This window comes from Monodon monoceros, unplaced genomic scaffold, assembly GCF_005190385.1.
Source record: "Monodon monoceros isolate NGI ecotype Baffin Bay Population unplaced genomic scaffold, NGI_Narwhal_1 Super_Scaffold_20, whole genome shotgun sequence".
NCBI classification, from domain to species: domain Eukaryota; kingdom Metazoa; phylum Chordata; class Mammalia; order Artiodactyla; family Monodontidae; genus Monodon; species Monodon monoceros.
In genome coordinates this window covers 101,459,335-101,747,692 of record NW_021703777.1, presented here as the reverse complement: position 1 = coordinate 101,747,692, position 288,358 = coordinate 101,459,335, and the positions used below count along the sequence as shown (strand labels likewise).

Here is a 288,358-nt window from a genome sequence, read left to right as displayed (position 1 = left end):
TCCTGTACCAGGTATTGAGGGCCAGGTACCTGGGGCTCAGCAGTGAATAAGACAGGCTAGTTCCCTTACTGATGAATGATGGGACAGATCCACAATAAACAAAGAAATACTAGGCAGTGTCTGAGTAGAACATAAACACCATTAGTCCCTTCCAACAAAACTAATAGAAATCGCTTTCTGTAACAACATTGCACATGGGACATTCTGAAAACATACATTTTCAGATAAAAGATAAAACATGCTAGTAAGTTAGCTCTCTTTTCTATATCCTGTAATTTAAAGAATGGAGAATAATCTCTGAAGCCATACTGCCTGGGTTCAAATTCTCTACCATTTACCTTGTGTGATCTTGAGCAATTACTAAACCTCTCTGTGCCTGTTTTCTCATATACAAAGTAGAATTCTTAATACTACACCTCATAGGGTTGTTATAAGGACTGAATGAGTCAAATATTTCTAAGGCACTTAGAGTGGTGTCTGGCACATAAGAAATACTATGTAAAACTGTGTTCAATAAATAAAACTTGTCCAAGTTCCAAGTTTTCCTTAAAGTTTATCCATTAGTTTCCAGTACAGAGAAAACACACTGACAAGAGTTGAGAAACCTGGGTTCTGATACCCAAGCTGTCACCAACAAGCTCAGTGATCTTGAGCAAATCACTTCATTGTGGTAGGCCCCAGTCTACTCTTCTGTTCTCAGTCCAATACTCAGTTGTTTGGGATTGAGCAGTCACTAACATGACTATCCTCTCAGACTGCAAATGGGTTAAGAGTATAAAGGACATAGAGAGTGTCGAGAAGCACAGAAAGAGGTTTAAGTTGAAGATGCAAATGGAGTTTTTAATTTTTCTGAGTTAAAATATAATGTAAAAAAAAAAAAAGACCACAGGTGAGCTAGGATGAGTGGCAACAGGTAGCTCTCACATGACTCAGAAAGAAGCATAAATGGCTGCAACCCTTCCGGAAGGCATTCAGGCAACACTCAGCAAAAGTCCTTAAACATGAAACTTCCTTTGACCAAAAAATTCCATCTTTGTAAATTATTTTATTATCACTGTAGACTAGGATACTCATCATGTTATTTTTTCTTTTATTTTTTTTTATGCGGTACGCGGGCCTCTCACTGTTGTGGCCTCTCCCTTTGCGGAGCACAGGCTCCGGACGCGCAGGCTCAGCGGCCACGGCTCACGGGCCCAGCCGCTCCGCGGCATGTGGGATCTTCCCGGACCGGGGCACAAACCCGTGTCCCCTGCATCGGCAGGCGGACTCTCAACCACTGCGCCACCAGGGAAGTCCCCATCATGTTATTTTTAATAGAAATAGGGAAAAACTAGAAAACTAAATGTTCAAAAATAAGAAATAAATTGGTTAATAAATTCTGGCATGGTCATAAAATGCTTTACTATGTAATCAGTAAATTGTGCTGGAGAAGAATATTTAGTGACATGTGGAAACATGGAAAATATAGAATGCCTAAATGAAAATTCTTGTTTGCCAAATAATATATACAATATGAATTTAATTTTTAAGCATCTTTATAATTAAAGATATTTACCATGATGATTAATTTTATGTGTCAACTCTAGTGAGACATGAGATGCCCAGATTAAACATTATTTCTTTATAATAATGGTGGTGTTTCTGGATGAGGTTAGCATTTTAATCAGTGGAGTGAGTAAGGTAGATTGCCCTCCCCAATGTGGGTGGACATCATCCAATCTGTTGAGGGCCCAAATAGAACAAAAAAATGGAGAAAGAGGGAATTCTCTCTCTTCCTGAATGCTTGAGCTGCAACATTATTCTTCTGTACTCAGATTTCAGACTGGGATGACACCATTGGCTCCCCTGGTTCCCAGGCATTCCAACTTGGACTGGAGCTGTACCTCCAGCTCTCCTGCATTCCCTTGTGGATGGTAGTCAGTGGGACTCCTCAGCCTACACAACCACATGAACCAGTTCCTTATGATAAACATACAAAAAGCACACATGCACACACACACACACACACACATATATATAACCTGTTTTCTCGGTTCCTCTGGCAAACCCTGACTAATACATTTACCAAAATGTTCATGGTTATCCATGCAGGATGGAATCATGGGTCATTTTTACTTGCTCTGAAACTTTTTGGTTTTTATTTTAGTTTTAGAAAGTTTTCATGATAAATATGAAATTATACTTGCAATCAGAAAAAAATGATAAATGTAACAGCCATGTAGTGTACCCCTCAGGTCTTGTTCCAAGTGAGAACCTGTCGTGAGGAGTGCATTCTGCTGATAACAGCTATAACACCTTCAGGAATCGTTACACTATTTGAGCTGAAGCAATGCCCTCCCCAGCAGTTCCCAGCCAATGACTGGGCCTGGCTGGGGTACTAGGGCCTGTCCCTTTCTTCCCAAATCAGGACTCCTTTATGGATCCTGTGCACTGGAGCTCCTCATAGGGCTGGCTGAGGTTTCTCAGAACTGCTCTATAATTTGAAGCACTTTTTACCCTCTTCTCTTTCCTCCCGTTCTCCCTTCACAGTCTCAGAGCAATAGCATTTTCTGAAGTGTTTCCCCACGTGCACCTGCTTACTCTGCCCCTGTTCTTCCCCAGGCTATTTCTCCAATAAATTTCTGAAACTTCTAACTTCATCTTAACATATGTTTCCTAGAGGACCTGAGCTGACACAATCATGGTCCAAAAATACGGAAGTTAAAAGTCATCAAAGGTAATCTGAACCCAGAAATCTGGACATATAAACGGTGCCTCCTTTCTCCAGGTGCCAACACTCTGGATTCCTTCTGCCCGTATCTCTGACTTCAGTGACTAAAGTCTTCACATCTCTCCTCAAACTTGGCATAAACTAAGTTCAAATATATTATTTGATTATACTCTTCATATCAACCACAAATCCAGTTTCCTTACATTGTTTCTAACATGGAGAGAAGAAAATTACAATAGAAGAATTGGTGATACCAGACCCACGCCTAACATACTGTGGAGGCTGGATAAGAGTACAAATGGAGATCTGCAAAACATACAATTAAATATTTAAAATTATACATGAAGCTTACAAACCTCTAAATAAAATATATCCTGCTACTTGAAAAATATACCTTTACCAAAACCTGGAAAGACAGGTTCAAATTTATAATTCTCACAGTCCCCAAAGTTCCACATCAGAACACAAAGACTCTAAGAGAACTGTTCCCTTTTCTCTGCCTCCATCCCATACAGGGCTTCCCCCCACCCCTTCCTTTTCCATCCCTAGCCCATTCCTGCACATTTGGAATAAAGGATCTTGCACATCTGTGTGTGGATACCCCAGCCCACTTGTTCAAGCTCCCCCAGAATCCTCTTACATAGCTATAGCCTGGGTCTAAGGTTACAACTTCTAGTGGACAGATCTGCCTTCATGAGAACAGACAAGGGTAAGAGGCCCACTCAAGCCCTGAAAGGGGACCCAGGCCATTTATTTATAAAATTTCAGGGTCTAGGTCCACATACGTAGTTTAGAAGGCAGGCATAGGTACCGGATGGTCCCATCTCTCAAGTGGGCATGTCCCCTCGGTCCTGCAGACCTCTAGTCCCTTACAAAGATAAATGGCAGGAGAAGAGCCAGAATGAGTCACTCTGAATCATAATACTGATATTATTCTGCTAGGGCTCTCATTACAAAATGTCACAAACTGTGTGGCTTAAACAACAAAAATTTATTTTTTCACAATTCTAGAGGCTATAAGTCCAAAATCAAGGTGTCACAGGGTTGGTTTCTTCTGCGTTCTCTCTCCTTAGCTTGCAGATGAACACATTTTCACTGTCCCTCTATCTATGTTCTCTGTGTCCTAATCTCTTCTTATAAGAACACCAGTCATATTAGATTCAGGCCTGCCCTAACCCTATTTTACCTTAATTACCTCTTTAAAGGCCCTATCTCCAAATACAGTCACATTCCAAGGTATTAGGGATCAGGACTTCAACATATGAATTTGGGAGTTGGGGAGACACAATTCAGCCCATAACAAAACCCAAAGAAGGGGTCTCTCTTGTCTGAGTTTAAGGGTGGTACTAGATATTACTATATAGCCTGGAGGATTTCAGATAGTACATGATCAACATAGAATAGTTGCTGTGTGTGAGACTGCCTTAAACACTATACATGGAGACTAGCCCCCATGTAGTCATCTTAAACTTCTACAAAATAAGACAGGAAGTTGGGAGTTTGGGTGGAGTGGAAGAAGTTCCACAAGTAAACCCACCCTGAGTATTGAAAGCAGTCATCTTTACCACTAGCCATCTATGGAATTAACATACAGGACAGATACACTAAATATGAAAAACAAAAGAAAAAGTTGAATCACCTTCAACCTTGGAAAATCATATTCAAGCCAGTTTCACTTGTTAAACACCAATGCCTGAATTTACCAATATATGAACCCAAAAGAGCCTCCTGCATAACAGTGTTCAACACCTAAGTGATGCTTTGGTTGAACAGAAAATGTGATTTCTGTAAAATAGACTGGCAACTGAATTATTAAAAGGATTAGTTAATCATAAAATTGTAATATTAACCAAGATCTTAAAATGCTGTTATCCAGTCTCTCTCCAATATCCTCCTTGAATTCCCAGAGAGAGTTTAAACTTCTTTCAATATAGCCTATTGGGAAAGCCCCTCTGAAAATTATAGGATATAATTTCTCACCCCAAATACTATCTCTCAATGACCCCACTTCTACCTTCTCTCTCCTCACCTGACTTCCCCAAAAGCAGATAGAATTTCCTTCTAATATCCTTCTAATATTGAATTACACTCATTGTTGAGGCTTATTCCTTAAAATATATTTCAGTCCTTCAGGTGTAATTCAACATCAATTCTTCTGTCTTTCTTCAGCAGAAAATGGACGATAAAGAAACACCACACTCTGCTGAGAAGATTTTCTTACAGTTGAAAACATTATTAAATTGTTCCTCAGTGTTCAGTTTGATAAGAAAAAATGTAGTTTCCAGTAATTGTGTATCAGGAGGTAGAATCACTGAGAAGACCAAGTACTCCTATTCAGCAGCTGTGTTTTAGTATCTTTAATGAATGCACAACTCTACTGGTTTACCATATCAAGGTCATTGTTTACAAAAATCAACAAACTGGATCAAAGATACAAACTTAGAACACACACACCAATAAACATAACACAAATGAAGGTGCATAGCATAATATAACCTTTCTGTGCACATACTTTTTTCTTTATGCTAAATTCCTTAGATGTCATAGTTGAAAGACTCTTTTAAAATAGGACTTGGAATTTTATTGTCTTGAACTGAGAGGAAAGCAAAAGAGTCAAATTTTGAGAGGTAAAATTAAAAAGGAAGTAACTAATACTATGACCTGTAAATGATGCTATGGTGATATTATCTAATCAAACTGATATTGGGTAAATAGAGTCAAGAGAACACCTCTCTGCTATTATTACTACATGTCTGGGCTCTTGGGACAACTACAATTTTATTCTTAACCCACAAAAGAAGAATATTATTAGTACACTTAAAAGTCATCTAAATACATTTTAAAGGTGCATAAAAAGAGCAGAATAAACACTACAAAAATAGCTGAATGTCATGTGAACTCCAGAGTCAGGTTAGAAGAAGCCCTGCTCTCTGGGCCTTCACTACCCAGAACCAAACCTTCCAAACCAAACCAAACCAAACCTTGAAGAAGATTGTTTTTACTTTTTTCTTTTTATTATTAATTTTTATTTTGGCTTGGTTTATTGTAGGAATTTTTGGTTTGTTGTCATTGTTTGAGGGGTGAGGAGATTATAAACAATATAGACACAACAAAGAAAAAAAGCAAGAAGCTCACTACTTGGAACCATTTATTACACTAGAATACATTACTAACAAATAACAGAATAGAGAGAACTAGGTCTCTCATTTTGCTTTCATCTTTGCTTTAAGGATAATAATCTTTAAACAAAAATGGATAGGATAAACTTTTCAAAAACACACAAAGGCCCCAAAATAGAAAAAGGAATTTTGAGAAAGAAAGCTGGAAGCATCATACTCCTTGAGTTTAAACTCTATTACAAAGCTATAGTAATTAAAACAGTATGGTATTGGCATAAAAACAGACACATAGATCAATGGAATAGAGAGCCCAGAAATAAACCCACACAAATATGATCAATTAATTTACAACAAAGGAGTCAAGAATATACAATAGGGAAAGGACAATCTTTTTAATAAATGGTGTTGGGAAAACTGGACAGCCACATGCAAAAGAATGAAACTGGACCACTAACTTACAACAGTAACAAAAATTAACCCAAAATGGATTAAAGACTTCAATGTAACACCTGACACCAATAAAACCCCTAGAAGAAAATATAGGTGGTAACCTCCTTGACATAGGTCTTGGTGATGATTTTTTGGATCTGACACCAAAAGTAAAGACAACAGAAGCAAAAATAAACAAGTGGGACTACTTCAAACTAAAAAGCTTCTGCACACCAAAGGAAACCACCAAAAAAATGAAAAGGCAACTTACTGAGTAGGAGGAAATATTTGAAAATCATATATCTGAAAAGGGGTTAACATCCAAAATACATAAAGAACTCATATAACTCAACAGCAAAAAACAAAACAAAACAAAACAAAAAAACAATCCAATTAAAAAATGGTCAGAGGATCTGAACAGACATTTCTCCAAAGAAGACATACAGATGGCCAACAGGTACATGAAAGGTTCTCAACATCATTAGTGATCAGGGAAATGCAAATCAAAACACAATGAGACAACATTTCACACCTGTTAGAATTATCAAAAAGACAAGAAATAACAAATGTTGGCGAGATATGGAGAAAAGGGAACACTTTTGGTTTGATTTTGCTGGGAATGTAAATTGGTACAGCCACTGTGGAAAGCAGTATGGAGTGTCCTCAAAAAATTAAAAATAGAGCTGCCATACGATCCAGCAATTCCACTTCTGGGTATTTATCTGAAGAAAACGAAAACACTAACTGGAAAAGATATACAAACCTTTATGTTCATTGCAGCATTATTTACAATAGCCAAGATATGGAAGTAACCTATGTGTCCATCAACAGATGAATAAAGAAGATGTGGTGTATGTACGTGTGTGTATATATATATATATATATATGAAATATTATTCAGCCATAAAAAAAGAATGAAATCTTGTCATTTGTGACAATATGGGGAGACCTCAAGGGCATTATGGTGAGTGAAATAAGTCAGAAAAAGACAAATATGGTACAATCTCTCATATGTAAAATCATTTTTAAAAAAACCTCATAGATGGAGAGAACAGATTGACGGTTGCCCGAAGTGGGGGGGATGGGGTGAGAGAAATGGGTGAAAGGGGTCAAAAGGTAAGATAAATATGTAAATAATTTTTTAAATAATAAAAAATGCAAGAGTTCCAAAGTTTATTTCAAATCTGTTTGAGGAATATAACAGATATGTGATAGCTAGCTTGCTATTATTTCTGTCCACTTATTAATTCCTCACATAAGGTCACAAGCACACTGTAGCAAAGAGAGTGAGCTGGTGTCAGGTGGGGTTTAGACTGCCACTCCCCTTCACTCATTGTTTTCTCAGGTCTAAGATGAGAGTGGGAATACATCACCATGAAGACCATGAAGCTCCTTTACCTCTTCAACAAATCTAAGACATCATTTTATAGAAGTATGGGTTTTAATAAGGAGCCTCTGTTAAAAACAAATTCATTTCTGTGTTTTCAGTATCCTTGTAAGTAAAAGGGTCTTTAAATAATTCGAATTTCAAATTCAGAGCTAGACTTAAACATAGTGCCTGAATTTGATAGCTACTCTTCCCTCACAGTGGATGTTAGATAGCATCCAATTTTTCATCTTAACTTACAGACAGACTACTGTCGAGTCTAACAGAGAGTAAGTTTAATGCTTACATGATTAAAAAAAAAAAGAATTGAAATCAAAAATTGGTGACATGAGAGTTGAAGAGCTTCCATCAGGTTAGTTAGTTTTTTAGTTGTGTGTGTGTGTGTGTGTGTGTGTGTGTGTGTGTGTGTGTGGCGGGGGGGCGGGGAGAGCTTGCTCGCTTTCAGTTCAAGTGGATCTAACCAGGATGAATTTTATCCCTGAATACTAAAAGAATTTTCAAGTTCAATGCAAGATAAACATCAGCATTTGAGACACTGTAGTTAATAAAAGAAAATGGCAGGGCTTCCCTGGTGGCGCAGTGGTTGAGAATCCGCTCGCCGATGCAGGGGACCGGGTTAGTGCCCCGGTCCGGCAGGATCCCACGTGCCGCGCAGCAGCTGGGCCCGTGAGCCATAGCCGCTGAACCTGCGCACCCAGAGCCTGTGCTCCGCAACGGGAGAAACCACAACAGTGAGAGGCCCGCGTACCGCAAAAAAAAAAAAAAAAAAAAAGAGAATGGCAAAAGACAAGATTATCAAGCCAACGTTCTGTTTTCCAAATATATTTTCTGGAAGCTACAGATTTAGAAAGTTTATTTCAACCACTGGCAAAAAATAAACTTGAACAAATCATTAATAGGGTGTGTGAAATTTGTAAGTGTTAATGACTAGGAGCCAGCTGGGCCTTAGGAAGAAAAACCCACGCAAGTTAACCTAATATCCTTTCCTAATTACCAGGCCAGCATAAAATGTTATATTGGGGTTGCAGCAAGACCTTTGAAACTTTTAATTATGTACTTACTAATTCCACGGAGAAATGTGATATGGATAATATTACAAGTGAGTGAATTTAGTAGCTAGATGAATAATGATAACAGAGTGTTGGTTAATTGATCAAATTCAATCTATAATAAATTGTCTATTTTGATGCTTTCACCAATATTTGGATGGAAAATTTAACTATCTGTTTATAAAATTTACAAATAAACAGAATTGGAGAAGTAATATGTTTGAGAGCACAGTCACGATCCAAAATATGCGACAGCCTACACTAATAATCCTGTTAGGAAGATTTTTTAAATTTTTAAGGAAAAGTCTAAAATACTACCTACAGATTCCAACATTCAAAAACATAAGTGCAAAATTAGGGAAACTAAGTCATTTTTTACAATTCTGCTGAGATTCTTGCCCACCTCCTCAGGGTAACACCAACTTCCATTTTACCCAGGGAGGTAAAAAGAGAGTGTGCTAGACCTTTAACAAGATGCATATGAAGGACCAGAGCAAATTACGCTCTTCCTGCTGAGGAGCCAGCAAGCAACTTTGTTGAACTGGAGCAAAAAGCCTGAGGTAATGAGAAATGAGGAAAGAGGAATTTGGCTGGAGGAAAGAACTGATGAGAATAATCTGGGAGTAACAGTTAAGGCAGGAAGCAGGTAAACAGCAAGAGACTTCAGAACAAGGGAAACAATTATATCAATACCATTTAGGGAGATAATCGCCTGAATACCATTCCAAGTTTATGATTCCTCTTGCTGCTGTATGTTTTAGAGATTGCATGGAAGGATGGTGGCATGAATCATGTTAAAAATGCTGTCATTTCGTAGTATATAAGTCCATGCCACTCTCACTTCATCCTAGCTTACCCTTCCCCCTCTCCCTCCCCGTGTCCTCACGTCCATTCTCTATGTCTGCGTCTTTATGTCGTTATTCCCGTCCTGCCCTAGGTTCTTCATAGCCTTTTTTTTTTTTTTTTAGATTCCGCATAGCGCAGGGAGATCAGCTCAGTGCTTTGTGACCACCTAGAAGGGTGGGATAGGGAGGGTGGGAGGGAGATGCAAGAAGGAGGAGATATGGGGATATATAGTATACGTATAGCTGATTCACTTTGTTGTAAAGCAGAAACTAACACACCATTGTGAAGCAATTATAGTCTGATAAAGATGTTAAAAAAAAAATGCTGTCATTTCCATCCAGGTAGAGACTGGACCATCTCAGTGACAGTGAAAACAGGAGGCAAACACTGGTTATATCTGAAATGGCATAATTTTTCTTCCTGCTGCTGTCTGGTTGGCCTCTTCAAAACCAAAAACAGAAAACTTTTAATGAAAAAAGTTGAAACAAGGCATAGTGAGAGGCATTTTGGAGGAAACAAATATGAACAAGATACCAACTCTGCCTTAGGAGCTAAAAATTTAATAGAGAGGTTTTCATTCACATTGAATCCAAAGCAGTATCTGTTAGTGTTTAACGACTAGGACAAACACAGTACTAGAGATGTTCAAAAGATAGCAAGGCTCTCTCTGCCTGGGCTTAGGAAGAAGCCTTCTTGGAGGAAATGGCACTTAGCAGGGCTAAAGTTAGTAACGCAGGCTTTCCTTGGATATGAGACAGCCTACTACTTGAACCCTCAAAACACAGAAAACTAATGTGGCCATAGGTTGATCTCTTCTGATTTTCTCTCCAGATCCTCTTCCACCCTCTCCACCCTGGTCTCTTCCCTGGGAGACTGGCCTGTGTCGACTGCAGCAAGCTTCCAGTTGGGTTCAGTCAACCTGAGGCACCAGCAGGACCGCTGAAGGCAGGAGGAGAAGGAGGTCAGAGTCTTTCGTGTCCAGCTTCCACCCTGCTGGCCACCCAGATTATCTGTGTCTGTCTCGCAACAGCCAGCTCCTGTCCTAGGACCATCTCCACACAGCTCTCTCACCAGGTTCAGGGTTCACCCTCTTTCCTTGCCCCTTTCAGCCTAGTAGGGCAAAGGCTCCCAGCAAATACTCTAGTGTAGTATAGTGTAGCTCCCAGAGGAGCTGCACTACCCTCTCTGGTCTTCATTAAGCCCTGCCCACACCTTTATAAATTGTTCTTTTATTCAACTTTGGTCAGTTACCCAGTTTGAGTGTGCCATCTCTTTCCTGGCAAGACCCTGGCACATACAGTCCCCTTTGGGATGTCATATTCATATCGTTAAGCTGAAGGCTCTTATCAAGCCTTGAAATACAAGTCTTTGCCTATGGAAAATGAGCGATTCAAGACCCCAGTCTGACTGCATAAAGACTCTTAGGAAAGAGAATCAGCAGAAGCAGGCACAAGGGCTTGCCCTTTCCCACATCATTATTAACTTCACGTGTGCACATTCATAATCAGAAAGACGGATGAAAATGACTACCTCAATAAGATAAACAGCCCCTCACTTTGCACTCTTAAGCCAAGCTGAAGACAAATTAGGAATCTTCACTCACCCAAGCCTAAGAAATATAACCCCATAACCACTGCCGCTGCCCCGACCACATACCCTGCTGGCTCCCTGCTGCCCACTTTCCCAGAGGAAGCCTCCAAAGACCAAACAGCAGTTTAGGCTATAATAAAAACAAAATAAAGTAGCCTTCTCAATTTGGGGAAATTTGCTGCTTGCTTTAGTAAAATGTTGCAAAGGCAGCCTCAACATTATTGGTAATACTATCCCTTAGTTTAGGTAGATTCATGTGTTTATTTGCTTTTTTTTTTTTTTTTCCTTTTTCTCACTCCATCTGGCCTCACCCTTTATCTTTCGGCAATCAAAGACTCAAAGCTGGGCCTGCAGGAGACTCCACAGAATCTGGAAAGAGAAGATCAGTCTCACAGCACCGTACAGAACTGCCAACAATTTACAATTAAGGATTAGACCTCCCTTCTGCCACTTCCACCTCAGAGGCATTTTTCAATACTTGCGTCTTCCCAGGCTCCAGTCTCCCAATCATTCTACAGATTCTCCACCTTCCTCCCACCTTTTCTCTCTTCCTCTCTCCTCCCTGGATCCCTCTGCTCCAAACCCCCCAAGTTTCTTGTCTTTCTTAGCCAGAGCAGTTTATCAACCTCTGTTTTACTGTACTCCAGAAGGCTTCATCCTGGTTATGTAGGAGACCCACTAATGTAGATCTCCAAATAAAGACAGTTCTCTCCTTGAGATAAACACTCTGAATTAGCTTAGAAAGTAATATATACAGTATTTTCTCTTTACTACACTGTGAACATGCTTTGTAAATGGAATGGATTTTAATGTGCATATTTCACAAAGAACTTCTAATCCCTTTTTCCTTACAGACACCATCAGTGTCTAAACCATAGGTTTAAAGAAAAGATGGATGAAAGACATCTTTGGAGACTTCCTTCCTGCAATAAGGACCTTTAAATTTCAGGGCTTAAAATACCCAATTCATACCTCCATATTTCTGCTCCCTTTCACAGCACAAAGCAAATGTTAGAGTTACTTCACAATATAAACTGACCATGGCTGGCAGGCACAATCAATATTGCAGACTTTATAACGCTTGGTACAGCTTTCTGCACACAGTGGGTACTAAATAAATATTGCTGACTGATTGATTCAGGCTCCAGTGGTCCAGAGAGCTCACACAGAAGCCATCAATTTGAAAAAGAAATTTTGTCCAGTTGCAGGCTAATAGGAACTGTGCAAGTAGATTATGTCTAGGGAAAATTTGTTTTAGAACAAATTGAATGCAGTTTTCACTTTTTAATTTTCAAACTAGTGCTCTGTTACGGGCTGAACTGCGTCCTCCCTCCTCCAAAAAATTTATATATTGAAGTGCTAATGCCCAATGTCTCAGAAAGTGACTGTATTTGGAGATGGAGTCTTTAGAGAGGTAATTAATTAATATGAGGTCATTAGCATGGACCCAACCCAATATTTTGTACATATTTTGATCTTATTTCATTCATTCATTGAAACATTTACATATGTTTCTATGTTGGAGTTCTGCTTTCAACCCTATTCCTAATGGTTTTGAGGACCAATCTAAAAATCTACTTCAACCCTGCATTATAGATTATTATGGTCTTGATATATAACTGTATGTTTAACTTGATTCCTTCTAATTATTTCTGGGTTCTTTTTTTCTCTTGTTCCCCTGGACCCATACTCATATTCTTTCTCACTGTATCCTAAAGTCCAATACTATACTCCAATTCTTATGAGATTAGGAACAAGTGTTTTTCCTATACAGATTTTCTAGTAGAACTAACCCATATAAACAAGCATGCAAAAAACTGTTAAACTCTTGTGCAAACTAAAATTAAAATATCCAGAAAACTCAGAATATGCCCTAGAGAAACCCAAAAACATCATTCAGAGAAAACAGCTAAAGTCCTTCTGTGTAAAAAATTGATACTGTCATCTACCCTAGACAATAACGTTTTATTGGACACGTTGAAAGATGACATATGCTAGCTTTTCTAAAAGGAAGCCTCCAACCTTTTTCTGTTGGTTTGGAAGGTGTATTTTAAGGAAAGAAAATCTTTGATAACCTAGCCTTGGAGGTAGAGGTAGGCAGGAATGTGACAGAGACAAAAGGGGAACAAAAAGAATAATGGGCCAAGTTAATCAGTCATATGAGATTTTTCACACAATGATATAAAACCCAATTACAAAATGACAGGTGTTCTAAATTATCCTGCCTGAGTGCTTTTGGTTGCACTCATAATATTTAAATTCATGTCATTGGTATGACTTATGCAAGCTGTGGCTAATATTCACCCTCCATAAATTATGGGGAAACCCAGGCCCATATATGGTGGCAACTGGCAAGAAGGAAAAGGTAAATATATTCATCAAGTCTACAAATCTGAGCCAAACAGCAGCAACAGCCATATGTTGAAGCTCACCGAACACAAAGACATATTCAACACCTGTGAACCTTTCAGTCATGTATTTTATCAAATATAGTGTTATGATCTTCCAATTGCTCAGCCCCCAAATTTGAGACTTCTATCTTTGATTTATCTCTTTTTCTCAGACTCCACATCCAATTCACCAGTAAAACCTCCGGTCTCCATTTTCAAATTACATGCTGAATCCACTTCTTACCTGCACCACTACCCATCTCCATCCTAGATTATTGCAAGAACCTCCTTCCTAAATACTCTCTCTCTGCTTCTACTCTTATACCTTATAATCTGTTCTCAACCCAGCAATCAGAACAATCCTTTTAAACATAGGAAAGATGATATCCCTTTCTGTTCATAACTTAAACAGCTTCCCACCCCATTCATAGTAACAGCCACAAGACTTACCATGATCCACAGTCTCCTACATAATTCTTCTACCCTCTGCTCTACCACACTTCTCCAACCTCTTATACTACTCTCCTACTCCATCCAGCCACACTGGCCTCCTTGCTATTTCCCCAATATATCAAACTGCTTTCCATCCTTTAGTCAGGATTCTCCAGATAATGGAACCAATAGGATATATACAGATATATAAAAGAGATTATAGTAATTGGCTCATGTGATTATGGAGGTCATGAAGTCTCACGATCTGCTGTCTGCAGACTGAAGAACCAGGAAAGTCAGTGATGTAATTCAGTCTGAGTCCAAAGGCCTGAGAAGGGGAGTCAATGATATAAATCTCTGTCAGAGTCTGAAGGTCTGATAACCAGGAACACTGATGTCCAAGGTCAGGCAAAGATGGGCACCCAACCTCAAGCAAAGAGAACAAATTTGCCCTTCCCTCTGTCTTTCTGTCCTATTCAGGCCCTTAACAGATTAGGTGATGCCCACTGGCATTGCTAAGGGCAAACATCTTTGCTCAGTCTGTTGATTCAAATACTAATCTCTTCCAAAAATACCCTCATAGACACACCCAGAAATAATGTTTTACCAACTATCTGGGCATTTGTTAGCCCAGACAAGTTGACACATAAAGTTAACCATCATGCTACCCAAGAGCATTTGCAGCAGTTGCTGTCCCTACTACAATTTAATTTCCCCAGATACTGTCATGACTCACTCATCCTCACTTCCTTTAAGTCTCGATTAAAATATCAACTAATCAAAGAGGCTGTCTTTATAAACATCCTTTAAATAATGGCAAGTCACCCCACCCCCCAGTATTTCTTATTCCCTTTATCCTGATTTTTGCTTCTCTATGCACTAATTACCACATGCCTTATTATTTGTATGTATATGTCTCTCTCCCTCCATTATAATATTAACCCCATAAAAGTAGATACTTGCTTTATCCTAAATCCTCTAAACTTGAACCTAAAATCATGCCTAGAACATAGTAGCATCTCAAAAAATATCTGTTGAATTAATGGATAAATGGATTCATTAACAACAGGTATAATTTTAATCATTTATGGCATCTTCTCTATGTGATTTCAGCTAGTATAATTTCTCTTTGAAAAGGAATTCTTGCCATTTAAAAAATTTCTCTCTTGAGGAAATCACTGTATAAACTTTAGCTTTTCTTTATTTATAGCACCTTGAAGTTGTAAGGGATTTGAAAGTTTCTCTAGTTTAACTGCTTCTTTCCAAAACAGCATACCTCATCTTTGAATATGTCTGATTATCAGAGAATTTTTGTTTATGCTGAACCAAAATTTGTCTACTTGTAACATTTATACTGTGACTCTTGTTCAGTTGTGCCTTTATATGTTCAGAAAGAAAATTTTTAAGAAAAAACAAACTTGAAACAAAAGACTTAAAGTAGGATTTGAGAACTTAAAGAAAAATTGCTTCAATTAAGGGAATTATTGCCATGGTAACATGTCACCCATGACTTGTTTAGTATTGAGTGATGATTGCCTTGTTCTCTGAGTAAACACCACCATATTAGAAAGAGGCCATCAGAGCAGGAGACTTACACTCAAAATATTTGCCTTCTTACCAATGGAGCCATATGAAGAATAAGCTAGAATGATACAGTACTCTGAGAAATATCTGACATCTACTAAAAAAGATATTCCTATTAAAAAAACAGGATTAAAAGTGATAGGGAATAGTTTAAGGACAAAGATTTACGTTTATACATAGGTGGTTGTATTTCTATAAATCCTAATATGTCTAATGCGTGTCACTTTATTATAAAGAAGATTTTTTTTTTTTTTTTTTTGCGGTCCGTGGGCCTCTCACTGTTGTGGCCTCTCCCGTTGCGGAGCACAGGCTCCGGACGCGCAGGCTCAGGGGCCATGGCTCACGGGCCCAGCCACTCCGCGGCATGTGGGATCTTCCCGGACCGGGGCACGAACCCGTGTCCCCTGCATTGGCAGGCGGACTCTCAACCACTGTGCCACCAGGGAAGCCCTCTCTGCCCATTTTTTAATCAGATTTTTTGTTTTTTGATGTTGAGTTGTATGAGTTCTTTGTATATTTTGGATATTAACCCCTTATTGGATATATTGTTTGCAAATATCTTCTCTCATTCAGTAGGCAACCTTTTCATTTTGTTGATAATTTCCTTTGCTGTGCAAGAGCTTTTTAGTTTGCTTTAGTCCCATTTGTTTATTTTTTATTTTGTTTCCCTTAGCCAAGGAGACATATCCTGAAAAAGCACTACTAAATCTGATGTCAAAGTACATAATCCCTATGTTTTCTTCTAGAAGTTTTATGGTTTCAGGCCTTACATTTAAGTCTTTAATCCATTTTGAGTTTATTTTTGTACATGGTGTGAGAAAGTGGTCCAGTGTGATTCTTTTGCATGTAGCTGTCCAGTTTCCCAACACCATTTATTGAAGAGGCTGCCTTTTCCCCATTGTTTATTCTTGCCTCCTGTATCATAGATTAATTGCCCATATAAGTATGGATTCATTTCTGGGCTCTCTATTCTGTTCCATTGATCTATATGTCTGTTTTTATGACACTACCATATTATTTTGATTACTCTAGCTTTGTAGTATAGTTTGAAATCAGGGAGCATAATAACTCCAGCTCTGTTCTTCTTTCTCAAGATTGCGTTGGCTATTCAGGGTTTTTTGTGTTTCCATGCAAATTTTAAAATTATTTGTTCTAGTTCTGTGAAAAAATGCCCTTAATATTTTGATAGGGATTGCACTGAATCTGTAGATTGCCTTGGATAGCTTGGTCATTTTAACAATAGTAATTCTTTCAATCCATGAAAACAGTATATCTTGCCATTTGTTTGTGTTATCTTTAATTTTTTTTTAATCAGTATCTTATAGCTTTCTGAGTACAGGTCTTTTACCTCCTTAGTTAGAGTTATTCCTGGGTATTTTATTCTTTTTGATGCAATTATAAATAAAATAGTTTTCTTAATTTCTCCTTCTGTGGCTAGGACTTCCAATACTATGTTAATTTATTTTTATGTGGCTAGGACTTCTAATACTATGTTGAATAAAAGTGGGAGAGTGCGCATCCTTGCCTTGTTCCTGATCTTAGAGGAAATGTTTTCAGCTTTTCATCATTGAGTATGATGTTAGCTATGGGCTTCTCATTTATGGCCTTTTTTATGTTGAGATATGTTTCCTCTATACCCACTGTGTGGAGAGATTTTATCATAAATGGATGTTGAATTTTGTCACAAGCTTTTTCGGCATCATTGGAGATGATCATGTGATTTTTATTCTTCAGCTTGTTAATGTGCTGTATCTCTTTCTGTGTATACACAGAGGAAAGGCCATGGGAAGACATAGCAAGAAAGCAGCTATCTATAAGCCAGGAAGAGAATCCTCACCAGAAACCAAATTTTCCAGCACCTTCAGCATGGATTTCTAGCCTCTAGAGCTGTAAGAAAACAAGTTTCTGTTGTTTATGCTGCCCAGTTTGTGGTAGTCTATCATGGCAGCCTAAGCAGACTAATACAACTTCTAACACATTACACTCTCCTGGTATTTCTCCTACTTCACTGGACGCTCAGAATCCATTTCCTTTGGTAATTACTCCTCATCTCTCCATCTTTCTACATTGGAATTCTCCAGGTTTTATTCCTCAGGATCCTTCCCTTTTTAATCTATACTTATTGTTTAGTAATATAATTCAGTATTGTATTCAATATTAAATATATGTTGATGGTACCCACATGTATGTCTCCTGCCCAGAACTTTCTCCTGATACCTAATCACATCTCAAACTTAACATATTCAAAACAGATCTCTTGGACTTCCACAACTTGCTTCTTCCATATTCTTCTCCAGTTCAGTCAGGGGCAAATTCATTGTTCCAGTTGCTCAGACCAAAAACTTTAAAGCCATTCCTTGACTCCTCTCTTTCTCTCATACCTTACAATCAACCTGTCAGGAAATTTTATGTTCAACCTTCAGATTTTATCAAGAACCCAACCACATCTAACTACCTCCTCTGACACTGCTATGGTTCAAGTCACCCTAATCTCTCATCTGGATTACTGCTGGAACCTCCTGCTGGTCTCCCTGCTTCCACAGAGGATTCTCTACAGAGCAGCCAGGGTGACAGTTAAAACAAAAATCTTATCATGCCATGCTTCTGCTCAAAATTCAACTATGACAGGGTAAATTTGATTCTTTAGAGTCACCTATTAGACCAAAAGGATCTGCTTTTCTCACACCTTTCTAATCTAATCTCTTTCTCCTCTATTTCTTGCTCACTTTTGCTCTACCCATAAAGATCTCTTTGATGTTCTTTAATGTTCTTTAATATATCAAATATTTTTCTATCTCTGGGGCTATGCATTAACTATGTCTTTCTGTTCTATAAAATTAAAATAATATTCACCTTCGTTGGATGTTGTAAGAATTAAAGGTAATGTATATAAACCACCTGGTACATACTAGAGATAGCTCTTACTAACATGGAAATTAAATTTCATTATAAGAAGTTCAAAGGTATGGTTGTTCTATCTGGGAAGCTTTTTACCCAGATGTCTACCTTCCCTTTTTCTAGTCCTTGTCAAGAATCCTCTTGTAATTAGACATTTATTGAGGACTCAATTTAAAATTATAAATACTACTTACTCCCAGGATATCCTGGCACTCTTTATTGTCCTTGTCTGTTCTTCATCACAGTACTTATTTCCATCTGATATACAGTATATTTTACTTATTTGTTTGCTATCATTATCTACCTACTAGAATATATGTTTCATGAGGGCAGGGATTTTTCTTCTAATTGTATTCTCTAATTTTTTTATTACTATAATCGTAACACCTAGAATAGAGCCTATCACATACTATACACTCAAGAAATATTTACTGAATGAATAAAGATATTTTTGAGATTCCAAAGCCCAATTTTTACTGCAGTTAAATAATCCAAAGTGTTTTTCTATAAAGATTTTCAAAGAGCCTGAGTCATTAGAAATTATATAAGACAAAGCAAAATATGACAAAAAGAAATGTCAGAATTCTTGGTCTTATCAAGACACATAAAGTCAAAAACTATTTCAGATAGAAAGACAAAACAACAAAACACAACTAATCTAACAACAGCAACTACAATTTCTAACCTAGTGTTCCAGACACATACCACCTTGATTTTATATATCAGGAAAGAGACACTTAGGACATTCATGATATAAAATTTCTAGCTCATTGCCTTTTCTCTCCTTTTCCTTTACTTTATTCAACAGAAAAGACACACCTCTTAGACAATGAGAGAGATTTTTTTCCTGAAATCTGTAACTTCTCACCATGGTACAAGTCTGGGAATAGAAATAGACATCACAGACTGCTTCACTTTGGTGTGGGCTTTCAGTCAGCCTGATGTACTGAAAAGAGCACAGGTTTCAGAATCAGACACAACTGTGTCTGAATCCCAGCTCTCATCACATGTGAGGTACTGGACAAGCCAGTAAACCTCTCCAATCTTTGGTTTCCTCATTTGTAAAATCAAGATATGAAATTTGCATGGGTGTTATAATGATTAAAAGTAATGTATATGAACTCTCTGTCACACAGCAGGTACTCAGGAAGGGTCTCTTTTATTACTGTGGTGATAACTTCATCATAACAAGCTCTAAGAGGTGGTCTTTTGCTATAAACCTCTATTGTGTTAAATATTACTGGCTTTCATTTGTCATTCTCTATAAAGTAATACTAAAGTAAGGTACATTTTAAAGCTTTTTTCAAAAAATGAATTGTATTGGTATCTTGAGGAGAAAACGCAGCTTGGCAGCAGTTCTTATGAAAAGTACCTAAGGATTTTAGTTGGCTTCAAGTTCATATGAGACAAAAGCATAATGAACTTTGCAAAAGAGCTAATGCAAGCTTAGATGGTATTAATAGAAGTATATTTCGCAGAACCGAGTTGCTAATAGTACCGTCATAGTCTTCACTCAAGAAGCATTGTGTCCAGTTCTGGGTTTCAGGTGACAAGATACATTAATTGTAAAGGAAAGCACTAATACAGGTTAAAGCTAAATTGCTGTCAACAGTACCTTCACAGTTTGTGCTTTAAATGATCTATACAATTATTTTCTTAACACTTATGCTTAAATCAACTAAATCAGCATTTAACTTAAATGTATTTTAAACAGAAACTTTATATCACTGCCATAAAAGGAAATACAGCATCACTTCGCCAAACCAAAAAGTAACCATTAAAAAAGGAATGAAAGGGCTTCCCTGGTGGCGCAGTGGTTGAGAGTCCGCCTGCCGATGCAGGGGACACGAGTTCGTGCCCCCGTCCGGGAGGATCCCACATGCCGCGGAGCGGCTGGGCCCGTGAGCCGTGGCCGCTGAGCCTGCGCGTCCGGAGCCTGTGCTCCGCAAAGGGAGAGGCCACAACAGTGAGAGGCCCACGTACCGCAAAAAAAAAAAAAAAAAAAAAAGCTACATTATGTAGTACTAGTTATTAAATATATGCTGCCATCAAACTGAGGTTCTTTCTTCACTAATTCGAGGAATTGTTAAAGTTCAAAAATCTGTGATTTTGATGTTTTCTTAATGCCATGTCCCTCAGGTATACTATCTAAAATTATCTCTTTTACAAGTGGTATGTGCCTTCACTTTGGGGAACTGAATGAAAACTACCTGGTCTACTGGACTATTACAGTGCGGAGGTTGTAATCTGGATATGACTAGAAATACTAGAGAGCTCTTTACTCAAAAATATCTACCCTGAATAATTAGAAAATCATCTGGATGTAAGTATCTGTTTGGTAGTGGTACTATCCCCTATAGTGATTTCTCTGCTCCTGGCAACATCTATTGAGATATGTCTCACTGAACAAAAGAATGTATGTCCATAAAAGACAGTGGGCTGAGAGGCTGGGTGGGAAGGAACTAGGTAAGGGGAGGAGTAAAAGAACTGAAAAAGATTTCTACTCTTTGGTGAACCTCCTCCCTTAACTCCCTCTCAATCATTAATTTATTATGAACATAAGTGTTCTGAAGAGTCTGATATATCTTTGGAATTCAGTGTCCTCAAAATGGCTGAAAACAATTCATTTTCCAATCCAAGTTAAATATGTTGGCTCTATTATAACCCCAATAATTGGGACACAAAATTTCTACAGGATAAAATGTTCTAACTTCACAAATCCTTAACAGACTCATTAAGCTCATTCGTCTTTCAGCTTAAGTTCAGTGACTTGAACTTGTTCAAGACTGAATTGTAAATGATCCTAATTGTCTAGTAGTCAATAGGTAAAACAAAGAGCCTAAGATACGTAAAAACAACCCACTGTGATTCTAAGAAAGGGCTTCATTTTCACATCAGACATTCAGCACTAACGCAGTGTCATATACACACTGTGTTTGAGGTGAATTATTAATTTGTGGCATCATCCAAGGAACAAAAATAGTTTGACTACAAGAAGTAGTATAGACTAGGAAGGAAACAAATAACATTTAGTCAATGTCTGTTGTATGGCAAGGACTTTCCCAAAATTCTCTTAATATCCACTCCAGAGTTCTGTAAGTGAAAAAACACACACAGAGAACTGGCACGGCTTAAGTAATTTGCTCAAGGTCACAGAGTTAGTAAGTAGCAGGGTAGAAACTAAACCCAACCTAGAGGTTACCAGGGGCTAGGAGAGTGGGGGAAACAGGGAGATGTTGATCAAACTGTACAAACTTCCAGTTACAAAATGAATGCTTCCTAGGGATGTCATGTACAGCGTGGTGACTATAGTTTACAAGACTATTATATACTTGAAAGTTGCTAAGAGAGTAGATATTAAATGTCCTCACCTCTCTGCCCCCCCAAAAAAGAAAATTATATGAGGTGATGGAGGTGTTAACTAACCTTATAAAATGCAATAATCATTTCTCAATGTACACATGTATCAAATCATCACTTGGAACATGTTATTTGTCAACTATATCTCAATAAAGCTGGAAAAAAACACATCTTTAAAAAAAAAGCTGAGAGGCAGCAAAAATCACCTGAGATTCAGCCACAGCACAGTTTATCCCGGCAATAATAAAAATAGTAATAACCATCATCATCCCCAGCATAACTTTCTCATCAGACATCCTCAAATCAGATTCCCAGCTATATCTCAAAACTTGGCAGGCCATGAGTTTTTAAGGATCTAGCACCTAATACAGAGAGCATCAGCGTCCAATAGTTGTCATTTGTATGCGTGATTATGGATAAATACAATCCATAATGGGAGAATTGTTGGCAATGTCAACTGAAAATTACTTAAGTTGTAATGGATATGCAAAAAATATGAAAATATGTTATATTAGTATTCCAATTACTCTCAACATTCCATGTCTTCCATAGCAAAACTGGAGCAAGTAAAGAGGATATATAATTAATAAGTATGATATACTTTCTTATACTTGCAAGCTTCTTAACTAATATACACCACAAACCACATACAATATTGAGCCTTTCAAACATTTCAGAGAAACCAGTGGCTATATTTGGGTAAACTATGTGGTACACAAAAAACTAAGTAGAAATCAGGTTGGGTAAAATATAAATTTTCTAAAAGATTAGTTTTTTCCATATGTATAACTGAGACCAGATACTCTCTGCCAGTAATAGAGTTTTAACAAGAAAATAATATTTTTATTGTAGACAAGACTCATCCTCTATAAACTATGAAGAAAGAAATAGAAGTTTTCTCTATGGAATGACATTCTGACATAGCCAAGTATAGAAAAAAATGTTAAGCTCTTCAAAATAATAGCCAGGCTTATGTTTTTATGATTTTATTATTTCTGGTATTATATTTATAAAATATTTTAATGAGTCACCCAAGCACAATAAAGAATTTGCTTTGTTCATCCATTCTGCAGTCAAAGAGAAACTGGATGAGAGATTATGTACTATCTCTAAATCTGTCAAATCAGCAGTATTGAAAGCCATTAATAAATATTCATTACAGGCTGCTGAACAGGTTCACAAAGAAAAGTAAGGAAAACCTGAAACCATCTTCACTTGTAAATCAACAAATATCAGTTATAAATTGAGTAAATCTCAATAAATGCTGTTGAGAATACAAAAACTTCATGCGACACATAACCTCTCTACTCAACAATTTTGAATTTTAGATAAATTTTTAAAAACATAAAAAATGAGTGAGCAATATGGGCATGCAATTATATTAAACGTAAATATTGGGTCAATGACTCTAAGCAGAGGTCAATGAACAAAACAGGTTACTAGCTTCCACTCCTCTTGAAAAGTAGAGAATTTTGGTTTATGATACACAAAAGCTGAAAGAATTCTGAAAGAGAGAGAGGTAGAAATCTGTGAGGAATTACTTCAGCAGAAGATAGAGTCAGAGGACTGATTTGATTACTACCCACAGGTGGTAGCCAGGAAGACGTACAGAAGCATTTACCCAGAGTGACTGACAGTCCAGAGGACTGCAGACATCCAAGAGGGGCTTACCACTCCAAGTATTTCAAATGTATTACTAAATGCAGGCCAATTAGAGTCTGTGGATGAAATTGTAGTTGGAATAAGTGAATAACAATAAGAATTAGGGAGGAGAGTGCCAAAAATTATAGAAGTTTGTGTTTATCCTGTTAAAAACACTGTAAAAACTATTTCCCTTACTATTTAATTTTGCTATGTACCATGGTGTTTTACATTTTTAGATAAAAAGAAAAATTAATCTGCATTTTACGTAAAACACTGAATGAATTAGACTAAAGTACCAACCACCAACTTAAAACAACATGCTTCACTTTAGAAAACCCTTAAAAACTTTAAATGTTAGTACTGCAAAGCAAAATTTAACTATGTGTACTACAGAAACATAAATATCTGAGAATAGATATCACATTTAAACAGTGGCTGACATATTCTGTATTTTATTTTTACTTACATTTATCAACACAATTTAATCCAACAGAAATTTATTGAGCACCCATCATGAGCCAGGCATTGTGACATACTGGGCAAGAGAGATGAATTAACAAATTAAATGGTGCTTCTAAGTCCTCTAGCTTCAGCTTTCTTCCAGTGTTTTTTTCCACACTCTCCTTTTCCCATCTCATTCCACCTGAATTTTAACCCAATAAAAATTAACCTAATAAAAAAGTATCTGATTAGTATTTGATTAGTTCTATTAGTTCTACTAGTAGTAGATGCAAACATTACATATAGACTGGATGGACAACAATGTCTTACTGTATAGCACAGGGAATTATATTCAATGTCCTGAGATAAACCATAATGGAAAAGAATATTAAAAAGAATATATGTATATATATATATATGTAAAAAGAATTTGGAGATGCTCATATTTTAGATTTGATCCAAATATTTTTCAATTTCAGTGAAACTTGCAAAGTAACTCAATTATAAAATTCATATTAGATTATGGCATAATTTTACTTCCATTTTGCATTTTACAGAAATAGTCATCCTTTTCAAGTTTCCTTCTCCCTCCCTCCCTCTCTCTCTCTCTCTCTCACACACACACACACACACACACACACACACATAAACACAACCTTTATCTATACTTAACCTTTCAGACATCAATCATTCTGAGCTGATTAGCTAGCTATTTGAATGATTATCATTTCAACATTTTTATTACTCATGAAAATTGTTTAAAACCTAAAATCATAATACATAAAACAGAGTCTTAGGGATCAACTAGGACAATCCATTGATTTTACAGGTAAAAGATGCCAAGTGATTAGTGCACATTCACACAGCCAGCAGTTAGCAGAGTCAGCGCTTATACCCACCTCCTGTTGCCCTTATTACAATTCTCTTTCTATCAGCTACAATGCTTCTCTGTATACCTCTTGGTGTACTCTCATCATGGGTTCTTTATTCTTAGAATCATTTCTGAGTACAGTAGCACATTTGCTATAAGCCACATAAAACATTACTTGATCAATTACTTCATAGTGATTCTTCCTATATTAAACCAAAAGATTTAAAATATCTATGGAGGGCTTCCCTGGTGGCACAGTGGTTAAGAATCCACCTGCCAAAGCCGGGGACACAGGTTCGAGCCCTGGTCCAGGAACATCCCACATGCCACGGAGCAACTAAGCCCAGTGCACCACAACTACTGAGCCTGCACTCTAGAACCCATGAGCCACAACTAGTGAAGCCAGTGAGCCACAACTACTGAAGCCCGAGCGCCTAGAGCCCATGCTCCACAACAAGAGAAGCCACCACAACGAGAAGCCCACGTGCAGCAATGAAGACCCAATGCAGCCAAATAAATAAATAAATTTATAAAAATAAAATATCTATGGAGAAACCACCAATACCATTAAACTTTAATCATATCATCTGGAAATATGTCCCTGGTGTGGTGGCACAGTGGTTGAGAGTCCGCCTGCCGATGCAGGGGACACGGGTTCGTGCCCCGGTCCGGGAAGATCCCACATGCCGCAGAGCGGCTGGGCCCGTGAGCCGTGGCCGCTGAGCCTGCGCGTCCGGAGCCTGTGCTCCGCAAAGGGAGAGGCCCGCATACCGCAAAAAAAAAAAAAAAAAAAAAAAAAAAGTCAATTTTCATCAGAAATAAGAAAAAAATATAAAAGAGCTACCCCAATAAAGAGCACCAGACCCAAATGTTTCTGAAGAGAATTCTACTAGATAGTTTAAGATCATACAATTCCAATGCTATTTAAACTGTTTCAAAGCATATAAAAGAGAGAAAAACTAAATTTCAAATTTAAAAATTAGGGATAATATTGATACCTAAATTTACAAAGTTTATACAGGAAAAAAAACTACAGACTAATCCCATTTATGATTATCAATGTAAAAATTTTTAAATAATGTATTAGTTAATGGAATCTATTAGTACACTAAAAGGAAAACACAGGATGACCAAGTAAGTTTTATTCCCGGAATGCAAAAATCGTTCAGTATTAGGAAATCCACTAATAGCTTAGAGGAGAGAAAAATCATACAAATATCTCCATAGGTGCTGAAAAGGCATTTAGCAAAATTTAATAGCAATTCGGGATTTTTAAAAAGAAGAAAATAATTAATAAAACAGGACTTGGGACTTCCCTGGCAGTCCAGTGGTTAGGACTCCGTGCTTCCACTGCAAGGGGCAGGGGCTCAATCCCTGGTCAGGGAACTAAGATCCCGTGTGCAGCGCGGCACAGCCAAGAAAAAAAAAACAGGACTCATTGGATGCTTCTTTAATCTGTCCTGATTCTTAATGGGAGAACATTAGATGAATTTCTGCACAAGTCAGGAATAAGGCCACTTGCTCATCATCATTACTATTTAACATTTCAAGGGAGTTAGATGATCAGATATGCATTCCAAAAAGCACCTACGGGCACCGATGAGGAGAATGAATTGGTGGCAGGACAAAGGATTCTATAGAACAAAAAAAGAGTAAAAAGGCTGTTGCAATAATTCAAGAATAAAAGGGAAAGTGCCTGAACCAAGGCAGTGATAAGAGGAATAGAGAATCACAAGCTTTAAAAAAAATTAAGGAAATCAACCTAATAAGATTTAATCATTGATGAAATATACAGATGAATCTTAGATTTTTGGCTTGGGCTAGTTGGTGCATCACATGTTATTCATCAAGACAGAGGACACAGTGGGACATCTATGTAAGAAAATGACTTCAATTTTAAAGAACTTGAGTTAGAGGAAATACTGAAAACCAAAGAGGGACTACAGTCATCCCCAGGTCCCTCAAGGGTACCAAAATCTGAGGATCCTCCAGTCCCTTATGTAAAATGGTGTAGTATTTGCATAAACCTACATACATCCTCCCATATACTTTAAGTCATCTCTAGATTACTTATAATACCTAATACAAGATAAATGCCATGTAAATAGTTGTAAATACAATGTAAATACTATGTAAATAGTTGTCAATGTATGGCAAATTCAAGTTTTGCTTTTTCGAACTTTCTGGAATTTTTTTCTAATATTTTCCATCCACAGTTGGTTAAATCTGTGGACATGGAGCCCATGGACATAGAGAGCCGATACATGGGTTCAGGAGAGATTCCAATACAAAAAATCTAGATTGCTTTATCACCTTTCTATTAATCTTCATGACACCCCATGAGAACCTGACAAATGAGGAAATAATCAGTAAATTATAGAACAAAATGAAAACCCAACTTTAGGAGACTGTCTCAGCACCCTGCCTCTAAGGCAGAAGTCTGACCAATAATGAAAGGTCCTGATGGAGATGGTGCTTAATCGTGAGCAGGAAGGAAACAATAAAAGAACAACAACGAAAAATTAACCATGGCCTCAAGGACTGATACGTCAATAGTCATAACACCAACTTATAGTTGCATATGTACATAAAATGTCTGCAAATTACTTCTGCATTTATTTTTTTATTTGATATAATAAAACTCTCAAATATCATTCCTACTTTACAGTGTTAGAGAAGCTTAATGGTGTACTAGCAAGTCACACTGCTGGTAAATTCTGGAGCCAGAATGTCAGCATTTATTTTTGACATGCATTTTGGTGTTCTTTCCTTTTTTTTTCTTTTTGGTGCTCTTTCTATTAAAATGTGCTGCCTCTCCATAATCGTATATGGAATAAAGGCTATTAAAATTTTTAAATCAATTCAAACTTTTGACACAAGGAATTAAAGGGCCTCCATTAGTTAGATCACTGAACTATTACAAAATAATGTTCATGATAGAGATACAATAATTATTTTTTTAAATCTAATAGAGAAGAAATAGTTCTAAAGTAAGTCGGGCAAAATATAAAACCCATGTTGGATGTAGACTCATTTCTGCTGATTCACTGTGAAAAACAACATGGTCAGAAGGTAGTGGAATTCAGCTTGAGCAACCTTGAAACTCTACTTAGAAAATGGAGGGTTTGGGGGCACAGGTGGTACTGCTCCTTCTGCTTCTATTGAAGATCATGATTCTGGAAATGAAAACTGAACAGCAGCTACCCAGATGTCGTACAAGAATAGCGTTTGCTAATTCATAAGCCCTACTATGCCAGTCTAGTTGAGGGCATTTAGATGAAGGAGAAAAAGAAATAATGTCATTACAGATTCTCACATGGAAGAAAGGAGTGACAGGTCCCTAACACAGGTTACAGATCCAGCACAAAGGCAAAAGACAGTAGTGACAGGGTGTTTCAGTAATCTGGATATCTGCTAACGTCAAATCCTTCTTTAAAAAAAAATAGTCTGCATCAGAAATTCTCTCTCTCTCTCTCTCTTTCTCTCTCCCATTTCTTGCCTTTCTGATAATATCCTCATGCACAAAATTGAAAACATATGCTAAACTGCTATCAACATTTTATTTTAAACTAGTTTGTTATATATACAAGATAGAAATTTAGGTAGGAAATAACCTCTTCATTTTGGAATAAATAATAGCAAAGGAAGGAAATCCTGGACATACTGGACATAGTCAAATACAGTCAAACTGCAGGTTTTTAAATCTATTGAGAAATGAAAGGATCTCAAAGTTTCAAACACAAACATTACAGAAGTGACATAAAACCTTTAAATAGCTCCAGAAAGGTTTAACCCCAAAATGTCCTGAAATTTTGGGAAACATGAAAACAAGTTGGATGTTTTTACCTAATTCCAGGGGAGTGATAAATAAGGAATGTCTATTTCCCTGCTGGAGATAGATAACAGAATGTTAATGGATAATAAGGAAAGGCAGAAAGATCCATTAAATGGTTTCATTTTTATCTTCTCCAAGGAGTACGATCTTTATGAATATGTTACCCCGACTTGCCTGAGCTGTTCAGATACCAACTACAAATTCTAAACAAATCCTGGGGGGGCAATAAGGCAGGACTAAGTCGTCCTTTCCAATGGAGAGCAAATATCAGACATTTCATTTCACCCATAAATATTTTAATATATGTGTCTACAAGAAAAGGATTATTTTTTATTAAAAATACCACTGGGACTTCCCTGGTGGTGCAGTGGTTAAGAATCTGCCTGCCAATGCCGGGGACACGGGTTTGATTCCTGGTATGGGAAGATCCTACATGCCGTGTAGCAACTAAGCCCATGCGCCACAACTACTGAGCCTGTGCTCTAGAGCCTGTGAGCCACAACTGCTGAACCCGCACACCTAGAGCCTGCGCTCCGCAACAGGAGAAGCCACTGCAATGAGAAGCCTGTGCACCACAACGAAGAGTAGCCCCCACTCTCCATAACTAGATAAAGCCTGCGTGCAGCAATGAAGACCCAATGCAGCCAAAAATAAATAAATTTTTAAAAATAATTTTAAAATATTTTTTAAATACCATTATAACTCTCTTTAAATTAACAATAATCCAGGTACCCCCTCCAAAAAAATTAACAATAATATTTTTAATATTATCAAATGTTTAGTCAATGTTAAAATGTCTCCAATTGCTTTATTAGTGTTTTATTTAGAGTTGATTTGTCTCAATCAAGAACCAAGCTAGGTTCAATGTTGCATTTGGTTGACTTTCTTAAATCTCTTTAATTCATACGTTCCTTCTCCCTCATTTACTCCTTGCAATTTTTTTTTTTTTTAAGAAACAAGACTGCTACTCCTATAGAGTTTTCCACATTCTAGATTTTGCTGATTGTACCCCCATGATGTGTTAGTAGTATGCCATTCTGTCTCCTATACTTCCTGTAAATGGGTAGTTAGATATAGAAGACTGTTCACATTCAGGTCGATATGTTTTCAAGAAAATATCATAGTTGGTGTTATGTACATCTACTAGGAAGTATATAATATTTGCTTGTCCCTCTTTTTGTGAGTTTTGGTGTTGCTGGCCTGATTCTTTCATTAAAATATTTTTTGCATCTACTGCTGGTCTTTGCCTAGATCTATTTCTCATTAGAGATTAGAAAATGAGAATATTCTAATTATTTGATTTTTTTAATTTATTATTTAGAATGCTTCAATAAAGAAAAACATTCCCATATTAACTATATGGCTAATACTCTGAGGTACTTCATACAGCAAAGACAGATGCATGTTTGAACCTTTTCCCTTTATTTACCAAGTTTCAGACTAATGAGTTGGCTCTGTAACATTCTCCAAAAGTAACCAATGAAGCTTTTAATTTGAGCATCATTATGAAGTCATGAAGTTTAACATATCTGTTGTGCTTTAATCTAACACAGTTATTATTCCTTGTCTGGTGAAGCCTCTTTATTTTGGCTTCTCTGTCATTTTTATCATTGTTCATAGTAGGATTTGGTGCTTCCTCAGTTTCTGGTATGCAAAATCTTTCAGACTCTCTTTGTACATTTTTCTGCCCTGTACCTGGAAACACTCATTTCTGCAAGAAACTCTGGTTCCTTTTTATGAGGAAAGAATTATTTAAAGACCACAGCTTGGGTACTATAAAGTAATGTCTCAGGACTTTTTCAGTAGACAGGGCTAGGAAACACTTGTTTCAAGAGAAAATATATCATGAGCTCATCTTAATATCTCCAACATAAATTTAGGATAAGATGCTTTTACTTAATTTTTTGTTTGTACTTTTATATGTCTCTTCTCTTTTGCTAAAAATATTTGGTTCCTAACAGCATTAACATAATTAGTTATTAATTACTTTTGAACAGCAGTATCAATATTATGGCTAACACTGATTACTAAAAAAAGAAAAATTAATGTTTCTTTGCAGTTCTTTTTCTCTTTACAGTATATTCATTGGAGTTGTACAGTAAAATTATTATGTTTTAAAGTCACTTGAAATATCTACTCTCTGTGTGGTTAACCTAGCAACTCAATTTGTTTCATTTTGCTCCCAATTTTTAGGAACTGCTTTTTATTTTGGACTAATTTACTATATAGTTATTATAAAACACATACATGGTTCCAAAGTCAAATCTTAAAAAAAAAGAAGGATATATTCTGAGAAGACCAGCTTCCATTTCTACCCTTCCACTTTGTCTCTTCCACAATCAGTGAAGTTCTCAAGTGAGAAAATAGTGTCCGTTAGGGAACATTTGGCAATGTCTGATTGTCACAACTAGGTAGGAGCTGCTGGCATCAGCAGGTAGAGGCCAGGGATACTGCTAACCGTCCTACAACGCACCAGACAATCTTACAACAAAGAATTATTAAGTCCAAAGTTTCAGTAGTGTTGCCGTTGAGAAATCCTATTCTATATAACACTTTTTCCTTTTAGTTTTGGGTTGCTCTTTCATTTTTCTAATAAAAGCCAAAAAAAAAATTTACTTCCTTAGATAAACAGTAAGCATAATATACACAGTTTTCTCCTTGATTTTTTGACTTAATTATCTGCCCTGGAGCTCATTTCAAAGCAGTGTATAAATATATTCTTTATTCTTCTTTACAGGAGCATAGTACTTTATTATGTGGATGCATAATAGTTTATTCAACTATTTCTCATTCATGGATACTTGACTTGTTTGAATCTTTTTCTATTGAAAATAGTTCTACAATGAAAAGCTCTGTGTATGTGTTCTTTTTTACTTTTGCAATGTCCATACATTAGAGATGAATTCCGAGAACTGGTGTTGCTGGGTCAAAGAAGAGATACAAATACAACTTTGCTACATATTGTCAATTCCCCTCCATAGAGTTTGTATCTTTCTGCATTTCTACCAGCCAATAGAGTATATTGCCAAAATTTTTACTATTGTTTTTCTGATGGTTGAGAAATTGTATGTCAGTGTAATTTTAATTTGCATTTCTCATTATAGGTGAGGTTGAATATCTTTTAATTTTATTTAGGACAATTAGCATTTATTATTACTTTTATTAGTTAACTTCTGCCAATTTTTCTTAGGGTTACTGGTCTTCTACTGTATGTTTAGAAGCTCTTTTTATATTAGAGATATCAACCCTTTATCTGTAATATAATTCATAAATACTTTTCCCAGTTTGTTTTTTATTTTAATTTTCTTATAGCTTTTTTCGTGCAAGAATTCTTTTTTATTTTGGTGCAAACTTATCTGTCATTACCCTATTTCTTCTAGATTTTTAAAATCTTAACCAAGAAAGTCTTCCCATTTACGAATTATAAAGGAATTCTCCCATATTAGTAGTATGATTTCTCTGATACATTTGGAATTCATCCTGGTGTATGCTTTAAGGAAGGATCAAATTTTATCATTTTCCATGTAGCTATTCAGCTATGCGAATATCATTTATTAAAATATCCACCTTACAGCACTGCTTTAGATATATTATCTTTATCCTATATCAATTTCTGTATGCATTTGGGACTATTTCTGGATTTTTTATTCTATTCTATTAGTCCAATTACATTAGTTTGTCTATTACATTAGCCTGTGGAATTCATGCAGCAATAATATCAGCTGGGACTAGCTTTCCAGTCATTTCTCTTCTTTCTTAGGGTTTTCCTGGCTATTTTTGCTTAGTGATCTTCCAAATAAAATTTTTAATCAACTAGTATAGCTCCAGTTTTCATCTGGATAACATTAAATTTATAAATTAACTTAGGAAAAAGTGTCATATATATGATATTCAGTCTTTCTAGACAAGAATATGGTGTGTCTTTCCATTTGTTCAAATCTAATTTTGTGCATTTTGGAGATGTTGCATAGTTTTCCTCATACAGGTCTGAATATTTCTTGTTAAGTTCATGCCTAGATATTCTACTTAAACTCATTCCATTTTTCATCATAAACAGGATCTTCTTCCTCTCCTATTATGTCCTCTAATAGGTTATTATGTGTAAATATGAATGCTGTTGATTTTGCCTGTTGATTACATAACCTACTATTTTACTAAATATCAGATGAATTTGAGTTGTTGTAGCTTTCGCTTATAATGGTTGGAACACTCCTTTATTATGTTTGAGAATTCCTATTTTTAGCTTAGATTGATGTAGACTAGGGAAACATAGATTACTGTGAATCAGAAGAGTAAAACAAACACCATCAAGAAAGAACTGAACCCACTAAAAAAAAAAAAAGAAGAAGAAAAAGAAAGAATTGAAGCCCTGTCAGAAAAGGAGATAGTAAAAGCATACCTAGGGGAGCCAGTTTTCTGAAGTGATGGAAATGCTCTGTCTTGGTAGATTTGTGTTTATGCAAGTGACATACATTTGTCAAGATCCATGGAATTCTGAACTTAATATTTTTGCATGTCACTGCATATAAATTTTATCTCATAATCTGTTAAAAAAAAAAAACAGTGTCTAGGTTCTTTTCTAATTTCTCTTTTTTTTTTTTTTTTTTTGTCTGTACGCGGGCCTCTCACTGTTGTGACCTCTCCCGTTGCGGAGCACAGGCTCCGGACGCGCAGGCTCAGCGGCCATGGCTCATGGACCCAGCCGCTCCGCGGCATGTGGGATCTTCCCCAACCGGGGCACGAACCCGTGTCCCCTGTATCGTCAGGTGGACTCTCAACCACTGCGCCACCAGGGAAGCCCTATTTTTTTATTCTAAATAAATAAACAGCCACTGAAAAACATCAAACCAATAAATATGGACAGTTAAAATTTTCCACCTCCTCCCAAACCCTACTCTTCAGAGGAAATCACTGTTAACACTTTGCTTATTGAGAATAATAACTACTTTGCTGAGTAGTGTCAACCTGGAGAGTGTTGTCTATTGATTTGCTGGAGAACTCTATTATTGGCTCTACCCTGTCCAACATTTTTATTGATAATTTGAATAAAGACATAAAAGTATGCTTCTCAAAACTGTGTTTGACATGACTATAAAAGAGATTGTTAACATAATGGGTGACATAATGAGGATTCAAACTATTCCTCATAAATTTAAGTAAGTTAAAAATCAACATGAAAAAATATGAAAGGAAAACATAAAGTCTGAAACATAAGAATAAAACCTTAATAACTCAGGTACAAGATGAAAAAGAGTAACTAATTCCCATAAAAACAACCAAAAAAGTTTTAAATTACCAAAACTACAACACTAAGAAATAATAACTCATGATATCTAAAATACAATTCTTCATTTGCATTGACAGGAAGTTAACGTCCAGATCAAAGAGGGTCACAGTGCTCAATACTCACTGTAACCTAACAATGAACAGCCACATTGATTGGTTTAATTCTGGGCACCAGACTTTAGCAAGGCTATTGACAAATAACAGTGACAAGGACAATGAAGTGTATGGAAACTACTTTACATAAGGTATTAGTTCATGCGAACTAAATAACTAAAAGTGATTTACCTGTGGAAGCCATAATTAAATATTTCACATGTCTGAAGGGCTGACATGTGAAAGAAAGACAAAAGAGTACAAAAAAAATGTATCATCTGTGTCAACTTGGTAATATACACCACCTCTCATATGTTCCTTGCGGCAAGTTGTACCCCACTCCTCACCACATCTTATCATACAGCTGCAGGTTCAGTCTGCCAGACATTTGGTGAAATAGTTTCTATTCTCAGTTGTAACCAAAATTCAATGAGCAAAATCCGGGACCATGTTTGTAGAAGATTTATAGCATGTATGCCCCCCCCAGGAAACCAACTGAGAATCAATGGCGTATAGACCATCAAATTTTTTTTACAAATTTATAAGTAATTTTCTCAGCTCTTTCTTTTCATATGCCATGACTTCCTTTCATTTTACCAAAATGAATTAAAAAATTCATAAGAATGATAATTTATCAGAAGTCTTCAAATTACTACTTCTTTTGTTATCTAAATCTTTTTTCCAAATAAGATGCTGTCAATAGTGATACTTATCATTGGTTAGCTATACCTTCTATTTCCTCTTTCTTCTAGTACATCCAGAGCTAAAATGGCTTGATTGCCCCAGGGTGCTAATCAAACTCTTTTTCAATAACAGATGGCTCAACAGCTGTTGACATTTGATAAATCCTTTTGTTCTTATCCTAGAACATTTTGTTTATTCACATTAAATGCAAAAGGAAGAAATGAAAGAAAACACAAGAGAGAGACCTTGGACAAAACTGTTCTTCAGAAAACTTTCTAGCTTAACCTATGAGCCATGAAATTAGTGACTGTGCTAAATAAACTGGAAATTTTACAATTTAAAGAGCCTCACAGTGTAGCATGCCCATGTATATAAAGAAATACATAAGTTATGGACATAAATTGCAATTCATATCAACACTGCAAACAGACCTCCTTCAACAGGGGCTGTCAAACTGAGGCCCACAGGCCAAATCCAGCCTGCCACCCATTTTTGTATGGCCCAGGAACTAAGAATGGTTTTTACATTTTTGAATGGTTAAAACCAAAATAGGAATAATATTTTATGATACATAAAAATTAAATGAATTTGTTTTATTGTCTATAAATAAAGTTTTATTAGAATACCACCACACCTATTCATTTACAAATTGTCTATAACTGCTTTCACACTGATGGCAGAGTTGAGTAATTGCAACAGAGGCCATATGGCCCACAAAGCCTAAATTATATGGCCATCGTCTTTCAGAGAAAAAGTAAAGGGTAAAGAGTGTCAAAAAAAAAGTTTAAAACAGTACTAGTGGTACAGAAGCACTGGACCTGCATTCCACTTCTGGTTCAATGGCAAATAACACAATATTTTAAGTTTAGCTTGGTCAACTGTGAAACAAATGAGAATATTTAACTCACCTTTTTAAAAATAAACTATGTAACTGAAGTATAATATACATAATATACAAACTACAAGGGTCAGCTCAGTGCACATTCACAGAGTGAATGTACATTGAGATTTTGCAATCTCCACAAATATCAAGAAAAAGAATATTACCAGCACTCTGGAAGTCCCCATCAAGCCCCCTTCCAATTTTAATGCGCCTCTTCCCCAAAAGAAAAAACTGTCCTGATTTCTAACACTATTGATTTGTTTTACCTATTTCTGAATTTTATTTAAAATAGATCAAACAGTGTGTATTCTTTTGTGTCCAGCTTTTTGTGTTCATCATCGAATTTGTTTTACCCACCTCACTGTAAGTAGCAGTACCTCATTCATTTTCATTAGGTATTTCACTGTATGAAAATAAAATAATTTATTTATTCATTCTACTGGTGGTAAGCATTTGGTTGTTTCTACTTTTTTGGCCATTGAAAATACTTCTGCTATGAACATTTTTATATGTCTCTTTTGATGCACACATGTACACATTTCTGTGTGGTATATACATAACTTTGTCTAATTTATTTATTTGTACCCCAAACTGTTTCCAAAAGTTTTTAAAATTCCAGTAGTCAGGCTGGAAGTATTATAATAGGCGGCACTCAAGCTCCACTGATGGAGGAATCAGCTCTGTTAGAAATGAAAGGTGAAACTGTGGACGGATAAGTTGGAGAAAGACAATGAAATCAAGAAATGGCTCTGCATTTTTTTAATGCAGAAATTTATGGGCAAGAAGGAATATAAAAGAGAGAAGAGTAAACAGTATGAAGAGAAAGGGATAAGATAACATGGAAGAAGGCTAAAGACTACAAAAATAACTGGCCTATGAGAGAAGTCACCAAAGAACTTTTAAAAAGAGAAATTTTAAATATTCAATATTAAGTTGCATATGTCATGTAAACCATCTTCATTTATTCCCACCTAAAAAATTAGTTGCCCACACAAATGCCTTTGATAGTAAATTGGTCAAATTGTTTCTTCATGAACATCAAGGAAGAGGGGAGTTGTTATACATCTGGAGTAATACAGTGCAGAACAGGGCAGCAAAATTAAGAAATCAGCAAATATGTTGATTATCTGAAATGATTAATGTGTTTTGTTTGTTACTGCCTGTGGAAGCATAACTGGCAATCTTTAAAAATTAAATAAATTATTTTTCCTAAAGCAATGTGGCTTTATTTAAACGAGCAAAAAAACCACCTTTTTTTAAGAAAATCATTTATGACTGTGTTACCTAGAGCATGAAGAGTCCACCGTCTACATTTATGAAAACTTATCTTGTTAAATATTGATTCAGGGCTGCTTTCAAAATTTTTAGCACAAAGGTTAGGATAATCATTGTGAAACTGCTAAACATTGAGTAAATCGCTTTTTTAACTTTTAATTTTGAAATAATTGTAGATTCACCTGAAATTGTAAAAAAAAAAAAAAAATGTAAAGGGAGCTACCTTGTACTGTGCCCTTTATCCAGTTTCTCCCAATGATAACATCTTTCATAACTTATAGTACAGTACCAAAACCAGGAAAATTACATTGGTACAATCTAAAGAGCTCATTCAGATTTCACTAGTTTATATGTACTCATACGTGGATGGAGTTCCATGCAATTTTATCATGTGTGTAGATTTGTATGGTCACCACCATCAAGATGCAGAACTGTTCCATCACCACAAGTCTCCCCCTCACCTCTGTGTATAGCACACCCACTCTACTCCTACCTCCCATTTCTAACACCTGGCAACCACCAATCTGTTTTTTGTCTCTATAATTGTATTCCACTATAAAGAGAATTATACATAAATGGAATCATAAGGTATGTAACCTTTTGAGATTGGCTTTTTTTAACTCAGCATAATTACTCTGAGATCCATTCAAATGATTGCATGTATCACTGGTTCCTTTTTATTGCTGAATAGTACCGAATGGTATGACTGTATCACAATTTGTTTATTCATTTACCTGTTGAAGGACCTTTGAGTTATTCCCAGCTTTTGGCTATTATGAACAAAGCTGCTAAGAACATTCATGTACAGGAGTTTGTGTGAACTTGTTTTCATCTCCCTGTGATAAATGCTCAAAAGTGCAATTGCTGAGACATATGGTAAGTACACATTTAATTTTTTTAAGGAACTGCCCAACTATTGTCCAGAGTTCGTGAACCATTTTACATTCCCACCAGCTATGTATGAGTGATTCAGTTTCTTTGATCCTCACCAACATTTGCTGTTATCATTATTTTTAACTTTAGCCATTCTGGTAAATGTATATACCGCTTTGAGGCACATAGTTTTTTTAAAAAATACCACTCATTACCTCTGATAGCTAAAACATTAACAATGATAGAATAGTCTTTATAACCTAAATAATAGAAAATGTTTTGTCCCTTGAATTAGAAACCATGCATATACAAAATATTGTTTTAAGTGAGAAAATGTATATTAAGCACATGCTTCTTTACATACAGTAAGTGCTAACGGCTAATGTTAATTCAGCACTTACTGTATGTAAAGCATATGCCTGATATATATTTTCTCATTCAGAAGAACAGAACAATATTTTACTATTTGCCCCTTCACACACTTGTCATTTCTTCCATTCCACTTCTTCCCTCTAGAACACATGCTCTAGTAGTTTTCTCAGTGAATATCTGTAGGTATATAAATTCTCTTATTATCTCTGTATCTGCAGATATCTATATTTTTACCCTTAATCTTGTCATAGATTAACTAGGTATGAAATTCTACATGGTAGCTATTTTACCCCAGCATTTTGAGGATACTCTATTATCTTCAGTCATATACTATTGCTAGTGAGAAGTCTGTTCTCAGTCTAATTGTTAATCCTCTTCTTCCTTTCTGGAAGATTCTAAGACTTTTCTCTTTATTCATGATATTCCCCCATTTCACAATTTATGGCTAGGTACAGAGTTACTTTTAATTACTTTACTCGCCCTTTGGGGTATTTTTTCTTTTTTTTAAATTTTTATCAGAGTATAGTTGATTTACAACGTTGTATTAGTTTCAGGTGTACAGCAAAGTGAATCTCTTATATATATATACATATACCCACTCTTTTTTAGATTCTTTTCCCATATAGGCCATTACAGAGTATTGAGTAGAGTTCCCTGTGCTATACAGTAGGTCCTAATTAGTTATCTATTTTATATATAGTAGTGTGTATATATCAATCCCAATCTTCCAATTTATCCCTCCCTCCCACCTGATGGGGTATATTTTCAATCTAATGAATTCCACCTTTTTCAATTTTTGAAAATTCCTCAGCCATTGCCTCTTTGGGTATTTCTTCTTATTTCCTCTACTCACTTCTTCTGGAATTCTTGTTAGATTTCAGTATGAATGTTGGAGCCTCTTTAGCTCCATTTCCTCCACTTCCTTTAATTAATCATATTTTTTAAATTACTTTATCTATCTAGACTGAATTCTGAGAAAATTCCTGAGTATGATCTTGCAGTTCAATGATCCTCTCTTTGACTTTGACCTGTCTAGGGTTTATCCTATGTGCTCATAAGGGTTTTATTTCATTTATTTTGATTTTTCATATACTCATATAACTTGACATACATAGGATTGAACATAATCCTTTCCTCCTTCTACATCACCAGCCTATCCCCATTTCCACTATACTTCCACCATATAGGCCTTCCACCAGTTCCTATAGTTCTTTTCCTTTTTCCCCAAGACTAAATTTTTTTTAATTCGATTACTGTGTTTTCCATTTCCAAAATTTCTATTTTTTTTTCATATCCACATATTCTTCATTTCTTCCTGTATTTTTCCTTTTTCTTGTTCTGCATTATTCCTTTATTTGTATCTTTGAGGATCGTAAACATACTTATTTTGAGTGACTTTTTGGATTATTCGGTTTTTTTTGCGGTACGCGGGCCTCTCACTGTTGTGGCCTCTCCCGTTGCGGAGCACAGGCTCCGGACGCGCAGGCTCAGCGGCCATGGCTCACGGGCCCAGCCGCTCCGTGGCATGTGGGATCTTCCCGGACCGGGGCACAAACCCGTGTCCCCTGCATCGGCAGGCGGACTCTCAACCACTGCGCCACCAGGGAAGCCCATTGGGTTATTCTTTTATTTTCATGCATCTAGGATGAATTCATCTTCCACTTATTGATTTTGATAGATGTGTTTCCTAAAATTAATTTTCCAAATGTTTTGTAATTTGGATTTTGGAGATTTTTCTCTAGTTGGAGGTTCTTGTTGACACTCTGTTTTCTCTGCTCACCTCTCTTTTGCCCAATAGTTTGGCAGTCTGGAACCAAAGAGCATACTGGCTGCTCAGAGCTCCTGCCACCTAATAATATTGGGCATACTAAAAATCAATTTGCTGCATAAGAGGGAAGCTTGGCTCCAGACGTTAATAAACATCACAGAAGGAAGATAGCTAACTCTGCCACTCATATGCCTGGTGCAAATAACAAAACAATTCAGAATTTGATTAAGTTATTTTAGTAACAGCTTCACTAGAGGGAGTGAAACTAAATTCACTCATATTTATTAGTCTCTTAGTTTTCTATCAGAAAAAATTTTTAGAAACAATAGTCTTTAAATCAAGTCATGCGAACCCTAAAGAATACGATATCGGAGCCTCCAAATTTACTCGGCTCCTTCATAGAAAACATGATTGCAGAGTTCCCAATTTAATACATTCCCTTTAAGTGAACAACACCTCTTTCAGGATTCTGTATATAACAATGCCAATAAACAATTTAGCATGAGATTACAAACAAACAAACAACAACAACAAAAAAACATGTACCCAGAAACCTCCTCAGACTCAGGCTTTGCATAAGTCACAACCTCAGGCAGGAATCCTAGTAAATATTCAGTTTCCTCTGCTGCTGTTTTAGTCCCTGGATTGAAACCAAACCTGGCTTGGTTTTTTGCTCTCTTCCCTTTACCTCGTAAGAGTTGAACTCCCAGCAGATCCTTGGCTTCATTCTCTTCATTCGTGTATACTGCTGTGTCACTTCTAGTTTATAGAAATTCTTATTATAATTTTCTCTTATGGTGTATTCATCACGAATAATATGCTTGGATGCAGTGGAGTGAAGTAAGGGAATGCCCAAAAGCATGAATTTATAATCCTTGTCCCTCTATTTATATTTATTAGATAATACTTCTTATAGAATAAGGGAACCATCTTCGTTACTATATAAGAGAAAATCCATCTTTATTAATCACTACTAAAAGAAATAAAATGGAGTGTACATAATGCTTCAAAAGCAAAAACATCTTGCTTAAGAGACCTAAAATCAAAATCTTATAAATGATCATTTAATTTTTGCTATCTAGTGGCTAAGAACATCTCCTAGAATATAACATCTTAGCTCAAATAAAAATGATAAACAAACCTAACAAAAATTCAAAAAGAATATACTTGATGGCCTTTACCAGAAAATGTAGGAGTGATAGGAAACAATCAAATTAAAAATATATTTGTATTTCAACATTTACCATGAAATAGTTTAAATTTTAAATAGTGTGTGCATGTGGGGGGCAGGGAGAAGAAAAATAGGTCTACAGGCAATGCAAATGTAGTTGGAATTTCAAATCTCTTGAATTTCAAATCTATTTTTATCTATTTTGATCAAGATGTATCCTAAATTCTTAGTTCCTGGCATAAAGAGATACTCAATTACCGAGGATCAGTCTGGAATATGTGATTGATATAATGTTTCTTGACCTCATCAGTACAGTTGACAAGCAGTCTCCCAAGGCAATAGAAATAAAAACAAAAATAAACAAATGGGACCTAATCAAGTTTACAAGCTTTTGCACAGCAAAGGAAACCACAAACAAAACGAAAAGACAGCCTACAGAATGGGAGAAAATATTTGCAAACAATGCAGCAGGCAAAGGCTTAATTTCCAAAATATACAAACAGCTCATACAACACAATAACAAAAAAAGCCCAATCCAAAAATGGGCAGAAGACCTAAACAGACATTTCTCCAAAGAAGACCTACAGATGGCCAAAAAGCACATGAAAAGATGCACAACATCGCTAATCATCAGAGAAATGCAAATCAAAGCTACAATGCAGCACCACCTCACACCAGTCAGAATGGCCGTCATTAAAAAACCTACAAATAACAAATGCTGGAGACAGTGTGGAGGAAAGGGAACCCTCTTGCACTGTTGGAGGGAATGTAAGTTGGTACAGCCACTGTGGAAAACTGAGGTTCCTCAGAAAACTAAAAACAGAATTACCATATGATCCAGCAATCCCAATCCTGGGCATACACCTGGACAAAACTATAATTCAAAAAGATACATGTACCCCTATGTTCATAGCAGCACTATTCACAATTTCTACGACATGGAAACAATCTAAATGTCCATCGACAGATGAATGGATAAAGAAGATGTGGTACACATATACAATGGAATACCACTCAGCCATAAAAAAGAATGAAATAATGCCATTTGCAGCAACATGGATGCAACTAGAAATTATCATACTAAGTGAAGTAAGTCAGAAAAAGACAAATACCATGTGATATCACTTATATGTGGAATCTAAAATATGAGACAAATGAACCTATCTATGAAACAGAAACATAATCACAGACATAGAGAACAGACTGGTGGTTGCCAAGGGGGAGGAGTTTGGGGGAAGGGTGGAGTGGAAAGTTGGGGTTAGCAGATGTAAGCTTTTATATATAGAATAGATAAACAACAAGGTTCTACTGTATAGCAGAGAGAACAATATTCAATATCCTATAATAAACCATAACAGGAAAGAATATTTAAAAAAGAATATATATATATGTATAACTGAATCACTTTGCTGTACAGCAGTAATTAACACAACACTGTAAATCAACTATACTTTAAAAAATAAAAATTAAAATACATTTTTAAAAAGAATTTTGGAAGAGAATGAAATATTCTCATGGAAATCAAAGGAGGAGCATATTAGAGCAGGAAGAGTCATTTTGGAAAAAGATCCTCAACTTTATTGCCCTCAATTTTGTATACGAAAAGAGGAAGTGAGGATATTCAATGGTGTCAGGAAAGCTCAATCAGGAATCAGCTGGTATGTACTCTGAACCATTTAAAATGGCAAAAAGGAAGGAAGAGTTTTCTGACAATGGTTTCTGACCAGTTTGAATTTGTAGCACACTTGGTAAGCTTGGCTCTAATTCTTGCTTTGTGAGCTCTTTGCTGAAGGAAGCCCAAAGATAGAATTCACTGATATTTCTTTCGAGATAATGATCACTACGTATGTACCTATTCATGAAGAGGAAAATTAGTCAATGTCCATAATGATCACTATGTATGTACCTATTCATGAAGAGGAAAATTAGTCAATGTCCATAATGATCACTATGTATGTACCTATTCATGAAGAGGAAAATTAGTCAATGTCCATTTTGACATGGTGTATTGAGATAGAGCTGGTAATCTTATGTCAATGTGAGCATTATATATAATGTACACTTGTGAGCATTGTATACAATGTACAATATATATTTATACATTTGGTAAAAAGACTTTCTGATTAAATTTGATTAGGCTCTTGACATTTATTTTTAAAGCTTGATACTCTTTGACAGTAAAACAGAATAATGTCACTTAAAAAAAAATACAGTTGACAAGGCTCGTGTTACTTTGGGAACGATTAAAGAAATAAAACTGAATAACAAGTACAATTAGGTAAATTAATCATTAGCTCCTGATCTTTCTCAATATTCACTTATTAGTAGGTTGAAGTCATCCTGAATGAAAATGAAAATAAAATAGCTTCAGACAATCTAATTCCAGAGAATACTATCCACAGTCATCATCTGGAAAAGGTGATATAACCCATCTAGAGGCACCTGCTCTAACAGAGGGTCATTAGATCCATGAGTTGCCTTCTGTCTTAACAGCTTGCTCCCCACATAATCCAGAGAAGCCAGCAAAAGTTCTCTTTCTTTTCCCTTTTACTCTACCTGGAGACTTCCTCTGAGTTGTCTGGCTACCCAAATGGATCTCACTGATGAGAACCCAGAGCTCAATGCCTCCAAAGGCAGTGGGCTCATAGCACGCCACACCCAGAAGGTAGGCAAAGGAGGGGGAATTTTATCCTTGTCTACATTTTTCCCGGCTCTTGTCATAAATCATGAATTCATTCTGGCAACTTTGTCCCCAGCATCAATCATGCTAAGCTGAATGACAAAATCTGGTCAAGGGGCAAAGATTAGTAAGAATGGTAATTTGACCCAGCTAGAGTTATTTTCATTTTATTTTACTATTTCTTCAATTATCAAGCAAAGGAGATCAAGGACATGGATGATGCAAGTGGATTCTGCTCTAATGTTTCTCAGAGTAGAGACAGGGTTTTATGAAGGATACACATGTCTGAAAATCCCAGAAATAGTGGTTTTCTAGTTTCGTTCCCCTTTTAGACAGGAAACATCAGTCCATCATACTGGCTTTTGGAAGCAGAGTGGAAAGGACTACATTGGGAAGAACTCTTTCTCTTTGTGGGTGTTTGAGGAATCTCTCACCTGTGGTTCCCTTGATACAAGTAATGACTCCCCCCAGCTGTTTGCTCATGACTGACTCCTGCCCCAGCCACTGATATCCAGGAGGGGCTTTGAGAGAAGCCCCACTCAAGGAGAACCACTCCAGCTTTGTTTCAATGGGTGTACATCTAGTGTATAAGAAAACACAGGAACTAATGCCCAGGTTTGGGGTTGATAATTTCTTTTTATAAATTTTCTTGTTCTACATTAAGTTTTATTTTTATTGAAATACTGTGTGCACCGAGTTTACAAATCAAATTGTGTGAAAAAGCTTAAAACAGAAACAGCAGTTTCTACTCCTTATCTATTACCCACTCCTGTTCCTCTGAGGCAGCTGCTTTCAAATATCTTACCTAGGTAATGTGGGCATTGAACTCTGTTTCCAAATAATAGATGCATAAATTCCTACAGGATTGGGTTGTTATCAGTGGGTTTATTTGGGGGTTTTTTTCAGTCTGAAGAAGGCAGGTAAAGGGGGTGAGCTATTTTTTAGGGATTCCTTGTGATTTGCTTACACTTTCAGTTAACTCTCCAGTAGTTTCTCACAAGATGACAGGTTATCTCACAAACAGAAAATTCTAATTACAAACTTGTTTAGAAGAAATTGAAAAATAAACAATCAAGGGTACACTCTAGCAAAGAGGTCAGTGTTTTGCTGTAATGAGCACTACTATTAGGTTTTCAAATAAACATTACTATTCTGTGCACTAAGAAAATTCAGGCTGTTCTCACACATACATTTGCAAAAGAACTTCAAAAATAAATTTTCAAAAACCAAACTAAACAGTTTTTCTCAAAATACTTAGAGAAACATATGAACAATAAAGCGAAACCAGGGCGTTTTACTGTTGAGCAGATCTTACACTTCACCAAATTAAATAAGTGTTTTATTATAAAAATTCAGTGTATCCTCTTGTACTGGGATGTATACGTTAATGATTGTAAAAGTCAAAGAAGCAAAAAAACAGATACATGGAAATCATAATCAAAACAATCACGCTTACCCACCGTGCAAATGTTAATGTATATGCCCCACTTGTCAATTTGTTCTGCTAATTACATATGCAATGCCCTTCATAGATTCTGGAATAAAATGATGTGGTTCTCAATATCACTGATATATACTCATTTCAGAGATTGCATTTCAGAGATGGCTCTAAGTGTTAAAAAATTATGTATTACGGGACTTCCCTGGCGATCCACTGGTTGAGACTTTGCCTTCCAATGCAGCAGGTGCAGGTTCGATCCCTGGTCAGGGAGCTAAGATCCCACATGCCTCGCAGCCAAAAAAACAAAACATAAAACAGAAGCAATATTGTAACAAATTCAATAAAAGGCTTTAAAAATGGTCCACATCAAAAAAATCTTTAAAAAAATTATGTATTATGGCCCATTCTAGTTGTAGTGTATCAATTAACATTTTTAGGAAGAAACTTACTTCATGGGTATTTTCATGCTTCTCTCAGAACAGAAATAACTTCTTTGGGGGCAATCATTTTTTACAAGTATTAAAGTATCTGTATTCCACTTCTTATAATATCATGAAGATGTTGAGGGCGTAATAACTGTCATCAACTGATGCTTCAAAAAAATATACATCAAGCATTTAAATAATTTAAAAACTAGGATATAAGGAAAATGAGACTGAGCCCAACTCTCAAAGAGCTTACTGCTTGTTGGGAAGTCATATGATGCTCCAAGTTATAAGTAATACCTATGGTACTACAGGAACACAGAGGATAAGAAACCAGAGGCTTCTTAGAAAACGGTGTTTGAACTGATTCTGGAAAAAAAAATAGGAGTTAGTCACAAAAGGAAGGGGATGCTGAAATATATCAGTGGTATTAGTGATGCACAAGAAGGCAAGGGTTCAAAAAATACTTAGGAAAAAAACCCATAGGACTTGTTGATTTGTTAGCTGTGGGCTCTAAGCAAGAGTAGGAGTTAAAAGTGACTTTCAATTTTTTTCTCTTAGATAACTGGGTTGTTGTAAACCAATTGAAAATTACAACAAAGGTGACAGAGCTAGTTTAATGAAAAGTATGAGGCTAGTTTGGGAAATTTTGAGACGTTCATGTGATGTCCAGTAAAGAGTCAGATGTATATTTCTAAAGCTTAGAAAAGATTTTGGTTTAGACATATAGATTTGGGAGTTATCTGCCTACAAATGGTAACTAAAACAATGATGGGGACAGAGAATAAAAACAGCAGAGGACTTTGAATGAAGCCACAGGGAACCGTAACATCTAAGAATAAGGCAAAGATAAGGAGCTTACCAAGGAGACCAAAGAGCATTGGCCAGAAAGAAGGGAACCAGGGAAGGGACATATGTTAGACTCGAAGGGATCAGAGCTATACTGTCCAACAGAGTATCCACCAGTCCCATGTGGCTACTGAGGGCTTGAAATTTCCTAGTGCACCTGAGGAATTAAATTTTTAATTTAATTTAAAAACTGATAATTGATTCAGTTTTTTAAAAACTTTATGTTTAAGATAACTTGAGTATGTGAATCTATTTTTTAATGATAAGTTTTATAAACTCTCAACAAGATTAAGTGTTCTGATCAAAATTTAGCATCAGAATTTTGACATACAGTGAATATAAAATACACTCATTTTGAAGATTTTTGTATGAAGAACAAAGTGTAAAAATATTTCATTAAAGCTTTTGTATACTGATTACATGTTGAAACGATAATATTTTGGATATATTTGGTTAACTAAAATGTTATTCAAGTTAATTTCACTTGATTTTCTTTTTAACTTTTGAAAGTGGCTAGTAGGCATCATGGCTTTCATTTTGTTTCTATTGGACATACAATATTTCAGGAAAGAAGAAACCATGAATGTAGGGAGACAATTCTACATAGATCTCATGTTTCTGTAGATCTTGTAAGTAAAGCACTGTGTACCCTTTATTCCAACATATCTTTTCAAGGATATTTGTATAAGAAAAAGCCTTGGAAAATGAAGATGTCTCACTGCAGAACAAAGAAAAGGCACGCTTACTTACTACCCATTATAAAAGATATAGATTTCTTAAGCTCAGGGTTCCTCTTTTGTGATTAAATCCACTGTGTGTGCAAGTGTCACTTGACCCTCTTTGCAATGTCTTGTGGGAACTGGGGTTTAAAAAAACAGTACAGGGGCTTCCCTGGTGGCGCAGTGCTTAAGAATCTGCCTGCCAATGCAGGGGACACGGGTTCGAGCCCTGGTCCAGGAAGATACCACATGCCACGGAGCAACTAAGCCTGTGAGCCACAACTACTGAGCCCGCGTGCCACAACTACTGAAGCCTGCGTGCTTAGAGCCCGTGCACCACAACTACTGAAGCCCTTGCACCTAGAGCCCGTGCTCTGCAACAAAAGAAGCCACCACAACGAGAATCCCACACACTGTAACGGAGAGTGACCCCCGCTCGCCACAACTAGAGAAAGCCCAAGCGCAGCAACGAAGACCCAATGCAGCCAAAAATAAATAAATAAGATAAATAAAAATTTTTTAAAAACTACAAAAATGCTGATATTCTGGCTACTGTTATTGCAGTAATAAGTAATAAATTTTTGATTTTTACAAGTAATAAACTTTTCCTCATCCCTGACCCAGAAGTCTTGGGTCTTCTACCAGCGTCCATGAAATTGTGGCAGGCTAACTTGTTAGCTTACAAGAAGGGTAAAATCTCAGACATTTCACCGTTCTCGACAGTGACTCTGTCAGGTATATATTGCTGTATAACAAACTGCCCTAAAATTTAGTAGCTTAAAACAATAACAATTAAAGATAGACATATATATCAATGGAATGAAATAGAGAGTCCGGGAATAGACATAAACAAAAAGATCAAATGATTTTTTTAGAAAGGTACAATGGCAATTCAATGTAGTATAGAGAATATTTTCAATGAATGGTGCTGGCACAAATGACTATGCATATGCCAAAAATGAACATAAATCCATACCTCACATCTTATATAAAAATTAACTCAAAATAGACCATAGACATAATTTAAAATCTAAACCTGTAAAACTTTAAAAGTAAACATAGGAGAAAACCTTTGTGACCCTGGGTTAGGCCAACAGTTCCTAGATATGACATCAAAAGTGCAATACATAAAAGAAAAAAATGATAAATTGGGCTTCATAAAAATTACAAACATTTGTTGTGTGAAAGACATTGTTAAGACAAATCATAAACTGGGAGCATATATATGTAAATAACATCTGGTAAAGGACTTGTATCTAGGATATATAAATAACTCCTAAGACTCAAACGTAAGAAAACAAACAGCCAAATTTTAAAAAGTAAGCAAAGTATCTGAACAGATATACAATCCATATTTTTAAAAAATGGGCACAGAAGCAAAGGACTATTTAATCCAAATAGAGAATTTAAAAAGTAAGATTTAAATATTACTAATAAGCAATAAAAGAACATTCAATCCTATTTGCAGTCAGGGAACTACAAATTAAAACAATAAAATATCCTTTTTCCCCATAAAATTGAAAAAATTTTATCAGTATCAGAAATACTGATAATATCAAGTGATGGTGAAGGAATGGAGAAATGAACACTCACATACTCTTGGCTGTAATATAAATTATTTAGGAAGCAATTTGGTAGTACTTATTATAATTCAAAACAAGCATATCATTTGGGTCAATATTTCAACTTCTAGCGATCTATTCTATGAAAATAAAATCATGAAAGTGTAAAGATGTATCAATACATAGATGGATTTTGTATTATAAGCTATAATGAAAAAATTGGCAACAATCTAAATTTCCATAAAAGATTGGCTAAATAAACTACAATGTAACCATACAATTGAATATTAGGCAGACAAAAGTAAGGAAGATCTACATGCTGGTTTGTTAGTGTAAAAAGCAAACTGCACACCAATAAGTAGAGAATGATTCCATTCTTGAAAATATAAATGTGGCTGCTTCTCTATATAGATTTCTTGCATCTATTCAAAATAAGATTGGAAAGGAACTTAATTAACATAAGTCACTTTAGGGAAGATGAAATTTGATGGGTGGGTGGTAAGGAATATTCACTTGACAGCCCTAGATAATTTTTTAGAGTACTGGAATTACAGATGATTCTTATTTTTGTTGTTTTCTAGCATTTTTCTGAAATAAAGAATAATTGCTGAAGCAAAGTCCTGGGAGACTGAGAGGAAAGAATTGAGGGCATAAATGGAAGGATCCATCTCAGAAATGGCAGACACCTCATTCTCAGGAAGGGCATGAAAAGTGGCAAGAATTGGTGGAGATATAGATCAGTTGGAGTCCAGGCTGTAGGGGTGGGAGGGCTGGGAGATGAGACATGGCTTGCCTGACAGCTGTGATTTCTCAGTAAGGTTGAGGATGGGACCCAGGGTTGAGGACAGTGGTCAAGGTTTGGAACAGTCAATGAGGGAAAGAGGAGATTTATTCACCAAGGACAAGGGAGGAAAAGTGCACCTGTGAAGTTTTTATTATCTAGTCCTAGAAGTAGCAGACAAGGTGTAAGACAGGCTGGGAAGGTAGTCTTACTTTCCGGACAGGAAGAGGGGAATGGATTTTGGCGGACTGCCATCAGTCTCTGTGGCACTATGACTACCTTAGATTTTGTCTGTAACCTAGATCGCTTTTCCCACCCCCTCACACGTCCATATTCTACCTGACATTCATCCATACTCGATTTTAACAAGTTTCTTTTTTTATGAAGACATTATACACTTACTGAAGCTGAAAGGAACCTTAGAAATACCAATTTCCCCATTTTGTGGATGAGAAAATGGCGAATCACAGAGATAAATGATTTTCTAGTGAGGCAATAGTTTATAAATGGTGGAATTAGACTGACCCAGGTCAGGGCAGTTTCCAAAATGCCACACAAACCCTGTGTAACCATGATTAAAAAGAAAATGATACTATGTCTGCGATCATCACAAATAGTTCTCACAAAACTAAAACAAGGCTTGTGCTTTGGAAATTAAACATAGTATCTATTAAACAAAAATTACTCCTGTTGAAGGTGATGGCATAATACAAATATACTGCAATTAATTTTATATGAGATGCATAAAAGAACTGAGTACAAGTAAGTAATTTGAAATGATGCAGGATCTTCTCCAAATCCTAAAATTTACACCACATTCAAGAACTGCAAAGCATTATCCAAGGCTACTTCATGCTTTTGGAAGGATTACAGTGCCCTCTGCAGCTTCAGCATAAATAAGCCCAAATTTGATTTAAAGACAAAACAAAACAAAACAAACAAACAAAAAAAACAACCCAGTAATTTAAATGTCAACATGGAAGTGTATGCAGTTAACACGCCTCAGAAATTCACTTTACTTTTAAACTGAGTTAAAATACATATGTAAAGATCACATTTTAAGCAAAATGCACTACAGCATGTATAGCAGGTATCTATTTGTGTAAAAGATATGCAATATAGAAGAAGATACATATATGTGTGTATCTATAGATTAATTTGAGGATAATACTCTAGAACATGGCACAGTTGCCTTTGGGGAGATAAACTAGCACCCTGGGGAATCATATGTGGGAAGAAGATTTCTTTTCACTGTGACTCTTCTGGTACTACTTAAATTTTTCATCACATGTATGTATTAATCTTTCAGGTAAGAAGAAAAGCTAATCAATAAAAATTTTGATTACCTTTTAAAGAAACGGTATGCATCCAAACTTTAAGCCTCTCTCTCCAGAAGTTCCTTAACTTCAGACAAGTTCTTTAATCTGTTAAAAACAAAACAACATGCCCAAAATGGAGTCACTTATGCTAAGCCCCATATCCACCAAGTGAGATTGAACTTAATTACAGTTTTAGCTCACCCAGAAATGGAATCGTAAGCCAGTCAATCAGGAATGGACTAATCAGGTAATCTGACGATAGAACCTGGCCATCCCCTAAAGGAAAGTAACTTTTCAATTACCAACCCCCTTTTTTGCCCAGTATAACTTCCTGTGCCCTTGTGCCTATAAAAGTCTTTCATTTTATACTGGTCCTTGGAGCCGCTTTCTGTTAGACTGGATGCTGCCTGATTCAAATCAGCTTTTGATCAAATAGACTCTTAAAATTTTTAATATGCCCTTGTTTATCTTCAACAAATTTCTTTGCCCTCCCTAACCACTTAATTTAAATGAAAACTTAGCTTCTTTAACTCTGTGTTATCTTATTAGATATACCCAGCATCTTCACAATTTAGCTGTGAGAAAAGTAGTCTATACTAGCTCACATTTGCTTAACCAAAGCAATATTGAATAGACTACAAAAGAGTAGACTATTTTATTTACGGTTTTTATCTACTAACTAATCTCTTAAATTTGGGAGAAAGTAATCAATATTCACTAAGATATTAATAATTATGAAATAGTATACAATGAAAGGTAAGTTTGTTTTCTAACTCAGTGCTCCCCTCCAAAGGAAATTAAGTGTATTCCATGTATCTTTTCAGAAATTATGTCAATATTATTGAGCAATTGAATATTTTAATTTATAAGCAATATTATTGAGTAATAAATATATGAATTTATTGAGTAATTGAATAAGCAATTTTTTAAATTGAATGTTTACTAAACTGCAAGTATCTTTCTAGGTCAGGGTATAAGGAGTAAATAAAAACAAAGTTGCTAGGCTTCCCTGGTGGCGCAGTGGTTAAGAATCCAGCTGCCAGTGCTGAGGACACGGGTTCGAGCCCTGGTGCGGGAAGATCCCACATGCCGCGGAGCAACTAAACCCGTGAGCCACAACTACTGAGCCTGTGCTCTAGAGTCCGAAGCCACCGCAATGAGAAGCCCACGCACCGCAATGAAGAGTAGCCCCCCCGCTCACCCCAACTAGAGAAAGCCCGCGCACAGCAATGAAGACCCAACGCAGCCAAAAATAAATAAATAAAATAAATTTATTAAAGAAAACAAAAAAACTAAGTTGCTAACCTCACAGAGATGACACTCTGGTGGGAGAAGACATAAATTAATACATATATATTATATCAGAAAGACATAAGGAATATTTTAAAAGAAGAGTAAAGAAACAGAAGTAGTAGACAAGAGAGTTGTTATTTTATACAGACAGAGTTCTGAGAAGGTGACATCTGAGCAGATGCCAGAATTAAATGGAAGAAGAAAACATGGAAATCTGGGGTAAGAGCCCACCAGGCAGAGTAGCCAGTGCAAAGGCCTTAAGACGAGCCAGTCCAGTGTCCAATAAACTACAAAGAGGCTGCTGTGGCTAGAGGGGAGAGAGCAAAAGGGAGAGTGGCAGCAGGGAAGGCCAGAGGGGCAACAAGGGGCAAGATCACGAAAGGCTTAGGAGACAGCTGAGACTATAGGTTTTATTCTGAAAAAAATCCGGGTGGGGTGGCACTGGGGGTCTTGAGAGAGGATTAACATGACCTAACTTACATTTTTAAAAGATCACTCGATTTGCTAGGTTGAGAATAAACCAGCGTTGGGGGGTAGCAGGGGGCAACACAAACGTAGAACGTGAAGACCAGGAAGAGATGGTATTTTGGGCCAGGCAGATAGCAGAAGTTGTGATAAATGCTCACATTCTGGAATATTCTCTAGGTAGCCCCAACAGACATTCAGACACATTGAATGTAAACTCTGAGAGAAAAGAAGTCAAGCATGATGAGTCCATAGTTTATGACCTGGGTAACTGAAAGAGTGGATTTGCCGCAAACTAACCTACAGAGAAAACTGTGGAGCAAGCAGGTTTTGAGGGGAAATTTTGATATGAGAAAGTTCTGATATTAGCAGGTTTTGATATTAGAAAGTTTGTAGTATTTATTAAATATCCAAGATGGGAGAAATAAAGGCATGTGTTTGCTGATGGGACCGGTTTATTAAAGCGGGGGAAATGACTATGCGAGACAGACAAGAGTAAGAGGGAAGGGGTAGGATCTAGTGCACATGTGGAGAGACTTCCAGAGTGGAGGACAGACAGTTCTTCATCTATTTAAAATCTGGAAGACGACGTAAATGGGCACAGACGTTACGTGGGTAGACAGGTTGGCAGGAATCAGTGCAAGGTTTCTTCTGGCTGCTTCTATTTTCATAATGAAATAGAAAAGAAAATCTTGTTTGAAGGAATTAGTGAATCCCTTTTCACTCCCTTGCATAAAACCTTCTATAGGCTTCCCCTCACCATTAGAGTAACATTTTAACATGACAAGATCCCACAGGACCTTTCTCCATTGCCCCAAATGCTCAAGCCATGGGGGCCTTCCCTCTGTGCCTCAGACACATGACAAACTTACACAAGCCTTGGGTCCTTTGACTTACTTGTCACTCCATCTGGTAAGCCCTCTCTCCCACCCTCCCAAGTCTGGCTAATTCTTAACATACAAGGCCTCAACCATCCCCCCTAGGCCTTTCTTGAGCACCCTACCTACAGTGGCCCATGCTCTCCTCATAAGTTACTTACACATTTATTATGCATTGTTTGCTTCTTCCCACAAGAACGTTTCATAGAGAATAATAGCTCTACGAAAGCAGGTACTTTTCTAGTCTATTCACTCTGTGCCTCATAAGCCTAGAACCACATCTGGCATATAGTAGGTGCTCAATGAAAATTTCTTAATGACATATTTGAAAAAGTAAATGAAAAGAATGCATGTAGAGCATATAACAGAGCCCCTGGCAATAGTAAATCTTCAATAAACGTCAGCTGTTACGATGGTAACAAAAACAGCCATGGCATCAATCATGAGCACAAATATAAAAGGCTAATCCTCCTCTGTGCTCTTGAATCAATTCCCCTTTTGTTGTTAGAGACTTTCTTTCATTAATTATATGTCCCTTCCTCATCTTTACAGGCTCCTTCCCTTTAGCTAAAAATGTGCAATATTTGCCCACCGTTTTTTAAAAATCAGTTAAAACACACTTTTCTTAACTCTATATTATCTTATTAGATACAGCCAAGTATTTTCACAGTTCAGCCGCAAAAACAGGGTAGTATTTTGGTTAGGTTACTCTTGGTTAACCAGAACAAATCTTGAATGAACAAACTCATTTTTATTTACTATTTTTCTACTAGCTAGTTTCTTTAAGTTGAATGAAACTACTTAATATTTGCATGCTTAAAATATTAATAATTACAGAATAGTATACAATGAAAAATAGGTATTTTATCTTAGTCCTCCCTCTCTAAGGAAACTAGGTATATTCTGTGTATCTTTCCAGAAATTATGTATGCATATGCAGACATATAAATCTCCTTTGAAAATATCAAATAGCACCATACTGTGCACACAATTCTGCATCTTGGGTTTCTTCCAGCTAATGAAACATCTTGGATGACCTTCTAAAGTACACATAAAGAGCTGTATCATTCTTTATAGTCGCCACATAATGTTTCATTGTAGTGATAAAATGTCATCCATTTCCTATTAATTGACACAATATGTTTCCTGTCATTTGCTAACTATATGTGATGCTGCAACTATGGTAATAGCTATATGGCTATAAAGCAAGACTCTTCATATATCTATAAATAAATCCTTAAAAGCAGAATTGCTGGCATAAAGGACAGCAATTCAGTTTTTTATTGATATTGCCAGATTACCTTCCAAAATAGTTTTACTAAATCAGTAGTTTTCTAATTCTCTAAATAATGAACAACTATTAGTAACTGCAGGTCATATTTTTGGTGAGGGAAAAGGGGATAATTCTTGATCCTTCTTAAATCAACTAAAACTGAAACTACTCCTAAAGAAAATGTTAATACTTTAGTATGACACGTATTTAAAACAAAGGAAACCAAGCACTATTTCTGGGAAAGAATTATTTAGAATCACTTTCCCATTTCTGCTAAAAAAAAGTTTCACCTCACTACTAAACGAGTTTTTCCAGTCTTTAATAATTCTTTTCCTAAGTCAACCTCTTAGGAACTCACAGAAAATGGAAAAAAGGAGTTTAAAGAAAAAGAGAGGGGGCTTCCTTGGGCTTCCCTAGTGGCGCAGTGGTTGAGAATTTGCCTGTTGATACAGAGGACACGGGTTCGTGTCCCGGTCCGAGAAGATCCCACATGCCGCGGAGCGGCTGGGCCCGTGAGCCATGGCCTCTGAGCCTGCGCGTCTGCAGCCTGTGCTCCGCAACGGGAGAGGCCACAACAGTGAGAGGCCCGCCTACCGCAAAAAGAGAGGAAAAGATAAAACTTAAACTCAAGAGTTTCCAAGGAGCACAAGATTCTTCTGTTTCTGGGCTGGGCAGTAACTTTCAACTCTTGGCATTTGAGGTATCTTTTTGTTTTGTTTTGTTTGCGGTACGCGGGCCTCTCACTGTTGTGGCCTCTCCCGTTGCGGAGCACAGGCTCCAGACGCGCAGGCTCAGAGGCCATGGCTCACGGGCCCAGCAGCTCCGCGGCATGTGGGATCTTCCCGGACCGGGGCACGAACCCGTGTCCCCTGCATCGGCAGGCGGACTCTCAACCACTGCGCCACCAGGAAAGCCCTGTTTTGTTTTAAATTTAAAAAACAAACAAACAAACAAAAAAAAGTGTAATTCCTTAAAGGTCCTAATTCTCTTTTGTTAGTGAAGAAAAAATTCTCGGCTTTGTTTTTCCACAGATTGCAAACCCTTTAAGGGTGGGGTGGAGGATTGCGTTTGTAAAAGGCTGCCAGCACTTCAACGGCGTTTAGCAAACAATAGTTATCTCTGCTATTACCTTGAGAGCCTCTGGCCACAGGCTATCCGGACCCTCTCTCTGCGAGCCCCAAGCTTCCTTTTCCTCCAGACCTTATAACTGCTCCCCCAACCCTTATCCGTGGACACGCCGCCGGCCTGGCGTCCCCCGCGCCGCGACGCAAATGGAACGGCCTATGACGTCACGAGGCCGCGGCTCAATCAGACGCGGCGTTTGGGAAATTTTAAATTTAAAGGCGGGGTGGATCTTACGCTCAGAAGCGCCGGGCGCGGAGGTTTTCGTACGGTTTCCTGGGATCCAGCCTGGCAGGATGGCCGATGAGGGAGCCGTCGCCGTCGCCGTCTGCGTGCGGGTTCGGCCGCTTAACAGCAGGTAGGTGGGCCAGACCTTGCCCAGGTTCCCGTTGCGGCCTCCGGCCCGGGCCCGAGCCGCAGGAGTGAGTTCTCGCTGCTCCTTCCTGCTCCGCTGCCTAGAAACTCGGCCATTGACTCGCTTTGTGCCGTGGTTTCTTATGTGTAAAGTGACGGGCCAGGATCGGAGGATCTAGAGGATACTTTCCAGCTGTGGGATTCTCTTAAGTCTATAACTCCGGCTCGCCGACATTAAAAACCCTACTCCCTGCGCTGCTCTGCCGTCCCCCCATCTGCGCTCCCCATCCCTCCCCCAGGAAAGTCGCATAGGAAAAATCCTTACTGGCACTCTTCACAGCTAGTCATTTTACATTTAACTGACGCTCTCTCCCCCTTTACTGTATACTCCTTGAGCGCAAGAACTAGTCAGTCTTCTTCCATTGTATTCGGTAGACCCTCAACACTTCAGTGACTGAACTCCACGTTCAGAAGGTTTAATGACCGATATTCATCAAAATTGATTTTTTTTTTAGTTCGGTGTACTGTACTAAACACACACTACCATCGTTGCCCAGTGGATCTTACGTTCTAAAGGGGTAGACAGAAAATAAAGTGAAAAATATAGAATATTAAGTGATGATACTGGAGTAATAAATGCTATAGAGAAAAAACAGGAAAGGGCAGAAATGAAAATGAAGTCTGCTTTGCCTGTCTCGGGCCTTTGCCCCAGAATGCTGACACATTTTGTTTGAGAAACATTTGTTAACCATTAATGGGTGTTTAATAAATAAGAATATCAAAATGAGGAATTTCCTATTTTTAAGAAGCTCATTAATGCATTAGAAGAAAGCTACATAAAGCATTATAATACATCATGACAGGTGTTATGATAGACAGGTGGAGAATGTTTGCTAGAGGAGTCTTTAGTCCTTAAGTGAGATAGTTTAGGGGAGGGACAGGGCTGTGTAGGAAACTCCTGATACTTTTCATGAATGAAGGAACAGTTAAGTTAGTTAATGGAAACAAAAGTCAGGGTATTCCAGGCAGAGAGGGGTCGAATCTTATTTTGGAGTGACCTTCAGCAGTTGATTTGTATGGAGTTAGGGTGTATATAGGAATTTAGAGGAAGATATGGGTCGAAGAGAGAAATTACAATGATCCAGGTGTCATGTGCCAAATTAAGGATTTCAGATGGTTTTTAAAGGCTTTAAGCAAGAGGGACATAACCAGAGTTGCATTTTCAATGTATCTTTTCAGCCGCCAGTACTGGGTTGGAAGGTGGAAGTGAAGAGCTTCACAAAGAAACTCCCATGAAAGTGCAGGAGGTCACAAAGCCCCATTTAAAATCCACCTTTGACCCCTCAAAGGTGGATTTTCCACATTTATCCTATTTATGGTATACGTCATTACCATCTTTTAAAATATTCATCAGAAGATGAGGTCTTTTCAGTTATCTTTCATGTAACACAACTTCTGTGACCAGTTATTCTAAAATGCAGTTTTTTTATTCTTTTAGAGAAGAGGCGCTTGGAAAAGATACTCAAGTTTACTGGAAAACTGACAATAATACAATTTATCAAGTTGATGGGAGTAAATCCTTCAATTTTGGTAAGTTTATAACAGCATCAAAAGTTAACCTGGTATCATTTTTCTATTATGAGTACAAAAGCCTTACGAATAACACTGGATTTGTCACTAAAGATCAAACTAAGCCTTCAGTAAACTGCTTCAGTGGAAACTTTGAAAAATTGTTCATCCATTCATGTACGCTAAGTAAGATAATAAGCTGACACTTAAAACATAGCAATAATAAAAGATAATAAGTAAATAAAAAATTAAACACAGTTATAGTTCCTTTTAACTGAAATTAACATTTTTCCTCTTATTCGTCAACGTACTTGTGGCGTAAAACTCTGTAAGCCCAAAATATGTCAAGTCATCTTTAAGATCTTCCAGTTTGGTTTCTTTGTTGTTGTTTCTTTTTTTGTTGTTTCTTTTCTTTTTTTTTTTTTTCAGTTGTTTTTCAAAACTTTTTAAAGAATAAATAGTGAAGATATTCCTTCTTTGTCTGGTAGAATACAGCAGGGACCTATCTCTGCTTTTGTGGATCTTATTTGGTGGAAAGAAAGGCTTTAAACAAGTATTTACACTTATGATGACATAAGCTTTGTGGGAGTTTATAGCAGGGATCTAACTAATCTAGGTGTCTGAAATGGTACCACTTACACTGGGACCTGCAGGATGAGTGAGAGTTAGCTAGGACGAAGGGACTTGGAGGACCTAACTGTTAACTAGGTTGATTTGTGTATTGATTTAGCATGTATATAGTGCTGACAATGTGCCAGGCGCTGTTCTAAGCACTTCATATATATTAACTCATTTAATCCTCCTAATAAGCTTATATATATTTGGTACCTTCCCATTTTAATGAGGAATCAGAGAGGCCTGGAGTCACACAGCCAGCAAATGAAAGAGTCAGGCTCCAGATCTGTGTTCCAGCCACACTACTATGCCGCCACTTAGGCACCATAGAGCAGCAGTGACGGCCTGTCACCAACCTCAGGAGTAAGTGATTAAGTTGTCCAATTAGTGTTTAACTAGAAAGCCACAAAGATACGCAGAAGAGAAAATGATTCCTGGTAAAGGAATGTTTGGTGGTATTAACATAATTTTTAAAAGGTAATATGTGCCAGAGATTATAAAACCTAAGTACCACAGATTCTCAGTAGCCGTATACGCCCATGAAGGTTTTGGACTCATCCAGCTGTCTGAAACAGATAACATTAAAGTTTGAATCATCCTGCCATTTCTCCTTGCTCTAAAATCATGACCCTTAAGCAGCCTTCAGATGGCACTTTAGTTTTCCATATTGTTCTGCCCATAGGGCAGATGTGTCGTCATGGTGCAAGCAGTGTGATCACTGAATTTCTCATTGTAGGTCAGTACATTACCCTCCTGATTTACAAATCCATTTCTTGTGAGCTTTTTAATGTGAGGGCACTGCTAAAAGAGTGGTCTATTTTTAATGTACTAACAAAAGCAGAGAACCACATCCTGGACTTGTGAATTTATCAGTGCAAATGCTACTCTAAACCCAGCCTTTAGCAGCACTTCAGCTTTGGTCGGTACTTTTCTTCCAAATATCTGTGTTTTTTGGTTTCGTTTGAGCTAGACCTTCTTGCTAGGTATGTTAAAAACATTAACATTTCTCAAAGAATAGTAATAGTTTATATTTCCTAAGTATTAACATATGTTCACAATAATTGTATGAGGAAGATAATACATATCCATTTTACACATTAGGGAACTGAGGCACGGAGACATCAACCACTTTGGCCAAAATCACACTGTAAATGGCAGAACCAAGATTTGCAGGCTGTCTGATTCTGGACCCCCATATTCAGCCACCATGCCCTACTGCCTCTTGAAAGCACATAGGGTAACAGACTTGTATTTTTTCTGTGTGAAGACCAACACATTTTACCTAAAGAGAAGAGTATTTTCAGAGGACCAATAAGTTGAAGGAAATATTGTGTCTTAAATCTTTTATCATACCATATCCTGACAATTTTATTTCTGTGGGCAACTACTAATTCAGAATGAAAACAGTTAATTTGTTTGATTTAACTTTTATGTTTTGTTTTTTAGATCGTGTCTTTCATAGTAATGAAACTACTAAAAATGTGTATGAAGAAATAGCAGTACCAATCATAGATTCTGCCATACAAGGCTACAATGGTGTGTATTCACTGCAAAAACATTTCAGTCTTGGGTGTCTGTTTAGCAAGTATTGATAGTTTTATACACTATAGATTCATTTTTAATCTTTGCATGTGTGTGTTTTGTTTTTGCAGGTACTATATTTGCCTATGGGCAGACTGCATCAGGAAAAACATATACTATGTTGGGGTCACAAGATTATTTGGGAGTAATACCCAGAGCAATTCATGACATTTTCCAAAAAATTAAGAAGGTAAATAATTTAGCTAAATTTCTAGTACATGCAGGTAAAAGTGGTGATAATAGGATAGCAACCTTAGTGTTCTCTTGTAATGATGAAGTATATTTATAGTTATCTCTTGATTATCCATGAGGAAAGAAGGAAGGCATAGCATAGATTCATTTTTTTCCCACAAACTTACTAACTACAAAGCTTAAAGTTCTTTCATTCTTTCCTTTGAATCATGAAACAGTACTCCCACCAAAAAGTGGGCATTAAGGAACAGGAAAATCTTATCACAATGATTAGGTCCTCATTGCCTTTGTTTAGCTACCAGTGATTATTAAGGAGCAGTAAAAAGTAGACTAGATAAAAGGCAAGGGAATCAGAAGGTCAGAATAGGCAAGCTAATTAGATGAGTTGGTTTTAAATTAGTTTTTTCATCATTATTTTATTTTTAATTTCTTGAATATATGTAGGTTTTATTTTGAGGTTAGAGAATTGGACTGGGTATTTTCCTGTTAAAATTCTATGATACTATACTTTTCATTATTTCTGAAACAATGCTTTACTGTTGTTGTTGCTTGTTATCAATATAGAAGCACAGGGGAAGTTTTGTTTTTTGTTTGTTTTACAAAGATAATTTCCTGAAAGGCAAATACCACATGACTTCACTTATATGTGGAATCTAAAAAACAAAACAAATGAACAAACAAAACAGAAACAGACTCATAGATACAGAGAACAAACAGGTGGTTGTCAGAGGGGAGGGAAGTTGGAGGAATGAGAGAAATAGGTGAGGGAGATTAAAGGGTACAAATGTCCAGTTAGAAAATAAATGAGTCACAGGGATGAAATGTGCAGCATGGGGAATATTGTCAATAATATTGTAACATCTTTGTATGGTGACAGATGGTAACTAGGCTTATCATGTGATCATTTTGACATGTATGGAAATATTGAATCACTATGTTGTGCACCAGGAACTAACACAGTGGAATAGGTCAACTATACATCAACTAAAAAATAAATAAATATTTTTAGGGCTTCCCTGGTGGCGCAGTGGTTGAGAGTCCGCCTGCCGATGCAGGGGACGCGGAATCATGCCCCGGTCTGGGAAGACCCCACATGCCACGGAGCGGCTAGGCCTGTGAGCCGTGGCCGCTGAGCCTGCGCGTCCGGAGCCTGTGCTCTGCAGCGGGAGAGGCCACAACAGTGAGAGGCCCGCGTACTGCAAAAAATAAATAAATAAATAAAAAGTTTTAAAGATAGTTTCTCAAAGAATATTTTAATATTTAATATTAGCACATAAGCATTCATTATTAGATTTTCATAATTGGATGATCTCTGATGTTTTCTGATATGTTTTCACATATCTTTTTCTTCTAGTTTCCTGATAGGGAATTTCTTTTACGTGTGTCTTACATGGAGATATACAATGAAACCATTACAGACTTACTCTGTGACACTGAAAAAATGAAGCCTTTAATAATTCGGGAAGACTTCAATGTAAGTAACAGAGTTAACAGAGTGGCTCAAAAAAGAGTTACTCATTGGGATTATTTTTCTTGAACATTTGCCTTTAATTTCTATATATTTTAAAGTGTCTCCTGTTACTATGGTTTGTTTTTTATTTTCTTTCTTAAACATTTATAGAGATTATCTCTTAAGTAACATGTATAGTTTTTAAATATTGACAGCTATAATATTGTGGCATAAGTGCCTAAAAAGAGCAAGCTGGAAGTATCAGGTTAGAATTCGGTGTATTTTAGTACAGGAAATAAATTGTAAATAGCATAGATTTAGTTGTTATTTTTGTACAGAATAAAAGTGCCCATTTTCTACTCTTAACTTCCACAAATGAATTCTATAATACTTTGCACTTTTTGAAATGCAAAATTTTAAGTGACTTATAGTTCTCTACTTTTCCCATAATTAAACTTGTTTCAGAGGAATGTGTATGTGGCTGATCTCACAGAAGAAGTTGTTTATACATCAGAAATGGCTTTGAAGTGGATCACAAAAGGAGAGAGTAAGACTTTATGCTGTATTTCTTCAAAACACGTGTAAAAACTATTTAATTGAATGTATTTAGGCTTTAAATCACACTTTTCACTTCTAAACTTAAATACAAGTTAGTGTTTTTCTTTGGATTGTAATAAACACAGCTGAAATATGATTCTTTTACAGAGAACAGGCATTATGGAATTACAAAAATGAATCAAAGAAGTAGTCGTTCTCATACCATTTTTAGGATGGTAGGTAATCCTCTCTATATTTGGTCTTTCCAATTAAAAATACACTAATTTTTCTACAAGTTGCCTTTTCTTTCTAGATTTTGGAAAGTAGAGAGAAAGGTGAACCTTCTAATTTTGAAGGATCTGTCAAGGTGTCCCATTTGGTGAGTATTGATGAACCGTGATAATGTAGTAAATGAGCCGAACCAAAATTTAATTTAGCTGCTGTATGTTTGGTTTCATGAGAACTGTTAACTAATTGGCAAAAGCATCTATAAATTGGTAGTTTAGTCTCATCACTAACATGAGATTACTAGTGGAAATGTAGGAAGAGTTCAGAGAATCTTACTTCCTGTGATCTTATAGCTGCCATTTCCTGAACTTTAGATGTAAGAACTGTAGGAGTTGAGGCTTTCCCTAACTAGTAATTGAGGAAGGGTTGATTCCATGCACATTTAAGAGTTAAAGTAATCTTGGAATTTGGTGATTTTTTTGTGTTTGGGGTTTTGAGGGTTTTTTTGGTCTCTGCCAATGGTATTGAGACTTATGAGATGAACAAAAACCTGGGTGAGAGTTAAAAAATAAATCAGATTATTCAAGTTCATAGTTAAGTACAATAAGAAAATAAGCTTTGTATTATAAACAGTGTTTTAGACTATAAATCCCTTGAAAGGAAGAGTGATATCTCCTTCATCTTTGTAACTCCAACGCATTGTACATAGTTTATATTCAATACCTGTTTGTTGATAAGTAAATATAAGCATTATGCAAACATTCCTCCTTGCTGCACTGTATCATTTCTCTTTTTTTGTGCTTCCTTTCTATTCCTTACCATTATTGCTTTATTCTGTCTTCAAGGCCTAAATTCTTTAGTTTGATGTGGGAGATGATGTAAGATTTCTCGATTTGATTTGAAAACTTCAGGGGAAAAAGTAATAAATCTATAATATCTTTGTTTTTCAGATTTTGAAAAATCAGAGTCTTAAGTATCTAATTCTAGTTCACCTGAGTTATTTTACTATACAAGTATATCATTTATTTTAGTAGATTAGTGTTTAACAACAACGAAAAGCATAAAACCTAACTTCTGTTTTGTTTTCCAAACCTAGCCTGTGATATATCACTACAATTTTAACTTTTCTCTCATAGTTTAGCTTTAATTATAAATTAAGTTTAATTATAATTAAATTTAATTATAATTTAGCTTGACATATTCAGTGATCTGTTTGGTGTCTTTTCTTATATTATTTGATGCTCCATCATCTGGGGACCATAGAAACCATCTGGTCCAACACTCCAGACTTCCCACTTACTCTAAGTATCTTCTTGGAAAGAAGTCTTCCCCGAAGAGTCTTTTTCTGGCTCTTTGGAGGTGGTCTTTTTATGAGTGTCTCCAGGCCTTTCTGGAATAATAACATCCAGGTGCTCTTAGCTCTGCTCCTTTATTCCCTTTTGTGGCTTCTTTCCTACTACGCTCCTAATCAAAGCACAGGGGTGTTCTGTGGCTTTTCTTCCCTTGTTTGCCCTTGTTACCATTTCTGTGTTGACGATGGTCAAATGTTTGTTTCTAAAGTCTCTGAGTTCTATTTTATTTATTTTTTTATACAGCAGGTTCTTATTAGTTATCCATTTTATACATATTAGTATATACATGTCAATCCCAATCTCCCAATTCATCCCACCACCACCACTTTCCCCCCTTTGTGTCCATACGTTTGTTCTCTACATCTGTATCTCAATTTCTGCCCTGCAAACCAGTTCATCGGTACCATTTTTCTAGGTTCCACAAATATGCGTTAATATACGATATTTGTTTTTCTCTTTCTGACTTAACTTCACTCTGTACGACAGTCTCTAGATCCATCCACGTCTCTACAAATGACCCAATTTCATTCCTTTTTATGGCTGAGTAATATTCCATTGTATATACGTACCACACCTTCTTTATCCATTTGTGTGTTGATGGGCATTTAGGTTTCTTCCATGTCCTGTCTATTGTAAATAGTGCTGCAATGAACATCGGGGTGCATGTGTCTTTTTGAGTTATGGTTTTCTCTGGGTATATGCCCAGTAGTGGGATTGCTGGATCATACGGTAATTCTATTTTTAGTTTTTTAAGGAACCTCCATCCTGTTCTTCATAGTGGCTGTATCAATTTACATTCCCACCAACAGTGCAAGAGAGTTCCCTTTTCTCCACACCCTCTCCAGCATTTGTTGTATGTAGATTTTCTGATGATGCCCATTCTAACTGGTGTGAGGTGATACCTCATTGTAGTTTTGATTTGCATTTCTCTAATAATTAGTGATGTTGAGCAGCTTTTCATGTGCTTTTTGGCCAACTGCATGTCTTCTTTGGAGAAATGTCTCTTTAGGTCTTCTGCCCATTTTTGGATAGGGTTGTTTGTTTTTTGGGTATTGAGCTGCATGAGCTGTTTACATATCTTGGAGATTAATCCTTTGTTCATTGATTCGTTTGCAAATATTTTCTCCCATTCTGAGGGTTGTCTTTTCGTCTTGTTTATAGTTTCCTTTGCTGTGCAAAAACTTTTATGTTTCATTAAGTCCCATTTGTTTATTTTTGTTTTTATTTCCATTACTCTAGGAGGTGGATCAAAAAAGATCTTGCTGTGATTTGTGTCAGAGTGTTCTTCCTATGTTTTCCTCTAAGAGTTTTACAGTGTCCGGTCTTACATTTAGGTCTCTAATCCATTTTGAGTTTATTTTTGTATATGGTATTAGGGAGTGTTCTAATTTTATTCTTTTTACATGTAGCAGTCTAGTTTTCCCAGCACCACTTATTGAAGAGGCTCTCTTTTCTCCGTTGTATATCCTTGCCTCCTTTGTCATAGATTAGTTGACCATAGGTACATGGGTTTATCTCTGGGCTTTCTATCCTGTTCCATTGATCTATATTTCTCTTTTTGTGCCAGTACCATATTGTCTTGATTACTGTAGCTTTGTAATATAGTCTGAAGTCAGGGAGTCTGATTCCTCTAGCTCCGTTTTTTTCCCTCCAGACTGCTTTGGCTATTCGGGGTCTTTTGTGTCTCCATACAAATTTTAAGATTTTTTATTCTAGTTCTGTAAAAAAACTGCCATTGGTAATTTCATAGGGATTGCATTGAATCTGTAGATTGCTTTGGGTAGTATAGTCATTTTCACAATATTGATTCTTCCAATCCAAGGACACAGTATATCTCTCCATCTGTTTGTATCATCTTTAATTTCTTTCATCAGTGTCTTACAGTTGTCTGCATACAGGTCTTTTGTCTCCCTAGGTAGGTTTATTCCTAGGTATTTTATTCTTATTGTTGCAGTGGTAAATGGGAGTGTTTCCTTAATTTCTCCTTCAGATTTTTCATCATTAGTGTATAGGAATGCAAGAGATTTCTGTGCATTAATTTTGTATCCTGAAACTTTACCAGATTCATTGATTAGCTCTAGTAGTTTTCTGGTGGCATCTTTAGGATTCTCTGTGTATTAGTATCATGTCATCTGCAAACAGTGACCGTTTTACTTCCTCTTTTCCAATTTGTATTTCTTTTTCTTCTCTGATTGCCGTGGCTAGGACTTCCAAAACAATGTTGAATAGTAGTGGTGAGAGTGTTCATCCTTGTCTTGTTCCTGATCTTAGGGGAAATGCTTTCAGTTTTTCACCATTGAGTTTGAGTTCTAATTCATGTCTTTCTAGAGATTGTCCCACTGTTATCTCAAACTTCAGTGGGTCTAAAACCAAATTAATGTCTTCCTATTCTAATGAATATTCCTTTTTCCAGTAATACTAGCATTATCCTGGTCACCTAGGCTGGAAACCCAAGTCTATTTTGGCTCATTTTTTCCTGCTTTCCCTTTTCTCCAGTCATCACCATTTCTTCCTGATCCTACCTGTCATCATTCCATTGGGTGTCATACTCATTTAGGTTCTCATCTGTCTTGAATTACTCTGTCATTCTCCTGAGCCTGGCCTCTAGGACTCTAGTCTTCCTTTCTTTGGTCTGTTATGCAGATTTCTAATGTTACTAAGCATTACTTTTGCTGTGGCATTTCCTTGGACAAGATCTGGCTTAACTAGTCTTACTTTGCTTCCTTCTGGTCCACATAAGCTCCTCTCTTATAGATAGACTGAGCTTCTTAGTGCTTTGAACACTAATGCTTGTCCTCATCTTTTTACCTTAATTCATGCTTTCATCACCACTTTTCCCCTTTATTATGTATCTAGGTCACTTGTACTAGATACTATATAACAACGATTAGACTTCTTTGCATATTTTAGAGAAAGCAGTATCTGAGACAGGACTGTAAAGCAGGAGTACATAATTACCTGCCTACTCCTCAAAGAGAGAGATAACTTAAATCTCTGACTTTCTTTTAATGCATTAATAATATTTACTGGGCTCTCAGATTAAAAAACAAAGAGGACATCCCTCCACTACTTACTGTCTCCACTACGACGTCGCTAGCCCAAGCCACCATCATCTCTCACTTAGATTCCTGCACTAGCCTCCCAACTGCTGCCACTTCTGCCCCTCTCCAGTTCATTCTCCATCTAGGGTGCCACGGTTGATCTTTCAGGAAGTTAAATCAAGATACATCACTCTTTTGATTAAAGCCCTCTCTTGGCTTCCCATTGCGCTTGGAGAATCCAACGTTCTTACCCCTACTTACAAAGCTCTGCATAATATGACTCCTACCTCCCTCTCTTACACTATGTGTTCCATCGCCACTTCACCAGCTCTGCCATGTTGCCCTTTTTATTTTTTGAGCATACCAAGCTCACTTCTGTTTTGTGACTGAGTGTACTGGCTGCTCTTTTAATCTGCACTGTGCTTCCCTCGGTTTTACATGGCTGCCTCCCTCTGTCATTCCAGATCTGAGCTTAATGGGAAGTCTACCCCTACCACTCAGTCCAGAGAACCTACTCTGTCCCTTCTTTCCTCTTCCAGGATTCTCTTTAAATTATCTGTATTACATTTACCAGGTTATGTTTCCTATCTGTCTTCTTCTGTCTTCTCACCAACTTCCTCCTCTCCTCTTACCACTCCATATAGAATATAAGCTCTATCAGGACAGGGACCTTACTTGTCAAATTCATTGCCATATCCCTAGCACCTAACATACTGCCTGAAGCATGACAGTCACTTTTTTCCAAAAATATTTGTGAAATGAAAGAGGTCCGTGCTTTTAAAGATGCTACAGTAGAGTCAGAGACAAATGACTAGCTCCACACAGTAAGTGCTGTAAGAATAAGTCATATCTATAATGATCTCTGGGTACAGTCAAAAGAGCAACTCATTCAAGGTATGGGAGGAGAAAGGGTAAAATCAGCAAAGCTACATTGAGCAGGTAACATTTGCCTTTGGTCCTGAATAAAGACTAGGGGCGGTCTAGAACTTTAGAAGTAACAAAGAGAATGGCAAAAGGTAGCACTTAGGAGTGTAGAAGTACATGAGGCGTTTAGGGTGTAGTGAGTAGTTCAGCTAGAGTTAGGAGTAAGTAATGAATAGATATAATGCTGGGGCCACACAAGTGCCAGATTGCAAAGAATCACATTCATATGATAAGGTTTTGAACTTTGTGTAGTAAATAGAAAACCTATTCTGGCGGCATTATGGAGGATGTATATAACAAAGAAGGAACAAGGGTTATAGATCGGTTTGACAAGGGAAGGCCTGAACAGTGGGGTGAAAGATGAGGGTACAGATGGGGTGTTCAAGTAAACTATGTGTTTTAAATGTTCTTTCAGTAGTTTGGGTTTTATCTCATTATGCTAAAGGTTTATTATCATCTGTCTTACAGAATTTGGTTGATCTTGCTGGCAGTGAAAGAGCTGCTCAAACAGGTGCTGAAGGTAATGAAAACTTATGAAATATGTTGGTCTGAGTGTCTTCCTGTTCTTTCACAGAATAAAAGTGCTACCATGCATTTTAGAAACTAATAATGACAATAATAATTTTGTGATAAAAGTCCGTCATGTAAAAAGCAGCTTATGTATGTGGCTAATTATCTAATTTGGGCTACTATAGCATCAATTAAAAAACTAGAACTGTACAGTTGATAGGATTGTATAGCTGAAAAGCTCGTGAGAGTACCATGAAAACCATCTAAATTTCCATATCAGGTAAGAAAATTCAGAAGGGAAGTGGGGCACAAAATTAATATACAGACATTAATAATTCTATAATACAAATAACCAGTTAGAATATTTAGTGTGCAAAAAGACTCAATTTACAATGATGGCTTAAAAGGTGTAATACCTAGGAAGAAACTCAACAAAAATTGCACAGGGCCAAAATAAAGAAAACTTCAAAACAGACCTGAAGGACATAACCAAATACTTAAACAAATGGAAAAGCATACTTAGATGGAAAGGTGCAAAATCATAAAGATGCCAAGCCTCTCTCCGTGTTCATTTCCTGCAGCCTGACATAAAGACACCCAGCTGAGCATGGTCTATATCCACCAAACCAGACCCATGAACGGGAAATAAATGCTTGTTGTTTTAAGGTGGCTTGTTAAGCAGCAATATTACAGCAATAGCTGAATAATGCACCTGTGAAATAACAGCTATTCAGAGTTATTTATTGCAGTATTTTCTGTATACATGGTAGATTGAAAACCTACATATCCCTCAACAGGGTTCTAGGTAAATAATTTCTGATACATCCATACAATGGAATTCTATGCTATGAAAAAGAATGAAAAAGACCAGTGTTTACTGATATGATGCACAATATACGCCAAGTGAAAAAAGCAAAGTGCAAAATAGTGTGTATAGTATGCTACTATTTGTCTGAAAAAGAAAGGGGAGAAATGAATATATATGAACTTGTATTTCTAAAAATCTAGAAGAATAAATAATAAACATGGTTTACTGGCGGAGGGAACAGGAACTGGTTGGGGCATAAAACTGGAATAGAGCTTTTTCCAGGTACTTTTTTTTAATGTTAGAGTCATGTGAGCATACTCACAATATTAAAATGAGAACTTTTTTTGGTTTTGAGCCTATAGTTGCCTATATTTGAAGGTTTGGAAAAAATAGATTTGAATGGAGGAATTAGAGGAGCTCTTTTAGACAATGGGCTTTCCCTCCCTCTTATTCTTTTCTTAGTCATCTTTTTCATTTTGCCATTTCTCTCAGGTGATAACCTTTCTGATTCACCTAATTGGGGGAGGGTTAGGGAGAGAGCTCCTCCACCAGTGGTATTAAAGGTGGGCTCAGATCTAGTCCAAAGCATAGACTTCAACATCTGTCCCTTTAACTTCTACTTTCTCTCATAATTTACTGATAAGTTCATCATCCAGTACAGGGCTCAATTTTAATTTTTATACTTGTTTAATAAATGCAGGTTTGCGACTCAAAGAAGGCTGTAATATAAATCGAAGCTTATTTATTTTGGGACAAGTGATCAAGAAACTTAGTGATGGACAAGTTGGGTATGTTTATCCCACTGTACTCTATCTGTTAATGCTTATGTTTTCATTAGGTCGAGAATTGTAATATTTTAGTGACACTCAAATAAATGTTCTTATTTCATATATTCAAAAGCTTTCATGACTCTGTGATCATGCTTGGCTTCTTATACATATGATTGTGTCCTACTAAATTTACTTTCTATATTTTAAATATTTTTTAGTTAGTAGTTTTGATCTGCCTCATGTAATCTGTAAATAATTAATTTTTTTAACTGTAGCTATTTTAAGGTTCTACATTAAGAACCAACCACTTTTGTTATATAAAAATTCTTACTCTTTTTCTTCCCAAACTCATTTCTCACTAAGTGGTTTCATAAATTATCGAGATAGCAAATTAACACGAATTCTCCAGAATTCCTTGGGAGGAAATGCAAAAACACGTATTATCTGCACAATTACTCCAGTGTCTTTTGATGAAACTCTTACTACTCTCCAGGTGAGTGTGATTTTTATCTCAACTTAATAGGAGGGGATATCATCTTTAAGAAGGAAAAATTACCTACTAAAAATAGGTAGAGTTTTTTTAATTCACATAACTACCTGTTAAAATAAAATTACGTGTTGTCTGCTAAATAGCATTTCTTAATTTTCCCAAAATTCAATCATTCATATCCCACCTCCACAATTTTTGCCACATCCAACACTATTTTACTGAAATTGACTTGATATTTCTCTTTTACAAACTCACTTTTTTACTTAATTGATTATGAAAGGAAACATTATATCAGTTCTGTAAATGAAAAACTAGTATCACTTGCAACAAATAGAAGGTGACCCAAAAAACATGTGTATGTGCTTATAATAAAATAATTCCTAAATTCCTACTAGCTAATTGTTGCCTGCCTTTGCACTGAGCCTAAGGCCTGCATTTTATGTTTAAAAAAGGAGAGGGGCGAGTAGGGGGGAATTGAATTGTCAGTAGAATAGCTGTCTCAATGAAGGATTCAATGTTTTATATAATGGATACCTTCATGTACCCACTTAAAGTAACTTCTGATACTCATACTCTAAGAAACATTGCTTTAAATAGCTACTGAGCACTGGGTCGAGGTACTGTCAGAGAAAAAAGATAGAAAATAGAGTCCCTGGCTTCACAGAATGTGTAGTCTTATAGGGAAGATAAGACCTGTCTTCCAACATGATTGCCTTGGATTAATACTTAAGTAGCTAGTAAGTAGGATAGCGTTCAAAGGAAGGAGAGAGGCTTTTGACTGGAGCATTACAGACATTGTTACAGGGACATAAAATGCACTCTGTACTCAAAAGTATTAAACTACCTGGGAAGAGTACTGATTTTTCTTTACAAAACTTAATTACAAGAAGACCAAATATTATTAATTTACTTAATTTTTGTGTGTGGAGCACATAACACTCTTGTATTTTTTCCCAGTTTGCCAGCACTGCTAAACATATGAAGAATACTCCTTACGTTAACGAGGTATCAAATGATGAAGCTCTCCTGAAAAGATACAGAAAAGAAATAATGGATCTTAAAAAGCAATTAGAGGAGGTATGTGTGAACCATGTATTTCAGTAAAGAGTAGGGACAGATGTAGAATTGAGATCTACCTAATTGCCCAGAGATTCTTAAGTCATCGATATCTGAGTTTTGCAACCTAAATTTAAAACAGCTTTCAACTAAGAAGAAATCAACTCATAAAAATTTTAGTTTAATTTACTATAAACTGAAAGATTTGGTTTCTTGAAGTTATTTTAAATTTTGTTTTTCATTTTCAAAGGGGAAAATTTGGTATTTTCAAATGGGCCAAGTGGAGATAATTTTTTTTTTAATTGTCACAAATTATACATAGGGAATTAGGTTAAAAAAGAGAGATCATGTATAGGTACCTAAAACTACTTTCTCTAGTTTCATGTTAACTTGAATTTTTCTTCCAACCCTGAGATAGCAATCTAATAAGATAGCATAATCACTTGTCATTGTTTGTTTTAACTATTAGGGTCCTCTATTTTATATTAATCTTGCATTTTAGTGATCTTTTTAGGAATAAGCTAAAATATCAAATGGTAGTCTTATGAAAACATCTCTTCCTTTGCTATAGGTATTCAAATCTCTGCTTTTATGACTTCTCTGCCTACTATTTATATATTTTTAGGCAACTAATAGAATTGCTTTAACAGCATTGTAATGGCATATAGAATAGTGACATGAGAAGAAATGTATATTTGACTTTATTTTTAGTTTGAGAAATTACTGATTATGGTAACTGTGTATTGGTGTTCTGCAGGTAGGGTATATTTTATTTCAATAAAATTAAAATTCTCTTAGTTCACATACAAATTTCTATTCTGTTCTTTTAAGCTACTTTCGAAGTTTTAAAATCTAGCTACATTTGTTATTAACATAACCCAATATTACATTCTGTAGGTTTCTTTAGAGACTCGAGCCCAGGCAATGGAAAAAGACCAAATGGCACAACTTTTGGAAGAAAAAGATTTACTTCAAAAAGTGCAGATTGAGAAAATTCAAAACTTAACACGGATGCTGGTGACCTCTTCTTCCCTCACATCACAACAGGAATTAAAGGTAAAATTTAAAAGATGACAACTTAAACTTGGTATACAGAGAATAGAACGGGTATTCCTATGTGTTTATTACATAGTTATGCATTTCTTATCTTTTGATACAGTGTATTCAAGAAACCCAGAACTTTTGTGTTGCTATTTACCTATATAGCAACAAAACACCTAAGAGAAGAGGTTTATTAAAAAATACTGATCCCTAAGGTAGAGGTCCTAATTCAAGGATTCAAGCGTACCACCTATGTTTTCTTCTAGGAGTTTTATGGTTTCAGGTGTTAACATTCACGTCTTTAATCAGTTTGAGTTGATTTTTGTGTATAGTGTAAGATAGTGGCCCAGTTTCGTTCTTTTGCATATGGCTGTCCAGTTTTTCCAATATCATTTACTGAACAGACTGTCCTTTCCCTATTGTATCTTCCTGGTTCCTTTGTTGTAAATTAATTGATCATATATGTGTAGGGTTTATTTCTGAGCTCTCTATTCTGTTCCATTTGTCTATGTGTCTGTTTTTATGGCACTATCATACATATTGTTTTGATTGCTATAGCTTTGTAATACAGTTTGAAATCAGGAAGCATGATGCCTCCAGCTTTGCTCTTCTTTCTCAAGATTGTTTTGGCTATTTGTAGTCTTTCATGGTTTAGAGTCTCGAGTATATTCAAGGAATCTATTTGCAATATGCTTCTTAAGAACTTCAAATAAAATTAATTAGGGATTGGAAACCACAGATGTCTAGAGTATGTGGGAATATTTTCTGTTTAAAGAAACAGAAATATTAGTATCAGGAAATTGATCTAGAATATAGATCAACATACTGATCAAAATTCTGGCTTCCAGTTTTTGTGGTTTTTGTTTTTACTAGAGTAGGGATTTATTTATCCAACAGATATTTTCTTAAGAGGACAGCCTCTGGATTTGAACTACCTGGGTTTGAATCCCTGTTCTGTCAGTTCCTAACACTTGACCTTGGGCAGTTTCTCAAATACACTTTGCTGCAGTTTCCTTATCTGTGATCTATAGCTTGATCCCCACCTTGTGGGATCGTTGTGAGAATTAAGTGAGGTAACATACAGTACATGCTGAACACTATACTTTCTGCTCAGCAAATCCTCAATAAATATATACTATTAAGATAATTATTAATAGACATTATGTTCAGGTCACCATTCTAAGTATTTAGAGGATGCTCTAGATCAATTTGTTGACTGAATGATGAGTAGGAAATAGCCCAGTGGAAGGCGTAAGGAATGGTGTTTCAGGAAGACACTTAAATGTACAGAAGCTTAAAATTGTGGGAAAACAGTATATTTCTTGGACTTTCTGGTAGCAGGAGCATTTTAAAACCTCAGTGAAGGACTTGAATGTTGCATTATGCTAAGGACAAGGAAAAGCCTTGTATGGAACATAATCGGAATTGCATTTTGGGAAGGTGAGGCTGTTATGTGCATCAGATAGATTGGGCCTCTGCAATGATTGTGGCTCTGGAGGTGGAAGAAATTGGATAAACTGGAGAGCTATTTGGGAGGTAGACTCAACAGAATTTTGTGATTATGTAGACACAGCGGCAGGGAAAGGGAGAAGGAGGTATCCAAAATGACTTGCTGGCATTACTAGGCTTTCTGGGTAGCTGGTAGCATATTCACTGAGTTGAGGAACACTGAATGAAGAGCAGTGGAGCTGCTCAGTGTTTGATTCAGGACGTCTCCATTTTAAGATGTCAGGCAGTCGAAAATGTGAAAGGTCTGACATGGAGGTATCAATTTGGCATTAACTACTGCAGATCCAATTTAGAGTCCTGGGAATGGGTGAGCTTGCTCTGGAAGCATGTTGAAAATGGAAAAAACAGAGGGTCAAACACAAAACCCCATGAAACAACAACTTTTTAGGTAAAGGCAGTAAAGAAGAATCCCTGAAGGAACCCATGTTTAACTCAGAATTTAGAAGGAAACCAGCTGAATGTGGTAACCAAGGGAACAGAGTATTTCAGAGAGGTAGTGGTCAGCAGTGTCACATTCTGCTGAGAAGTTAAATAAGATACACATAGACAAAAATGCTTTGGATTTAGAAATAAGAAGCTCATTTGCAAAAGCAATTTTGAGTTATGTGTTGGTAGTGAAAGCCACCTTGCAGTGGGTTGAGATGACCCAAAGGGATGGGATCTTGAATACAGTAGAAGGGTCTGGCCTTAGAAGGAGAAACATCTATTCATGATAACAAGGACAGAGGAAAGGATAGGCATCAGTTCAGGTAATGCTTTTGTAAGTTTAGGCTTTTATTGTCTTTCTGAAGTAGGAAGCTTAATTTTTCTGCTGTGATAGCAGGAGATGGTGGAGACACAAGTTCACAGACAATGCTAAGAGTTTGAAATAGTATAGCCTTTATAGGGAATAGAAAAGAAAGCCAACAAGGAAAGGAGTCTTACCGGGAAGCATTAAGGCCCCAGGTGATGGTGGCAGCCAGTCTTCTGACTGTATGCCCTGGCAGTGTTCAGGAGGCTGATAAAGTCTTAAAAGACAGTGTAATTCATCTGTGTGTACACTGTGTTGGAATAGGTTTGGGGAACAGAGATTGAGTCAAATAATTTGAGGCTGTTGACCCAAAAACATGGTTGAAGTGATGATCTATGGAATCTAAGATCATAGGAAGAGAAAAACAGGAATAAAGTAAGGTACCTTGTAAGCTAAGTAACTATAATGGGATTAACTGGATCAAGAAAGTGGAGGATAGCCACTGTACTAAGAGCAGGTCTGGGTTTATGAGTTTGAGATAATGACAAGGTCCAGGAGTGGCTTTGGGAGCACGTGGAGTTGAGGTGAAGGTCTTTGGAGTCAAACATGTATATACAACTAGGTTTTTGCAGAGCAGGCTGTGGAAAGGGCTGGCTATTTCAAGCAAAAGGGTAGTATGTGGTAGAGGCATGAAAGCGTGCAGAATATTCTGGGGACAGCAGATAATGTTGACAGGCAACGCAGTAGAATGGTTGGTGGATAGGCTCTGAAGTTAACAGGCATGGGCTCAGCTTCCAGTTGGCTGTATGACTACTCAGCTTCTCCAAACTTTCTGGACACCCAGCTCAACTATAAAATGGATGTAGTAATAGAGGATTGTTGAGAGGATCAAATAAGATGAGATAATGCTTGTACTAGTAGAGACACAAGAGAAGAATGCTAGCTGTGAAATATGGAAAGACACAAACACTTAGGAAGTGGGCAGGGGAGGAGAAACCAGCAAAGCAGAATGAGAGATGAAGACAGCTAGCTAGGTGGGATAAGAATCAGGAGACAGAAATGCCCCTGAAGGGATGAGGAAGAAGTAGATAGATGATGAGGAAGAAGACAATGTAGAAACTAAAAGAAAATGGTAGCTAGAGAGAAGTGAGGAGGCAAGGGTTCTTTTTTAAAACTCAAAAGCAGATAAATAGGCTTGAGCATTCGTACAGCTAAGAGGAAGGAGCTAGGGAAGATGACAGATGAACAGATAACTGAGGGAAACAGAACTGGGCACCCAAATGTGCTTTCAGTAGCTCTAAGGGGGCAGCAACAGCTGTCCCTTCCGTATACCCCCAGGTTACTTGAAGAGTTGAGAGTCAACCGATTCCTTTCAGTTACATTCCAGAAAAGCTTATAAGTAAACCTTCTAATAAAATATGTAATTTAAATAGTAGTTTCATCAAATTTATTATGGGGTTAAATACTGATTTGAAAAGTTTGAATATGTTTTCTTATCTCAGGTTATCCTTAAACTGGTAAGATGTTAAAGTAGATTTAGTAAACATTCTGCCAAGTCGATGGGGTTTTTTGTTTGTTTGTTTTGGGTTTGTTTGTTTATTTGTTTTTATTTATTTATTTTGGCTGCATCGGGTCTTAGTTGCGACACACAGGGTCTTCACGGAGGCATGCAGGATCTTTTGTTGCCGTGCGTGGGCTCTTTGTTGCAGTGCTTCTGTCTAGTGGCCACAGGTTTTCTCTCTCTAGTTGTGGCGTGTGGGCTCCAGAACACGTGGGCTCTGTAGTTTGCAGCGTGGGAGCTCTCTAGTTGAGGCGCAGGAGCTCAGTAGTTGTGGCGCAGGCTTAGTTGCCCTGCGGCATGTGGGATCTTAGTTTCCCGACCAGCGATCGAACCTGCGTCCCCTGCATTGGAAGGTGGATTCTTTACCACTGGACCACCAGGGAAGTCCCAATGGTTTTTTAAAATGGAAACTAGTTCCCTTGTTTTAAGATGTTGAGCCCAGATCTGTGTGAGGTAATTTTGATTTCTTTCTCTTCAGGCTAAAAAAAAACGAAGAGTTACTTGGTGCCTTGGCAAAATTAACAAAATGAAGGACTCAAACTATGTAGATGAATTCAATATGCCAGTGAATGTAACAACAAAAACACATAAGGCTGCTGTAACTTTAGGAGAAATTGATGAATGTGAGTACTTTTTCAATTACTTTTAATTATAAAAACATCCCTATAAAGAGAGACTTTATTTATAACTCAATTAATGTGATAAACACATTTAAATAAAATGTATGTATGTAATTACAATGGAGATAATGATAAAAATAAGTAATTTTAAGAAAGTGAAAGTTCATGACGTTCTCTATTTCTAGATTTCTTAAGAATAATGCATTATAGTTGAAACGCATGTTTTTATTCTAATCATTATCCAGTTAAATTAGTATCCATATAACAAACATCAGCCTTAAACTCTGCTAACCTTGAAAGGATGGCGTTTACACAGGAATCCGTTTCAAAATTATGTCTCCAACATAGTTATAAATATTTTGGGGGGCATTTTTAAATCTACTTAAAATAATCAAATCTCAAATTTAGAATTTGTCCTTTTTACCTATATTGTATTAAGGACCCCTGTATGTTATCACTCATTCTAACCAGTAATCTTAATTGACATAATAATTTAAATGATCACATTTATTGTTAATGTATTCTTGGCTGTGATCATACTGTGAGCACATATTAGCTAATTTGAGTTTATTACCTCTGATCAGATTTTTTTTTTTATCTTTGAGTTTTAAGAAACTTAATAACAAGTTTATGGATAAATTTCTTTTCCCTCTAATTATAGCTGTCTGTTCAGAGTCTGATATTTTCAGTAACACTCTTGATACATTAACTGAGATAGAGTGGAATCCAGCAACAAAGCTACTAAGTCAGGTAACTTAAATGTATTTTACAGAGTATTATCCTTTTACTCTTTTTAAAATTCATTTGTTATCGGGGTTTATTGTTGTAACACATTTCTAGCTCTGACTTAATTTCAGTAACAGTTTTGCTTCTAATTAAGGCCACTAGAGTTTTAAAGTTCAATAAATAATCCCTCAGTTTCATTTCCTAGATTCAGAGCTACCTGAGAAATAAGATAGTAGTCAGACAGGTGGAGAGTTAAATTATCAGCTTTATTACTAAGGAGCTTAAGGATCTGTATCCCATTATGAGCGCTACCTCCTACTTCTGACTCAACTTTTCTAGTCAGACACAGACAGCATTTGTTTATGATTTTTTTTTTTTAATTTTTAACCCTTTCAAAATAGTCGTCTTCTATTCTAAGTTAGCTAATTTACCAAAATGCAGATCCTTTATCTCACTCTGGATCAAGCTAGACCATTAAAAAGTTATTGAAGAAGAAAATGGCCTAAACCACCAAACGATTCAAGGTTAAATTAATTATTTGGTTAATCCAAATTTTGTTAAGGAAACAAACAATATATGATTGGAATTCTCTCTGACTTGAAAATTTGGTTTTGTTTGCAATAGGAAAACTTAGAAAGTGAATTGAGTTCACTTCGTGCAAACTATGATAATCTGGTGTTAGACTATGAACAACTAAGAAGAGAAAATGAAGAAATGGAATTGAAATTAAAAGAAAAGAATGATTTGGATGAATTTGAGGCTCTAGAAAGAAAAGCAGAGAAAGATCAAGAGGTAAAGGATGTGGAAATATGAAACTAAACTAAAACCACACATTTAAATGAAGTATCATTCTCTTAAAGGTATTTCTAAGGTTGAGATAATTGGGGATCCAACCATTTTCCATATGTATACACAATTTAGAGAATTTGAGAAATAATTTATTTCTATTTTAAAAGAGTTGAATCATATTTGTTTCACTTGTGCTTATGCACAAGAAGAAGAAATTAAGAACATCTTTAGGAAGGTTTGGTGAATGTGCCTATTGATGGATTTGTCTTGAAGAAGTTATTTCCTTATAATTTGTATATTAAAATGTTTAATTTATTAACATATCAGAAGTCCTGCCTAGAACGTAGCCATTTCCTACTGAGACCGACATGAATTTTAATATGTTGCTGAATGTTTTATATATGGATACTACCTATTAATGGATTTTGTTTTCTTTAGAAAATATTTTCCTAAATAGCTAGAACATTAGAATAGCTAGGGAAGCTAATTTTGCACATTTCTTTTTCCATATAAGAAAGTTACTGTGAAAATTAGTATAATTAATACTAAATAATTTTAATGGAATTTTTAGAAATGAAATGGATCACTTAAATTTTTCAAGTGTGTAGTATTAGGCTACATGTTAAGAGAATGTAATCTATAAACCATCAGACTTTGGTAACTGTCCAGAAGAATTCAAGCAATTTCTTAGTGTGGAGAGTCTTTAACCTAGAGTTCATAGACCCTATGAAATTATTCTATAGAATTTTGGAGTGCGTATTCAGTTTTGTGGAGTAAGAATCCATAGCTGTTATCAGACTTGTGATGTGATCCACGAATCCCCTCAAAAATAAGAGCTGATGTTTTGATGTAGGTAAAACATGAGTTAATTTGCAGCTACTTATTTCTGTATGGAGAGCCCAAAGGGACACAGTTCCTTTTCCTCAGTATCAAAGTTTCTCACCTACTTTTCTTTTTTAAAAAGAAAAAAAAATTCTGTGCCAAAACTATTATTTCTGTTCTACCTACAAATTACATTTACTCCTACATTTCATAGGTATTATATCCTGAGAGGCAAAAGTCTATAACTTCTTTACAGACTTTCGTTTAATTTGTTTTAAAATTTGTGAATTCACAGAATGTAAAACTTCATGAAAAGAACAGTAGACTTCATAAACGGTTTTATTGAGAGGGGGTGCTCTAGTGTTGTAGTTAAGAGCACGGTCTCTGGAGCAAACTACCTGGAATGAAGCCCTAGTTCTGCTGTTTATTAGCTCACTACAGATTTGAGCCTGTCACGAATTATTGGCAAGGCTTTGAGCAAGTCATCACATCTCTCAGGGCTTACGTTTTTGTGTATCTTCCTCCTTGAAGTTAGATCGGGAGCTTGCCAAGTCCCCTTCTAACTCCAAAATCTCACCTAATTTTTTTGTATATATCTTATAAAAAATACGGTATAAAATTACCTTTGGGCATATGTGTAGCAGTAATTTCTCTAATTTTTCTTACATCACTTATACATTCAATTAATTATTAAAATCAAAGCTCACTGAATTGACTCACACGAAAAGATTACAAAATAACACAGAATATATGCCTTGAATCTCACATCTCGATTTTTTTTTTTTTTTTACAGCTAAGGGGGAAAATAATCCTATTCTCTTTACTTTTACTTGGACACACATTGAAATTCTAGGTTCTGTGAGGTATACCTAAAAGTTTAAGTAATATAAACTTACTCTGTTCAAAGACAGTTTTACAATATGCATTTCATGTTAAACTACAAATACAAGTGTAGGTGTATGTAACAAAATATGTTCTGAAACCTACATTTTGGGGAAAAGTTTAACCAAAACGGAGTAAAGGTCAAATTACGGCCTTAGAACATGTGGCCATTGCCCTAGTTTCCTAAGGGTTTTGTCAAAAATCACTAAAGCTGTGGATAATTTTCAAGTGGGGATACAGTAATATAAGATGTTTAAATAGTAATTTTAGAGAAAGGAATAAACAAGGTCAAGTATTATCACGATCAGGGAACAAGAGAAATTTCATCTCTCTACCTATTTTAACTTGATTTAATTTTATAATTTTCACAACTTGGAGATGTTTAAGAAGTTAATTATTTCATTTCACCTGCTGAAAATTACAGTTGAAATATGCAATATTTTCTTTGTAACAGTGGATTAGCCCTATCATACCGTGTACTTTCTCTATGCTCTGCATCTTAAACATCATTGGGAGAGTGTACTCAGCTCTTTTCAAAAGTGACTTAATCTTTTTCTGTTTGTGTGAACCAGTACTTAAAATGAAGAGTGATTGCAAATGAGAAGTGGGGGAACTTTCCTTTCTAGATGTTTTCAAAGATTAAGGTTGATTATTTAGTTCTTCATTTCTGACAAATGTGGTTTTCTTGCACAAAAGTTAGAAACAGAAGAAAAGGTAAAAGAGCCAATTTAAATTATAATCAATACAGATGTCTAAAACTTTGCTGAACAATGGTAACCACTCATCATATATGGCAATTGAGCACTTGGAATGGGGCCAGTCTCAAGTGACTTAAGTATGAAAAAAAGAATATACAATATTACATTAATTTTTTAATGCTGATGAAGAAATAATATTTTGCATATATTAGGTTAGATAAATTATATTAAAGTTAATTCTGCCTGCTTCTTTTTACTTTTTTTAAAGGTGGCTCTTAGAAAAATTTTAATTATAAATTTGGCTCACATTATATTTCTGTTGACTCATGCCGACCTAAAATACGAATGTCAAACCAGCACTAGTCTAAAATCTAAAACTAGTCAGGACTGAATTAGACATCCAGAAAATATTATTTAAACAAGGTGCTATTTTTGTAAGTCCCTTACATTTGGCTAGAATTTCCTTTTACTCTAAGGACTCATCTGATAATGATTAAATAATTCTCAGGGTAATTATGTTTATCTTTGTTAAACTGTAGTTTAATTCTTTTGAACACAGAAGCTTCTGGTACTCAAATATTTAATGCTACAGATATTTTGATAAAAAGGAAACTTTAATAGAAGTACTTGTATCTTTAAGTATTCTTTATACTTTTAGACAGTTGAACAATATAAAGCAATAACATCATCTTTCCAGTATTTCCTGTAGAATAAACCAGCAAGGTAATAGTTGATAATGCCATACATATCTCTTTAGCTTTGGTGAAGAAAATATTACTATTTTCTTATAATAATATTATAAAGGTACCACATGAAACTGTCATAATCCAAACCTAAATTCCAAGTCACAACTCATGAAAAAGTATGCCAGTATAAAGCTAGGTGGATAATTTATGGGAAGAGAAAAAAATCTTATAGAATAAATTCATTTCTGCACTGAGCTTACCCAAAACAAAAATCTATTTAAAGTATGTTTTTTATAAAGGTTTGATTACCACTCTATCTTATACAGTGGTGGGTACTAATTTGCTTTTGACCTTATTGTAGCTTTATTAACATGACATAACTGTTTTGGGGGTCATGCTTAGGCTTTTTTCTTATTTGCTTGTTTTGTGGGGTTTGGGGATCTTTTTTGTTTGGTTGGTTGAGTTTGGGTTTTAGTTATTTATTTATTTTTAAATAATGAGGTGCTTCATTGCAGTAGCTTGAACGGTTGATCTCTGGTAGTTGAACTAGACTGATCTTCCAGTCTTTCTTATTGTGTTGGGTGATTCTAAAGCGGTGAATGAATGCTATCTTTTTTTTTTTTTTTTTTTTTTTGCTTTATTAACTATTGGTTTGCTCTGTTGCCTGTTCACATGCTCTTACAGATGCAACTAATTCATGAAATTTCCAACTTAAAGAATTTAGTTAAGCATGCAGAAGTGTATAATCAAGATCTTGAGGTGAGCATTTATGTCGGTATTTCTATTGATAAGGAACAAAAACTATAAAACATATATCATATGTAATTGAGCATGATTTCAGAAAATAGAAGGAATTATATTCTTTAAATATCAACGTTTTGAATTTTACTATCAATTTAAACTATTAAATATAATTTCTTTTTAATTCCTTAGAATTAAAACCCAATTAAATTGTTTCATTCTCCTTTAATTGTTTTAGGATGTACTAAGTTCAAAAGTAGAGCTGCTTAGAGAAAAGGAAGACCAGATTAAGAAGCTACAGAAATACATAGACTCTCAGAAGTCAGAAAGTATGGAAATGGACTTGCCATACTCATCGGTAAAAATCAGGTTTATTTTGTTATGTCATCATTTTGGCATTTGTAGTATACTGTCATCGTCATCATCGCAAATGTTTATATTGAGCCTACTGTGTGCCAGGCATTGTTCTAATTGTTCTAAATATAGTATTTTATTTAATCTTGTCAGTAACCCTATGAGAGAGGCACTATTAGTATCATTGCCATTTTATGGATAAAGAATCATAGAGAGTTAAGGATATTATCCTTTGATTGAATGTAAGTAAGTTAGAGATGAGCTTCCATTAAAAATCAGTAATTCAAAAAATTTTAATGTTTTGCAATTGTTTTATACAAGTGCAGAAGTGTATAGCCAATATCTTCAGGTAAGCACTTAACATTGATTAGTAACTAGAACTGTAAAACATGTAATTGAGCATGATTTCATAAATTTCATTAATTTCATTAATAGATATTAGTGCATTCTCATTATAATTATGTAACTGTTTTAACACTTTGATATTTTTCAGAGCTATAGCTGTAGGTGATTTTAGTTGGTATAAGATCATGGCATTAAACAGTACTGAATCTCATGGTGAAATTAACTTTCTTTTCCTATTTGCTTTCAATCCACCTGATTACTTCAGAAACTATCAGTTGGATTCTAGTTTTTAACTTTTTTAAAAAGGCAACAGTTACTAGCTGGAAAGTTTAGAATATTAGTTTCTATTGTTCTTCTTTTGTTTTCATTTGAATTTTTCAGAGTACTTTTTCTTACCTTCTATTAGTACTCTTTTGCTACCTTCTGTTAATGACAAGTGATTCTTTTTAAAAGTGTTCTCATTGTTCTGAGGCCCTGGGAAGAAAGGCACTTTCATATCATCCTGGAGTATCTGTTGATAGAATGGCAAATAGAATTGCCCATTTTTTTAAATTGTTGTTTATTTCTTTCTCTTTATTCATCCAATTTATTTATTCATTCATGCAGGCATGTTTGCATTAATATTTTGCCAAGTACATATGGTTGAATTCATGTAAGTGCAAGTCATGTTGAAATGCCACTTCTTTCTAAAAATGAGACTGTGGATTTTTTTTTTTTTTTTTTCCGTTACACGGGCCTTTCTCTGTTGTGGCCTCTCCCGTTGCGGAGCACAGGCTCCGGACACGCAGGCCCAGCAGCCGTGGCTCACGGGCCCAGCCACTCTGTGGCATGTGGGATCCTCCCGGACCGGGGCACAAACCCGCGTCCCCTGCATCGGCAGGCGGACTCTCAACCACTGCGCCACCAGGGAAGCCCGACTGTGGATTTTTTTCATGTATTTATCAGTCATTTGCATTTTCTCCTCTGTGAGTTGCCTGTTCATATCTTTTCTCTATTTTTCTATTGGATTATTTATCTTTTTCTTTTCAATTTGTGATTTAATATCCTTAATTTTAACTATTAGCTATTCATCTGTCATGTTTTGCAGAGAGTAACTTAAAATAAAAATACATATCAAACTTTAAGAGGCTAGCTGAGCAACAATTGTGTTAACCTTTTTAAACAATAACAGAATTATAGTACTTCTATACAATGCTTTTATCCTTTTGAAAAATATAGCCAGAATTTTTTAAATATTTTTTTTTTTGGTCACTCTGTGCCACTTGCAGGATCTTAGTTCCCCGATCAGGGATCGAACGCAGCACCCAGCAGTGAAAGCACCGAGTCCTAACCACTAGAATGCAGGGAATTCCCTAAAATATTTTTACTATTTGAAATGTTAATTTTTTAATCTATTCCAAAAATACATTTGGCAATTCACATATTTTAACCATTTTTGATTTGTTAGGAATAACATACATGTACATGTTAAGTCTTTTCCAACTCTAACAAAGTTAGATTTCACAAAATCCTTTTTGTCATGTGTATAGGAAAACGCTGAAGACTTAAAACAAATGAAACAGACTCTGCTTGATGCTGAAACTGTAGCTCTTGATGCCAAGAGAGAATCAGCCTTTCTCAGAAGTGAAAATCTAAAGGTGAAAGAAAAAATGGTAAGTTATTTTTGTAATATTTGTAAAAACAGTTGCAATGATCAGTACATTTCTGTGAATCTGCAGTGTTTCTCTCAATAGAAAGAACTTGCAAGTACATGCAAGCAAATGGAAAATGATATTGAGTTATATCAAAGCCAGTTGGAGGCGAAAAAGAAAATGCAAGTTGATCTGGAGAAAGAATTACAATCTTCTTTTAATGAAATAACAAAACTCACCTCCCTTATAGATGGCAAAGTTCCAAAAGGTATTTCATCATTTCAGACTTATCTCTTTGCAAATCTGACTTTATACAGAAATGTACCTAAAAGAGTTTGCAACTATATTGCAGTAATTAAAAATCCATTATTCTCTGGTGTTTTTAATAGCTTAATGTGAAGTTTTAATGTCATTTGGTATCTGTATTTATAAATGTTTCCTTGGACCTCAAACCATAAGGGTTTAAAATTTTTCAAATAAATTGAACCCAATCTTGGACAAGGTGATTAACAATTGGATGAGTTGTTTACCAACATTGGCTCTTTCTTTAATAAATTTTATATAATCTGGTTAAATAATCTAACTATGTATGTAATTTAGATTTACCCAACAACTGCAAGCTATTTTATTTAACTTACTAAAAATTTCCTAGATTTACTGTCTAATATGGAATTAGAAAGGAAAATTACCCATCTCCAGAAAGCACTGAATAAGGAAGTCGAAGAAAATGAAGCTTTGCACAAAGAAGTTAATTTGCTCTCAGAATTGAAATCTTTACCTTCAGAAGTAGAAATGCTAAGGAAGGAGGTAAACACTTTTTTAAGCAAACAACTCTTACCTTAAAATAAAAACCTTTGCAATAGTGCCTTAAATATTTTGCCATATTTTATTTTAAAGTACCAGCCAAGAGACTGTAAATGCCTGACTCAATTTGTTAGCAATAGAAATATAAGTCAAATTCTAAGCAAAACCATGAAATGCCTGCTACACCAGAAAGTTAGAAAACACTTTTAAATGATAGGTGAGGAATTAAAGGCACATGCTGATTGTGTTTCTACTGTCCTTCTCCATGCAATCCTTACTAGAACCAGAGATTAGAAATCAAAACTTTGAAGGTAAAGTTAAACAGGATAATATATTGTTAAAGAGATGTCACAATAAAAATATTGCCTTTCCTCAGTCAAACCTTTGCTTAATTTCAATGTCTTGAAATTGAGGTGAGGCAGAGAAAGTTTTTTCCTGAAAATTGCTTAAGTAGATCATATATTGCTAACATAGCTAAGTCTGCTTTCTTTTCCATAGATACATGATAAATCTGAAGAGCTCTGTGTAATAACATCGGAAAAAGATAAATTGTTTTCTGAAGTAGCTCATAAGGAAAGTAGAATTCAAGATTTACTTGAAGAAATTGGGAAAACTAAAAATGACCTAGCAACTTCCCAGTTGAATTATGAAAGCACTGATCAAGAATTCCAAGATGTTAAAAGTCATCATATTGAATTCGAGCAAAAGTATAAGATGGTCCTTGAAGAGAATGCAAAATTGAAACAGGAAATAGGAAATCTCTCTAAAGAAGCTCAAGAACTTGGTTTAAATTTGGATGCTTTGAAGACAGAGGTTGGTACAAGACACCCTCTAGGGAAATGATCTTTAGTCTTAATGGGGTTTGGCTTCCACGTGTACGTCGCAGAATGCTCTGCTTTTCACATTTACTTTTTCTTATCTTAAAGCTCTCTCACAAAACCCAAGAACTTCAGCAGAAAACAACTGAGAATCAAAAAAGGTTAAAAGAAGTGGAAGAGCTGAAGGAACAATTAGAAAGTAGAGATTCTAGGCTTCACACTGTAGAAAATGAGAAAACACTGCTTACTGAGAAACTTCAACAAACCTTAGTAGAAGTAAAAACCTTAACCCAAGAAAAGGATGATCAAAAACAACTCCAAGAGAGCCTGCAAATTGAGAGGGACCAACTCAAAAATGACATTCAGGATACTATAAACATGGTAAGGTTTTGAACTGATTAAACTTTGAAATCTCAGAGCCTCTTTAAAAACATTACAGGAGCCATCATTTATTATTTATGATCAAGCAATAGCTATAAAATTATTTTCATTGTTTCACATTCTAATGGAAATTATTTTCTATTTATCTGACAAAGAATATAGACACCCAGGAACAACTACGAAATGCTCTTGAGTCTTTGAAACAACACCAAGAAACGATTAACACACTAAAAATGAAAATTTCTGAGGAAACTTCCAAGAATTTGCATATAGAGGACAACTTAGGAGAAACTGAGGATGAATTTCAGGAGAAGGTAAGGGGTGTTTCTGTTCAAAGTTTTTGTATGCTTGTATATGAACTTTCTCCTTAACCTCAGACACTTAAGTGCAGAACAGTAATCTCAATCTTATTTATTATTCACAGTGGTAATAGCTCAGAATAATTTACACGCGTAAGTCTCATGTCTTTGAAATAACTTCAAATATAACTGCTTACAATCAATTTGAAAAGGAAAAGACAAAAAAATACTAGTTCGGACTTTGAGCTGATACTTTTCTAAGGCCTATTGTAATTTACACATCTTTAAAAGCCCCTCTGAATCCTAAGAATGTAAGAAAGATTCAGTGCTTATTATTAATTATAGCTAAAATATTTGTTTTATGTTGGATTTTGTATACTATATTTGTTTAGAGTTTGCTATAGAATCAATGTATGTATCGTATTTGTGTCTATTTTTAGGGTTTGGACCATAATTTTACTATTAGGTGCTTAAATATTGCCTTAATAATTCATTCTAGGTAAAATGGTTCATTTTGTCCTGAGACCTTAGGAGAAAAACTACTTAACTAGTTATTCAATTATATATAAGAAAAACTAGGATGCTAATGGTGACTTTTTAAAGGGAGGTATATTAGTCTGCTAAGGCTGCCATAACAAAATATCACAGACTGCTTGTAAGCTATATGTTTATCTTCTTTGCAGAAATGTCTGTTCAAGTTTTTCCCATTTTTAAATTGGTTTATTGTTGTTGAGTTGTAAGAGTTCTTTGTATTTTTCTGGTTGTTAACCCTTTATCAATTATACGATTTGCCAGTATTTCCTCCCATTTCATAGGTTGCCTTTTCACTCTGCTGATTTTGTCCTTTTTTGCACAGAAGCTTTAAATTTTGATATAGTCTAATTAGCTTCTTTTTTCCCCCTTTACCCAGGCACACAATATTCCTGCCTTGGAAAATGAGCTTTCTCTTCTCTCTCCCTATTCTTGAGTCCTTCTCTCCTAGAAAAGCATTTTCACTTCCACTATTACCTTGTGTTCTCAGCTTATCTATAATTTGGATCAACCATGGGCCAAAGGTTCTTGACCTTGACTTGAAATTTATAACTTCTACTTTCACAGGGGGAAGGTTTTTTGAACAGTTTTTTTTTTAGAATAAGATACAACAATGTATAGCTGCTTTTAAACAAATGAAAAATGCAATCATAGGGCCCCATGAGAAGGAAGCAGTAGAGGAGAAGTGAGGGAAAGGAAGAGTTATACTCACTGGGACCAACTGGCTCCTGTAGTATTATGTTCATGCTAGAAGTGTCCATGGTGATAAAAGAGTCTGATGGGATTCTCTGGGGCCATTCTGTTCATTAGAGATCTTGAAACCTGGGCTGGAAGTCTGAGACCACCTTGTTCTTGTGATAACCTTGCTCATGCTGGAATCACCCATGTAGATAAAAGAGTGGGTCTGGGAATTTCCAGGGGCCCTCTGTTCATCTGGGTACCACAGAACTCCATTAAGTAGGTCTATCAGGAATCCCTTGGAGTGCCCGTTTTCAGTCCTGCTTGATGTGTCTCTTTGGAAATGCAATTTCTCTAGTGTGTCTCAACAGAAATTAGATTTTACTCATAACCATGGTAGCTGAAATACTTCCTAGGCTGAGTTCAGTTTTGAAATGTACCTTGGGCATCATTATAGAATACTTCCTCTCCATCTGCTTTGTCTTTGTGTATATTCCTTTGTTTAGGAGTAAAGATGCAGGCTTCTGAATTATAATATCTGACAAACTGCTCCCAAAGCCTATATGTTCCCCACCTCGTGTATTGGGTTGGCCAAAAAGTTCGTTTGATTTTAGGTAAAAATAAAAGACACATTTTTCATTTTCACCAAGAAATGTATTGAACAATGTATTCATTGACCAAACAAACTTTTTGGCCAACCCAGTAGTTAGCTCTGTGTGCACCATTGTCAGAAGCTCATGAATATTGCCAACACTAAGAGGTTAACTAAACAAATATGGTTTGTCCATATCCACTTTAGAGAATAGAGCAACTAGTAAATATACTAATTTGAAGATTACGTAACAGTATGGGAAACTGCATATGATCTAAGTGAAAAAGAAAAGCTAAATTGAATCCTATATATGTAAACTAATTATGATGGCTATGTTTTAAAAAAAGTTAATGGAAAAAACTGGAATGAAATATTTTAGAACTCTAATAGTGGTTGTGTTGGTGACACTGGATGACATTTTTTTCTCTTTATTTTTCAAATTTTTTTCTAATGTTACTTATAGATTACTATAAAAACTTTTTAAAACATATGTGGCCAGTATGGAACTGAATGTATTTATTGGGCTACTATAAGGTTATATAGTGACACTCTAATTTCATGCCAACCATTGTAATGTCAGTCTTTATCTCCTTTTACCAAGGAGTTCACATTTTAAGTTACCTTTGGTTAAGACTTATGTATGGATAAATGAATTTATATAACATGCTTTTCTTAAGCAGTAAATGAAAATTATATATTAAGAAAAGATGAATTATGCTATTATAATGTGAGATATATTTCTACCAAAATTATTTTGCCCTCTACATGTAATAAAGCTCCAGCTTTGGTGAGTATGACTACCTCTGAAAATAAAGATTAATTGGGAATAGGGGCTAGGGAATGATTTCCAGCTTTTAAGGAAAAAAATAAAGTGATAGAGTTCAAGGCGGCTTACTTTTTCATAAAGTCAGGTTAACCCATCATACGTGAAGATAATTGTTAATTATCTATAGCTGTCCAGGTAGTTCTTATCAGTGAACAGGCACAAGAGCACACACTCTGGAGCCAGACTATTGGATTCAAAACCTGGTTATTCTTCCCTGGGTGACCTGGGGCAAGTGACCTATCCTCCCTGGTATTGTTTCCTCATCTGTCAAATGGAGATAATACTAGTACCTACCTCATATGGTTATAGTGATGATTAAACGTGTCAATATATCAAAATAGTGCCTAGTACATAATAAGTAATATATGTTGGCTATTTTTATTATTATTAAAATTATTATTAACTAAGAAATTCTTTAATGTATTTATATTTAGATGGTTGGCGTAGATAAAAAACAAAATTTGGAAGCCAAAAAAACCCAAGCACTGATTGCACATGTTGAGGATAATGAGCTAATTGAGCAACAGAGAAAGATATCTTCTTTAATACAGGAGAAAAATGAACTGCAACAAATGTTAGAGAGTATTACAGCAGAAAAGGAACAACTGAAGACTGACCTAAGGGAAAGCATTGAAATGGTAGGATTTAGCACTGTATACTTAGCAATACAGTTTTGTCTTTGTACATTTTAGATTTTTCCAACTTTACTGAGGTATAATTTACATGCAATAAATGTATCTGATGCAAGAGCACAGTCTGATGACTTTTGACAAATGTCTCTACTTGTGTACCTTCCACCTCAGTCAAGATATGGAATATTTCCATCACCCCAAAAAGTTCCCTTGAGTTCTGATCTATTTGATCCTAATCTTACCCTCTGCCCCATATAGTCACTGTCCTTTTTTTTTTTTACCTTAATCACTTAATCACATTGTTTTCACTTGCCTTTCCCTTCTAGAACGTCATACAAATAGAATCACACAGCATACACTCTTTTGTGTCTTCTTTCTTCTCTCCTGCTCATCGCTGGGTAGTGTTCCATCATATGAACAGGCCACAATGTTTTCAGACTTTATCCTATTGGTAGAAATTTAAGTTATCTCCACTATTTGGCTATTTTGAATAAAGATGCTATAAACATTCATATACAGATCTTTCTATGAACATATTTTTTTTTTTATTTCTCTAGGGTAACTATCTAAATGGAATAGCTGGCTCATAGGTAGATGTATATTTAACTTGATGAAAATTTCCTAGACTGATTTCCAAAGTAGTTGGTACCATTTTACATTCCCATCAGCAAATTAAGAGAATACTGAGGGCTCCACATCCTCACCAACACTTCATAGTATCAGTGTTTTTAATTTTGGCCATTCTATTGGGTGTGTACCTTATTGTTTTCACTTGCCTTTCCCTAATGACTAAAGATATTGAGCATCTGTTCATGCTTATTAGCATGAAATGGCTTATTGGCCATTGTGTATCTTTCTATAAATTATCTGTTGTCTCAGTGATGTGTTATAGATTTCAGTGCACAGGTCTTTTCCATATTTTGTTAAAGTTGTTCCTAAATGTTTCTCTTCTATTTACGCTGTTCTAATTTTTTTATTTCACTTTTAATTATTTGTTGTTAATGTTTGCCAATATTTTCAAACCTACTTTATTTTTTGTTTCTAAATTTAGGGACAATATAATGTGTCTAGATTGAAATTAATATTTTGAGAAGTTTGCTATGGATCACAGTAGAACCTGACCTTTTGTGCAGTTTTCCATGTTCCTTGGGATTGTCTGTTTGGTTAAAATTGCTGAATGTAAATAAGAATACAGACAAAAGTCATATTTGTTTCTCAGTCTCTGGCTTGTGGTGTTTTTGTGATATTGATACTTGAGAAAGTCACTGTTTAAGGTTAATAACTAGGATTAACCCACTTTATGCTAGCAAAGGATGCTGCCATTTTGAGCTTGCTATTAAGCAATGTATAAAACCAAAGTCATGGGCTTCCCTAGTGGTGCAGTGGTTGAGAGTCTGCCTGCCAATGCAGGGGACACGGGTTCACGCCCCGGTCTGGGAAGATCCCACATGCCGCAGAGCGGCTGGGCCCGTGAGCCATGGCTGCTGAGCCTGCGCGTCCGGAGCCTATGCTCCGCAACGGGAGAGGCCACAACAGTGAGCGTACCGCAAAAAAAAAAAACAAAGTCATTCCAGCATATGAAAAGCCCATAACCATATATATATATGTCTCATATATCATCTGTTGTCAACAAAAGCTTAGAAAGTCTCTTTTGGCTTAGGGGTAGAAAATGAGCAAACCTCTCATGACAGAATACAAAATCCAGTTCTAATTCTCATGATAAGAATGTAAGATGAGCAATAAAGAAACAGTATTAAAAAAGCAGATTCTTGACCTTTATATGATTAAGTTAAGACTCTTTTTTTAATTAGTCTTTTCCAACGTAGTTTGCCATGATTTCTTCTTCATTTTCAGGCTAAGGCAAATGCTGATTTTTACCTGATTTCATGAATGTAAGCTAGTATTTTAATCTCAGCTTTTTTTTTTAATTCTAGACCATTGAAAACCAGGAAGAATTAAGAATTCTTGGAAATGAACTTAAAAAGCAACAAGAGATAGTTGCACAAGAAAAGAGCCATACCATAAAGAAAGAAGAAGAGCTTTCTAGGACCTGTGAAAAACTGGCAGAAGTTGAAGAAAAGCTGAAGGAAAAGGTGATTTTTTGAGTTATATTCCTGGTCATTTTTCTGACTAAACTTTTTTTTTTTTTTTGTAATAAATTTGATTCCAGCAGACCTAAATTCCAGAAATAATACATACCTTGCCAATGAACAGATCTTAGTGCTAATATTTTGGACAATTTCAACTGCTGAGATGTTAACTAACATCCTTTGTGAGGATTATATTTTTTTAGTCTTTAAATGAGAGAGGGGGCCTTCATTCATCTAAACGAATCATTTGATATATTCATTCATCAAGTACTATACATTCATACAGTACCACCATGGGCCAGGCACTGTTCTGGGCTCTTGAGATACATTAGTCAACAAAACAAAGATTATGCCCTTATAGAGATATATTAGTTATTCTCTAAAATGTAAAATTTATCTCTACAGTTGGCCCTCCATATCTGCACATTCTGCATCCATGGACTCAACCAACCACTGATCAAAAATATTCAGGGGAAAAAAATTCCAGAAAATTCCAAAATGTATAACTTGAATTTTGCCACACACAGGCAACTATTTACATAGTATTTACAACTATTTACGTAGCATTTATATTGTATTCAGTATTATAAGTAATCTAGAGATGAGTTAAAGTATACTGGAGGGTGTGCTTAGGTTATATGCAAATACTATGTCATTTTATATAAGGGACTTGAACATCCACCAATTCTGGTATCCACAGGGATTCATGGATACCAGGGGATGACTGTATTACCATCTCTTAGATATTTACAATAAGGTGCTATTGTAAAATTTATAGAAGAGCTAAGACCCTTGTAACAATTGTACTCCCCAAGTAATTCTAAAATGCACCCACCAAGATCTTTCTGTATATTCTAGTAGTAGTGCCACATGCATTATAGATAATATACTGTGATTTCCATTGTGCTTCCGTATTTTTTTTCCTAATGTGGGCTCTCTTAATTCTTATCCTTTTTACTATAACTTAACTGAATATATTAAAGCCTTACATCTATTTCATATTCCTCCTAAATAAGTGAAATCAGTAAATTTATGTAAAAGTTAATGCCTCATTGTTTGTTTGGGCCACCCCATATGGACCTTATTGGGAATGAAAGTAAATTATTCAAGTTTTTAGGAGAAGTGGAATTATAGTTACTTGGCAGTTATATCTGCATATTTAGTCTCTTTTTAAATTTTTCTCATTTTCACTTTACTTCTTTGATTAACCTAGTGACACTCTGTTAGTGTCCTAGGGCTTCTGTATCAAATTACCATAAACTTGATGGCTTTAAACAACAGAAATTTATTTTTTCACAATTCTGGCTCTTAGAAGTTCAAAATCAAGATGCTGGCAACCAAGCTCCCTCTGAAGGCTCTAAGGAAGAATCCTTTCTTGCCTCTTCCTGTCCTTGACTCCCAGCTGTCCGTGGTACCCTTGGCTTGTAGCTGCATCTCTCCAATCTCTGCCTCCATCTACCTATGACCTTCTCTGTGTCTCTGTGTATCATTTTCTGTCTCTTATAAGGACCCTCTCATTGGATTTAGGGCCCACCTTAACCCAGGAATATTTCTTCTCAGTCCTTAAGTAATTACATCTGCAAAAACCCTATTTTCAAAGAAGATCACATTCTCAGAGTATGGGCAGACTTGAATTTGGGGTGGGACCCTATTTGACCCGCTGTAAGCACTATCTAAAAGGTTACTTCACTTTTAGTGTTACTTGTCTGTTTATACTGGAATAGTAGGCAGAGCTATGATAATGATTATTTCAGTTTGGCAAAGTACATTTTACATAAGAATTTTAGGAGGATATAGACAAAATGGTAATTATAAAAACTATATTTCTTAAGAGCCAACAACTCCAAGAAAAACAGCAACAACTTCTTAGTGTACAAGAAGAGATGACTGAGATTCAGAAAAAGATGAATGAGATGGAAAATTTAAAGAATGAACTAAAGAACCAAGAATTAACATTGGAACATATAAAAATAGAGAGGCTAGAGTTGGTTCAGAAACTTCATGAAAATTCTGAGGAAATAAAATTCATAACCAAAGAAAGAAATGATCTAAAGGAATTACAGGAGTCATTTGAAATAGAAAGAAATAAGCTTAAAGGACACATAAGAGAAATTGAAGCTACAGTAAGTCATACCCTTTTCTTTCATCTATTAAATGTTTCTTTAAAAACTGAGTCAGTTGGAAAGGGGGAGGCAATGTTGGGCTGATGTTATTACAATTATTCTTTAAATTTAACTTGCTAATAAAGGGTCTAGAAACAAAAGAAGAACTAAAAGTGGCCCACATGCTTCTAAAAGAGCACCAAGAAACTGTTGAAGAACTAAGAAGGAACATTTGTGAGAAGACAGCTCAAATAATAAATATTCAGAAGAACTTAGAAAAATCCAATACTGAATTGCAAGAAAAGGTTTGTCTTTTCTTCCTTTGCTCCTTGTCCCCTCTTCCTTTCTTTCTCTGAAAGAAAAATAAGCAGTAGGTAGTGACTGAGTTATGGTTCATTCATTTATTGGGTAGTAGTTGTTGAGTGTCTAATGTAGCAGGTACAGTCCTGGATTATAGAGATAAAATGGGAACAAGGTGGACAAAAATCTCTGTGATCATAGAACTTACTTTGTAGTGGAAAGAGTTCTCAATAAATAAGCAATCAAACGAACAGGATAATTTTAGATAATAGCAAATGCTATGGAGAAAATCAAACATTGGGGTAACTGGACCAACCTATGTTAAAAGCCCACTATGTGCCAAGCATTGAGACTGTGGATATGAATAAGACATTGTTCTTTTTCCCCAATATAGGCATATAAAAAAATCTCTCAATTCCAGTATGATAAATGCAGAAATATGCTATGCAAAGCTACATGGTACCACTAGTGATCATGGAAAGGGGGAATCAATCTGTACACATAACAAATTTGTGAAGTAGCATTAGAATTCATCTGAGAATGGGGGCCATTCATTTATTGAGATAGAATCTGCTCAATTCTGATTTTTCTCCTGTTGCATTTGGGAACTGGTATAGAAATGAAGCATGCAACTGACCAGATTGATAATTTGTTGGTAAAGTGTACTGTGGATGTAAGCTGGAGAAAAAAAACAATTATGACAGACTATTACTAGCAGAAAAGTCATGAATAATAGCTTGAGTAGGAATCAAGAGAAAATGAATAAATAGGAGTTTGTGGTCCATGGTAGGCCATGAAGGTTCAAAATCACTTTCATTGCTATGGAAAGTAACCTCACCTTTTCCCTTTAAAAAATTATTATAACACTCTCTAGATAGTAACCTTGGTATTTTATGAATATCATAAGGTCCCAGTGCTTCATGAGGAACAGGAGCTACTTGTTAATGTGAAAGAAGTCAGTGATATTCAGGAAACAATGGGTGAACCAGAGCTATTGAAAGAACAATCCAAAACCAAGGATTCAAAAACACTGGCAAGTGTAGAAATGGAAAGTCTCAGGTTGACTGAAAAACTTCAAGAAAGTCACGAAGAAATAAAATCTCTCACTAAGGAAAGAGATGATCTTAAAATGACAAAAGAAGCACTTCAGGTTGAATGTGACCAACTGAAAGAAGAAATTAGAGAAACTTTGACTAAAGTAAGTTTCATCCTTTCCTCCCATTTTAATAAGTGTTTAATAAATAACTCTTTGCTAAAAATGACATTTGTAACGTTCCTACCAACTTTCTTTAAATGTCACTTAATTATGAAGTGATTGGAAACAGAACAACTAAAAATTGCTCATAAATACTAAGAAACTATGGAAAATGAGTTGTTTTCTTAAATATTCAAAATGATTTAGAAAAAGTAGTGTTAAATTACAGGAAAGGAAAAAGTCAAAAACACTGTTTTCTTCCCTTGTTTAAACCTATTTCCGCAGCATCCCATAACGCATTACCATCTTCCTCACTGATCCAGTCAGAAATCTGGGAGTCATTCCTACTGCTATCCCTCCCTCCCCACTCACTCTGTAATACAAGAACCAAACCTTGTTGATTTTAAGGTGTGTACCTGTGTGTGAAATCCTCCCACTCTTCTCTCCATATTGCTGATGCCCTAATCCAAGTCACAATTACCTCTCTCTGGCTTTGTGCAATAGCGTCCTACCTGGTCTCCCCATTCATATCATACTTCTCTAATTCATTCCCCTTTCTGGCCCAAGTGATCTTTTCTTCTTAAAACCTTTTAATAACTTCTCATTGCTCTTGAAATACACACCAGCATGCTTCTTCACGTGACCTTTGAGACCCTAGATCCCAGACCTTGCGGGTTTCTAGCCCTGTTTCATCTCACTCTTCCTCCTGCTTATTGTGCTCCAGCAACTCTAGTCTGTTGCTCTTCTGCATCTCATGACTTTCAGATGTTCTGGTCTCCCTTCCTGTAGTATTTCCATAGTCCTCTTTGCCTAACAAGTGCTCTCATCTTTTAGATCTCCACTGAAGCTTCCATCCCCTAGGAAGCCCTTCCTAAGCACTCACAATAGGTTAGGTTTGCCACTGGTAGCCTGAAAGAACCCAGCACCTCTGTTTGGTAAGATCTGGTATAATATGTATCTTTCCTTCTAAAGTGCGTAAGTCTCAAAAAGGCAGATCATGTAAAGTGTCATTTCCCGTTTCATCTCCAATCTCTAATAGGATACTGACAGCACAATGAGAACTCAATAAATGTGTTAAATATCTGAATAATGGAAGAGTGGGTGAGTGGAAATATTGTTCTGTAAATGAGCTGTTGAATCCCTGACTTAATTGTTTTAGAAAGTATCCTTGTTTCTTTTCCCCTAAAATAAAATAAAGTATCTCTGGGCACCAACTGTATTGTTTTATGATCCTCTTAAGATTCAAGCATCTCAAGAGGAACAGTCCTTCCATATGAAAGAAAAAGACAATGAGACTAAGAAAATAATGAGTGAGATGGAGCAATTGAAGGAGCAATTCAAAGTCAAAGACTCAGCAGTACTAAGACTAGAAATGGAAAAGCTTGAGTGGTCTGAGAGACTTCAAGAAAGTCATGATGAAGTGAAATCTATAGCTAAGGAGAGAGATGACCTACAGAGGCTACAAGAAGTTCTTCAATCTGAAAGGAACCAACTCCAAGAAAACATAAGAGAAATGGCAGCTAAAGTAGGTTTCATCCTTTTTCGTGTGTGTGTGCTTAGTATTCTGTAAGCAAATATCTTGGTAAAAACTAAACCTTTGGGGAAAGGAATTAGTTACAGTGTAATGGTTATAACGTTTTCATAAATTTCTTGCAATTTCCTTTAATAATGAAGCACCTAGAAACCAAAGAGGAACTTGAAGTTGCTCATTGTCACCTAAAAGAACGGGAGGAAACTATTGGTAAATTGAGAGTGGATCTTTCAGAGAGGGAAACTGAAATATCAAGCATTCAACAGGAATTAGAAACAACAAATGATGAATTACAGAAAAAGGTAAATTGGGAGTAAAGGAACAGTGGGAGAAAACTTAAGGGAGGTAGCTAACTGGATTACAAAGACTACTGTTTACCTCCTAAATTGTTTTAGAAAGCATACTGGATTTTTTTCCTTAAAAAATATACATACACATATATATATACATATATAAACACACGTTTTTATGTGTGTGCGCACATAAGTATATTTTTGGCTATTATTTTCTTATTATTTTTAAGACCCAAGAGCTTCATGAGAAACAGAAACAATTGATTACCATAAAAGAAAGCAGTGAAACTCAGGAAAAAATGAGTGAACTGGAACAGTTAAAGGAACATCTCAAAGCCAAAGATTCATCACTACAAAGAATAGAAAGCGAGAGGCTCAAGTTGACTGAGAAACTTCAGGCAAGTCAAGAAGAAATAAAAACCATAATTAAGGAAAGAGATGATCTGGAAAGGGTGCAGGAAGTCCTTCAAAAGGAAAGAGACCAACTCAAAGAAAACATTAAAGAAATTGTAGCTGAAGTAAGTTTCCCTCTTATAATGTTGGATATAAAAATAGTGTTAAAGTGATAATGATGATGTTCACTACTAAGTTTGATTAATTTTCCTCCAATCATAAAGGGACAGAAAATCAAAGAGGAACTAAAAGCTACTTACATTCTTCTGAAGGAGTACCAAGAAACCATTAATACAAGGAATAGTTCAGAGAAGACAGATCAAGGAGCAAATATTCAGAGAGACTTAGAAATTTCAGATACTGAATTACAGGCAAAGGTAGGTCTTGTTAAGTTGAAAAATGACATCTGATTATTGTGTTCGTCATATCCCTTATGGAAGAAAATAATACATATGTTAGACTAAAATGTAAAGATGATTACCTTAATTTTAGAGACAGTTCTTTTTCCTAAAATTTTCTGTCTATGTCATAACTTGTTTTATGATTTTCTCAGATTCAAGAACTTCAAGAAGAAGAACATCAACTTCTTAAGATGAAAGATGTCAGTGAGACTCAGGAAAAAATATGTGAAATGGGAAACTTGAAGAAGCAACTTGAGGCCCAAAAGTCAACCCTGGAAAATACAGAATTGGAGAACATAAGGTTAACTCAGAGACTCCATGAAAATCTTGAAGAAGTAAGATCTGTTACAAAAGAAAGAGATGACCTTAGGAGTGTGGAGGAGACTCTCAAAGTAGAGATAGACCAGCTCAAGGAAAACCTAAGAGAAACCACAATTAGAGTGAGTTACCATCTTTCCCCCAACTAGTAAATATGACATCGTGTCCTAAAAGAGCCATGGTTGATAGAGTTGGTGAGGTTGTAAAATTGGTCCAATCTTGGGGAAGGCTGGGGGGATGGATATATGATAATATCTTCCAAAGTTTTCAATAAGTGTATGCATTGACCCAAAAAGTCCAGTTATTGCTGTTTATCCCACACACGTTAGCACAACTGTGCAAAGATATTTGTACAAGTTGCAATAGCAATAAAGCAAACCCCAAAACAGGAAAAATTCTAACTGTCCATTAGTAGAGACTGGTTGAATCAATACAACACATTCAGACCATGGAATACCAACCCACAGGTAAAGAATAAGACAGAGCTGATTTGGAAGTATCCTGATAGAGAGAAGGGTTACGTTATACAGAGTAGTGTATCTAGAATATATTGACATCTAAAAGTCATTTAGAGGGTGAGAACTGGGAGGCCTAAGGAGGGGGGAATTTTTACTTCTTACCCTGTACCTTTCTACACACGGTTGAATTGTATTATTCTGAACGTACTATTTTTCTTTCTCTAATGATAAAGGACTTGGAAAATCAAGAGGAACTAAGAATTGCCCAAATGAATCTGAAAGAGCACCAAGAAACCATCGATAAACTCAGAGGAATTGTTTCAGAGAAGACAGATGAAATATCAAATATTCAAAAGGCTTTAGAAAACACAAATACTGCCTTAAAAGCACAGGTATTTCTACTAATATCTAAGTAACTGAGAGTTTGAATCAAGTCTTTTGTGTTATGAAGCAGGATATCAGTTAGCCTAATACACATAGAGACTTACGTATTCAATTTAGAAACTATTAGCTTTTTCTCTATATCTATCTATATCCTAACTTATTGTACGATTATCTCAAGATCCAAGAACTTCAGGAGAAGGAACGTCAACTTCTTAAGGTAAAAAATGATCTCAGGGAAAATACATATCAAACAGAGCAGTTGAAGAAGCAATTAGAGGCCCAGAATTCAACCCTGGAAAGCATAGAAACAGAGAAGTTAAGGTTGACTCAGAAACTTCAAGAAAACCTTGAAGAAATAAAATCTGTTACTAAGGAAAGAGATGACCTAAGAAGGATGGAGCGAACCCTCAAAATGGAGCAAGACCAGCTCAGTGAAATCCTCAGAGAAACAAAAGCTAAAGTAAGTTATGCTCGTTCCTCTTCCCAGCGAGTTAATGTGATGTTTTCCTTACATCAGTGAACCCTTCTTTGAAATGAGTGGTACTTTTGGTGAGAAGTAACAGGATACAGCCTTTTAGGCAGGTAATTTGGTATTATTTTTGAAAATTTTAAATTCTGTAACCAGCATTTTCTTCATGGACTTTACATGTACACTTACTCAATTTTTAAGGTAAAGAAAAATATGTATGTGTGTGTATATTCATAACACACACACACATATACCATAAGGTTGTTCATTATAGCAATTTGTGATAAAAAATAGGAAATAACCTAAATGTCTATCACAAGGAAACTGGGTAGATATAAGCAATATGTCAGGATACGTGCAACCCTTAAAAAAATGAAATAGATTTGAATGTTCTAATTTGGAAGCTCAAAATAACTCTTAGGGGAAAATGCAAGTTGTAGAATAGTATGTGTATAGCATGTTTACCTCTGCAAAATAGGAGTACATTGTGGGGAGGTGAGGACAGGGGAAGGGGAAGCCGATAACTTTCTAACAACATCAAAGATGTGGAGTAAGAAATAAGAAATGTATTATTTTTACTAAGAAAATGTATCACTTTCATTAAAAAGAAAATACTAGTTAACATTAAGCTGTGTCATTGGTTTTTAATTTTTTCTAATAATAAAGGACCTTGGAAAACAAGAGGAACTAAGAATTGCTCACGTGCATCTGAAAGATCACCAGGAAATTATTGATAAACTCAGAAGGATTGTTTGTGAGAAGACAGAAGAAATATCAAATATGCAAATGGATTTAGAAAATTCAAATGCTAAATTACAAGAAAAGGTATTGAGGGGGTCATGGCGCTTATATGTTTGGATACCTGATTTATTCCTAGAATAAAAAGTAATGCCTAAAATCCCTGAGGGATGTAATATGCTTTAGCCACGTTAGAAAACAGCTTGGTAGCTTTTACTAGCACTGAACCATATACCTGCCTGTGGCCCAGCATTTCCACTCCTTGGCTATGTACCTAAGAGAAGAAAGTGCACACTTCCACGTAAAGACATACAAGAGTGTTCACAGCAACTTCAGTCATAATTGCAAAAAGCTGAAAACAACCCAAATGCCTATCAACAGGAGAACGGATAAATACATTGTGATTTATAAGTTTAAAAGCAGGCAAACTGATCTGGGATGAAAAAGGTCAGAATAGTGGTTTGTTCTAGGAAGGGGCACATAGGAACCTTATGGTAAGGTAAGTAAGTGTTCTGTATTAATTCTGAGTTGTATTTTAATCTGAGTTGTAGTTACATAGCTGTATACATATGTCAAGAGTAGTTGAGCCATATACACATAAGATTAGTGTGTAGTTATGTAAATTATACCACAAAAAAAAGTAAATCCTGTATGGAATTACACAGAATATTAATGAGTGACATGGGAAAACTGTCTTAATCGGCTTAGAAACTATTCTTTATCCTTCCCTAAGAAGCCATCTAATCCTAACGTTACGATTATCTTAAGGTCCAAGAACTTAAAGCAAATGAACATCAACTTTTTAAGTTAAAAGAAGAGGTTAGTGAGACACAGAAAAAAATGTGTGGCCTAGAGCGACTGAAGAAAGAATTCAAGGCCCAAAGTTTAATTCTGGATAAAATAGAAATGGAGAACTTAAATTTGGCTCAGAAACTTCATGAAAACCTTGAAGAAATGAAATCTGTAATGAAAGAAAGAGATAACCTAAGGAGAGTGGAAGAGACTCTGAAACTGGAGAGAGACCTACTCAAGGCAGACCTGCAAGAAGCCATAGCTAGAGTGAGTTGTGCTCTTTCTTCCTGTCAAGTAAACATGTTTTTACTGTAAGAAGTTTGAAAATAAGTGATACTGTTGGTGAAAATTTGAATGTTATAACCTTTTAGGGAAGCAGTTTGACAATAGCATTTTAAAAATTATCAACATATACATTTGCTACAGCACTTTTGTAGAAATTCATCCTACCAATATATTCACATATCTGGACAGAAATACAGCAGCATTCACTACAACATTGTTTGTGATGAACAAAATCAGAAACAATCCAAGTATCTACCAGTAAGGCACTGGCTAAGTGGTGTTCGTCTGTATAGTAGAAAACTAAGCATAAGAATGGGACACTCTTTATGTGATACTGATTTAGAAAGATGTCCAAGTGGTATGAAATTTGAAAAATAAGTGGCAGAGTTCAGCGTGTGACAGGACTGCGATGGGTGAGGCTAGGAACAGACACTTGGACTTTATGTCCTTCTGTACTGTTCTAATTTGGGGGTGGCATGGAGGTTGTTTTTTAACTATGAACATGTGTTTTTTAAGATTTTGTTTAACTAGTTCATTGTTAAGAAAAGATAATGTGCCTTTATATCCTATTTCTCAATTTCTTCTAATAACAAAGGATCTGGAAACACAAGAGCAACTAAAAATTGCCCATATGCATTTGAAAGAACACCAAGAAACTATTGATAAATTCAGAGAGAGAGTTTCAGAAAAGACACCTCAGATTTCAAATATTCAGAAGGATTTAAGTAAATCAAAAGACGAATTACTGAGAAAGGTATGTGTTGTTCTGTTCTTTGGGGGAATAACTGTGCCCAAAATTACTTATGGAATGAGAAAGGACATAGATACAGATATGTCAATATAGATATATATGTACATGCACTATACTATATGTACATATACATATAGACACTATTTTCCTTTCTTTAAGGAATTCTGTTTGCATTCTAACTTGTTTTATAATTATGTCAAGATACCAGAACTTCAGAGAAAAGAGCTTCAACTTGTTAGAATGGAAGAAGATGTCAATAAAACTCATAAAAAAGTGAATGAAATGGAACAATTGAAGAAGCAATTTGATGCCCAAAATTTATCTGTGCAAAATGTGGCAATGGATAACTTACACTTGACCAAGAAACTGTATGAAAGCCTTGAAGAAATAAGAATTGTAGCTAAGGAAAAAGATGAGCTAAAGAGAATAAAAGAGTCTCTCAAAATGGAAAGAGACCAATTCAGAGAAACATTGAGAGAAATGATAGCTAGAGAGAGTTCAGAATCTTCCCCTATCTAGTAACTATTTATAAGAATCAAGCTTTCTTGGAAAGGGTAACAGTGTTTTGTTTTATATTTCCTGGAAACGTCTACAAACAGTAAAGAATAATGAGGGAAACTATTAATTATAATTTTTCACACAAATAGAAAATACAGTTTTAAAAGAAGCCAAAATGATGTTATTCAGATATTACCACTTTTTTTTTTTTTTGGTAAGAACATTTTTTTTAATTGAAGTATAGTTGATGTACAATATTATATGTTACAGGTGTACAATATAGTGATCCACGATTTTTAAAGGTTATACTCCATTTATAGTTATTATAAAATATTGCCTATTCCCCATGTCGTGCAGTATATCCGGGTAGCTTATTTCATACGTAATAGTTTGGTACCTCTTAATCCCCTACCCCTATATTGTCCCTTCCCCCTTCCCTCTCCCCACTGGTAACCACTGGCTTGTTCTCTATATCTGTGAGTCTGCTTCTTTTTTGTTACATTCACTAGTTTGTTATATTTTTTAGATTCCACATGTAAGTGATATCATACAGTATTTGTCTTTCTCTGTCTGACTTATTTCACTTAGCATATTACCCTAGAAGTCCATCCATGTTGTTGCAAATGGGAAATTTTCATTCTTTTCTATGGCTGAGTAGTATTCCATTGTGTATGTGTATGTGTATATATATATACACCACATCTTCTTTACCCGTTCATCTGTTGATGGACACTTGGGTTGCTTCGATATCTGGGCAATTGTAAATAATGCTGCTATAAACATTAGGGTGCATGTATCTTTTCGAATTAATGTTTTTGTTTTTCAGAAAATACCTTTTTTTTTTTTTAACTTTTTATTTTCTATTGGAGTATAGCCGATTAACAATGTTGTGACACTTTCAGGTGCACAGCAAAGGGACTCAGCCATACATGTGCATGTATCCATTCTCCCTCAAACTCCCCTCCCAGTTCTTTAGTTTTAAGAAAAAAATTGTTAAATAAAGCAGACAATTTTCTTCAGTGTAATTTTTAAAAGGGTTTTTAAACCAGGAAATAACATTATTCTCAGTGGAGAAATATTTGTAAAAGATTAAATATCTCATTTCTCTACCTCTACACGATAGAGTTTTAAACATAGGCTCTTGTTAGTGAAGTTAGAAGGAAGAAAACCAAGATGAGTATAAAAAAGGAAGTTCTACTAATATGTCTATTTATAGATATTCAGAATCACATACCTTAAAGAACTGAACTGAATCCCTCTATAAAATTCAGACAAATAAGAAATTGTATGAAATCTATAAAAATCTTATTTTCATATTTCATTCTCATGTTCATCATTATCTCATAGTAAAGAAATAATAAAATGGAAAGCAGTACCATATTTAATCTCAGTAGAAATTTCAGACAGTTGGAAATCATCTTTATGTGGGCTCTAACTAAATTTATAGACTTAGTTCATTCAACAAATATTTATTGAACAATGTTTTATTTTGCACTTTTAATCAGAAATACAAAATATAAACAGGATATGAATTTTCTGTTCCAAGGTGCTGGAAAGAATATATGAACAGGGCTTGGAACACCATAGGTAGTATACTTGGTTTTGCTAGCATATATGAGTTGGCAGCAGTGATTCTAAGACAGAGATTTGGAAGAGTAGGAACCAGAGATATATCTAAAATCCAATTTGCAACTATAGATAGTAAAGCAACAAATCCTATCTTCAAAAAATATGTGAAGGTTTTCCAATGAGTTGAGGTCACTTTTTCCAGTGAGTTGAGGTCACTCAGCATAAGACTTAGTGTTACTGTTATTCATTTTCTGAGCATTTTTAACATTGCTTTTGAGTTACATGTGTGATATTTAATTCCATTATTGAAAAGATATAAAAATGTAATCAAAGTATATGATTAGACATTATATGTTAACATAGTTACAGCTGAAGCCTTGCTTATTTCTTTGTATCAAAGCAGAATCAACAGAACCACGAAGAGGTAGTAAAATATGAAAAAAAATTACTGTGTGATGGAAACCAACACCTTATAGAAAGCCTGAGAGAAAAGTGCTTCAGGATAAAAGTAAGTGCTCTCCTGTTAATGTTACAAATGATTATTTCTAATACCCTTCCAAAGGCCTAATGTGGAATGAATAGATGATGCTCAATATTTTTCTAAACTTTATAATCTAGTACAAGTATGTATATGTGTACATATATACGTGCATACACCACACACAGAAAACAGAGGAGTTTGTGATTTTCAGGCCTCACTGGAAAGGTGATGTTTGAGCAAATACCTGAAAAAGGTAAAGGATCAAGCCACACAGGTATACAGGGAAAGAGCAGTATAAGCAGAGGGAACAGCAAGTAGAAAGCTTCTGAGACAGAAGCCTGCCTGGTGGGTTGCAGGAACATCAAGAAGGAGGATAGCCAGTTAGAAGTGAGGTCTGGAGTTAATGGGGAAGAGGCAGGCTGTGGGGCCTTAAGCGGACTTTGGGTTTTACTGTGAGTAAGATGGAGAATCCCTTGGACAATTTTGAGTACAGAGAGACGTGATCTGAGTTACATTTTAAAGGAATGTTATTGAAAATGAGTGGAAGCAGGAGGACCATTTGAAAGACTAATTTCAGTAATCCAGGCAAAGGTGATGGTGGCTCAGCCCAAAGAGGTAGCAGCGGAACTGGTGAGAACTGTTCGGATTCTGAATACATATTGAGGGTAAAGCCAACAGGATTTATTCTCACCCCTATTAGAATTCAAAGTCCCTAAAAACTTTTTTGTGTTGGTTATGGCTATATCACTTAGAAAACTTCCTGACAGGAATCAGCATTCAGTATGTGTTTCTTAAAAGTACAAATGAATGACCATACAATGCTGCTCCATGCCATAATGTGATTCATTCTAAGACTAAAGGAAGAATCCCCCCTCCAACATCCCACATTACTGAACATCTATCTAGCTTTTCCTTAAATTATAAAAAAGAGAGCTCGTTCTTGTCAGAAGCCCCTTCTATAATTTAACACCCTGAACTAAACATGTTATTTATTACATGACTGTAGCAACTTGAACTTAATGTGTTCTTCCACCTGTACTCTGACCAAGGGGTCACTTGCCTGGCTTCTCGTCATTTGTGTTGATGGGCCTAGGCTCATTGAGTATCTTCCACATGCAGGCACTGTACTGGGTGCTTTACCTCATGAGATGGGTTTTATTGTTCCATTTATAAACAAACAAACTGAGGCTCAGCGAGGAAGTTTAGTGGTTACCCAAGGTCACATAGGTAGTAAATTAGTAGAATTAGGGTTTGAAACCAGGTCTGACAAAGTGAAACTTGGGCATAGAAGCATTTTTACAAATATAATTTTATTTCCTTTAAACTATAATGTCTATATATTTTATAGATTGCATAGATATAGATATTATTTAATATTTGATCCCCTAGGAAACTTTGTGGCAATTATTGTAGTCTTCATTTTGTAGTGGTGAAAATGACTCAGTGTTTCCCCAGTCAGCAAGTGGCAGAGCTAGAACCTGAACACAAACTCTGATAAAAGGTTAGAAAACTTGGATTCTAGGCAGATAATAGAAATATGTGAAGAGGCTCCACCAAGTTGACATATAACTAGTTTGATTCTTAGTCACATATCTGCTCACTTACACTGCCTTCTGTACATAGAGGCCAGCATTCAGCCTTGAGCTACAATACATACTAGATTGAATTCACTCACATTTCTCTTCAGACTTTGTAAATAAATGCTCCTTCAAATCATGGATGTTCAAAAGACCAAAAGAAAATGCAGCAAAATGATAACAATGGTTGCTTCTGGTTTTCTTTGTTATATTTTTTTAAATTCTTTTAAATTTCCACAATAATTTCTATAATCCAAAATCAACAATAAGAGTTCGCTTTTGTTTATAAACACAAAGGTCAAAATTTATTTTTCTCCTACAAAAAGTATTAAAGAATTAAGTTTTGTTGCAATTCTAGGGCTGAGACTATTTCTTGTTAAATTAGAATGAATTGGTAAATTGAATAAATTCTAATTTTCTTTAGGAGCTTCTTAAGAGATACTCAGAGATGGATAATCATTATGAGTGCTTAAATAGATTGTCTCTTGACTTGAAGAAGGAAATCGAAACACAAAAAGAGCTTTCAATTAGAGTAAAAGCAAACCTCGCACTTCCATGTCCACAAAGCAAGCAAATTCAAAAACTTCTCACTGCAAACCAAAGATGTTCCATGGAATTTCATAGAGTCATGAAGAAACTTCAGGTACCATCTTTTTTAGTAATATCTTTGTAAATATCACTATAAATTTCCATTACAAACTTTAGTGTTTAAGTCCTGCTTTGAGAGTTGACATATTTGTTATTTAGTGTATTTACTACTGAATTAAAGATTATGTGGGTCTAAGAACAGTGTGTGCAAGATCCTTAATGCACCTAGGACCTGTTTATTCACCAAAACCTGAGCTTTGCCTATGGGCCTAGACACTGTCCAGGTGTTCAGGAGACAAGTATGAGTAACATCTCAGGGATCTCATAGTGAGTTAGGCAGACATATAAACAGGTAATAAGTGTAGCGATAGAAGTACGTTTAGATTATATGACATACCAGATAAAAAGTTAAAGAAGATAAGACTGTAGTAGAAGACAGACTCAAACGATAAAGCTTGGAGTTCATTTTGTAAATGAGGCAGAGCCATTGGACAGTTATTTTAAGGTGGTGGCTGTAGCATGATCAGATTATCATTTTAGATACTTCACTGCAGACAAAGAAGAAATGAGTTTGTGGAGGATAAGCCTAGTGGCAGAGAGAAGAGATAAGAGACAGTTACAGTGGTCCAGATGAGCTATTATGAGCGACTCTACTGCTAGGGAAGGATTCATAGGAATGGAGAGGACAGACGAGATTAAAGAAACATTTGGCAGCTTAACACAGTAGTTGGTGTGATTGGTGGTGGAGGTACAGCAGGGAAGTTTAGATTGAGTCCCAGGATTTGGGTTTAGCCAGGTTAGTGGGGAGTGGTACCATTAACTGAGATAGAGAGGGAAAAGAGATTAGGTGTTTAGTTTGTGATGTTTTGAGGTAGAGAGAGATACCTAAGACAGAACGTCTAAGAAGGGAGACCAAGCAGGCATTTAGTCAAGAGTCTGAGGCTTGTCAGGAGAAAAGTCAGGACTAAAGATAAAGATTTGGGATTCATATAGGTGATAGATCGCACAACATGTGTAAGGTCGCCCAGAAAACATAATAGAGGAATAAGAGTTTGGGGATAAGTTCGGATAAGATCCAAACTCCAGAAAAGATAGTTCTCCAAGAGACAGTAGCAGAAAAGAGCAACTCATGGGTTCAAGGTTAGGAAAGTCAAAGTGACAGAAAAGAACCAGGCAACAGTGCTATTACTTAAGTCAGTGGAGGAGAGTATGTCAAAGATGAAGTAGTCAAGAGTGGCAGATGCTTCAGTCAGCTAGAATGTGGACTGAAGAGATCTCCTCAATTTGTTGATAATAGAGCTCACTGGTGACATCTGTCAGAGCAGTTTTAGTTGAGTAGTTAAGGAAAAGGCCAAGTTATAAGAGTTAAGGAATGGTGGATGTTAAGGAAGTAGGGAGCTGGTATCCTCCCTTCCTAGGTAAATTGCCCCTTACGCCCTGATATTCTTCCATAAACCCTGGCAATCAGATATCCAGAACTTATTGAGGAGATCCGTGAAGCATATGGCATTCAAATTATTGTCACCTTGGGCTTCCCTGGTGGCGCAGCGGTTGAGAGTCCGCCTGCCGATGCAGGGGACACGGGTTCGTGCCCTGGTCCGGGAGGATCCCACATGCCACGGAGCGGCTGGGCCCGTGAGCCATGGCCACTGAGCCTCAGCATCCGGAGCCTGTGCTCCACAATGGGAGAGGCCCGCGTACCGCAAAAAAAAAAAAAAAAAAAAAATTATTGTCACCTTAAAGCCAGACATCTAAATATGCTTGACAAGTAAATCTTGGGACATGTCATACCCATTTTGGTTACCCAATCAAGGTAGGCAGAAGATGTTGAAAATGAATCTCAGGTATCTAGCTGGGAACTGGGTGATTGATGACATAATTAACCAAAAGGGGGGTAAATAGGCAAAGGTGGGTTTCTAGGGAAAGGAATCATGTGCATTTTATTTTTTTTCATTTTAAATCTATTGAATTTGAGGTAACTGTAGGACATCCATGAGGTATATCCAGGGGCAAATCAGAAATATGGAACTAGATGGAGGCCTGGAAGTTATTCTCCCAAGTTGCTGGGAAGAGAAAATTGGGGATAGAGGGAGGCTCTTTCCTTCTCCCTCACTTACCAGTGGATATAGATAATAAGAGATGCCATCCTGCCTCATACTCTCAGGGGTTTAAAACTTCATCTAAATGTGGTACAAGTTTCATTTCCCAATTTGTTTAATGTTTTTCTGCAAGTATGTGTTAAGCCATGTTACAAAGATAAAGGAAGAACAACATGAATCCATCAATAAACTTGAAGTGGCTTTTATTGATGAAGTGGAAAAGCAAAATGAACTGCTAATTAAAATACAGCACCTTCAACAAGATTATGATGTACCGCCCAAAGAATCAAGGGACCTCAAATTGAGCCAGAGTATGGATCTGCATATTGAGGTACAATTTGTTTAAAATGGGTTTAATTAGATTTCAAGCCTTTTTATCAAGTAGAAAAGTACCTTTTCATATGTTTAGAGTCATTTTTATTTACCAAAAATTAAAAATCAGTTGCAGAATGACAGCTGGCCAGTTGTAAAGAGTGCCAAGTAATAGTCTAGCCTCCTTTCAGAACCCCAAAGATACAGAAAATAGATGTAATAGCATCAAGTGGGAATTCATGGAACCCCAGAATAAGTTTCTGAATGCCTTCTAAAACTTCCTAGATCTGTGACTGGGAGTCAGAAACATTTTTCTTACAACTCTGCATGAAGTGTCCTGCTCCCTCTCAGCAGTAGGAGGCTGGCATTCAATTCCCAAAACCATGTACAGCCTGTTTTATGCACAGAAAACTACATCCAGAAACAATTTATATTTTGTGATTATTAGTCACAGTTTTATAGTTTTGAGGGATTTTAATTCTAACATGCAGATTTGTAGATGTGCCTCCATTATAGGCTATACACCAAAATTTTATTATCAAATAACTAAAGTTTTAAATTAGAATTATATTTACAGTACTTCAAAATATTAAGAATAAGAGTTCAATAAGGTGTTTTCCCCTTTTTATGATATTTAGATTAAAACTTTTCTAATGTTCATGTGATTCAATGCTTATTTTTCTCAGGAAATTCTCAAGGATTTTTCAGAAAGTGATTGCCATAGCATAGAGACTGAATTTCAGCAAGTACTAAGGAATAGAAAAGAAATGACCCGGTTTTTGGAAGAGTGGTTGAATGCTCATTTTGATATAGAAAAGCTTAAAAATGGCATCCAGAAAGAAACTGATAGTATTTTTCAAGTGAATAACTTCTATAATAACAAAATAATTGTAAGTAGTAATTTTCTTGTGCTACCTCATTCTTTTTGTTGTTGTCTGCTTTAATTTTTATACCTCATTTGTAAAAAGACTTAGAGCAACTTAATTTTAAGTATTTTCTTAAAATTTATTTGTATAGGCTTTGTGAAAAAAAATTGACTGTGTAAAACATCTTCTGCCTCTAATGTATTATGCTTCCTTAGGATAATTAAATATATATTTATACTTGTAAAGAACATAACAAAGTCTTGGTGTGTAGTAATCAGTTTGTTACACACAGATTTGGAATCTGTGGAATCCGGAATCCTCTTCCAATTCTCTTTCTTTTCTCACTTCTCACTGCTTCTGTAGGAATTGAGCCTTTTCCCCAGGTAGGCTCAGACAAGGTGAGACATGAACCTGTTTCAGGGCTACAGGCAACAACTGTAGGAAAGCCCTGGACAAGCCTAGCCAGCTGCTTTATTAATAAGGCCTCACATGCTTTTTGTCTCAGTGGTGTCACTGTCACAGGCCCTGATCCTTCAACTTTGATGTTCAAAAATGTGGTTTGTAATCATTGTTCCCAAGGTGATCAGCCCTAGTGGACAGATTCATAAGAACCAACATGGCTTACTACCAGTTTATTGATTTGTTTTACTTTCCACTGCTCAGAATATTCATTCTACTTTCTGAAGTAATCCCTATCTCATATACCTAGTAAAATATGCAGTAATCAGAAAGTTGCTTGTTATTATATGTAATTGGAACAAAGGGACCTGGATTAATATTACAGCTTTTAATATTAGTTTTATATTCCTGTGTTTGGGTAGTTATTTCCAGATAAAGACTTTAACTTCATCTGGAAACTAAAATCACATTGAAATATAGATAATGTTTTAAAAAAAATGTTTTCCTGTGGCTGGATTGTTCATCCATTTGTTGGATACCCCAAGCAAAATAGTAAATGAGCTGTTTAAAAAAAAAAGTCCACAGTCAATGGAGAAAAGCATAATTGATGTTTGGATAAGATAATTTCCATATAATTCCGAGTTGTTCTGTAATGTTGAGGGCCCGTTTGTGATTAGAAAGTAGGGATTCCTTCAACAAGGTCCTACTGTTTAGCACAGGGAACTATACTCAATATTTTGTAATAACCTATAAGGGAAAAGAATATGAAAAAAAAGATACATATGTATGTATAACTGAATCACTTTGCTATACACCTGAAACTAACACAACTTTGTAAATCAATTATACTTCAATAAAAAGGAAAAGAAAAGAAAATAGGGACTCCTGCTGTGGGGATCAGCATGGATCAGCATGGATATGTGGCTTCTTCCAGCACCCTGAAAGAAGGAACTGGTAATTCTGTATGGTGGGAGGTCCATAGTCTAGAGCCATGGAGGGTCCAGGATGCCAGCAAGAACACAGCTAATTTAGGATCCAGGTCTGACAGAATTGCCATAAAACCACAAAGAAATTTATAGGTAAGACCAATAAGGCGTCCATGATGAGAGCAAAAAAGTACATCCCTTAGGAATTAGGAAGTAAAAAGATGATATGAGTAATTTCAGAGTTAGTTAGGCTTTGATGTAAAAGAAGGCATTGATTGATCATTATTCCCTGCACAGAAATACAAGGTTTTCAGATTAATTACCAAAAGTCAGTGAATGATTTTCCCTGGAACCACTGAGGTTTGGAATGAAAATAGCTTGTTGTTAAGTTTATTGGTTATGCTCTGCTATTAGATGTCAGTTAATGTTTATATATGACATGATATGTGTCATAACATACATAATAACTTTAACCTGCACAATTCTTCGGATTCTTCTTCATACATTAGTACTGATCTAATAAGGTAAGATTATCATCTCGCAAATCAACATGAATGCTCTCCAGCCTTTATTCTTTTATTCTCATCACCAACATCCAACATCGTTTGAAATTTCAGGAACTGATGCAAACCACAAAGAATGTTCACATCCTTTTAAAGTGCTGTTCTGGAATATTCTGAATAATTTTGGCCTATGCCTTGACGTAGAAATCTATTATTTTCATAGTGGATTTTTTTTTTAATGTAATTCATCTTAGAGCTATAATGGTGTTTTTACTATCCAATAGGCTATAATGAATGACTCCACAGAATTCGAAGAAAGAAATGCCACCATAGCCAAAGAATGGGGACATGATCTGAAATCAATGAAAGAGAACAATGAAAAACTGTTTAAAAGCTACCAAACTTTGAAGATCTCCCTGAACTCTGGTGCCCTTGTTAATCCTACTACACAAGACAATAAGAATCTTCATGTTACATCAAGAACTACACAACAAGCCACAGAGGTATGTACTTTCTTATGTTTTTCAATTTGCAGCTTCATCAAAGACTTAAAAATGCATTTAACATCTTATATAACATTTATATATAACATGTCTTATATAACATTTCAGAGCAAAATTATAGTATTGAATGTGTTAAGGAACATGGACCATCTTTGTGCCCGTGTGATGGGCTTGTTTTTTAAATATAGTTCTATCGTGGCTATCACTCAACTAATTATGAAGCTAGACATTATATAAGAACTTCCCTTTGGATTATAAAACAGAAGTAACTCATAGCTTAATTTGATTACTAGATACAGACACTTAAAGTATTATTACCATACAGTGTAAGTTTCCTAAATCATGTGACTTTCTATTAAAATATAATCTATGTCTGTATACAGAACTAGTTTAGGGGGAAAGAGCAATTTAGTTTTTCTCTAATTATCATCAGTGTCTTTCATACTGGTTAATGTTATAATCAAGATCAAAATGGAAGAGGCCAAAAATATAACAGATTTCTTAAGCAGATTAACCTGTATCCAAGAATCAGTATGTTATTTGAATAATTCAGTTACTTTATCAACTACCCTTGCGTGGGACTCTGTAAAGCGAACATGCTATTTTATTTTGTTAGCGCACAAAATGACTTACTAGGGTACCCAAGAGTGTATATAAGTTATACACTTATACACTTATATAACTTATAATCATTTTTACCAAAGTAAATACTTATAATAAAACATCAACCACTAGTTTAATCACTACCAGTGGAAACTAGAAGGTCAGTAGTATACAATTGATTGATTTGCTGCACTACACTATCTCAGTCAGCTGGCAGAGATAAAACAGCAGAAATTTGAAACCCATCTACCAAAGCAATAAGATAAAGAAGCAGAGGGAGATTATGTCTTTAGTGACCCAGGAAGTGCCGTATCGGATAAGAAATAATATGCCATTAGTTTGGTAATTATGCCAAATTAGAGTAGTTTGGTAATGATACAGGAATAGATAACTAGAGTAGTTTGGTAATGATGCAGAAATAGGTAAACAGAGCATTGGAACAGAACAGAGTTCAGCAGCATACTCAGATAAGTATGAGAATTTAGTATATGATAATGGTAACAGTCAGCTCAGTGGGGAAAAGACGATTTACTTAATGTTTGATTCAGAGCAACCACCTAGCTATCTGGGAAAAAAGTCTGGATTTCTACCCCACTCACAAAACAAAAATAAATTCTGAGTAGGTCAAAAAACACATTTTCCAGGAAAACCTGCATATATATGTATGTGAATAATCTTATAAATATGAACAAATTCAGGTATTTAAATTCCAGTATTTTTGTACTTGGAAAAAACTGGAAATAACCTAAGTGTTCAGTAGTGGATGATCTCCACTAATGGATGGATGTATGTATCCATGAAAACAAATATGAGAGATCTATGTGTATCGATAATGGAAAGATCTGAAAAATATATTATTAGATTTTTTTTAAACGCAGAACTATATATTTAGTATACTATATATTTAGTAACTATATATTTATTTCCTACTGTGTGTATGACTGTTTTTATGAACTGAATATTCACTTATGCTTAGATACACATAGGAAACTTCTGGAAGGATACACCTGAAAGAGTTTAGTCATTACTTCATTCAGGGTCAGCTAGGGTTCTGAGGTGGGGAAACTTACTCTTCATCAAATGCCTCTGAATTTTTCCATATGCTTGTATTTTTCAAGTTAAAAAGTAGGTAATAAAAATAAAGGAAAAGACATGTATTACTTTAAAGAGCTAATTATCAAATGTACTTTCTCTAAGTGGTGTTAATTTAAAATGTAAGTACCTATTTAATATGCTTGGCACCATGCTAACTAGTAAATAAACGCTAAACCTTATAATGTAAAATGTGGGCATTTTTTAATCCAAAAGACATCAGCTTATAAATAAAAAGAAATACATGTATAAATTGAGTGACATTGGCTTCTCTTCTTTTCTATCCTTTGTTAGTGAAATCTGTGAAAATTAATTGCTATGTATGATTATTTTTGTCTTAAACTTATGTACTATGACTCTGTCTATATGGCAGACCTTAAGCATGTGTACTTTTTCTAATAGAAAACTCAAGAGCTGGAAACGTCACTCCATGAAGCTAAAGAAAGCGCTATGCATGAGGAAGGCAAGATTATAAAGATGCAGAAAGAACTTGAGATGACTAATGACATAATAGCAAAACTTCAAGGGCAAGTTAATGAATCAAATGATTGCCTTGAAAAAACAAAAGAAATGATCCAAATACTTCAGGTAATTTAACAAACTCATTTTATAAATAAAAGGGTTTGTTTGGTTTTTTTTTTTCTTTTACTGTTGAATTTGGCAGATAATCTAGGACTCAGCTTTTACTTCAACTTCCTATTATCTGTGAATATCTGAAGTTCAGTACTCAAACTTTTAAGAAGCAAGTGACAACTTAGAAATGAAATGCAGGAGTATATTTTCATTCAAGATAATGATTTTTATCTTCCTAGAAAAATTATTTTTAAGAGATATAAATATTCTTTATAGTTTAAAATGTCTATTTTTTTATTTTTCAAAAAAAGGCTTCCTATCTAAATGTTTAACATTCTTTATTAGATAAGTGCATTTTAAAATTCTCTTTTCTTCTGCTTAATCCCTTGTTATTGAGTCCCAGCCTTTCAGCTGACTCTGACCTATTTTCTTTATAAAGAGCAGTAATATAAATCTTTTTGACCATGAATGCCCTTACACAGTTTGCACCCTCATTCATCATATCCTTACCACTGCCTTTTTTTTAGCCCAGCCACTTCTCACACTTGTGCTACTTGAGTCCAGCCCTAATAAGTATTTGTGCTATTCCTGCTCCAGTGTCTCTTCATTGCAGTTAAAATTAGGAATAAGTAAAGGATGTCTGTTCTTTCCATTATTTAACATTGTTCTAAAAATTCTGATTCATTCAGTGAGACATGAAACAGAGAGGCAAGAGAAAATAATCTCAGTTTTGTTTTTCAACAATTGTTTGTATAGCTAAAAACCAAGAAAATCAACTGTGAGGCTTTAGAATTTTTGATAGTAGTTTTTTAATATTTCAAATAATTAAATGACCACATTTTTATTCTTTCAACAAATATTTTTGGTTACCTGCTGTGTGTTGGTCATTGTTCTAGATGCCATGTATACAGCAATGGGAAAAAAAAAATAGAAGTTTCTCCCTTCCTTCAAGGAGTTTATGTTCTTGTTCAGGAAGACAGAAAATAATGAAGTATATACGTGTGTCAAATGGTGAAAAGTGCAATGGAAAAAAATTAAACCAGACAAGGGTACATGGATACTGAGTGAGAGTTGGGGTATAAGGGAAAGAGATGTGACTTTATAAAAGGGCATTGAGGAGAGCCACACCTTTAAGGTGACATGAAGTGATGGAGTGAGTGATGTAGTAGGGAAAGGGCCTTCTAGGCAAAGGAAATAGCAAACACAAAGCCTTCAACACAGAAACAGTCTAGACATGTTTAAGAAACCACAAGAAAGCCATTGTCTCCTGAGCAGAGTGAGCAAGAGAATAGAGGTGGGAAATAAGGTGAGAAGTAGCAGAGAATCAACCCATAAAGGGTCTTGCAGACTACTTTGGTTTTTATTCTGGGTGAGATGGGAAATCATCAGAGGATTTTGACTAAAGGCTATTACGGTCTTACTTAATGTTTTAAAAGTTGCCCTCTGAAGATAGAATATAGAAGGGTGCGTTAGTGTGACATGCTAGCTGCTACAGCAAAGGGAACCAAAAATGCAATGGCTCGAATAAGATGGAAGGTTATTTCTCTAACTCATATAAAAGCCTGAATTCCAGGTTGGGGGATGGCTTCGTTCACATGATCAATCAGAGGCCCACATTTCTCCCATCTTGTTTCTCTGCCACACCCTTGGGTGCTGTTTTCATCTTAGTGATTAAAGCCAGGTTTTAAGCTGTCCATGCTTGGGCTCACAGGAAAGGGACAAGATGGAGAAGCTAAAATATCTTAAAATCTCTACTCTCAAAGGCTCTAGCCCAGAAGTGGCACACATCTCTTCCTCTCATATTTCTTGGAGTCAGAGATGATTTCCCTAGTTTTTGACCTGAGCAACTGGAAAAAGGACTTGCCATTTATGGAGATAGAAAAGGCTGCCAGAAGAGCAAGTTTGAGAACATGGGAGCAGACTCAGAGTTCAGTTTTGAGCACGTTGAATTTGAAATGCCTACTGGGGACACCCAAGCTGAACTATGTCTTAGGCAGTTGGATATGTGAGTCTGAGAGAGAGAGAGAGAGATCTAAACTTGAGGTGTAAGTTTGGGGAATTGTCAGCATATAAAATCATGAGACTAGACGGGAGCATGAACATATGGAGAAGAGATGCAGAGTAACTAAAAGATACTGAGATGGAGCAGGCGTGAGTAAAAGAGAAAGAGGGGCAGGTGGGGGGCAAGAGAGAGTGGTTCTAATTTCCTCATATAAGTGAAGAAAGGGCATAAAGAAAGAGGGAGTGAGCAGCAAACTTCACATTCAGTATAGATTGAACCTGTGTTATGGAGAGACAAGTATCTTTCCTGCATACCAGAAATAACCATTTAGATTATATAGCAGAGTCTGGGGGGTCTTGTACAGCACCCTTGGGGAAAGAAAGCAAAATACAGGGTATCCATAAAAATCTTTGTACAGTTTGAATTTTTGAAAAATTTGTTTCTGTGTATTATATAAATATTCTATAAAATACAGTCTTTTGCGTGTAACTCAAGAGTTGGCATAATAAAAAAATAAAAACCTATTTACCACTATTTGAAAATACCTATCCAATATAATGTAGGGTTTATTAATGGAATATGGAAGAAAGTAGTTTGAACAAATGAAACATTAACAATTTCATTTAAGTCTTTATATTTTTCCTCTGTTGTATCTTTACAAATTGTTTATGTCAAATAGCAGTGAATTTGTTAAAAATTTAAGCTGCACTAGAACTTTATGGACATCCTACACAATAGGAAAAAAATCTTATAATGGCCACAGAATCTAAAATAAAGTGTTTGAAGACTAAACAAAAGATGAGGAAAACATATATGAAAGGAACAATAGAACTTCAAAGAGTAATGTGGGAGAAAATGTGGTTTAAGATTTGAAACTTGCCATTTCCTGTTTTGGAACCTAAATACTGTACATCCATCAGTTTTTCCCAAATTAATTTCTAAATTTGATGTAATTTAATTCATACTCAAAGGAATTCTTTTTCTGGTAGAACAAGGAAAGTTTCTTAACAGAATCCATCTAAAATATAGATGATAAATAGATCATGTTAACTAAAAATTGTACTTTCAGTTCATTAGAAAAACTATTTAAGGTGATCGGTATGTCTTGAGTTCAGCTTTCATCACATGCCAAACTTTGAAATATGGAATTCTTATTGTCTTTCATTTTAAGGCAGTATTTCCAATTTTGATTTTTTTTTATGTAAGAATTATTTTAAACAATGTTATATATGACTAATTTATTTCATTATATTGTGGTAAAAAGTTACTGTAACTTCTGCACTTATAGAATATATTTTAAAATTTTTGATATCATAAATGGATAATTGTTTTTGGAGTTCTTTGAATTTTTAAAACAGTATATAGACAAATAGATCAATGGAATAGAATAGAGGGCACAGAAATAGACCCACACAAATATAGTCAACTGATCTTTGACAAAAGAGCAAAGGCAATTCAGTGGTTCAGTGGAAAAGGATAATCTTATCAACTAATGGTGCTGGACCAATTGCACATTCACAAGCGAAAAAACAAGGCTTGACACAGACCTTACACCTTTCACAAAAATTAACTCAGTTGATCATAAACGTAAATATAAAACACAGAACTAGGAAACTCCTAGAAAATGACATAGGAGAAAAACTAGCAGACCTTGGGTTTGGCGATGACTTTTTTAGACACAACACCAAGAACACGATCCGTGAAAGAAAAAATTGATAAGTTGGACTTCATTTAAATTAAAAACATTTGCCCTGTGAAAGTCAAACCACAGATTGGGAGAAAAATGTTTGCAAAACATATCTGATAAAGGACTGTTATCCAGAATATACAAAGAACTCTTAAAACTAAATATAAGAGAACAAACAACCCGATTAAAAAACAGGCCACAGGGCTTCCCTGGTGACGCAGTGGTTGAGAGTCCGCCTGCCGATGCAGGGGACACGGCTTCGTGCCCTGGTCCGGGAAGATCCCACATGCCATGGAGCGGCTGGGCCCGTGAGCCATGGCCGCTGAGCCTGCGCGTCCGGAGCCTGTGCTCCGCAACGGGAGAGGCCGCGACAGTGAGAGGCCCGCGTACCGCAAAAAACAAAACAAAACAAAACAAAAACAAACAAAAAACAGGCCACAAATCTGAATAGACACCCCACCAAAGAAGACAGACACATGTCAAATAAACATAAGAAAAGATGCTCAACATCATGTTATTACAGAATTGAAAATCAAAATGACAAGAATAACACTACACACCTATGGTATCTCAAAATACCGTAACAGCCAAAATTCAGAACACTGACAACACTTATTGCTGGTGAGGATGTAGAGCAACAGGAACACTCAGTCATCATGGCAGGATGCAAATAGTACAGCTACTTCGGAGGAAAGTTTGGCAGTTTCTTGGGAAACTGACACTACTTCAGCCAGACACACGCCCAGGGAGTCCCTGATATCAGTGTCTGGTCCAGAAGGCCTGGGTATTGAACTGGTGCTCTGACTGAGCAAACAGTGGCTTCGTCTGACCCAGTCATCAACCTCCTTAAGCTGAGCATCTGTCATTTTTAGAAGCTTTGCATCTTTTTAGTCTTTGCTAGTCATTGTGTGTGTACAGATGTTTTGATGGGGGTTGGAGTGGGAAAGCCTAGAGGAATAGAGAGCTCTCTGGGTTCCTAATTTAGATGGGTTTATTTTTGTATTCAATATCTAATAGTATTCCACTGTGTGGCTGTGGTACAGCAATAAAAAGAGCAATTTATTCAGCAGTAATAAGAAGTGAGCTCTCAAGCCACAGAAAGACGTGGAGGAATCTTAAATGCATATTGTTCATTAAAATAAACCAATCCGAAAAGGCTACATACTGGATGATTCCAGCCATATGACATTCTGGAAAAGGCAAAACTAGGGAAACAGTAAAAAGTTCAGGAATTGCCAACAGTTTAAGGGGAGGGAGGGAAGGATGGATAGGTGGAGTGCAGGGGGTTTTTAGGGCAGTGAAACTATTCTGTATGATAGAGTAATGATGAACACATGTCATTATACAAGTGTTAAAACCCATAGAATATACAATACAAACAATAAACCCTGATGTAAACTATGAACTTTAGTTAATAGTAATGTATCAATATTGGCTCATCATTTGTAACAACTATACCACATTAATATGTTTTATAACAGGAGAGTTGGGGCAGGGGGAGGGCACAGTTTATGGGAACTCTGTACTCTCTGCTCAATTTTTCCATAAGCCTAAAATTACTTTGAAAATGAAATCTATTCATTTAAAGAAAAGATTTATATATGGATTTTTTTTCTCTGAGTAGAAAGTAAATATATCACTGGATTGAACCATCTTTGACTACAAAATATCCTCAACTATGCTACATAATACTTTGTGCCTTAAATTCAGTTCCAGTTTGATATTTATATTGCTGTTCTGACATCGTTTTCTTTCATTTTCCTGATTAACCTTCGTCTGCCCATTTCATTGCTTTCAACCTTTGTTTCATTTGTTTAGGTAGATTGTTTTTAAATTGGGAAAAAAATTGTTCTAAGAAACAAAAGTCATATGTTCTCTAAGTATGTATTAGCTTCCAAGAGCTTCAGATTATACTTCACATCATATATCTATTTGTTATTCATTTCAGTGTTAATTTGTGCCTTCCCTGCTTTTTATATATTTGAAGATTGCTGTTTTAAAATGTTTCTACCAGATCAAGGCAGTTAACAACTCTTCAGAACTGCTCTAAAATTATTTTATTTTTCTTTTCTCTAAAAAATTTAGGACAAAGTTGCTTTAGGAGCTAAGCCCTATAAAGAAGAAATTGAAGAGCTCAAAACAAAGCTGGTGAAAATAGACCTGGAGAAGATGAAAAATGCCAAGGATTTTGAAAAGGAGTATGTCTTTGCCTTAATTGAACATGACTTTAAAAGCTTAAATTTCCTTTCAAAACGATATAACTTTCTTTGCATTAGTTAACTTTTTTAAATATATGAAAATATTGTTATTGCTTTTTAAAAAAATAAATGCAAACATTCACAGATTTTAAATCTATTAAATTCTCATTACATATGCAAAGTTTTTAAAATAAGCACAATTCTGATTACTAACACACTATGTCTTTGGATGCTTCTTGCTCAATCATATTTAAATAGCTTTAAAATATCCTTTTTATGCTTGAAAGTAAATGTTAAGAACCTGTGGTGTATTTAGCAGTTTGACTAAGGTCTCTGTTGGTTCTCTTAATTTTATTTGTTCTTCCCATTGTATTTTTATGAAAAAGTTGTATTTCCTTTGAAATTATAATACCTAATGCCCAAGAGCATATCCTCTTTTTATTGATTTATTTATATATAGTACTATATACGTAATAACGTGCCTCAAGTTCTTTGTGGTATAGCATAATGAAAAGAACGTTAGCCAGTGTCAGGGAAACTAAATTAGAAATATGTTGCCTCTAATGAATATATCACCTTACACAAGCTGTTTAATCTCTCTGGGCCTCACATTCATAATCAATAAAAGGATAGGTTTATATTAAAGGATTTCTTAAGATCCCTTCTGGCTCCTAACACTTTTAATTCTTCCTATAAATATTTAATGATGATATCTAATTTTGCCTAAAATGTAGCACTCTGAATCTTCATTCGTTCTAACCAGGCTTCTGGTGATAAGAAGTAAAACTTAGGTCTATTAAGATCTTCATTATAAAAAGCAATTTTACTTATAGAATCGAATCAGCAGATACTGTCAGCCTCTAAGAACAGCAGAGTATCATTGCTGATTTATCATTGCTGATTAATGCTTAAGCAAACAGTTCACAAAATGTCTCTACCAGGGAACAATGGGTAGAATTTGACCTTTGACTGTATCACCTTAGACCAGAGCTACAGCCGGGGTTTGCTTTCCTGACAATGTAGAAAGGAAGCTGCTTTTTGCTTTCATGCTCTGGTAATTGTTGTACCTTCAAGGTATTTCTAGGACCTCATGGTAACAGACCAATTATTTATTTTATGGTGCCCCCAGATATAATTTTACACAATATCCGGTTAATAGCTATTGGGCTTCCAAAAATTTTAAAAGAATTGATTTCTCAATGTTAAAAAAAATTGCTGCTGCAACCAAACAGAATACTTCCAGTTTGGTGGTGTTATAGCTGTAAGGTGCATGATACCAGGAGGGTGTCATGAGGGCTCATCTACTGCTACCAGGACATTGTGTTTATGTGATGTGTCCTATTAGAAAATTCTTGACAGCAGTTGTGTTTATTCCTTCATTAAAAATTAGTTTCTGGGCTTTTACATATTTCTATTGTTCTTAATAGAATCGCTTCGACAAAAGCCACTGTGGAATATCAAAAAGAAGTTATAAGGCTATTGAGAGAAAATCTTAGAAGAAATCAACAGGCCCAAGATACCTCAAGTAAGTAGAAAATGCTGATACTTCCCGATCTTTCCATTTTACTTCAATACACTTACATATTTTGAAGACTGCTATTACAGGTATGATAGTCAAAAATAAAGCTAAGTTAATCACTGATTTAGAGAGAACTTTTTATTTTTTTAGTTTTTTGGCTGCGTTGGGTCTTTGTTGCTGCATGCGGGTTTTTCTCTGGTTGCAGTGTGCGGGCTACACATTGCGGTGGTTTCTCTTGTTGTGGAGCACAGGCTCTAGGCACACGGGCTTCAGTAGTTGTGGTACGTGGGCTCAGTAGCTGTGGCTCACAGGCTCTAGAGCGCAGGCTCAGTAGTTGTGGTGCACAGGCTTAGTTGCTCCGCGGCATGTGGGATCTTCCCAGACGAGGTCTCGAACCCGTGTCCCCTGCATTGGCAGGTGGATTCTTAACCACTGCACAACCAGGGAAGCCCCAAGAAAAAACTATTTTTAAAATGAATTCATTGGGCTCATATTTATCCTGTGACATCTCCTTAGTTTACTGTAATCTTAACTGTCTGTCCATTATAGATTTTTAGAAAATACAAATTTTACTTCTGCATAATCAGATCTTTACCTATTGGTGAAGATATCTTCAGCACTGTAAAAGAATGACTTAACTATCAGGGTAGAAGTACACTTCCCAATAAAAATACAAGCACATGTCTTAATAGATTGTAACCATGTGCACAGTAAATATATTATCAGTTCACAGTAAAAATAACTAAATATTATCCTACTTGTTCTTGATACTGAAAATATAGAGTTGCTGCGTACTTGCAAACTTTTTGAAATTTATCTTAGGAACAGTCTTCAAGTTTAATGATCAAATTTCTGCATATATATCTCTCAAACTATACCTTTTTCTGTATTTCTATCTCTTATATTTCATTTGAAAAGAGAAAATGCTGAACAGTACTTGGGGCAGCTTTGTATAGTAAGACAAGCATTGAACTAGCAGTCAGGGACAGGCCTCTGAACTGATTGCTCTCACTTAAGGGCTGTGTGAAATCCTGAAGACAATGTATATAGTAAGGATCAAACTAAAAGTTGTGTGTGCAAAGCACACTGAAAATTCTAAAGGTCAAGCAAGTGTAAGATGATATTTGTGTGTATTATTGTCCACTCATTTAAAAAAAAGAATTAGAGATAGTGTTAAAGATGATCACAGCTACTATCTGGAAAACTTCAAGGGATAAAAATAGAACTGAGGATTCCTTGTTGTTACAGAAGGGTCAAGATAATTACTCTTGATTTGTAAGTGACTTTCAGGTACATATTGTCCCTGAATTCAGAATAATTCAAAAGGAAATGGACATTGAGTATCTTCCCCACACACACCTTATCCCCCTTTTATAAATCATCAGTGACCCAGTGGATTATTCTATTTCATAAGCACCTCACACTTGTATGCAGTTTTATCTAAAATTTACAGAACAGTCCCTTACATTACTTTTACACACACAGTGTAGAATACTTAATAATATATGCTCTAATATCATTCTAAGGTTTATCTTGTGAACAGGTATGTGTTGAATACTTGTGATGCACTGAATGACAGGGGTGGACCCCACACACACTGTAGGAAGAAGCCCGCCAGGTGATTCTACTGCTCTAGAAGATAGATCAATGGAGGACAGCTCTGGGGAGGATTGTTACTACTACAGTGATGGTGAACGATCTCAGCAGGATTATGAGAGTGGAATTGGTGGGTGGAGAGAAGCAGGAGGATTCGAGAGCTGTTTAGAATTGATGACCAAATAGCCGTGTGAGGTTAAGGGAGAAGGAGGTGGGCAAGGATGACTTCCAGGGAGATGGTGGTATATTGGTTTTTATAGTGACTTACTACCTTTCATAATGTTTTCTTTATTTCTTTATTTGGAACTACTAAAATTATCACCTGTCTGTATTTTTGCCTCCCACAGTGATATCAGAACATGCTGATCCTCAGCCTTCAAATAAACCCTTCACCTGTGGAGGTGGCAGTGGCATTGTACAAAGCACGAAAGCTCTTATCCTGAAGAGTGAGTATATACGGCTGGAAAAGGAAGTTTCCAAGCTAAAGCAGCAAAATGAACAGCTAATAAAGCAAAAGAATGAGCTGTTAAGGTAAGATCTGCTCACACGATATAGAAATTATACTTACGTCTTACATGTTGGGGAGGATGATATAGATACATACATAAATAGTTTTTGCAGTTGGCAATCCTTCACACATACGGAGAAAGTAATTTTTAAGTTACATAAAATATGTCTTTTTTAAAAGGCATAAGAATATGGTAGCACCATTCCAGATGTTGGTTATCTGTCAATTGACCTATTTTTAACTAAGCCAAGAACTAGGAAGTAAAGAAGGATCTTTGAGGGAACAGCTTAAATATACCACAAGTCCATATACCCAAGTCAATGAGGCTCTTATTCAAGGAGGAACCCCTTAGGTCCATTATCGTAGCCTACTTAGTTTTACTTTAAAAACAGTTCTGACAAATTTAATTATTTGTCTTCTACCAATGACTAGAATCTTGTGCTAACCTCTACCAATGAGATGAGGAAAAAAAATAGGCATTAAACAAATAATTCCACAAATAACTAATCCTTTGTAATGAGTGCTATCAAGCAAACAGCAACAACAAAAAATAGGACATTATGAAAGGGTATAACACAGAGGGATCAAACCTTACCTAGGTATGGGGAGGGGTGGTGATCAAGAGACTGACCTTTAAGACTGGATGTGAAAAATGAGTAGAAATTAGGCCAGGTGAAAGGAGAGGTGGGTAAGCCTTCTAGGCTGAGGGAGCAGCATGTGCACAGGCTTTGAGTCAGGAAGGGTGACCAGCTGGTGGAACTGAAAGACATCCACTGTGGCCAGGGCATAGAGACTGAGACAGTGAAGTGCAAGATGAGATGCCAGAGGTAACTGGTCCAGGTTACACAGGCCCCAAAGGTCATTGGGAGGACGTTTGGGTGGTATCCTAAAACGTAATGGAAGGATTAATTCCACTGGAGGATTTTAAGCCAAGGCCTGCTGAGATCAGATAGCATCACAGTATAGGAGGCCCCAATTTAGGAATCTGTTTATTGTTGTCCAAGCAAAAGATAATTTTGGCATGGACTGGAATGGTGCCAATGCAGATAAAAATAAGGAAACGAATTTGAGAAGTAAGTATGAGGTTGTATCAACAGACTTGGCTCACGTAAAGGAGAGAAAGGCCCCTAGGATGGTTGCCCAGGTTTCTGTCTGGAGAAACTGGATAAATGCTGGTGGCATTTCCTATGAGAAGCAAGACTGTAACTAATCCAGAAAAGTACCATGAATTATTTCTTTTAAAATAACAAAGGTACATTAGAATCATCTACCCAGACTGATTTATCGAATTATGGCCACAAATTATCAACAGATAAACCTCTGGACGATATCACTGATTTGTTTAAAAACCTGATGTCATGCTCTGAGCTTTCTTTTCAAAACTCCATGATTTCGGAGGTTTATTCAATTACTTAAACTATACTGACCTCATTTCATTTTCTGAACTGTGGAAACAGTCTAAACAGGAAGCATTAGGTTGAAACTTAACTATAAATATGATTAAATGGTAAATTATAGGTTATGTATATTTTACCACAATTTAAAGCAGTTTTTTTTTTTCTTAACTTAAACATGAGTACGTTGCAGGAATTGCAGTCTTATGTCCTCCTTTTTTCTCCACCTCCACCCCACCCGCCCCGCCCCGCCCCCTCACATTTAAGCAATAATCATCATCTTTACAATGAGGTCAAAACGTGGAAGGAGAGAACCCTTAAAAGAGAGGCTCACAGAGAAGTAACTTGTGAGAATTCTCCAAAGTCTCCTAAAGTGACCGGAACAGCCTCTAAAAAGAGACAACATATGTCATCTCAGTGCAAGGAAAGGAATTTACAAGATCCTGTGCCAAAGGAATCGCCAAAATCTTGGTTTTTTGATAGCCGATCAAAGTCTTTGCCAGTACCTTCTCCAGTTCACTATTTTGATAACTCAGGTTTAGGCCTTTGCCCAGGTAGGTAAATATACTGGTTGCTTGGAAATGGGGCGGGGATGGGGGGCGGATAACAGTTGGAACCTCTCTTTAATGTGTGATCCCCACAGGGCAAGTGTAGACAAGGGAGGATGGCGTTGATCAGGCTCACAGTGCACAGACTTCATTGCTGTTTCTGTGGGAGAAAGTTTCTCCAAAGCACAGCTCTGAAGTGCAGTAGTCACTTTTTACCCCAAGTGAAGCTTTTTTTTTTCTTTCCTTTGGTATGTAAAAATTCTCCTTGTGAGTCATTGCTTAGCAAATCAAATCTGAAAATAAGATATTTCTTTAGAAATGCAAGAAAACAACCCCAAGTGAAGGTTGCCTCTTAAACCCTCAGCTTTCCCCTGGAATGGACAAGCAACTCTCCCAAGGCCATAAAGATACTACCTTATAAACAAAACCAGTTTTACTGAAAAAGATTTTCTTATCGATTCAATGGGCCAGTATTTCCAATAGTATTATATTCATTTTACACAAGCCAGATCATAGACTTGTATCATTTACTTATTCATTTAATCGATCAGAATTTTTTTATTTCAACTCTGTGTCACACATTAGACCCTAATGGTACATTAATAAGCAAAACCAGATATGGTCCCTGCCCTCTTAGAGCTTACAGTCTAACAGGTATAGACAGTAATCAAGTGACAAAAAAAGTAAAATTCTAGAGTGCAAAAGGCTATGAGACTTATAATAGGTTGTTGTTTTTTAAATATTACAGAAGTCTTCCTTGAAAAAGGGAACTGAGATCTAGGAGGTTAATGTGAGTTAGCTTAACAAAGAGGGGAGGGAAAAGCATTTCAGGCAGATGGGACAGTGACAGCCGCCATCAGGGTAGGAGGAACCACAGTCAGGGGAAGGATTGAAAGAAATATGCTGTGACCAGAGCACAAGGAACACAGGCTTCTGTGGATGTAGTCAGTGAAGCCAAAGAGAGAGCTCAGAGCCAGACATGCAGGACTTTGTAGATAGTGTAAAGGAATTTAAACTTGATCCTGTAGGCATATAGAGGAAGCCGTTGGAAGACTTTAAACAATATCAGGGGAACGTGATGACTTGTAAATTTTGAAAACATTACCTCAGATGTTAGGTAACCAACAAATCATAGGAGCAAGAGTTTGACAGTTGCCTGGACAAGGGTGACAGCATGAACCTGGGCAGGTGCAATGGAGATGGAGAGACGTGGACAGATGGGAGAGATTTGGGGGCAAAATGAGCAGTGCTAGGTGCCTGATTGGATGGACTGGGGTGGAGTCGGGGATCGCCCCCAGCTCTGCGGAGGTGCTATACACAGAGGTGGGGAACATGTCTGGAGAAGCTCTGTAATATGGCGTTTCTCAGTCTTTGTCACCACATAGCATTTATCATGTGCCCACGTGTGTATGGCCACGGCCCTTTGTGACAGTGTATCTGCCTCTCAGAAACACCCTTTTATGCACTTGTAGAAACCTAAAGCAACAAAACTACATTAAGAGAGGCAGCTGCCAGAGATCATTTAAAGCTCTGAGCAAAGGTTACCAGGGTTTATGAGAACTCTGCTTTGTGACAAAGAGGGAATCAGTCTGTTCTCGTCAACTACACGTCAAAATTGGATCACGTCAGCGCTCTGACAGTGCTGTTAGAGATATAGGAAGGAACAACGCAATTTGGGAAAAATTTTGAACTATTCACTTCATTGAACAGTATGTAACAAACATTTGAGGACCTTCCATTAGCTAACACTTCTATGGAACTTTTGCTGTATACACACACACACACACACACACACCCCATTTTAGAAGGGTCTATTCAAACACTGATAAAGTTTTATAATCACCTATTGATCTTTATCTGACAGTGCCAAAGGCACATGCATAATATGAAGTAATCCAACCTCAAATAAAAATGCTTAAGTTTTTTAATCAATACATGGGTCTCTCTGGTACAGTTTTTAAGTAAAATAAAAGAGTAGACTGGAGGGATATATAAATCAAAAACTGACCAATTCAGAATTAAAGGACATAGTCTCAGCTTGAATTAGTAAAATGTCAGTCTAAAATAATTTTAATTATAAAAGGAAATTTATATTATCTCAACACCTAAGATAATTTCCAAGACCCGTTGTTCTAGATTTACCTTCATGAATATAATAATTTGAAAATAGATATTGTTTATAAACAAATAGATGCAGTTGAAGTGCTTTTTAAAGGCTCAAAGAAAACTTTTTAAAGATGGCTAAATATTCTCTAAAATACATAGTATTTGTACAGCTCACCATTTTTTTCCCCTCTAAAAATAGGACAAAAGAAAATCTAACTGAGTTAATCTGTGTTTGGTTCACTTTGAATCTCAAATTGATGAATTCCAAATAAGACTTTATTACTTCTTGGTTTTATGTACAATATGGTTTTTCTAACAATTCATCTTATAAGAAAATGGGGAATAAACTTCTTCAACTCTGAAGCTAACACACAATTGTGAAGCAATCATACTCCAATAAAAAAAAGTTCTATTAAAAAAAAAACTTCAACTCTGCCGAAGTGAAATATAGTTTTTTAACAAGCAAAATAATGAACCATGTTTAAGTGCTGTGTTCCATTCTTCTTACATCTCTTCTTATATCTCTACTCCAAACATCCTTTTCACTTTAGTTGTATTTGGGATTTGTGTATGTTTTTACTAAGATTACTTTTGTTGTTGATTTTTTTTTTTTTCCTCTCAGAAGAACAAATTGCTGGAGCAGAGACTGTGGATCCCCAGCCAGGTCCTTGGCATGTGTCCTCTGGAAAAGATGTGCCCGAGTGCAAGACTCAGTAGCTTACTCTCTGTCACTTTTCTGGGGGCCCAGCGTTCCATGTTTGGAAATGCCTGCGTTTATCCCTGGCAATGATGTCACAGTCCAACTTAATTTCACTTCAGTTTTCACTTTGCCGGTAGAATTGGAAGGTGAAGGAACGGGATTCATTCCCGTTATTTAGAATGGTGATAGCAGTCAATACCTTCTCCTTGAATGTGGTAATCCTTTAGAAGTTGAATAGTTTTATTTATTTATATGTTTTGTAAAGAATAAAGTTATTGAAGGAAATTTCCAATCTTTCCACATATACATAAAATGTATACTTTTTCATTAATGTAAAGTTATCCACATGTGACTTAGAGAATTCCAAAGCATGATTCATAAATTAATATGAAACATCATTTAATTAACAAAATTACAGACTCCCTTTTTAGTACCTTGAACATTCAATAAACGTTTGCTTAGTTCTGAATGACGGCACCATGTAATATTAACTGATGGTTTCTCGGTGGGGTACTCAGGGTATATTTGGCTCTCTTCTCTTCTTGTTTGTTGACTTTCAGAATTTTGCTGTAAAAATACACACATGCATTCCACACTTAGGTTGTTAAGGAATAGCAAGTGATACGACCTCTTCATTTTCTAGTTTTAATCTTCCTTTTGCTGTGATAAGCTACAAAAGTTGTTTCTCACTTTTCAGTGTTTTACCAACTACCCCACTCCCTATACAAGCACTCTAAATTGGTTGGTTTGTTATTAGACTTTGTACCCGATTGCACATTTATTCCCAAGTAGAAGAACCACATAGATTTATTTTACCCTTTCACTTTAGACATGGGGAAACAGCAACCAGAGTTTCCATCAAAGTTTTCTAAACCTGGGGTCCTCACAGACACGTAAGACATTCTAAGGTGGGCTTCTTCATGTAGGCTGTAAAACCTCTGAAATTTAATGTTAACGTGTGTGTGTGGATTCATTTTTCTAGGGTACTAAGGTCCATACTTGCTTTTATCATACTCCCAGAGGGGTCTCTGACCCTACAAGAGGTTATGAACTACGTTTTAGAGAGTATTTGATATTTTATAGCATATAACTTTGAAAAACCACATAGAACAGCAAGATGCTTAAGGTTCAGAACAGAGTTAGTGATTTCAAGGCATTCTTGGCTCTTTGGTAAGAATATTTATTCAAAGGAAGAGATTATGAATTGCATCATAGCCATCATTCTAAAGTCTGGATTGGATATTTTCCCTTATCTTAACATACTGTCACAGGGATTCACTAGGGCTGAGGGAAGAGTGTCCCCTCCTATAATCTCCCCTGGGCCTGTTTCTCCTTTTCACCCTTACCCAAACAGAACACTATAACAGCACTGCAGGTTTGATTCTTTACGACGTCTAGTAGGTACGTTCACCTGAATAATAAAACTAGTTTAAAGGCCATTAAAAATATAATCAGTCATCAGGTTTCCAGTCTAGCAGAATGTTGCTTAACTCTGAATTTGGATGTCCATTTCCTTCCTTGGATTTGGGAAATTTGGGGCCATTATTGATTTCTTCACATCAGCTCTTCGTCCCCGTCTCTCTTCTTCTGGTCTACTTGCTAGTGTCCCATAAGTACCTTAGGCTCCCTTCACTTTTTTCTTTCATTTTGCTTCTCTGACTGGATAATTTCAAATGACCTGTCTTCCACTTTGTTGATTCTTCTGCTGATCAAGTCTGCTGTTGAACCCCTCTAGTGAATTTTTCAATTTGGTTATTATATTCTTCAGTGCCAGAATTTGTTTGGTTCTTTTTTATAGTTTCTATTTATTTGTTAATATTTTCATTTTGCTCGTGCATCATTTTCCTGATTTCATTTAGTTGTCTGCATTCTCTTGTAGATCATTGAGCTTGTTTAAAACTATTATTTTTAATTCTTTGATAGGTAATTCTTAGATTGCCATTTCTTTGGAGTTGGTTTCTGGAGATTTATTTTGTTCCTTTGAATGTGTCATGTTTCTTTGTGTGCCTTCTGACTTTTTGCTGGGTTTTATGCATTTGAGAAAACATCCACCTCACCTCTTCTAGCTTCGTACAGGGGAGCACCATCAATGAGCTCATTTATAGATGCTGGGGTCCTCCGAATCAACCTTTTGGTGGGATTGCAACTTCTCTGGGCTTGTGTGTGTGATTTGCCAACTCGAGAGGGTTGCCAGCGCCTTTTTCAGGAGCTCATAACCTCTTCCTCCTTCTGGTGTCTGTCTGCAGTACTGCAGGTTCTTTGTTGCTACAGCAGGAAGCCACCCCACTGCCCATTTTTCTCATTGGCCCCCAGGCAGCCAAAGTACATCAGCACCCCAAGTCAGGCGAAACACAAACCAGTCACTTGTGCAGCCATCCAAGAAGCTGGAACATCAGACACACACTCTACTCTTCTTCCTCCCTCTCAAGGATGAAGCTTCGAGCTGGGCACGTTGTCCTGACTGTGCAGAGCCACACCAGCCTCTGATGGCACGGCAGGCTCTCTGGTGCCAAACCATGCCGGTTCCATCAGCACTCCAAGTAGGGGAGCGTGACCAGTCACTCAAGCAGCCCTCGAAAAGCTGGAACTTTGGGTGAATCTTCCACTCTCCTCTTTCCCCCTAGTCCCCATGATGGGGAAACTGAGCCAGAGACTAAGCTGTGCTAGCCTGGGAGAGGGGTAGTAGCAGGTAAGAAATGGCTCTTCTCACCCGCTTCAGTGTGGCTGTCCTCAGCTTTGCCCTCACCCAGGGTACTGCAATTTCTTAATGGGCTTCTGAAGTTCTCACAAAAGTATTTCGGTCCACATATGGTTGTTAAGTCAGTGTCTGTCGGGGAAAGAGAGCTGTTCCTCCATCAATGTTGGAATGTTGCTAACCTCTAATGATCTGGTTTCAATATTGTGATGAGTGTTTGTGAAGGAATGGTAGTGAAAATCAGCAATGGAAACTGCAAGAAGGTTAAAAAGCAGTAATATGGTCAGACAATACTAAAATGATCTGAAAAGCAAAATTAGGACCAGAGAAGACAAAATATATTTACTGTTCATAAGAAACATGTTCTTGAGCCTGGCAGAATTATTACTGAGAGCCTACCATTCATATTCAGTGAATATTAAAAGACCATCTACTATGAACTCATTGGTCTAGGCCCCAAAAGGTACTTTTGGGTTGTTTTTTTTTTTAATTTTTAAAGGGCAATGTTTGCTATCCATTATAACTGAATATATACTAATCATTAAGTACAAGTGTAACATTGTACTGATGGTTTTACATGCCAAGTCCTTCCTCACAACATCCCTGAGGTAAGTGCTATGACTATTTTAAAGATGAGAAAACTGAGATTTATAGTTAAGTGACTTAGCTAGTGAGGGAAAGACGTGGGACTTACCTTTATCCTTCTGACTTAACAGTCTTTGTTCTGAGCCACTGTGACTATTATAAATACATTTAGCTCCAAGAGCAAAAAAGTGATTGAAAGAAGTTTATTTTTCTCACATAAGAAATCCAGAGGAGTTAGTCTAGGGCTGTTGTCTTGAGGCTGTCTTCAAGGAACCAGGTCCCTTCTCTCACCCTGCTGTCTTTATGCGTCTGACCTCACGCCAAGTCACAACATGGCTGCCATGTCCCTATGCATCACAGATGCATTCCAGGAGAAAAGAAGGGAAGGAGCAAAAGTCAAAAGCCTTTCAGAGAGGCATCATCTTTTTATCCAGGAAGGAAGCCCTCAGAGATTGCAGCCTATGTTTCATTGGCCAGCTCTAGTAGCAAAGAAGGCTAGGAATTTGATAGTTGTTTTCCAGCCTTTCCAAAGTAAAAGGCAGGGGAAGTCAGTTGGGTGGGTGTTGAGCGAGCCCTACTTAAATAGCACATGCACAAAATAGCCTAAACAGTCGGCTCAGCTACACACCTGATAAAGTGATGAGTTACTAAGCCTCTAGAGAGGGCTCACAGGACCTAAGCCCATTCTTTTTGATCTGACATTTCTGTTCTCTTCAGCCAAACCTGATTTTTTGCTCTTGCCCAACAATGCACTTTGAAGTTCCCCAGACTCAACCCCCTCAGTGTACTCAGGATGCCTGCATTCTGCCACTAAGTATATATTAGTGTTAGAATAGACTGCGTGTGCCAAAATAACTGTACTTATACCTTAAAAAGCACAAGAGAATTTTTATTTCCCTCCCTCTGAACTATATAGGTCAGGGTCCAGAAAGGAAGGCTCCAGTATCTTCAGTGACCTGCATTCCTTCTATTTTGTTGCTGACTTCCACATGCAGTTCCTGGCTCATTCAATCTTTGAGTGCTCCCAGAGCAGCACATAGTAGGTGCTAATAAAAGAGAAGGGGGAGCTTCCCTGGTGGCGCAGTGGTTGAGCGTCCGCCTGCCGATGCAAAGGACACGGCTTCGTGCCCCGGTCTGGGAAGATCCCACATGCCGCGGAGCGGCTGGGCCCGTGAGCCATGGCCGCTGAGCCTGCGCGTCCGGAGCCTGTGCTCCGCAACGGGAGAGGCCGCGACGGTGAGAGACCCGCGTACCGGAACAAAAAAAAAAAGGAGAAGGACTTAGGTTAAATTAGTGAAGGAAGTGATTTCAACATTCTAAGTAAGATGCCTTTCTACTTTTCACCTTCTACGTAAATTGGAGTTAACAGTTATGCCTGAGCTCCACTAGATGGCAGCACATTACATATAAAGTATGTGAATGTGCGAATTATTTTCTAAAAACTGGAGGAACCTGAACTACAAATCCCAACATGCATTAGGCACCTGACCTGATTTGGAACAAAGGTCTTAAGTTTGTTGCCCGCGCAGTGATCTGGACGACGCCATCAACTTGCTGTAGTAAAGTAAGATCTCCCAATATATTTTATTTTTTTAATAGATTTATTTCTTAATTTATTTATTTTTGGCTGCGTTGGGTCTTCGTTGCTGCCCGCGGGCTTTCTCTAGTTGCAGCCAGCGGGGGCTGCTCTTCGTTGCGGTGCGCGGGCTTCTCATTGCGGTGGCCTCTCGTTGCGGAGCACGGGCTCTAGGCGCGCGGGCTTCAGTAGTGGTGGCGCGTGGGCTCTAGAGCGCAGGCTAAGTAGTTGCGGCACACAGGCTTAGTTGCTCCGCGGCATGTGGGATCTTCCTGGACCAGGGCTCGAACCCGTGTCCCCTTTATTGGCAGGCGAATTCTTAACCACTGTTCCACCAGGGAAGCCCTCCCAGTATATTTTAAATGAAACTTTGGCCAGGGAAAAGGAGAGGTTTTCTTTTCAGATGTTAGTTTTGCACATTACCTTTTTTCAGGATTAAACTTAGCAGTTAGTTCAGGATAAGGATGGGTTTTCAACAAGTTTGAAACTCCGGTAGGTTTTTCAAAATAGCCAAAGGAGAGGATTTTACAGTGTCAAAGTGGACATTGTTTTCCTGGCTTATGAAGAAAGAGATCCTGAAAATGCTCTGTGTCTCTGCTAATCAAAAATTAACACTTTGAGGGAATTCCCTGGTGGTCCAGTGGTTAGAACTTGGTGCTTTCACTGCTGGGGCCGGGGTTCAATCCCTGGTGGCGGAAATAAGAGCACATAAGGCCTACGGCGCGGCAAAAAAAATTTAACACTTTGATTCCAATATTTAGAGTAAGAAATCCATCATGTCTGGTTTTCACGTGGGATTTCTTGAAAGTTGCCTCATTTCACCATTTCAGCCCATGTTTGCACTCATTTTTCCAAACAAATCCGTTTTAATATAATAGTGCAGTTATGTCTAGTAGTAAGGCTTTGGTTTGAAAATCTGGTCCCAGAAAATAGGGAGGACAGCTCAGGGGAGGTTTTCATAGTGAGCAAAACGGCTGCCCTGTGCTTCAGCAGGTGTTTAGTAAGTTCTTCGGTGGGTGTCAAAGCCTCCTAGGGAAACATTTGCAATGTGCCTTCACAGTCCCATGACCCAGAAGTCACCAATGCCAATAGTGTGAAATAGCAGCTTTTTAATACATCATGCTCGAGTTTGGGGGAGGGTAAAGATTATTGGTGTTTCGACTCTTAACCATGTTTTAAGTAAAAACATATCACCCATGTAAGAAGAAAAATAAAAGCTGAAAATTCATTGCATCAGAGTAGGTCAGGCATTGTAAAAGCCCAGCTCTCCGTCAATCAGAGACCATCAGTGAAGTCGTAAGCTAGTCCCTGGAGTCAGTCAGCTCTTATAAAAACGCGCTGTTAGTCTAGCCCTCCGAGAAGCTGACTCCGAGAGAGTTCAACACGCACGGGATTTATTAGGGGAAATGCTGGTGCGAGAGAAAATGAGTAGGGAACTAGGTAAGGCTGGGAGAGCCAGCAGACCGCGACGGAAGTCCGCCTGCAAGGGAGGGAGCGAGGGACACTGGGCTGGGCGGTGTGGGCGCATCCTTCACCGCGCGGGAGGGTCCGCGAGGCCAGCGGGAGGAGCTCGATGTGTCCCAGAAGTGGGCCTGCCTTAGCGTTCGTGCCGCACTCAGGCATCGGCTGGGAAAGGCCAGGGGGGAGGTGGCCTCTGCACAAACTCACAGATGGGTTTCGGAGCACAGCGCCGGCCTCGTGGTCAGTTACTGGGCACCTGTTCCACACAGCCGCAGGCCCCTGGCGCTGCATGGGAATTTAGAACCACGAGGTCGTCTCTTGGACCAGGAGGCAATCAGGAGGCCTGGGTTTGAATTCATAGCCGTGAAACACTGAAACACTGGGCAAGCCGCGTAATCTCTTTGAAGTCTGTGCACTGGTGACCAGGCCCTATGTCAACTCTTAAACACTTCCCTCATCCACCCCTGCTCCATCCCTGCTGTTTCTCCACCGTCTCTGCACCACTGCCGCCACCTCCGAAGGAAACCCCCTGCTCTCGCCTGCCCACTCCCTCCCCAGGTCTGTTCTCCACTCTGAGCTTTCTAGAATACACATCTGATCATGTCATGCTTTTGAAAGCCTCATTGCCCATTGCCCACAGGAGTAACTAGCCCTCAGAAAGGAGAGCTTGCACAAAGGGTGGAGGCTTGAAATCCCGGTGAGTGCACATTGGGTACAGCAGAAAGCCAGGTTTGGCTGACGAGAACAGAGATAAGTTCAAAAAGCAATGACTGGATCATGTGAGCCCTCCAGGCAAGACTAGCTAGCTACCTGTACTCTTTATCAGGCAGGTAATTGAGCAGACTGATTGTGGACGTTATTTTGTGCATGTGCTGTTTCAGTTAGTTCACTCAACATCCACCCAACTCACGCCCTCACCCCCACCTTTTTACTTTGTAAAGCCTGGAAAACAAACTCAGATTCTTAGCCTCCACTGCTAGAGCTGGCCAATAAAACCCAGGCTAGAATTTCTGAGGAAGGCTTACTCGTTGAATAGAAAGGTGAGGCCTCTGAAAGAGTTCAGGCTTTCCTTCTTTCTGCCTGGAATGCAGATACGATGTCTTGGGAGAAAGCAGCCATTTTGTGGTTGGTGTGTGGTCAGAGGCACACACTAAGAACAGCAGGATAAGAGAAGGGACTTGGTTCCTTGCAGACAGCCTCATTTCATTTGACTCTTCACGACCCCCAACCTCATCACCAGCCATTCCTCTCACCCTGAGATCTACAATCCAAGCACTGACCAAATACCTTCTGCACATCATATTTCCCCCATGTCAGAATTTCTCAGTCCTCCCTTTTAAAAATTACTGATTGCGTCTGTTAAAGTGTTACTGATGAATGCTTAAACTTTAAAACAGGATCAGCAGCGTTGTTGGGTAGAATGTTCACATAGCAAAAGAGTCAGGAGACCTGAGTTTGGTTCTGGCTCTGCCGTTGACCAGTTCTATGACCTTGAGCAGGTCAAATCAGTTCCCTCATCTGTAAAATGGGGGTATTGGACATGATCTGATTTTCCAACTCTTTTTTTTCAGTGACTCTCTGAGGCCAACTGTGAAATCTTCCCAAGGGACATGGAAAAAACACAGATGACTAATAGTGCAGACCCCAAGGAAAGTTTACAAGAGAGGAAGCAAGAAGCAGCCCCAAGTAGTAAGGACCCACCCAGTGCCATAGCAGTGTGTGCAGGGAGGGCCAGCGGGGAGGGTGGGTGGTAGTGAGGGGATGCTGCTGTATCAGCATCAGAGGCTGACTTCTCTGGGTACTGAAAAAACCTGAAGATGCGTTGAAGTCCGATGTCTGTCTGTCACCAGTTATCACTTCAGTGGTTTTTGCTAAATGTTTTTCATATGCAAAGCTAGGTATTTAGAGTAATCATTCTTGGAGAATGATGGGAATAGTCTCAAGTGGTAGCAGTATTTGTACAGAGGTGCTGTCGTCAGGTTCTTAAAGGAGTGCATTGAACCGTTCCTTCTAGACATTACTACACAAGGCCATGTGCTACAGTGTAAGCCATTAAATACACATGTCTTTAGATTAAACCACAGGTTCCATTATGGGTCGACTTGATGGGAAGGTCATCGTCCTGACAGCAGCTGCTCAGGGGATTGGCCGGGCAGCTACCTTAGTAAGTTATTATCTTTTGTTGTTTGCTTACTAACTTTTGAGGTATTGAATTATGTGGCTGGGTTCCATGGGTATTTATTTCTGCTCTTTTTTTTTTTTTTCTTTAGTGCTTCTGTTGTCTTAAGTTACAAAAAGAAAAGTGGCTACTCCTAACTCCAGGCAGATAAAGGAATGAATACCTCACATGTTTATTATGTGACATCACTGATAACCTTTGACCTGAGAAACTTCTCTCTCTGCCTCAGTTCCTCTGCACCGTAATAAATTTACTGCAGGGACCCTACAGAAGTGCATGGCTTTCTGAAATTATGTCAGTCCAGATATAGGACTCCAGAGTTATGAGACTATCGAGTTACCTTTGCCTTCTAATTTATATCAACTTCTCACACATGAAACCCCCCACCAGAGCTAATAATGCACTGTTATTAGGAGGAAAAGTGTTGATATAACCCATTTTACTCTTACTATTTGGAGTTTACTCACCTGCTCAGAAATAGAATGCATGCTATCAAATCAAAAAATAATAGTATTTTGAGAGGTGTTTAATAACAGAGTCCTATTTTTTTTAAAAAACATTTTATTTGGTATTAAAGGGACAAAGTCAGCTGACAAGCACAATGTATGTCAGGTTGTTCTAATGATAAAAATAGTAGCAATGGGAAGGATGAGGTGAGACTAGATAGTTTGAAATTCCACCCATTTTATAGGGAAAACAACAGTGAAAATAAGATAAAAGAGAAAGGCTAAATGACTTTCAGTTCATGAGAGCAGTTTAACCATGTAAACAAAGGATGTATTTGTGCATTGTGTCTACCAGGCTTTTGCAAGAGAAGGTGCCAAAGTCATAGCCACAGATATCAATGAGTTCAAACTTCAGGAACTGGAAAAGTACCCAGGTAAGCAACTCCGCAGCTTGAATCTGGGATTCAGTCTACAAGGGATTATAAATCATTAGTACTTACATGTTGAAAGAAAATTCCTTAGCTGTTCAGCTCCACTGGCCTTCTTTTTAGAGCCTGATTCTCTGATATCAAATTTGTATTCTGTGAACCTAGAGACAAAAATCTGTACACTTAAATGTAAACAAAGTATTGAAGCTGTATACTTAAAATTTTTAATTTATCCAACATGTCAAAGGATTCAGTAGCTAATTACAAAATCATATGTGAACATTTAACAGTCGTTATGTTACCTTTTGATGACAACTGTGCCCCCCTCATCTGAGGGCAGCGCTGTCCAAGAGAAGCATGATGTGAGCCATATGCATAATTTTAAATTATCTAGTAAAATTTACATTTAAACTTGACATTTAAAATGTTAAAAGAAACAGGCTAAAATTAAGTTTAAGAATATTGGTTTCAATATCATGACCAGAAACCCTAAGAGATTACCCAGATTATTTAGGTGTATATTACCCCTTACAGCACCACACTGAACCTAACTCCAACACCAGAGGACTTCAGTTTGAGTTACTCTGAAAGAAAGCAGAACCGCTGAAAGAAAGAGAACTTACCTGGAAGTCGACTATTCCAGCAAAATAAAACAGGTTCCATGATCAAACACAAATCAGTTCACTGACCTAGTTAACTGCATTAGACTTAAACTGAATTATAATTCCTATAAGTCAAAGTCAAACTGTTGGAATAGAAAAGCACAGAAGAAAAGAAGTCTTTCTGAAACTCAATTTCAGTCTTGTCTTTCTTTGTTTATAACCTTTTCTTTCTATATCCAAAAGAGAATAATAAACTATATATATTTTTATTCAAAGCATAAAAATAATGACTGCTGCTTTCATTAGAGAATGTTCAGGGGGTTTCTGTGCAGTATGTATCTCTCAGACCCCATGCCGGATCTCTCATGTCTGGCTTTCAAGTACTTCATCCCCTCTTCTGGCCTCTCGTTTCTTCTACTTGTAATTTTGTCCAGAAATAAGTGATGGTACCCTTGGCCAACAGAGTCATTTCTTAAAAATAATAGAATTAACATAAAGGTAAAGTGCTCAAGTAGAAACAATCCCTTATCCACCGCCCCTGCCCTTCCCCTTCACACAGACAGAATTCAGCACTACTGTAGCACTGACTCAACCTCTGGGGGAAAGAATGGGCTAAAATGAGCCAGCTCGCAGCTATTACTGCTGGCTTACTGAGAAGCATCTGTTGTAGATCATTCATACTTCACTGTGAAGTCTTTACTCAGAAAAGACCTGAATCATTCGTTTCAGAGAATAGAGAGAGAGAGGGAGAAAGAGACGTGTTACTGGGTGGTCAAAGTGGGGAGGACGTCAAGATTTTTACTGAGAGTCTTCAGACTGTGAAGACCCTAGGAATGATCAACAATCCTACACTGGACAGATATTACCGTCTTCACACTTCGAAACAGCTGAGTCTTCAAGGCTAACCATTCTTTATGAGTATAGGCAAATAGTGTCCTTTGTTTTATTTTTCAGGTGTTCAGACTCGGGTCCTTGATGTCACAAAGAAGAAACAAATTGATCAGTTCGCCAATGACATTGAGAGACTTGATGTTCTCTTCAATGTTGCTGGGTAATTCATAACTCTTTAATTTCACTGTCCTTACAGAAAGCTTTCTGCAACTTTCACTAAAAGAATTTTGATAATGTGGCAGAATTATTCACTGTGAACCATAATAGATTCCTTGGGGAATATGGCTGGATTTTGGACAGAATTTTTATTACAAGTAAGACAGCCATAGATATTGACATGGGCTTGGGGCCTAAAGGCCGTTAAGGTCACACAAGGCAACCAGTACTAATGCTGTTGCTCTCCTCAGGGCTGGTAACAGGCTCATGCCAATGGACTTGTTGCTGGTGCTCTACCAGGACTTATAAAATAAGAAGAAAAACTGTTTTCCAGTAGAGTGCCTTTAAAAGGAAGTATATATACACCAGAAGCCAAGTACTCAGTTTATTGAAATGAAGATGTTGCCAAGTTTTTGGCATATTCTAGTAAGTCTGTTATACCTCCCAAGCTCAGTGTTTCTTACTGGGACAATCAATCCCAGCAAAAGAAGCTTCATGTTGTACCTTTATACACGGCACAAAGAGAATGGCTTAATTAAACTTATTAGGGTGGTACCAAGCTTGCTGAACCATGCATGAATGATGAAAAGCTGGACCTGGGGCAGCTACATGTAGATACAGCGAGTGCTGGTACCCACTGTCCCTTCTCAGGCATGACAGTAGATGTGAGGAACCAGGAACTCAGTAGATACCTCCGATATCCCACTCTTCTTGTGTAGTGTTACATTGTCCTGCTGCATTGGTAGAAAAATTCTAGAGCCTTCTAATATATTTCTGTGGTTCTTCCCAATCATGATTCAGAGTTAAAAAAAAAAAAAGTCTCAGTTTATCCATAGTTTATCATATGTTACAATGTTTGGAAATTAAAGTAACGATTGTGATGATCTAGTTTATAAATAACCTGCTCATTCCTCATATGAGAATATACCCAGAGCCATGAAAAAAACAACTAGCAAAATTAGTTTTTGAGCATCTGTTAAATTTTCAGCAATGTAAGGGGAACAGAAATAGAGGATGTGGTTCTTGCTGTCATTCAGTTGAACTAGAAATACAGTAGTGCATAGGGATCACAACTGACAATATTTTATAATTAATTACGTAATTTTTGTCTAGGGGACAGTGAAATCAGTTAGGACTCTAGTGTTTAGAAAGCTTCCTTGAGGAAGTGTGACTTCAAAAAGAGTGAAGGTTATTTTAAAGGTTTTGTCTTGTTCTACGTTGTTTACTCAGTATGTTAGAACTGTACAGTAGGGGTATTACTTTGCTACCCTGAGATGTTGAGACACTTGTTTTCCTTGCAGTTTTGATTTCCCTTGAGAATCTTAAATCTGTACCACCTGAGGGCACTCTTGATCTTGAAATAGGAGTTAGGCCAAGCGCCCTGTTCTCATTTGTTTTTAATGGCAGCGATGTATCCTGCGCAGTAGGTACAGAGTTTCTTATGTTTGGTGGCTTCTAACTCCTGCCTTCTTTTAAAAGAAGGATTTTGTCTTCAAATAAATTTTTTTAGCTTATGTTGTTGGGATACTTCCTCACCTAAGGTACTAAGTGATACTGTGTTTGAATTGTTAATCTTGCTAAGGGAAAGGACAGTGGTCTAAGCCAATAAATGGCAATAAAAAGGATAAGGAAATGGAATAGAAATGTTTTTCAATGATCATCTTTTTCCCCGTGGTTTCATCACACTTCCAGTTTCGTCCATCATGGAACCATCCTGGACTGTGGGGAGAGAGACTGGGACTTCTCAATGAATCTCAACGTCCGCAGCATGTACCTGATGATCAAGGCCTTTCTTCCTAAAGTAAGGTGACCGCCACCGCTAGGATGAGTACCACTGGATAAGTAGGTCTCCATACTGGACATCCAGAGAGGATCCCTACTCTGAAGAGTGATAACAGCGAACATAATGACTAACCTGTAGTGAACAGTGATATCAAAGCATTTCATAGAAATTCACTCACTTAACTTTCCACTTCATTCATTCAAGGAATATTAAGCACCGTGTGGCAGGCTGCTTTCCAGGTGCAGAAGGCACATCAGAGAACTAAACAAAGTCCTTTCTATAAGGGAAGTACTATTTTGAGGGGCGAGATACGATAATGTGTAATCAAATAAACTCTAACGTGTGTGGTGGTTATAAGTACAGTGAACTTAAAAGAAGCTAGGTTAGGGAATTCCCTGGCAGTCCAGTGGTTACGACTTAGCACTTTCACTGCGGTGGCCCAGGTTCAATCCCCTAGTTGGGAAACTAAGATCTCACAAGCCACGCAGCATGGCCAAAAAAAAAAAAAAAAAAAGAAGCTAGGCTATCAGTGAGGTCTAGTGGGAGGGCCTCATTAATAAGGTGAAATTTTCATAGAGGTCCCAACGAAGTGAGCAAGCTGACCGTTCAGGTATCTGGGAAGAGGGTTCCAGGGATTGGAACAGCAAGGGGGCATGTGGGACCAAAGCAGTCGAATGAGGTAGGTACTATCACAGCCACTGTGCAGAAGGATGAAACCGGGAGGTTAGATAACTCGCCCAAGGTCATATAACTAGCAAGTGGTTAGAGCCAGGATTTGAACCCTTGAAGTTGGGCCCCTTCTTGAATGTCAGCATCTAGGCCCCCCATCTCAAGGTGGATGTACCCCATTGCTTTTCTGTACCCCGAGTATTCTCCTTGCACTCCTGCTTTTAGCTGAGCCACAGAGGTACCGGAGAGGTGAGAGACAGCGTGTGCTAAGGAGACAGTATTCCTCCTGAGTCTGCCACCCTTGAATTTGCCAGCCTGCACACAATTCCTGACTGATTTTCATTTTATTTTACAAACAAGCATTAAGTGCCTTTTGATGGAAAGCACCACACTAGGTTCTCTGGGGGAGGGGGGGTATAAATGTGAAAAACATTGACTTCAAATGAGCTTATAAGCCAGTAGTAGCAGACAACACAGGTTCAGACAATGAACGAGGTTGACTTTGTACAGAACTGGCTCAGTTCAAGGTTGTAAGTTGAACCCTAGTGAAATGCAGAAGAGCTGTGCTTCTCCTCCATTCCAGCTGGATTAGATGACTGACATACTGAATGCTGCCCAACCCAGGGCAGGAGAAGAGTTTTGTTTTCTTTTGTTTTTTGCGGTACACGGGCCTCTCACTGTTGTGGCCTCTCACTGTTGTGGCCTCTCCCGTTGCGGAGCACAGGCTCCGGACACGCAGGCTCAGCGGCCATGGCTCACGGGCCCAGCCGCTCCGCGGCATGTGGGATCTTCCTGGACCGGGGCATGAACCCGTGTCCCCTGCCTCGGCAGGCGGACTCCCAACCCCTGCGCCACCAGGGCAGCCCAGGAGAAGAGTTTTTTGATGACAAGGCAGGGCAGATACTTTGCTCTGGACATTCGGCCTAACATCAAGAAGGATACAGACGAATGCTAAAAGGAAAATTAGAGAAATTGACTTAGTAACTAAAAGAAACTACATTTTTTTAAATCTGATTGTTTAGCCCCTAGAAGGAATCTTTGGGTTGGCTCGTGGAATGTTGAACCAGCAAATTTTTAAAAAATATAAATTGCCTTTTTTTTTTCCTTATTTGGAGTTCATGAGAATCTGTTATTTGGAACTTAAATGTATTTTTTGAAGACTAATCCTTAGCATAGGGTATGAGGAAAAGCAGAGGCTGTGGTAAAAGAGGAAAGCTCAGGTCAAGTGAATAAGACTTACACATATATGAGACTCATTGTAGTACTGAATGCTTGACAAATATCAGGGAAGGACATAGGTGTGAGATACAGTGGAGCTGAAATTTAAGCTTGTTAAGTGTTAACTTTTAAAATATCAAACATTAACTTGCAAATTAGTGAGTTTGTCTGTGATTTAAAGCATCTTAACAATTATCCATATGAGCCAATGAAACTCATCTGTAAGAAATCCTAAGAGTTATTAATGACTGGGATGGGGAGTCAGAATGAGTTGGTGCCACTTGTTAAAGTGACCCCAACCGACCTCACCTGGGATTCTGGAATCTGGCATTGGAAGACCTTAGGAACAACCTGAGCTCTGCCCCTAAGTTCGCCACAGGACCTGGGAGATGGCACCTGTGCTCTCTCGGTGTCTATTTCTTCATTTAAAATGAGGGTGATAGATTACACAGTCCTTTCCAGCCCTAATTATGTTCATTAACCATGACGCACATATACCAGATAGAACTTTCCAGGGGAAGCCAGGATTTAGAGTCTAGGCAGATTTGAAAGGTCAGATGGTCAAAACATAGGAACACTTGTAGGAAATTTTTGTTCATGGATAAGCATATAGAAAACCATTCCAAGACTGGAAGAGCAGTCAGAAGGCAGAGAACAAATTAAAAATACTGTGAAAAGAGGTCAGTGTAGAATCCAAGGTCCACCAGAAGAGAGGATCCATTACAACGAGGGTTCGGGGAGGTCTTGGATATTTGGGTGTTCTCCTCCTTTGCTGTATCTTAGCAGAGTCTCTCGCATGTAGAGCTGCTTAGCAAACATTTGCTGGATGAAAAATGAATCTAGGTTGTCAGTCCGGGTGGAGGTCAGGCATGGAATCACTGAAGACCCAAGAAGCCAAGGTCTGCCAGGTTTAGGAGCTGGGCTCTGGTCAGCGGGGGCAGAAGAGCTGCCTCACAGTAGGACTAACTAGAAGCAGCTAGAGGAAATCTTCAGAGCTCTTTGTAGCATCCGCCCGAGCTTCTGGGAGGTCAATCCTAGACAGCATTACTACATCCAGGCACTTCACTTTATTGTTGTACCTGCCAGAGAGGGCTGTTGCATGCAGAGCCAGGAAGAGCATTCACACCATGACAGCAGGTGCTGAGCTGGTGTTGAGAAGGCAGCACAGAAGGACGCAAGAACTGGGCTCTAGAATCAGCGGCTAGACCTGGGCTGAGTGGACAGTCCAAGTGTTAGTGGGCAGCAGTAGCATCTCCCAGGTGACTGTTTTCTCAAGTTCTGCCTGAGGATTTTATTGCATTTCAGAAGATCAGAGACTGAACTTATTTAATAGCCCATCTTTATATATTAAATTGGGCTACATGTATTCCATATGTATTAAAAATGGATTGTATATATTATCAATTATACCTCAGTGAAACTGGGAAAATAAATTAATTTAAATGGGTTATGTTATTTGCTAAACTGGATAAGAAAGAATAATTTTAAGGCTTCATTTTCAACACTGTTCTATTTTACTAATTTTCCTGGTCTTTTTTTATGAGGACCCCATTTCATTATGATCCTCTTTATTATACAGACAAACAAGTTGGGTTCAATATTTTCTTTCCCTGCCATCTTCTGGATTTCACTGGGTCACCTCAGCCTCTCCTTTTATCCTTTTAATCCATTCAACATAATACCTTAGGGTTGTTTTAGACTTTCTGCTCTTAGGTACCGATTAGTAGCTAAGTATCAAAACAGAAAGTAAGAATACTATAAGGAAAAATAGAATCTTGGCAAACTCATCCCTGGATCATCCAGTTATTCACCGTCTCCATTCCTACACCTCCTTGAAAGCTGCTGGATAAACTCACCCCAGCAGAAGTGACTTTTTTCTTTGACCCTTTACACTGCCTACTGAGACTCCTCCGTCTTAGAAGCTCTTTCTTTACTTGATTTTCATGACAGAGCATATCCTGGTTCTCCTTCCTCTGTTCTCCACCTCCCCCAGCACTTATTTTAACTCTTCACCACCTCCTCCTTGTTCTTTGTGGTCATCCCTGCAGCCTCTGATTTCAGTAAGTTAGTGCCCACGAGGCAGGCATTCTCTCCAACTCTTGCTTCTTCCCCCCAAACATTGATGGGTGGATACCCATGCCCTCCCATATACCTATATCATCTTGAAAACATACATACATCTTTTAATTAAATACAAGTTCATCTGAAAACATTTTTTAATTCATAGCAGCTTTTTTCAGTGATATATTTGTTTAGGTCTGGGGCAGAGCTCAGCAATCTGCACTTTAACCTAGCACCTCAAGAGATTTGTTTGTTTTGTTTTGTTTTTTTGCGGTACTCGGGCCTCTCACTGTTGTGGCCTCTCCCGTTGCGGAGCACAGGCTCCGGACGCGCAGGCTCAGCGGCCATGGCTCACGGGCCCAGCCACTCCGCGGCATGTGGGATCTTCCCGGACCGGGGCACGAACCCGTGTCCCCTGCATTGGCAGGTGGACTCTCAACCACTGCGCCACCAGGGAAGCCCCAAGAGATTTTGATTCACTGAAACATATTGACTGGCTGCTGTGTACCCTGTCTAGGAGGACAGAACAGCCACAGACCCTCCTCTTAAGACTTTCACACTTTCTGTGTGGGATTCTGAAGGACGTATTCTTAGGAAACACTGCCCTGGACGGGGAGCAGCCCTCGCTGCATGTAACTATGTACCAAGTCCTGCTCATGTACCTCGGCTGTCTCCACCTCTGTTACCCACAGACGTTTCTGCTCTCTACTTTCTTTACTCCTTTCCTAAATCCCTGCATCAGCTTCCAGTGCTCTCCTCTACAAGATGCCAGAGTAATCTTTGTCATCTTCAAATCTGAACATGCCACTCCCCCTCTGCATTAAACCCCTCATTGTCTCCACCGCATTGCCTTCCGGGTAAAGCCAAAATTCCTAAATGTAGCCCCACTGGCCTCTGCAGCTTTATTCCTCCCACATTCTGTCTTCCAACCAGACCCGTCCCTTCTTCCCACTTCCTTGGGAAGAAAATGCCCTTCTCTTTTATTTTTCTGATTAACGCTCTAGCTTTCAAAAAAATCAGACCTCCTCTGAGTGCCCTGCAGCCTGGTCCCTTCTTTCCACATCTGCCCCCTCCCCAGTGACAGTCTTTCCTCTTGCTGAATTCAGGTTATATCAGCCACTTCAATCAGACTGACAGCTCTATAGGCAGGCAGGGACTGAGTCATTTCTCTTTGAATCTCCTCGACCTACCACTGTACCTGACCACAGTAGGTATTCAACTATATGTTGAATATGTGATGAATGGAGAAAGAGTTTTCCATCGGTAGCATACAGTAACATTAACATTCATTAGCCTTTCATTTAGCTCAGAGCTCCTTCTTGGTCTTGCTGATGCTTTTGTGCCACAGGAAGGCAGTAAACCCCTGGGAAATGTTCCTGCCAATGTGTACACAAGCCATCAATTCCCAGCAACGATTGGGTGGGACCATTAAGACTGCTTAACAGGGAGTTCCCTGGTGGTCCAGTGGTTGGGACTCGGTGATTTTACTGCCAAGGGCCCGGGTTCAATCCCTGGTCGAGGAACTAAGATCTCACAAGCTGCGTAGCATGGCCAAGAAAAGAAAAAAGAAACGAAAATCCGTTAAAAAATAAAAAAAGACTGCTTAACAGCACTTGATGTTAATAGCTAATATGATGGTCCTGCAAACCATAAGTAAATGCGCATCTTTTAAAGAGGTAGTATTTTTTAGCCTGCAGAATAGCATCTTTTTTTGGTCTTTGTTTTGTTTTGGCAGATGCTTGCTCAGAAATCTGGCAACATTATCAACATGTCCTCTGTGGCATCGAGCATCAAAGGTAGGTGTGTCTTCCTCTGGGCATCATGACACACGTACTCACACACCTTCAAGAGCTAAGGGTTTGGGGAACAAGCATAGCAGAGATCATAAAACCCACACATAACTTCAAAACTGCTTTTTTTAAAATTGCTCTAAAGTTTCTTAAGTACCAGTCCTTTTGCCTTAGATGTGAACCAGTCATAAAGTTAAATATAAGTTGGTTTGCTTTGCTCTACCTTTTATTCCTTCTAATGGATATGGAAATGAAGATCAAACGGGGAGAAGGAAACATTTATACATTTAATTAATCAAAAAAGATGTATTAGACACCCACTAGATGTCCCTGACCCCAAAGAATTCACAGTCTAAAAGGGGGAGAGAGTCAGGCAAATGCACGTCTTCTACAGTGTGATAGGATCATAATAGAGCGTTGTAGAAAGTGCTGTTACAATAGCAGGGACATAACTCTGCCTGTGGATTGGGGGAGTGCTTCACAAAGACATTTGATCCAGCCCTAAATGAGACGTCAAGTTGAAGGGCCAGATTGCAGTGCAAAAGTGGAGATGATGGACAGTGTCACAGTCTGGCACAGATGGATTTCGAGTTGAAAATGAAGTAGTTACTGCTGAGATAACATTCCTTCTCTTAGCAAGGATGTACACAGTAAGCCTGCACAGGAGAGGAATGCAAAGAAATGCCTAAGCCTCTGGGTTTGTTTGGGTTGTGTTTTGTTTTGCTTTGCTTTACCCTAAATTTCTTTGTTCTACCAACTGATAATGAAAAACTAAAGCCACTGCTGTCACTTAGGTGCAGCATCTCAACACCGAAGTCTCAACTGAATTGTGCCAATAATGATATTATTTTCCCAGATTTAGAAACTAGCTCTATTAAAGGAGAAAATCTGATATCGATTTTTAGAAAGGGTGCAGGGACTTCCCTGGTGGTCCAATGGTTAAGACTTCGCCTTCCAATGCAGGGGGTGTGGGTTCGATCCCTGGTCGGGGAGCTCAGATCCCACATACCTCGAGGCCAAACAACCAAAACACAAAACAGAAGCAATATTGTAACAAATTCAATGAAGACTTTTTTAAATGGTCCACATCAAAAAAAAAAAAATCTTAAAAATGGTGGAGTATGAGGAAGCATGACAATGGTCTCCTGCTTCCTAAAGTTGACTGTGTTTTTTTATTCCTTCAATGGTTGAACTTCCCTTCATTCTTAGGAGTTGTGAACAGGTGTGTGTACAGCACAACCAAGGCGGCTGTGATTGGCCTCACAAAGTCTGTTGCTGCAGACTTCATCCAGCAGGGTATCCGGTGCAACTGTGTGTGTCCAGGTGAGTTGGGTACTGTGGGACTATGAACTTGTCCTTTCTGACCTCCCGGCTGCCACTGTGAAAAGTATCTATGTAAGCTTGTTTACCACATGTTGTATTGTCATTGGGAAAAGCTCCAAAGAAAAAAGAGTCCAGGCTTATTAAGATAACAGCCCAATGGTAAGTTGGGAAAGAGATCCTAAGTCATTAGGAATAACCCACAGATGTGTTAAAAGACAAAATTCAACCAAGTAATTTGAAGATCTAATTGGCTTTATTCAGCGATTCATGAATCAAGTGGCATCCCATCTAGCAACTAGAAGGATGCTCCAGGGAGCCATATACAAAAATGGAAGGTTTTCATAGAAAGAAGGGTGGGGCAAGGAGGTCACTGGCAAAAGAAAAGAAACGGTTATTCTGGGCTGGGACTGCTTTTTTAAAGGGGAGGGGATAGCACAGGTTTTATACTACAGGTTGCCTCTTCTTCCTCTAGGGGGATAGAGAGGGCCCACGGGGGCCCAGTTACCTCATTGGTGCTAACCAGAAAATTCCAGACTGGTTGATTAAGATTACATTTCTGGTAAAGGTTGAAACTGCAATTAGGTTAGGCGTTAAATGTAGGTTTTTTATCATGGGTTTTAGCACAAGTGACGCCATTTTGATTTAACAGATGCAAAAGTTTTAAATGCTACTTGTGTGGATGGGGACAATTCCAAACCCTGTGGTTGAGAGACATAACTGGCCAGGGCTTGGTGATTTGGAAGCAAGCCCAGGACGGCCTCGTCAGGGGAAAGTTGAAACGTAGACCATGCTCACAGGACAGCAGGAAGAAAGAGGAGCCTCCCAGACATAGGGAGCCACTGAGTCATGTCCATCACCTGGGGTGGCCCATAATCAAAAAGGAGGGATTCATACCTTCCTTTATGCTGTAAAGAGGGGGTCAGCAAACTATGGCCTGCAGGCCAGATCTGGCCTACCACCTGTTTTGTAAACACAGTTTTATCGGAGTACATCCACACCCAGTTTGCTTTTATATTGGTTAAGTTTGCTTTCATGCTGCAGTCAGAGTTGAGTAGTTAAAACAGACCAAATGGTTCTCAAAGCTAAAAATATTTCCTGTCTGGCTTTTGACCAAAAAGTATGCTGGCCCCTCATATAAAGGAAAGGAGAAAAGCAGAACTTATTATGAGTAGAAAGGACATTTATGTTTACACTATACTGTAGTCGATTAAGTGTGCAATAGCATTGTGTCTAAAAAAATGTACATACCTTAATTCAAAAACATTTTATTGCTAAAAAACGCTCACCATCATCTGAGCCTTCAGTGAGTCATAATCCTTTTGCAGTAGTACCATCAAAGATCACTGATCACAGATCCCCATAACAAATATAATAATAATGAAAAAGTTTGAAATATTGCAAGAATTACCAAATGTGACACAGAGACATGAAGTGAGCAAATAAATGCTGTTGGAAAAATGGTGCCTATAGACTTGCTCGAAGAAGCATTTCACAACCCTGAAATCTGTAAAAAATGTATTATCTGTGGAGCTCAGCGAGCCAAAGAGAGTAAAATGAGGTCTGCCTAAGAAGAATTATCAACTTCCTCTCTGAAAAGAAATTCGATACTGCATGTCCAGAATCAAGGTTTCTCTTAGCAGTTCACAACTGGTATTGTGGCTTTGGGGAGGAGAAGCAATTCACAGTTACCTGTGGGACCTTTTAAAACCTGAGGGGCATGTCAGCATTTGGAGAAGGAGTTGATGGGGAACACTGTGTGTAGTTTGGAAAGTGCCACTGGAAAATCTGATGTAATTCATCATGGTCTCCCCTCAGGTTGAAACCCACTGACTTATGAAAGGGGGAGACTACTAAATAACCTTCAAGGGACAGAATTTCCATGATTGAGGTGTTCTGTTTAATTTTTCTTGGACTAGAACGGTAAACATAGGTAACACCAAGAAAGAGGAGGTTACAGGAGAGAGAGTTTCACCGGGTTTTAACATACACGTTGGTGATACTTGAGTCTAGCTCTTCTTGGTGCCATTTTCCCAGTGGAATAAATGGCAAAATGATTTGGAAAATGTGGTTGTTCTGAAGCTGGACTTTTCAGAAGATTGGAAAATATATTCTCCCACTGTCCGGAACAAGGAACTAGCTGTGACTCACTGAGCCAGTCACAAAGAAAATGTGACAAGGAATAAGTGTGTCTGGGTTGGTGCTGATGATATAGTCACAACACTTCAACACCAGACTGGTGTGGACAGTGGCATGGTGTGTCAGTCTGTGCCAGGGACACAGCAGAGTCAGGTGACAGTGGAATGAAGTGCGAGGCATAGGCTTGCTACAGAGTTTTCATGTAATAGTCATTAATACCGGCCATATGTAAGAGTCGGTGAGCATTTGCCTCAGCGGGAGGAAGCTGTTAAGGATTTTGAGGAGGGCGTTAAGTGAATGCTTAAGGTGCCTTGAACACACTGCTGGTAGAATTGTGGACTTTAAGGAGGCTGTTGATGAGGCAAGTGAGGAAAATATCACCAGAAATTGGATACAAAGAGATTTTCCCTTTGTGGTTTAAGAAATTTCTTCAACACTATTGCCTGCAGTAACTGTGGAGGGTAGAAAATGTTCCTGATGAACCAGGTGATGCAGCCAAGGCAGCTCCCACCCAGCCTACTGAAAGTGTCGCCTTCTTACAGTGAAATGTGAGAGCACAGAGACAAGCTAAGGAAAGGGCTGTTAAACAGAAAGGAGCCAGGATTTGCAGATTTCGAAGATTCCCAGTCTCTCCAGAGAAATGGCAAATGATAATAAAATTAAGAAATGGTTTCCGAGGCGGGGAGGATAATAAATTGGAAGATTGGGACTGACATATACACACTACTATATATAAAATAGATAACTAATAAGGACCTACTGTATAGCACAGGGAACTCTACTCAATACTCTGTAATGGCCTATATGGGAAAAGAATCTAAAAAAGAGTAGATATATGTATATGTGTAAAGACTTACCTTGCTGTACACCTGAAACTAATACAACATTGTAAATCAACTATACCCCGATAAAATTTTTTTTTAAAAAAAAGAAAGAAATGATTTCCAAGCAAACATCAAATGTATGGCACACCCAGGAGCATGGTCTAAGGATGGAGCTGAGAGTATGACTGTGAAATCACTTGCTATGAACTTAGAAAGATCATGTGGTCTCCGGGAGTACGGTCCGCAGAAGAAAGCCCTCTGAAGAGAATTTGCAGATCACAGAAGTTAACAGAAATGTATGGGAACTTGCTCTGTAAAGAATGTGAACTAAGTGGGATTTAAAAATTTTTAGTCTTATTATTTTTCTTGTTTTTAAGTAAAATAAAGTTATATTTTTTCGATGAGAAATATGAAACAATGGTTAAAACAGGAATTTAAAACCAACGAAAATAGGCAAGATAATGAGGAAAATTAAGAGCCACCTAAGTTATCGAGGACTGTGATGGGTGTGGAGTTGTCCCTGAGAATCCCCCCAGAGTGAACCTGACAGCAGAAAATGTTTTTGAGATCATTAGGTAGTCTGGGTCCTTATACTGATACAGTGCTTGTATGATTTTATCTATAATACATCTCAGGGTTGTTGCGAGGATTAACTGAGATAATACCTATAACAGTGCTTAAAATCCATAAAGTATCATATCAATGTGATGTGACTAAAGTATGTCCTGGGAATGCTGGGTGTCATTTTTTGCCTAATATACTTCACAAAGAAGTATAGTCTGTGTTTTTGAAAATCATAGAAATTTATTAAAGAATTTATAAGCCTATTAAATAAAAAGCAGGCAGGTAGAGGTGAAATTGTCACTCCAAGTCATGGAGAAGGCTTTCCCTGATCGTTGTATCATATGGAAAGGAAGTTTAAAATTTAATTATCAATTTCTTTTTCAGTCTAAGTAAGTAACCAAGCTGAATGCCCTCCTTTGATTTAGGAACGGTTGATACCCCATCTCTGCAGGAAAGAATACAAGCCAGACCAAATCCTGAAGAGGTATATCTGCTATTTTAAATGTGTTTAAATCCTCTGGTTAAAAAAAATAAAAATGCTCCTTCCTTACCTAGAGTAGACAAATCCATAGAGACAGAAAGTAGAAGGGTGGTTGCCAGGGGCTGGGGGAGAGGGAGTGGGGAGTTACTGTTTAATGGGTATAGAGTTTCAGTTTTTCGAGATGCAAAGAATTGTGGAGATTTGTTGCACAATAATATGAATGGACTTAACACTACTGAACTGTACACTTCAAATTGGTTAAGATGGTAAATTTTATATTATGTGCATTTTACCACATTTTCAAAAAATATGAAAATGCCCTCTTCTTTAATACTATCTTTCTGATCTGTCACAGTCTCTGTAGGTTTTAGTATAAAACAGATAGTTTGAGTAGATTGGGAGTCGCCATCGTCCTGTTTGGTCCACAATTAAAGATATTGATATTCTCCCGTATCTTGTATCATGTATAATTAATCAAGGCAACAAGCCAGTGGTACCTTTGTAGATTCCTCTTGCCTTTGACCTTCTGAAGGTGTTGCAGGTGAGTTACTTCAGCTCACATCACTGATGTCCGGTATGGATTCTGGTTCCAGGCACTGAGCGATTTCCTAAAGAGACAGAAAACAGGAAGATTTGCAACTGCAGAAGAAATAGCCCTGCTCTGCGTGTACCTGGCCTCTGATGAAGTAAGCACTGTTCTTCCCAGGGGGTTCATTATCCTCAATCACATTTGGCCACAATTTGCTCATCAAAATAATATGATTTAGGGAGTGATGGCATGTAGGTGCTAAGATGCTGCTTTTACAAGATAGGAATAAGTTCTGATTTAATTTGCTCATAGAAAGGCCACTTTGATCTGAGCCACCAACTCTTCCTCATTCAACTTTACATGTCACTGAATCTGATAGCAAATGAAGTGGTGGAGGATTGAAAAAAATTAAATTGCTCAATTTTATAATTACTTTCAAAAATTACAATTTGGGAAACCATTTGTAAATTTGATTTGTAAATCAAACCAGTGAACCTCCAAAATTATGAGAGCTTCAGGTGAAATGGGGAAAGGGTTAACCAGATTTGCGTCCAGGAGACACAGAATTAGCATCTGGTGTTTTCAGTTTTACTGGTGACTTGTTTAGAACAATGCCAGTACCTCTTTTTTTTCCCTATGAATTTTTACTTATTTATCATCACGTATGGAAATTCCTAATTCTGTCTCTTTCCACTTTGCACCTATTTAGTAATCAGTTTTTTCCTTAACGGCTACTGTATATTTTTTAATGGCAAACAGCTGTGAAAGCAGAAACTTTCATAAGAGATATTTCTTATAAGGTATAAAGTACAAGGGCATCCCCTCTGTTTTTGTTTGTTTGTTTGTTTTTGCGGTACGCAGGCCTCTCACTGCTGTGGCCTCTCCCGTTGAGGAGCACAGGCTCCGGATGGGCAGGCTCAGCGGCCATGGCTCACGGGCCCAGCCGCTCCATGGCATGTGGGATCTTCGCGGACCGGAGCACGAACTGGTGTCCCCTGCATCGGCAGGCAGACTCCCAACCACTGCGCCACCAGGGAAGCCCTAAAAATGTTTTAACTTAAACATGGATAATAGACTCAAATTTGTGTTCCTAGTTTTAAATTCACCTAAAGCCTGAGGCAATGGAAGAGGCTGGAAGGAAAGACATCATAACAGGAGTACAGAGTGTTTTAAAGTTCAATATATATTGTATAGCACAGGGAACTCTACTCAATACTCTGTAATGGCCTATATGGGAAAAGAATCTAAAAAAGAGTGGATATATGTATACGTATAACTGATTCACTTTGCTGTACACCTGAAACTAACACAACATTGTAAATCAACTATACTCCAATAAAAATTAAAAAAAATAAAATTCAATATATGAAGACTGATCATATAAAGTAGATAAACTAGGGGGTTATTAGACACTCTACCAAGAAACACCCCCAATTTCTCCAAGTTTTTTTAAAAGGCAAGCTTTCTGTTTTACATATGGACTCTTCTAGATCTTTCTAAAAGGACAAAGGTCCTTTTGTTGCACATTTCAAGCCAGAACATTCCCAAATATTTGGTAACCTAAGCTCTGGCTAAACCAGGGCAATTTAGCTTATCAGCAGTACCCACAAATCAAATGAGCTCTTGTGAAGATACACATTCAAAGAAATCAGAAAGGTTAATGTACTCAGTCATTCATAATCTGCCTAGTCATTTCCTCTGCTATGAACAACTGTTGTTAATAGTTCTGAGAAGTAGTAACTGCTCTGTCACTAAAACATTTCAACCTCTGTATCTGTCACATTCACCACCACCTGGTGTGCACCAAGTTACACTGAAGAGGGGCTAACTGATCAGTAACACACCTCCTCACTCCTGCCTACTCCCCTTTCCTTCTCTCTTCTCTCTTCCAGTTAGTTCTCTGGTCGTGTACTATTCACAGACATAAAACAGAGGGGGGTGCTCCCCTGGTAGTACAGTGGTTGAGAGTCCGCCTGCTGATGCAGGGGACATGGGTTCGTACCCCGGTCCGGGAAGATCCCACATGCCGCGGAGCGGCTGGGCCCGTGAGCTATGGCCGCTGCGCCTGCGCATCCGGAGCCTGTGTCCCGCAACAGGAGAGGCCACAACAGTGAGAGGCCTGCATACCGCAAAAAACAAAACAAAACAAAACAAAAAACATTTTTAAACCTCTACCACAAGAATCACTTCAGCTTTAATTCTTTGGAAAATGAAAAATTCTATGGGGAAGAAAATCAGTAATTTTTAAACTCCTTTAGTTTTGTACAGATTTGGATGTCTGAAACTAGTATAGAATTTTTTTTTGGTTAATAGATTATAATAATTATTAGTCATATAAATTTTAAAAAGACATTTAGTGTGCTTCAGTACCTGGAATTACCCATGTATATTGATTAACTAAATATACATCTTTTTTTTAAAATTCTGTTTGGTAATTGACATTACTACTTTGTTACTGACACACTTGATTATGTTCAAAGGTTTATTAGTGGCATAAAACTCAGCTAGTTAGAATACTTCTGAGATTCAAAATGAAAATGTACTGTTTTAGCCTATACTTTATCCTAATTCGGGTAATGGCTCTATATCACAAAATTTCTTAATTTTCTGACTCTGAGTCCAGACACTCTTAGAATGATGCGACATGTGCTCAAACACCAGCCAGAGGCCAGTCAGATCCAGATCACAAGAACACTCAGCAGTTTTAAATCATCTGAAATTAATTCAGATTTTCCTAATTTCTATGTGTTAAAAGTGTGGTTTCCTGGTACTATGAGAATAAACTGTTTAGCTATCTCAGTCAGGAAAATTGAAGAAACACAACCTGGTTAATTGTTCTATCTCCTTGTGTTTATCCCTGCAGTCTGCCTATGTAACAGGTAATCCTATTATCATTGATGGAGGCTGGAGCTTGTGATTTCAGGATCTCCTTGCTGGCAAGGCAGGCCGTTCCTGTCTACAGTGAACCTGCTTATGAAGAAAACTCACCCATCCTCTCTTTCCTATTAATGGCATATTAATGAAAATAAGACCTTTTTGATAATGTCATTGTTCACAAAAGTCTGATTCTTTAAATATATTCATCTCTTTCTAATCTCTTCTGAAATCATTGTAGATAGGTGAGATAATGAACTCACTGCAAAAAGAACATTTTAAGAATAAACCTCAATTTCTAAGTATATAAAATTAAAATGTGAATATGAAGAAAAAAGGAAGTTTCTTTTTTAAGAAAAAAGCTATTCATTTCTATTTTACATCTGTTTTGCGTATTCAAATATTTTTGTACGATTCTGCATTGGTCTGTATGTGGGTACTAATTTTAAAATTTTACACAGTCATAAATGAACACCAAAGGTATAAAGGAGTTTGGCTTCAGTAACTTACACTTAAAGGAGTTTAGGTTCAGGACTATATATTGTTGATCTGTTATGTAAAAGAAAAATAATCATCACATGTTTATCCTTAATGGATGTCATCACTTATAAGTAAATACTTTTTTTTTTTAGTCTAACTAAAAAGTCTTTATTAAAATAAGCAGTATTTGACATGGACATAAGAAACATATAGTTAACTACCTTACAGTATTGTCAGTTTGAAGAATATTTTTTAGATTAAGTATAGATTTCCTCACCAAATTCTGAGATAACAGACAAGAGAACATGAAACTTAGAAATAGTCTCTGGATGAAGAAACAGAAATAAATCATGTAACAGGAAACAAATAAAATTAAAGAAAATAAGTTTCAATAAGAAATTTAAATTCATGGAAAATAATTCCATAACAGATTACTAGGGAGAAGTTTTTTCTTGTTCTTTTAGTTTCAGGGTTTTATGTTTGTGTTTTATTTGTTGTTAACCTCAAAAGACCAAATGGTATGATGCACATGTAGATACTCAGTAAATGAACAGTTAATCTTTCATCTCAGAACTGTAATATTAAAAAGGAAAATTTTGAAATGGACAATGAAAGTTTAAAATTTTATGTATGAGGAAGAACATGCAGTTGATGAAGATAAGTTAAAATCGACAGCAAAAAATAAAATAAAATAAAATCTGACAGCAAAGGATATTTTGACTAACATTCCTGAAGAGTCCATTGATTTTAAGATTTGCTTTAGGATTCTGGACCAGGTATTCCACTACTGGACCACATGTAGCTTGGTTGGTTACCTAGAACCTAAGTCATCCAATTTCTCTTCCATTTTAGTTTTTTGCTTTGTAAAATTAAGGAGTTGGGCCAAATGACTTGGGTTTCTTTTGATGTATCATTATCAAAATGCTGTAACTTCTTATCAAGCGAAGTAATGGAACACTGAAGCTTTTAAGCTTTTATGAAGTACTTCATGCTCTGAGCCATTATACATGTATATGTAAGCTATTTAAAAATGAATTATAAATAAACACATGATGGGACTTCCCTGGTGGTCCAGTGGCTGAGACTCGGCGTTCCCAATGCAGTGGGCCCAGGTTTGGTTCCTGGTCAGGGAACTAGATCCTGGGTGCCGCAACTAAAGATCCCACGTGTCACAAGGAAGATGGAAGATCTCTCATGCAGCAACCAAGACCCGGCGCAGCCAAGTAAATAAATAAACACATGAATACTGCAAAATCGACTCTAAATATTAACAAATGCTCCCTCAGAGTTAGTTCTCCCAGAGATAACTATAAACTATAAAACATTATAAACAGTAAAAACTAGCCAAAAAGTTCAATGTTATCCAAAGTCATGTTGATCAAATCATGTGATGTATCAGTGATCATATGACTGAAAGAAATGGAAAAATATATTTGATTTCTGTTATAAGAGGAAGCTGGATGTCACTAGAAACTTTGGCGAGCTTTAGGAGAGGAAGAGTTCTGTTTAGGAAAATAATCATTTTAGATGCTCTGAAGAAGCATAATAGACGGAAGCTAGGTTCATCCATTCTCTCCATAAGGGAGGACCTAAGAGAGAATGAGTGGTTTCTGCCTGGTGGAGACATTTACGTGACATTGTACCTCTTGCCTGCAAAACGGCGATTAAAATTGGCACTTGCTTAAAGGAGTGAGAAACAGGTAAGAAAATTTTTATTTCTGTAGGAAATGAAAATTACCCCGAAAGGGGCACACGCGCATATACACACACCTAGTTGAAAGGGGAGGGGGAGGGAAATATAGAGGAAAGGAAGACACAGAAATGGAAGGCACAATTAAATGAATGCTGATGGAAAAAAAGTAATAAACGCAAGAAGGGCAAGTGTTAAGCGATAAAACGGAGAACAAGTCTTTTATCCCACTTAATTGGTCACCTAAAGAGAGGTCTTCCCGCCCCACCTGAGAAGACACTTCTAAAAGGCACAACTAAAAAGGTGGAGTGAACATCCAGAATGTAGAAGGGAACGATAAAGCCAGCAATTTGCTGCCCGGGCCGCACTCCTGGCTCCGCAAGAGGCAGTGCTGCGCGTCCTCGCCCAGGAGCTCGTCATCGCCGGCCGAGACGGCGCCAGGGTCGGCGCGCGCTGGGCAACCATCCCTGTAGCTTCCCGGGGAGACACGCTCGTCCGGTCCCCAGAGGCCGGCGAGGCCGCCCACCGCGCGGCGCCGCCCCGAGGTCCCGGGAAGTGGACCCGCGGTTCTACGGGCCCCCAGTCAAGCCGCGCGCCCGCCCCCTGAGGCCCCAGACCCGAGGAGAGCGCGTGGGGTGGCCGCTAGTGGGTCCCGACCCGCCCGGGCTCCCTGAGCGGTCCGCACAGCCCGCGCCCTGCCGCCTTCCCGGAACCGCCCACGCCGCGGGGAAGGCGGGGCCGCAGAAACCCGGCGGCGCGCCCAGCGCCCCGCTATATGCAATAATTGCAGCCTCCGCCGCTGCCTGGGGCGATGCGCCACCCGGAAACCGGCTCCGCCGGGCTCCACCGCAGGCCTTTGAGCCCGTTTTCGCATCCATGGGGCTGAGCCGGCTGCCTGAGCCGGAGAGCGTTAGGTGAGTAGCCCCCGGAGAGCACTGAGCGTAAATTAAACCGGCGGCCGTGGCGGCAATCCTCTAGTGCCGGGCCAGAGGCTGGGAGCTAGCGCCCAGCGCCTTCTGGTTGTACGCAGAGTGGTGGGTGGGTGTGGGTGTGTGTGTATCTCCCGTCGTTAGTTGTTATTGGAGTAGGTTTTTCTTGTTCGTTTTGTTTTAGTTCTCAAATCCACCATACGTTGCTGCTACTGTGGCCTGGGTTAGCACCCCTCATGTGCAAAGACTCATCAATTCCTCCTGATTGGGGAATATAAATAAGCCCCTGCTCAAAGCGCACGCTGAGTCTGTGGCTTTATTTTACTTACCAGGCATCAGCTTGTTATGTCAGCCTTGTTATCTCACCCTGGATTCTGGTGTGTTTTGTTGCCCAAAAGATCAATAGCAGGAAGACACCACTAACTTTCTTCCATCAAGAAATCCAGGATGGGCTTCCTTGGTGGCGCAGTGGTTGAGACTCTGCCTGCTAATGCAGGGGATATGGGTTTGAGTCCTGGTCTAGGAAGATCCCACGTGTCACGGAGCAACTAGGCCTGTGAGCCACAGCTACTGAGCCTGTGCGTCCAGAGCCTATGCTCCTCAACTAGAGAGGCTGTGATAGTGAGAGGTCCACGCACCGTGATTAAGAGTTGGCCCCTGCTTACCACAACTAGAGAAAGCCCTTGCACAGAAATGAAGACTCAACACAGCCAAAAAATTAATTAATTAATTTTTTAAAAAAAGAAATCCAGGATACCAGTGGCTAGAGACAGCAGGTGCTTTACTTTGCCATATCTACCTCTGTTTTCTCTGAAAGGCTAAAACCCCCTTTCCCCTTTCGTCTATAATGGGCCCTCCACCTAATATTATTGCTGCTATACAGTATCTCATGAAATTCTGGTTTACTGTTTCTCTCTAAGTCAAGAGTGAAACATATCAATTCAGCAAATACCTGTGCATCTTCTGTGAGCCAAGCAGGCCTGGGGACAGGAGATGCAAATAAGAATGGAATACAATTCCATTCTTAGGATTCCAGCTCCACATTCCAGGAGCTCAAAATCCAATGGATCGGAATATACCTAACGATTAATTAGGTAGTGTGATTTACCCTATACTAATGATGTGAGCAAAATGACTGGTTCACATATTTTCTAGCATATTAAGGTCTTTAGAATTACAGTCCTATTGACTAGATTTTTGCCTTTTTAGGGTTTCCATAGAAGGCATGATAGAATAAGTAGGGAAAATCAGTGATGTAGGTCTGAATCCTGGGGCCTACACAGAAAGTTGCTGTGCTGGATATGGAGGCTTGGCACTCATGCTCATTCCTACCTGTGGCTAGTGTGCCTTCTTGTACAGGAGAAACAGGAAAGCTAAAAACATTTCCCAGACTCCCTTCCAGTTAGAGTTCTGGGTGTAAATTAGAGTTCTGGATGACTTGCCTGAGATTTCAAAGGCAGACATAAGGCAGAAAACTCCCTGCTCCTCCCCGATGTTTTTGGCTGTTTTCTGTTAGCACAGAAGGTGCACGAGGTGCCAGTGTCCAGGCTCTAGAACTGTGGGTGTTGGGAGGGACTTACAGCAACCAGACTCAGCATGCCATGTTGAATCACCAGCCCTCTGGCTGTCAAGAGGCAGCTGAGGGAGGTAGTGAACATACTCTGAGTTCCCTGTCCAGACAGCTTCCAGATCCCAGCTTCTCAGGGTCACAGGTACCGTATGTTCTTGAACTCCTTGGTTCCTGTAGGCGTCCTGATTGTGGCAAAAATAGTATATTCCCTGGTGGCTCATCTAGTAGTGTTCTGGAAGTCATTCCTAGAGGCCCAGCCAAGACCCTGCACTTGTAGCCCTTTCAACAATCTCTAGCCTTTCAACAATTCACTTAATTCTCTGTATAAAATCTCTTTCTGCTTAAAATGTTTGGCATGGTGTCTGTTTTCTGCATTGACTCTGAGTAATACGTTTGCTGTATAGCCTCTAAAAGTCACCTAAAGCTAATCTCTTCAGTTTCTTTAGATGGGAAATGAAACCATGAGATTAGATCCAGGGCCTGGCAGTGAGTTGAATGCCTTCACTTGGGCTCTGCCCTCTCTAGTTGCTACAGACTCCTACATTTGAGTTGGCCCCTGAAGGTGTTTGAGTTTGTTACCCATACACTAGATTACCTCTGAAGTCTCTTGCTCTACAAGTATAATGTAAAACATTTCTTCATTTAAAACATTCTCAGAGTATATCACAAGAGATTGTTGACTATCTGGTTCATGACTAACTGTTCACGAGTCCTGTTGGTAATTGGGAGGCCACTGACTCTTGGTTGGCACACAAACCCTAATGATAGAACAGATTTTTCCTCTTGGGAAAAGGAATTTACATCTTTTTCACACAAAGCCTAGGAAACTAGTATGTGGGGAGATGGACCTCCCTGTATATGCACTTGTGTAGTGAGGGAGCATTCTTGGTAGTCTTGGGTCATACATGTTAAGGAAAGTGCAATGATGATAAGTTCGAAGGAGTTTTGAACAGCCTTATAAAGTTATGAAGTATACTTTGCCAATACAGTAAAAGATCTTTATGTGTTTTTTTTAGGAATCTATTTATGTTTCTGTGGTTCATAAGGAGGAATGAAAGGTTCGAGTTTACCAGTGTCCCTTATCTGTGCTCTTCAGTACAGTACATGTATGCTTCTTTCTCAAGGAAAATCTCATGAAAGGAAGATAAAGCACTGAGGGACTTTTTTTTTTTTTTTTTTTTGCGGTACGCACTGTGGCCTCTCCCGTTGAGGAGCACAGGCTCGGGACGCGCAGGCTCAGCAGCCGTGGCTCACGGGCCCAGCCGCTCCGCGGCATGTGGGATCTTCCCGGACCGGGGCACGAGCCCATGTCCCCTGCATCGGCAGGCAGACTCTCAACCACTGCGCCACCGGGGAAGCCCGCACTGAGGGACTATTTTGGGACTCCTTGATGTACTTAGTACTAGTTTAAGGTTTTCTGTGACGTAGTCATTATCACCATTTTGCGATTGAAGAAAATTGTCCAGACTGGCTAAGTAACTTGCCCCAAATGGCCCAATTAGGAGACAATGACACAAGAAGGATTTACACTCAGGGTTTTCATGTCCTTTTTCCTCTGACCGCTCCACATAGCTTGCATATGATGCTCATTATGAGCTCATTGACATGGATGTGCACAAAATTCCCTACCTGCGCTTTCCTTTTTACCCTTTACCCTTTAATCATGTGGTTCTTCTGCCTGTAATGGTCTTTCTTTTCTTTTCGAGAGTAAGTCGTCTTTCAAGGCTTAATTCAAGTTTCAGCCACATAGGGCATGATCTCCTCTCCCCTGTTTAACGCTATGCCTGCACTTCTCACATTGTAATTAAATTACCTTAAGGTGGCACTGGCTGCTGTAACAGATAATCTCCAAAACCTCAGTAACTTAACACAATAGAAGCTTATTTCTCATTCATATAAAGTCCAACCAGGTGTTCAGCTGGTGGCCTTCTCCTCAGTGATTCAGGAACGCTAACTCTTTTTATATTATGGCTTTGCCACCCCCTAAGACCTTGGAGTCCTTAGTTTCCAGGCAATGGACAGGAAAAGAGAGAGCATAATGTAAAACATGGGAGCTTTCTTACAGCAGTGGAAGTACAACACATCATTTATGCCGACATCCCTTTGCCAGACTCAGGGACTTGCCACACTGACCTGCAAGGGAGGCTGGGAAATGTCAACTATCTGTGTGTCTAGGCAGCAGAGGAAACTGGTTTGGTGAACACATAACAATCTCTGTCCCTTTCTTAAAGAGCAGAGACTGCATCTCAGTCATCTTTCTGTCTCTTGTGTTTACACACCATAGAAACCCAGTAAAAGGCTGATGAACTTCAATGATTGTGAAAAGATGGGGTTGCTTATCTCATGTGCCTTAAATTAAAACTTAACCACACTTCATTATGGTTACCTAGGGAATGATCTGTCATACTCTGACTAGGTTGCAACCTTTGACTATAGGAACTGTTTCAGACTGTTCACATTCAAATCCCTAACACAAGGGCTAGAACATGGTAAGAGCTTAATAGAGGTTTGTTGAATGAATGAGTCCTTAGAGAGAAAAAAGAGGAACAGAGTTAGTCTACATGGAGTTAGGAAATACTAACTGAGATGGTGACATTTGGGTTCGATCTTGAATGACTCAGAACTTTACCAAGTAGAGAAGTAAAACATGAAACCCCAGGCAGTGATGGTAGTTGTGTTTTGTTGTTCTTGTTGTTTTGTTTCATGAGTAGAAAGTAACAAAACAATCATATGTTTATAAGCCCAACTTTTAAAAAGTCAATATTCAACTATTACAACTAAACTTCAGGGATAGGGCAGAAAAAATATATATAACCTTACAAGCTATGCAATCTCTAAAGACTAAAAGAATGGTGCTAAAAACCTTGGCACTGATTTTTAGCTGCTGAAATGTTATTTTCTGGACATTTTTGAGAAATTTCGATACGAAGGCAGTGTTCTATCAATATTTGTTCATCCTCTGTGAAGGTTTTGCACCATGTCAAGAAGCTAGGGAGACATGTGTGAGCCAAAGGTTCCTCATCACTGCTCCTTATCAGAGCTTCTCAGAGTCGGCTGTGCATCAGAGTCACCCGTTGTATTGGTTAGGATGCTTTTGGCTATAAGTAACAGGATATTCAGCCAAAATTGCCTTCAAAAATACAAGCTTCTTTTCTCATACGACGAAATATCTAAGGTAAGCAGATCCAAGGTTTGTTCAGTAGCACGTTGATATCAAGGTCCAGGTTGCTTTCCATTAGCTAGTCTTGACTTTTTCTTCATGGATAAATGATGGCTGCTAGAATTCCAAGAAACACAATCCCCATCCACAGCTTCATCCTCCCCTGCTAACAGATGCGTGCGCGCGCACACACACACACACAGACAAAAAGAGAAGAGGGTTCTCCTCTTGCCTCTCTGTCTTTATATTAGAAAGGAAAATCTTACCCAGTGGTCCGCAATAGCCTTGCCCGCAAATTTCATTGGCAAGAAATGAATCATGCCCATCCTTAAACCGACAGCTGGCAAAGAGGAATGATGTTACAGAGATTGACTTAGACGAGTCATGATTTATTCCTAGGGCTGGTGAAGGGACCCACTGGCATACCTGAGCAGTGGCTCTTAGGTAGGTTATGTCACATTGCCACACTTGGGGAGATTCAGTCTCTGGAGATTCTGATTTTAGTAAGCCTAAAAGTAATATTTTAAACTTTCAGTTAAACATATTTGCCTTTGGGTGGGGGGAGAGATTTTTTACAAAGAGAAGCAAGTATGGGGTCCCTTCTTACCTAGGGATAATTTCCTTTTGTTCCTATCTCATTGCGTAGTGTTTTACTTCATGATGACTCAGTCAAATCCCTCTACTAATTAACGAAATAGAATAGTGGTTGTTTTCTTTTGATAACTTGATTGCATGCAGTTGGAACACTTAATCCTTTCCGATAAGGTAGTTCCCATTCAAGGAGACATTCTTAGTCATTTCAGTAATTAATTGTCAAGGAAATTTTAAGCCCTACTCTTCACTTAATCTGAATTCCTCACTGATGGAATAGGGCTTCTTTGGGGAAATGAGCATGAGATCAGAGCTGATTAGCAGAATCCAGAAATTGGAAAGTTTCAATATGTTCTACATAGAAATACCGTATGGCATGGAAACCCTACACTTTTACCATATAAATGGATGAACACCACAGATAGGAGATTTCTATTATAATTGTTACAGAGTACTTAATGAACAATCATGGAGATGCTTTTTCAAATGCATGAATACAGTGCACAGAGTACTCCAGCAATATATGTAAATTCTCAGTACAGTCACCCCATTAAATGTCAGCCTGTCCTACCAAAGACAGAAAAGAACAACCATTCTTTATCCATGTAATGATCTTTCAGCAGTAATTCAGTTGATAGCAGTAAGTGTATTTTACTTGCCTAAGAGCCTGTGGACATTTGCAAGTTGATAGTTCTTTCATTTCCTCTGGAATATTACAGAAAGCACTTTTAAACACTTAGATTAATAAGATAACCTGAAAAAGAGAAGGTTGATTTAACAAACCTCTTTCTATATATGAAAGCATATTTATGGAAGTTGTTTTCAAAGTGTGCTTCACTTGCCAGGAGGAACAGGGGTGAGTGGACAGGGTTTCTGCAGCTCCACCTTTATCTGTCGCATTTGTTGGATTTCAGGATAAGGTTTCATTTAACAGAAGATCTCTGGCTTAAAAAAATATTTGAAAATTGCTGTAGAAGCTTCTAGGCGGTTCCCCCATCTTCTTCGAAAACCACAAAAACAAAAAAATGACTCAAATTGTGGCAGGTGGAATTAAGTTACCTAAAATCAAATTACCAGAGTCTATCTATGAAAAATATTATTACCAAGGAAAGCTGTGTCATTTTCTTTTCTCTGAAGCTCTAAGAATTGCGTAAATTCTTTTAAGATGTATTTTAAATTGCATTTAAAAATCTTTTTTTTAATTTATTTATTTTATTTATTTATTTTTGACTGCGTTGGGTCTTCTTTGTTGCACACAGGCTTTCTGTAGTTGCGGTGAGTTACTCTTTGTTGCTGTGTGAGGGCTTTTCATTGCGGTGGCTCCTCTTGTTGTAGAGCACGGGCTCTAGGCACGCGGGCTTCAGTAGTTGTGGCGCATGGGTTTAGACGCTCCACAGCATGTGGGATCTTCCCGGACCAGGGCTCGAACCCGTGTCCCCTGCATTGGCAGATGGATTCTTTACCACTGTATCACCAGGGAAGCCCCTGAAAAATCTTCTTATTGTAAAAATACTAACAATAAAGAAACATAGAGAATAAAAATGAAATTCCAACAACTCCATTTCCCTCCCCAAAGGCAACTAATGTTAACAGACTTTTTCCTCTTTATTTACATATATATACATACCAGAACTGCTCATATTCTTGATCTATTGTTCTTGATCTGCAGTTTTCTCTCAAGTTTGGAGGAAAGACAAAGTTCCTTTGAAGTCCACAGCTCTATGATTTTGGTGGCATATGTGCCTAATACTGGAAAATAAAGCTCAAATTAAATCAAGATAGTTTCTAAGTATGTGTATCGGTCCTGTAGGAAATTCTGTATACTGGGAATGCTAAAGAGAGGCATGATTGGCCAATAGCCTTTGCATTTGTTTTTAGAAAATACTTGACCTACTAACTTATAAGCAAGTGGGCAGTCACAACAGTCATAACAGCCATGTTCCTGGGCTTATGTCAAGCCTCATTCTTCTATTGAAATCTGTACTTGAGTCAGAGAACTTTGATTAAACTCACATTATTTACTGAATTTATGAAGTCTATAAAATTTCACCATTTGAAAAAAATACATTTTTTTCTAATATGGTTTACAGGTTGTGTATCTGTCTGAATAAAGCAATATCCTGATTGAGAGGCAGGAAAAAAAACTTGAAAAAACTTGGTTCTGTGTATACGCCCTTTTACTGTTTATTTAAAATGTACCTTGCCTTCCTAGTTCTCAATGTAATTTTCTGATATACAAAAATCTCTCAAACCATCAAAGTTTAACTGGATTTTTTTTTAAATGAAAAGCTTCTTAATTCTTAGAATCTTAAGTCATATTTAAGTGTCAAGTTGTCACCTAGCCAGTTAACTGATAATTCAGAATATGTAAATAATAGTTGTCAAGAGAATAGAATAAAAGTTCTTATTTCATTCATTTTGTTACCAATGTTGTGCAACTTAAATGGATTAGTAAGAATTTTTTGTTTGTAATAAACTCTATAACATTGATAACAATGGAAAAAAGTAGAGCTGAACAAAAGATAGAAAATTTTAATATTTATATTTGCTTGTAGAATGTGTTTTCAAACTTATAATTAACTATGGTTATATACAAGTAGAATTTTAAACAAAATATAACAAAAATGTAAAATTATAATGCAGTGACTTGATAGAAAGGACATGAAGTCAAAGATATAGATTAAAGAACTATCTCATTTCACAAATTTTTATAGTTTTACTATGGGGCTTGGCGGATACTGGCTGTGTTCACTGAGAAAAGTTATTTAGCTTCTCTAAGTTTTAGTTTTCTTATTTAAATATGAAAGAGATTAGACAAGGTAGTTTCTAAAGGCCTTTCCAACTTTTATTATTCCATTAAACTATGAGTGATTTTTAGCTGCTTAGAAGCCATCTAGTTTCTCCATATTTCCTCACTTTTTAACTTTTCCATCTCAGACACCTAGCATCTCACATCTATTCTTAACTCTGTTGAAGCTTTACTGGACCCAAAGACTTTTAAAGACTTCCATGAACACAATAAAAAAAATAATTAGGGTCCATTAACTATAGTATATCATTTAACTAGCATTGTTGAAAAACAAAGCATTTCACTTAAATTAATTTTATTGGTAACTGACACCTATTTTACTGAATGCGACATTTTTGTTTAACATTCGCTTTAAAGAAAAGCTCTAAAAATTTGCCAACACAGAATGCTAGGTTTCAATATTTATGAACCATCCAGGCAACTTGAAAAGAATTAAAGTGATCTTTAAGGAGTATAGTTTTTGAGTTCACATTTTGATGCATATATAAATAAACAAATTCTAGAGAAAAAAAAAAGAAAAGCTCTAAACGGTACTGTATATTTTAATGCCTTTTAAAACAAAATATTTCCACCTAATTTTTTTCTTTTCATTTTCTTAAAGATGTAGAATAACCTTTCTAAACATCTGTTATTATACAGGGGCTCCTTCAAGGCCAATTCAGGTATGAAAATTCTTACTAAGGATTTATTTGGTGGCAAGTGACAGAAACCCGACTCAAACTGGTAAGAAATTTATTGGCTCACCTAACTGAAAAGGATCTGCTTTCAGCGGTATGAGCAATGCTTTTATTATTGCTTTTTATTATTTATTATTGCTTTTTATTATTATTTTTATTATTGATTATTAATTTAGAGCTTTCTCTTTCTGTCTTTCCATGTTAAGACTCTGCTTTGTTCTGTGATTAGTTACCTCCTTCTTTAGAAGACTTTTCTTGTATGTTACAATGATTGTCAACAGCAAGTCTGGGCTTAGCAACCCCGACAGAAAGAAAACTCTTTCTTAATGGTTCCAGTAAACACCCTAAACCTGACTCCCTTGGCCAGCTGTGGGTCACATGCTCATGCCTGAACTGGTCAAGGTGACCAGGGAAGGAGTTCCCTCTCTGGCCAAGCGTGTCTTCATCTCTGGAGCATTGGTGGAGCATGGGGATTAGAGAGGGAAGGATAAGAGTCTCACGTGAGCCATATGTATGGGGAATAGAGGAGGCATGGATTCCACAAAAGAAAATTAGTGTGCTATCACCAAAAAAAAGGGGGAAAATCATGCTTGGCTGGCCAAAACTATAAATATCCCCTATGAAAAAGACATTTATTCCCACATTTTGTGCATTAGATTGCAATCTTTTCCATCTCTTTCATTGTCAGCTGTCACTCACACTGCTCTCAATTTGTCTCTATCACAATCTCTTCCTACATTTTAATGTACAACATCATAAGAGGATTTGGAAGTTAGATGAGCAAAATCATTAGAATTGTTTTCAAAATAAGAGTTAATGCGCTCTGAGAACTTGAGAGCCTCTCTATGAGTAAGGAGTATAAATTTCTGCTTTTTAATGGACTTCATGATCTTTCTTATGTTCCTTAAAAAGCTCATTTTTCCATATTTTCTGATCTCTTTACCTTCTTCTGCCTTCTTAATGGGAGATATACTATTGTAAATTTGTAAATATTGTAAATTTCAAGACCCAGTGACTATGAACAATAAATGCCACGAACATGGTTGCTTTAAGTTACACTTTTGTGATTTTTCTAAATCTAAGTTGGGTTTTGAAATGAGACCGGTCGTGTAAGTATTCTTTTGGAAATGGAAACATAGCAGAGTACAGACAAACAGAGCTGACCAGTTGTAAGTTGTTTTATTAAACAACTTATTAAAATACTGGTATTTTACCTTTTCTCTCTGCAATACCTCTCTGATCTCAAACAGTACTTTGGTATCCATGGTGGAGACTATGGGAGAATAGGGACATTTTTTTAAACACAAAACTATATGAATTCTCGAAAATAGCATATATTGTGCAACATGCCCAATTTTGATTTTTTATGTTAAAAAGGACTAGAATAACATTAATAAAATGAATTCTCAAATTCATTTTAGCCAGTAGTGTTACGTCCCCTAATCAAGAAGTTTGCCTTGAAAGAAAGAGTTTAAAATCATGATCAAAGAAAATGAATGGAATTATGTAGTAAATTCTTCAAGACTGGAGAGGCCTTGTCCTGCTTTAAGAGGAAAAGCAAAAAGAATCTCAGAGGTTTATGATAATTAGGGAGGAGGAATATGAGTGGCTAATAACCAACACTAGTGAATGCCTACCATATCCATGGTTGGACCTACTCTTTTCTCCATTGTACAGATGGAGAATTACTTACAGCCTGAGAAATTTGGTATATGATGGAGCTGGACTTTAGACCCAGGTTTGTACAAATCCAGAGCCAATAGACTTTGTCACCTACTATATTAGGGGGTCAGTCTCTACAGAGGGTGAAGGCCAAGTGCCGTGGTTTGGGATACAATGTCCAAACTCTCCAGCCTTGTCTCTCATTATCCATAGCCTCCCACCACAGGCTCTAACAGAGTTTTCCCTTGCACCGCACTGGCTTTCATGCCTCGACGCCTTTAAGACAAGGGTTCTCTGAACCCAGCATTTTCCAGTCAAAATGGCATTCTTTCTCATGAGTCTAAAGTTTGAAGTATTTAAATTTTAAAAACTATATATACATATACATAAACACATACACATATGTAATGTATCATTCTATATACTTGTATTTATTTTATATAATATATAATAAAAATCAAACTGAAGGTTTTTTGAGATACCACTCTGGCCAACATTGTATTTTGCAAGGAAGAAAAATGATGATGGTGGTGGAAAAGATATCATTTTCGTTGAAATTTTAAATGCAAGCATCTTGGCATTTTGTTAAACAGAAAATGATGCCTTGAGGCAGGGGTCCTAGCTAATTTATCCCTGTCTTTATGGTCTAGCATAGTGCCTGGCACATATTAGGCACTCAAATGTGTATTGATGGGCTTCCCTGGTGGCGCAGTGGTTGAGAGTCCGCCTGCCGATGCAGGGGACACGAGTTCATGCCCCGGTCCGGGAAGATCCCACATGCCGCGGAGCGGCTGGACCCGTGAGCCATGGCCACTGAGCCAGTGCGTCCGGAGCCTGTGCTCCGCAACGGGAGAGGCCACAATAGTGAGAGGCCCGCGTACCGCCAAAAAAAAAAAAAGTGTGTATTGAATTAGATTTTCCCTTCTCTCATATAATTTTCTCTTTGGTTCTGACAGTGCTTATAGTTTGTACCCCTATCATAATACTCATCGTACTTGTTGCATTAGGAATAAGTTTGGTTGCTAATAAAAAGAAAACTTGGTAATAGTGGTTTATACAATTACTCCAAAGCTTGGCAGTCCAAGACTGACACAGCAACTCATGGTGTCATCAAGGAACCAGCTCCTCCTCCTTTCTTGTCTACTGTTCTTGTATAGGGGTTTTATTTTCATGGTTAAAAGATGACTGTTGGCCCTCCAGGAGGTATATCTACAATCTAGGAAGGAGAAAGAAACATGAGAGGGCAAAGAGTAAACAGTATGATCCTTGAAAGGTCTTGCCTTATTGTTTGGGAATGAAAGCCCTCCCCAGGGACTCCCACTTATATCTCATTACATAGAACTATGACACATGGCCACCTGTAGCTGCAGAAGTAGCTAGGAATTGGAATATTTGGTTTTTCAGCCCATATAGCATGGGAAGCCAAGGGAGAAGAGATTGAAGTGGGTGTTTATGAAGGCAACCTACAGGTCTGCCCTACAGGTTTTTTAGTTACTTCACACAAATTTATTTTTCTTGGTGTACTGTAAGTCTGTAGAGAACAAAGGATGTGCTTTGGTAATCTTTGAGTTACCCACAGTGACTACCAAGAGTCTGTCACAGCACTTATCACAGTGTCTAAGACATTGTGGCTGCTCCATCATTGTTGTTGTATTTTTTTAAATTTCAAGTTTGAAATAAGAACTAGGCAGGAATTAGTTACTCTGGTTTCTCTGAATATGATGGAATCCGTAGATTTCTCTTTGGTGACTCATTTCCTCATATCAACATTGGAAAATTACCTGGAGCTTTCCTGCTTCAATTTGGCCCATTAGAGAGGACAATTTAACAGTAATATTGCTGGGATTATTTGCAATATAACTCAGAAAACAGGGTGGGAAGGAAATCATATAAAAATATGGTAAATGAGGGCTTTTTCAAGAAAGGTAAAAAGGTAGAATTAGGATTATATATTGTAATCAAAGAAAAGATTAGCAATTGAAAGTTAAGAACAGTCTAATTTAAAATATTTTAGCCACTAAGGGGAAAAATAAGTACAGTTCATTTATTTAAATTTCAAATTGCTGTTCTATATCTATACTCTTTCTCCTTCAAAACAGATCCTGTTCTTCCCTCTATCATATTCTTAATTATAAATCATGGAGAATCAAGATAAAACAATTGAGCATGAAGATTCAGAACCATCCACAGAGGTGAATCACACAGCCTCCAGGTGTCAAGTACAACAGGTATGATCAAATGTAGAACATCCCAACCATTTCCTTAAGGAGGGGACTACATTTCCAAATCTATGACAGAATTGTGTTCTCTTCATTCTCTATCACTCAATTAACAATTCTCCCCATTCTTAAATCCCCAAACTGGTGTAGTAGGTGTGACTGCCAGTTTTCCTAGATAGTCATTAGCAGCTGGCCCTACATGGAGAGCCTGTGAAGTGCTTTGTTTTTCCAGCCTAAGCCCTAGAATGGTTCTGGTTTCTTCCCTCTTTATTGCTTAAATTAAAGTAAATGAATGAATGTAAATTTGTTTTCACCGCAGATGATTATCTCTTTCTGAATCACTCTGACATATTTACCAACTATGGCCTTGAATCATATTTTAAATAGGCTAATTTTTAAGCCCAGTATTGAAAATCATAATGAGATTTTATATGACTCAAGCATTTATAATACTACAAACAGTGACTCAATGGTAAATACTCCTCACATAGTTTGTTCTTATTCTGAGCATTCTCCAATTAGCTAGTAATAAAGCTGTGCTTTTCCTCTGTAAAGTGTTAGCCTTGATTCTAGCAACAGAAATTTGATTTGTGATGTGATGACTCAGTAACTATAAAAATGTGCAGCAAATATATAGTTTTAAGGATTGTTTAATTGCTCTAAACACAGGAGGAAACAGTTATGAACCCCAGAGGTATAGATGGAAATGAACCAACAGAAGGAAGTAACCTACTGAATATCAATGAAAAAATGCAAGAAACACCAGCTGAACCAAATCACTTGCAAAGACTAAGACAGACATTTGCTTGCCCTCCACGTGGTTTACTGGATAGAGTAATAACAAATGGTATGTAAATGATAAGGATGAACTCAGAACAAGAGGGTAAAAGATGAAGTTGTTATAATGAGAGACTCCAAAGTAATATGGTTTAAAGGACACAAAGACGTTTACTTCTCTCTCACATAAAAACTACAAGGTGAACAATTCATAACGGTATGTAGCTCTGCTCCAGTCATTCAGGGTCCCAGGCTGACAGGGCTCCACCATTTTCAACGCAGGGCTACCAAGAGCAGTGTTGTCACCACCATTCCCGCTAGCAGGAAGAGGGAGAGAGCAGAGGTCAAGGGCATTTTCCTTTTCTGTATCTGAGTAATTTCACAGGATTATGTTAGGCCTCCAATGAGAAAAATGACTGAGAAATTACTTATAAACAGAAAAGCACCAAATAAATGTTGGTTGTTATTACTGTTAAGTCATGCCACTAATGTTTGAGCAAACACAGCTCAATTTATACTTCCAAACAAATCCATCATTTTGTAAGTAAAGATCCTGGTTTCCAATTCAACTTATTGCTGCTATTACTTAAAATTGGGGGGTTAAGGAGGGGGAATTTATCTCTGCACTATTTTGATGTGTTAGGGTTGGGAGATATTTGTCTTTTAGGAATGGATTTGGTCTTTGGAGGCATCCCAACATTATTCTGATATCAATTTGATGAATAAATGGACGTTCAATTTCAGTAATATTGTTTTTGTTCAAAAAGGAAGTTGTGTGCATGTATACTGCATGTATATTGGAGGATGTGTAATATAGTAAGAAAAAGGAGAATGGGGTTGAAACTTCTCTATAAAGGCAAATTGAAAGACAGTTTCAAAAATTGTGTTGAGGAATGACAGCATCATTAAATATATGGCTTCCCCCAGTAAATATGTTGAAGAATGTAGCATGTTTGATCTAGAAGTTATTTACTGAAAAATCAGGCTCACTTCTTTATACATATACTTCATTTGTGAGCTCTGAAAAACATTTTTATCATTCGCCACTGGGACAATGGAAGCCAAGTATGATACGTTATATTGTACTTCAGGCTCTAAATGTGTTTTTAATGAAATTAGGTAAGTTTCTAAACCAGCATGAGAAAAAAGTCTCAAACTTTACTTAAAACATGTAGAGAAAACCAGGTTCCGGAACATACACTAGTTGAGAAGGCAACTAGTTCTTTTTATTTTTTTTAAACTTTCACCGTTCAAGTTATGGCACACTTCTAGTTAAAACATGTACACTACAATGGATATGGATTGCATTAAGGAAAGGGGTATAAAAGAGTGATGTGATTTGGAGACTACTTTTATAAAATTCTATAATCATTGTCCTTAAAGCTGCCTGAGAAATGGGGACTCACGATACATAAACACCTCTCACTTGTTTTCTTATACTTCCGTTTCTGAGGCTTACAAGACTGCTTTTTTTCCCTGTACTCCTTCCTGTGACCCTTCATCATGCAAAGTATTCTTCTTAAGCAGTAAATCTTACATGTGAAAATATTATTTTTCAAAATTGTAGATAAGAAATAAATTATTAATTGAATTAAACATGATTTAGAGAAACCTTATACATGTACACTCACTATGTATTCAGAATTTCATTTTGAGTATGAGGAGGGAAAAGCGAAGTTAGAGGTTTTTTTTAAAAAGTAGTACAAACGTATGGGCACCAAGGGGGGAAAGTGGCAGGGGTGGGGTGGTGGTGGGATGAACTGGGAGATTGGGATTGACATAGATACGCTAATACGTATAAAATGGATACCTGCTGTATAAAAAAAATAAGTACAATTTTTTTAAAAAGTAATGTTGGAGTGGAAAAGCCTTAATTCTACCTTTCTGAATTAGTATCAGACTAGATTTATGCTGTGATAAGATACAAGTTAGTAGCTGGCAATTCCTGATTTCCCATTATTTTTCAGCCCCTGTTACAAATTTCAGCCCTGATAGCCAATTGGGAAATACTGAAGGCCCCTTTGTTATTTCGTTGTAATAGCATCATAAGCCTAGAAAATCTGGAACAATTCTGTAAGGGTTTAAAAAATGGGACATTGGACGTGATCTCTAGCAATATGTAGAGGAGACTCAATGAATAATCCTTTCACTTATGCCAGTGAAAACATCTGAAAATAGTTTAAGGCTTTTTAAATATACCTTTTATCTGTCAAGAAAACAGGAAGTCATCGGACACCAAAAACAAAGTATAAGTAGGAGAGAGAAATAAACACTCAAGCTGGCCTTCTCTCCAGAGGCTTCTGCAAAATACCAATGAACTTGAGATTTATTCTGAGAACCGTGAGAGTATAGGAGGCTTTGCTGGAGCCGCCCAGGTTGGGAGAAGTATCATAGGAGAAGTCATTCTCCCTCACCCACACAAAGTTGGAACCCAATGTGATGGTGGATTTGACGTAAACCTGCCCTGCAGAGGGGCCCAGTAACTAAACCTGTCTGTCTAAACTGTGGTGCTGGCTGGAGGAGGGGAGAGTCTCCACTAAAAATGGGTAACTTCATTCTGATTTGTGCTCCAAATTCATAGAAAAATAACTCAAACTGAAAATATATCTAAAAGTGGTCCCAATTTGTAAGCATCTAAACACATGGTAGAAGCAAATTCAGATCCTATCTGGAAAAACTCAGACTCAACCTAAGGCTCCAGCAATTCCCAGAGATACAGTTGCAAGGAAGAGCTCACTGTTGCAAGAAAACAAACAAAAAATCATAAATAAATGCACAAGGAAACATCTCAACATTTTCATTATCAGAAAATAGAATATAAAATATTTTTGATATCTGTAAAGAACCTAAGGAGGAAATAGCAAGTATGAGTACAAAACAACTCTTTATAAAAATGAACAGATTTTAATAAGAACCAAACTGAAGTTCTAGAGATGAAAAATGAAGTACAGTAATTAAAATTTAAAACAGTGGATAGACAACAGAGTAAGTGGAAAGAAAGCTGGTAAACTAGCAAGTAGATCTGAAGAGATTATGTACAATGCAACACACAAAGACAAAGATGGGAAATATGAAACTAGGGTTAGCAACACGGAGAGGAGAGTGTGACTATTTAATCATAGTTCCAGAAAAAAAAAGAATAGGAAAAATGGGGGAGATAAAATATTTGAAGAAATACAGAATTTCTAGAAAGCATAAATCCTAAGCAAACCAAAAGGAAGCCATTCCTAAACATATACTGAATTTGCAGAAAGCCAAAGGAAAAGAAAGATCTTAAAACCAACCAAAGAAAAAGAATTCCCTAAAAGAGCTGAAATTAGACTTACAAAACAGTAACAAAAGACAGAAAATCAAGGAATAATATTTTCAAGGAGCTGAAAGTAACTCTCAACTTAGAATTGTATACATAGATAAGCTATCTTTTAAGAATGAGAATAAAGATGATTCCAGATAAATAAAACTAAAAATTTGCTACCAGCAGATCTTCATGAGAAATATAGCATGCTCTGCTACAGAGTGTTTCTGTACCATGATTTAGTTTATATGCGATGGTAAATAGGGAACTGTGTCAGTGTAATATGGAGTTTGCATTTTTGTACATAATTTTTCCTGGCATATTAATATTTAACATCATCGAGCAATAGCAGATAAGTACAAAGTGAATTGAACCCTTCCCCCAAGAAAGATCAGGTATATACTTTATTACAACTAAAGATAAAGACTTACTAACTTTAAAGATAAAGCCTTTTAAAAAGCTGAGCACCCTGGGTAAGTACCTTCTTTTAAGGCGGTTAGTTAAAATAATTGTCAAGATGAAAGGTTTGAGATGCCATAATGAATGATGATGAAAGAAAAAGGTAAGTATGTAGGTAATTCTAAACAAACTGACAATAGAAAAGAAGCAATAGTTAAACAATAAACAATAATGCTTAATTCAAGGCAGAACTAAAATACTGGAGTGTGATTGTTAAAGTGTTCGCATGTTTCTGTGAAGACAATATAGATAGTGACTCTCTTTTTATTAACTAATGAATATTTATGGTAAAATTATAAGGAAAAATAAGGGAATAGTTAAAGAAAAAAATCCAAGGTAGTAGTTTCTTCTGGCAGTGTGAAAGCAGATGGGCGATGGGATTAGAAAGGGCACACAGGTGGATTCAAAGGCACTGTGGTAATATCCTACTTTTTAAGGTGCTTGGAAATTACCCAGTTTTTTATATTACTGATGTTCTTTAAAACTTACACATGATTATAAATATTTGTATGTGTCTTCATTTTTTTTAATGTTTAGATTATATTAAAACCTGCAGATGACCACTCCTTGGTAGAAACTAGTTTTCCTCGTTTATTTCAGTTACCATGGTGGTTCTTCTGTGGGCTGTAGTTTGGTCAATTACCGGCCCTGAATGTCTTCCTGGAGGAAACCTGTTTGGAATTATAATCCTGTTCTATTGTGCTATCATTGGAGGTAAACTTTTGGGGCTCATTAAGTTACCTACATTACCTCCACTGCCTCCCCTTCTGGGTAAGTGCTAAACACATCCTGTTTACTTCAGAGTAAGTCATATTTAAGTCATATTATGGAAATGATATATAATGGTGTGCCTCTCATGCCCTCTTCCTAAATCCACATTTCTTTGACACCATGTTGGTAGCTTAACATTAGCCATGGTGGAAGCATCTTTAAGACAGAACTCAGCAAGTGCTACAAATCAGGGCTTACTATATTGTTAGTCATTCACATCACTGACAAACAAGTGAAGTTCCAACCTGCATTTTCATTGGTTCATTTTCATCTTACTCATTAACATAAACAAAATTATCAACCGATATTCATGGTGACACTATACTCGCTCGTCATAATGTGAATGACTTCTTTGCTAAGCCAGATAGTAGTCAAGCATTTATTTGTAATCTGATTTTGTCAATTCATTGTTGAACTGCAACCATAGTTGGTTATGGATATGGAGTTCAACAATGAAAAACAATGAAAGCATTCTGTGAGAATCGATTGGCTCTATAGAATTTACAGCGATGATTGTTGCATATTTATAAACTGTATTCTGCACATCCCTTATATCAGTAAAATTTATAATAAATATGTAAATATATAAATACACACACACTTTTTTGGACAGCTACTTATTAAGCATTTACCAGCACACCATTGGCTGTATTGTATTATCATGCTTATTAAAATAATTTATTCAAAAATATTCTTCCAGAGGCCATGAGAACTGTCCAAACATGAAACACATGAAAATTAGTCTTAACACTGGACATTATATCTTTAATGTTTCTTCAAAGAATTCCATATTACAAAATTTTAATGTACCACTTTCATTATACCACAAAAGGCATTTTGTGTCCTTTTCTAACAGATTTATAAATCACTAAGTTTTATTTAAAAATCACATATCTTTTACACATATATATTTGCACACAATTCCTGAGTAAAAATTTTTCCTGTTATTTTATGTTAGTGAGGACAATTAATATTGGCTAACAAAGACCAAAATTACTTGCTTTTGAATTTGTGGTCAGCAGTTGAAGCTAAATATAAAGAGAAGTAGATTTATTTACATTTGACCATGCACTATTTCTCAATATACTTTTCAATTTTAGGTAAAAATAAAGTTATTTTGCTTAATTCATATTATTTATCATGAGTGCTTTTCTCTAAAGTTATGAATTGAATTATTGTTAAAATGAGTTGTTTCTAAATATGCCTGTATGCTGTGATAAAGGATTGGCAATCCACCTCTTTTGTAAATAAGATACTATTGGAACACACCCATGCTCATTCATTCACCTATTGTCTGTGGCTGCTTTCACACTACAATGACAGAGTTGAGAAGTTGTGAAAGAGACCTTGTGGCCCACAAAGCCTAAAATATCTCTTATCTGACCCTTGACAGAAAATGTTTGCTGACTCATGCATCTAAATCAGTGCTTCTCAAACTTTATCATGCAGAAAAATGACCTTGGGACCTTGTTAAAATGCAGATTCTAATTAAACAGATCTGGGGGTGGAGCCTGAGATTCTGCATTTTTAATAAGCTAATCATAAGTTTTCAAACATGGTTGTGCATAGGAATCACCTCATGAAGGCTTTTAAAAGCTGATGCCCAGAGATTCTGAATTAATTGATGTGGCATATGCCCTGGGCATCAGAATTTTTAAAAGTTCCCCAAGTGATTCTAATATGCAACCTAAGTTGAGACTGCTGTTCTAGGCTCCATGAAAATATACCTTATACCTCATCCTTTTTTTTTCCATTCTATGCCTATTATTACAACAAACTAAGTATTGCCAAGTGGTACAGACTTGGGCTTTGAGATCTCATGAAATCTCCTGGGGTGACTGAAATTATTCTGAAAGATCACATACGTTATATATCTTAGCATCCCTTTTTGTAGTGTTGCACTTGTGATAGAAAAAAGTTTACCACTTTTTATTGTAGTAGGGCCAGTAACTAAAACCGAAACATTATCTGAATCCATAAAGACTTGTTAAGACAGAATATGTGTGACGATTGCCTGTTCTATATTTTCATAAGCTCATTGAGATAATTGCTAGAGATAGAGGATGAAGGAGAATTTTTTTTATTCCCAAAATAAATGTGAAAACAGTTGCCCTGGAACACTTTCCTTTGCCCATGGTCTGGGCTGATGTGGCCACCTGATTTTGATTTGGATATTCTCTTCTTGCCTCTGAGCCCACATGGGCCTCTCCTTTCGTTGTGGGGAGAAGAACACCTTTCCTAATAGAGGGGTATTATTCTTTTTTCTCTTTATTTGTGTTATGGAAATCTTTTTAAATATGCAAAAGTTATCAATACATGACCAATCTTATTTCATCTACTCCCAAGTTTTTCTGAAGCACATTATATTTGAAAAAAATTTCCATAATACAAATTAAGAAAAAAAGAAGAATAGTCCTATATCAAAGGAGTTATTCTTTCCTCCGCAGCCTACATGAGAGGGAGAGGCCAATGGGGGCTCAGAGGCAAGAAGATGCCTGCCAAGTCCATATCAGGTGGCCAGAGCAATCCAGAGCATTGGCAAAGGAAACTGATTCCCAGGGAAATTTTTACATTCATTTGGGGAACAAAAAAATGCTCCCTTCCCCCCTAAAACTCCAAAAAAAGCCCTCTTAACATATTTTTGAATTCTTGTTAGATTATTATTCTTTTTGATTCCAGGTAGTTATATGCTATAATTAATTTAGGACTGGTTTAGATCCACATTTTAAGTTTCAGTAAGGAACTATTGACATATTAATGAAATATAGGGTTAGTGCAGCATTTTGGGCTTGGTAATTGGTCAATATCTATGAAAATGAAATATGCCTGTACCCTAGGGCTTAACATTTCCACTGCTAGGGATTATCCTGTGGATATACTTACACAAACCTACAAACATGTAAGCTCCATATGGACAAGGACCATGTTGGTCTAGCTGCTATCTGTATTAGCAGGGTATCATAAGGGTCTGGCATGTAGTAGGCACTTAATAAATACTTGATGTATGAACTGTGCTCATTTCAGCACTGTTTATAATGAAAAATCTTAAAGTCCATTAATTGGTTCCAAAATTATGGTACTTCCAAACAATGAGATACTATTGCAACTATTATAAAATAAGGCGGATATATATATATCAATGGGAATATATCCAGGATATATTGTTAAATAGGGAAATATTATACAATGGTATATAAACATGCTTTCATTTGTGTCCAGCACACACACACACACACACACACACAAACATGAAAGCACACACACACACACACACACACACACACAGAGGCATGCTTAAATAGGTATAGAAACTTTCAGGAAGGGTACAAATAATCCTTAACAATGGAAACCTTTGGGGAATGAAGATCAAAAGTTGCCCTTGGGGGCTTCCCTGGTGGCGCAGTGGTTGAGAGTCCGCCTACCGTTGCAGGGGACACGGGTTCGTGCCCTGGTCCGGGAAGATCCCACATGCCGCGGAGCGGCTGGGCCCGTGAGCCATGGCCACTGAGCCTGCGTGTCCGGAGCCTGTGCTCCGCAACGGGAGAGGCCACAACAGTGAGAGGCCCGCGTACCGCAAAAAAAAAAAGAAGTTGCCCTTGGGGTTGGGCATATACTTGTCACTTTACACTTGTCAGTAATTTTTAATTTTACCATAAGCATATATTATTATTCTCATTATTCTTTTAAAAATAGTTATTGTAGACTAGTTTATATTTTCACAAATTCTAGAAAGACCATGACTGCAGAATTCAGAACTTAGAGACCTTCTTCCAGATTAAATGGCAGTGATGAAAGATGCCTGGGAGTGATGCTCCTTTACCTAATGGTGTCTGGAGCAAGTCACAAAAAGCCACACGGGTAATTCTTTTCTATTCTCATAGCTTACATTCAAAACATCCCAACACTAGTAAATTTGTCCAGTCATGTAACGGGTGGTGCTTATAAGGACATGGTGAGAAGAGGGTAGTGCTGGAGAACGGAGGGTAGAAGCCTCACAGTATCTGCCGGAGAAGTCTTTCCCTTTGCATGGGCATGAGGGATTATCACTGAGGGCAGGATTCCCTCACAAACTACTCAGTTTCCTCAGTCACACTCAGCTACTTGCAGTTCCTAGAATGTCACACTTCTTTTTCATACCTTGGAAGAAACAGCTTTCTCTTTCAGAAACTTTTCAACTCCCCGGCCTCTTTACCCATTTTCTCCTTCTTTGCACCCCTCTGACTCACCCCTCCCGTCTCAGCTCATACAACACCTCCTCATGCTTCCATAAAATTCAGATTGTCAATTTGTCTTGCTCCCCTAGAGGCTGAAAGCTTGTTGAGGTGTAGTACCCAGTTTTTGTCCATTATTATATCTCTAGTGCCTATTATAGTATCTAAAATACTGAAGGCATTTGGTGAATGTTGAATGAAAAAAGAGTCAACAGCTGACATGACAGAGCAATGTCCATTTCATCATAACTCACCTTAAGCCTTTGCAGAGCAGGTTGTGTGGGGTTTTTTTTCTTAAATTATCCTGTTTGAAGGTAAAATGGAATCCATATAGGTATTTATTGACATTTCAGGTAATCTGACATAGGCAATACTGTCAGGAGCTCTTTGCTAGTTGCACACAAAGGGATGACTAAGTTGGACATTGTATTTTTTTTAATATTTATTTTATTTATTTATTTTTGGCTGCATTGGGTCTTAGTTGTGGCACGCGGGATCTTCATTGTGGTGCGCGGGCTGCAGAACACGTGAGCTCAGTAGTTGTGGCACGTGGACTTAGTTGCCCTGCGGCATGTGGGATCTTAGTTCCCCGACTAGGGATCGAACCCACGTTCCCTGCATTGCAAGGCAGATTCTTAACCACTGCACCACCAGGGAAGTCCCTGGACATTCTATTAAAACATTTTACATTTAGAATTTGATCACACTTTCTATCCAAATACTGCATCCTGTTTCTCCCTTTCAGGTTCAGTTATTTAGGAATTATTAATTATTCTAATCTGTTGTTTTTATCTTCATATTAAAGCCTTGTCTTAGCTCCTCTAATTTATTATATTATTTTAATTAAAAGCTTAACCTAATTTCACCTAATGGATAAGCAAAAAAGGAAGTATTTCCTAGGATTATAGGGTAGTCTCTTTCACAGCTAAAGTGCCAAAACCTATTGCCTGTATTTGAAAACTAACTAAAGAGCTGTTTGACTTTTCCATTCTAGGCATGCTGCTTGCTGGGTTTCTCATCAGAAATATCCCTGTCATCAGTGATAACGTACAGATCCAGCACAAGTGGTCTTCTGCTTTGAGAAGCATAGCCCTGGCTGTCATATTGGTTCGCGCTGGCCTTGGGCTTGATTCAAATGTATGAAGTACAGATTTCTAATTATTGACTAGGAATTTTGTTCCTTCACCACTGCCAGTGTTGAGAATCACTGAGCTTTGGGAAAGGGAAGTGGGCATTGTGCATGACATTCTCAAGAAGAGAAGAGAATCTGTTTCATGCAGAACTCTCCCCAGAAGGTGTTCCCATACTCTTTCTTGGAGAAAGGTGGAGTTACTATGTGGGGACAGCACCAAGAATAAAGGCCCCCCCCTTTTCTCTGACAGAGATATGGGCCATAGTTATAAATTATGATCATGAGAGAGAAGACATCATATTTTTGGCATGGGAAGCCCTATATAAGAGTTTAGGGCTAACTGTACTGGCTCAGGAAACTGCCTCCTATATAGAATGAGTCTCAAGTATGAGGTTTTTAAATGCTTTTTTACATTAGGAATGAATTTTTGGAATGTTTTGATTTAGAAATGCATGTTTTGGGGAACAGAGGTTTTCACCCAAGCCTCATTTTGGGACCATAAATTATAAATAAAGCTAACACTGAGAGGGTTAAATCAGCTAGCGTGGGGATTATGAGCACAGACTCTGGAAGCAGCCTGCCTGGGTGCAAACCTAGCTCCACAACTCACCAATGTCATGATCATAGGCAAATCACTTTAACTTGAGCCTTTTTAGATGAGGACATCTACAAAATGGGCATAATATTACCTATATCGTAGGGCTGCTATGAGGAATAAATAAGCTAGCTCTAAACACTTAGAACACTAGATGTTCTAAGTGGAACATTCCTGGAAGATTTGTGATGATCCAGATGTGGGCTGAATATTGAAGCAAGAGCATTTAATGTCATAATCTCTGCATGTCTTTAGAGAATTATTTTAGTATGTCTAATTTTCTATTGCAGGCCCTGAAGAAGTTGAAGGGTGTTTGTGTAAGATTATCCTTGGGTCCTTGTCTTGTGGAGGCGTGTGCATCTGCTCTTCTTGCCCATTTCCTCATGGGTTTACCATGGCAATGGGGATTTATGCTGGGGTAATGGTTTTTCTTTATTGTATGAAAATATGCACAGACATTTAGGGCTTTCACCGATTCCTTACAAGAGAACACGTAATAGCATTTTCTTAAGGACATCAAAAAATACAACATCGATATCACCATAATCTAAATATTATAACTTCAAATGATAGTATATGTGTATAGTGTATGTCTAGCTTTTGCAGTGATTATAATAATTTAAACTATTGAAGAAGTAATGATCTTTTACCTATACGTGATTCCAGACTGGTGAGAGAGATGCCAGATCTCACCTCAGAGTCTGGTATAAAGGATAATAAATGTATCAACAGTCATCAACACCCAGAAGTGTTTTCCTCCTTCTTTTGTCACCAGACTGTTTGATTAGATGGTTCTGCTGTCTCTTCCTTCCACTGTCAGTTCTTATTTCTAATGGTTAAAAGCCATGAGAATTAAATAAATATGAAAGTACTTAGAATTTAGTACTAGTGAGTATGCAACAAGTAAGAAGTTCTTATTTCTCAGGGTTAGGACCCTGGAGCTATACTGCTTGGATTCAAATCCCAGCTCTATGACTTTGCGTTATGCAATCTTTGGCCAGTTATTTAATCTCTCTGTGCCTCAGTTTACTCATTTGCAAAACAAAGATAATGATTGTAGCTTTTTCATGGCGTTATTGTGAGGATTAATATATGTAAAGTGCTTAAAATGGTGTTTGGCACATAGTAAGCACTATAAAATGCTTTCTGGTGTTACTACTGCTGCCATTATGAGGTCACTGTCAATGTCATTATGGCCTTTTCCTTCTAATCTGTTGTCTTATTTTACGTACTCAATCCTGGTAAAAGGCCTAACGTCACTGGGTTCCAATCCAAAAAGTCTATGGCCGTGTTTTTCAAACCTCATACCATAATGTTTTGTTTTTTAAAAAAGGCAGATTCCTGGGGCCTAACCCCGTTAGGTCTTCTATACCACCCATAAATATAACTTTTTAGGCAGCCTAAGTAGTTCTAACACAGGTTATCCATGGCCATACTTTGAAAAAAGTGTTCTATAGAACTTGCATATATGTATGTGTTTCTGGGTTGGTGCTTTGCTCCCATCTGAAAGACTTTAGCTGTCCAAAGTGTAACCTCTAAAAGAGTAGAGGTTATTATACTTTCAACAACAATAATAATAATAATAAGATACTGTCATAAATGCCTAAAGCACTGTCTGCTTAGTTTTGTTTTAGGCGCTGTATCTCCAGCTGTCGTGGTGCCTTCAATGCTCCTTTTGCAGGAAGGAGGCTATGGTGTTGAAAAAGGCGTCCCGACCTTACTCATGGCTGCTGGCAGCTTCGATGATATTCTGGCCATCACTGGCTTCAACACCTGCCTGGGCATGGCCTTTTCCACAGGTACAGGGATCCGTTCACAACGTGCTGTTCTCTTGCACTCTAGAAACATAGATTGTGGTGTTACAAGCATGGCATAGTTGCTTGATAATTAATTAAGGCAAATTAAAATGGAAAAAGTCACCTCCCAAGATTTAGTTCCATACTAGGAAGGGACCAGTGGCTTCACCCTCTAGACATAGACTGCTCAAGCAGTTTGGTAAGTGCAGTAAGGGGAGAGTCAAAGGACTTAAAGAAGATTTAGAGAAGGACTAAAACAGCTTCTACATGGAGCCTCTGGGAAAGTTTAATCTTGGAGACTTCACACAAGGGATGAGTAGATTTTCAATGAGCACAATGACAGCAGGCCAAGTGGGAGGAAGAGTGCTCTTCTAAAACAGGAACAGTTTTAACATTTGGTGGGTAATAGCAGCAATGATTTTAATGGGTATCTTTTCCATACTTAGCAAGTGTTGGAAATGGATGCATTATGTTTTAAGTAGTAATGAAAAAGAACTTAAGGCATTTTTTTCTCTCCCACTATTATTCAGTACCTTTACTCTCCTTTGGCACAGCATAAATTTAAGTTCATTTTTTAATCCACGTCCAAGAGTTGGAAATAAGATTTGCAATTTCATATTATTGACAAAATGTAATTGTAGCTTAAATTTAGCTTCAGATTATTTAGTGGGAACACGCCTTCATAGAAAGTCATGTATTTTTAGCCTCTCCACCCCACTGTAGTTACTGTCCCATTTTGGGGGGTTATATATGATTTCTGCTGAGTACCTAGAACTTCGCCTCTTCCTGTTGCCCCAAAGTTGCCTTACATCCAGTCCCTGCCATATGTCACTGGTTAAATTAATCTTATCAAAAACATGGCTTTCATAAGGTTACCTTCTTGTTCAAGTACCAGTCAGTGAGGATTCCCTCTTATCTATTACATCAAATCTACACTTTTTTCTCTTTCGGAAAGCTTGTTCTGATGCTGAACTGTTTGATAATAAAGTGCTTATTTGCAGATAAAAAAACAATAACAAAAAACTCTGCTCTACCTATCCAGAAGTATGTTTGCACTGTTTTCCTGGTATACACCTTTTAAACAATAGCTGTCAGCCTCAGCTGCATACTAGAATTACGTGGGGAGTTTTTTAAAATATTCTTGTAGGCACTGCCTTAGGCCAATTAAATTAGAACTTCTGGGAATTGAAACCATGGCTTTAGAGCAACAGTTTGCGTTAGAATCACAGGGGATGGGGAGAGCAGGGCAGGGAGGGCAACGAGGAGGGTCTGCAGGGCTGCCAGCTGTGGACTGCCTGCAGAACCTTCCCAGTCAGCAGTGCTGTATTCCCTCTGCCCTGCCCCACTAAATGTGGACTAAATGTGGTCCTTAGGCCTTTTGCTTGGAACCACCTGGAGCTTCTTTTTTTTTTTTTTTTTTTTTTTTTTTTTTGCGGTACGCGGGCCTCTCACTGCTGTGGCCTCTTCCGTTGCGGAGCACAGGCTCCGGACGCGCAGGCTCAGTGGCCATGGCTCACGGGCACAGCCGCTCCGTGGCATGTGCGATCTTCCCGGACCAGGGCACGAACCGGTATCCCCTGCATCGGCAGGTGGACTCTCAACCACTGCACCACCAGGGAAGCCCCTGGAGCTTCTTTAAAATGTGGATCCCAAGCCCTGCCAGATTTACTGAATCAGAATTTTCAGAGGTAGGGCCCAAGAAGTATTTTTTTTTTAAAACAACATTACTATAGCAGAGACTGAAACTAATTGGCTCCTTTCTACACATTTATAGTAAATTATTTACCATATTAGCTCAAGACATAGGCTACTATCACAGCTAGATGCTTTTGACAGTCCCACCATTACCTAGCAGAGAGCTATCCTAGCTAAGTAAAACTACTACAGAGGTAATTATTCTTTTAAATAAGAGAGATGATAGAAACCGTAGGGGAGGAAAAGCTATTTCGCCTCTACCCACCTTAGGTTCATTGGCTGGGACCCTGTAAATCAGACTGACCAAAGACAGCTTAACAAGAGAAAATGTTTACTAGCATGTGCGTGTGTCGTGCTTACACACTGGAGTACGCAGTGGTGAGTAACTCAAGGGGTGGTTAGAATTGGGGCTTATAAAGCATCTTAGTGGAGAACAGTGATTTTGTAGAGAAGTGCAAGACAAAGGAAAAGGACTTTGAGCTTTTAGAGGCAACAAATTGGGGAAAGGCAAATATACGAGCAAACTATTGTTAGATAAGGGCTGGTTTCAGCACTTTGTTATGTAGATTCCTCTGGTGCTGTCCCTGGCCTGATTAGGGTTCCACGTGGCCTCAGTGTTAACTTCTGTCATTCCTGATGGAGAGGGGAGAGGGAGAGCTTTACAAATTTATGTCCTTCTTTTAAAAGCAAATAGGGAGATGGCAGAGAGCTTATTTTGTATATGTTTCTTCTCAATTGCCTTCAGCTCAAAATAATCCTTATGCCAAAGTGGCATACCTTAGGGGTGGCATATGCTGTACCCGAAATTATAATAACAAGAAACCACATAACTGGTTAGTACATATTCTCTTAGAACAGTTTGTGAGGATGGCTTTATATATTGAGCAATATTAATATAATTTTCTGCACAATGTGCTAGCAAAGATTTTTTTAAATTAAAGTTTCCTAAATCCTGTTTGCTATGGGGGAAAATATAGTTTACTTACCTCTATATTGTGATATTTCAAAGAAGCTAAGCAACAAATAAAGACTCTTCCAAGAGCAATTTCAAAAATAATTTATTTTCAGATTTAATCTTAGAAATAACATTTGAGAAGGAGTAAGTCCCCTACGTTCATTGTAGTAAGAAAAGATTTTACTTTTATGGCCAAATTCTTAAGTTACTGTATTCTGTATATACTAGAGCTACTAAAATCAATATGCATTTATTATTAAAAAATCAGGCTTTTAAATGGCAGTTTGAATACTAGATCTTTCTGCTCACCCAGCCTATGCATGTAATACAGTAGAACAAATTAGACCTGATTTATGAATTTTATCTTTCATAATTTCTTAGTAAATAATGAATTATGTAAATTTGTACTGAAGTAAACAGAAAAAAGTACACAAATCATAGCTTATGCCTATTTTTAAATTTATCTCCAATAATATGCATACCTTTCTTAATGGAGGCCCATTTTATTAGACATTTTAAGAATATGGAAAGCAGGAAAGATCTGTACATTTTCCTTCTATATAATTAGACTCTTTATGTTAATGATTAACGTCTGTGCATTTATGGATTTAGAATTCTGTCTCAAGTTTTTCTTTTTATGTTTTTTTTAAGGCTCCACGGTTTTTAATGTCCTCAAAGGAGTTTTGGAGGTGGTAGTTGGTATGGCAACTGGATTGCTTCTTGGATTTTTTATTCAGTATTTTCCAAGCAGTGACCAGGTAAACGAAATAATCTGTGGGTAAGTCGTGCTCTAACATGTCATTGGAGGAGCATTCTAGAACACTCCCCTGAAAGCTGATGTGAATTATGTGATTTAGAAAATGGCCCCCCATTTTAAAACTGCTCATTGCAATATTAGTGCTGTCCATGAGATTTATGAAGGGGGCTGGATGTATAAGATTTTTAATGCAGTCCTGGAATTTTCTTCTCTAATTTATATTCTGTATACTTCAAACTTCACTGTAAAACAAATAACATCAATTCTAAAATAATACAATATGTCTTTTTATTTATATTAATTTTAATATTTTTATTTATTTTAATTTTATTATTACTCATAATAGTCAACTAAATCAAGATATAAAATGGCTTTGGGGGCCTCTTTTTTTAGTATCAAAATACCTTAGATTCTTTTTTTTAAAGACTTTTTTTGATGTGGATCATTCTTTTTTAAGTCTTTATTGAATTTGTTACAATATTGCTTCTGTTTTATGTTTTTTGGCCACGAAGCATGTGGGATCTTAGCTGCCCGACCAGGGATTGAACCCACATCCCCTGCACTGGAAGGCGAAGTCTTAAACACTGGACCTCCAGGGAAGTCCCAAAATACCTTAGATTCTAATACTATCAAATAGACAGACCTTATCATCTCATATCATATAGTTCAACATTTCTCACCAAAGATATCAAAGTCCTTTACTGTACACAGTGATTTCTTAATAAACAAAGGTTTTGTTTGTTTTCCTTTACCCCCCTCGTCTCTTAGATAAACATATAAAAGTCTTTTTTTTTTCCTAGAAGAACTGGCATTATTTTGAGATTTCAGAGCATTTTGAATGGAATTAGAAACTTAACTAAAGTAGAACTGTACGTAAGAACATTAATATTAACGTTACCTGAGTGTATGTTGGTTTGAATTTTTACTGTCCGCAAAAAGCTTCAATTGTAGATTGTAGATTTTATGAATGCATAATAGAAAGTTATAGGATTTTCTAATTAAACAGCAAATTAAAGAGAAAAATGATAGCTTACATTTTGTTGTTTACCATGTATAAAATGATGTGGTATGTACAATAGAGTGCCACTAGTTCAATATAGCAGCCACTAGCTACATGTGGCCATCGCAGATACAGAACACTACCGTAGACAATGCAGATACAGAAATTTCTGTCGTCACTGAATGTTCTGTTGGAAAGTGCTGATCTAGTGCACTCCATACAATAACTCATGAAAAGAGTACTGTTAATATGAGCATTTTACTGATGAGGAAATTGAGGCTTAGGGAGAAATGATTTAAACAAAGTCACATAGCTAGAAAGCAGTGGAGCTGGGAATGAACTCAGGTAACCCACCGCCAGAGCCTGCACGCTTCCAAGCCAAGCACTTCTAAAAAGGCTGCCTGCCTTCTAAAGCAATCAAGAAGTTTAAAAGGCCAAACGGAAAAGTGAAAGGAAAGAGGTACACATTTCTGAGACTTTAAAAATCAACAACAAGGACCTACTGTGTAGCACAGTGAACTCTGCTCAGTGTTATGTGGCAGCCTGGAAGGGAAGGGAGTCTGGGGGAGAATGGATACATGTCTATGTATGGCTGAGTCGCTTTGCTGTGCACCTGAAACTATCACAACGTTGTTAATCAGCTATGCTCCAATATAGAATAAAAAGTTGAAAAAAAATCAACAACGAAAAACTACTCTGTCTACAGCCTCTTAAAGCTTCTTGGTATTCAAGCATTTAGAAAGAAAAACCAGGAGAGTATCAAATTAAAGAGTGAACAGAGAACCTAAAAATAATAGAGATATCATATCTTTAGCCTTCACAGAATCCCTGTGATGTAACTGCTTTAGGGAATGGGGAAAGAAGACTTGAAGAGTTTAAGTAATATGGCCAACTACATATGTCAGTGGTGTAAAAGCTGAAATTTTATCCCTGGTCTCTCTGTGCCTAAAGCCTATGTGCTTTTTTCTGCTGTTGCATTTAGCCCTGTGAAATTCTGCTTTGATAACTGCAGAGAAGGATAACTGGTATTCCTGGGAGAGGCACCTAACATCTGTACGTGTGCTAACTCTACTTTTACTAAGGAAAAGAAAGTAAATGTTCTGTCATGCATTTATATGCTCAGACACAGACGTTTTTATTTTCTACTAAGTCCTGAATATGGAAAAACCAATAGTTAGAAATCAGTTATATGAAATAATTGAGCTAACCAACCTCTCCCCTCCTCTAGGACAAGCTCGTGTGGAAGAGAGCATTCCTGGTCTTGGGGCTGTCTGTGCTGGCTGTGTTCAGCAGCATGTATTTTGGTTTCCCTGGGGCAGGAGGACTGTGCACGCTGGTCCTGGCTTTCCTTGCAGGCAAGGGATGGGCCAGCGCAAAGGTGAATTCATTTTAAGTTCTTCTGCTCATGATCACTTTCTGATCAGATTAATTTTTTCTTTCCGGATACTTTCTTAACATCAAATTAATGAAATTATTTAATCATAAAAGCTATTTTCTATACATCTGTAAATGTATTTCCAAGTTCACACACACACATCTTTTTCCCCTTACATACAAATCTAGAACTTAAGGTCTTTACTTAAAACATATTTACTCGGCTTCCCTGGTGGCTCAGTGGTTGAGAGTCCGCCTGCCAATGCAGGGGACACGGCTTCGTGCCCCAGTCTGGGAAGATCCCATATGCCGCGGAGCGGCTGGGCCCGTGAGCCATGGCCGCTGAGCCTGCGCGTCCGGAGCCTGTGCTCCGCAACGGGAGAGGCCACAACAGTGAGAGGCCCGCGTACCGCAAAACAAAAACAAACAAAAACAAACAAAAAAATACATCTTTAAGTAGGAAAAAAAAAACATATTTACTTACTTAAAGCATACCATGGTTCTATTTCCATGCTGCCTTCCTTATCCTTTGTAAGGGCTGCAGAGTACTGCATTGTATAGCTGTGCTATACTCTATTTTAATCAGTCTCCTACTAATAGACATTAGATTGTTTCTAGTTTGCTAAGACAAAAAGCGCTTCAATAAAATGCCCTTACATATACTATATTCAGTAAACTCTAAGGCACTATCCAGTCTTATTATTATTTTACATGCTATCAAGAAAGAAAAAGAATGCTGCCAATTAAACTGATATCCTAATTTCAGAAATATTAAAATGAGAAAAAATTTAATAAGTTATAGCATATTATTGAGTTTTTCTATAGGATACATTTCTAGAAATAGGATTGCTCTTTGAAAGACTGTGCACACTGATACTTTTGATAATATCAATTTGCCCTTTTAAAAGACTGTACCAATGTACATTCTCACCAACAGTATGTGAGAGAATCTGCTTCTCTGATCTATTTTCAGTCTTCAGATATTGTGCTAATCTGATGGGTGAAAAATGTATCTCATTGCTGATCTGTTGGCATTTCCTTATGAGTGAAACTAATCACCTTTTCATATGTTTACTTGCCAGTGTATTCAAAAGCTTGTGCCTATTTTTTATAAGGTTGTTTTGGTTTTCCTTACCAAGTTTCAAGATCATTAAGGTTATCTGTTTTCTTAATATGTATTATGGAAATCAGCTGCTTGCCATTTATTTATTTTAATTTTAAAATACATTTTTGTAGATTTGAACTTGACAGGATCATGTGCTATTCTGTTTAATAAAGAAATTAGATGTATGTGACCTAAGCTAAATGCAGATATATCCTTTTGGAAAACCTAAAGACAACTGCTCAAAATAATTAAGCTTAATATAATGCCATATGGAAACATGTGAAGGTTATAAATCTTGAGATTAGATAAATAATCATATTCAATTATGGGAATCTGTGCAGAGATATACTAGAGATAGAATTTCCTTGTGGGTAAATAGCATTCAGATAGGAGGCTTCCATTCTCTAACAGTGTGATTATAAAGTTAGGACAAGTATAAGTGTGAATCATCTTGTTTTAGAGGAGGGAAGGATTGGAAGGGGCTCCTGGAGCCTTGTGTGAACAAGGGTACTGAGGCCACAAGAAAGTGTGCTGAGATGGATTGGACTTCGAGGAAAAGGAGAGAGTCCCTTTGAAACCCTGCTCTAGACACTAGATGGGCACCTAGGTTTGTTGCCCTGTCAGAGGCTTGGCTGTAAGGCTTTCAGGTGGTCTACTTTTTTTCTTTTCAGCAGCACCTGTATTCAGTTCTACTTTCTGATTTCATATAACATTGAACAAGAACAAAACTAAAAAGTAAACAAACTTCCTCATATAAATCGGGTACTCCTGTCATCCCTCATCTCTCATAAGCCTTTGCTCTTATCAAACATTTGTTTTCCCATGGCTTCCCTTTTCTTGAGGGCTGAGGCAAGGTTGTCCCGTATCATGGGCAGTCTTCTGTCCAATCTCACCTTGGGACAAAGGGCTGTGCTGCCTCCCTTGCTTCTCTCTGAGGACTCACCACTGTCTGTCTTCCACCCTAATCTGGGCTGCGGACTAATATACCTGCTCCTTGAAGCACTCTGATCTACTCCTTTGCCCCAGGACCAAGAACACAGTTTTCACCCAGTAAAGGGATGCAGCTAAATTTGCATTGTGACCCCTTATCCGACACCTGGGAAGTTTGCCAGCCGTTAGCATTCTACAAACTGTCCCTTAACTTCTTTTTTTTGTATATTGTTTGGTTTCTTTTTTGCTGTTGTAAATATTTTTTATTTCAGTTGTCAGTTGCTGGGTTACAAATTACCTCAACATTTAATGACTTAAAACAACAATTTTGTTTTGTTTTAATTTGTCTTGCATTTCTGTGGATAGACTTGGCTCAGGTGGGTGATTCTTACTTGGAGTTGCTCGTGAGGTTGCAGCCAAATAGTGACTGAGACTGGAATCTGTCCCTTAACTTCTTAATTGTAAACATTTGTCAGTATTAAAAGAAATAAATTACTAAAGAGAATAATTTTTAAATAAAATTAGTTTTGTTTCTGAGTATGAAAGTACTATATGCTCATTTTAAAATATTGGGAAATAAAAAAAAGTCAGAAAGCAAAGGAAAGAAAAAATCGTTTACAATTCCTCTACCTAAAGCCAACAGCTCTGTAAGCTATTTAAGTATTTTGGCTTATTTCCGTTCATTTATTCAACAGGAAAAATTTCAAATACACTTATAGTAAGTTTCTTCAAATTGAATTTTACTGGAAAATGCAATCTGTTGTCACCTCTTAAACATTTTCAAAAATTAACAACCAGCTCATATTATCCTGTCATGGGTAAAAGGAGGAAAAGGAACTAATAAATGTTACTGCCACTCTGTAAGGCCTTGTACAAGGCACTAAGTGAGTATTCTCACTTATTTTCACAAAAGAAACTGAAAAAGTATTACCATTTCCATTTTATAGAGACTGTAAATCAGAAGAACTTAACATGTTCTAAAACATGTCCAAGGTCACAAAATTTAAAAAGTGGCACTGGGATTTAAGCTCAGGTTTGACTCCAAAGCGACTGGTACTACCCTTATAATACAACTGTAGCATTATTACACAGGACACATTTCTATATTTTGACATCTATTTGAATAACACATATCACATATATTAAAAACGTTATACTTCTTCTACACTTTGCAATTTAAAATTAAGTTCATAAATGATAGGATTTTAAAAAACAATAAAAAAGAGTCATGTCATTTGGAATAGGGCAATAGTTTTAGCAACAGGGAAATCAAAGGGGAGACTGATCCCTACTACAAGTGGTCACTAGCTGTGGGCATAGAAAGACAAAGAGGGAAAGGGAAACTCTGATGAGTTTCAGTTGCGCTATTCTCCAGAATATAGTGTGGGTTATATAGAAAATATTGTTAAAGCCGAAACATAGCATCTGTTTGAATGCATTTGTCATAACTTTGCCTGAATTACCTGCAGCCTAGTTGATTACATAGAGGGTCAATGTAATCCACAACCCAGAGAAAGAACTAGGTACCTTGTTTTCATATTTACCTCTGGTTACTCTCCTGCGTATATCTCTTTATCTACACACACACAAAACACAACACACATACTCACACATACACACACACATAGGGATGCCCCATAATTTTTTAAAACCATTTCCTTATAGTTAAATATTTAGGTGATTTCTAGTCTCTGCTATTTTTAATTATGCTGAAATTCAATTTCTGATCAGTTCCTTAGGCCAGATTTCTAACAGTGAAATTTTGGGGTCAAATAATATGAACATTTTGAGGTTTTTGACATGCATTACCAAACGGCTTTCTAGAGTTGTATCCATTTACTTTTCCACTGTAATATATGAAGTACCTATCTCATTACACCCTCATCAGCTTAGAATAGTGTTTCTCAAACTTGAGAATGCATCAGAACCACCTGGTGGTGTATACACACATCTATACATATGAAGTTAGATTTTTGTGCCATTTTATATTGTTCATTTTTTACACTCAAATATCATATACTTTCATGTGGTCAGATCTATGAATCTCTTATTAGGACCTTTCCTCAATAGTTTTTTTTTCCTTAAAGATGTCTTTCTTGTAAAGTTTTACATACATCATCTCATGTATTCTCTACAATAACCTTGAAAGGTAGATATCAGACCATTTTACAAATGAGGACACCAAAGCTTAGAGATACTAGATAGACTGCCTAAAGTCACAAAGCCAGTAAGTGGCAGAGTCAGGATGAGAGCACACAATTTGAATACATCAAACTGGTTCCCTAAAGAAAGGAAAGCAAAAGAATCTTCATTGAGTCAATAATGTGGCAGACACCCTCCAGAGCAGCACAACATTATATAAAGAACATAAAAGTTAAGTTATGGGGACTGGGATTCCAATCCTGCTTCAAGCTGTATAATCCCAAAAATGTCACCTACCTTCTCTAATACTCAGTTTTCTCAACTGTAATATGAAGAGACTAATAATAACATCTAAAGAATTGTGGCTGTTGTTTGGGGAAATGGAAATGAAGCACTTGTAAACTCAATAGTGCTACAGTAATACTGTTGTTGAGTTATACTTTGAAAAGCTAAAATATTTTATAAAATTCATTTGTGCCTGTAGTTTCTGATGTTATTTCTTACTTTTCTGCTTGGTTTTCCATATAATCATTAATCTTGCCATTTGTCTTATTTTATTCAAATGCACTCACCTTTTTTAAGCCTGTCATCTATTTTTTCATCTATTTTCAAATTCAGTGCTTCTAGATGACCTTTATAGTTATGGGATTTTGTTTTCTGTTATATTTTGGATCTTCTGAATCTTGAATTGTTCAGTCTGAGAAGTGTCCACTTACATAGATATTTAACCCATGATGAAACCTTCATTTCTCTTAACTTTCTCCTTTTGTCCATCCTTGAAAGTGATTTATATTTTTGAAGATTCTTACCATTGATGCATAGAGATGAATAAAGTGGCCTTAACTTTCAATGGACAACACAGTCTTCATTCCCCTTGGCTCATTTTCTTTCTTTTATACTTAACTTATTCTATGGCTCCAGTTTCTTTTTTTTTTTTTTTTTTTCTTTTGCGGTACGGGGGCCTCTCACTGTTGTGGCCTCTCCCTTTGCGGAACACAGGCTCCGGACGCGCAGGCCCAGCGTCCATGGCTCATGGGCCCAGCCGCTCCGCGGCATGTGGGATCTTCCCGGACCGGGGCACGAAGCCGTGTCCCCTGCATCGGCAGGCGGACTCTCAACCACTGCGCCACCAGGGAAGCCCTCCATTTTCTTTATAAACAAATTCATTTTGTTTTTGAAGTTATGAAAAGCCACAAGAAGATACATTGTGACTCTTCTCCCTTTCTTAAATTATATAATATATAAGCCTATATCTGATGTTCAATTAGTCTAAAATGTTACAGTCAAAATACAAATCATGTCTTTAGTCTTCAGTTTAGAAGTAAAAATAATTTGATAGAGAAAACTCTTTAGGACTTCTGCTCTCATTGGAGTTCTGAATACATGAAGTATTTTTGAGGACCTTCCTTAAACAATTAGTCCTGGCAACAAAAGGCTAATTAACCTAAAGTTAATATAGTTGAATTTTGTTCTTTACAACTGTGGGTATCAAAGTCTTAGTTTTAGCTACGATATACTCTAAAAATTAAATTCGAAAGTAAAATTTAAAGATACGTGGAAGGGTGGCAACTAGACCTGTTGGGGCAGAACTAGTCATTGTCATTAAATGATAAAAGATCTTGGATGTTTTCTAATATAAACCTCTCATTTTACAGATGAGAAAAATGAGGTGCTAAGGGCAAGTGGCTTGCAGTTAGTGGGTGGCAGAATTTGAACCTCATTCATCATCTGATTCCTTATGATGTAGAAGCATAACTGTTTTTTCATGATAGAGGAATAGAATTATATAAAAAAGTCAACAAATCCCCTCACAGATGCTGTCTTTATAAGCTAAGAGGAAATAGAATCTTCACCCTAATAAACATATCAGAAATAATAACTGAAGAAAATAGAGAAACAATGTAATCCTCCTTTGTCGGAATTCCATACATATATGGAAGTGCATATCCTTAAGAACATGTAATTGTAAGGGTAAAAATGTGGTCCAAAAATATAGATTTAAAAAAAAAAGTGTTTATTTATTTATTTATTGGCTGCGTTGTGTCTTTGTCGCTGTGTGCAGGCTATTCTTTAGTTGCAGAGAGCTGGGGCTACTCCTCGTTGCAGTGTGCAGGCTTCTCACTGTGGTGGCTTCTCTTTGTCGTGGAGCATGGGCTCTAGCCACGCGAGCTTCAGTAGTTGTGGCACACGGGCTCAGTAGTTGTGGCTTACGGGCTCAGTAGTGGCACACGGGCTTAGTTGCTCTGCGGCATGTGGGATCTTCACAGACCAGAGTTCGAACCCATGTCCCCTGCATTGGCAGGTGGATTCTTAACCCTGTGCCACCAGGGAAGTCCCCCAAAATAAAGATTCTTAATGTTGACTGAAAAAAACTGTTAAATGTAAATTCTTAGGTACTGTACTGGGTACTGCTAAATTGCCCTCCAAAAAATCGTTGTCAGTTTGCTCTCCTACCAATTATTCAATCTTACAAATTGAATCTTACAAAGATTCAATTATACAATCTTACAAATACTTTACGTTGTTAAAACTTTTTTAGTGTTTTTTTTCAATGTGATTACCCCCTTCCCCCAAAATATGGTATATCATTTTAATTTGTGTTTCTCTAATTACTGAGTTTTAGTGTCTCAGGGTTTTTGCCCGTTTGTGTTTCTTCTTGTACAATCACTTGTGCATATGCATTGCCCATTTTTTTACTAGGGTCTCTATCTTTTTCTTATTGATTGGACATTGTTCCTTATTCTGTTACACATAGTACAGTTATTTTCTCCTGGTTTGTCACTGTCTTTTTAATGGTTTATTTTGCCACAGACATTTTGGTTTTGCATGGTCAATTGTGTCAGTCTTTTCCTAGGATGTTTGCATTATGTGTTATAAAGTTATGCTTATATCAAATAGGGTCTCCTAAGGAAAGAGAAATCACATAGTAACTGGAATAGGGAAGTTTATTATTAACCATCCTGGGCATCAGTTAACAAGGGATTGGCTTGTAAGATGTAAAGAGACCCCTAAATAATATAGGAATAGCAGCTATAAACTCCTAGGGCTGAGATAAAGCACACCCTTCCACCTCTCCTCGTCACCTCACTACTCCCTCCCCCAGGGCTGAGAATCCAGACCTTGTTAGAGCCTTGGTTCACTGGGTGACACAGAAATCACCATGGTGCCCTACCTACAAAATTTACTAGAAATCTACTCTCCAAACTTACAGGAAATCCACCCTCTAGGGTGCATGGGGAGGTATATGGCCCAAGGGAGGTGGCTACGAAACCACCCCAGGTGTAGGCTGGGGAAAGCTGCTAGCACCATGCACTGCAAGACCCTGGCACTGGAGAAGCCACCTGGACTGCAGGAGCCTTGTTCTGGAAGATCTTGCTGGGAAGAGCCACAGAAACCAGGAAGAGTTCCTTCTCTTGCAATATATTTCAGCACCTTCTACTGACAATACTTAATATGGTACCAGCTGGCAAAGGTGAAATGTTTAAAGGGCCCAGCTCCATTTTCTGCAGAGAAACAAGGAAAGGCAGATTTGGAGCCAAAGGGCAGTAAATTAATAACTGGCACAGCACTTTGTTATACCTGGATTTTATCTTTGTGCGTGATTTGAGATATCCACAAACAGTATTTTTTAATAAAGAAAAAATTGGAAACAACTTAAAGGCCTATTGATAAAGAAATGATTGAATCAACTATGGTACTCCCATACCACAGATTACTATGCAGCAATTATGAGGTGAATATCTAGATATATGCACTGATATAACGTCTTTAAATCATATTGTTGAATGAAAATTAACAAAATTTTAAACTATGCAATAATGTAATAATAATATAGTTAATATAATATTATTCATTATAACACATACACACAAATTGTGTATTCAGAAGCAGAAGTCCTAAGATTACTTTGTAAAACTCTTTATAATTAACATTTACTCATAAACCAACACTAAAGTACCTCATATATCTGAATTGTGTTAGAAATATCTTTGCGCAATTTTTTGCTCTCTTCTAGCTAACTTCTTATTTATAGATGCTACAGAGGTAAAGCCTATCTCAGGTCAAATTGACTCAAATTTCAAATTAGTAAAATTCTTAGAACTTCTAAATTCATATAATGAAGGTCTGTGTTTGTGTGTGTGTGTGTGTGTGTTCCTTTTAGGCAGATGTTGAAAAGGTTATAGCAGTTGCCTGGTTCATCTTTCAGCCCCTTCTCTTTGGACTGATTGGAGCAGAGGTAGCCATTACAGCTCTCAGACCAGAAACTGTAGGTAAGAATTTTGCTAAAATCAACTCTTCTTATATTCAGTTGAAATATCTTTAGTAGGTATGTGTTCAGTGGTTCCCATTGTCACAATTATATAAAAAAGTAACGAGCTAAGTCTTTTAGAGCAGTTCGTTAGAAAATAATGTTTGTCAGTCTAAGACAGTAAATTTTATACCTTTAAATATTGTTCCTTGTAAAGAAAAGTGACACTGCTGACTGCCATCAATAAAATGCAGGCCTTAAAGTGTTTTTCCAAGGATAAAAATGTTCATCTAGCCTTACCCTGATCAAGGGCCAGAATTTTAAAGATAACTAGTGAGTTCTATAATAGGTACCCATAGAATAAAAATGTTTGTTCATTCATTCTTTTATTCATTCACACATTTGAAAGCCATTATGTTAAAACTCTCTTCATTCATAGCACTTCACTTAAAAATTAATTTACACACATATACTCATTATTTCCTCCTTTCCTTGCATCACAATATTCTTCTGTCCATACTAGGGATCCCATCCCCTGCCACCTCTTTCTGGATCTTACACATAGATTCTTCCCTTTTTCTTATACATCCTCAAATATCCTTGTCACAGTGTTCCTCTCTTCAGAAGTTAAACAGACTTTAATCTCTATCTTAAAATAATATCCTTCTATTCTGATACATGCTATAACATGGATGAACCTGGAAGACATTACACTAAGTAAAATAAGCCAATCATAGAAAGACAACTACTATGTGGAATCTAAAATATGGCACAAATGAACCTATCTACAAAACAAAAATAGACTCATATACATAGAGAACAGACTTGTGGTTGCCAAGGGGGAGGGAGGGACTGGGACTTTGGGGTTGGCAGATGCAAACTATTGCAAATAGAATAGATAAACAGCAGGGTCCTACTGTATAGCACAGGGAACTATATTCATTATCCTGTGATAAACCATAATGGAAAAGAATATAAAAAGAAGAATGTCTGTATGTGTATAACTGAGTCACTTTGCTGTATAGCCAAGATTGGCACAGCGTTGCAAATCAGCTCTACTTCAATAAAAAAAAAAAAGAAAGAAATCAACAAAATAGAAAACAATAGAGAAAATTAACAAGGTCCCCCCCCAAAAAAAAGACAGCTACTGTGTGATTCTACTTATATGAGTCAAATTCATAGAAATAGAGAGTAGAATGATGGTTGCCAGTGGTTTTGGGAAAGGGGAGATGGGGATTTGTTGTCTAATAGGTACAGAGTTTCAGTTTTACAAGATGAAAACGTTCTGGACATTTTTTGCACAAAAATGTAAATGTTTAACTTAATGTTTACTGAACTGCACATTTTTAAATGATTAAGATGGTAATTTTTTATGTGTATTTTATCACAATCAAAATTTAAATAAATACACACACATATATTTATGAAAGATATATATATATATATATCCTTCCTCCATTTCACTTCCCCCCTCACCCACCACTCTATCTCTCTATTTCTCTTTTCAAACTTTTCCAAAAGGGTGTCTGTATCCCCCTTTTCCATTTCAGTTCTTATTCCCTTCCTCAGTACATTTCAGTTTAGCTTCTGCCCCATCACACAACCAACCGTGCTCTTACCAAGGTTATATTATTAAATCCACTGAATACTTACCAGTCTTTATTGCACTTGATCTCTCAGCAGCATTTGATACTACTGACCTCTTTAAAACACTTTCACATTGAAGTCTGAAATTTCATATTTTCCGGTGCCTTTTGAGTCTTTACCGTATGTATGGCTTAAGCGCTGCTCCTCCTCAAAGTTCTTTCCAAAACCTTCTATGCTTCTCGCTCTTTTATCACTTCCTTGAGCTCATCTACACTCAGTGACTTTGATTATAAACTATGTAATTCCAAAATCTTTAAATCTATAAATCCAGTGGCTGATTGGACATCACCACTTATAAATCCCACAAAACTTAAAACTCAGTGTGTCTAAAACTTCCTCTTCATCTTCTCCCCAAACCTTCAATGTTCCCTCCTGGGAATGGGATCATCTCTTTTGTATCTTGTACTTCAGCAACAAATATTTTTGAAAATCTACCAACCTGGGAGAAATATCCTCCAACAAAAAGCCACAAAACTTTTCAGTAAAAAAAAATATTGCAGATTTACAGTAGAGCCTCCTGCAGTGTCTATCCCTTTTACCCAGCCTTTTGAACTTGACAAAGTTGTTTATCCTTTTTGAACTTCATTTTTTTCAACTGTAAAATGACAGGAATTACCCCACAGGTTGTAAGGATTAAGTAAAGTAATGCACTTAAAGCTTAGTACAGAACCTGGCACAGAGTAAATACTCAACAAATGTTACTTTAAAAAAAATCATCCTGTAACTTAGCAGTCACTTTAGCTGTCCCTTTCTCAGATTCCAGTAGCCTGCAGCGGCCAAGTCATAATCCTTTATTTTGCACTTCAGGATGAACTTAACTTTACCAGCAAAGGATTCTAAATGCTGACTGAATGCAGTAGCTGTATATTAAAACCAAGGCTAATGGGCTGTCAGTGTACACACCAGTATGATGAAACAGCTGTAGACTGCCACTGTCTGTTCTGATTGGTCACTGCCCAGCGAGCTCTGTTCTGATTGGCTGATTGCCCCCATAATGGCTCATAAATATTTTGAATATCGCCTCTGGTCTTATACTGTCTGTAAAGAATTCTCAACCACTTTGATGAAAATAATAATTTTTTCCTCTTCTGTGCCCTCTTACCAGTATGCTTATACTGTACTTACCTTATAGTATATTAATTCATTTTTTATGTTTCTGTCTTCCTCTGTCCTTAAGTTCATAGAAGTAGAGTCTGTACATTATACATTTTTGGATACTAGTACCTAGTCCAGATCCTGCCATGCATAGTTATTGAATAAATTCTTGTTAAATAAATGCATGGAAGAAAGTGTGTTTCTTGCTATAAAGCTTAAAAGAACATTCAAATCTCCTTTTAGAAATTAAAATATGTTTAATTTCTGTTTTCAGTTTAAGGGAATATTTTGGTTTCTCTCAGAGCAAATAAATCTTTTGCATTTTACTAAAAAAAAAAATCAAGGGGAAATACCTTCTTTTAAACAAGTGATCTGATTGATCCTTAATATTGATGTTTTGATAAATTATGCCTAGCCATTTTTGTCTTTTTAATTTTGTGAATGTTTTTAGACTTCTTTTGAAAGAGTTCTGAATCAGTAACCATGTGATTCAGTTTTTCCCCCAGTATTTCATTATGTCTAAAAACTGAGTATTTCTTACAGGCCTTTGTATTGCCACCCTGGGCACTGCAGTACTGATACGAATTTTGGCTACATATCTGATGGTGTGTTTTGCTGGTTTTAACTTTAAGGAAAAGATATTTATTTCTTTTGCATGGCTTCCAAAGGCCACAGTCCAGGTAATGATGGATTTTAATCCCTATTTCTATATGATACCTTGACATTTTTAATAAGAGGGCATGTTTAAATTTGGTGAAAATAAATAATTGAAGTTTGATTTATGATAAGATTTTATACTAATTTACTCCTTAAAAGTTTTATTTTTGGTATATTGATTCATTAAATATGACAGCTCATTAAATTTCCTTAGATCACCAGGGTGCAACTCAAAATCCAATAAATCCCTACACTACTAGAAAGCAGTAGTAAGTAGCAGGAGGGAAGAGTTGGAATTTTTGTCAGTCAGAGCTCTCTAGAATAACCCAAAGAGATAGTTATTAACTCTATTCATTTCAATATCTTCTAAGAAGAGAGTGAAACAGAAATAGCATAGCCCATCTTAATATTTGGAAATACTTCAATGTCTATATGATTGATGATCAGTTATGCTTGACCACAGTCTTTAATATAGAAAGATTTATTGAGAAATAACTCAGAAGATGCTTTATTTCCTAGATTATTAGTTGATATTAAATTTTCAAACCACCTGAACCTCCTGACAAACATCTCAATCACATGACCCAAAATTTGCACACTCTAATAAACAAAGCAGTAACCAATAGGTACTCGAAATGGTTGAACAGGTATTTGGTAGCATACCTATAATTGCTCATTAAATTAGAACTGTATAGATCATCATTTGTTGCAAATGTAATATATCGCTCCCTGATTGTATTGTGTATTCTCCAACTAATTACAACAAATAAGATTGAATTGTTTCATCCTTGATTATTTTGCAATTATTTAAATGTGTAAATTTCTGTTTCATGAAATGAAAATTAGGTGTTCTTAATTTAGGAAGCTTTGAGGGGTGCAATGTGCTCCTCTGTAACTATATGCCGGATTTTGTGTGGCTATGGGATTGGGGCATTTTTCCAGAGAAGTTTTTCTTTCCATCAGACTTTCAAAGGTGTCTGAGACATAGTGGCTAAGAATGCTGTGAGGTTAATAGAGCACAGTAAGTTGAACAGTTTCTCCCTCACAGTATCTCCAGCCTCCACACTACTTTCAGTAACTTTAGTAGGTAAATATCAAAATAATCGCTCTAGTAGCTTTAGTATGAAAGATTTGTTTCTAACATCAAAATTTGAAATACGGCACTTTCCTGCTATGAAAACAAATTTTAAAATGAGAAATTATCTAGGATGTCTTGAATAATGCATGTTCTCAAAGCAAGTATTGTATACAATTTTTTTTCTTCTTTTGCCACTGCACAAGAAACAAGACTTTCTTACATATTTTTTCCATATTAGTGTTCTTTAAACTTTTTTGTCTATGACCTACTATAAGAAATATATATATATATATTTTTTAATATTTATTTATTTATTTTTTGTCTGTGTCAGGTCTTAGTTGTGGCACATGAGATCTTTCATTGTGGCACGCAGGCTCCTTGTTGCCGTTCGCGGGCTTCTCTCTAGTTGTGGTGCACGGGCTTAGTTGCCCCGCGGCATGTGGGATCTTAGTTCCCCGACCAGAGATCAAACTGGCATCCCCTGAGTTGCAAGACAGATTCTTAACCACTAGGCCACCAGGGAAGTCCCGGAAATATATTTTAAATGACAACTTAGCAAACAGACAAACCCCCAAACGTACGCACACATACACATATACACAATGACAGAGAGCTGAAAGAGAAATATACATCATAATGTGTGCAGTTCTTGCTGAGAATTCATGAAATGTTGAATTAGTTATGGCACAAGCCATAGCAAAGAGCCCTCAAACACGAGGACTAAATGAGATAGATTTTTATTTCTCTCTAACCAGCAGTGCAGCATGGGAATTCCAGAGCTGGCAGGGTAACTGCTGTCCTCAGCGTATGCCTTTCAACCATGAGTCCAACTTTCACTGTTTGTCATCCAATGGGAAGGGGGAAAGAATAAGGTGCAAGTGTCCATTTCTTTTCAGGGAACAGTTACAAGAAGCATGTATCATTTCTGCTCACCTCTTAATGGCCAGAACTTAGATACATAGCTTCAACTAGTTGCAAAGAAGACTGGGAAAAAAGTCTGTATTTGGACAGCAATGTGACCAGCTAAACTCAGGAGTTCTATTATAGAAGGGGAAAGAGGCATTCAGATATTTGTGGGCAATGAGTCGTCTCTGCCATTGTGTCTCATCCACACTGATATTTTCTCTTCTGTTTCATTGCTATGTTCTGTGCCAATAAGAGGATAACCAGATTGATTAATGTATTTTCCCCATGTGCACTGATAATATTGCATTTTGTCTCTAAGAGTTTTCATAATACTTCCCAGTAGATAAATTTTAAGCAAAACATTTCACCAACTCCTAAGGCAAAGAGTTAATCAAATTCCTAATAAGGTTAACTTCAAGTTTCAAAGGTACCTCCACTTTCAAGTTTCTTGATGTTTAACAATTAGCTTAGGCTCTACAGCAATATTCTTATGTTTTTTCATGTAAAATTTCACCATCTTCCAGTAAGTTTCACTGCATTTTTTCATCTTGTCCTTTCTTAATTCCAAATTCCTAAAGACAAAAGAATGAGATGACCATTCAGTAACTTTCAACTTTACTCAGGAGGAATTTAGTATAGAGAATCTTGTTATAGTTAATTAATATCCTAAGTCTGTATTTGCCTTGTGTTCTGAAAAAAAGTTGCCTGATATTTTTGTAAGTTTACCTTATGCAAATAGGTATATATGAATCATCATTCTTTCCCTCTGCAAGGGCAGGGAGAGCTTTTAGATCATCAAAATCAACTGTAGTACACTTTGAAAGAAGACTAATAGAACTTTGTCAGTTGAGCAAAAGAACAAGAAATTTGTTTTTGCAAATGATAAAATAATGAACCTTTTTTTCTATGTGCTTGTCTTATCATGGTTCCAACTTTACCTTTAAACTTTTATAGGCTGCAATAGGATCTGTGGCTTTGGACACAGCAAGATCACATGGAGAGAAACAGTTAGAAGGATATGGAATGGATGTGTTGACAGTGGCATTTTTGGCCATCCTCATCACAGCCCCAATTGGAAGTCTACTTATTGGTTTGCTAGGCCCCAGACTTCTCCAGAAAGCTGAACATCAGAATAAAGATGAAGAAGATGAAGGAGAGACTTCTGTACAGGTTTAGAGGTGAAAAGAGAGAATGCCGAATATAGTCATCAGAAAGCTGCTCTCGGAGGCTACTTTTATCAACTAGCAGAGGCTACTTTTATCCATATGGATATTGACGTATGTAATGTTTAAGCTTAAAATGTACTAGAACCAAGTGTGGCTATTTCTCTAAACAGCATTTTTAGCCATTACCCTTTCCATCTGGGGGAGATGGGGGTAATGTTCTACATCTCCAACCTGATCTCTACCTTCTTTTTTTTTTCACACACTATTCATCATTATATCTTAATTTTTATAGGGACATATACACTTGAATGTACTACCACAATTTAATTTCAGTGTCCCGTTCTGCTAACCAACATCTTGCTCTGACTTACTATTACCATCACAGTTTCACGGTTCATGGTCACCTGGCCTCTCATGCCTTGAATTACTTTGGGCTCCTCTTTTCTTTTTTTAAAATACCATAACACAATCCCTCATCAATTTCTATCAATCTCTACACCAGCCTCATGAATATCATATTAATCAGGGTAAGGTAAGCTGCTATAATGAAGAAACGGAAAATGAAATACTTAAATAGAGAAATTTATTTCCCTCTTATGAAACCAGCTGACAGTGTTACTCTGCTCATGCAGCCTACTCAGAGACCCATGTCCTTCTGTCTTGAGGCTGTGCCATGCCCTAGCTTAGGACAAAGGTTAAAGATGTCTGTCCCCTTTCTAATCCTCAGGAAGAAGGAAAAAAGAAAGTCCAAGGCAAGCAATTTATTTTTAAGGACGTGCTGTGGAGTTGGACACATCTCTCCTCTTACATAATGTTAGTGAAGGCCACACCCCGCTGTGAGGAGGCTGAGAAAGTGTCTCTCACTAAGCATTCACATCCTGGGAGATGGGAAGATCAGATTGGAGAGCCAGAAGTACCATTGTGTTGGGTGTTGCCATCACCTAATAGCATCTTCTTGCAGGTTAACAAGGACTATCTAAAGTTAGTAACTTTAACCAAAAGAGTGACTTCTGTGGCAGGAATTTCAGGGATTGCAACATGCTAGTAGAGAAGATAAGAAGAAAGGCTTATCTGCAAAAGTCACATTTTATCCCACTTAATCAACAGAACGTCTCTGCTTTTGTGTGTCACCCATTAAGTTCCTCTACTCTAGGTCAACTCCTGCCTAGTTGTTAGAATAATCATGTTTAAATAAACATGTCATTAGACTACCTAAGGGTCTGATTTATTAGCAGACAAACATATGAACAAACTGTAAAAAGGGATGTAAGTACTCTGACAGAAGTGCGAATAGGGTACATACACCCTTCATTTAGTTGTTAGACTAACATCTCATATTGAACTAATCTTATCATTAGACTACTGTTCCAGCCCCTTCCACCATGACATTCACCTCTGTTCAAAACTAGCTTAATTTTTATTAAGCTAACATACTACGAAGCCATAGAATCTTTATTTTTATGTCAGCCTGACTCTGGTTACTTTCTGGGACTGTATTCCCTTAGTGTTTATGTTCTCAATTTGGACTGGATTAATGTATACCAAAGTTCAGATGGATGAACTTCCTTGGCCAGGTGCACCTTGGTGGTAGCACCATAAACGTAATGCTCACCTGGTCCTCTACTTTCACAAGCTCTGAAACTAGATTCATCCAACAAATACATACTGAAAGCCTTTGGTGACCCAGGCACATCATGAAGACTAATATTGTTTCCATCTTTAAGGATCTGACAGTCTGATAGAGGAGAGCAACCACTAAACAAGAGATTGCAAAACAGGATGATACGTGCCATGATGCAGGAAGTAGAGGGGCGCCAGGGAGCTCGTAGCAGGAGCACCTTATCAATCCAGGGGGAGGTGCAGTTTAGACACAGCCTCCAGAGAAAGTAGGACTGGGGTTAGGACATGGGGGATGATGAGGACTTAGCAAAAGGCATGTGAGGCCCAAGGGTGCTGCAGTCAGTGCTGGTTCCCATGTTCACCAGTAGCTCTTCTCCATGTAACAGGCTTTGAATACTTTTTAACTAATACAAAATACAGTTAGTATAAGTAAGTGAGAATGTTGTTATAAATATTCGAGGCCCCAAAGAAGAATTAGAAATGGATATTTACAGAATGTAGAAATAAGTTGAAGAGCACAGTAAGCCACTGCCATAGCCTATGCCATTTTCAGAGCATGCAGCTACTTCCTACCTCTACTCTACACCCAAATCTCTATGGCTCTCTGTCCAGTATTGGTCTCTGCAGGGCTCACCATGAAGTCTCAGGTTTGTCACCACATTGTAAGTCACAGCTCTTGACTTGGCCGGTGAACTCAGAGTTAATTTGATACAGTGTTGACTCAAGCCAACCAAACTTACTCCACCCACCCAACCACAGACAGGAACCATTACTCTAACCTCTGGGTGCCTGAAAGAACGGTGTATGTACCCTATACATACTTCTGTCATAGTACTTATAGTCCTTTTTTCAGTTTGTTTATATGTTTGTCTCCTATTAAATTAACCCCTGAGGGGTGGGAACCTTATCTTGGTCATCTTTGAAGCCTCAGCAGTTTGCACAGGGCATGGAGCACAGTGGGCATTTAGTAAATTTTTATTAACTGAGTCAGTGAGGAGATTCTCTTTCAGTATCAGAAAACTACCTGCCACATAACGGTTTAGATGCTAGTCTGCTTAGTCTATCTTAGTCTGCTTGGGCTACTACAACAAAATACCATAGACTGAGTGGCTTAAACAACAGATATTTATTTTCTCACAGTTCTGGAGGCTGGAAGTCAAACGTGAAAGTTGCCAGCATGATCAGGCTCTAATGAGGGCTCTCTTCGTAGCATGCTAATAACCTCCTTCTCGCTGGGTCCTCACAGGGTGGGGTGAAAAGATGGGGATGGAAGAGAGTGTGCAAGCTCTCTGGTGTCTCTTCTTATAAAGGCACTAATCCCACCATGAGGGCTCTACCCTCATGATCTTATCCAATCTAATTACCTCTTAAAGTCCCCATCTCCAAATGCCATCACATTGGGGGGTTATGGCTTCAACTTATGAATTTGGTGGGGGGATACAATTCAGTGCACAGCAAAGGTGTCATACTTCCAAGGACAGTGCCTAACAAACACTATAAATTCATGTTCTTCAAGATGCCTATTTTTCCTAGGGTTGGTGCCATCAATCTCCCCTTTGAGAAGTGTTTGTTTATTGTCTGTTTGTTTGTCTTTAGGCAGACCGATTAGGCTTCAGCTCTTCAAGTTATTTTCACAGTCCAGTGTTTTTCTCTCTGGTATTAACTCCATAACATCGATTGGACTTTAATGTTCTCAAAATGTCCTCAGTCTTATGTTTGCAAGTGATCTCATCCATTACATTCTTTAAAAATGGTACTGATTATTTTTGTCTGAGTACAAAATAATACATTTTCATTGCAGAAAATTTAGAACACAGAAAAGAACAAGAAAGAAAACTGAAACTAATGTAAACACCCATTTTATTTTGATTCTTTTAAATTTTACTCTTGCAGTTCTGGGGGTTGTCTTATTTTCAGAACGATATATCGTCCACCAGATTCGTTGGGTGAAAGCCAACATAAATACATTTGACCTCTGGGAAGGCATATAGATTGAAGAATTTTTGTTGTATGTGATGAATCCTAAGCCTTCCAAAAAATAATTTATTCACCCGGTAATATTCAGATATTCATTTTGCAATGAGTAAAACAGATAAATCCCTGCCTTTATGGAGTTATGTTCTAAAATCCATTCATTCACTCACTCAGAATACACTTGTAACTTGGCTACTATGTGCCAGTTTTGCTAGGTGCTGGGGAATACAGTGATGAAGAAGATATTCAAGGGTTCTGTTTAATGGAACTTGAATTCTAGTGGGAGATTGACTCTGAGGGCAATACAAATGTGAATAAGATACTTGCCTTCAAGAACCTTACAAGGAAGCAAGATGTATACAAATAGCTGTAATCCAAATGAATGATTCAAAACTGTTCTCAGTGAGGAAAACTTCTTAAAGGAGGTGATACTTGAACCGGACTTTGAAGAAAGGATATGATTTGGATTGATGAGTTGATATTAGGGAGTAAAGTGAAGAAGGGAACAGCTAGGTACAGGGCTGGCATATTAGCCAAGTGTGAAAACAGTAAAGCCTGGGGTAAATGACCGACACTTAAGGTTGATAACGGGAATTAGTGAGAGGTAAGACTGGAAAAGAAAATTGGCACTTAAATCATACCAAATAGATCATTGGCCAAATTTCTGTTTTTATTGAAGTGCTTTCAGAAGTACAGAACCATTTATACAGAAGATATTTTTGAAACTACTTTCATACCCAATTTAGTAGAAACTGCTGTAATGAATAAGGTTCTCTTTGTTCCTCAAAAGTTTTGTGGGTTTTTTTTGCTTTTAATGGCATTGTTGCAAATATAACCAATTTAATTGCTATGAACTTACTATTGACTTTTTTTACCAAAAAAGCTTCAGATGTTTCTCTAGCTGCTTTTTAAGTGATTATTATTAAGTTTGTATTATATTGTCTTTAAATAAATGAAGGACATTATTTTTGAAATGTTTCAGGACATTATATTTCTATATGAATAATTTAGTTCTCTGTAACAGATGGGAATTGCTTCGTGCCATTTTGGGAGCAAGTGATATCACATGCTTTAGTTGACTAACTCAAATTAAATATGGCCTGAGCCCTCTGACCTGGTGAGAATTCTGAAACTCTGTTTGTTGATGTGCCCTCCATCTTCCTTAAATTGACCCTAAAGCATTTGACCTCCAGCAGTCCATTGCATCTGGGGCACAGAGCAGTGTCCTGGAGGCCAGCAGATTCCTCTCAAAGGTCCTTCTTCCCAGCTCTACCATTTGTTCTTCATCCCAGTATCCTTGGGGATCTCCTTGCTTTTCCCTTCCCTACCATGAGAACAAAGCATTTCCTTAACCCTCTGATCACAAAAGACCTTGTCTACTCTCCTAAAACAAGGAAGAAAATGACTTTAAATCCTTGCTGAGCTGTCTACACCATGCTGAAAGTGGGAAGGGGTTACAATAAAAAGAGAATTTTTACTCAGTCGCCCCAAAAAGAGTTGTAATTTGAATGAGATCTTAAATGATAAATAAGAAAAGGAGAGAGGGAACACTCCGCATAGACGGAATGACTTTAGAAAAAACATGGGGTCAAAAAGGAACACAGCGTGTGCAGGAGAAAAAGTTGTTTGGAGTATCAGGAGAAAAAAAACAGGAAAGGTCAGTTTGTCTTTCTAAGAAGTTTAGACTTTCTCCAATAACAGTTGTTTTCGTCTATATACTAGGAAGCTTGGGGATTCCATAGAGGAAACTTGAAGTCCACCTTTGGCACTGAGAACCCAAAGCTTCTGGGCCCACCTTAAACCAGAGCAGTTCTGCTTTGTTTCATATGAAGATTTCCACATAAGATTTCATGGTGCGGGGGACAAAACAAAACAAAGGTTTTACACTGATAACAGAATATCGTCTGTTTACTTTGTATCAAGCCCTGTTGCAGACACTTACCATGCATCAATTCATTTAGCCTCAGAACACCACCACATCCTTTACAGATAAGAAAACCCAAAACTCAGGGAGATTATGTATTTGCCTGTAGTCCCAAAGCTACAAAGTGGCAGTGCTGAAATTTGAGCGCAGTCCTGACCCCAGAGACTATGTTATTTTAAGACTGCACTATATTTAAGTTGACGTAAGAGGAAATATGATCTGAGTTTGACAAGTTACTTCTGGCATGCGCAGCCCCTGGCGCTGCTTTTTGGCTAATGCCCCTCCGAAGTCAACTCCGTCCCTTGACTTTTACAACACAATAGGTCAGTGTTCTGAGACATGGAAAGGAAAGGGTTGAATAGACTGAAAACACACCGGGCGGTCGCGGAGAACACCAGAACCCTCCGGCTCCGGGGCCTGGGGAGACCATGACGCCACTTAGACGCGTCAGCCCCGCCCCGCCGCCGCCAGCCCCGCCCCGCCGCCGCCAGCCCCCACTCGTTGCCATTAGCCCCGCCCCGCCGTCGTCAGCCCCGCCCAGAGATCGCTGTCCCGCAGCCCACTGCGCTCTCCGAGGTTCCGCCAACTGTACCCCAGAGCTGCGCGTGGGCTTTGCGGCGGTTGCTGGGCGCCAGGGCCGCTCCCACGGCAGCGGCGGATGCTAAAGGAATTGTATGTACGGCCTATTTGTCTTTATTCTCCCCTTTGGCACTAGTCCCCTGTCTCCCGCGGTCTTTCCTCTCTGGTAGCCGCCAGGAACGCCTTTCCGTCCCCTTCAGTTCTAGGGAGCATAGTTCTAGGGGGCTTCTTTGCCCGGCGCTGGTGAAACAGTCACAGACCTCTTTCTCTTCCTCTCCCTGACTCGTGTCTTTACTCCCTCACCCCACATCTCTCTTCTTTATTCTCTCCCTTCCTCCTGCGTTTCTTTCATTTTACAGGTACTCGCAAGTAAGAAAATGTCTGTCAGTCAGGACTGACTGAAAAATTAATTTTATTAAGCGCAGACTATTGTGCAGATGGTGCATATCTGCAAATGAACGTTCGTAAGCTCCTGTGATTGGAGATGTGTTCCAGGATTGGTTGCTGATCCTGGGAAGGCTCACCTCCCTCCTCCCACGCCCCTCACTCCGCCTGTTCTATCACAGTGGACAAGCCCTTTAGATCAGTGCTTTTGAAGGATTAAGGACAGTTGTTGCACAGGTACCACGTGTCAGGCATATCATGTAGGAGTCCTTATAAGAGCTCTGCAGGCCCATAACTGGTCACTGATGCCCCTCTGTGTGTGTCCTGTAGTCTATGAAAGATCAGATGGGGTGATGGAGAGGGAAGATTGGCTTGGGTGGCACCGAGAGAGGTCACACCTCACTCTGTAAATAGTATTGTTATTTGCTACTGTTATTCTGTTACTGCAACAGAAGTGTGGGAAAGTGACACTTATTACTATCACATTTAAGAATTCATGCACCAGACATTTTAGACACTGTCTGCCTATGAAATGGATATTCATATTTATTACCTTCTGTGAGTACTAGAATTTATACCACTGGTTTTGTCAGTTGACTCTCTGTTGTCATAAACTCCTGGCCAGTACCAGACAAAAGGAAAGAGGCAGGTGTAACAATAGCAATATATAAAGTAATATTTTATAGCACTTCTCATTTTGTATATTATTTTCATACTCATCCTGTTTATATAGCCTATGAGATAGAGTTGGTTAACAAAACTCCATTTTACTGAAGAAGGAACTAAGCACTGAGATTGAGCAGTATGTGGAACATAGTACAATATACATTCAGTAAATATGAGAAAAGGGATAAATGGATGAGATTTTCAAGAAGCCATGTCTTATTCACTTTTGTATTCTCCAAACCCAGAGGTAAGTCTGGCAACAGTAAGCCCACAAATGTGGGTTAGAGAGGTCGAGTGACTCACTCAGGGACAGGAATGCATCACATACTTTTAGGGCATCTACTGTTTTGCCAGACACTGTGAATACGATGGTTAAAAAGACGCAAGATTCCTGTTCTCATGGAGCTTAAATTGTAATGAAGATAGAAAATAAACAGGTAAACAATATGTGAACAAAGAAATTTTGGATAATGGTGACTGCAGTGAAGAAGTAAAACAATGTGAGGTGAGAGGACCTCAGGGAGGGGTTACTTGAGATTGATTGGTTAGGGAAGGCCTCCCTGAAGAGCTGACATTTGTGCTGAGACCCCAGTGATATCAAATAACCAGCCATGGAAATATTTGGGACCGGAGCAATGCAGGTAAAGGACACTTCAACTACAGAAGCCCAAGGTAGGAAAGAACTTGACTCTTTCAAAGAATATCATAAAGAATGCTATAGCTGGGATATAGAGAAAGTGGGACAAGATGAGCTTGGAGAGATAGTTAGGAGCCAAAGCATAGGTAGGCGCCAAAGGGCTTTCAATCGGCCATGGGGCTTTACCCATGGGACAGGTTAGGAATTTATTTAAAGTATGATAAGAAACCAGAAGGGGTTTTTTATAATATAAAATAAAGATTATATAATCTTTATAATATAATATAAAGATTTTTTTTAAAAATATAAATATTTACAAAAAATATAAATATATATAAAATATATCTTTATAATATAATATAAAGATTTTTATATAATCTGATTTATTGTATAAAGGTTTATTCCGCCTGTTACATGGTGAATGGGTCATAGGGAATGGAAAGCAGCATTAGGAGAAGACCCTTGTGGTAATCCAGGAAGGAATGACCATAGTTTTGGCTAAAGTGGTATAAACATGGATGGATGTGAGATATATTTGGTGGCAGAGCCTACAGACTTGGTGATGTTTTAATTATAGGGGTGAGAAAAAGAGAGAAGCTCCTAGTAGATGGTTTTGCCATTTACCAAATGGAAAAGACTGGAGAAGAAAATGTGTAGAGGGGGGACTGTTTTTATTTTGCTCACCTTATGTTTGGTCTGCTTACTAAAAATCTAAAGTAAGTTCTGAGTCTTGAGTTCTGTGTATGGAACCAAAGATATAAAGTTGAGAGACCTCAGGATGTAGATAAAACTACCTAGGGATAGTGTCTTCATAGAAAGCACTCCAATGATTAAAGGTAAAGCAGAGGAAAAGAAGCAAGCAGAGGAGATGGAGAAAGAGTAGCCAGTGAAGTAGGAAGAAAGTCCGAAGTGTGTGGTGACTTGAAAAGCCAAGACTACAAAGCATGGCCAGTGGTACTGAAATGTGATGAGAGGTGAGGTAAAATAAAGAAATCTGACTTGAATTTTGACAAGCATAATGAAGAGTAAATGTGATGTGAAGATGTGGACATAGCACTGTAGACATCTCAAGATATTTCACTATGAAGAAGAACTGAGAAATGGAGGTTATAGACGAATATATGGGGTCGAAGTAGGATTCTTAAAGATGGGGATACTTAAGTATGTTTTTAGCCTAATGGGAATGACCCAGTATAGAGGGGAAAAATATAGTATAAGAGAGAAAACGTATATCTTAGGAGTGGAGTCTTTGAGAAAGTGAGAGGGGATGGGATCCAGGGAATATGTAGAAATAAATGTTGGCTCAAGAACATGAACATAACATTTATAGTAATGGGAAGAAAGAGAGTATAGGTAGAGATGCAGATACATGAGTAGATTCAGTGATCAGAAGATGAGAGAGTTTCTGCCTGAAGTGAATTCTCTTTTTCTCAATGAGCATAAAGAAAGTATGAGGCAGGATCAGTAGAAGAGAGGTGGAATGTTTGGATAAGAGGTTTAAGGGGTGAAGAAAAGACATAAAATAGTCATTTTGAAGGTAGAAGGCAGTCATACTTGTCTTAGTCCATTCAGGCTGCTATAACCAATAAAAAAAACATAGTCTGGGTGTCTTATAAACAGATTTTTTTTCTCCTAGTTAAAGAGGCTGGGAAGTCCAATATCAAGGTGCCAGCAGATTCAGTTTCTGGTGAGGGCCCAGTTCTTGGTTTATAGATGGCCAAAAGAGGCAAGAGAGCTCTCTGGGTCTCATATAAGGGCACTAATCCCATTCGTGAGTGCTCTGCCCTCATGAACTAATCACCTACCAAAGGCCCACCTTCTAATACCATCACATTGGGGGTTAAGATATCCACATATGGAATTTGAGGAGATACAAATATTCAGTCTGTAGCAATACTAGAGAAACATAGTAGCATAGCTGGGCAGAATTGAGTGGCCATTTCATATTTGTGGCCTTGTGAGTGAGTAGCTGAGATAGGGTGGAAAAAAGATCAAAGGAGCCAAGGAGATCAAGGAACTGAAAGACCAAAGTGGTGGGTGGGTAGACTACCTGGGTATAAGTGATTAAGTTAGTAGCTAAACTAGTCCTTGAACCCAGATACCCTGACTTTCCAGCTCAATGGGTTACTATTTTACTGAGAAATGGTTCAGATCATTACTATTTTGTGCCACCTACCCTTCCAGTTAACATTTTTAAAAAAATTGTGGTCTGATGGTTTTTGGCCAATACATTTAAACTCTAGACTTTCATAGGCTGGTGTTTCAGACTCTCTTGTCCCTTTAATATTTAGTTGTTAAATATTTTGGCTGTTTGTGTGTGTGTGTGTGTGTGTGTGTGTTTTGTTTTTGTTTTAACTTAGATTTTTTGAGATATAATTCACATACCATACCATACATACCAAATTCACCTATTTAAAGTATACAGTTCAGTGCTTTGGGTGTATTCACAAATATATATAACCATCACTACAGTTTTAGAATATTTTCATCACCTCAAAAAGAAACCCCATACCTTGGAGTTAACACCCTTATGTCCTCCCCACCCCTTACCCTAAGCAACCACTAATCTACTTTCTGTCTCTATAGATTTCCCTATACTGTACTTTCACATAAATGGAAGCATATAGTATGTGATCTTTTGTGATTGACTTTTTTCACTTAGCATTATGTTTTCAAGGTTTATCATAGCATGTATCAGTACTTCATTCTTTTTATGGCTGAATAATATTCCATTGTATGGATATACCACATTTTGCTTATCCATTCATCCGTTGATGAATATTTGGGTTGTTTCCATGTTTTGGCTATTATGAATAATGCTACTATAAATATTTGTGTACAAATTTCTGTGTGGACATATGTTTTCTTGAGAATATACCTAAGAGTAGAATTGCTGGGTCATATGGTAACTATGTTAAATCATTTGAGAAACTGTCAGCCTGTTTTCCAAAATGGCTGTACCATGTTACATTATCACCAGCAGTATATGAGGGTCCCATTTCTCCAAATCCTTGTCAACACTTGTTATCTGACTTTTTTTTTAAGTGAGGTATAGTTGATATACAATATTACATAAGCTTCAGGTGTGCAACATAGTGAGTCACAATTTTTAAAGGTTATACTCTATTTATAGCTATTGTAAAATATTGGCTATATTCCCTGTGCAGTACAATATATTTTTGTAGCTTATTTATTTTATACATAGTAGTTTGTACCTCTTAATCTCCCACCCCTATACTGGCCCCCCTTCCCTCTCGCCACTGGTAACCACTAGTTTGTTCTCTCTATCTGTGAGTTTGTTTCTTTTTTGTTATATTCACTAGCTTGTTTTATTTTTTAGATTCCACATATAAGTGAAATCATATAGTATTTGTCTTTTGTTTTTGTTTTTTTAAACATTTTCATGAGTATGTGTTTATTAAAGTACAAAAGCCTACCTTTTAAATAGTAAAGGGAAGGTGAAGGATGAGATTTGGAACTCCTGTTGCCTATAGAGCTGGGATGACAAGTAACAGGGAGACCTGATCTGTAGTCACCCTAATAACAATAATAGTAATTACATTTGGATATCCCTTTATATTTTATGTTATGCTTTTATTTTCTTTTATCTCATTTGATTTTGTAACTACCTTTTTCAGATGAGAAAACTGAGGCTTAGAGAGGTTAAGTGTCTTGACTAAGGACACATACCTAGAAAGTGGCAGAATTACTAACCATGGTGTTCTGACAATAAGTCCCATATCTTTCACTATAGTAGTTTGCCTCTTGACTTTTTACACTCCATTGTATCCAAAGCGATAACAAAGAAAAGCTCTGCTAAGTAGAAAGTAATGGCTGGCTGGAGTCCACTTACAATGTGAGAACGTTTTGTATATGTTTAAAATCCAACAGTTAATGGGATTAGATATTTATCTACCATCTATGGTGTTTGGTAATTCAAAGAACCCGGAAATGATTATGAAATCAGCACTGATTCAATCTAACAGGAAAATAAATGGAAATGGCGAGTCACTGAGAAGCATTTCTTGGACCTCATGTACCATACGTGCTTCCACAATACCCTATAGTGACTAAATTCAATATAAAGAATACAGTACCAGTTACGTAGTGCACTCTCAATTAATATTTGTCAAGTAAAAGAATTATGGTAGTTAAACAAGCACTTACCATACTGGGGTGGATGCTGCAATAAGAATGCATACTGAAGGGAGCTTCTACAAGAATGACTTCTTAAACTCTGTAGAATTAGCTGGGAAAAAAGCAGGGGTGTTGGGTGAGGAGGCAACATACAGAATGTATAAAGTCTTGGGGATGTGAGGCATGGCAAGTTTGAAGAACTACAGTTTAGTACGGTTGAAGTTCAGAATGCCAAGTGAAGAATGAGGAGATACACAAGGACAAGGTTAGCCCTTATAACAGAGGGCTCTGTAAGCTGAGTTTGAGGAGTTTGGACGTTTCTCTTCTATGGGATGCCATTGAAGAATATTAAGCAGGAACTTGCTGTAATCACTGTACATTTTAGAAGATGCATTATGGAAATTACAGGGGGGAGGGCCAAGGCTGGACATGGAGAAAACAGTTGGAAAGACCATTATAGTGTTTAGAGGGAAAGGTGCTTATGGCCTGAACTGGGATAGTGGCAATTTATATGGAGAAAAGTGGGCAAAATTTTTTAATATTTAGGAGCTTGTGTTATCATGATTTAGTAACTCACCAGATGTCAGCAGGAAAGGAAAAGGGGGGAGAAGGAATGACTCCTCAGTTTCTAATTTGAGCAACTAGGTAGTTGGTAGCTTCATTCTCTGAGATAGGAAATTCTCTGAAGAAGGAATAGATTTGGTGGGGAAAGGTCTTGGATTCAGTTGTACATACACTGAGCTTAGCTTAAGATGCTTATAAAGGTCATCGAGTAGAGATATTCAATATTTAGGTAAATATACTAGTTAGAATCTCTAGGTCTTCTCTAGGCCAGGCTCATCAGCTTATTGGTCATTGGGAGTAAAATAAATGTCTTAAAAAATAGAGAGAGAGTGACAAGAAAAAAGGGCAGAAGGCAGAATCCCAAGGAACCTCAACATTTAAGGGACAGATAAAGGAAAGGAAGCTTGTAAAGAAGGCCAAGGATAGACAACTAGAGAGGGAGAAGGAAGGTAGAGCAAGTGACAGAATGATGTGAGAATTCAAAAGGGAAGGTGACTTCCAGTTTTGAGTATGCCTTGCAGGAAGCTTTTCCTGGAATACCCTTAAGCAACAGATATAATTTGCAAAGAAGAGATGCAGTGGGAAGGCATTCCAAGCAAATAAGAGAAAACAAATAATGCATAGGGGAGCAGTTAACAGTTTAATTTGACTGAAATACAGGGTCAAGAGAGCTACAGAGGAAGCTGACAAGATGGTTTGATGCCATGTTGTGGAAAACCTTGGATTCTGGACAAGTTGTTAGTAACTCTTCTATGGGTGAGAAAAACCATTGTGTTTGGTAATAAGAAAAAGACAAGAATATAAAACATGCTCCGAATCGTGGAATACCTTACCATTTTATTGTGGAAACAAAATCTAGGCACCTGAAAAGAATAAAAATTCAATTTTTATTAATGAGATTAATGAGAACAAATACTAAATACTATAATAATTTTAATAGTGGCAGAGTCCATTTGAATTGGAGTAGTAGTGTCCAGATTTGTATTGTCCTAATTAAATAGTAATGTCAGCTAGTCATTGTCTTAAAAAAAAAAAAAGGGGCTTCCCTGGTGGCGCAGTGGTTGAGAGTCCGCCTGCCGATGCAGGGGACACGGGTTCGTGTCCCGGTCCGGGAAGATCCCACATGCCGCGGAGCGGCTGGGCCCGTGAGCCATGGCCGCTGAGCCTGCGCGTCCGGAGCCTGTGCTCCACAACGGGAGAGACCACAACAGTGAGAGGCCCGCGTAACACACACACACACACACAAAAAGTACAGCATCTGAAATAAAACATTCACTGGATGGACTCAATAGCAGAATGGAAATGAACTAGGAAAGAATCAATGAACTTGATGATAGGTAAATAGAAATCATTCTCGCTGAAAAACAGAGTGAAAAAAAGACTGAAAACTAAAGTGCACAGAGCCTCAAGGACCTCCTGTGGGACACTATTATGGAGTCTACAGCCTAATGAGACAAACACAGTAAACAGTCACTCTAATCAATACATGACTACAAACTGAGAAAACTGCTGTGAAAAAAATGATCAACATTCTATAAGAACATAAGAAACTGGACCTTACTTAGTCTATGGGCAGTGGTGGTGTCATAAATATTTCCCTGAGGTCCTTGAGCTGAGGGATTAAAAAGGAGTTAGCCAAATGAAGGGGAGGTTGGTGGAGAGTATTTCAGTTGGAGGGAAAAGCAAGTATTAAGGCTCTGCAGAAGGAATCTAGCAATTTCAAGGACCTGTAAGAACATCAGAGTGGCTGGGAATGAAAAAAATGAATGGGGAATGGTATGAAATTAGGCTTGAGAGGGACCCGTGGACTACATTGTGCAGAATCCTGTAGGATTATCACTGCAATTAACTGGATGTTTATTCATATGTTGATATCTTAATCCCCAAAATGATGGTATTAGGAGGTGGGACCTTTGGAAGGTAATTAGGTCATGATGGTAGAGTCCTTATAAAAGGGATTAGTACCCTTATAAAAGGGACTCCAGAGAGCTCTCTAGCTGTCTCTTTGTCATATGAGGATACAATGAGAAGTCAGCAGTCTGCAACCCAAAAGAGGGCCTTCACCAACCATGCTGGGACGCTGATCTTGGGACATCCAGTTTCCAGAACTGTGAGGAATAAATTTCTGTTGTTTACAAGCCACCCAGTATTTGGTACTTTGTTGGAGTAGTTTGAACACAGCCATGTTAAATGTTTTTGTCTTTATCCTAAAGCCAGTAAGGGGTATTGGGGCACTCAACCAGTGAACTGAAGTGAGGACTGAGGGCAGAACCTTCATGACCCCCAACTTTTAGCAGTTGATGAGAGAAAATGAGTCTGCAAAGAAGACAGGAAAGGAATAAGGAGGAAGATGGGGGGTGGGGTAAGAGAGTGGTTTAATAAGAGTGAAAAGAAGAATGTTTCATCATGTCATATGTTCACTTGTGGATTATTTATGACCTTAAGTAGAATTACTTTGTGGAGTGAAAGGAGTAGAACCTCAAGTGGTAAATATTGCTGAGTGAGTGGTTTGTGAGGAAAAGAAGACTGTGGTGAGAACCACCAGCTCTGCAAAAAGTTTATTAGTAAAGGGAAGGAGCAGCTGAATGGGGATGTGGGTTTCTAGGAAACTTTTATTAAGATGAACTCATTTAAACGTCATTGGGAGGGATCTAGTTGAAAGGAAGTGGGAGAGGAGGAATAGTTGATAACAGGCAGAGAAGGATCATTGATGATATAAAATTCTTGAGAATACAAGAAGGAATATAATCCAAAATACAAGTGCTCTGCTTGCCTTAGGAGGAAGGACACTTCCTTTAATGTAAGAGGGAGAGAAAGATTTGTAATGGAAGTTGGAGGTAAGGTTATCTACTGAGAATGAGGGGTTATATGTGGAGCCACGGTGGTAAATGAATCACCCAAGTGTATGTTTAAGACTCAGAAGGATTACAAACTTGGGAGTCAGCTGTTCATGTCTTTGGTGAATAATGGAAAGGAACCAAGATAAGGTCAGTAAATAACAGTGACTGGAAGAGGGAGAAAGCGGTATTGCCAAACTATACAAGCTTCAAAGAGGCAAGGTTTTTAAAAAGTAATGTATATAAATAGCAGTTGTCAGAAGGAAGTAAGCAAATAAACAGCTATTATGAAAGAGGACTGTAGGGGAAGTAGTATGCTTAAGGGAAGGGCTTGGTTTCAGATAGGACACAGAATTTGAGAGAATGCTCTGAAGAGGTTGAGAGTTTGATAATTCTAGCAGAAGTTCCAGAGTGCTCAGTGAAAGGGGTTGGAGGGTAAGAGGCACGTAGAGGGATCTTAACACCTTTATAATTGATTTCCAATGAGCTATTTCTAAATAATCTTAGCCTTCTCGACTTATTCATTATTTACACCCTATTTTCAAGTTTTTCCTAAGGCCCTTATTTTTAATACTTTCTTTTCTAAAATAGACAAACCAAAAAGTTAGATACTTGATAGATTTTCTCTTCTTTTTTTTAAAACAGATTTAAGTTATAATGGCCATTTTCTAAACGTTAGCATCTAAACCCTGTGAGAGCTTTGTCTATGTATGACACAGTGTCTGATATATTATAAGCACTTTAGTTTTAAGAGTGTGGGCTCTGGAGCCAAACTGCCTGATTTTGGCCCCAGCTCCTTTATTTATACCTTTGTGACCTCGGAAAAAGCACAGACAGTGGGAGTGAACCAAGGGGAAATAATGTATCTCTGACCTGGGAAAAATGAGTGAGGTTATTGTAATTTGTCGGGGGCATCATCTAAGGCAAAATTCCTGGAGAACTATTCCCTAGGAACCAGAACAAATTGAGGTAAAACTGAGTGTTACAAATCTACCTCAACTGAGCTCAGTCTCTGATTTCCTTAAAGTGATTAGCACTCCCCCCCACCACACATTTATTTCTGGAAGAAGATAACATTTGGAGACTGTATCATTTCTTATACATGTCAAGTTTTCAATAAAATTATTAGCCATGCTAGCTTTTAGACAATACTTTATGACCACACACCAAGACAGAAAATTGAAAATAGAAACATGTTCAAAAATGACCCAGATTTTTGAGTTAGGAGACGAAGATGTTAAGATGACTATGATTGTAAGACCTCAAACTATAAAAGTCTTTGAAGAAAAAATAGGGGGAAAGCTTCATGACTTTGGATTTGGCAATGATTTCTTGAATGTTACACCCAAAGTACAGGCAAAAAGAAAAAATAGATGAATTGGACAACATCAAAATTAAAAACTTTTGCTCATGGAAGGACACTATCAACAGAGTGGAAAGGCAACCCACAGAATGAAAGAAAGTATTTGCAAACAGATAAGTGATTAATAGCCATAGTATTTAAAGAACCCCCACAACTCAACAACAAAAAACAATCTAGTTTTAAAATGGGCAAAGGACTTGAATTCGCATTTCTCCAAAGGAGATATACGAATGGCCAATAAACACATGAAAAGATTCTCAACATCACTAATCATTAGGGAAATGCAAATCAAAACACCACATTGAGATACCATTTCATACCCATTATGATGGCTATTAACAAAAACCCAAAATAACAGGTGTCAACAAGTGTGTGGGGAAATTGGAACCCTTGCACATGGCTGGTGTGAATATAAAGTGGTATAGTCACTGTGGAAAACAGTATGGCAGGTCCTCAAAAAATTAAACGTAGAATTACCATATGATCTAGCAGTTCTCCTTTGTACATACGCATGAGAATTGAAAGCAGACTTTGAACAGTTATTTGTACATCCATGTTTATAGCAGCATTATTCACAATAGCCCAAAAGGTGAAAACAACCCAAAGGTCCATCAACAAACGAAGGGATTAAATTCATAGCTTTTGCCCAGTCCTAAGGTAGAACTCCATGTTTCCATTGCATTCTGGTACTTGGATGTGACCACTGGCTTCGAACTCATCCTCTTCCCCTGCCACTGAGCAGTCCTGGCTTCATCTCTCTCTAGTTGTATGACCCTGGGAAAGCCACTGACCCTCCAGTCCTCAGAGCCCTCATCTGTTCAATGGGGGGAGGGGGTGGTGATATGAGGAAAGCAGACACATATCATGTATGTAGTACCTATCTTGGGGTCTGGTACATTGTAAGCACTAAATATATGATTGTATTTATTCATTCAGCATCTATTCATTCATCAACACTGGTGTTAATTAATTCCACAATAGGAAGCATGGATATAGTCCTAACCCACTTCTTGCAGGCTAATTTTCCAGGAAAACGATCATCTCCCACTAAATCGAGTAAATAAGATGCTACAGTATGGCTGTCTCCTTTGCATTTTATGTTGGTGTATTGCCATCTAGTGGACAATGCACAAGTTACAAGCAAAAGAGGAAAAGGGCGCTCAGAGAAAGGCGATAATCCTAAAAGAAATGTTTACCGTGCAGATTGCTCCATAGCATTGTTGGATTTCAATAACTATCTGAAAAACATAAATAACAAGATGTGTTCTGAATATAAAATAAACTGTAAATGAACACTATAGTATGTTACCAGCTTATAACCTTACAATCTCTAACTTGTTCTAAGCAAAATAAAAAATAAAAGAATCAGCATTCTTTCCTGCAACTGACCGCTTTTCTCCATTTGAGTTCTCCATGCCACATATTGGATGGGAATCTAAGTCATAAGGAAGCCACTCAACCAGGGGTTAGACCTCCTGACTTCTCTACCTTTAACTAGCTGAGCAACTCTGTTTTCCTTTCTGAGTATGTTACCATTATGGAGTGCTTACCATATGCTTGGGACTATGCTGAATATTTTATTTGGATTATCTCACTTAATCATTAAATTATTAATAGTGAACCACTAAAAAAAAAAGAGACAAATGAAGGGGGTAAGCAAAATATGGTATATACATCAATGGAATATTATTCAGCCTTAAAAAGGAAGGAAATTCTGATACATGTTACAAAATGGATGAATTTTGGAGACATTATACTAAGTGAAATGGGCCAGATGCAAAAGGACAAATATTGTATGATTCCATTTATATGAGGTACCTGGGGTAGTCAAATCATAGAGACAGAAGGTAGAATGGTGGTTACCAGGGAGTTTCAGGAGGGGAGAATAGGGAGTTATTGTTTAATGGATACAGAGTTTCAGTTTGGGATGATGAAAGAGTTCTGGAGATGGGCAGTGGTGATGGTAGCTTAACAATGTGAATGCACTTAATACCACTGAAATGCACACTTTAAAGTGGTGAATTTTATGTCATGCATATTTTATCAAAATAAAATTTTTTTTTAGTAACTATAATATCAGTCAAAGAGAGGGAAAATATATTATCTTCAAAGGAGTCATGGTAAGAATGATAATTAAATGCTTAACAGAAATTATGGGAGCCAGAATGCAATGGAACATTTTTTAAATGCTTACAGAAAATAACTTCTAGACTAGAATTCTGTATCCAGTGAGAATACCCTTCAAAAGTGAAGGTGAAATTAGCACATTTCAGACAAATAAATAATGAAAGGGTTTATTGTCAACAGATCTATAGTAAAAGAAATACTGAAAACAGACAATACCAAGGTCATCAAGGATATTGAGCAACTATAAAGACAGGTTACAACCAGTGCAGTAAAGAAAGAAAAGGAGATTAAATGCATAAATAAAACTTGTATACTTACTTGTATACTTAGAAAATCCAAAAGAATCTACAGACTATTAGAATAAAGTGAACTTATTAAGGCCTGCATATAAAATAAATAAACAAAAATTACTTGTATTTCTGTATATCAGCAAAAACAAATAATGAATTTTTTAAATGATACTATTTTGGTAACATCCAGAAAAGCATCAATGCCTAGAAATAAGCCTACCTAGAAATAAGCCTAATGAAAGATGTGCAAGACCTCTAAATTCAGTTTAGAGTTTTACAAAACGTTATTAAAATAAAGAAAATCTAAATAAGTGGAAGTATATACAGTGTTCAAGGACTGACATACTATTAAGATATCACGTTCTCCCCAAATTGATCTGTAGATTCAGTACAATTTCAGACAAAATTCCAGCAGGTTTTGTGTGTGTGTGTGTGTGTGTGTGTGTGTATATTTGTGAATTGACAACTTGATTCTAAAATTCATATGGAAATACAAAAAGCCAAAGAGTCAGTCCAACTCTATCAACACCTATTATATAAGCACAAATGTAGTGTTGGCATAAGGATAAAAAAATAGGCCAGTGGACCAGAACAGAATCCAAAAGTAAATTCACATATATGTGGTCACCTTATTTACAACAAAGGTGACCCTGAAGTGCAATGGGTAAAGGATGGTCTTTTTAATTAATGGTGCTGAGTCAATTAGATATCGTATGGGAAAAAAATCAATTTTTATCTTTTTCTCACACTATACATAAAAATCAATTCCAGATGGATCATAGACTTAAATGTAAAAGGCAAAACACTAATGCTTTCAGAAGAATATGTAAAGAGATATCTTTATGATCTCAGGGTTGGCAAAGATTTCTAAAACAATAAAAACTCCAGCCATAAAGGAAGAAGAGAACAAATTGGACTAAATTAAAGTAAAAACTTCTGTTCATTCAAAGACATCATCAGAGTGGAAATGCAAGCCACAGAGTAGGAGATGATATTGGCTATTTATATATTCAAGAAAAGATCCATTCTAGAGTAGATAAAGAACTCCCAACAAATCAATTAGAACAATACAGGCAATACATTTTTTTTAATGGGCAAGAGAGTTAAACAGATACTTTACTAAAAAAGATATTTAAACGGGCAATAAATATATGAAATATATTAGTCATCAAGAAAATGCAACTTAAATCCATAATGCAGTATCACCAGAATAACTAAAAGGAAAAAGACAGATGATGCCAAGGTTAATAAGGATTTGAATAATACTAAAGAGTATTTGGTTCAAATTCCAACTATGCTACTTGCCAGCTGTGTGACTTTGGGAAAATTACTTAAAATTCCTGGGTCTCAGCTTCAACATCTGTAAAATAAGGATAATAATAGTAAATAATTCGTAGAGTTGTGAGAATCGAATGAGATAATTCCTGTTAAGTGTTTAACAGTCCAAGTTGTGTCAGCTGTTATTATATCATTTAATCCTCACAATAACCAATAAATTAAGCAATATTATATCATTATTTTACAGATAAGGAAATTGAGGCCTAGGGAAATAAATCACTTCTATCTCGGCTTCAAAGTTCTTGCTTTTAGTTACTATGCTAATTGGTAGTTACCACCTACCAATTCCGCTTTTGGCAAATATGTAAAGAGAGTTTTGAGTAATTGCCAGGCACAAATATTGCTTGACACAGTATCAAGCTTCTCTTATAGCTCCTAACCTATTAAATTTATTATTCAGACCCCTTATCTAGGTTTTCAAGCTCTAATGCACTGTTTGCTCCCCTGGATCCCAAGTCCTGCCATCCTAATCATGACATAGTTGCAGATCTTAAAATAAGCTGCCTGGTTTCTCGATATCTCTCCTTGTATGATTCTTTTTTTTTTTTTGCGGTACGCGGGCCCCTCACTGTTGTGGCTTCTCCCGTTGCGAAGCACAAGCTCCGGACGCGCAGGCTCAGCGGCCATGGCTCACGGGCCCAGCCGCTCCGCGGCATGTGGGATCTTCCCAGACCGGGGCACGAACCCGTGTCCCCTGCATCGGCAGGCGAGCTCTCAACCACTGCACCACCGGGAAAGCCCCTTGTATGATTCTTGATGTTACGTTTGCATGCTCCTAGTCCATCTGCCTAGTTATGACTCACAATTTGTCCTCATTCAAGTCGCAGTTGAAATGTCCCCTTGACCACTGTGACATCATGCTGGTTTATTTTCTTCAGTATTTAATTGCAGTCTGAAAATATTGTTTATTGCCTTTCCCTCCCCCCCTACAAGAATATAAGCTCCATGAGAGTAGAAACCTATATTCCCGTTTTGTTTTGCTGCTTTTATCTTCAGAGTCCAGAAGAGTAGGCATTCAGAACTTACTGAGTGGCTGAACTTTGTGCCCTGACTCTTGTGTACTGGAGTTCAGATTTTTTAATGGTGCTAGCCCTCAGCCTGTCCCTTCGGAACCTGAAACAACTTACGTGATTCACCCACATTCCTTGTTCATAGGGCTTACTAATACTTAGCTTCTGGTCTAACAGCTAACATGTAGTCATTCTAATAATTCTGATATTCCCTTTAACTAACATGGAGTTTTACTTTAAAAGGACTTAGAAATCTCATTTTTTCATCAAATTTTAAAAAATAACTTATTTTCTGTTTTAATATCATAAATTCAGTTATGATTCCTTATAGGATTTTACACAGTAATATTTTACTTCATAAAGTGAGACAATATATGTAAGCACCCAGCATATGGTAGGTACTCAGATGTTAATGTACCTTTTCATTAAAAACTTTCATGATTAAAATTGCTTGCCTTTAAAAAAAATATAGATACTTGAAGCACATTATTATCAAGTACTTAAAAATTAAAACTTGAAATCTTTAATTTTGTCTTCAACAGTAACTCAAGAATTGAAAGATATTTTTAAGGCAAAGATACTCTCCCTCTACTCAAAGGCCGCAAAGACCACAGAGAAGGTAGAAACAACAGATATTTTAAAATAAATGTTTCCAGAACTAATTCTCCTCTTGATATGGTTCTAGTTCACTGTTTTTTCCTAGTTCGTTCTTATTCAAAATAAAACCTATTTTATTTTACTTAATGTTGAACCCACAGACCTTTCTCATGGACCATGTATGAAGACAGCATGCTTATAGATGTAGGCCTTAATGTAGTTGATCACATTTCATTTAAAGTTTTTTTGGAGTCTCATGCAGGAGTTGACTGACTGGAGTAAATCAATGATGGAAATTAGCTCAAACATATTATTTCAGTGCATGAAATAAAGAACTAAGTTTTCTGATATATGCTTTTAAGATACGGCCCAGGATTATGAACTACTGAGAAGTATTAAATTGTTTTGTGGTAATGATTTTTAAAACTTATGCACATGACTTTGGTTAATAACTTTAAAATGAATATTTGGACTGTTCTTACTATAAAGATATCTGACTTGACTGTGGTGAAACGTTATGCTAAAAAATTATTTTAAAATGAATCCCACTTAACCGTGTTTGTTTTCAGATGGACTTATAGTCCTTTTTTTTTTCTTTCTTTCAAATTACTTTTAAACATTAGCATGTACACCACAGATCCAAAAAATGAACATTTGGAGGATAAAAACATCCAATCATCTACAACTCCTCAGGTAAAAAATTAAAACTATATTGTAACATATGACATGAAAACAATCTGATGCTAAAACTTATTTTTAAAGTTTAATAGGTTTTTTTATATGTTCGGTTTAAAAGTGAGAAGTGGTCATTTTATACTATGAAACCATAGAAAATGAATTCATAGCCCTATACTTATTGAATGTGAAAGATATCCATGACATATTGTTAAGTAAAAAAGCAGGTTATGGAACACTAGTATATTTACATTTTTATTAATAAATAACACACATATTCTGTCTCCCTTTCTCAGTCTCCCTCTCTCTTTCACATACACGCACACATTTCTAGATAAATATATGTCAATATGTTAGCAATGGTTAACTCTGAATAGTGGGATTTGGAATGACTTTATTTTTTTCTGTTTATCTATATTTTTTGTTTTTCTAACATGATCATGTGTTATCTGGATATTTAAAAAATAAATGATTCAGGCTAAAAAAAAAAAAAGAAGTGGTCATTTTAAAATAACTAGTTTTAATATGTCCCAAGAAATGGGCAAAAGGAATGAAAACATGGAAGGGGTGACTATAGATTATTTTGGAACCAAAGAGGCAGATTTTAGGAATAATGAAAATTTGGCTTACTATTTCTTGCCATGTCCAGAATAAAGTTAGTAGTTTAGAGTAAAAGAGGTAAAGAAAAATCTAAATTAATTAAAATGTTGTGCTGTACATTCGAAGGAGACCCAGGTTTTTATTTTTGCAAGTATGTAGAGTAAGTCATTAGACCTTTTGTTGACCTAGTTTTACTAAATATTAATTGCTCATAATTAGAATTATAAATTGTTTATTTTTATTATTTTTTCTCCTTTTTTTTGCGGTACACGGGCCTCCCAATGCCGTGGCCTCTCCCGCTGCGGAGCCCAGTCTCCGGACACGCAGGCCCAGCGGCCACGGCTCACGGTACCAGCCGCTCCGCGGCATGCGGGATCCACCCAGACCGGGGCAAGAACCCGCACCCCCTGCATCGACAGGCGGACTCCCAACCACTGCGCCACCAGGGAGGCCCCTAAATTGTTTATTTTTTAAATAGAGGTTTCTACAGTTCTTAAGGGCCAAAAAAGTCCTTTTGAAAAAAATGTTTAAAATATTCACCATTGATCCTAATTACTTTATCTGTAAAGACTTCATCTTACTCTATGTAAATTTATTATAAATTCTGAAATAATAAAACTTAAAATAATATGGTTTTATTGTATATGACCTTTCACCCACCCTAATCAAAACTCACCTTTGTGTCTTTACCCTGAACCTTTTGTATAGTGACAGACTTTCCAGAAAAAGGTCTCTATATCAGAACTCCAACAGATTATTCATGATCCGGTTTAAAGAACTTTGATTTTAAAGAGCTACATAATTCGTTTACACCAGCTGCTATGGTGCCTCTGTCTCCCTAGTCATTAAATGCTTCCTCTTCCTTTCCTTATTCTGTCCAAGCTCTCTAGCCTTTGTTACCATTTCTTGTGACAATGTGATGTTCTCTCTCCACTGCACTCAAAAATATTATCAATACACTCAAAGCATTGGCCTGCATGTCCACACACGTACATGCATATGCACACACACATGCATCATGATAACAGCAAGGATGTTTGAATATCGCTATTCCATGGTTAACTATTCTGTTTCTTTTTAATCTTCTGTTTTGGTTTGGTTTTTACCTTGGGAGAAGCCTTTCAATATTCTCACAAACTAAAGGTGTCCTTTTTCCCCCTAAATCAGCAGTTTCATTATTAGACTAATTACCATTAAATACTGGAAGATTGAGGTATACCCATAAACCATCTAAATATGTTATCTATAAATAGTAGTGGAAAAAGCATGAACATTGAATTTCTGAAAGCTTGATCTGTTTTTTTCTCATTTTTCTTATATAAATTTTCAAATGAAATGAATCCAAGTTAAATTATATTTCACCTCCTTTCCAATTTAGTTGCATTTTAATTCTACAAAAGTTTTGCTGAATGATGTTTGGGAGTTAGACTAAGTAGGGACAGTTTTAATTATTCTGCCTGCACTATAGGCGTACTTATTCAGTATACATAAATCACAAATGAATATGGCAGGGAGGCAGGTCTACAAAAGGCTAAATCAAGGTGCCCTACAAAATACACTGTTGTTACCTCCCCAAATACCTATTGATATAGAGCATGAATATTATTTTGTATGTATAATTCTCCATGTTCACAGTAATAATATGAATTTAATTATGAAATTTGGTTGTCTCTTACATTCATAAAATTGTACAAGTATATTTCTTAAAAGACTTTCTTGTTTTTACTTCAGATCCTCAAAACTAGTGATACTAATGAACATGAAGAAACTAAGGAAACTGTCTTGTCAAAAACAGAGGAAACAAAACCACAGATGGAAAAGAAGTGTTCTTGTCCTCCACAAGGAACACTGAATAAAACTATTACAAATGGTATGTGAAATAAGATATGTAAATGGATAGAAAATGAGAGATATATTTGATAAGTATTAAAATACAAGCCAACAAAGACACTGCTTAATCTATACACTCCAGATCAGATGAGCACCCCTATTTACAAGCAATAGGTGGACAAAGAGGAAATAGTTCCTTAAATCTGTCAAAAATAATAATTGCTTAACAGATCTATATTTTAATGTTTTTCATGACTTTTTATGTTAAATTTTGGAAATTAGAAACAGAAGTGATAGAAAGATTTTTATTTAAAACCTACTTTTGACATTTAGTTTTAAGTATAGAAGGGACATTGTACTTCTGCCAATATTAAGGTTCTTATTTAAATTAAGCCCCAAATTTTATGCTGTCTTAAAGAGTTGTGTAGAACTTGCTTTCCCACTAAAATTTTAAAGCATCTCATTGTCACCAAATATTTATAGAAGGTTTTTTTTCCCCTAGATTTCTATATGATTAAACTTGAGAGAGAGTTTGACTTCTAGAAGTACAGATCTCACAGAAAACAAAAATTAGATTAAAATATGATGAAGGATTAGTATTTGAAGTTTACATTGTTTTTCTTTGCTGCTTGCTAACTTTAAACTGAAAATTTTATTAATTGATGTAGTAAATTCATTTAGCAAAAGTTGCTTTTTAATTAAAATCAGTATTTTTAAGGCCCTGAATCTAAAGTAAACTTGAACGTCTGCCAATGTAAGTGACTGGACTCCTTTGTAAATATAACTTTTGCACATAGGTCTCACATACACATCCCCATGACTTTATTTAGGGGGCAGTTTCTATACAGCAGTTGTTAGAAGTAGGGCCAGTGCATGTGGAAGAGAGGGAAATGTATTGGTCACCAAAGATTATCCATCGAGGTTGAGGACTGAGGTTTGCTCAGGAACTAGTTGAGGAGTTTTATAACAACAAACTTTGATACTTATAACTGGTTTCCCCCTTTGTTTTCCTTCATTTTTGATTTTGAAAATTTAGAGAAATTCATAGGAAAAAGGAGCTTCATGTTTCTATCTTGGGGGTCTATATTCTTGTACTCTCTTTTTCAATCTGTCTCTCTCTCTCCCTCTCACATACACGCCCTATTTTCAAACTAAACAAACTCTTAAAAGAGTGTATACTCTGGATAATAGAAAGAAATAGAGCTGCGGTTTGTCAACAAGTCATGTTTAATTCAGCAATCCTGCAGTGTACACAGGTTAAATTAAATAAGAAATCTAAACTTTCAACCACATGTAGAAATCAGTCTCATCACTTTTAATCACACTGTTTATATCTTACTTGGAGGTTGGCTTCCCTAATCACAAAGAAATGGATACTCTAGGGCAATAAGTTTAGGTTTTAGGCTATTGCTCCTTTTTTGTTTCTTTTTAGTTTACTTTGAATAAAGGTACTAACTTATTTCCATTAAGTTATTTTTCCTTTAAATAAATGAAAGGGAAGCTTTATTATACATCCAACTATGATTTTCAAATAATCTGGGAACCAAATTTCTCCATTAAAATCTTACCACTAGTTTCATAAAGCAAGCAGTCTTGGAAGTTTAGAGCTCAAAAATAATATCCCAGACAATTCCAGTTTCTGGTCCAGCATCATCACTCCATCCTTACAACAAATAAAGAGCTGAACAGACTGAAAAATCATCAGCTCTTCTTAGTTCCATCGAAGAAGTGAGGTCACAGGGCAAATTACTGCCCCCCAAATTAGAGACAGGTTGATACAGAGAATCATAAGTTAGAGCAGAAACCTCTGCGGGAACCAGTAGTGAGGGTAGGAAATTTGTCAATTAGCTGGAAGCTCAGTGTGGGCAAGTCTGAGAGTTAAAAACTATAGGAGGAGCCCAGTCATGGTGTTGGGGGACATCCTTTTGTGAGTTGTACCTCCAAGAGCCATCTGTCAGGGAGAGAGAAATGGTAACCACTGTGAAATACAACAGAGATCCTGTTCTTAATAAAACCTGCCCTCAAGAGAAACTGTTTTATCAGTGTATAACCTGTGGGGACTTTATTAGCCTAACCAACTAAGGAGAAGAGAAATACCCAACTCCAGCCCTCTCTAACCATACCATACAACCTCAGGGGGTGAAAAAAGAAAAAAAAACCTGAAAAGAACTTGTGAAATTTACAGCCCAGGGTACACAGTCTCACTAAAAGACTGAGGCCTAATCATAGGACTATAGAACTCTTCTTCCCCCCCTACAACTTACCTTCACATTACCATAGGTCCTTTTACCAGCACATCATGTTCCCCTTTAAACAAAAATATATAAAATGTATTAAAAGGCACAAAACACATTTTGAAGAGACGGAGAAAGCATCAGAACCAGACGCAGATATGACAAGGGAGTTGGAATTATCAGACCATGAATTTAAAACAGCTCTGACTAATATACTAAAGACTCCAGTGGAAAGGTAGACAACATGTAAGAACAGATGGGTAATGTAAACAGAGAGATGGAAATGCTAGAAATACTGTAACAGAAATGAATGCCTTCAATGGGTTCATTAGGAGACTAAGCACAGCTGAGGAAAGAATCTGAGCTTGGGGATTTGTCAACATAAACTTTCAGACCACAATGGACTTAAAAGTATGATTTATTAACAGAAAGGCAGCTAGAAAATCCCAGAATACTTGGAGATTAAACAATATACTTGTAAATAACACATGGGTCAAAAAAGAAACCTCAAGAGACATTTCTAAATATTTTGAATCAAATGAAAATAAAAATACAAGCTATCAAAGTTTGTGAGATACACTGAAAGCAGCACTTAGAGGGAAAATTATAGCATTGAATGCATATATTAGAAAAGAAGAAAGGTATAAAATCAGTTATCCAAGCTTCCACCTTAGGAAACTAGAAAAAGAAGCAAAATAAATTCAAAGTAAGCAAAGGAAAAGAAATAATAAAAATTAGAGCAGATATCAATAAAATTGAAAACAAGAAATAGAGAAAATCAATGAAACCAAAAGCTTGTTCTTTGAAAAGATCAGTAAAATTGATTGCCTCCTGCTAGGCTAACTAAGAAAAAAGAAAACATAAATCACATATCAGAAATGAGAGAGGGAACATCACTACAGATTCCATGGGCATTAAAATGATAATAAAGAAACATCATAAACAACTCTATGTCCACAAATCTGATAGTTTAGAAGAAGTGGACCAATTCCTTGAAAGACCCAATCTACCAAAATGCACACAAGAAGAAATAGATAACCTGAATAAGACTATACCAGTAAAAGAAATTGAATCAACCATTAATAACCTCCCAAAACAGAAAGTATCAGACTCAGATGATTTCACTTGTGAATTCTACTAACTATTTAAGAAAGAAATTATACCAATTTTCTACAATCTCTTCCAGAAGATAGAAGCAGAGGGAAGCTTGCCAACTCATTTTATGAGTCTAGTATTACTTTCATACCAAAACTAAAGACATTAGAAGGGGAAAACGAACCAATATCTCTGATGAACATAGATGCAGAAATTCTCAATTTGTTGTAATTCTCTATATTAGCAAATAGAACTCAACAACATATAAAAATAAGTATACTTTACAACCTTGTGGGATTTATCCTTGATATGCAAGGTTGGTTCACATTTGAAAATGAATTAATGTAATCCATCACATCAACAAGCTAAAGAAGAAAAATCACATGATTATATCAACAGATGCAGGAAAAGCATTTGACAAAATCCAATACTCATTCATGATAAAAACTTCAGCAAATTACAAGTTCTTTGTCAACTTGACAAAGAACATCAATTAAAAATCTATAGCTGCCGTCATACTTAATTGTGAGGAAATAGCTTTCCCAGTAAGATCAGGGACAAGAACATGATGCCCTCTCTCGCCACTCCTTTTCAATATTGTACTGGAAGTCCTAGCTAATATAGTAAGACAAGAAAAGGGTATAAAAGGCATACAGACCGGGAAAGAAGATATAAAACGCCTTTGTTCACACATAATATGATTGTCTATGTAGAAAATCTAAAGAATCTAGGGGAAAAAATCTCCTGCAACAACTAAAAAGTGAGTATAATAAGGTTGCAGGATACAAGGTTAGTATACAAAAGTCAGGGGTTTTTTTCCTATTTACCAATAATGAACAAATGGAATTTGAAATGAAAAACGTATCACCATTTACACTAGTACTCCCCAAATGAAATACCTTCATATAAATCTAACAAAATATGTACAATATCTACATGAGGAAAACTGCAAATTTCTGAAGAAAGAAATTTAAAAACTAAGTAAGTGTATAGATTTTACACATTCATGGAAGACTCAATATTGTCAAGAAATTAGTTCATCTCAACTCGATCTATAGATTCAATGCAACTCCAATTAAAATCCCCACATGTTGTTTCATGGTGTCGACAAATTCATTCTAAAGTTTATATAGATATTGTAAAGACCAAGAATAACTAACACAATATTGAAGGAGAAAAATTCAAAATTGAAGAACTGACACTACTCCCCTACAAGACTTACTATAAACCTATAATAATCAAGAGAGTATAATTTGGTGAACAGGATGTAAATATATTAATGGAACAGAATAGAGAGCTCAGAAATAGATAAACATAGTCAGCTGAGCTTTGACAAAGGAGCAAAGGCAACCCAATGGAAGAAAGGTAGTCTGGTGCTAGATCTACTGGATATACACATGCAAAACAAATTAATCTAGATCAGACCTTATGCCCTTCATAAAAATTAACTCAAAGTAGGACATAGACCTAAGTGTAAAATGCAAAACTGTGAAACTCATAGAAGTTAACATAGGAGAAATTCTAGATGACCTTATTTATGGTGATTACTTAAAAACAAAACAAAACAGGAAAGGCACAATCCATGAAAGAAATAATTGATTAGCTGAACTTATTTAACATTAAAAACTTCCACTCTGCGAAAGGCAATGTCAAGAGAATGAGCACACAAGCCACAAACTGGGAGAAACTATTTACGAAACACACAACTGATAAAGAACTATCCAAAATATACCAAGAACTTTTAGAACTCAACAATAAGAAAACAGACAACCTGATTAAAAATGGGCAAAAGACCTTAAAAGGCACCTCACTGAAGAAAATATACAGATGGCAAATAAGCATATAAAAATGTTCTCAACATCATATGTCATTAGGGAATTGCAAATTAAAACAACAAAGTACCACTGCATATCCATTAGAATGGCCAGAAGTCCCAAACACTGACACCAGATGCTGGTGAGGATTTGGAGCAACAGGAACTCTCATTCATTGCTGCTAAGAATACAAAATAGTACAGCCAACTTGGAAGACAATTTGGCAGTTTCTTACAAAACTAAATATACTCTAACCATATGATTCAGTAGTCACTCTCCTTGATATTATTTACACAAATGGGCTAAAAATTTATGCCCACAAAAACCTGCACACAAATGTTTATAGCAGCTTTGTCCATAACTGCCAAAATTTGGGGGCGGGGGGTGCTTACACTGTTTGTTGTATCATACTCCTGTTTTTTTCCAAACTCTCCATCATCTCCTAAAATTTTTGTTGTTAATAGTACTTTATTGAATTATAGTCAACATACCACAAAGTACACAGATCTTAAGTGTACACAGCTCAATGAATGTAGACAAATGTATACATTTGTCGAAAACCATCACTCACATCAAGATAACATAGAAAGGTCTTGCAACAGTATGACTTTCTTTATCCCTCTTCTGCCCTTGTGCTAGATTTATCATATATTTTACTTCTACATTCTTATTATTTTTGCTTTAAAAAAACAAAAGTCTTTGTTTTAAGTTTTAAAAAAAATTCCCTTATATTTGTTCACATGTTTACATTCTCTAGTTCTCTACATTTCTTTCTGGCAATCTGGGCTTCCATGTGGGATTCTTTCCCTTCAGCCTAAAAAACTTCCTTTAATGTTTCTTGTTGTGTAATTGTGCTAGTAATTAATTCTCTCAGCTTTTATTTGTCTGAAAATATCTAATTTGGCCTTTTTAAAAATTGAAGTACATTTGACATATAACAGTTTCAGGTGCATAACATAATGATTTGATATTTGTAAATATTGCAAAATGATCACCACAATAAGTCGATCATTCATGGTTAAAAATTTTTTTTTGTGATGAGAGCTTTTAAGATCTACTCTTAGCAACTTTCAAATTTACAATACAGTGTTCCTAACTATAGTCACCATGCTGTACATTACTTCCTCATGACTTATTTTGTAACTGCAAGTTTGAACCTTTTGACCCCCTTCGCCCATTTACCCACCCTCTTACCCTCTGCCTCTGGCAACCGTCAGTCTGTTCTCTACATCCATGAACTTGACTGTTTTTTTTTTTTAATTCCACATAAAAGAGAGATTATATGGTATTTGTCTTTCTCTGTCTGACTTATTTCTCTTAGCATAGTGCCCTCAAGGTCGATCCATCTATGTTGTAGCAAATGTCAAGATTTTCCTCCTTTTTTATGGCTGAATAATATTTCATTATATATACATATATATACTATATATATATGTATATGTATCTACCATTTTTAATCCATTTATTCATTGATGAACATTTAAGGTGTTTCCATATCTTGGCTGTTGTAAATAATGTTGCTATGGACAGGGGGATGCTTACATCTTTTTGAATTAGTGTTTTCTTTGGAAAAATACGCAGAAGTAGAATTACTGGATCATATGGTAGTTCTAGTTTTAATTTTTAAGGAACTTCCATTCTGTTTTCCATAGTGGCTACATCAATATACATTCCCACTGACAGTGCATGAGGGTTCCTTTTTCTCCACATCCTTGCCAACATTTATTACTTGTGGTCTTTTTGACTATAGCCTTTCTAACAGGTGTGAGGTGTTATCTCACTGGTTTTTTGTTTGTTTGTTTGTTTTTTGCGGTCCGTGGGCCTCTCACTGTTGTGGCCTCTCCCGTTGAGGAGCACAGGCTCCGGACGCGCAGGCTCAGCGGCCATGGCTCACGAGCCTAGCCGCTTTGCGGCACGTGGGATCTTCCCGGACTGGGGCACGAACCCGTGTCCCCTGCATCGGCAGGCGGACTCTCAACCAGTGCACCACCAGGGAAGCCCCTCATTGGGTTTTGATTTGCATTTCCCTGATGATTAGTGATGCTGAGCATCTTTTCGTGTACCTGTTTGCCATCTGTATGTCTTCTTTGGAAAAATGCCTATTCGGATCTTCTGCCCAATTTTTAATCGAATTGTTTGGGGGGTTTTTGCTATTGAGTTGTATGAGTTCATTGTATATTATGAACACTAACCACTTATCATATATATGGTGTGCAAATATTTTCCATTTGGTAGGTCGCCTTTTCACTTTGTTGATGGTTTCCTTTGGTGTGCAGAAGCTTTTTAGTTTGATGTAGTCCACTCCCCACCCCCCGCCCTGTTTTTTTTTTTTTTTTTTACTTTTGCTGCCTTTGCTTTTGGTGTCAAATCCAAAAATTCATCACCAATATCAACACTTAATACCTATGTTTTCTTCCAAAAGTTTTATGATTTCAGTTCTTATGTTCAAGTCTTTAATCCATTTTGAGTTAATTTTTATGTATAGTGTAGATAGAGGTCCAGCTTCCTTCTTTTGCATGTGACTGTTCAATTTTCCAAATACCATTTATTGAAAAGATTGTCCTTTCCCCATTGTATATTCTTGGCTCCTTTGTCATAAATTAGTTGACCATATATCAATTCATTTCTGGACTCCAGAATAACAAATGACCCAGTGATCTATGTGTCTGTTTTTATGCTAATACCATACTATTTGCTTACAATAACTTTGTAATATAGTTTGAAATCAGCACACATGATACCTCCTTTGTTCTTCTTTCTGACCTTTATTTTTGAAGTATATTTTTTGTTGGGTATAGACTTCAAGTTCACAGGCCCTGTTTCTTTTAAGCCCTTTAAAGCTGTTCTTTCATTGTCTTTTGGCTTCCTTTATTTGCAATGACAAGCCAGCATAATTCTTATTGTTGTCCCTCTAAATGTAATTTGACTATATTTTCTGGATGATTTAAACTTTTTCTTTTCATCTTTGATTTCTACAGTTTAATTATAATGTGACTAGGCATACTGTTCCTTGTATTTATCCTGCTTGGGCTTCACTAGACTTTTTGGACCTGTGTATTGTCTTTCATCAATTTTGAAAAGTCATCTTCTCTTCAAATATTTATTCTGCTCCATTCTCTCTCTCCTCTTCTTCTGGGACTTCAATTATACATATGTCACACTATTTCATATTGTTTCATAGGTTTTTTCTTTTTAAATTAATAGCATTTTAAAGCAATTTTTTTAGATTTACCTAAAATATGAGTGGTAAGTACAGAGAGTTTCCATTTAACCCTTTACCCCCTCATACACACACACAGTCTCCCCTATCATTAACACCTTACATTAGTGTGGTATATTTGTTACAATTGATAAACTAATATTATGCATTATTATTAAAGTCCATAAATTACATTAGGGTTCACTCTTTGTGTTCTGTGGGTTTTGACATATTTATAATGATATGCATCCACCATTACAGTATCATACAGAATAGTTTCAGTGCCCTAAAAACTTCCTGTGCTCTAGCTATTCATTCCTCCCTCCTCCTGGAATCCCCTGGCAATCACTGATTTGTTTTTTTTTTTTACTGTCTTCATAGTTTTATAAACTTTAAGAAGTCCTCTTTATTCCTGGAGACTTTCCTCCCAGAGACATCCTTTTCTGCTTCCACCTATGTGGCTGTTTTCTAGGTCTGTGGAAGACTGTCATCCTAGAGCTTCCTTTCAATGCCCTCTTGGTTTGGATCCACTGTTTCCAAGATTAAAATCCTTCATCTTTCCTGGTTTTCTCCTGGTTTTGCTAGCATACACCCTCAAGTAAGTGCCAAAAAAAAAGGATACATGACAGCTAAACTTTCAGAGACCTCACATATATGAAAATGTTTTTATTCTGCTCTCACATTTGATTAGTTGGGTATATAATTCTAGATTAGAAATAATTTTTCATAGAATTTTGGAAGGGTTTATCTGCTGTCTTCTAGTACCTAGAGTTGCTGCTAAGAAATAGTATATAAATCTGTTTATGGTTCATTTGGAAATGGCTTTTTTCAAGGTATCTAGAAGATTTTAGCATCTTCTCTATATCTTTGCTTTTGCAACATTTTACAGTGATAAGTGTAGGTATGGATCTTTTTTCATGCTTCGTCCTGAGCATTTAGTTGACCTTTTCAACCTGAACACTAAGAAAGTTGCATATTATTTCCTTGATAATTTCCCCCCTCCCCTCCTTTTTTTTTCTTTATTCTCCTTTCTGGTCAGATGTTGGATGACCTGGATTGGTTTTTATCTCATATTTACCACCACTTTATGCTGCTTTCTGTTCTAGGAGATTTCTTTACTTCATTTTCAGTTTTTCTTTCTTCCAGTTTTTTATTTCAGCAATCATATTTATTTTATCTCCAAGAACCCTTTTTTGTTCTCTAATTGTTCCTTTCATATGGTATTCTGTTCTTAATTTATGTAAATTCTCAAATCTCTGAGAATATAATTAAAAATTTTTGTTTTATTTCATTCTGGTCCCTAAATTATCGGTTTCTTCTGAGGAAAGTTTTTCAGTTTGTTTTGCTTGACTTTTCCTTTTCTTGTTGCTGGGTTTTCTTTTATGTTAATGATCCTCAGTTGTCTGATACTTAAGAAGGAAGGTCTCAATAGCTTATGCAGATATACTATGCTGTTGTGAAGGTAGGACCTGTTGTCAGGTCCCCCCTCTGAGACCATCTTCTGCCTGGGACAGGGCAGGACAAAGCTTTATTGACTGATGGGCTTTAGTTTGTGGTGAATGGACATAGAGCTGACTATGAAGTTGTGGACTTTCCACATGCCAGAATGAGTTGTTTTCACTCTGGAACTCCAACAATCACTCTTAAAGCTTTAGCTGTCCCTTAGGTAATCCATTCAATGACTAAAAGTATGATAAATGTTAGCAGTTTCTAAGCACAGGAATGGAGAGAGGAGTAGAGCTGCTGACTGATGCTGTTGTACCATGTACAAACCCTTGATTAATTTCCCTTTTTTAGGCCCCTTTTCTCACTCCTCCTTTAGCTGTATACTATTTCTAAGCTCAGATTTTCCTCCAGTTTCTATTGTCAAATGGATTTCTTTTGTAGGTACCTCGCATATTTAAGGCTGCAGCTTTCTCTACCTGTTTCCATCCTTCAACCTGGTCCTATCTGCTTTCACCTCCGAGAAGTGTGTGACAACAACTATCTCTTCTCCCCTAATTCTCTTCATGGTGATATGTTTTTTCCTTTTTATATTTCTACACTTTTATTTCAGTTAAGCTTTATATGCCCTGTCTGCCATCTTGAACTAGCTTGGTTTTGTTCTTATGTCCTTTTCTTCCTTCACTTAATCAAAACTCTCATTCATTTAGTTTATCAGCTCTCAGGTTGGTGTTGGGCAAGACAGCAAAAAGATTAATTTCAAACAATGTGCTTATTTATGCTAATAAATATCTGGTTAGTAAAATTTCATGAAATATTACTAACTTTAGGAAAAAATATATGAGGCAGAGAAAAATTTTGTAGCCTTGCTGGAAGAAAGATGTTAGGAAGAATAGAACCCGAGAAATCATCATAGGTCCCTTACAGTAATTTTCTGCCTGAAGCAGTCTTCTGTTCACTTACATCCAGGTATAATTTTTTACTTCAGCTGTTAAAATGGGAGCTGGGAAACTACAGCCCATAGGCCAAATCCAGCCCCCTACTTGTTTTATAAAGTTCTGTTGTGCTAAAATGGCAAAGTTGGGTATTTGTAACAGAGGCCATATGACTCACAATGCCAAAAATATTTACTGTCTGATCCTTTACTGAAAAAAAATTTTGATCCATCTCCTAGAAGATCATTCCTGTACTATACCCCCTTTAAATCCTCTTTCAGGAATTGAGCTGCAATTTCATGAGTAACCTTACAGCCCAAATTTCTCTATCACCTCAGATATAATCTGGGTGGGCACCATAAAATCAAAGAATCTTTGTATCTTAAATCAACTGAATTCCATCTTACTTTACTCCCTCTTCCCAGTAACATAGTAACTAAACTTGTTCTGTATACAGTACTCTTATTTTTTAAATAGCAAACATTTGATATTGGTCTATTTGGATTTTTCCTTCCTTCTTGAATTAGTTTTGGTAATTTATGTCTTTCTAGGAGTTTGTTTATTTCATCTAAGTTGTCTAATTTTTTAGCTTGAAGTTGTTTATAATATTTCCTTAACATTCTTTTAATTTCTGTAGGGTCTATAGTGATGTTTCCTCTTTCATTTCTGATTTTGGTGGTTTGTGTCTTCTCTCACTTTTCTTGGTCACTCTAGCTAAAAATTTATCCATTTTGTTGACCTTCTCAAATAATCAATTTTTTGTTTCATTGATTTTCTTTAGTGTTTTACTATTTTCTATTTTATTATTTTCTACTCCAATCTTTTTAATTTCATACATCCTGCTTACTTTTGATTTGGCTTTCTTATCTTTTTCTAACTTTTTAAGATAGATGTTGTGATTGTCAATTTTAGATTATTTATTTCCTTCTAATATATTTTTAAACCTATAAATTTCCCTCTACACACATCGCATTCCTTTAACATTGATATATTCTGTTTTCATTTTTATTCACTTTAAGACATGTTGTAATCCCCTTGTGTTTACCTCTTTGATTCATGATTACCATTTGCATGATATATATTTTTTATCCTTTTATTTTTAGCCTGTTCATTTCACCTGAAGTGTGTTTCTTATAGACACCATATAGTTGGATATTTTTTTAATCCACTATGACAATCTTTGCCTTTTGATTTTAGTCCATTCACATTTAACATAATTACTGATATGGTTAGACTTATGTCTACCATTGCATTATTTCTTATTTGTCATATCTTTTTATTTTTCTGTTCTTACTCTACTGCTTCTTTTGTTTTAACCAAGTATTTTTAGTGTATTATTTTAATTTCTCTGTTAATATTTTAGCTGTATTTTAGAGGCTTTAGTGTGAATGGTTTCTCTAGGAATTACCATAATCACCTTCAACTTTTTACAGTCTACTTCAGTTTAATATTGACGTAATTTGGTATTATATAGCAGCTTTGAGCCAATATACCTCTATATACTATAAACTCAACAATATTTTGTTATTCTTATTGCTTTTAAAAATCTTAAGCTTTTTTAAAAAAAATTGAGATGAAATGAGAAAAACATATATACAATCTTTTATACTTAGACATTTATTTATCATTTTCAGTGCCCTTTATTCTTTCTTATTGGTTCAAATTACCTTGTGTCATTTTCTTTCAACTTAAAGATTTTCTTTAGTATTTCTTCAGCAAAGATGAATTCTCTTTATTTATTTATTTATTTATTTGTCTGAGAATGTCTTTATTTAAGCTTCATTTTGAAGGATGGTTTTACTGGGTATAGGATTCTTGATTGACAGGTTTTTTTTTTTTCTGTACTTCTGAAATGTCACTTTACTGCCTTCTGGCCTCCGTTTTTCCTGATGAAAATGTTGCTGTTAATTGTATTACTGTCCCCATATGTAATGAGTCATTTCTCTTGCCACTTGCAAGATTTTTGCTTTGTCTTTGGCTGTCTTTGGTTTCATTAAATTTGGAAATTTGGACATTATATTTTCAAATATTTTCTCCCCCTTTATCTCTCTCTCTTCTCCTCCTGGGACTCCCCTTATGCATATGTTAATACTCTTGATGGTATTCCATTGCTATCTGAGGCTCTGTTTATGTTTTTCTTCATTCCTTTTTTCTTGTTGTTCTTCAGATTGATTAATCTCTATTGATCTATTTTCAAGTTTGTTGATATTTTCTTTCACAAGCTCAAATATGCTGTTGAACCGCTCCAGTGAATTTTTCATTTCAGTTGTTGTATGTTTCAATTCTAGGTTTTCTTTTATTAAAAAAATGGAAGTTGGCCTGCCTAAAGTTATGGAGCTGCATTAGATAATCTCTTATAATTTTTTAAATTCAATTTATTTAAACTAAAAACAAAAACAGTTCACCCATTTCTCTCATGCCCATTTTCATTTTAAAGTAAATTTTATCTCTTTATTGATATTCTCTATTAAACGGCACCTTTTTATCGTATTTTAATTATTTATACATATTTATAATAGCTGTTTTGAACACTTTGTAAATCCAACACCTGGACTCACTCAGCATCTCTTGATTGCTTTTTTCCTGAGTATGTATCATACTTTCATGTTTCTTTGCACATCTAGTAAATTTGGTTGAAAATTAAACATTTTAATTACACATTATTGCAACTTTGAATTCAGTTTTATTTTTTAGGGTTTTTGTTGTTATTATTATTGTTGTTTTGGTAATTCACATGTACTTAAACTGTGGATTTTAACCTGCCCCATGGTTTGCAGCAGCCAATGGTTCTTATCAGTTTTTTGTTTGTTTATTTTTTTGTTGTTAGCCTATCTTCCTAGCGGTTTCCCTTTTGTCTGCATAGCTTAGTAGTCACCTAATGATTTTCGAGAGACATTGTGTTCAGGCCAATAAGTCTTCCACCCTCTGCCACGTGATCTGTAGGTGGGTTGAAGAATGCATTTAAGGTTGCTGCTAGTACTCAGATCTCACATCATTTTTCTCTTTTTGCCATACTCCTTGAGTCTTCCCTGCATTTGCATACTTGCCCAACTAGCCATGGATATGTAGAGAACTTATTTCAACCATTCAATACCTCTTTCATATCCAATATCTCCCAGTCACATTTTTGGCTGGTCTGCCACTTGCCTCAACTTGGACTGCAACCTCAAACTAGCAAAACTGCATGTTTTCTCTGTCCATTCCCAAACCAGTCTGCCACTTTTAGCCAGCAAGGTCATGGGTTTTCTGCCTCCACTCCATATCAAATCCACTCCACCTCCTCTGGCAGGAAAGCTGCTGGTTTTTACTTCCAACTCCATGCTGGTATAACTAGTTTTTCCCACCTGAGCTGAAGTGGGGGAGAAGGGTGAGAAGAATGGTAGCAATCCCAAGCAGGAAGGCCTCAGACTCTCAGTGATCCTACCCAAAACTCTAGCATTTTTTTCAAGAATAACTGCTTCTCAATTTGATAACTGCCTTTGGTCAGTTTTCAAGGTCCTGAAATGGTTGCTTTTATTATTTTATACAGTTTTATATGTAGACTTTTTTATTGAAATAAACTGTCAACTTCTTCATGTTATCATTGTTGGAAATCCTATATCCAACTTATTTTTATGTCCCCTGATTTAGCAATTTTGATTGGGTATTTGTTATACAATCAAACACTTGTTTAGACCAACCTACATGTTTACAATTCTTTTTGTTCATTTTTCCTTCCTTTATAGTCCTATGTCCTCATTCCTAAAGCATATCTTCTAATAGTTTTTCTGCCAGTAAAAATGGAATATATTCTTAGATATATTTGCTTGACAATATCTTTCATTTGTCCTTTTCTTGAATGATAGTTTAACTTGCTGCAGAATTCAACATTGGATATTTTATCTCTGTACTTTGAAGACCTTATTTCATTATCTTCCAGCTTCTGTTGTTGCTGTTGAGAATTGAGAATCTGCTCTAATGTTTATTTCTTTATGACTAATCTATATTTTTCCCTCTAGATTCTTTAAGGCATTATTTTTGTTTTTGCTGATCTGTAGTTTCTCAACATTGTGTCTAAGTATCTATTTATTTTTATGTAATCCTGGTGAGAATTTATTTTACTTCCTGTGTCCAAATCAATACAGAATTGATTATGATTTTAATCAATTCTATAAATTCGTTAAGCCAATTTTCTTCTCAAATATTGTCTCTTTTTCACTCTTTCTATTCTGTTTCTGAAATTACTATTAGATATATTTTACATCTTTTCCAAAATCTAAATATCTCATATTTTCCATCTCATTTTTCTTGTTATGCTACATTCTAGGTAATTTCCTCATATCTACCAGTTTACCATATTTCTCTTTTCAGCTGTATCTAGCCTGCTGTTTAAGGTATCTAGTGATTTTTAAAATTTCAGTAATTATTTATGGTTTCTTTCTAAATGTTGTATTTGAGTCTTTTACAATGCTTCCAGGTATTTCTTTTCTTATGTCTTAAGTATTTTTTTAATTGTCTTGAGTTTCTTTGAAAATACATATTTTATATTGTCTATCTACTGGTTCTGTTAGCTGAAGTTTTTGGATATCTAAGCCCATTCTTTGTTGTATCTATCAGCTTTTGTTCATGGGGATTACTTCTTATTTTGTAAGTTTTTATTATAAATTCAGATTCAGTGGGGTTTTGTCTTTGAGACTTTATGCAGTCTGGAATCAGGAGTGTCTATTAGTGATATTTTGAACTAGCATCTACCAAGTGCCCTAGGGATAGTTCCATGGGAAGATACATTTTATTCCAAATTCAGGGTTTGGGGCTTCCTAAACCATACAAATCATGTAAATTTGAGCCCCAAACATAAGTTAGTTGAAGCCTGTATGAACTCTCAGAAGTGATTTTGCCACCCAGAGACCAGCTAAGACAAACAATCTGCTTTGTCTTCTCCCTTTGTCAGTAGAATAATAATTTCTGGTTCATTCTTTTAGTAAGAGTTCAGTCCTTTAAGTATTCCAATTTTGTGGAGTGGTTACAGTCAGAGAGGAGGGGACAAGAATCTTATTTCTAACTTCCTGCCTTGAGTTTGTCAAAATTCTCCTCTTTTACCCTTGACAGATTGGTGCCACCAAAAAGGAGTCACAGCTAAAGAATACACTTAAGCTGTTTCAAGGACCTGAAAAAAAACATTAGAAATTATGATTCATAGTAAATGAAGGTAGCTATTTAATTTGCAGATGGCAGTTTGCAGTATCACCTTCTGTCCTTTATAGAAATCTATGAATTCCCTCTGTGAGTAGGGACTTTCCTTAGTACCTAGTTGACAGAAATAATATGTCTACTACCTTATCATTACTCATCCTGTCCACCTCTACTTCCTATACATAATCTAAGATACTTTTCATTCTCTCAAAGACCAGGTTTACTTTTTTCTCAGCCTTTGTCCCCTTTAATAATTTACACCCAAACATCAACTGAGCTATCCTTTCAATACAAATACTTAGTCTGCTGCCATGAAAAAATGTGGCACACTGTTTGTGACCACCTAGAGGGGTGGGATAGGGAGGGTAGGAGGGAGGGAGACGCAAGTGGGAAGAGATATGGGGACATATGTATATGTATAACCGATTCACTTTGTTATAAAGCAGAAACTAGTACACCATTGTAAAGCAATTATACTCCAATAAAGATGTTAAAAAAAAATGTGGCACACTTCCACTATGATCTTCAATAAATTTGAGAACTCATCACAACAAATCATATTCCTGGTGAAAAATCTACTTTAAAATATAAAATGAAGTAAATCCCTTCATATTGCCATGACATTTAAAAAATGTCATATATTATGAGAAAGCTTAGCACTTTAAAGGATTCACATATAGTTTAAAGCTATTTTTTAATAAAAATACTTTTTTTTAGATTGACAAGGACTTTGGAATATATGTTAAACAGACATTTCTTTAACCACACTAGCAAGCAACATTAGTGTACATTATGTATCATTATATAGGATTGGCTATTAATATATTCGATGAAATCAAATTCCTCTCATATGTATATATCTATGTCTAGGTAGATATATAGACATGCACTTTTTTATATTTCAGGAGCTATACTTTTTATGGTATGGTGTGTCACCTGGTCATTCTCAGGCCCTGAAGTTCTTCCTGATGGAAGTTTATTTGGACTGTTAATTATCTTTTATGGTGCTGTTATTGGTGGGAAACTTTTGGAAATCATTAGAATACCTTCAGTGCCTCAACTTCCCCCTGTTCTTGGTAAGTGAATAATTAGCTCTCATTTTTTTGTCATTGACCACATGTAAATTATGACTATATTCTAGTCAGAGTAGATATAATTTAGAACTATTTCAATGTAATATGATCTATATAGCTTTTTTATATGTGTACTTATTATATATGTGTAAATATAGCTTGTTTATAGAAGTATTTATTCTCTATACACACACAGATTTTTCCTGAAATATATTTTAAAGTACTTAAAATATACTCAGTATATGATTCTTGTTGCTTTATCATTTAATAGGACATTTTTTACTTAACTTTACATATATTGTAGAAAAGGAAAAATTTGAAAAAAACTGAATTTTTCTGTAGATAACCTATTTCAAATACAATTACAAGATTCAAATGTTATAGTGACTAGGGCACCAAAAGGTTTTATAGTTTTTGGGTGAGCTGTTTGAGCATCTCCACTATGTATATTCATCAATGCATCACCTGTCTAAACAATGGTACCCCCTATTTCTTCATCACCATTATTATAATTCTCCAGGCAGAGGAAAATTAGTGGAAGAACTTCTATCAGAGGTGCATTATATCTTCTAAGTATTCAATACATTCAAATATTTAGTTACTGTCAATAGAGGTAATCACTCTCGCTTAACTCTAACACCCTTTCTGTGTTCAAAACACCCATTCAGCACCTCCCAAGTATTTACTGAATCTTTTTTCCTCCTCTCCAAAACTTCTGCTTTTGTCCTAGCTCAGCCTCTTTGTTTCTAACCATTCCATGGACTATGGCAGAGCTTTCTATCTGGTATCTCCTTCAGTTTTATGTCTATCTAGTTTGCCAAGGCCATCACATAGAAAATACAAGACTCATTATCTCACTTCCTGCCTAAAACTTTCCCATGGTGCCTTACTCTGCCAAAACAGGGGAGGGTAGAGGGTAGGGGTAGCTTTCCATGATCTGGCCCCTCCAGCCCATTCCCCACTCCCATCCTACTCCTTTATGTTCCAGCAATACTGAATTGCTTGTTGCACCCCATTGACATATATCATTTCTTATATCCATTCCTTGATTTATGCTGTTTCCTCTACTTGCATGTAACCTGCCCTTCACCAAAGTAGCGAGAGACATAGTGTGTTTGAAGAAGGGAAATTAAACATTTCTGTTTTCTCTCTTGGGAAAATGAACTGAATCAGACATGGTTTATTTTCTTTCTTCTAAGGGATGTTACTGGCTGGTTTTACCGTTAGGAATGTTCCATTCCTCAGTGATCACGTCTATATTAGTAACACAATGTCTTCAACTTTAAGAAACACTGCCCTTACCATTATTCTAGTGCAAGCTGGGCTTGGACTCGATCCACAGGTAGATTTCCAATTATACCTTGAGTATAATTATTTTCAATATTAGAGGCTGGTGGAAAAGAAAAAGAGGCAGAATTTTTCTTACAGCTGTTCCAGGTAGAGCAAAACTAAGACAAAGAACAAAGATTTTGTAGAAACATTGACACCTTAATTTCTACTTCTGGTTATATTACTGATATGAAAAGAAATCTCTGTGATATAAGATCTCTATTGGAGATAATCTTTAATTATTTACATAGAGATAAATGTCCCTTATGCAACATTTGTATCATTTTAGAGTTGTGGCTCTTCTGTGAAGAACTATTTACTTTTCTGTTAACAAAGGATAAGGTCATCCTGTAAAAGGTTATTGCTTTGGTTTTGTTTTCTCAGAATGATTAAGAATTTCAATAATACTATTGTTTCATGATTTTTTCCCACAGAACTTGTTCCTGATTATCTTTACATTTTTGTAAAAGCTAATCTTTTCAAATATTTCTTAAAATATTACTGTCTAGGGATCATAAATCTATTGGGGTTTTTTAAGATGGATATTCATGAATATACCAGCTATTCAGGATATAACAAATGTGGCAAATATATAAGACTGGTGGAAGTATCTTAAGAGCATAAATAATTATAGACAGTGATAATTTATTGTATTATCCAGTAGAAAATTTGAACCAATAAGAAAATTTTAAAGTTTTCCCTTTCAGTTAATTATGCAGTTTTTAAGTGATTTTCTCTTTTGGCATAATTATTACCGCTAATCAAACAGTTCATCCCTACAAGTTAACTGATGGAGGTAAACCTACAGGTTACTTTCATTATACTATTTACTAGGAAGATTAAGGGAGGTAGAAATAGTTATTTACTCACAGAGAAATAGGTCATTTTTAATAATTAAAATACAAGTGTTTTATAAACTATGAAATAGTTTATAATCCAATATATGATGACATAAAATGAGCTGCATTAGCATTTAAAGCCCAATGTGACATCTGGAATGTATTTCAATATTTGCTTAAAATAATTTTCTTATTGCCCAGTATAGGTTTGTCTAAATGTGACTATGTTTATATTTCAGGCTTTGAAGCATTTGAAAGGAGTTTGTTTAAGATTGTCTATGGGTCCATGCCTCATAGAGGCATGTTCAACTGCTGTTGTTTCCCACTTCCTTATGAATTTTCCCTGGCAATGGGGATTTCTATTAGGGTAACTTTTTCTCATTTTTCTCTATGAAAATATTCAGTTAAAATTCATGGTTTTAAATTATTGAAATATTTAGAATATTGTATAGACAAGATTATCATTAAAATTATTTTCACAATGGTAGAAAATCTTGGAAATCAGTTGGTCAGAAACAGAGCCATGTCCTAAATCTACTATATCCTTAACAAATATTCATAGTCTCTAAATGCTTAATGCCAAGATAATTCACGTCATCAATTTATTTTTTCCTCCTATACTGTAATCTATCTCTATTTTTAACCTATCTAATGACTTCTTCCTTATATACCGTATGTACATAGATATAAAATCTGTATCTATTATATGTAATATATGTATTATATATGAAAGATATTTTGTATAGATGTAGATATTATAACAAAAAACAGCAAACACTATTTTCCTAGATCCAATGTCCCAACTATTATTATCCACCATCCATTTCCCTTCATGTCCAAATTCCTCAGAATAATAGTCTATAATCATTATCTCTGTATCCTGAGCTTCTTTTCATTTTTCAATCCATTTAACTTTTGCCTCCACTTATCCATTCCAGTGGATGCCATGTGCATTTCTAAAAGATAAGGGCATTCTCTAACTAAATTAACAACAATTTCTTATTATCCTTAGGTGATTTTTTAAAAAATTTTGATCTACTCAATATTTGGTAGAATCTTTGAATCAGTCAAAGGATTGTGTATCCATTTTTTTGTCCAGGTCTTGAATATATCTTTTATCTCTCCTCAGTTCTCTTTTATTATGTCCTTTTGTAACTCCCCCCTCCATATCTATTAAGTTTTTCTTTATATTTCTCATCTGCTTGCCTTTGCAGTACACACTGGAAGATTTTCTCTTCTCAGTCCTCTAGCTTATTAACTCACTCTACAGTTATGTCCCTATCACCTATTTATTTATTTAACTTTGGCAATTAATTGTTAATTTCTAAGAACAATAGTTAAATGCTATGAACAGATAGAGTATACTTTCATGATTCTGAGGATATTTAGTTATTCTGAAGTCATGTTCTTGTTGTTCTCTTTTTAGTATATCTCTTTCCTTGGGCATAAATTATTCCATTTGATGAACATCGTGCCTCAATTCAAAGTGTTGGCTTTCCCCAAATATTTGGTGACACTTTAATGGGTACTCATTTTTTTAATTGAAACTTCCTATTAACCTGTGCTTTGTTTTATCTGTTTGCTATTGCTTTCTTGCAGGAAATAGGCCAGTCATGCTACCAAGCAAGTTTCCTTAGAAGCTCAGGCTGAGATTAAGATTTTTCTTTGGCCACACCTCGTAGCTTGTGGGATCTTAGTTCCCCACCCAGAGATTGAACCTGGGCCACAGCAGTGAAAGTGCCAAGTCCTAACCACTGGACTCCCAGGGAATTCCCTAAGATTCTTATGCAAATGATTTATTAAGGGAGCTCTCAGTAGAAACCTCTGAGTGAAGAAAGACAAATAGGAGTGTGGGAAAAGTCAGTGGTTCCAAAACTTTGCTACCCATTAAAATCACCTGGGGAGTTTTTGAAAATCCCAGAAATTAGAGGAGTGATGTCACAAGATGACAGAATAGGAAACTCCAGGCTCACTTTCCCACATGGAGACACTCTCATAACAATATGAGGACCAGATTACCTTTATGGTAACTCCAGAAACCACTTGAGAGGTAGGTTATATATAGCATTCCATGCAAGCACAGTGCCAAGAAGAGGCACAATGGAGCAATTAGAACATTCCATTGCACTTACCCACCATACCCCACGTCCCTCCTACAGAGCAAGGGCAATCAGGAGGAAACTCCCAATTCTTGAGTTCTCCCTCAGGAGGAAAAGAAAAAGCTGGAACATGTGTCTCATATTCTGGCTTTTAAAGAGGCTGCCCAAGGCACTGGTTTCTGTCTCATCTGACTTGGAACATTGACAGAAAAGAGAGTGGCACATTTTAGATGCCCGAGGTCCACTGAGAAAAAAGGTGAGTCTTGTGCATTGCTTTACTCCAGAGATATTGATTGCAGTACTGCTGATAGATACCTGGGGTTACTCTGGAGTAGGAAAAAGCCAAAGTCCAGCTGGAGATAATGCCCCAAAGCCTGGAGAAGGCACATTCCAGAAAGGTTTGAGAGACTCCCAGAATCGTTAGCTGGGATGATTGGTGAAGGTCTTTCCCTAGTGAAGAATTTCATAAAGACCAGGCGAGGTGGCTGTTTTTTCAAATATCCAATTTCCAACAAAAGATAACAAGGCATACAAAGAAACAGGGACTCAGGGCTCAATCAAAGGAACAAAATAAAATTCCAGAAACCAACCCTAAACAAATGGAAATGTATTACTCAACAAAGAATTCAAAATAACCATCATAAAAATGCTCAGTGAGCTCAAAGATGTTGCAGACATCTAAAAGAAACCAGGAAAATGATGCATGAACAAAGTGAGAATACCAACAAGGATATAGAAACTATGAAAAAAAGAACCAAAAATAAATGCTGGAGCTGTAGAATATGATAACTTGAAAAATTGACTAGAGGGGATCAATAGCAGACTGGATCGGATGAAAAAAAAGAATCAGTGAACTTGAAGACAGGTTATTTGAAATTATAGAATCAGTGGAGCAAAAAAAAAGCAAGGAAAGTGAAGAGATCCTAAGGGACTTGTGGGATGCCATTTAACGGGCCAACCTATGCATTATGGGAGTTTCAGAAAGAGAAGAGAGAAATAAATGGTCAGAAATCCTATTTGAAGAAATAATGGGCCAAAACCTCCAAATTTGAGGAAGGAAATGGACATACAAATTCAAGATGATCAAAAAACTCCCATTAAGATAAAACCAAAGAAACCTACACTGAAACACATTGTACTCAAGCTGTCAAAAGTCACAGAAAGTGAGAATCTTAAAAACAACAAGAGAAAAGCAAGAGCTCCCTTAAGATAATAGTTGGATTTTTCAGTGGAAACCTTGCAGGCCAGAAGGGAATGGGATGATACATCCAAAATGCTGAAAGGAAAAAAAATGGCCAACCAAGAATACTATATCTAGCAAACCACATGTAAAAACTTCATGACGTTGAATTTGACAATGATTTCTTGGATATGACACTAAAAGCACAGGCAACAAAAGCAAAACTAGGTGGGACTGCATAAAACTTAAAAACGTCTGCACAGCAAAGGAAACAACTAACAAAGTGAAAAGGCATCCCACAGAATGGGAGAAAATAATTGCAAACCATATATCTGAAAAGAGATCAATATTCAGAGTATGTAAAGAACTCCTACAACTCAACAAATTTTAAAAAATAACTAAATAATGGGCAAAGGATTTGAATAGACACTTCTATAAAGGACATATACAAATGGCCAACAAGCATCTGAAAGTACTCAACATTTATAATCATTAGAAAAATGCAAATCAAACCACAATGAGATAACACCTCATACCCATTAGGATAGTTACTATTTTTTAAAAAGCTAGAAAATAACAAGTGTTGACACAGACGTGGAGAAATTGGAACATTCGTACACTGCTTTTGGGAACATAAAATGGGCAGCTGCTATGGAAAATAGTTTGGAGTTTCCTCAAAAAACTGAAAGTAAAATTACCATTTAATCCAATAATGCCACTTCTGGGTATATATCCAGAACAACTGAAAGTAGGATCTCAAAGAGATATTTGCACGCCCATGTTCATTGCAACATAATTCACAATAGCCAAGAGGTAGAGGCAGCCCAAATATCCATGGACAGATGAATGGATAAAGAAAATGTGGGATACATACACACACACACACACACACACACACACACACACACAGAGGAATATTATTCAGCTGTAAAAAAGAAGGAAGTCCTGTCTCATTCTACAGCATGGATAAACCTTGAGGACATTATGTTGAGTGAAATAAGCTGGGACAAATACTGTATGATTCCACTGATATGTCTAGAGTAGTCAAAATCATGTTAACAGAAAGTAGAATGGTGGTTGTCAGGGGCTTGGGTGAGGGGGAAAAGGGTGTTGTTCAATGAGTATAGAGTTTCAGTTTTGCAAGATGAAAAAGTTCTAAGTATATGTTACACAACAATGTGAGTATCATTAGCACTACTGAACTGTATACACTTAAAAATAAAGTTAATTTTATATTATGTATTTTTTACAACAATTAAAAAACTTTACAGTATCCCAGTATTCAGGTCAAACTTCATCCTAGATCCGATCAGAATGTCTTGGAATGTGAATCCAGGCATCAGCATTTTTTAAGGATCCCAAGTACATGGTAAGATCACTGTCAGTGATCCCTGCTTTCTGATATTTAAACTTTTGTTTAAATGTGGGCTGGACTTACTTACTTCTAATGGACAGAATACCGCAGAAGTGATAGGATATTTCTTCTAAGAAGATTAGGTCATAAGAAGACAATGGCTTCTGTCTTCCTTGTTCTCTCTTGCACTCTCTTTAATTGCTTGTCTTGGGGGAAGACAGCTGCCATGTTGCGAGCAGCCTTGCAGAGAAGCCCTCATGGCAAGAGGCTGAACCTATCAACGGCCATGTGAGTAAACTTGAAAGCAGATCTTTTCCCATCCACCTCATGAGAGACCTTGGGTAGGAAGAGGCATACAGCTAAGCCATACCCAGACTCCTGACCCACAGAAGTTGTGAGATAATAAATGTGTGTTGTTTTAAGCTTCTAAATTTGGGCATGATTTGTTAAGCAGCAGCAGATAGATAGGTGGTTCCAATGTGCAGTAAAGTTCAGGAACCACTGAACTGGGCAAATATGTGTTTTCAGAGAATTCTAGGCTCTTCTTGAGTCCCTAGGGAAATCTTGATTATAAACTGCACCAGAGAGGTTGTACAGCCAGAGGCAAAGAAGCTAAACTGTTAGACCCTCACATCAGTCAGTCACTGGCAGGAGCTGTCTGGAAGGGGGAAGTGGTGAACCTCCTTAGCATCCACAGGTAAGCTCTTGTTATCAGGGCAAGGCTCCCAGAAAGCTGCAGTTGTCAGTGGTTAGCAGGCAACAAGCAGCAGCTGGGGCACATGTACACTGGCCTGGCAAATGGGTTCTGGTGGGGACCATGCGCATCACTACTGCAGCATTTAGAAGGTGAATGTGGAAGAGACAAGGCAAGTTTCTGGATGGGATATACGAACAGAAGGTATTCTGAGCAGGAATTTCCCCATTCCTCAGGGGTGTCATCAACCACCCCAGAAATTTTCTCATTTGCCTTTGTGACTTAGGTGCCCATACTCATTGTTCCTTCTTTTGGGCAGATGTCTTCCTTACTGACTTGTTCAAGAGGTAGGAATGGTGTGGAGACTACATCTGACTGGCCATTCTTATGGCGGTACTCTAAGTAATTACCATTTGATTTCCTCAGAGGTGCCTCCTACTCCCAGGATCTGCCTTCTGGGCTTGGGACATTTTTAGGAGTACACCATATCTTCTGTAGCAATCTTATACACTTTTTGGCTTATGGTTTCCTTTCTCAATCCTAAACTGTCTGTCTCTAATCTTCCTGTATACACTTAGTTTCTTGTCCATTGAGGATTCCTCTTTTGTCTTCTAGCTAGGTTATGGATTCTCCTATTATTTTCTTTTCTTTTTTTAAAATAATATATATTTAATAAAATTAGGGTTATATCATACATGCTGCGTTTTTTTGTTTGAATTTCAAAATTGTATTAAATATCATCACAATTCTAATAATTAAATATTAAAAATGACAAAATTAAATAGGAAATAATTTTGAACCTTAAATAGTAGTCCACGTTTACTTAGAGGAGGATGAGGAGGTAGTTTGAATTTTTTTTCCCCACCCCACCACGGCTTTCCCCCCTTGGTGTCCATACGTTTGTTCTCTACATCTGTGTCTCAACTTCTGCCCTGCAAACCGGTTCATCTGTGCCATTTTTCTAGGTTCCACATACATACGTTAATATACGATATTTGGTTTTTTCTTTATGACTTACTTCACTCTGTATGAGTCTCTAGATCCATCCATGTCTCAACAAATGATCCAATTTCGTTCCTTTTTATAGCTGAGTAATATTCCATTGTATATATGTACCACATCTTCTTTATCCATTCATCTGTCGATGGGCATTTAGGTTGCTTCCATGACCTGGCTGTTGTAAATAGTGCTGCAATGAACAATGGGGTGCGTGTGTCTTTTTGAATTATGGTTTTCTCTGGGTATATGCCCAGTAGTGGGATTGCTGGATCATATGGTAATTCTGTTTTTAGTGTTTTAAGGAACCTCCATACTGTTCTCCATAGTGGCTGTATCAATTTACATTCTCACCAACAGTGCAAGAGGGTTCCCTTTTCTCCACACCCTCTCCAGCATTTGTTGTTTGTAGATTTTCTGATGATGCCTATTCTAACTGGTGTGAGGTGATACCTCACTGTAGTTTTGATTTGCATTTCTCTAATAATTAGTGATGTTGAGCAGCTTTTCATGTGCTTCTTGGCCATCTGTATGTCTTCTTTGGAGAAATGTCTATTTAAGTCTTCTGCCCATTTTTGGATTGGGTTGTTTGTTTCTTTAATATTGAGCTGCATGAGCTGTTTATATATTTTGGAGATTAATCCTTTGTCTGTTGATTTGTTTGCAAATATTTTCTCCCATTCTGAGGGTTGTCTTTTTTTTTTTAACATCTTTATTGGAGTATAATTGCTTTACAATGGCGTGTTAGTTTCTGCTTTATAACAAAGTGAATCAGTTATACGTATACATATGTTCCCATACCTCTTCCCTCTTGCGTCTCCCTCCCTCCCACCCCTCTAGGTGGTCACAAACCACCTAGCTGATCTCCATGTGCTATGTGGCTACTTCCCACTAGCTAGCTATTTTACGTTTGGTAGTGTATATATGTCCATGCCACTCTCTCACTTTGTCACAGCTTACCCTTCCGCCTCCCCATATCCTCAAGTCCATGCTCTAGTAGGCCTGTGTCTTTATTCCTGTCTTACCCCTAGGTTCTTCATGACCTTTTTTTTTTTTCTTAGATTCCATATATATGTGTTAGTATATGGTATTTGGTTTTCTCTTTCTGACTTACTTCACTCTGTATGACAGACTCTAGGTCCATCCACCCCACAACAAATAACTCAATTTCGGTTCTTTTTATGGCTGAGTAATATTCCATTGTATATATATGCCACATCTTCTTTATCCATTCATCTGTTGATGGACACTTAGGTTGCTTCCATATCCTGGCTGTTGTAAATAGAGCTGCAATGAACATTTTGGTACATGACTCTTTTTGAATTATGGTTTTCTCAGGGTATATGCCCAGTAGTGGGATTGCTGGGTCGTATGATAGTTCTATTTGTAGTTTTTTAAGGAACCTCCATACTGTTCTCCATAGTGGCTGAACCAATTCACATTCCCACCAGCAGTGCAAGAGTGTTCCCTTTTCTCCACACCCTCTCCAGCATTTATTGTTTCTAGATTTTTTGATGATGTCCATTCTGACTGGTGTGAGATGATATCTCATTGTAGTTTTGATTTGCATTTCTCTAATGATTAATGATGTTGAGCATTCTTTCATGTGTTTGTTGGCAATCTGTATATCTTCTTCAGAGAAATGTCTATTTAGGTCTTCTGCCCATTTTTGGATTGGGTTGTTTGTCTTTTTGTTATTGAGCTGCATGAGCTGCTTGTAAATTTTGTGGATTAATCCTTTGTCAGTTGCTTCATTTGCAAATATTTTCTCCCATTCTCAGGGTTGTCTTTTCGTCTTGTTTATTTTTGTTTTTATTTCCATTTCTCTAGGAAGTGGGTCAAAAAGGATCTTGCTGTGATTTATGTCATACAGTGTTCTGCCTATGTTTTCCTCTAAGAGCTTGATAGTGTCTGGCCTTACATTTAGGTCTTTAATCCATTTTGAGTTTATTTTTGTATATGGTGTTAGGGAGTGTTCTAATTTCAGCCTTTTACATGTAGCTGTCCAGTTTTCCCAGCACCACTTATTGAAGAGACTGTCTTTTCTCCATTGTATATCCTTGCCTCCTTTGTCATAGATTAGTTGACCATAGGTGTGTGGGTTTCTCTGGGCTTTCTATCTTATTCCATTGATCTCTGTTTCTGTTTTTGTGCCAGTACCAAATTGTCTTGATTATTGTAGCTTTGTAGTATAGTCTGAAGTCAGGGAGTCTGATTCCTCCAGCTCCATTTTTTCCCCTCAAGACTGCTTTGGCTATTCGGGGTCTTTTGTGTCCCCATAGAAATTTTAAGATTTTTTGCTCTAGTTCCATAAAAACTGCTATTGGTAATTTGATAGGGATTGCATTGAATCTGTAGATTGCTTTGGGTAGTATAGTCATTTTCACAATATTGATTCTTCCAATCCAAGAACATGGTATATCTCTCCATCTGTTGGTATCATCTTTACTTTCTTTCATCAGTGTCTTATAGTTTTCTGCATACAGGTCTTTTGTCTCCCTAGATAGGTTTATTCCTAGGTATTTTATTCTTTTTGTTGCAATGGTAAATGGGAGTGTTTCCTTAATTTCTCTTTCAGATTTTTCATCATTACTGTATAGGAATGCAAGAGATTTCTGTGCATTAATTTGTATTCTGCAACTTTACCAAATTCATCGATTAGCTCTAGTAGTTTTCTGGTGGCATCTTTAGGATTCTCTATGTATATTATCATGTCATCTGCAAACAGTGACAGTTTTACTTCTTCTTTTCCAATTTGTTTTCCTTTTATTTCTTTTTCTTCTCTGATTGCTGTGGCTAGGACTTCCAAAACTATGTTGAATCATAGTGGTGAGAGTGGACATTCTTGTCTTGTTCCTGATCTTAGAGGAAATGCTTTCAGTTTTTCACCATTGAGAATGATGTTTGCTGTGGGTTTGTCTTATATGGCCTTTATTATGTTGAGGTAGGTTCCCTCTATGCCCACTTTCTGGAGAGTTTTTATCATAAATGGGTGTTGAATTTTGTCAAAAGCTTTTTCTGCATCTATTGAGATGATCATACGGTTTTTATTCTTCAATTTGTTAATATGGTGTATCACACTGATTGATTTACGTATATTGAAAAATCCTTGCATCCCTGGAATAAATCCCACTTGATCATGGTGTATGATCCTTTTAATGTGTTGTTGGATTCTGTTTGCTAGTATTCTGTTGAGGATTTTTGCATCTATATTCATCAGTGATATTGGTCTGTAATTTTCTTTTTTTGTAGTATCTTTGTCTGGTTTTGGTATCAGGGTGATGGTGGCCTCATAGAATGAGTTTGGGAGTGTTCCTTCTTCTGCAGTGTTTTGAAAGAGTTTGAGAAGGATGGGTGTTAGCTGTTCTCTAAATGTTTGATAGAATTCACCTGTGAAGCCATCTGCTCCTGGACTTCTGTTTGTTGGAAGATTTTTAATCACAGTTTCAATTTCATTACTTGTGATTGGTCTGTTTACGTTTTCTATTTCTTCCTGGTTCTGTCTTGGAAGGTTATACCTTTCTAAGAATTTGTCCATTTCTTCCAGGTTGTCCATTTTATTGGCATAGAGTTGCTTGTAGTAGTCTCTTAGGATGCTTTGTATTTCTGCAGTGTCTGTTGTAACTTGTCCTTTTTTATTTCTAATTTTATTGATTTGGGTCCTCTCCTGCTTTTTCTTGATGAGTCTGGCTAATGATTTGTCAATTTTGTTTATCTTCTTAAAGAACCAGCTTTTAGTTTTATTGATCTTTGCTATTGTTTTCTTTGTTTCTGTTTCATTTATTTCTGCTCTGATATTTATGATTTCTTTCCTTCTGCCAACTTTGGGTTTTGTTTGTTCTTCTTTCTCTAGTTCCTTTAGGTGTAAGTTTAGATTGTTTATATGAGATTTTTCTTGTTTCTTGAGGTAGGCTTGTATAGCTATAAACTTCCCTCTTAGAACTGCTTTTGCTGCATCGCATAGGTTTTGGATCGTCGTGTTTTCATTGTCATTTGTCTCTAGGTATTTTTTGATTTCCTCTTTGATTTCTTCAGTGATGTCTTGGTTATTTAGTAACGTATTGTTTAGCCTCCATGTGTTTGTGTTTTTTTACATTTTTTTCCCTGTAATCTATTTCTAATCTCATAGCGTTGTGGTCAGAAAAGATGATTGATACGATTTCAATTTTCTTAAATTTACTGAGGCTTGATTTGTGACCCAAGATGTGATCTATCCTGGAGAATGTTTCGTGCGCACTTGAGAAGAAAGTGTAATCTGCTGTTTTTGGATGGAATGTCCTATAAATATCAATTAAATCTATCTGGTCTATTGTGTCATTTAAAGCTTCTGCTTCCTTATTTATTTCCATTTTGGATGATCTGTCCATTGGTGTAAGTGAGGTGTTAAAGTCCCCCACTATTATTGTGTTACTGTCAATTTCCTCTTTTATAGCTGTTAGCAGTTGCCTTATGTACTGAGGTGCTCCTATGTTGGGTGCATATATATTTATAATTGTTATATTTTCTTCTTGGATTGATCCCTTGATCATTATGTAGTGTCCTTCCTTGTCTCTTGTAACATTCTTTATTTTAAAGTCTATTTTATCTGATATGAGTATTGCTACTCCAGCTTTCTTTTGATTTCCATTTGCATGGATTATCTTTTTCCATCCCCTCACTTTCAGTCTGTATGTATCCCTAGGTCTGAAGTGGGTCTCTTGTAGACAGCATATATATGGGTCTTGTTTTTGTATCCGTTCAGCAAGCCTGTGTCTTTTGGTTGGAGCATTTAATCCGTTCACGTTTAAGGTAATTATCGATATGTATGTTCCTATGACCATTTTCTTAATTGTTTTGGGTTTGTTTTTGTAGGTCCTTTTCTTTTCTTGTTTCCTACTTAGAGAAGTTCCTTATCATTTGTTGTAGAGCTGGTTTGGTGGTGCTGCATTTTCTTAGCTTTTGCTTGTCTGTAAAGCTTTTGATTTCTCCATCGAATCTGAATGAGTTCCTTGCTGGGTAGAGTAATCTTGATTGTACGTTCTTCCCTTTCATCACTTTAAGTATATCATGCCACTCCCTTCTGGCTTGTAGAGTTTCTGCTGAGAAATCAGCTGTTAACCTTATGGGAGTTCCCTTGTATGTCATTTGTTGTTTTTCCCTTGCTGCTTTCAATAATTTTTCTTTGTCTTTAATTTTTGCCAACTTGATTACTATGTGTCTCGGCGTGTTTCTCCTTGGGTTTATCCTGTATGGGACTCACTGTGCTTCCTGGACTTGGGTGGCTATTTCCTTTCCCATGTTAGGGATGTTTTCTACTATAATCTCTTCAAATATTTTCTCTGGTCCTTTCTCTCTCTCTCCTCCTTCTGGGACCCCTATAATGCTAATGTTGTTGCATTTAAAGTTGTCCCAGAGGTCTCTTAGGCTGTCTTCATTTATTTTCATTCTTTTTTCTTGATTCTGTTCTGCAGCAGTGAATTCCACCATTCTGTCTTCCAGGTCACTTATCCGTTCTTCTGCCTCAGTTATTCTGCTATTGATTCCTTCTAATGTAGTTTTCATTTCAGTTATTGTATTGTTCATCTCTGTTTGTTTGTTGTTTAATTATTCTAAGTCTTTGTTAAGCATTTCTTTCATCTTCTGGATCTTTGCCTCCATTCTTTTTCCGAGGTCCTGGATCATCTTCACTATCATTATTCTGAATTCTTTTTCTGTAAGGTTGCCTATCTCCACTTCATTTAGTTGTTTTTCTGGGGTTTTATCTTGTTCCTTCATCTGGTACATAGCCCTCTGCCTTTTCATCTTGTCTATCTTTCTGTGAATGTGGTTTTTGTTCCACAGGCTGCAGGATTGTAGTTCTTCTTGCTTCTGTTCTCTGCCCTCTGGTGGAAGAGGCTATCTAAGAGGCTTGTATAAGTTTCCTGATGGGAGGGACTGGTGGTGGGTAGAGCTGACTGTTACTCTGGTGGGCAGAGCTCAGTAAAACTTTAATCCACTTGACTGCTGATGGGTGGGGCTGGGTTCCCTCCCTGTTGGTTGTTTGGCCTGAGGCAACCCAACACTGGAGCCTACCTGGGCTCTTTGCTGGTGCTAATGACAGAATCTGGGAGGGCTCACACCAAGGAGTACTTCCCAGAACTTCTGCTGCCAGTGTCCTTGTCCCCACGGTGAGCCACAGCCACCGGCCGCCTCTGCAGGAGACCCTCCAACACTAGCAGGTAGGTCTGGTTCAGTCTCCCCTGAGGTCACTGCTCCTTCGCCTGGGTCCCGATGCACACACTACTTTCTGTGTGCCCTCCAAGAATGGAGTCTCTGTTTCCCCCAGTCCTGTTGAAGTCCTGCAATCAAATCCCACTAGGCTTCAAAGTCTGATTCTCTAGGAATTCCTCCTCCCGTTGCCAGACCCCCAGGTTGGGAAGCCTGACGTGGGGCTTAGAACCTTCACTCCAGTGGGTGGACTTCTGTGGTATAAGGGTTCTCCAGTCTGTGAGTCACCCACCCAGCAGTTACGGGATTTGATTTTACTGTGATTGCGCCCCTCTACCGTCTCATTGTGGCTTCTCCTTTGTATTTGGATGTGGGGTATCTTTTTTGGTGAGTTCCAGTGTCTTCCTGTCAATGTTGTCCAGCAGCTAGTTGTGATTCTGGTGTTCTCACAAGAGGGAGTGAGAGCATGTCCTACTCCGTCATCTTGGTTCCTCCCTTTCCTATTATTTTCATGTCTTCATTTCAAATGGTTTTGAGATGGAGGTAAAGGCTGCAATTTGTGCTTGACCCAACATCTTGAATGAAATTTCTATAGAGTTTTAACCAGCACTAAAGAATGTGTGAACATTTTTACCACCATTAAATGACATTCACTCAAGAGCAGAATTTTTGCATTCAAAGTCATTGTAAAGAGAAGATGTGGTACATATATATAATGGAATATTACTCAGCCATAAAAAGGAATGAAACTGGGTCATTTGTAGAGATGTGGATGGACCTAGAGTCTGTCATACAGAGTGAAGTAAGTCAGAAAGAGAAAAACAAATATCGTATATTAACACACATATGTGGGATCTAGAAAAATGGTACAGATGAACCTATTTCCAGGGTAGGAATAGAGACACAGATATAGAGAACAGACATGTGGACACAGAGGGGGAAAGGGAGGGTGGGACAAACTGGGAGATTAGGGTTGACATATATACACTATCATGTGTAAAATAGATAGCTAGTGGGAACCTGCTGTGTTGCACAGGGAGCTCAGCTCGGTGCTCTGTGATGACCTAGATGGGTGGGAAGGGGGGTGAGGGAGGTCCAAGAGGGAGGGAATATATGTATACATATAGCTGATTCACTTTGCTGTACAGCAGAAACTAACACAACATTGTAAAGCAATTATACTCCAATAAAAAAGTCCTTGTAAAGGTTAATACATTTGTTGTACAATTTACTATAAAACACTTTTGTTAAAAGGATGTTTTTAAGTTGGTTTTCAAAGATTTTTCTCTCAGTTTTGTAGTCAGTGCAGTCTCTCCTGCTGTTGTTGTCCCTTCCATGCTACATTTGCAAGAAAAGGGATATGGTTTTGAGAAAGGCATTCCAACCTTATTAGTAGCTGCCAGCAGTTTGGATGATGTCGTGGCTATCAGCGGATTCAATACATGCTTGAGCATAGTCTTCTCCTCAGGTAAACAAAAAAATACAACAGCTACCGTACAATTCATTGCTTTTTTGGTTCTTTAAACAAGGTTTGTGGCTTTGCCTCTGCATTTATTAATGAAGACTTTTCTATGTAACATCTTTTTATTCTTCATAGACAGCTCATTCTAGACCAGAGAAGGAATTTCAGTGGGTTAAGATACCACTACTTAACACAAATGATTTCCTTTTAATAACTAAATATTCCAATTAATTTGATAACCCATATTATTACCATTTATCTGCTCTTGTTGCTTTGGAATTTTGTCACAGTTTTCAATAGAAAAATTTAGGCAGCAGTATTATTAGTACTACTAATATATCGAATAGATATTTTGGAGATGTACCTTTCTGACCATCATTATAAATAACTGGTTGCTCTGTTACTAAGCCAACTTAAATATATAGAGTGTGGACAAGTGTGTGTCTTTTTGGTAGTGATGGGACAAGATCCTGCAACAATTCTAAATCCCAAGGTGATATTTGGTCTTGAATGTCACTTGGCAGAAATTGTGAAAGTAAACATTCCACATTTAATAATGCATTAATTATCTGCCAGTGTTCGAAGTTCAATATTCTGTATTATTAAAGCACCAAAACATTTTAAAGCTGAAAAGTTATATATATAGTTTCTCTTAAAATCATAAGATATAAATGAATAAGAAGGAAAAAAGGGAAAATATAGAAATAAAGTATGTAATAGTTATACCCCCAGGAATAATAATTGTGAATCTTTTGATGTAAATTCACCCAGACTTCTCCTTTTCTCCCCCATCCCCATCTATCTCTAGCTCTTTCTCTCCCTCCCAATATTCTTATAAAATTATTGAATAGTAACCATACTTTCTTATAACCTGAGTTGTTTTGCATTTACCTGTGTATTGCAAACATGGTCCTTTTCAGTAAATATTTCTATGACATTTGAAATGGTTGCATAGTATTCGATTGGCTGCATCATGGTTACTTAACATGTTGAAAATTGAAATTGACACCAGTATTTACTATTAAAATAATGCTTGGTTGAACAGCTAAATAGTTGTACCTAATCTTAATATTTTCTTAATCTTTTTTAATACGTTAAAAAAAATTTTTATTTTTTGCTGTGTTGGGTCATTTTTGTGTGCAAGCTTTTCTCTAGTTGTGGCGAGTGGGGGCTACTCTTCATTGCGGTGCGTGGGCTTCTCATTGAGGTGCCTCCTCTTGTTGCAGAGCATGGGCTCTAGGCACCTGCGCTTCAGTAGTTGTGGCTCAAAGGCTCAGTAGTTGTGGCACACGGGCTTAGTTGCTCTGCAGCATGTGGGATCTTCCTGGACCAGGGACTGGACGCGTGTCCCCTGCTTTGGCAGGCAGATTCTTAACCACTGCGCCACCAGGGAAGTCCCAATATTTTCTTAATCTTAAAAGAGAAATTATTGAGTTAAAAAGTATATAACATTCTAAGATTTTTGAAATATATTACCACAATATCTTGTCCTACCAGGGTGCACAAGCAAGTTTCTCTTCACCTTCTTCAAAATTAGGTATTTACTAGTCCTTTTTAGCTTAGCTAATTTGACAGGTGAAGAGTGAGGTCTCTTTAAATGAAGTACTTTGAATACTAGTGATGTTAAACAAATGTTCGTGTTTATTGGCCATTAGCATTTTGGAATGTTTAATAGATTGCTTTTCTTGAAATATTTTGCCTATATCCTATAGGTGTGTTCATCATTTGTTCTTTTGATTTGTTAAGATTCTGCACAAAATTAAGAATGATAACCACTTGTTTTATATGGTATGGTTTTTGTAATTTGACTTTTAACTTTATCTCTTTTCTGCCATTCAGAAGTCCTAAATTTTTTATTGTCAGATCTGGCCACCTTTTCCTTGACTGGTATCAGTCATTCTTTCAAAAAATATTTTTTGTGCTCCTCTTCCGTTGTACCAGCTACTGTATCAAACACTGAGGATCAACAGTGAACAGCAATATTAGTTTTTATTGAGTAATTGCTTTGTACTTGCTGTAACGTCTGTAGATGTTTTGACTCAATAGTCACAATAGTGCTATGCTCATTTTGCAGATAAGGAAACTAAGGAACAGAGGTTAAGTAATGTGCTCAAAGTCACAGATCTAATAAGTAGGGGAACCAAGATGCAAACCTAGCAGTCTGACCCCAGGCCCACACTTTTAACTACTATTCTATCCTGCCTCCCGACACAGCAGACAGAGAAGACCACGTGGCCAATGGTCTCAAGGGGTTTATATTAAACAAATAATTACAGATGTAATAAATATTACATAGCATAAGATGCTAGGGGAACATGCTACAGGAGACCAAACCTAATTTGAGGAGGACTGAAAAAGTGGAAACCAAGCAGGTACATGCTTAAAAATCCTCTTCCACCACATAACTATGTAAACTGTCTCTTAAAAGTTTAAGGACTTTTAAAGTTTTATTTTACACATTAGATCTTCAAAGCATCTATATTTTGGAATATAGTAGATATTGAGATCTAACCTTACCTTCCAGGTCAATTGGCCCTTTTACCATTATGTAATGTCCTTCTTTACGTCTTGTGACAGTATTTGACCTAAAGTCTATTTGTCTGATATAAGTATGACCACCCCTGCTCTCTTTGGGGTACCATTTGCATGGAATATCTTTTTCCGCCCTTAAAGTTTATAGCAATCTGTTTTAAAATGATAACAACTTCAATTGCATACAAAAGCTCTACTCCTCTACTCCTTTACCTCTCAGCCTCCTCACTTTATGTTATCATTGTCACAAATTACATTTTTTATATTATGTATCCATTAACATAGTTTTACAGTTATCTTTTGTGCTTTTTTTTTTTTTTTGCGGTACGCGGGCCTCTCACTGTTGTGGCCTCTCCCGTTGCGGAGCACAGGCTCCGGACGCGCAGGCTCAGCGGCCATGGCTCACGGGCCCAGCCGCTCCGCGGCATGTGGGATCCTCCCGTACCGGGGCACGAACCCGTGTCCCCTGCATCGGCAGGTGGACTCTCAACCATTGCACCACCAGGGAAGCCCTGTGCTTTTATCTTAAATTCCAAAATAGAATTAAAAGTGATTTCCTTATCACCATTAAGGTATTACAGGATTCTGAATTCATCTATTTACCTTTACTGGAGGTTTATATTTAATGCTTTTGTGTTGCTGTCTAACATCCTTTTATTTCCACTTTAAGGATTCCCTTTAACATTTCTTGTTAGGCAGGTCTAGTGGTGATGAACTCCATCAGCCTTTGTTTATCTGAGGAAGTCTTAATTTTGCCTTCACTTTGAAGGACAATTTTGTGGGATAGTATTCTTGGGTGGCATTTTTTTTTTCAAATTTTTGAATATATCATCCTACCTTCTTATAAGGTTCCTGCTGTGTAAGCCTCTGATAATTTTATGGGCGCTCTCTTATATATGATGTGTTGCTTTTCTCTTGCTATAATTTTTTAAATGAGCAGAAAGCCTTTTGGACTGTATATTGTTAAATGGGTGTCTCTGTAGGGGACCAAGGTTCTGGGGTTCCCATTCTACCTTCTTACTGTTGTCACCCTCCACTTCTATTATTTTTAATGGGAAAATAGTTCTAAAATATGTATATTTACATACCTTATTGAGTTGGATACAACAAACTACACGTATCCATGAGACATTATATTGAAAAATCAGTTGATCCTTGAATATTCCTAGGATTGACCCTGGGTTAAATCTTTTTTTTATGTTGTTGTTGTTGTTATTAAATTGTCCTTTTTATGTTTAAATCATTTGTTTATCATAATAGAATATCAGAGGAAAACATTACCAACCATGTGCTAGGTGCCAGAGGTTCTCCTTTGCCAGCCTCTGTGCGTTCTTCTACCTCACCTGGTCTTTTAGGTTGGGTGTGTAAGGGGAGCACATTGTGGCTTATTACTGCTTTGTTTTCTGGCCTATTTATTCAATGAACATTTCTGAGTTGTGTCTACGTATTAAATCATTGGAGAGTACATATTCAATTTATCAAGTAGATGTGTATATGTTTTCATGTGTTGGAACATTAAAGGTCCATTTTGGTATATTTGTTCTATGATACATACCTTTCTTTATGAATCACCTATATTTGATTTTCCGATGTGTTGGGTATGTGAAAATACTTCCCTATGAAATGTGTTCCTTCTTGTGCGCCCTTACAGGTGGTGTACTTAACGACCTCCTGTCTGCTTTGCGGGATGCACTTGTTGCTGTGCTGGTAGGAATTGTTTTGGGAATGTTTACTCGATATTTTCCAAGTAGAGATCAGGTAAGTAAAAAATAATCTATTGTTTGGAAGTACAGTATTTCTTTCAAAAGACATTTCTTTCAAAAATTTGAACTTTTAGAAGAGCCATGAAATAATAAATTTAATATTTAGTTCGCTTTCTCCAAAAGAGGCCTCCAGTGCCTACTCTGCTTAAAACTGAGCACAGCTGTGATTGATCCAGGTCAGTGGCCCTAACTGAAGTCCCTGCTTCCTGATTAGGCAAATAAGGAATATCAGAAAAATGTACTTAATTCAGAGTACCTTCTCCATTCCATCCCACTCCTTTCTTCATTAAATTGCCTGTTGACTCCTGACATTTTAAAAAAAGTCTTTTTCCCTCAAACTTTACGTTGAACATTTTTGGAGAAATATATTCCCATTTATCTCTGCATATTTTCTGACTTAAATTCACTCCCGCTCCCTTTGACCAAGGACACACTATCAAACTCAACCCCTTCCTGCCCTAAAGAATATCCCATTACTCTTAGATTTCTGTAACTTCCATCTTAATTTCCCTGCAGTTATTGTCTTAGCTAAAAAGATATTCAGACATTTATTTTTGAGAATTCTTTGGATATGTTATATGGAACTACAGGTTATATGGGTCTCTTTTCTTTCCTTCTTCTCTTACAGTTAAAGTATTATAACCATTTTACTGACATTAGTATCAGAGATATGGCAGAAGATGAAACTCAGTAATTGCAAATTTTGTCACTTGATACCAAGTTTGCTAAAATATGTGGTGAGAAAGTCAAAATTTTAGACATTATTTTATACAACATAAGACATGGTATCAAAGGGTCAATAATAAATGATAGATAATATGATAATTGTATTATATCTTTAACATAAATTAATTTCCAAATATCTATCAAATTCTAGGGAAAGCTTGCAGTGAAGAGAGCATTTCTTATTTTGAGTATGTGTGTTTCTGCTGTCTTAGGCAGCCATCGCATGGGTTTGCATGCAGCTGGAGGATTATGCACACTAGTGTTGAGTTTCATTGCAGGGACAAGTTGGTCCAAAGAAAAGGTGAATATTTTTAATACACCATTTTTTAAAAGATAAAATAACTGCATTTTTCTTACATCTATAATGGACATTTTAGGAAATTGCACTCTAGTTGGAAGATGTTCCATAAGTTTGTATCTTCAAGGCAGTGAATGAATCAGTCAAGGAAATAAAATATTTAGAAGAAGGACTACAACGCAATCAGAAGTTGAGTTATCACATCAGGCCTCTCTCTTTTTCCCAAGTTTAATGCAATAGGATTATATAACTTTTATTGATTTAATTATTTTATTTATTAAAATTTTAGTTATACAATTAATACATGCAAATATGCTCATAAAATATTAAAACAGTAAGAAGGGGACTTCCCTGGTGGTGCAGTGGTTAAGAATCCTTCTGCTAATGCAGGGGACATGGATTCGAGCCCTGGTCCGGGAAGATCCCACATGCTGCTGAGCAACAAAGCCCATGCGCCACAACTACTGAGCCTGCGCTCTAGAGCCTGCGAGCCACAGCTACTGAGCCTGCGTGCCACAACTACTAAAGCCCGCGCACCTAGAGCCTGTGCTCCACAACAGGAGAAGCCACCGCAATGAGAAGCCTGCTCACCGCAATGAAGAGTAGCACCCACTCACCTCAACTAAAAGAAAGCCTGCACGCAGCAAGGAAGACCCAATGCAGCCAAATATAAATGAATAAATAAATAAATTTATTTTTAAAATAATAATAATAAATAAATAAAACAGTAAGAAGGCCCACATATGGAATACAATGTAAAAGACTCCCCTTCCCCCACCATTGCCAAATATCAAATCCCCTTCCCAGATCATTTCCTCTAATCACTCCTCTATCTGTAGACAGATCACTTCCATGTTTTGTTATTACAAACAGTACTTCCATTAACAATCCTATTCATCTGTGGTTTTGCAAATGTATAAGTACTTCTGAAGGAATAGATTTCTAGAAGTGGAATGGCTGGATTTAGAAATTGTACATTTCTATTTTGATGGGTACTGCCAAATTATCCCTAAAAAGGATTTTATTTACACTGTTTACTACCAGCAGTGTAGGAGAGTCTCTAATACCTAAACCCATCAACAATCTTGGATATTATCAATTTTTTTTTAACAATGGGTAAGAAACTATATTACATTGTTATTCTTTATTTATATTTCTCTGATTAGTAGTGGAGTAAGCTTCTATCCATATATTCTTTTATAACTACTTACTCATATTCTTTGCCCATTTTTTAATTGGTTTATTAGCCTTTTTGTTCCTAATTTATAGAGTTTCTTTATATGTTAGGGCTACTAATTCTTTGTTGTCTACAGGTTGCGTGTAATTTTTGCTTATCTTCAACTTTTTTTTTGATGTCTTTTTTATGGCAGTAAAATTTCCTATAGTCAAATCTGTCAGTTTTTCCTTTTTGGTTTGGGTTCTGCATCTTGTTCAAGAAAAATTTTTTCATCCAAGATTATGAGATTATAAACATTATAACATCTTATATATTATCATCTAATACTTTGGTCATTTGTTTCGTTTTTCATTTAGTTCTTTAATCCCTCTGGAATCTATTTTTGTGAATGATGTGAGGTAAGGATGTACATGTGTGTGTTTATATATATGTATTCATAGACATACATATATATATATACATACATATAATATATATATGCATATGAATTGTATCGTCTATTTTTGCCAAAGTATTTATTGATTAATCCATTAATTATTCAATGACTTTTTAAGTGTCTCTTTTAACATGTGCTAAACTCCTATATATATATATGTATATATAAATTTACTTCTGGAATCTATTTAAACTTATCTATTTCTATGCCAATGCCACTCTATTTTTTTTTTTTTTGGCGGTACGCGGGCCTCTCACTGTTGTGGCCTCTCCCGTTGTGGAGCACAGGCTCCGGGCGCGCAGGCTCAGCGGCCATGGCTCACGGGCCCAGCCGCTCTGCGGCATGTGGGATCCTCCCGTACCGGGGCACGAACCCGCGTCCCCTGCATCGGCAGGCAGACTGTCAACCACTGCGCCACCAGGGAAGCCCAATACCACTCTATTTTAAATCACTGTAGTTTTATGTCTCAAAATCTATATAGAAGATTCCCTCTTATTATACCTATTTTTAAATTATTTCTTGGCTGTTCCTGCCCATATTCTTTCTTAGATAAATTTTAGAATCAGCTTGAGAACTTCCCTATCCAAAAATCATATGGGCATTTTGTTTAGCATTCTGATAAATTCATAATTATAAGAGAAATTAAATCACTAATAATAAATTACAAATAAATGAAAACTACTGGTTTGTTTACATGATAAAGGAAATCAAAAGGTAAAGAATAAATAGATTTTAAAGATTAAAAGTAACAACTAGGATAATGTGCTACAAAGAAGAAAGAGTAATATTGGTTTTCTTTTGTTACTTCCTTTTTTAAACTTACTTTTATAAACGGCAACCAGAAAACCTAGTCATAAGGGGAGTAGTTATGAAGATAGTTTATGCCTCAAACAAAGGATATTAAAGTTTTATGTATCTCCACCTGTAAAAAAAAAGATAAACCCAAACTGAGACTAAAATCCCTTCATCCAAATTCCTGGAAAAGAGCCAGAGTACTGTTATGTCACTAGGGGCATTTCCTATAACCATGTAATTGTGGAAGCAGCACTGGGGGGATTCATTCCCAGAAAGGGAAGCCAGGCAGGCAGTCAAGTTAGAATCTATTAAATGTTTTGGTTTGGTTTTAAGGAGAAAGTAACTTTGATGTTTTCAATATGGCTCCTTTGGAAGCAGGCCTAACAGATTACCAGAATTTTTTTCCTAGTTGTTTAGGACCTATCAGGATTCACTTTCATGGGATTTGGTCCCAGGATAATTTTTAGTGGAGATCTTCCCAGCTCATTTTTGAGAGCTGAAATGTCTGAATGATCTTGAGTATGTTCTCATCAGGCATGATGTAGTTCTATCTCTGTTCAGTTGCCTTACAAACAAAAGGTAGAACTCTTACTGTACCATCAGAGCATGTGTGGAACTTCAAAGACCTTACTTGTTCCATGACAGAATTACCAAATAATATTTTTATTTTATTGCTTTGTAGATTTCTTTTAATCAAATTCTACCTAGGTGTTTGTATAAAAGAATTAACCTACTCATTTAATTTTTATTGTTTTAACATTTCTTCTACAAATAAAATATCTTAAGTTTATTAAATGTTAAGAGAGACTTTAAACCTCTGAAATGCAAATACTTATATGTGTCACAATAACTGAAAATTTATTACCCTTTTCTACAGATTAGAGTCCAAAAAATTATTGGAACTGCATGGAATATTTTTCAACCTCTTCTTTTCGGTTTGGTTGGAGCGGAAGTATCTGTCACATCTCTTAAATCAAATGCTATTGGTAAGAATGATTAGAGGCACAAAAATATAAGATTTGAAAATATTTAAGAAAACTGAATAATTTTTATTTTTATTTACAACATGTCTTTGAATGCTACAAGGACCTTCTTCAGAAGTACATGTGTAACATACATTTGTTCTTCCTTTATCCTGTACGCTCTTTGTAACCAAAGACAACCCTGAATATCTTCCCTGAGTGATCTGAGGAAATGGAGATTAGAAATTTTTCTGAGGGGGAATATTGGATACCATTAGCATCTTTTGAATACTTTCATTTATAGTAAAAGTTCAATGTCTGTTAGCTCAGAATTAAATAAATGTAATTTATCTTATTTTTCATCATACCTCCACCATCATATTATCCCTTGCACTTTACATAGAAGCCTCAATCATATTTGTATTATTATGATTATTGTTTTTACTTAAAAAAATAAAGATATACAGAGACACTAGCCCTAAAATGCTTTCAGCCCATTTACAAATCATATCTCTAGGCATAAAGAACCACTACTTCCCAAATATTGTGTTATTTATGTTTGTTTTTATCTGTTGTAGGCATTTGTGTTGTTACACTGAGTTTGGCATTATTGGTTCGAATTTCTTTTACATTTGTATTGATGTCTTTTGCTGGTTTTAATTTTAAGGAGAAAATATTTATTGCTTTATCGTGGATGCCCAAAGCTACAGTCCAAGTAAGAACATATTAAGTCATTCTAATTATTTTAATGTTGATTTTTTTAAAAATTCTAAATGAAAAAAACATCCAGTCACAAAATATGGGCCATTAATCTTACTTTTAAAATGTTTGATTGATCGTAACTACTCATTAAAATTAATGTACTCTTTAAGAAACTCACTTTTAAAAGCAATTTTCCTGAAATTGAAAACTGTGCTTTTAATGACAAATACTTCCTAAACTTACAAAAATATTTTTCTATTTTCCCAAGATATAAAATAAGAGTATGTCTGAATGCACTGAAAAGGGCACATCATTACTTCTGGGCGTTCCTGCCAAATACACATAATGTCAATCTTATCATGAGAAAACATTAGACAAAAGCAAAGTGAGAGACAGTATGCAAAATTGACCAGTACTCTTCAAAAGTGTCAAGGTCACGTAAGACAAAGACAGACTAAGGATATGTCTCCCATAAAAGGAGACCAAGGAAACACTTACTAAATGCAGTGGATTTAGTTCAGGCATTGGCTCCTGGTCCAAAAAACAGGACATTAGTTGGACAGTTGTTGAAATTTGCATGAGGTCTCTAGATTAGTGTATGTGTGTGTGTATATATATAATATATATTATATCAGTGTTAATTTTCTGATTTTTGATTATTGTACTGTGGTCATACAAGAGTTAACATTTGGGAAATCTGGATGAAGGGTATATAGAAAGTCTTTGTATTACTTTTACAACTTATTTGTGAGTCCAAAATCACATAAGAAGCCCCTGAAAGTGAATGAACTTGGGGGTGGGGGGTAGGGAGCAGCAACTCTGTGCATGGGAAGGAGCTGGTTGTGGGGCTGTAGGATGCTCTGAGGAGTGCTTTTCCTTTAGGTATCAGAGTGTGAGGTGTCAGATTTGCATTATATTTGAATCATTGTTTAAATCTTAAAAAAAAAACACCTTTTTTTGATTATTAAAAAAAGAGTATATCTGAAAATTGGAATTTTTACATTTTGCTGAATATTGTAGAGCTAAGTGTTACGATTTTAAACTAGAGATGTTGATTCTTTTTAAAATATATCTTTCCTATGCCTGCCACCCACTCTACCATACATGAATGCACATATATTATTTTTAATTATATATTTAATTTGTATGACTATTTGATTGATGACTGAATCTCCCCGCTAGATTATATAGGAAGGATAGGAACAGTGCTTGTTTTTTCTGTTATTCTTTTTCCCTAGCACTTAACACAGTGCCTAACATGCCGGAGGTACACAATAAATAAGCATTCCATGCCTACAAGAATGAATGATGAATGAATGAAAGAGAGAGAAAAGCCAGACCTTGTAGTTTTGCTCTCTGATTCAGTGATAAGGTATTGCTACTTATTGTCAGACTGTTTAACCTGGCAATACAATGTCTTGATTTCCTGAGATTTTCTCCATTGTTATTCCAAAACAGAAGCTTGTGAGTTTCCATGCAACAAAACTCTCTATATGTCATGGTTAGAAAAGCAGGTCCTTGGGACCAGGCTGCCTATTTTGAATACCATGTTACTTGCCTATAACCTTAGGCAAGTTACTTTGTAACGTCTCAGTGCCCAGTGTATAGATTCCAAACCTCTTGTCAGTTTTACTGTATCACACTGCCACCCAGTAGTAAGAACAAGAAGACAGACAACAAAATCCTAAAGAACCATAAGAAACCTTAGCATTTTGTGTTGTCTCATTGTAGCCAGGAACCTAGTGGTACATGGTAAAGGCAAATATGCAAAGCTCTGGTTTAGGTGAAACTCCTAAGGTTCTGAAAATAATGTGAGCACTCAAAAAATGTATTTAAACAGGGGAAAGCTGAGATGACAAGAAAACAAAAACAGCCCCCAAATGTCTGCACACTGGTTTGTCACTTTTTCACTGTCCTTCCAGATATATTTGCTAGGAAGAACATAGGATTGATGAGTAATTTATGAAAATTCTTCAACACTTTGTCTTGTCTCTTTTCTAGTAGTCTAGTGCTAGGTGTTATTTGTTTTAACAGGGCTATTTACTTTTATTGTATGTTAACTCCATTTAACATTTTTCTTTATGCCTCATCTTTTTCTCCTCTAAATGTAGGCTGTTTTAGGTCCTCTGGCTCTAGAAAGAGCAAGAATCAGTGCACCCCATTTGGAACCATATTCGAAGGATGTGATGACAATAGCTTTTCTAGCCATCTTGATCACAGCTCCAAATGGAGCTCTAATTATTGGCATTCTGGGACCTAAAGTACTTACTCGCCATGATCCAAACAAAATGAAAGTGGAATTAGCAGGATTAGAACTTCATTAAAAAGTTGATTTGCCATCACCTGCCTGCTTCTCTTAATGAATTCTCTTACATGAGAGAAAAATTAAAAAGTACAAATATGTGGAGACTACACAGAACCAAGGAGTTAACAAATATATGATTTCACTACAGATGTTTCCTATGACTTTTTATTCCAAAGTTAATTTAACAAAAATAATATAAAATAGAATGCCTTGTTAGTATTTATGTGTTTCAAGAACAAAGTAAATTTATAAATACCCTAGGAAAGTTGAAAGAACTCTATCAGGTTGGATTTACTGTCATAATACAAACTAAGCATAATAAAAAATTAAATGAACCTAATGACAGAAAGATAAGATAGTATAAGTCTCTAAATAGGAGTAGAACTCTCCATCAGGTTAGTAATTCAGTTAAAAGGATTACCAGAAAAAAGAAAAAAAATGACAAGAATAAAACACACCAAATTTAAGTGGGTCAACTGAATGCATTTTAAATTCTGGTTTTACTACAGTTTATACAGTGCTTTTCACCTGCATCCCATCACTTCACTACATAATTTGTGGGGCCCAGTGGAAGATAAAAATGTGGGGCCCCTTGTTTCAAAAACAGGGAAAAAGTGCAGTTAAAAGAGTTAAAGTGTTTCCCTTTAGACTATTTTATTATGCACACAATATCATAAGAACAATAGTGACACATGAGTAACAACATACACTTACAAATTGTAAAAATAAACTTTTGGTGTCATAATGTATATAATACAACAAATAATAGCTTATTAACATGATAGCTTGGTGACAAGATTTTCCTGGCTGCTTCTGTGCAAATTTGTGTATTAGGTTCATCAAAATTTATACTTTTAGCCACTCATTTTCTATCGATATGATGGAAAGTGACATCAGTTGCTCTTGACAAAGGCGCAATCACAAAACATTTCTGATAATTTTTCATTTTGAGAAGGAACTTTCTGCTGATACAACCATTATTGGAGCTGTGAAGAGTATTCTACAAGCTGTGATCACATCGGGATACATTTCTGATAAATTATTTTGAAATACAAATTCTAGTACATCTAGAGCTGATGATTCTCGCAGAATGCTTTTTTCTAAAAAGATTTAACTCTTCATACAGATCAGTTTCATGTAAGCCTGAATTTAGTTTTAAATGTAAATGTATACACTGATACATTGGAAATGTATCAGTGTATACAATGATATTTTAATGTTTACTGTCTGACATTTCCTGTAACTTGTGGAGCTTATACCAGAAACCAAAAGTGGCTTCATGACTTGTATATAGTTCAATCCCCTATTTATGCATTCTTTTGCTATACCTTGAATTACAAGGGAAATTTATTTTAAAATTGTCTTCCTCTTTAATCATTGGTTCATCAAAGCTTGATATGGATATAGTGTTTTTTACCATCAAATGTGACAACGTTTACGTTTAATTTCTATTTATAAGCCTTTGGATATTCGTAGCATTACAATAGCTTTCAAAACCAGAGATTCTAAGTTCACTGACGAGTTCTAATAACTCCTGGCATGCTGTATTGCAATGTCCATGTGTTTACTTCAATTCTGTAATAATTTACTGACAAAGTTTACTGCCTGAGCCCCTGCAGTTCCTACCCTGGCCCTCAGGCCAGAGAGTTAATGTTTATGTAGGTCCCCCCAGGACAGGCTCCAGGGATAGAGTTCCTCATCTCTCCTAGTGTCTCTCACTAATGCCACCATCACCACCAGCAACCCAGGCCTAGGTCCCAGCCCCGGCCACCCCCTATCCAGGACCCCACAGTGCCCCAGGCCACCCCTGGCATATGTGTATGTGTGTAGCCCAGCAACCAAGCTAACTGCTTGGAGCACTGCCCACTGTGCCTGTGTGCACTGCAACCTGGCACATCCCATGTGCATACTGTGTTGTCCTGTCAGACGTCAATTACAAAGCACAAGTTCAAAGAAAAAATTACTGACTTTCAAGATGGCGACAGCAAAGCACTAAACGAAGTCCTTCTGAGAGTGGGACTCTGTGAGACTTGAGAGGTTGCACACCTGTGAAGTCAGCCATGATGACCATCCTGGCTAATATTTACTGAACTCCCCACATGCCAGACCTGGTGTAGGAATCCATGTAATCCTCACAACGATCCGATGAGGTCCTGCTATCATCCCCATTTTACAGATGGGGAAACTGAGCGTCCTGAAGGTAAAGTGACTTACCCAGGGTCACACAGCTAGCAAGTGGCAGTGTCTGCACACCCAGTCTGGCTCCAGAGCCAGTGCTCCTAACAGCTCAGCTGTACTTCTACTTCATTCTACAGCAGGAGGTTTATCAACCACCTCTACTCTCAGAGTTCTCAGTGTCTCACCCACCACAGCCCATCCCTGCAGGCAGGCAGAGCTAGATGCCCAGCCCAGGTTTCTTGCCTCCCAGAGTGAACAGAGGAAAGAGTTCAGGCCAGAACTCCAACCTGCTCAGTCATAGATTCCAGTAATCGTACCTAAGGGGCCTGCAGTGAGGATGCCCAAGAAAGATTTATTTAACTGTAGCCATGACCTATTAGGAAGTCCTGAAATCAATTTGGTGGGCTGTGCCCAACAGTTTTAAAATATGAAATAGAAAAGAAGACAAAGTGTCAGAGTGTACCCCTGAAGTAGCGTGACTATTGTTTTGCATGGGTTCGGTTTTAACTCTATTTGTGTGTGCTGGGTAACACATCAATTCTATTTCTTTCTATGCCTCCTTGAACACAAGTCCAGCTCAGATAATTACGTTTCAGCCCTGCTGGCCAGGGGGCATACCCAGTACAGTTGTCACTCCTGCAGTCTGAGGGCACCGTGGTCTTGTTGTGAGCCCCATCACCCCCAGTGATTTGGTTTCCCTGGGGTACTTCATGCAGAGGCTGGGCCCGGACCTGTGGAGTCACCCCACCTGGAGGGCCTCAGTGACTGGATCTGGAGGGAGTCAGATTTCTGGGCCAAGACTTGGGTTGAGGAGGGTGGGGCACCTAGAAGGAGGCTCCACTGAGTTCCTGCATCTGGACCTCTCTGCATCTGGACTACCCCAATAGCATCATCCCCCACCCCAGCCCTGCATCCCACCTAGGGCAGTGGCATGGGGTCCTGCACTGCCAGCGCCCTGGAGGGGCGTGAGAAACCTAAACCCAAGCCAGACCCCATGGTGCCTGGTGAATGGAGTCACTTCAGCAAAGAGGCTCGTCGGTGGGGATGAGCATGAGACACACTCAGCAACTGTCAGGTGGTCGATCAAGGTCTTATTGTCACCATGAGTCCCAGAACGGATCCTGGCAGAGCGGTTGTCAGGGACAACAGGCACATCCATGTCCAGAGCCCCTGCAGATTGCAGGCCCTCTGCAGGGTGCCTTATAAGGCACAGCTCCTTGGTTCTGGCAGTGACCCCACCAGGTGTTGACATTCCCATTTTACAGAGCAGATAACTGAGGCTCAAGGAGGAAAGCCTTGCTCAGAATCCCACAGCTGCTAAGTGGAGATAACATACGTCAGGGTGCGTTTGGGCATTCAGACTTGAAGTGTTAGACCCGGGCTAGTCCAGCTCCCTTGCAGCAAGTGGGGAAACAGAAATGAAAGGATGGGCTCCAGGCCCCGCAGGGTTTTGGAAGCAGAGCTGAGGCTAGAATCAACCTTCCCCACCATCCATGGCTAAAGTTTCCACCTGCACCCGAGGAGGCCCGCCCTGCCTCTCTTAGGACCTGCCATCGCCTGCTTCTCTTGCTTTGGCGAAAAAGTCAGGGCCTCAGATTCTGGGACCTGCATATAGTTCAGGGGCCACCACCAATGTGCTGTGCATCCTCCTGGGAGAAATCCACATGTTTTCCTGCCCATAGAATGAAGGGGCTGAGCTTGGTGTGTTACACAGCCAGCGAGGCATGCATGTTAGGGCTGTCAGATAAAATATGAGTGTCCAGTTAAAATTTTCTGAACGATTTTTCAGTATGTCCTCAATATTGCATGGGACATACTTATACTAAGAGTCATTGTTTATCTGAATCCAAATTTAACTAGTGTCCTGTATTTTTATTTGCTAAATCTGGCCGTCCTCTTCGTGGTCTAATTTGGATAATCTGGGTGTTCTTATTCAACAAGATTCAGGGAGTGTGACTTTGAGCTGTAGGTAAATGTGGGACAGGGTAACTAGGGAGGGAGGGACTGAGTTGTTTGGAAAGAGGCAGATGACCTTCCTCCTGCAAAGCAGCTACCAGTCCTGTAGGCCAATGCGGTTAAAGCAAAGAGCTGAACTTCCATAGGATACAGTTGTGATGGAAACCAAATCTGGCCCCCTTGCCAACAGCATCTCATCTCGGGCCAATTACTGGGCTCCTGTCTTTCCATAAGTAGGTAAGTGGCTCAAGCAGAGCTGCCTTGCGAGGGCACTGGGTGCATTAAGTGAAATGTGTACAAAGCACCAGGTACAGAGCAGGCTTTCAACAGCCCTAGAGCAGCGGCTATCACCCCGGCTGAATGCTGCCATAAACAGGCTCGGAGACACTCCATCGTCATCTGCTGAGCAGAGAGACGCTGGGCTCCTCCACAAGGACGCCGGCCAGACTGCACACAGACCTCCACAGGATCACAAGCTGGCTTCCTCCTCTAGAAATGGTGTCCACTGGGGCTTGCCCTCTGCCCTCCCATTTCTTCTCTAACTCCTTTTTCCTCACTAACCCAAACCAACTTTGCTCTGGGTGGTCCTGTTTTCACCTAAAATACATTTCCCAGCCTCCCTTGCAGCTGTCTTGGCCAAATGCCGCCATCTTGGTCCCTGAGATACACGTGGAAGTTGCTTTCTGAAAACTCTTCTAGAAAGTGGGGCTTTCTGGAAGCTCTTTGTAAAAGGAGGCTGACCAGCTGGAGCCTCCCTTTTGCCCTTCCCTTTGCCCCCAGCATGCCTGGAGTGCAGAAGCAATGCTGGAGGTTGGAGAGCTACCCTGGGGGCAATGGATATACACACAAGAGCCAGTGCTGGAGGGAACTGAGTAGAAAGAGGTGCGTGGGCCCCTCTGGGCAGCTGCTGTCCCTGTCCCTGCTGCTCACTGCTGGACCTTTTGTTATGTGGTGAAGCCACTGTGGTCGGGTCTTTGCTTCAGGCAGGCAGACCTAGTCCCTGATGTCTACACCCATGTGTGTACAGGACCCACCATGACCCCTGCCCCCATTTTGTAGCTGTATATCAATTAATAGCCTATAAGGCCCTACAACAGCCCCATAACAGACACTGCTGGTGCCCTACTCACATCCCTTGTCCTTGCCACCCCTGGGGGCACGCTGGCCAGCCTTCCAACTGCAGCGTACATTTCCCTGCTCAAGGCTCTTCTGGCCTCCTGCCCCCCCCCTTGTCACCTGCACAGCAGGCTGGAAGGAAAAGGAATTGACCCTTCCTGGAAGCCATCCTCCAGCACTGATGGAAGGGAGTTGGTGGATAAATACCCCACCTTCCAGGCCACTGGGTGGGATGCTCTCAGGTATGGGTCCTACCCTGGCTCCCAGAATTTCCCTGGGGGTTCAGCCACAGTTTCTTGCTGATACAGTGCACCCTCTCATGTCTGTCCTCCCCTGCCTGTTTCAGTTCCCCACTCCCCTACTTGGATCACCTCCCAAACTACCTGCTTCGTGCAGGTCCTGATCTCAAGGTCAGCTTCCAGGGGACCTAAATTCATACAAGATAATTGTGTTACTCCATCTTCATCCCATCCCTCGAGGCTGATGGGCAGCAGTACTGTCTTTATAATTCAGTAGAGGAAACCAAAGTGTCCAAGAGACTGAGCAGGAGAGGGGCTGCTCAAAGTACGCCAGAGACTCAGGGCTGCTGGGCACAGTGTGCCCTGCGAGCAGGTATGCACTGCACTCACCCTCTGTGCTTGCAGAGGCAGACACAATCCACCAACATATTCCCACATTAAAGCTGCTCAACTTTTAGTCCGTAGAAGGAACACTTACAGGGCAGATACTGCCAAGCCCCAGACAAAAGACAGATTGCGTCTGTTGTGCAAACACACATGCACAATTTATTTTTTCCTGGGTCAGTAGAGCCGTCCTGGCTGTCCCATCCGCAGGACCCCAGGATCTTCCACTCTTCCTCCACTGAGGGAAATACATCTTTGGAAGCTGACTCCCGTGTGTCCAGGATGCGTCCTGGGGTTCCGTCGGTGCGGGGGTGGGCGCTGCTTTATACTGCAGAGTTGGAAAGGGAGAGCAGACAGTTTACTGCCAGGAAAAGGCTATGGAGCCCAAGGGCTCCTCCAGATGAAGCACGACCCATGCTTGCTCTGCTCATCTCAGACATGCCTGCAGAGACAACTGTGCACTGGTCCCGGACAGAGAACTCGGACGGGGTCCTGGAGAAGGGGGTCTGAGAGGAGGGCCCACCTGGTGCTCCACTGGACACAACTCAGGCTTAGGCAGGATGGCTGGGTCACATCATCAGCCCCAATTTATTCCCCAGTGTCACCGTCTGAGACTTGGAGCTCTCTGAGGTCATAAAATGTCTCCTGGAATTTCTGGCTTCCCAGCACCGAGCCCAGGGCTCGGAGGATGTCTCTGGATGGAGTGAACCAAGTGAGTGGGCTGAGGGGAACCACAGGAAACAGAGGGTGGTGGGAGCAGAGAAGGAGCTGAACCCACAAAACCACTTTCTGGACATTACTTGACACCAGATGCATTGATAAATTTGGAGCCAGTGATCGGTAAATGTTTTCTAAAAGCTGGTTTCCTTTACATTATACTGTCCTGGCACCACATCCAATGCCTTCCATCATGCCTTCCCTGGGAAGGACACCCACGTGAGAACACGTGGACATTAACCAACCCCCAGAGCATCCTTCATCTGCTCCCCAGAGCTGCTGCTGTCATGACTGCAGTAAATGGATCCAATTCACAAGAAAAGAAAAAGGCCACAGGGAGGGAGAGAGAGCTGGGGCCCATGGGCTTATCAACACTGGAGAACACACCTCCTACCTGCTTCCCACATCCAGTAGGAACCTGAGCCTGTGTAATCCTCCTTTCTTAGGAGCGCTCAAGCCTGGCCCGTTGCGGAGCACAGGCTCCGGACGCACAGGCTCAGCGGCCATGGCTCACGGGCCCAGCTGCTCCGTGGCATGTGCCATCTTCCCGGACCGGGGCACGAACCCGTGTCCCCTGCATCGGCTGGCGGACTCTCAACCACTGCACCACCAGGGAAGCCCCACTTACACTATGTAAGGATAAAAATTCACATGGAATCTGGCCAGGGCAAATGCTCTCAAGCGAGGATGGTGAGGAGAGGGCACAGGAAGGAAAGAGGCCAAGTCTCCAAATTTCCAAAGCAGCAGGGCCTGCTCCATCCGCCTCACTGCCAGGGCCCTTGGCCTTGAGGCATCACTATTAATAGAGCAGGGATGCTCCACCCTGTGCCCAGATGTGATGTGTTCTGGAGTCACTGCTTCACCGTGATGTGAAACCCCAAGTGTCCCACCCAGCGTGAATCAGCAGGGGACTGGGGTGCTGCCCATTCATAGCAAACAGACAAGCTGTCAGTGAACAAATCCGTCTGATTCTCGCCTGCACAGTGCTGGTGGCCAGCCAGTAATGCACCAGTGCGGCTACGCCAGGTCTGAGAGTACTGACATCTGCCAGACTGATTGGTAAACAGCCACTGCCCAGGAGCTGCCCAATCCAGCAACCAAGGGGGTTAAGGCCTGGTCCAGCAGGGGCCCCAGGGACCCTGCTCTCAGCTCATGGCCAGCCATGTCTCAAGAAATTCCTGTTGTTAATGATTTTTGACACTACCCCATTCATAAACAGATAGAAAACGGCTGGAAGGAAGGAGATGCAGGAAGATGCGAACAGTAAAAGCTTCTAGGGAGGGCAGGGAAGGGATCCGGCAGGGGAGTGGGGAGTGAAGGGGAATGGTCACATTTTATGTTTCTCCAAAAGGTCACATTTAAATATTTTACAATGAAATGGTATTCATGATTTTTTTCTTCAAAGAGGAGCATTTGCACCAGGCCTGCACAGGACACAGCCACGTATGTGCTCTATGCCCTCCCTCACCTCCGTGGCACACGCAGGGCTCCCTGCCTGCTGTGCCTCTGGCCCCTTCTTTGCCTCAGGAGTTTGGGACTGTCCTCTTGGGTCCTTCCTCTGTCAAGTCCTTCTAGAAGCTCACCTCCCGTAGATAGAGAACTGCCTCCCAACTGAGTGCCCACAGCACCTTGTCCATGGAGGGAAGCTCTCCGCTGGGACACTGCACCCCGACAGTCTAGTGACTGAGGATCTGTCCACCTGATTAGAGCTTGAGGCCAGGGGCTTCTCCACCTCTTCATCCCCTGGCGGTGCCCAGCTCAGGGCCTGGCACCCAGTGGGTGCTGGATTTAGGATCACAGTATCATCGTTCATCTCCGTACATCCCCCAGCACCCAGCAGCAAACTTGGACGCACTGGCCATGTGGGAAGCATGCTGAGTAAAGAAGTGGGGGACGCAGGCATGAATAAATGAATGGACAGGAACCTCTGGGCCTCGGTTTTATAGACCAGCGAGGACCTGGAGGGAGCATGCGTGTGGCCTGGGGAGAGGGGGAAAGGGACTGCCCCGGACGGCTGGCTCACTCATGTCTATTACTCGCAGGCCGAAGTGGGACAGCATCAGGACCATGTTCAGGTTCTCAAACTCCTTCTCCAGGACGACCCCGTAGGTCTTCAGGCCGGCCAGCTCCACCTCCAGCCTCTGCTGCCGATTCTAAAAGAACACCAAAGTGTTCAGGCAGCTAGCTCCAAGACTTTCCAAGGGAATGAATGAATGAATGAATGAACGAACAAACGAACAAGTGAATAAATAAGTATATAAATATGTATATAAGTAAATGAGAAAGTAATAAGTAAATGAACAAATAATTAAAAGTAAATAAGTAAATAGGCCCCAAGTAGATAAGTAATCAAATAAATAAACAATTAAACAAAGAGGGTCTTGCAGCTGCTCTCAGAATCCATGAACATAGTCAATCTCCCTTCCCCACACCTCCAGTAAGTAAAAGAGCTACCCCACTGACACAGCGCCCACTTGTTAAAAATCCTATTACTTCGTGCTGGACCCTTTATATCACTCAGTATCTCACCCTCCTGCTGAGGATGTGTCCCCACCTGGGAAGCGAGGTTCCAGGGTGTCAGTGGCCTGCCCCAGCCCCATAACCACGGACGGGAGCCCAGACCCACAGCTGGGCCTGATTTCTGAGCCAGTCCTTCTCATGCTGCCATCTACAGGGCCCTGGGGGCCAGGATGACATGGGGCAGCCCCAGGGCAAGGGCTGTGTGTGCAGTGGGTGGGCTCCCACCCTGGAGAAGGCTTGACTGTGTGTCCCACCCTCAGCCCCTCCCAGCATCCCTGGGAGGCAGGCGTGGTGGTCCTCCTCTAAGATGTGGGCTGGGAGTTCAGTGAGATGCCTTGCTAAGAAGGTCCCGGACAGTAAGGGACACCCCTCCCCACCCCGGCACACACTCTCCCTGCCGCCCAGGCTGCTAAGCGAGGAGCCCTGGCAGGGCCGATTTCCAGGGACCTATGTCAGGGGGGTCATTGCACGATGGCTTCAGATAACTGGGGTATTTCCTTTTTTTTTTTTTTAAACATTCACTGTTCTTCAAAGTTCTGTAACAAAACTACACTCAAAGGAAACAGGAATTGCAGTGGAACTTTGTGGTGCACAGAAGTGTGGGATGAAGAATCTGCTGGAGGCATTGGAGGGGACAGCCCCAGAGGGCGATGCCGTGACGTCCACTGGTACCCTGCCAGGTGGATCAGTTCATGTAATCGCTCACAACCACCCCATGGGGCGGACCTACTGTTCCCCCCAGTGGTGCACGGAGAGACTGATAACCGGGGAGGTGAAGAAATGAAGCGGAGAGCCCGAGGCACACAGCTGGGGGAAGAGCCTGGATTCCAACCGCGAGAGCCTGTGCTCGGGACCACAGCAGATGCCACGTCCTTTCTGGACCTCTTTAAGGCTTGTGCTTTTTAAGTAAGCACCAGACTTCTAGGAATCCCTCCCCAGGGAGCTCAAGGATGAGTGTAAACACTGACAAGAGTGTTCACAGTGTTATTATAATATAATGATTGGATGTAGCCAAAATGTCCACCAACTGGGAAATGGGAGTCCATTATGGTTCATCCACATAATGACATATTTTGCAGTCATGAGAGGCAATTCATACAAGGACATCGGAGGAGATGTGAAAATGCTTACTTACTATGGAATGAAATGGCAACCGTAGGAATCAAACTGTGTGGTTTTTATTCCAATTTTTCCTTTGTTTCTGTCTCTCTTCCTACCTACCTACCTATCTCTACCTATTTAGATAAATACAGAGATATATAAATATATAGATAATATACAAATGTATCTATGTAAACAGATTTAGATATTTCTGGAAAACAAGACTAGAAGATGCTACACAAATGTTAATGATGCTTCTCTAATGATTGGATTTCATTTTTCTGAAAAATTTCAAAATGTCTTCTGAAATTTCAAAATTTTCTTCAAGGAATATAACTTAATTTTTATTCAGAATAAAATAACACATTTAAAAATTGTGACTTTTTGCACGGTTTCACCACATCTTCTCTTTGCTTTCATCAAAACAGGTACCACCCATCAATGCATCAATGTGCACACACTTGCCAACTGAAAATTATTCCCAATCCACACCAGGCAACCCTCTTTGTGGTATGTGGTCCAGACCTCCTCTCATGGAACAGGATGCGAGCAAGGATGCTCGTCACACCCTAAGCTGTGGTCACGGAAGCTGGTGCAAACCGAGGCCCCCAACGGGGGGAGTGGGCCAGGGAGGTGCAGTGGGTAGAGAAGTAACAGGCCAGATGCCATGGGGCAGCGTGGATGAACACGGAGCCTTGAGTGAAGCAAGCACGCAGCACAAGAAGGCTCACAGCACAATTTCTCTACGTCGGAAACACAAACACTCTGTATTTTACAAGAATGTATAACAAGTATGCTCTAGCAGGAATGGTGGGGAGGCTAGTGGCACCTTGGTTTGTGATGCGTTATTTCAATCGGACCACATGGTCTTCTTCCCCTGCCTCCCGACCCCACCAGGTAGGGCCCTGAGCTGAGCAATGGGGCTACAGAGATGGAACTGGGCGCTTCCCTCCCGAGCGCCTCACCTGGAACTCCAGCAGCTGCCTCTGCAGGGCCTCCTGCTCTACTTGAGCTCTTTCTAAAGTCTTCCTCAGCTCTCTGAGCTCAAATTCTTTGACTGGGAGGAAAGGGGAGAGAAGGCCGTCTTTATCTGTTCTTTCCATCAAAAACCTCCCCTCCTCTTTGAACTGCACTTCACACAGGCAACAGCTGGGACCCTGACATGTACACGGCATCCTCTAAACCCTTTTTAATATTGCCTATTTCATTCTCTGATAATATAAAGGACATCTATCCATTGGGGGAAATAAGAAAGGAATAAAGAAAAACAGTACCTTCCTCTTGCCTGCCAGAGGTAACCACTGTTAACATTTGCACAGATTCACATATGCATAATTTTATAAATATAGTTGAGATCGTAGGGAAGTTATGAAGAACATGGGTCTTGGAACCCATCCCATCTCAGCTCACTATCTATACAACCATGGGCAAGTTACTTAACCTCCCCGTGCTGCACTTTTCTCATCTTTAAAAGGAGGTGATACTATAACCGACCTCACAATTAAAAGGTAATTTGTATAAACTTCTTAGGCCTGTGCCTGGCTTACCGGAAGCCCTCGGTTATTTCCCATCTGATTATTATATTTACTTATTGTTATTCTCGTAGTTGCAACCTTTCCTTTTTTTTTTTTTTTTTTTTGTTCCACTTAATATTATAACCTATTATGTAGGTTGCTCTTACTAGGATTATAAAACCCTCGGTCACCAAAGTTACTAGGGAGTTGTAGAACTTGACTACTCACTTTTCAGAAGTTTAAAGATGAACTCTTGCAAGAAACGTAAGTCAAGTGAAGCAAAATTCGTCTCTGGAATCAGGCCTCTGAGTGGAAGTGGATCAGGGCACTCAGCTTCCTCCTCTGAGTCCCCTTTGTTCAAATTCTGACCTACCTCTCCCTCCAGAGGCTCCAGATGCTTCAAGCACTCAGCAGAATCTTTTTCAAATTCCCCTAAAAAGCAAAGACATCCTGTGTCAAAAGTCAGCCCCTTGAGCATAAGATGAGCGGCTCCTCTGGGTCTGGCCCTCTGTCC

At 37.4% G+C, this 288,358-nt stretch overlaps 4 protein-coding genes and 1 long non-coding RNA gene across 9 annotated transcripts; 4 read left to right on the top strand and 1 right to left on the bottom strand.

Moving 5' to 3' along the window:
- The first annotated feature begins 56,063 nt into the window (after nt 1–56,063).
- CENPE (centromere protein E) lies at nt 56,064–129,609 on the top strand. Of its 3 annotated transcripts, XM_029236105.1 has the most exons (51): nt 56,064–56,155; nt 57,650–57,741; nt 59,782–59,871; nt 59,988–60,106; nt 61,463–61,582; nt 62,024–62,105; nt 62,264–62,331; nt 62,409–62,474; nt 68,109–68,160; nt 69,659–69,746; nt 70,092–70,221; nt 71,176–71,295; nt 72,172–72,330; nt 76,594–76,738; nt 77,397–77,485; nt 78,086–78,253; nt 82,023–82,097; nt 82,318–82,437; nt 84,308–84,430; nt 84,512–84,677; nt 85,062–85,216; nt 85,712–86,026; nt 86,140–86,412; nt 86,568–86,726; nt 89,773–89,976; nt 91,905–92,063; nt 93,893–94,183; nt 94,309–94,467; nt 95,370–95,660; nt 96,898–97,182; nt 97,332–97,490; nt 97,712–97,999; nt 98,099–98,251; nt 98,428–98,715; nt 99,285–99,443; nt 99,614–99,895; nt 100,571–100,729; nt 101,411–101,701; nt 102,315–102,473; nt 102,672–102,963; nt 104,942–105,045; nt 107,020–107,238; nt 109,416–109,613; nt 110,281–110,484; nt 112,573–112,791; nt 114,889–115,074; nt 120,834–120,946; nt 122,374–122,471; nt 124,409–124,592; nt 126,231–126,517; nt 129,240–129,609. In XM_029236105.1, the coding sequence occupies exons 1-51, from the start codon at nt 56,094–56,096 to the stop codon at nt 129,332–129,334; spliced, it is 8,562 nt and encodes a 2,853-aa protein (XP_029091938.1). In that variant the 5' UTR covers nt 56,064–56,093; the 3' UTR covers nt 129,335–129,609. The 3 variants fall into 3 exon arrangements, with proteins under 3 accessions (XP_029091938.1, XP_029091936.1, XP_029091937.1); XM_029236103.1 differs by lacking the exon at nt 102,672–102,963 and having other exon boundaries at nt 104,938–105,045; XM_029236104.1 differs by lacking the exons at nt 56,064–56,155; nt 57,650–57,741; nt 59,782–59,871; ... (10 more) ...; nt 77,397–77,485; nt 102,672–102,963 and having other exon boundaries at nt 76,687–76,738; nt 104,938–105,045.
- Nucleotides 129,610–134,086: 4,477 nt separating this feature from the next.
- On the top strand, nt 134,087–156,895 carry BDH2 (3-hydroxybutyrate dehydrogenase 2). Its single transcript, XM_029235957.1, has 11 exons — nt 134,087–134,161; nt 137,206–137,323; nt 137,707–137,798; nt 138,615–138,693; nt 140,244–140,340; nt 142,029–142,137; nt 147,803–147,863; nt 149,067–149,180; nt 153,130–153,188; nt 153,779–153,871; nt 156,578–156,895. The coding sequence occupies exons 3-11, from the start codon at nt 137,727–137,729 to the stop codon at nt 156,629–156,631; spliced, it is 738 nt and encodes a 245-aa protein (XP_029091790.1). The 5' UTR covers nt 134,087–134,161; nt 137,206–137,323; nt 137,707–137,726; the 3' UTR covers nt 156,632–156,895.
- A 2,654-nt stretch (nt 156,896–159,549) lies between these two features.
- SLC9B2 (solute carrier family 9 member B2) lies at nt 159,550–210,873 on the top strand. Of its 3 annotated transcripts, XR_003795648.1 has the most exons (14): nt 159,550–159,672; nt 168,457–168,540; nt 172,256–172,384; nt 173,045–173,222; nt 177,507–177,677; nt 182,883–183,025; nt 183,906–184,033; nt 185,239–185,414; nt 188,713–188,819; nt 191,047–191,196; nt 199,532–199,640; nt 202,904–203,040; nt 205,956–206,278; nt 206,895–210,873. XR_003795648.1 is itself a non-coding variant. In XM_029236003.1 (13 exons), the coding sequence occupies exons 3-13, from the start codon at nt 172,295–172,297 to the stop codon at nt 206,175–206,177; spliced, it is 1,566 nt and encodes a 521-aa protein (XP_029091836.1). In that variant the 5' UTR covers nt 159,550–159,672; nt 168,457–168,540; nt 172,256–172,294; the 3' UTR covers nt 206,178–210,873. The 3 variants fall into 3 exon arrangements, 2 of the variants coding, with proteins under 2 accessions (XP_029091836.1, XP_029091835.1); XM_029236003.1 differs by having other exon boundaries at nt 199,577–199,640; nt 205,956–210,873; XM_029236002.1 differs by having other exon boundaries at nt 205,956–210,873.
- Nucleotides 210,874–228,829: 17,956 nt separating this feature from the next.
- Nucleotides 228,830–276,165, top strand: SLC9B1 (solute carrier family 9 member B1). Its single transcript, XM_029235474.1, has 11 exons — nt 228,830–228,907; nt 231,221–231,359; nt 248,117–248,287; nt 249,484–249,626; nt 250,692–250,819; nt 264,254–264,429; nt 268,607–268,713; nt 269,596–269,745; nt 273,028–273,136; nt 273,691–273,827; nt 275,926–276,165. The coding sequence occupies exons 1-11, from the start codon at nt 228,839–228,841 to the stop codon at nt 276,136–276,138; spliced, it is 1,542 nt and encodes a 513-aa protein (XP_029091307.1). The 5' UTR covers nt 228,830–228,838; the 3' UTR covers nt 276,139–276,165.
- A 5,998-nt stretch (nt 276,166–282,163) lies between these two features.
- LOC114902502 lies at nt 282,164–287,351 on the bottom strand. The gene is made up of 3 exons (XR_003795517.1): nt 287,296–287,351; nt 284,733–284,862; nt 282,164–282,320 (listed from the first exon to the last, which is right to left on the bottom strand). It is a non-coding gene; the product is annotated as an uncharacterized LOC114902502 (long non-coding RNA).
- Nucleotides 287,352–288,358: the final 1,007 nt, after the last annotated feature.

Excerpts from the sequence above, each read along its gene's own strand:
- CENPE (XM_029236105.1), top strand. The coding sequence starts at position 56,094 with ATGGCCGATGAGGGAGCCGTCGCCGTCGCCGTCTGCGTGCGGGTTCGG. Across the intron at positions 59,872-59,987 it reads TGCCATACAAGGCTACAATG|GTACTATATTTGCCTATGGG; the intron begins GTGTGTATTCAC and ends TTGTTTTTGCAG. Across the intron at positions 99,444-99,613 it reads ATACTGCCTTAAAAGCACAG|ATCCAAGAACTTCAGGAGAA; the intron begins GTATTTCTACTA and ends GATTATCTCAAG.
- BDH2 (XM_029235957.1), top strand. The coding sequence starts at position 137,727 with ATGGGTCGACTTGATGGGAAGGTCATCGTCCTGACAGCAGCTGCTCAG. Across the intron at positions 138,694-140,243 it reads GGAACTGGAAAAGTACCCAG|GTGTTCAGACTCGGGTCCTT; the intron begins GTAAGCAACTCC and ends TTTATTTTTCAG. Across the intron at positions 142,138-147,802 it reads TCAAGGCCTTTCTTCCTAAA|ATGCTTGCTCAGAAATCTGG; the intron begins GTAAGGTGACCG and ends TTGTTTTGGCAG.
- SLC9B2 (XM_029236002.1), top strand. The coding sequence starts at position 172,295 with ATGGAGAATCAAGATAAAACAATTGAGCATGAAGATTCAGAACCATCC. Across the intron at positions 184,034-185,238 it reads CAATGGGGATTTATGCTGGG|TTTTGTTTTAGGCGCTGTAT; the intron begins GTAATGGTTTTT and ends CTGTCTGCTTAG. Across the intron at positions 185,415-188,712 it reads GGGCATGGCCTTTTCCACAG|GCTCCACGGTTTTTAATGTC; the intron begins GTACAGGGATCC and ends GTTTTTTTTAAG.
- SLC9B1 (XM_029235474.1), top strand. The coding sequence starts at position 228,839 with ATGTACACCACAGATCCAAAAAATGAACATTTGGAGGATAAAAACATC. Across the intron at positions 269,746-273,027 it reads CAAGTTGGTCCAAAGAAAAG|ATTAGAGTCCAAAAAATTAT; the intron begins GTGAATATTTTT and ends CCTTTTCTACAG. Across the intron at positions 273,137-273,690 it reads TCTTAAATCAAATGCTATTG|GCATTTGTGTTGTTACACTG; the intron begins GTAAGAATGATT and ends TATCTGTTGTAG.